Here is a 288,358-nt window from a genome sequence, read left to right as displayed (position 1 = left end):
CAGTAGAGTAGTGGTTACCGTTTACGCTTTCCAAGTAGAAGGTCGCGAGTTAAATTCCATGCATAACCCTTTTTTTTTATTTGTGTTCTAAATTGTTATTAACGATCACATCACTCACGACAACAAATTCATTGATTTAGTTTAATACATAACCCAGCATCCTTTCCTCGGAAATTGGAGAGGTGAAGAGGTAGAATTGGTCTCACGCAAAACAACGATGAATGAATTACTATTATGAATGACTGATAATTAAACATCATGGCTGTTTAAGGAAGCAAATACGTCCAATAAATGCTGAATAATAAAAAATCCAATAAGCTCTGTTACAACTCATGGAAATTGAATAAAAGCTTCTCGACATACCTTAACCAACACCATGTTGTGGTTAAATAAATTCTCCAGATTTATGTAAACAAAGCCTGAACAGAAGTTATGTAGTTAAAAATTGTACAAGTACTATTAAGCATGCAGTTGAATAAAATCGGGAAGAAGTCGTTTCTTCAATAGGCGATTGTTTGTTGGGAATACTGGCAAAAGTTCCATTCGCAAATAACGGTAGATTTCTTTAATATGTTCAATTTATCTTCCATCCACGTATTTATCTAAAAAACATTCACAAAAACGGGGCATAATGCATATCAAATAAATTGAAAGAGCAGGTGACAGAGTGTCGGTGAATGGAATGGAAAACCTTATTGAGTTTTGTTTCAACTTGAAAATCTTCTTTACTTCCATTGAACGGAAGTGAGTAAAGGAAGGCTAGCCTTTCGTTTTTAGCGTGATTCTGTGTCATTTTCATATGGCGTTGCTAGGCTAGACAGGTGGAAATGATGCATCAAACACGTTGCCTGAAAGATGAAAAAAAAACTCGAGCTACTATAGAGCTTTGAAAATGTAGCGCCCTTGCTGACACACAGCTAAGAAGGCTTCTGAACTTCATATTAGTCGTGTTTTAGCCTCATAATTCTAATTCTTAGATATTTGGGAATGCTACTGTTACCGTTTGTTGTAAACAATATCTTCAATATACACAGTTCAAATAGAAAAGTTTCCTATTTGAAACTGGTTTCCGATAATAGCCACAGTCATCTTTAATGAATATAGAGTTAAAATCTTATTCCGTCATACTAAGCAAAATCCGCACTTTTCCTCTCTTTTTCAAACGAGTTTAAAAAATTTAATGTTAATTGAAACTGTAATGTCATTGGATTGACATCGACATACGGATAAAGGCAGACAAAATTGAGTTGCTAGGAGCAAGCTTTTATTGTTAAGAAGAATGGATGTAAATATTCGAAGCAGTTCTCTATCCTATAGAGCCTTGACCCCAAATCGCAACCCCATTTTTTTTACCAAACAGGGAAAGCGATGCACGCAAATTTGAAAATTATCAAAATTTTAAGTATGGATTGAAATTTTTCTAAATGACATGACAATTTATTTCAATTTCTAACTTTTTTTAATGACACATGTAAGTGCAATTGACTCCAATGTAAGCTTTATATTAGTTGACAGCCTTCTCAAATTAATTGCATCTTCTTCTGAATGATCTGAGGCCAAATTATGAAACCAAGTCGAAACTACAGTTTTCATACAAGCTTATATATGAAACACTCTTCGTTTGGACTTCCCCAATGAAGCCCCTCGTCATGGCCAATTTCAGTGGGATAGTTTTTCGACTTCTCTGGGTATAGAGTGACACACAATAGGGTGGGTGAGCTAGTATTAAAGGTACTAAGCCAATTTATCAATTCAAAAATAAATATACGATGTACACACAATTGTTATATGTCAATCTATAGCTTTTAACCTCTATTTTGATAGAAAAATATTACATTGTAATAAAACTGCATAAAATTTTAGAAAGATCGTCCTCCATTAATAGGAACACTGTGCCAGTAGTTGTGGTAGTTGCTAACTTTGGTTCCTATAATAGTGGAATGCGTTGGTTTCTTATGGGTTCCACTATTATAGGAACACTACCGCAACTATAGGTGCAAAGGAGTGAAAATCTTAAGGAAAATTAATTATTTTCCGTCACTTTTGGGAATATTTTAAGTTTGGAATATGCAAATATGCTTTATTTTAGGAGAGTTACTGATTAAAAATAATCTTATCCGGATCCTCCTCACTATTCCGGCACAACCTCCATACCGCAACTATAGGTACACCACTGTTACTGGAACTCCTACCCTATACGAGAGCAAAAATGTTACAGGCTAAAAAAGCTCTCTATGTAATACCAGCATGGTTGATTCCGGCAACAGATGTCGCTAGCAAAAAAAAAAGTAACGGCATTAACCTTTATGTGTTCGACAATTGTTTTGATTTTATCTACACCGTGATATTCAAATGCCGAGCACTTAACGGTTAAGCGAACCAGTCTTTCTAGTAAAAATAGGAAAAATCTTGATTTTAACGACATAAGGAATTTTTCGAAAATAATATTTCGTAAACGAAGTACCTTTTAGTTTTACACGACTTCTACTAAATATTTTTTTCTGTTTTCACTTATGAAATCGATAATTTTGCATAAATGTTGAAATCTCCATACATATTGTTTCTTAAATAAGGAGATGTTCATAAACTATGTAGACAGTTTAGAGGGGTGGGGTTGGCAATTATCCACGGCCCATACAAATTTTAAAAATTGTGTATGAACAATTGTCTACGCAGGGGGAGGGGTGTCAATAATCCCAAAAACTGTGTACGTTGTTAATGAACAGCCCCTAACTTTATATCCATAAGATGGTGGTGCTATGCTATCAGCAGTTGTGATAATAAATCGACAGCTTTCAATAGTCCTCATACATCAATATTTCTCATACATCAAATTAAGTCAGGCGTAAAATTCGAGTTTGAACATGTAGCCATTCTTCTTTTTAATTTTAATAAGCTTGCAAATGCTCATTTCAGCTAAAATACTTTTTATCGGAATTATGAAACAATGCGATATTATAATGGTAATTTGAATTTGTAAGAAGCAAGAAGATGCTATAAAGTTTATGTATGATATATGAAACCTTTCATCCCCATCGTAAGCACTCAGCGATCATAAAATCATAAAATTTTGAAGTACAATAATGATCCGTGCAGTTTGATTTCAACAAAAAATAATCTTATTTGCCAATATGGCATATTTAACTGCATTTTTGTGGCAGATACCTACTACAGTCAACTTTCACTCGTAGGGCTAAACCAGTAGCCCACTTAGTGAAAAACTTTTGTGCTGAAAATTGGTTGAGGGATAAAATGACGTTTGACTTCGATTTAAGTGGGCTACAGCTCAACTAACGGGAGCCCAACGAGCGAAATTTGACTGTTCTTTTTGGGCAAATAGTGAACAGACTCACATTTCACGTATATTCCATTTTTCTTTGCCTCATAAGCATCGTGAAAATTATTAAAATTAAAATTTTAATTCCTGTGAGTTCTTGCTGTATTTAGAAAGTTTAAAAATTATACTGGAATACTGTTCATGGATTGTTTGAGCTGATTCAAATACATCCTATAATATACGAAATTTGAGACAAAGCATTTTGGAATTTCAAAATTGTAATCAGCAGCGGTTAAAGTTTGTTTGCAAACAAATAATCTGTTTTAAAAAAAAAACCGGCACATAATTTAATTTTAGTGCATATTTTAATCTTAGAGCATAATTTCATCTTAGTGCATAATTTAATCCTAGTGCATAATTTAAACTTTGTAAAATTACGCAATGATAGGTGAGATGGACCAAGAGCGGTCTTAGTCGTCCAAAAGGACACAGCAAAGGAAAACAAAATTATGCTATTAGTGAATTGTGCCAATTTTTTTTATTTCTTAGATTTGTATTCCCTACAAGTTAACATCCATGGAAATAAAATTTTGAAATTACTGTCCCAAATTAATAATAAATCAAGCAAAGATGAGACTGATACCTAACAGTGCAACACTATCTTGTAATATATTTTTTGTATAAAATACGTTTAAGTCTTGTAGATTTGCAGGGGAATTATTAAGTATGAATCACCAATTATAATGATTTGCTCTTCTTGGAACGTGTAGAGTTTATCAGCGATGATGTTGAGATACACACTTGAAATTGATAGGAGAATAAGTTTCATTGTAAAATATTTGCCTCTTCTCACAATTTATTGCTCACTATTTTATTTTGTCTTGCACATTTAAAGTTGAGAAATTTAAACCCTGAGAATGGTGTCTGCAGCCATTGAACACTTGCACATTTGGTTATGTTATGTACTATTGATCAGTCGTTCACGCAACATGGAACAGCATGGTTCTGGATTTTCCTACATGATAGTATTGATTTCTTGATTTAAAGTGAAAGTTATACGCCCGCCATTTTATATCAGTCTGATATTAAAAAAGCCCTGCTCTTGCGAAGATCCAACAGGCATCAGAAATTAGGATACTTGCAGCCTTATAGCTGGACTGAAAAATAACACTACACATGCGTAGAACATTAACAAGCACCAATTTTCGTATCCTTGGAAAGATTTTTAACGGGATTTTTTTTAATGATTTAGTTTTTGTAATCAATTTTGGCTAATAAACATAATTATGTTATTTATGTCCATAGTCAAAATATTTTATTTTTAAATTAAGAGTATATGAATGTTCCATCTGTATGTACTTACATAATCTTTTAAGTTTATATGTTTATCCAAGTAGAAAATTTTCGAATGAACATCGATCGCTACTCATATTATTTAAAATATTGCACTATAATCCACATGTCAAAGAGAAATAAGTTTGAAGGGCACACACAATTATTTTTTTTTTTGGAAATGATCCCACCAACGCGCGATGTGTACAGTGTTAGAAGTCAAGAAATCAACTGAGTTTGTGAAGAGGTAATATGGCATGTGCATGCTAAAAATCCGGGTTTCTCTCTCTTCGGTTGAAGTGACATGTATGGACTCAAAACTTTCACAAGAGTCAGAGAACAGTTGTGTGAGTATTTCTGCAAACCCGGTAAACATGGTGGTCTTAACATTGCTGTATATGTGTTAGTTTGTTTTTACCTATCGGAAGGCTTCTCGCAAGTTCGTTTTCTCAAATTTCTCATGGTGGGTACCTTCTCAGCATTCGGCCATAAATGATTGCATAGTCTTTTTATTTTTAGTCAGCAACTGGGCTTTCGTCATCGGTTTTCACAATTAACTTCAATAACAGGATCCAACCTGATAGTCTTCTTATTATAGATAAACATGTATTTTCAAAATCATTTTATTATCACTTGATAGAAACTTCACACTATTTGCTGCAAAGTACTACAATGGCCTTCACATTATTCGTTCATCAGTACTCAGGTAAGCCAAGAAAATTGGAAACTTACATGACTAGTATAAATCCTTTTAATTTTCGTAGATCATGGCAACATACACCAGAATGGGGTGACTGCATACTCATGTCGCTATCGTTTTTGCGGTGTAGCTACACCAGAACTGCATCGCCATACACCAAAATCATTCAGGATGTAGATATCTGGTGCAAGTTTGTTAAGAATAAAATTTATTTGAGCTATCAATAAATTACGCATGTTGGTGCTTACACTACTGCGCACTATGGGAATCTCCAGTGGTGGCCGTACATATATTTTTTGCTAATTCTGAATTATTTGACAAGTTTTATATTGCTTAAGTGTCTAAATTAATCATTAATAATTCATCATAATTCACTATTCTTATAGTCTTCTAGGTTCTCTAAAATTACCTGGAGTAAAGATCTTAATATTCTCAATCTGGATCATAGGCACGTTTCCAACAGATTCAACACATCATCCGAGCTTAGCGCATCATACAATAAGAAGTGTAATGCTCTGCAAACTATTCTGGAGCACATATCTTGAAGTTCTTCAGACTCAAAAATGTACCGAAAATCTTTATGAGTCTTGAAAAATGTATGATGAATCTTTATGAGTCCATGACGCTCAATAGAGCCTCCTGACAACATGTACATAATGGATTGGTAACATTAAGATAGTTATTACTCTACAAAGTATTCTGGAGTTAACAAACTCAATGACATTCTTCAACAATGTATCTGTATGAGTTCGTGAGGCTCAAAAGAACCTCTTGACAACAATGGAATAGTATCAATAATATATGTAATACTATTCTGGCCTATACATCTTGAAGTTTTACAGTCTCAATGAAATCTACAATATCCCTAAAACAAATTATGAATCTGTGAAGTTAGAGAGAGCATTTTGACAACATAAATATCATGGAAAAGAATCAATGAGGTATTTGATAATCACCTTTTTTTTTGCTCTTGTGATTATTCCACTAACATCCCAATTCAAAGCTTCCAAGATATTTAATGCTCTGCAAACTATTCTGAAGTCAAGCTCTTGCAGTTCTGTAGCACAATGTAATCTTGTAACATTGTTGTCCTGCAAATCTCTTGAGTCGGAAAATCTAAACAGATTATAACATGTGCATAATGGAATAGTATGAATGCTCTCAACATTGACATTGATAAATATATCGTGAAAGGAAGGATAATTTCGAAAAAAAAATTGGAAAATCCAATAATTGTTATCAGCATTTTTATGTTTATAGGGTTACGGAATGTAAACTTGGCCTATCAAGCAAAAAATCGTTCTTTATCAATAAATCTTAATATTATGACACAAATTCACTATTCATTAAAAATTGTGAGCCGCAATCGAATCACTTAAAGCGAATTTGTTTTTGATTCAGTTCTAACCTGGATCGGGTATCAAGATTGGGTCTGCTTGTTGTCTTTCAAACATCAGTGTGAATGTTTGTTTTTGTAATCTGGCTCGGGTTGAGGTTCACACTGACAATGCTTCCTCTCCACCCAGTATGTAATCAATATAATGTAGTATGTAATAAGGAAATGAACTAGATAATATATAATAATAAACATACATTATACATAATAATAATATTAATATTCATACAAATAATAATGGTTATGCTGTTTCCTGCAAGGTCAAAGTTGCAAAATGAGCTCGCGTTGATAAGAGGAAGTAAATCCTATACTATTTCTGAAATATTTTTTACCGTGTGCTGATACCTTTTGAATGTAATATTTTGAAATATTGTGTAATGTATCGAGCTCAAGCAGGCATTTCCAGGAAACTGATAGTTGATTTTTTTTTGAAAATAAGGATATTAAAGTATCTGAAAAAATAAGATTAAACGACGCTGTAAAGTCAACACAATATCTAGAACTAGCAGCCTTCTTGGAATATGTAAAATATACAATTAAACACAAACTGAAGATTTAAATTGAATGAATAATGGGAAAATTAATTGAATTTCCCATGACGCTTGTTGTCTGGCTTATTTTATCATCGAGAACTGTAACGTTTCGCTTGTTATTTTGCTATCTGAAGATGAGTTGTTCTCAGTCGGACCTCAAATCATTTCACGAACCTCGGTATACCTTATAACTACTCAGAAAAAAATTTGGGTGTTAATATATGTTGTCGATGGCTGCGCAATAGAATTGAAAAACCGAAATTCGAGCCAATTTGTGAGGAGTATCTAGGAAAACTTTACTCATCCACCCCACTTTTTGCAATGTGGAATTAAATTCGTGTCAACTCTGATGTACCCTCATCGGCCGTGTGTGTAAAAACTGCATCAAGTTCTGCTCCACTGAGATATATACAAAATTAAAACAGGGGATCAATTTTGGCCCTCTTACTTGACACAGGTTCAAAAACAGAAAATATTCTTAGAGTAAACAGTATGCAGCTCACAAGGATCTACTTATCTATTACATGAATGTATTAGTTTTTGAAAATATCAGTGCTAACATTTGAAAACGGCGCAAAAGCCATTTGTAAACAAATGGTTTGTGGGCCAACTTGTATAGTAATCTCTAAATCAACATGTTTTATAATAGCCTTGAAACGGCAAATATTTCTCAGTGTCATAAAAATGGTCAAGACTTACAGCCGCTAGAAGTTCAACACTGACCTGCTGCTGGTTCGTGAAGATCTAAGGAAGTACATCACCATGGCAAGATAAGCCGACAGAATGTGACCCGGGAAGCCAGGAACTCTAGGGCCTGCACGAGCGACAAACGGTCATTGGATGGAGAACAAACCAGCACGGCCTCATCAAGAAGGCGGCTACGGGACAGGCTGAAGAACCACTTCTCGGAACTAACACTGACGTCGAAGGCATTGTACTTACGAATCTGATTGCCAAACGTCACAGCGAAGCCGAGGAAATGACTAGTATTTCCAAATCTTTCAGCACTCTGACTAGTAACCGGCTTGAAATTCAAAGACTGTGGTATAAGGTAGATGTACCAGATGAATTTTTCGGGTTGAAAAATTTCTCGACTTCCCTGGGTATAGAATTGTACTTGCCACACAATTATACTAATGCAAAAATGGTATAGGTATCGAAAGCTCTTAATTAATGAGTGTGGAAGTGCATTTAGAACACTAAGTTGAGAGCGCGCAATAAACTAATATGCCATAAGTAATAAGCTTGAAATGTGAAGAATAAGAAGAATACTAAGAAGAAGAAGAAGCAGTACCAGTCAAAGTTATACGTTCCAATTATCACATAGGCCATCATTTTAACACACCATAATAGGAGCGTATAGCCATAACTGGTACATCTACCCTAAGGTTTGCTTGCGAGTGCAAAGGGATCATGCATTTATTACGTAAGATTTAAAAAATACATTTTCTTACAAGGGAGATGTTAGATCTTAGAGGGGGGTTGGGAGTTGGTATAGAAAAATCTTTCGTTATCGTCATTGTGCATAGTTCCAAGAAGGAAAATTGGCGAGACTTCCGTTTCCGAAGAAGACTAGGAAACGATCAAAGCAGCCATTGGTCCTTAATAACGTGAAATCTGATGCTGAGGAGAAGATGAGAGATTTCATGATGAACTGAAATACGACGATCGGTTGGTCGCCGAAGGTTGTGCGTTCCGGCAATGGTGATAAGTTAAAGAACAGGTCACTAGAGAGTTTTTTGAAAAAAAGAAGGAGTCATGGCGCCGGTGCTGTAGTGATAAGCGTGATTGCCTCTCACCCCAAAGGGTCTGGGTTCAATCTCAGTCGCCTCCACCTTGATTTTCTGAGGCAACAAATCTCTGATCACGGGAAGTAAAGCCGTTGGTCCCCGGTTCATGAGTTGATGGGTCGATAGGTAGGGTCCAGGTGTGGGAGCTGCTTCCCTGGCGTCAGAAGCATTGGTACTCAGTACGGGAAACGAGATCGACGAAAAACAAATCAAGGGGGGAAAAATAGTGCAGCAATTCACTACACCACACACCCCATAACAAAACGGGACAGCTGAATGCAAAAATCGCTGACAACTACTTTATTTTTCCGGATAGTCCCGCTCCACGAGGCCGGTAAAACACTCCTTGTATTTTCTCATTTCATATCCATCTAACAATTCACCATATCGCTTTGTTTTAAACAATGATAATTGAGCTCATAGCAAAACAAACAATGATAATTGAGCTCACAGCAACAACTTTGTTCAAACCACTTTTCGACATAATGTAAGCATCAAAACTTATTAATGATTCAGGCCACTAATGTCTTATGATTATGCTCATTCAACTGTTCAGCAGGCAACATTGGTGTTTCTGGCGCGTAGAATAGAGCACTAAAATCAACGCTACTATGTCAAAGTGCAGAATACAGTGTTGCCCACAAAACAGCTGCTTGATCATGCCATAAGATTATCAATCTCTTAAACAATTAATAACTATTTTAATTGAAGTTTGGCTTAAAAACTTTATTCTGCAAAGCTTTAGCTGAGAATTTTTTTCATAAGGATAGCTATAGAACTTTTGAACAGTGCAATATAGAAAAAGGCTAGAAGATAATGATCAAACAGTTTGGATTTCCGATAGTAATTTCCATATAAACTTAAAATGATTTGTGCCCAGTCAGTTTCTTATCAAATGATTTCAAATTATGGGACGCTAATCAGGACCCGATTTGGGACCGTTTGAGCACTGTGGAGCGAAAATGTCAAAATTTGCATCAGTCTAATGGCTATATTTAATCATCTCTAATGTGTCGTAGTATGCTGTCCAATCACTATTCGCTAAGCGCTCACTTGTTCCGTGTTAGGCTGGGGGACAGCAATCTCTATGAATGTGGACAAGGTTACTAGGATGCAGATCACATTATTCTGTCATGTGCTGAGCACCGTGGAGGCAGATCCGAGTTGTAAGATTCCCTTCGGGCTCGAGGTAGACAACCTAATGTTCCAGTTCGGGATATTTTGGCTAGACGCGATCTGGAGTTTATGCATCTCATATTTGTTTTCTTTAAAAATTTTAACCATAGATTGTAAGTTTGATTAACCTTGTGTTTAGTTTGTATTGTGTTGGTATTTGATTTTTTTTTTATATTTGTCTCTGTAATAATTGTATAATTACTGAGTTCTCCCTCTCCCGATCCATACCATTGATATCCACTAACCTCGAGAAGACCGCGAGTAATCGATTCAAATCCTTTAATTTTAGATTAAAAACATTAATAATTTATTAATTAAAATGATAACATGGCTCTGTAAAGTTTATTCGATTGAGCCGTACAAAGAAACTAAAAAAAAAAAAACAATTGATGTCAGGTATAGCTTTGTCCGGTATTTGAACGGATCAGGAGTTTTCAACGTAGTATATTATCCATCAGATGAGATTTTAGCAAATGCGCAGACAAAACCGCTAGGCCGGGTTAAGCTGCAGAAGATATCGGAGGAGATTGGCTTGCAAAACATCGTTCTTGAGAACTGTTGAAGTAGAAACAAGAAAAAAATTGAAGAAAGTCCTGTTTTTTTTTTATTTGTATGCTCTCAGAAAATATATGTTAGATACCGTTGGACCACCAACCAAGCTGGTTGTACTATTATTAATCTCCAAGATTAACCACAGAAATTAAGCGGCGCCGGTGGTGTAGTGGTAAGCGTGATTGCCTCTCACCCCAGCAGGCCTGGGTTCAAACCCTGTCGGCGCTGCCGGGATGTTCTGAGGCATGACATCTCTGATCACGGCTTCCTTCGAAAGGGAAGTAAAGCCGTTGGTCCCCAGTTCATGAGTTGATGAGTCGATAGGTAGGGCTCAGGTGTGGGAGCTGCCTTCCTGGCGTCGGTAGCATTGGTGCTCAGCACGGAAAACAAAATCGACGGAAAACAAATCAAGGAGAAAAAAAAAACAGAAATTCTTATGAACGTTCATTAGAATTCCCATTAAATCCTATGCAGGATTCTCTTGGAGTTCTACAGAGAACTGCTTTAAAATTAACCTTAGGATTCAATTGGAATCTGGTGTTCTCCAAAACTATCTCGAAAGCAATCTTTTGATTTCAGATAAAATTTTCCTTACCTCATCACTCTTCCCTGAACTCTCTTTGAACTCTATTCCGGTTTCCCTTGAAATTATCCCTTAGACATACTGATGTACTCCAATACACGACGGACTTCAAAACATTATTTTCTAAGACGATGTCTATGGAAAAAACAAATTCCTTATTCGTTAATTAAAATGTTCCATTAATATACCGTAATTTTAAAATTCCCTGCGTGATGATGAAATTCTCCGAAAATTCCAGGCAATCAAATTCCTAAAGATTTTCGATTTTCAAGCGATTTTTTTCAGGTAGTCAACACCCTGATAATAAATTCGGTAAGGATCTAAAAATTTCTTAGTTGTTTTTTGTTTTAAGTTGGATCAAATTAACTTGAAAGTATCATGAAATGCAATAATTTTGCGCGGCGCTGAACTCTGCTAATTTTGCCAATATTTTGTGGCGTATTGTGATATTGTTAAATTTAAATTTTTCCCATGCACTACATCTACATACAGGCAAAATTGAAATATCCTAATTTCACATTATTTTGGGATTTTTCAAAACACCATGAAATTATGGCCTTATTACTTTTCGGCAGCTCAAATAAAACTTATCTCAGAGATTTGGTGTAATGAATTTTAAAACCGATCTCATTCGAATGCCTAAGTCTATTTATTTCCAGAATAACGCCTCATGGAGTGTCATGAAAGTGCTTCAATATGTGAATGCTACCATGTGATCAATTGTGCTAATTATTTCAAGCCATTCCTTTGCCTCAAGCATGTACTGTTGATAGTGTGTTTTCTTTGGAATTCTCATATGCACGCTAAACTAATTATCACCTACATTTTCGTCTGATGTTCGATGTGACCTGAAAACGAACTAAAATGAGACAAATCATTTTGGCGACTGCTGTTTAAGGGTTTTGATTTATTTATTGGGTTTGTTGGATTACGCTTTCTATGAGACCAGGCATTATGAATGTTCGGATTGAAATTAATAAAGCATCATCTGTATTTGTATCCATTTGCTTTATTTTTGCTGCATTGACGGTCAATTAAAACTAATCAATTGGATGCATTTTAGCAGCTATATTACTTAAGCAAAAAAAAAGAAGAATCAAATAAATTTGCTGCCCAATTATTCTAATGTACCAATAATTCGTCGTAACACGCTTTGAAATGAGATTTCTGGCATAGAAACGGCAATTATGTCTTAAGTAAATGACCTATTGTAACCTAGAACGTTTTGACTGCCACTGTTGGATTATGCTACGGTTACTAACAGCTCTCAACGTGACTATTGTTTGTTTCGTTTTACATTTTCATTACAAAATGTGTTTACATGACCTCCTATCTGATGTACTGATACAATATTTCACTTGAAATATTTTCTTTTCCCATTTAAATCGGTAAAATAGTGTCATCTCGGAATGCATAAAATTTCATGATTTCATCTTCTGGCTAATGCTTCTTATCGCGATAGAATAAAACGAATATATTTATAATTCTAGTTATTTCTAATTACACTCGTTACATTTCTGAAACATCATTTGTCCCTGAATATTGCTATTCACAAGAAAATGATTTTATTAAAATTCAAACGAGAAGCCTCGTTATCATTTCATCGACATAGAAAAGTGTTGCTTCAACATAATCCCTGTGTAATCCGAATTTGTTATGCGTCTGTGTTAATTTTCGTGAATATATTAGAGCAGAAATAAAAGATTCAGAGCCATCTGTAAACAGAATTTAAATGAAACAACATAAACATAAACATGATCGAATAGAATTTCATTTTCAACCACCTGATTCAAAGGTCAGTGATATAGTATTTCAATATTGCATCTTCGTTGGTGGATATTATTTAACTACTTAAAATTATTTCACAAGAGCTCTACAGCAGTTCAATAAATTAAAGTTTCATCACACTATATTTACAGTTCATCTAATGTTTTAATTGCATAACTCGTAACTGAGTAGGCTAAAACCAGTGTAGAATATCTCAGACCAATATCATCTTGTTCAAGTTATACCTAACTAAAAAAACTTCAATTAAGGGCAATGTTTGTTTGTATGAAACATCAGATGAAAATGTTATACTATGGAAATTAACAACAAAAATGATAGCTTACAATCGAAACAAGTACGATTTTTATAGTAACTTTTCCATAATTTTGCCATAACTAAATTGATTGGTGCAAGTCTTGGCTAACTTTCATAGCACAGAGCTTGTATGCAAGCCTGCAAACGACTGGAAAATTATGGGAAAGTAAACGTAACACCATCGATAGCTTACATACTAGTATAGAGATGCCTCACGTAACGCGAGGCTTGCTTTTCGAATACTGATTAGAGAAGGTTTTATTAATTCTTTCTTCGAATTTATCATTTATTTACACAGCTGATAGGAGAAGGACCAGAAAGTACAATAAATTATGAATTGGGGACAAAGATAAAATCGAAGAAAGGATTTCTCATATAATGAATATCTCAACAGCAGCTTGCGACAGTTTCTACCTGGGATATCATCTTGCTTTACACATTTCTGTGAGTTTTACCAGTCCTCGACGGTCAAGCTTCTAGAACGTAATTTCCCTAAGCTATGCCGGGGAAAGTCAAAACTCTTGATTATACTTGGTGGAATCAGATGGTGTAGTGTTGCCACTGAACAAAACACTATCTTGATTATTTTGATATCCCTGATATTGTTCCTGATAAAGCTGGTTGAGTCTCTAACCAGTACCCGAAAAGTGCCACGCGTCCTATGCACTAAGATGTGCAAATTGTGATGGATGGATATCGAACTGGTATGGATGTCCATAAGGTGACATATGGTACGGAACGATATTCATCGATGCCATTTTGTGTTCCTTTTTCCATTTCATCCGACGATTCTGAAACCAGATCTTGATTTGTCGTTCTGTCAAGCAGAGAGCATGAGCTATCTCAATTCGCCTTCTTCGCGTCAAGTATCGATTGAAATGAAATTCCTTCTCAAGCTCCAGAGTTTGATAGCGCGTATAGGATGTTCGCTGCCGTTTAGTTTCTCCATTGGCGTTAACAGTACCTGTAATTGAGAAAATTAACGTTAAAAGCAATGAACGAGAAAGGATGAAATCAATTAGATAATTAACATTTTAATAGGAAGCAATTAGCATAGCATTAGAGAAAATAAATAATTGTTGATTTCAGTTTATAATGAGCAGTTTGGTACGGGAACGAGCACTTGTGTTTGAGCGTGTATGTTGTAAAATAAAAGAATTATTGTCAAGAAATCAAATGAGTTTTTGATTTCAACTAGATTACAGCTACTTTAACTCTTGTTTTAGTTGCTGTTATTTAAAAATAATCGAAAGTTATAATGACAAATACTTTACAAATTAAAGTCATACTAATGCTTACGCTGATAATTTTGTGTGCTTTCATTTTAGTTGTTTTAACTTAATCTGCTTTTGTCTAGAATGGCACGAACATTGTATGTTCACGAGTTGGCTCTGCAGGAATGCTGTCCTGCTTGTATGCTTTGCACTATCGAGCATTTATGCTATCCTATGGGAATCGTCACTCTAGCGGAGTTATGTTCAAAGAAATAAAGAAGAGACCAAAGGAAAACGTAAGATATTTCCTCATCTTATACATAACAACCTAGACGTCGGCTGACCAACGATACGGCCATAGTGTTGTGTTTGAAATTGAATAAATATAATTTATCATTTTTATTCGATTGGACACCACACGTTCGACCAAGTGAGAGTGATACGAGTGAATAGCTTCGCGAACCTTTCGAATCTATTGTGTTTGTTGTTGTGCCTTTATCAACAGTAATTTTGGGGTTAACTGCCATTATCAGCATAAATGTCCCACGATCCATAAGGATTGCATAGCATATGGAACATTTATGCTTATGGCGGCAGTTAAGTTCATGTGTTATTTTTATGTGTGGAAAAAGTGTTTTGCTGGATATAGGTCATAGAAAATGTCGAAAACCAGTGATAAAAATTCGATAGCAGAATGAAGAAAAATAAGAGCTTGTAAATTCTACTTGTTTCCTAGCTAAACATAGCACGGAATTGTTAACAAGTTTGTATGCAACATTGTAGATTTATGCAAATTTGCATGAAACACATCGTGCAAAATTCTCCCAAGCGATATTGTGCAATGCAAGAATTATACAGTTACATTAAATCTCTTTGGTGTCTTCGGCGCACTTATTCCTTAAAATAAATTCTCCCAAGACACAACAAATTTTAACGTAAAACCGTAGTTTTATAAGCGTTTGCGCACAAGTAATGATCCTCAAATTATAACATAAGGTGAGCCAAAAACGGTTGGGTAAACTCACAACAAAAACATACACAAAGAACCAGCTTTACCCAACGGATGAGTTCTTTAAACTTACTTTTGAGTTGATACCTCTCACTTGCTCTCTTGTTATTGTCAAAAATGAAAAGAGCAAAACAACCCAAAATTGAGTTCTATTCACCCAACTCGACAGTTCCGTGCGCCAAGTTAAAATTGAGTAAGTTGTGTATAGCTCAATTTTGAGCAGTTTAAACTTGACGTTGAGTGATAACATCTTAAAAGTAAGTAATCCTGTTTACATGCGACAAATGTATTATTTTATGGAAAACATATCACAAATTCGTCTTATGAGTTTTAATTTCGCATAAACATTCCATCGTTCTCAAGAAGGTATATTTTAGTAGAAATTACCAGTTATGTTTTCAAAGTCAAAAGGAGAACGTGGAATTTTTAGAGGAGAAGACTTCTTGCCGCAAGATATCACTAATCAACCTGACTTGTGTAGCCGGGTAAAATCGATTTGTTTAGTATTTTCAACAGCGGTTTGTTTTTTTTTCAATAGTGCTTAGTGCAATAGTGCATGTATTAGTGAAACTGCTCACTAATACGAACGGCGGTAGAGAAGTCTAGAGGATTTTGAACTCCATTTTTAAAAACAATGTTTACGATGCACATAATATTCAGACAATTGCTTACACTAGACCGAAAATAAACCATGCGCATGTTTTGAGCATGTTGGTGCTGTTCAGATCTCTCTCCTCCTGCGTCTAATAAATTTCAGGAACTTACAGAAATAAGAAGTTACAATTGTTTTGAGACTCAGTTTTGGTATCCTGAAATTCTAAACATTAATTGAAAAAGTGACGTAAAAATAATCGTGCTTACATTTTGTTCTATAACATTATTATTTTTTTAGTTAGCATGCAACATTACAGTTACAGATACAAATTTCCTCTAGAGTTTACAGTTGCTTCACAGCGATATAAATGTGGAAATGCTCAGGCGTCCACCTCTTAGTTCGCCTTTTTGTCCACCTGAAATATTCATAAGTATTACAAGCGATCAATTACACTATCAACCCCGTAATCTAATGCTATCATAATGTTCAGCAATGTCAGGAATGCTCACGAACCCCCAACATTTGCAAGAAAACTTACTACTAACTCAAGGTATCTTCCAAATAAGCTTCAAAATTGCATTTTAAAGATAATTATAAAAAATTATATTATTATTTAAATTACCTCAATGAAAATCATCGATTTTATAAAAAAAATGGCTATTGTTTGTATAAATAAATAAAATAAAAGGTGCGTGGTATATCGGGTTCTTAATTGAAAGGTTTTTCGACATTGATTTTAAACCGAGCATTATATGAATTTGCCAAAGAAACCATCATAATAAACAAAACAAAATAGTTGCAACTGAAAATATGTATCCACTTTGTTTTTTTTTTAATTACGTTCATCTGACTTATGTGGTCTTAATGAAGTATGATTTTCCCGTCAGCCTATTTGAGATGGTGGTTATAAAATGAACTAATAATCATATTTTATTAAATTTTTTCGAACCTTCCATCCCATTTGATAAAATCCATCTAGTGTATGTACGGCACAAAATTGACCATATGACCCGACGAAATCAAATGCCTAAGAAATGTCTCAACACAAATATCGTGACCGGCGCTCTATGATTGTATTTTGAAGATATATTCCTAATTCTGGTGTCTCTCACATGAAATGTTATTTAAAATACCATTAAAAAAAGCCATTTTAAACACAAAGACTTCATTCAAGGATTGGCATGAAATTGGATCACATAATATGAACGTATAAGCCATGACTGGTATATCCCTACAGTTTTCTCAAGAATCTCCAGCTTATGGGAAATCACTTCTTCGCAAGTTTTTCCTATTATCAACAGACCATGAGTAACCACTTTTTTATATGAGGGTGCCTCACGTTAACACCCTCTGACGTATACGGGAAATAGGATGAACAAAAATGTAAAACTCTATACTGTCTGTACTGGAACTTTGTGCCTGCTCTAAACATAATGTTATTTGATTTTTTCCCCAGTTGTTAATTGGGAGATTTTGTATGCCACTACCATTTTTCCTTGATTAAGTGACAAACACAACAATTATGCCAGAGTAGTTGGGTAAATTTTGAACCTGAAAATACACTCGGAGGACCTGGAATCGAACCCTACGCGCCTCCGGTATGACATGCGGTGCATTTACCGACTAGACTATCGGAACGCTCATTTGTAGATGATAAAAATACCTACTGAATACTCATCAGCAGTGCCAAAACTGTTTGGGTTTAGTGTTGAACTTGCGACGTTTTTGTTTTGACATCGGCTTTAGAAAGATATTTTCGCGCTATTTCAGATCTTACGCGATCAAATGTTACGTGGACGACAAGTGACAAAACGGTGACAGACGACATGCTAACAAACGAAGAGTATCTAAACGACGATTAGTACTCGCAGCTGTGCAGTTGTACGCTGCTCTCAACGACTGCTGTGAGTCTACATGTTTCAATACGTTCTGGAAAAGAACATGTTTCTCGACCGTCGCTCTGTCTGCAAAGCAATCTTGATGACGGCTTTGATATCTTGAACTTGGTTGCCTTGTAGCATAGTATTTTTGTTGACGCTCGTGTTTTTGTCAATTCAAATTTTCTTGCTCTATGGAAATTGCGAAAATCAAACGCTGCGCACATGTTGGGTTGGTGTATGAAGAAAATTGGTGTAGATGAAACGCTTACATTTTCTGATGGTGTGATATCTGAATGTCTACTTTAATCAGTAATATAGCTGTTGTCTATTTAACGGCTCGTTAAAAACGAGATTGGCGCTGGCTCAAACGCCACTCAGCTTCATTTCAAGTATCTTACTTGAACCTTGCTGAAGATCTTTTTTCAACAAAACGTCAAATAAAAATAGTTTCCAACTATCTCTGGTTTCACACTCCATCCAGATTGTGTCCACCGTTGATTTCTTAAACTACAACTGCTTCTTCGACAATCCATGCTCGCTCTCCGTACATTACGTCAGTCTGTTGAGGCTAGCCTTTTTCAGAAGTTTTCCACACATATGTCTAGCAAGCATAAGTTTCTGAAGGATACTGGATACCTGGTATCGGTAGCAATACTAATTTTTGTATCTTTAAGTGATTTCAATCTAGACTTTTTACAGCACCACTCAGAACACGTTCGGGACCATCTCGATCGTCGTTTTTAAATCCACGTTCCTTTTTCCACTGCTGTATTCCGTAACCCTTCCCCGCTCAGATTTTTCATTGTTCTGAGATGCAAAAACGCGTTTTTTAAGTGCTATAGAAAAAAATGGTCTATACAACCTGAACAAATCGAATTAGTTTAAAAAAAAGTTGTCAGTATAGTAACTTGATTGTTTATAAATAGTTACATAGCTGAATTCTCAAGAATAAATATAGAAAATACTGGATAAGCTTAAATAAATACATACTGTTTAATGCTTAATTAATCATGAGACGGACCAAAACTGTGGATCATCTGTGATATCATGGGAAGGAGAGGGATAAGCGTTGTGTCCCTTTGCCTTGCCGTGGTGTAGGTGGCAAGGCTTTGGTAAGGGCACTTTTCGGATGGTCGAGATCTGGGCAGATGGGGTGTGATGGATATGTGCACGGAGAGCTTCGAGAAAAAGATTCTTGAACACATACCATATGCTCCCAGGAAAATGGCCACCCAAGTAATTAAGTAAACAAGCCATTTTTGTAATATAGTGCTAATATACAAATTATATGAAGCTTGGAAGTTCCATACCAGGATTGCTTCAACCTTGTTCGATAAACATGCCTCAAGCTGCATTTGGTTTATTTTTCATTCATTCTATCGAGGACATTGTTGTGATTTAATTTTTTATCACCTATTTGGATTTTTTTCCCTCAAAATTACAAAAAATGTGTATATTTTTCATATAAAGACTTTATTTTTCCCTACAATTCTGTTTCATTTGTCATCTCGAGTTACGATTTATTGAAAAATATCGAATTAAAAAAAAAATTGCATGGTTTAAAGTAGCCGAAATATTGCAGAAATGTGAATGATTGCCCAGAGCAAACAAAGTTTCATGACATCTGAGAAGATCGAGTCTGACCGATTCGTCAGCTTGCGTGGAACTGCCCTTTTGCATTGCTTTTACACAAAAACTGAATGATATTAAGTAATTTTTTTCATTTAAAGCTGGGCTTCTATACTTAACATTATGGATAACATGAAAGAAAAGTAAGCTTTTATTCTAAAGAAATCATCGATTGACGATTCCAAACTCATTTTTTAAATCACAATTTCTTAAACTCACATTATAACTGTAAAGAACCGCTCATGGTTTAACGAAGGAAAAATCAACTAAAATAATTATTTTCGGACTAGTGGCATTCGGGCAAGTATTACATTTAGTCTAGTGGTATTCGGATTAGTGGTATTAGGATTAGTGGTATTCGGGCTAGTTTTATAAAACCGGTTTGATGGCGAATCCAAACAGCTAGGGGATGAGAAGAATACAGCAATGGCATGAATTCTGCAGAAGAGAATAACGAGACGGAGAATAACTGTCCGCGCCAACGACACACGGAAGTTCTATGAGAAGATGAGCAACTCGCGCAAAAGCTAGTGTCGCAAAGTTTACATGTGCATAGACCTCGAAGGAAATCTTCCCACGAACGAGTGTGAGGTGATCGAACGATGGAAGTAGTACTATGACGAGCCTCTTAATGGCGGTACTGCAGAGAACGAAGGTGGTACGGTAACAGATCTAGGAGCGCACGCAGAAGACGACAGGTTCCCGGTCCTATGCCTCAAAGAAGTCGATGGTGTTTACAAACTACAAGTTATTAAAATAAAGTGGTAAAACAGTGACTAGACGACTGTACTGAATTTGAATATTTGGGAGGAGCAGCTATTACCAGAGGAGTGGATAGAAGGTATCGTCTGTTCAATCTAGTTACAAAAAGAGCGACAAGTTGGATTGATTGCTGAGGACCGCTATAAGGTTCTTCGAATTTCCAAGAGGGTCACGGCTAGGTGATGGGTTTTTTCTGCTGTTTAATATCATCTTGAAAGGTGTGATCTGAAGAGCGGGAATATACAAGAGTGGTACGATTATCAGAAAGTCTGTCCAGGTTCTTGGCCTTGCCGATGACATTGGAATTATGCCAAGAAATTTTGAGACTATGGTGGCGGAAACGTACATCAGACTAAAGGCTGATACCAATAGGATTATACTCGTCATTAATGCATAAAAATACATGAAATGACGAGGTTCAAGAGAAGATAATGTTAGCAACAAATTCGGATTGGCAATGATGAAATCGAGGTGGTAGACTAGTTCGTGTATCAGGGCTCACTGCTGACCACCAATAATAACACCAGCAGAGAAATCCAAAGACGCGTACTTATTTTGGACTCCGATGGACGCTCCGGTTGAATAAAGTTCGCAGCAGCACAAAGTTGACTATCTGCAAAACGCTGATTAGGCCGGTAGATTTAGATTACATTTTGTGTTAACATGCGCATGTTTCAGAAATTTTTCTGAATGAAATTTCTAAAACATGCGTATTTTTTCCAAATTTCATGTAGACCAGCCTACATCTAAAATATTTTCAGACATTAAAGTCCGTTGCACGTTAATTTAATTGATGTCAACAATATAATATATCAGGCACCTCGTATATCTCAGTTGTTTGAAGATGTACAGCTTTTATATCTTGGGACATTTTTCTTAAAATTGGTGAAAGCTGCCCTCCCTTTTCTCATTCAGTTGCATTATCAATCTACTACAGATTGATAATGCAACTGAATGAGAAATTTAAGGGCAGTATTTATTTGGAAGAACAAAAAATACAGGCATTGTACAGATTTCGTCAAAAATCATCCAGAGTTTGCAAATTGAGATGTTTCTTCTAATAAATGCTAACAACGGTAAAATAAATCAGTTTCAATGCATATCGAAGGTTAATTTAGTTGGTGTTTGATTTCATTAACGGAAATCTGTGTCCTGTTTCTTTTTCAAATTTTGAATGCATTTTCAATTTTTATACATGAATGGACTAGTTGGTCATATAATAGCGGGGTTAGTTGATCAATAAACGTTCTAACAATCAACTCAATTGAACAAGAGACTTGTGTGGGAAAAGTATTTGAAATTTTAAGGTACGCTGTATTTCGTGAGGTGGAAACAAAGAGAGAAAACAGAACCCAAGTCACATTTTAAGCTTTATATAGGTTTTATAGCATTCTACAAGTCTAAATCCCGGTCTACAGAACTCTCATAAAACCAAAATGGTTACTTCATTGTTCAAATTTTTGGTTTGAAACTATAAGCAATGTAGTACCAACGAACCAAATGTGGCAAAATTTTAATTTTTATGAATTGCTTGGAAATTCTTTGCAATAATTTTAAACGCTAACATTAAATATTTTTAACGCACACTAAGGCATCAACTTATCTGCATACCTGGATATTATTTCTATATGCTTTGGAACAAACGACTGACATGCTCTATACCCTGATCAACTTATCCCGCCTATGGGGCTAGTTAGTTAATATGACAACCTCTCGGAAAACACAAAACTTCAATAAAATTGCAAAACATCATGGGCCGTTTAATTTTTAACAAGAAGTATAAACTCATCACAATATTTGAGCAATATTAATTCTCACCAGAACATCACAAAGAAATAGTTAATGAACATGTTTTCACATCCTTTTTGCATATTAGAGGCCTTTTTGAACTGATTCGGCATTTGGAGGCAATTTTGTCGACTATAACTGGTTTGGTATTTGCTGGGTTATTTTGGCGTTTTTTATCCATTTCAATGCCTCTGTTTATGAGTTTCACGCAACAATCAGGTTGAAAGCGTTTTTGGTAATGTATAGCCATTTTGAAGTTTTTGAGAAAATTTTGGCTTTACAGCACCTGTATTCAAAAATGGTGGGTCGCCAGCCTATAGAATTTCTCAAAGTGCGTCACAATCGGAAAAGATTGAGAACCACTGACTTAGACAGTTTTCCAAGTTTTTTTGGATTGTCAAAGAGGCGCTCTAACTCTTCAAAGGGTATACATTACGGAACCTTTCAATTAGAATCGGTTCTTTACGATGAAGGCAAGCATGACAACTGTGATTGATGGAGTAGTCATGGAGTAGCACGACATGCGCTAAACTAAGGACACGGGATTCACTAAAATAGATCAAATTACTGATCACAGAGGTTTTATGTCCCGAACAGAAGATCCACAAAAATCATTGGGTAGCGGCACCGGTGGTGTAGTGGTAAGCGTGATTGCCTCTCACCCCAGCAGGCCTGGGTTCAATCCCAGTCGGCGCCACCGGGATGTTCTGAGGCATAACACGTCTGATCACGGGGAGAAAAGCCGTTGGTCCCCTGTTCATGAGTTGTTGAGTCGATGGGTAGGGTGCAGGTGTGGAAGCTGCCTTCCTAGCGTCGGTAGCATTGGTGCTCAGTACGGAAAACAAGATAGCATAGCATAGCATAAACCAAGTTGCAAAATGTCGTAGGTGGTACGAGCTCCAAACTGTTGTTAAGGAGGAGACCCACCTTCATCCGTTGCTGTTAGATAGTAATTTGTGGTTAACCACTACCTCTTAGATACAGGATGAGTCTCCCTCCAACAGACTATAGCTATCCTGGCCACGTCCTGTGCTCAGCACGGAAAACAAGATCGACGGAAAACAAATAAAGGAAAAAAAAATCATTGGGAATCTTCCCTGGATAATCTTTAAAAAACAAAATAATAATAAAGAACCTTAGAATCAACATAAAAATGCGGCATATATTATATAACAAACAAAATTAAAACTTCTGTGATGATGGTTTGAAAAAGTACACTTTTCAATATCACAGTGAATTCAAAAATGTTTTTATTGCATAACTAAAAATGCAATTTTTCTGCTCCTTACAATTTATTACACACCCAAGGGCTTTCCACATTCTATGTGGACAGTTTTTTTAGAGGTTTCAGCCCACCGGTGCTCCATATATTGTTTAGTTTATAAATTTATGGTCCGTGGATATTTTCAAGCCCCTTCCTCCTAATCTGTCCACGTGGTACATGGACAGCGCCTTATACTCTGAAATTTGTGCTTACATTAAACACATAACAAATAATGGCATCTTAAATACTTTAAAAAGTTGAAAAATCTACGATTCCACGGTTGAGACATTTTAGGCGAAAAACCACAGTTCATTGCTTTTCACTGCATCAAAATGTATGAGAAATAAAAATGGGTCATCACACACAACTTGTATAAAAATCAATGAAACATTTAAACTAAACAACACAGAGACGAACTGGACCGTCGCCCCATGCATAGTTAATGGAATCAAAACAAACGAAAACGGAAAACTGGATAAAATAAAGTGGCATGAAAACGTACTATATCAGACATTCATCAATCAACTGAGACAATGGTTATTATGACAGCTTCACATGTACAATCGAATAAGCTTTTACGCATTCACAACAGGGATGGATCTAGTTCAGATGTTCAGCCTGAAGATTTACGTCAGCTTCCTGAATACTGCTTCTCTTGTACAGAAGATGTTCTGCATCTTTCATGCTGACCTTCGTTCATTGAAGAAAAAAAAGTTACGTGAAGTGGTGCTTATGGCAGCAAAAATCGCTTTTTGGGGATTATCAAAATGTACGGCGATGTCCGTTTCGCCTTCCCACGTAACACCTGAGTCTGCTCAGTTCAAGCTGTAGGGTGTCAGTTGTCACATCGAGTTGAATCGAGCAACTGACGCAATTCTACATCCCACTACTATTTATGATGATCTTGGATGAAAAGCGACAGAGAAAAGGTGTGAAACTCAATTAAGCCAATGCAATCAAATTGCTTTTAAATAAATGGAAATTTTTGCAACGTGTATACAAGAAATTCCAATATTGTAGTAGAGTCTGTCCATTAATCATTTCGTTGCTTCAATGGAACCCTCTTGAGTTTGGTATGAGGACAGTCTTAGTTTCAATAACAGATGAGTGTGTATGCTCAGTATAGACGTATTCAAATTGTTGGAAGGGATTTTAACATTAACTATGCGTTCGATTTGGAAGGTTTCGATTTTTACGAGAAAATTGGAGCATTGAGCAAGTGACAACAGCAACATGGTTTGAGTGATGGATGTTATTGTTGCTTCTACGAGTGTTTAGTTCATGGTTACGATTTGTTTTACCACTACAGTATTATGAATGGCTTTTACTCCTCCGGGTGTAGATACCCATTACTTATTAATGGGATTTTTGAGGAAGGTTAGTTTTTTATATTATTGCGAAAGCGTGCCAAATCGTATCATAGATGTCGTATTGATTGTTTGTCAATGGTATGTGTTTTGCCTCATATGATACTCGAACTGTTTCTGACTTCTAGTTATTCTTGTTGTTTCAAAACTCAATAAATAAACAAAAATACCACCTACACAAACACTAATAGCACTTTCAACTTCTAAAGCGCATGCAAAATATTATAGGCAGCCGTAAATAAAAAATAAATAAAAGCATGAGCATCCATAGCGTGCAGATTTTAAATGCAACGAATATAGAGTTAGCAAAATATTTTATGACGTGTAAAAACGTTTACAAAACATTTTTTATAGGCCTCTTCTCCGTTCTTCATTCAAGTTTTCTTTTTGATTTCAGCACCCCTTCTTCCATTGCCTTTTTTTCGCGTGGCTTCTTCACGTCTGTGGGCTAGCCTTCTTCATTTTTCAAGATTTATAGCCTTAACCGATTGAAAAGATTGTTGGTTATACTTGTTTCAGTCGGTTGCATGAAGCTTTTTAGTAGTTCTTTTTGCCTTTTAACTAATACATTTGCATGTACGATCATGTTTTTTTTTAATAAACTTCTGGCGTGTGAATCAATAATTCGACTGCTTAGTTGTATGATGTGCTATGCACTATCAATTCATTTAGGGAATTAATAGAAAAGTTATTTCAATTGTTTAAAAAAAAAGGGTAGTAGTGCAATACTTTGGTAGGCTTTGTAATTTGATTGTGTCATTCTTTTTGGTGTACTGCGTACTTTTTTGTTTACAGTTTCAAATTCATTTTTTTATAGGCTCCGTGCACAGATTACGTAACGCATGAAAGATTGAGCAAAGTGAAAAAAAATCTAAAACTTAAAAAAATATTTGCTGTTAAAGAAGAAGAAAGATTTTTTGCGTTACGTATTTTTTGTACCGCGCCATATGATGAAAGCAAGTTACAAAACTAAAAGGTATAAATTGAATTTGCAATTTTGCTAAATTACTGACACTTTCAGTCCAAATAAATTCCACATGAAACTGTACGCCTTTCCTCAACTAAGTCCCCTGAGAACTTCCAGAGTTGTTAAGGGGTTGTACCTAATCAATATTCTGGTTAGGTTTCGCGACCAGTCTTGGAATAAAATGAAACAATCTACTACCTTTTCATCTTACGTTTCGACTCTCTATGGGGTCTTCTTCCGGGAACTAAAGATTAATTTCCCTAATCTTAGAAATTCATCTTTCTTTAATTGATTGTCTTGGTATAATAATGCTATCAGATTTGTGATCTAGTGGAATAAACGGTCAAATTGAATGTCATCCGTGGGAACTAATGTTTATAACTTGATAATAAACAATAACCACTCGGTACTGATTTTATTTCGTATTGAGTACGAATGATTTATAAAATAAATACGTATTTACGTGTCTATAAAAAAAGGACGGAAAATCGTACACTCAAAAAAAAAAGGAAAAAAAAACACGTGCATTGTACGAGGATAATGCAAAGGACAGTGTTGGAAATATATCAAAAAACCAAATCGCACCAAAGAACAAGATCACGCTTAGTTTTCGTAGACAAAAATCAATAAGCGAACCTGCCACCGTACGAGGAGCGTTGCCGTCTTCTGGGCATCGAACCGCTAGTGGTGCGACGGACGGTCGCTCAAGCTATGTTTGCTGGTAAGCTTCTCACGGGTGACATCGACTGTCCAACGTTGCTGGCCCAGCTAAATATGTATGCTCCTGAGAGACCTCTTCGTCAACGCGAATTTCTGTTTTTGGAGCCACGAGGCAGAAATTATACGCAGAATGAGCCAATTCGTGCAATCAGCTGACAATTTAACTACTTTTATTGCGAATTTGACTTTAACTTATCAGCAAATGTGTTTCGTCACCGGTTACTTGACCGTTTTCGTTTCGTTGACCATAACTATTTAGATTAAGTTTCATTCATTAAGACATTAATTGTCAGTTGAATTATTAAATAAATAAACAAACTGCAGTTGATATTGCAAGCCGTGATATCGCAGCTCGGAATATCAAGCTAACAAAATTCACTAGCTGCAAATCTCACCAAACTGTCGTGAGATTGCGCGTCATGATTTTTGTTTTACACCCGAACACAATCGAAACTTCCATAACGGCTTGCAGCAATCGCTTCGTGTCTGCCATCGGTGAAGAGAAAAAAGAGATATATTATATATTATATATATATTATATTATATCATTTTTTTTCCTTGATTTGTTTTCCGTCGATCTTGTTTTCCCTGCTGAGCACTAATGCTACCGACGCCAGGTAGGCAGCTCCCACACCTGTACCCTACCACCTATCGACCCATCAACTCATGAATCGGGGACCAACGGCTATACTTCCCTTCCGAAGGAAGGCGTGATGAGAGATGTTATGCCTCAGAACATCCCGGTGGCGCCGACTGGGATTGAACTCAGGCCTGCTGGGATGAGAGATAATCACGCTTACCACTACACCACCGGCGCCGCTATTATTATATCTTCTCTTTCTATTAAAACGAGATGCAACGGAATCTCTCAGTTTCAACTTTACACATTGTGATTAGTCTCGCATTATCAAAGGAGATTGTAAAATCAATATCAGGCATGATATTTTGTTCCCATATCTCGCGTGCTGCATAGATAACCATGGGATCACGATAGGCAACTACATACAACGAGTGGAGATAGCGGCCCAACGGAATGGAGAAAAACGAAAAAAAAACAAAAATGAAGAAAAAAGAAAAAAAAAATGAAGGATGACAGCAAGACGCCAGTGTTGCAGAGTGGTGGCCGCAGCTAGTTCCAACAGCAGCTGTAAGCCCCAAGGAGAGCAGCAAGGACTCCAAGGAGAGCTAAGCCAGATGTTGTTGAGAAGTTGTAAAAACGGAAGGAAAAATAAGTGAAGAAGAAAGAAGAACAGAAGAAGGAGAAAACCAAGCCTCGTCGGGAGCGAAGCAAGGGTGAAGCTCTGATCGTCGGAGCAATGGACAAAACGACGTACGCAGTACTCCGGAAGGTTCTAGAGGATCCGTTGAAGGAACTAGGAGAGAACGTGGTGAAAACCAGGTGTGCCCAGAAAGGCGAAAGGCTTTTTGAGCTGAAGAACGATTCTTCGATTAAGAGCTCAGCCTTCAAGGAGCTCGTCGAAATGTCTCTTGGTGAAGGGACAAGCGTAAGAGCTCTACTAGGAGACAGTGGTCGAGTTCAGGATCTGGAAGAGATCACTACAGAGATGGGAGATGTCCCGATGTCAATCCGCATGAGGAAGGCGTACGGCGGCAAGCAAACAGCGGTGATACGGCTTTCGACAGTTGCAGCGAACAAGCTGTTGGATACGGGCAAGGTCAAGGTTGGGTGGTCAGTGTGCTTGCTGAAAGTCACTCCTCGGGTTATCAAGCTACTGGAGCGATGCTTCAAGTACATGGGTTTTGGTCACCAGGCAAGGATTTGCAATGGCCCTGACAGATCTGATCTGTGCAGGAAATGCGGAGAGAAGGGTCACATTGCAAGAGGCTGCACGCAGCAACCGAAGCAACGATCATACGACAGGAGGCTTCAAATGCCTAGCATACAAAAAGGCGATGGCAGGCCAACAGTACTCGAGGTAACCCAAATAAACCTAAATCATTACGATACTGCACAGCAACTATTGTGGCAGTCGATAACTGAAACAAAGTGCGACGTTTCAATCATTGCGGAACTGTATCGAGTGTCCCAGATAAAACAGAGCAAATCAATTTATTTTAAGGAGATGTGTCAAGACGCTGATGCCAACCCCTGGAGCGGCGCATAGACACAACAGTCCAACGATGTCCGCTGAAATGTGTCCAGAAAAGCTGAAAGTCATCGTGCAAGGACTTTTCCCGAAGCACAACCCAACGGCCAGGTCAACTACATCGGAGAGGCAGATAACGGCAAAGTTACAAGCGAGCGTCCAAATAGAACCGGTGAGGAGATTGATATTACACCATGATAACGATCGACGTCAAGAATGCGTTCAACAGCGCCAGCTGAGAGGCCATCGCCGAAGCACTGTATAGAATGAGGGTCCCTGAATACCTGTGCAGGATCCTGAGCAGCTACTTCCAGAACCGGGTTCTGGTCTACGAGACAAACATGGAATAGAGATAGATTAGGATCACAGTGGGAGTTTCACAAGGCTTTATCCTTAACGGCGCCGGTGGTGTAGTGGTAAGCGTGATTACCTCTCACCCCAGCAGGCCTGGGTTCAATCCCAGTCGGTGCCGCCGGGATGTTCTGAGGCATAACATCTCTGATCACGCCTTCCTTCGGATGGGAAGTAAAGCCGTTGGTCCCCGGTTCATGAGTTGATGGGTAGATAGGTAGAGTCCAGGTGTGGGAGCTGCCTTCCTGGCACGTCGGTAGCATTGGTGCTCAGCACGGAAAACAAGATCGACGGAAAAAACAAACCAAAGGAAAAAAAAAGGCTTTATCCTTGGTTCAACGCTCTGGAACGGGAAGCTGCTCAAAGGAGATGATATTGTGGGATTTGCGGACAACGTTGACGGTAGCTGGCGAGACGCTGGATGGAAGAGGTGGAAATGCTGGCGACCGAGGCGATCGACATGATTGGTAACTGGATTTAAGGAACGAAGCTGCAGATAGCCCAATACAAAACGGAAGTGCTATTGGTTAGTAACTTTAAAGCGGTGTACAGCGCAGATATCACCACCATTGCATCAATGCGTATGTTTAAATACCTTTTAGTGATGATCGATGACCGGCTAAACTTGAACCGCCACGTCGAATATGCCTTCGAAGGTCATCAACGCGATAACTAGAAGCATGCCGAACAATTCTGGTGCCAGCAGTAGCAAGAGTCGTCTTCTGGCCAGTGTGTCGTCGTCGATACTGTTCTAAGTGTTCGTGTATCTGTGTTTTTTTTTACAAAGAGGCTGTCCAGAAACCATGAGACTTTTTGATAGATTTTAGGCCTCCTTGTATGCTTTTTTATAACACAACAGTAAATCCATCCTTTTTCCCCTTTTAAATATCCACGTGATTTGCGGACAATACCAAAATAGATTCGAGATCATAGGTAGAATATTGAACCAGCATATGAGCTTGTCAAGTGAAAAGGTTCTCAATAAAGCGAATAATTATGTGCAAAACAAATCTTTTGAATTCTACAACATAAAAATAACCGGTCGATTTTCACCAGCATTTGATTTCTGTTCCTCGTATCTTCAAGGTGCAGGATTCTTCTAGACATGATCATAACCAGTTTGTGTTGTTTTTTTTTTTCTCGCTTTGCTTTTAATTCCACCCAACTCATGTGGTTCTGTCTAATAACAGCAAGAGAAGACTACGAAAGGCAATGGCGTGCGATTTTAAATTAATTTTAAATTTGCCATTTTCTTTTGATTCGTAATATTCCCGTTTCATCGCCACCGCACCATTGCATCGCATTGCTGCTCTGTATACGTTTGCTTAAACGTTTGTTGCGTTTTTTCTTGTTGCGTGATAATTTCGTGACTTTAGCTGTGGTCAGAATTCTTTTATGTTTTCGGGAAAAGAAGCCGACGAACATTTGCTTATCCAGGTTATTGGAGTGGGTAGTCGTTTTGTTTTACTGTTTCGAGCATGCACATAGTTCGTGATTTGTTTCGTGACCTGTGTTGTTGTGTAGCGTGAAAATCTGTAAAATTTATGAGGTGTTTTTTATCTGTATATTAAATAGAAACAAGTGTCAAATGTTCCGTTAGCTGAATTGTCAATGAATATCGATTTTATTTATTGTAACACCAGGTTGTTATGGTGCTTTATTCTGTAAAAGTATATGCAACCTGCATACCACCGGAGTGCCGTATTAACGGTAGGGCGATGGTGGGCTAAATCCAGGCCCCCCAACAATCAATCATATCCTTCTCAATAATATGTTTCAAGAAATTAATCGTTGGTTAGTTTTGTATTGGTATGAAGCACTAAAGCGTTGAAAACTATAATTAATAAATCATTCAAGTAGTTAGACTAGTGTTTTTAAATTCGTCGATCTCATATTTCGCTTTCGACTTTCGATTGGAATATATCTAACACCTGGTTACAATGCCACTTCTTTGGATGTTTACTTTTGCCCCTTTGTTCTCAAGCTTAAATGGTAAGAGTTCTAAAAGCCACAAAAGATTTTGGCAGATTCCACATATCGTCAAGAAAGTCTAAATATTCATAGAAAACGCAATAACATGAAAATTAAAACTCTCACAGATTACAGAATAACATTATGGTAGTTAAGCTGGTAGCGTGGCCAAAATCTATAGAGCCGTGGGCATATTTTCTACAGATCTACGGCCTTCAAAGTATTTTTAAGTTTTCTGTTAAGTTCTTGTTCCCACCGCTTAGAATGCACTCGATTTTATCATTTAAATAGAGCGTCCTAGATGGTATCTTGGGTAAAGTTATGCATTTCAAAATATGAAGAAAGCCAGAGCTGGGAACCAGAAAAAGATGGGTTGTAAAAACTAATGATTAACATATGAACTGAACCCAAGTAGTAAGTTTTATCAAGGTTTTAAAACAATATATGAGTCCAAACCATGAGCAACAAGGCTGTGGTAAAGCCAAAACTGCTATTTGGGAAATTGGTTTTCCCAAATGTGGAAATAATGCTCTGGATGTTTAAATGGCCACCAACTGCTCAATATATATAAAAATAATTTAAAAAATTAATTGAGGGATGATATAAACCAGACTTAATCGGTTACTGATCATGAATATTGATTAGGAATTATTTATGAAAAATAACATAAAAATGTAAATTGATAGTTGAACATGTGCCAAACAACAACATCAATTTCATCACAACAACGCCATACTGGTTCATCGATGACAATGGACAGAATTCTGACAACTAGAACCAAAGGTAGAGCGATATTTGACAAATCTGCCATAATCTTCATACAAATATTTTCGCTACCTCTAAACTGTCCATATGTTGATCAATTTTGATGCACTTGAAAAGCGAAGGAAGTTTACAATGGTAGCTTTTATAAACGATGTTGTAGCACAAGGAGTGAATGCCAGAGATTTTAGAAAATCTAAATATTTATGCTCCCGTTGATCCCTAAGAAACAAAAATATGTTTTATATTAACAACCAAAGAACAAACTATAGCAGGAACGCGCCTTTAAATAGAATGATGTCTTGTTATAATGAACATTATGAAACAATTGATTTGGCAATGAACAAAAATGCTCTTAAAAAACATTTCTTTTTGACGTTAGTCAGAAATTAAATTATTATTATTATTTAGCTTTATTAAGGAGGCTTTCAGCCTTGGGCTGCCAGAAATTAAAAATTAAAATAGATGTTAAGTGTTGTTGAAGATGCTAATTTCAAATAACAGACTAAAGTGGTAATGTTTATACGATAAATGAGGAGATGAAAGCATAGAATTGATAGTTCCGTTTAGAGTACGGCAGTGTGAAAATTGCATATAGAAGTAGAAAGCGAGCTAGACAACTTATTTTTTTTGTTCTTTATTAAGGAGATTTTTAGCCTATGGCTAGTTCAACTCGGAGCTAGACAACTTTTAGGAAGGTACAAATCAGTTTTATCATCTCTCTTTACCATACTCCCCCTTTGAAGAGGGATGGTGAGGAGTGTCCTCCCCCCCCCCCCGCCACCACTGGTTTTTGTAACTTAAACTGGTCTACATTTGATTAAAGACGAATAAATAAATAAAACGCATATCAGTCCCATATTTGCTTGATGGGATTAAATTGTTGCACAGGTAAACATTATTTTGGGTTATGAATCAAACTGGCATGTGGCCTTAATGATTACATATACGTTTTCAAATTGAAGCACCTTTGTCGCCAAAAAGCCGATTGTGAAAAAGTGAATAACCGTAATCCGGGGGCTTATTGTTCACTTTTTAACGAAAATATCGAATTAAATTACTAGTAAAACGACATTAACAAAATAATATCATTAAAATCAGTAGAGTTCTCAATCCTTCGTTTTACATGACAACTCATCATATTGAATATTACGAAAATTGCACTTTGTTTCAGAAAATCAATTAGTATTACCTATCTCTTAACACGGCAAAGAGTTGTACATTTTTCTTTTGCATGCCCAGACGTATCTTCCCCCTTTATTTCACGTGAAATAAAATATATCGAAGAATGCTACCTGGAATAAGAGTGAAGGGCTGGAATAAGCCTAATGGGCATTTGAGAATTCTAGAAAACCACAAGGACATATAATCAAGCAAAAAATATATCAGGTTAAAGGTATGACTTTTATGTAATACGTTTGATAAATGTCGTAGGGTCGAAATTTTGAGTTGAAGAGAATTTATTGCTCTTCCATGCAAACCCTCCTGGATCTCTTTTGACTTTTTTTTGTTACGGAAGTATCGATGGAGCTTATCTATCATAATGGGGTGTAGCACTACTTAATCACATGGGACCAATTTTCGTCAAACGGGTCAATAAAATTAAAACAAACAAATCCGTGTATGCACATTTTATGCTCACGAGTTAAACAATACAAGACAAAGTAGTATGCCGAAATGAAGAGAAGTATAAAGAATTGGTGCCACCAATAACAGGTACATTTCTTCATTAAGAGGCATATCTGAAAATCATACAAATATTGTTAGTCTTGACCCACATAAAGGGGTAAATAAATTTGTTAAAAAAAATGGTCTTGCATAGAGCAGCAGTTCCGTTCAACGAATTTTAAATCGCTTTGATTGTCTACATCAGTTTGCAATAACCCAGAACATGACATCATATATGATCAAAATTATCCAGTCCGTCAATAATAAACTATCATACATCGTCTCTGTTGTACTTACGGCGATTATTTTGGTTCGTTCGTTTAAAGTGATGTTTTGCGATAATTTGGAAAATTGTGTTGTGTATGCTTCCCAGTCGCTGTAACGGCGTAGAATGGCTGCATTGGGGAAGAACATAAGAGAGAAGGAAAAAGCCGAGCATACGCTTCATCATTAAAATTTCCTCGTCAGCCTATCCAATGATAATAATGTGGTTACGATCACTGGGTTGTTTATAAACGCGGTGGTTAGTATATGCGTACCCAGTACGCATACAATTAAAATCGCCTTCGAATTATAGACTTTGCATAAAAGCTTCTACATGATAACGAGAAATATCAAGGATTTCGCATGAAATTAATTTCGAATATATCGTAACCGCAAGTATATTACTGAAATCACTTGTGCTTGAAATGTAAAATTTAAAAACTGTCATGTCCTGTTTTATCATTAAGACAGTCATCTGGAGAAATTTAAGATTATTGAACCTTGACTGAACGGTTCAATAACATATTCGGAAATTCAGATGTATACCATACATAAATTCATCGCCTGATGTAGATGATAAAAGTTTCAAAACATATTCATGCGACATCATTAATATTAATAATGATAACATAACGTATTTCTCTTTTCCACCGCATAAGCAAGTGAATAAGTTGCATACAGCGAAACCTTCTTTGCGCTGCAAAGCTCTTAAAAGAGGAATCTGATTTGCACAACAATTGCGATTTAAATTCTTTTTAAGTCACCCATTCTACGGCAGAACACATCCAGAGATGGTATGGAAATCAAAGCATCTTGTTTTTGTGGTTCATTTTCTCAATCGGAACTGCTCGAGAATTCGTTACAACAAGACATAATACCCATAGGCCCTTTTTTGTTGTTAAAAATTATATCCAAATTCCTATAAAAATCGATTACCGTTATCTTTTATAAGTCTCGATACGAAATTTCAGAAAACGTATATATGCATCGCATTGGCCTAACATTTCCCACATCGAAAGTTTGAGTGATTTGAGCAGGTGGATTGAAGGCGAAAACTGCATGAAACAATGTTGTTAAATGACACGCCACGCTAGATGCTTCGAGCGTATCGAAATAGTTAGCAACGCTATGGGAATATTTGCGGTTCGTAAAATACCAAAGCAAAGAACAAGTTGTTCATTCAGTAGCGTAGCTAGTAGCATCTCTTTTTTGTTTATATTATTAAAGGATGAATAACAAGTAGAAGAATATGTTGTACATAAAATAATCTATGTTAAGGGTCCGTGTATAAATAATGAATCATTTTATAGAGGAGTCTATAAAATTTTTTACTGACTATGTATTGGGTATAGGATAAAACGTTATAAACGGTAGGGGCTAGTTAAAAAATGGTAAAACATATATTACTTCAATTCAGTAGGCTTTATAACCATCAACATTATTGGCTAGGTTTAGCGGGAGGCTTCGTTGTCACCACGAATGAACAATATACATACTTAACATTATATAATTTGATATTCTGTTGAAATAAGATTTCATCACACAAGCATTGACTCCCGTTGACAAATAGCATAATGAAAACAGATGGCATGCTTCCCACTTGTTGCCAACAACTAGCCTTAAGCGCTTTCATACAAAGCAACATGTTTCAGAAACATTTTTTTGCAGCTATATTTATCTTGTTTTTACTTAACTCAACACACAAAATGAATAAATTATCGCTGGAAAAAAAAACTAGAACACATCAGTATCTAAATTGAGCAGTTCTCATCAACTGTAACCGTGAAACAAAAGTTCTTCACTGTTCGGATCTCGCCCAATTGTTTATTCAAATTCATATTTCTGTTTGTTTTTTCATCAATTTTCACTTCACTGCTCGAACCTTTCAAAGCGTTTGGCAGAATACGGTAATTCCTCTTTCTAGCACTACGAAGCATGAAACAGCTAATACGCTCTAGTTTCCGTAGATACGATGCTGAGCAAAGCGAAAGGCATGTGCTACTGACAGAAGGTGTAAAGTGATTAGATGATTAATTTATTGTTTGTTATGCACGGGCTTGATTGAAATATATCTTGTTTGAAGAATTAAGAGCGTTCATCTCTTCACCTAAACAGATTTTCCGCAGACGGCTGTTGAGAAGACTTTTGAGATCCGTTCAGAAGCATCTCTGAATGTTTGGAATCATTTGGATGATTTTGTGCGCGCTAAAAATAATAACCATGTGAGAGCAAACGAACACCAACAGCGAAAGCGGATACAAAGGACCGGAAAAGATGCTTAAGAGCATTTAGCTCAGTGTGATGAGATTTAATCGTAAATGAATCTGTGAGATATGATTATGATGTTACTTACTTGTGCCGATATGCACTCTTTTCATCCATGGATAAATTTGAGGCGGTCCTCCACTCTTTTTTCCTCCACTTCCGCCACCTTGGGAACTGCCTCCTTCAGTACCACTATCATCGTCACTTGCGTCGGATTCATCACCTTCTGGGCTCCCCAGGGGTAAATTCACTTGGTTCACTGGGTTACGATTACTAATATTACTGCTGTTGTTATTTGTATTACTATTACTAACTGACGCTGCTGCGCTGGCAGATTTCATTGTTCGTGACACATTTTCTACTACTGAGCTAGGTGATAACTTCGGTGAAATGTCCGGCCGGCTACCGCTTCCTCCTCCTCCTCCGCCGCCACTGCTATTAGTACTTGCCGTGCTTAGGTCTTGCGGGCTTGTGGTACTGTTATTATTGCTACTATTACCTACATTTGTACCTGTACTAGTACCTTCACTAGCATATTTACAACTTTGAGAACTGAGGCTGGACTGTTGCTGTTGTTGTTGTTGTTGATTCAACAGAAATTTTTGCGGTTGCAGTTGTGTATAGTCTACCATTTCATTAGTTTGATGTGCACTGCTGGTACCGGTAGCGTTGACGTTTCCAGGTCCCGATGCTAGTGGATTGTACGACTGAGGGTTAGAGTAGTGTGCCTGATGTGGTGTGCCTGGGTACAAGTTAGGAGTGTAGGCCGATGGCGGGAAATATCCGTCACTTTGACCACTACTGCTACTCGTTTGGGCATTGTTGGGATTTGGTGCATTATTTGGATAACACGAAGCAAGTGAGTTCACGAATTGATAGGAAGACATCACAAAATTATTGGCATCCATGTTAGAGTGTCAATGTCCAAGACCATTCACCTGTAATGAATAAATGACATATTAATAGAAACAAATATTTAGTAATGAGCATCGTTTTTTTTTACAATAATGAAGAGATTTTGTGTGTTGTAATTAGTGTTTTCATTCCCGGGAACACAAATTTCGTTTCCCGATATCCCAAAATTTCCTAGGAAATTTATATTTACTCAAAAACTGATTCAGTTGAACTTCATTAAACCAATCATTACCGTGAGATGTTGCTTGTATTTAATCAAATATATTATATTAACAATATGATCCATTCACGCCTTTTCCACATATATCAAAGGCAACCTGAAAAATATTGCTTCACGCACCAAAAAATGTCAGTAACAATCTATCAATTACATCGAGGGGCGCAAATATATTAAATACATTTTGTATATTACATGATAATTTGTCTCACTGTCACTGTTGTCTGACTGTCACTATTGTCATTAAATAAAATACACTCAAGTCTTCACAAGGTTTTTTTTTAAACGCGTTTTTATTTTATACGGTTGGTGCCGCTGAGTCACGATTTACACGGTACATTTTTAATGATTTCTCCATAAATCAAGTCCGGGATTTCCAAAACATTTTGGTACTTGAACTGTGAATTGTGAAAGCTCTTCAATATCCCACTATTTTCTGCTTGCTTTCAAGGAACTTGAAAATGCTAGAAGTGTATTAAATCAACTTACTTGAACAAAACTCAAACCACGTTTAAAAATATAGTGAGCATATTATAACACATGTAATGATCCGTGACGACCATACTCATGGAAACCATGACTCTGAGATGATCAGCCCTCTTTGGAAGAACTTTTCAATAATGGTTGAAAGCGGACTGAAATGAATTAGGTGAAGAAAGAGAGAAGGATTAAAAATTTACATTTAATTGCACTACCTTATTTGCTTATCTTTGACAGATACGCATTTTTCGCCTATAAGTCGAGTATACCTCTGAAGAAGTCTGCACATTGTAGACGAAATACGCGTATCTGTCAAAGATAAGCAAATAAGGTAGTGGAATTAAATGAAAATTAATAATCCTCTTTCTCTCTTTTTTTTATACCGGTATTCTACTGAGACGCCCACATTCATCAGGATGAATTCGATTTCATTCGAACATTTAAATGATCTTCAATACAGTACTGGGTATAACAGTTAATCCGACTGGAATCAAAAACTACTATAATTTAAAAGTTCACGTACGGTAGGCTCACAATATGTCAATGACAATACACCTACTACTAAAACTGAATCCATTGGAACAAAAGCTTTAATTGGAACTAAAATCTTCTGTCCAAGAATTCTTCAAAGTCACATGAATGCAGAAAGCGCTTACTCTTTTTGAATTGTACGGGAAACTGTACGATGATTTCAAAACATTCCATACTACTTCCAGCGAAAGTGAACGTGTATTCTCCCTTTCCGCAAATATTAGTAATAAAAAAACATATGTATCAATATATACTCTCAATTTCCTGATACCTAGTTCTAATATTAAATGAGTTGTTGACACATCACTTAGCTCGGTCAGTAAAGATGCAGATACAACTCAGCTAAACCATGCTAACCAAACAACAAATTAACAACTTGAACTAGTTCAAGTACAAAGCTAGCCCGACCAGAACTGTGTAACAAAATGCTATCATGATTATATCAAACTCTGTTATAAATACATCCGTTTATATACTTGTTTTAAGTGCTCTGTGATGAAGGGTGGAAGAAAAACAGATCATGGCATTTAAAAAAATGTTCCACAAGTTTTTAGAATTAAAATTCATAAAAAAATATTCACAAGTCTTGTTACTATAAGCAGAACAACAAATTGAAAAGTAATTTATTTTTAGATTTCTGATGGAGTTTAGTCTAGGATAGTAGAATTTTAAATGGTTTAATGGCTATGGATACGTTTTTAACTAGGAATCGGGCTAATATTTATTTTTTCAAACAGCATTACCTTCTGAGGGGTATATGATACATATTAAATAAATTATTACAGTGAACTGCCTCTACTCGGTATATCAAGTTTACTTCGCGCAAGTCCCATATAAATTTCCAAAATTTACCTCCGTAACGCGATATCCTCTCTAAATCGATGGTCTCTTCAAAATAGAGTTAGGGAAAGTTGATTGTAATGAAAAATAGTTATTAGAACGGCACTTATCGTGGCTTTGCTTAGATGTGTAGATTCACAGGCGCTTCCTTAAAGCATAGTCATGGTCACTATGATGGGTCAAGTTTATTATGTGGATCACAACTCTATGCTCCCTACTGCTCTTTCAATGCCGCTCCAACAACTGTGCAAAATTTGAGTGAATTTGGTTATGATCTGAATTTCCGGGAGCATTTTAAATTTTGTATAGGAAAATTTATTGAGAATGACATGAAACTATTCATTTGCATACTCAATTGTAGCCAAACCTTGGATTTAGGTTGGGAATACTATGCAGAACAACTTTGTCGGAAACCACAAATAGATTAAACATCTGAGAAAAAGTTTTAGTGAAGTAAGGCCTATTATGATCTTGTAGGTATGAATTAAGCATTTGGTTAAAGTAAACGTTAAATAAACTTTAAACAGAAGTCGAATCAATTGCAGTCTTTCAGAAAGTTGTTATGTATAGTAAGTATTCCCAATCTAAGTCCAAGGTTTGTTTAATATTGATAAATTTTAGAATTTTTCGCAAGCAAATGAATAGTTTTGAGTAATTTTTCCATACATTTGCCCAAACAAAATTTAAAATTATCCCACAAATCCAGATTATAATCCAAATCGCTCTAATTTTGCACGGTTTTTGGGGACCTTAATGCGCATCAAAAGAACACGAGGTTGTAATATTAACCCACCCGAGTAGGCTATTTTGAGTTTCGATTAGCTAAAAATCACCAAGCTACCTAGCCCGAAGCGTACAGTTCGGATCCACTTCAATTAATTAATTTTGACATCCTGAAAATGTTATAAGCATTTGAGATCAAGAATGCAAGAATGCAATAGTAATTTAAAATGCCACTCCAAGACACTTATGTCTTCAAGCTTACCTGAGTTAAAGTCGACGATAACTCATTAAGTATTTCATCGATTCTCAACCTGGGGTTTGCGAATCTTTACCAAGTGAAAAGCACATGAAAAGTAGCGATGTTGAGCGAGCATGACCGCACGTTGGGGGAACGTTGAGAACCAATGAAGCATTTCCATACCCCCTGAATTTGTGTTTCCAAAATGCGCAATAATAGCGTGATCCAATGACATACGCTCACATGACCGATATCAGCAAACATAAATTATCAGTTCAGTTGCATGCCTTAATTGTTGGCGTACGTTCAGCTATTCAAATGTTTTGCATTTTGTGAAATTTTATATTTTTTCTTTGTTTACAAGCTAGAGATGAACTAGCCTAAGGCTAAAAATCTCTTTAATAAAGCCTAAAAAAAAAAAATGTTTACAAGCAAAAATTTTGAATAGGAAATTTCAAAACTCATCCTCAAATGCTAACAATCAAAACTATACCTCGAATTCTTCTCAAATTTGCCATGAATGGTGTGGGAGTAGGACGAAACTCAAAACCATATAGCGTAAGTGCATCAGTTTTGGTCATAATTTCCTATTTCGGTAATACTCAGATAAATGGTAAAGATTTATGAAGGTTTAGGCACAAATGGTTTGAAATTTTAAATTTCACTTATATCGCTCAAACTTTGGTTCTAGTTGTTCAAATGCTGAAAAAAATAAGATGTGGTTGCTATGCAAATGACCAACAAGCCTGTTGTTTGTAACGGTCAGTTTGACCGCAATTCAAGAACAATAGGATAAATTGATAGTTAGTTGAATATGTGTCAAATAACAACACGAACTTTATCACAACAAGCAACAAGCTTGTCATGGCAACAACAAATTATTTTTTCCAACGTTTGGACAACTAGAACCAAAGTTAGAGCGATGTAAGTGAAATTCAATAATTTCCCATCTAAATCTTCATATCAACTTCAAGCAATTTGCGCGACCTCTAAACCCTTATCATTATTTACCTTTTTTTGAACAGACTCGTATTTTAGGGTTATGAATTAAACTAGATGGTGGCCTATAATTAATTTAACACTGTTTTTAAATTAAACACCATAATGTATATGTTTACCGATGGATAAGATTTGAATCAACAATATAAACACAACTTAAGATCACAGACATGTAAAAAACGTGAAATGTCATCAAACATGGCCAAAATAGGTGCCTTTCCCATACAATGTACAACTAATATCCTATTATCGATATGCAATCAACAAATCGCTTTCACCCTATTATTTGTTGCAATAAGTACACCTTATTTAGTTGCTGAAAATCTCATAAATAAATTAAAAAAAAAAAACCTAATTTAATCAATTTCAAAAAAAAAAAATCTGCTTCTACCGCAATCTCTAATGAACTATTATGTCAAGGCTAATTTTCACACAGATAACGCTGTTGTAGTAAAAATCCTCCTATAGAAATTTGGAAAAGTGATAATAATACGCATTTGAAACATATTAAGGTCCAAAAAAGTTGACGACAGACTACAAAATACAGTACATGATTCTGCAAAACGTATCTGGTACCTCTATATTTGCATTCAGAATAACATCCGAAGTCCCTCCTATTTTACATTTTCTACACAAAGATACTTTCTAAACCGCGCTCCATTCTTCAAAACGGCGGGAAATATTGTTGGGGGCGGGGGTTCAGAAAGTATTTTTTGTTCAGAATACGTGAAAAAGGAGAGTAATAAATATAAATTGATGATGATTCAGAAGGCAGAAATTCAGAAACGTATCTCATTAAATTGTGTTTTTAAAGCGGTTTTTTTTTTCTTAAATTTAAGGACGTCTGTACGCTTAATTTTGAGATACACTGTATAGAGGTATCAGATATGTTTTGTACTACAATCTCCTCTGTGAACAATTAACGGAAAACAGATCTGATGGAAAATAAATGCATAAGTGCAAACACAATATGTATTGAGAATTTACACAAATCAGAAGAGCGAGGAATATGCGCGTGATGGAAAGTTGTTGGGAACAAACGTTTTATTTTAAACTCAGTAGAATTTGTAGCCGGTGAGCTAAGAAGGTTGTGCTTGTAGTACACAGAACGTTATATACTGTCTTCAATAGTTGAGATGGGAAAGGTGTCGTCAGTATCTCTAACCAAGATTCCTAGACGTCTGGGTTTGAATCCACTAGTGTTGCATTATTGTTTTAGTAAATCAGGCCGGGGAGATTTTTTTTACATTTTAATGATTATCTAAATCTATTCGAATAAATCACCCAATACATTTTTCAACCAAAACCAGTGTTGAAAAGTTCAGATTATACCCTTTTAAATGTTTACCCTGATGCTTTATTTTGTAACAAGGCGTAAAATATTATGTTTTGCTATAACTACAGTTCATGCTCCGTAACGCGGGTGGATAACTTTTTTGTTGTTTGTTACGGTTTCAGATCTAACTCACCTTAGTCCTGACATGGAAGGGAGATGCAGACTAAAAAAATATGAACGTCAAAAGGAGCCATAATCAAGCTGTCTCGAACTGTCATTGGGAGCCAAACAGTTTGATGATGCTTTTCTTACAGTTGAAGAAGGTGGTATTGAAATCTTGTGTAAAGTAATTCATATCGTTTCCAGCTATCTTATTCAAAGCACACCAAGATTTTTTCATAGATTTCTGTGGAATTTTACCGAAATCTCAACAGCTGAACGTTCGGTGATTTTTCACAGAGTTCCTTTCATTGTTTTAAATTCATTTATTGAATAAACTCAAATCAATATCGAAAGATTCCATTAACCAAGGATTTTGTCATATTTTTAAGTGGAATAATGAAATACAAAATAGAAAAGAAAAATCTCACTTTACACTTAACAATCACAAATAGGCAATTTTGCTACGCCTATTTTGATTTGATTTGAATCTCAATTATAATAAGCTTTTCTTAAGACACCAAGTCATAAAAATGTTTTGTTATGGAGTTATTGTTTTTCCCCCGCTAGATTGTATTCCTAGTCCAAAGTGCAATTATGCTTTACATTTTAAAACTACCATTAACAAACTGTTGACTAATTAATATATCAGGCCTAACCCATCCTATCCTATCTTACCCTACACTTTCTGTGATAAGGATTTGCTCACTGTTCAAAACTAAATGCATGTCCATTATTTTGAGGAAATCTAATCTTATATTTAAGGTCAGTGTGTACGCGAGACTTTTAAGTCGATAGCACAGTGAATGCGAGAACCCGAGCAAACCACGAAAAATAATTTGAATAAAAACTTTGCAAAATAAGCTGTGGATATATATATCATGTAAATGCCGTTTAAAATATCAGTGTAATAATATCAAATAATGTTGCACTGGATTTCGTCCTAGTTTGTCGGTTTGAATATTTCCTCATATACGCAAACTCATACATACTCTAGGAAGATTTCCATTCTGCATTCTGCTCAATCGATTCCAAATCAAATCGTGACAACAGATGTCAGTAGTAGCAGTGTTCAGACGACAAACTTCATAGCAACTAACGATGTGCGCTGCTGCTGGCTACACTACAAACTAACAAACATTTAAACCAACGGTTAAATGAGTGAACGATAAACATCATACGAAGCCTTATGGATGTGGACTTTTTAGTGTAACACAGTCGAGTATTACTACAGGACACTGAAGAAGTCTGCACATTGTGGACGAAATACGTGTATCTGTCAAGGATAAACAATTAAGGTAGTTGAATAAAATGGAAATTACTATTCCTTCTATCTTTCTTTATATCTGCTTTTCTGTGATTAATCTACAACATATTTATTGATCTTTTATAACTCATAAGGCATTGACGACCTTTTTCGGTAAAGTTCTGAAACCTCTTTCTTTATGCAGATTTTTTATATTTATTGTCAGTAATGTTTTACTGTGTAGCATATACACCAGTATTGGCCATAAGTTCCTATTAAAAACTATTAAATTACAATATTCGTGCATTATGTGGTCAAAATTTTTATGTACACCGATGAATATGATTTGTACCAACAAACTGAACGCAACTGAACATCTCAAAATTGTAAACAACGTGAAATATCGTCAAAAGGTGGCCAAAAATAGGAACGCGACCAATACTGGTGCATTTACCTTACTACAAAAAATTAAATAAACCTGGTTAAACCGCTGTATCTATAATTCAAATCCATCACATCACATATGGTTATGAGTCAAATGTATGGTAATCAATAGCAAAACATGTCCTTACTGTTGTTTTGAACTTTTTATGCATAGAATTTATTAGATTTCACCTGATGTGGATTAAAACAAATGATGGTTTTACAAAAGGCTCGTCTTAATCCTTGGTTTATTTTTCTTCAATTCTCCTAACAACTTCATGACGTACTTTTCCATTCCCTTGCGTAACGTAATATTCGAACAAGGCCGAAGTACTATCAAATCAATACGGTTTTAGCGTGTTTGAAAACGTCAGTGTTATTGATAAACATAGAAAAAAAAGTGCTAATCCCCGCTGCCAACATCGACCAATCGCCGATTTCCTTATGCTTGCTGCTTCTAGTGTATGTGTATCATGACTTCCAAACCTGAAGAGGCAATACGAAACAAAGCAAAAGAGTAATACTGATAATATTCCTTTTCATTTTAAAAGGCTTGCACGCAAGCAACGATCAAAGAATGGGGAAACCTGCAATTTTGAACCAATGAACAATTTAACCCTTCGGCACTGCACCAGTGCGCAGAAGAACGACTTGAAGACGCCTCTTGGTTTTGATCTGTAAAACATGTCCAAAAATTCTCCAGTTAGCCTTTTTTTTGTGAGCACCTTGAGGGCAAAAAAATCGGAAAGATAATATCCCGACATGCGAGCGTCAATATACTGATAGCAATGAACTGAAATGGAAGTTGTATGTTATGAGGATCTTTTCCTCACATAAGCAAGACCCAATTATTACTAGTTGGTTGGCCGTTCACGTGTTTTTTTATCAGGAAGGAGAGTAGGATTGTCGATTTTTGATCTACATAAACCGTATAATTTCAAGTTTTGCATGTTAGTAAGACCACACATTTTCAAGAATAAGTCAGATCTTGTGTTTTACATAGAAGTAGAGGTTACGAATAGGTGCCGAAATCCTACGTTGTATTCTGCAAATAAGAAAGCTTAGTAACATAACGATTTCGACTGTGTTAAAGCAAAGTAATGAATTATAAGATCTTTTCAAACGGTTGGATCAATATGCGAGACGAGATAGCGTCATAGGATTGTGCACCAAAAAGGATAAAATATTCCGGAAATATCAACATAAAATCTGAGATATTGCACGTTAAGGAATGTGGTACGTATCGATGAAAAACATTCAAAAGCTGCAAAACATCATCAACGGATGCCTGCTGTATTTAATTCGTGATCTAGTTATGAGACCCCCATCATAACTAGATCTCTTGGTTCATAAGCTCCATCGTCCACGATTAGTTAAGTTTAGTTTTCTTTATTATTGAGACTTTCAGAATAGAGGTCATCAGGGGATAATATCAACAGAATTTCGTGAACATAAGAATCATTCTTACTCCACGATACCTCACCGTCTGGCTAAGGGTGTCTTTTGCTGTGGTGGTTAGCATCAATGCCTCCCTCGCTATAGGTCACGAATTCAAACCTCATCCCGGACAACCATAATAAAAAATTACCATACACGAACGATACCCCGAACACGTCGTTAAGCAAAATAACTATACCAAATGTATTTGGGAAGTCACGAATTACCTAAATATAATAATAATACAAAAAAATAAGTCGAAGAAATTCCTCCAGTATTATTTGCAACGATTGCTTTTTTATGTGCAGCTTGTTGGGTATGTCCCAACTTCCTGTCTCGCTGGAGGACATCTCTGAGCACAGCTCTGTTTACATTTACTGCTGACACGAAGACGATGATCACACACTTAAAAATACCTAATCTTACACGTGACGGAATCCATCTTTGACATAAAGGATAAGGCGTAAACAAACATGTCATGTAAAATTAAGTAAGTTTGATTGAGCTGAATTTCACGTCTATCATAATTCAATTTTATGTCAAAATTGACACTCGTATATGTCAGTCTCAGAGCACCTAAATTTACATCAATTTTCTAAGTGTGCAGCCATACATAAAATGAGGAACAGACGCTGTTTTCAGCCACCCCTAACATGCGTCTCTGGAGCGAGGACTCCCTTTTCCCTCCCACCAAGGTTCAACCGCGGTTGGTTACCCGATCTATGCTATATTTCCTCGTACTCCACACCGATATTTCATGTAAATTTAAGCACAATTTTACATAAACCAGCAGTGTTGCATAAAACCTTGTAAACAATTTTGTTGTTCACTATAACTTAAAATTAAACGAGTGGAGAATTTAGGCAATGGATAAAATTCAGAATTATGTTTTTGTGCTGCTGTTGGGTATAGGAGTTACTGGACAATAGGCTAATGATAAAATATACAGTACAACTGGAAGACTACCTTAAATCCTCAGCTATCAAAACATTTTATAAAGCCAAGCACTTTTCATACACAAATGATACTTAACCTTTCAAAACATGATTTGAGTACATCCACTGTTTTGATAACAGAACAATATCACCTGATACCCATTGATAAACTGCATTAAGACAAATGTCGCTTTTGTAGCATAAAGAGTGACGCGGTGGTATTATGTCCCCAACACAGGAAAAAAAAATAGACTAAGGATCTCATTGGGATCTAAGTACCATTGTCCATCCGTACCACCTGATTCCAAGATAACTTGCAGTTAAAGTCACGCTCCACGATACCATCTGCTTTAAAAGTGTTTCACCAGGTTGAATGAACATAGTCTGTGAAGCTTAAGTCTTCGCTTTTGAACGGCTATAAGAAGCTTTTGGTTATAACGCTTACAAGCAGTGAAATGTTATTAAATTTTGAACTTTCGTAATATGTACACCATTTTTACATTCGTGTTTAAATTGCCATGATGATGCCTATGCTCAGGAAAGTCATGCAATGTCTATCCGTAGGGTGGTGGGTTATCTTTATCGTATTGATCTTTAGTTTGGGTGTACGTTTCTTCATCATTTTTTTTAAATAAATCACTGGAAAAAAAATTTAAGCATTTTTCCATCGGACGGTTTTTGTGAACCCGTACCATTTATTTATATGGAAATATATAATGGGTAAAATAGACGCGTAAATACGATGTTTAATACTTATTCATCAAAATATCAATCAATTTAGCACAAAGCCCTTGCAATCGATGCATCTTGTTCTCATAATCCGTTTTCATATTCAGAATTTCGATTATTTCATCACTACAAATTGTTCATTTTACCCACTGAATCATCCAACTAACTTTTATTAAAGAAAAATCCGACATAAATTAATGTTAGACGTCAGATGACAGATCGGATACGGCGTGCGACGACATATAAATTAATAAAAAAAAATCTTTAAAATTTGTCGAACCTCTTAACGAAATCCCTTTTATGAAGAACTTTGAGTGTGTTGGTTTATTTCCTTTAAATTTCTTTATAATTGCTTATCTTTTTGCGTATCTGTCAAAAGACAAGCAATTATAACGGAGTTTAAAGGAAATAGACCGACATTTGAGTCTTCATTAATAAAATTATCGAATAATTCCAACTAAAAAACTTTATCGACTAATCTGACGAATGGTGGGAGCAAAATGGACAGACAGGGTATAATGGGCAGATACTTTCGTCTGGAATACGATAAATATTACAGTATTGCTTTTTTATCTCTTGTTTTAGGAGATTTTCGTCTTGATTATACACCACTTATTGTTTTTTTTTTTTTATTTTATGATAAGTGGAACATTCAATAATGTTTTTACGCGGTCAGATAATGCAAGCATAAAACAAAAACATGTGACGCCATTCTCAAAATGCGTACTTATTTTATTTATGTAGACAAAGTCCAACTAAAACATTTTACAAACAAAAAGTTCAGAAACTGTTATAACCGCTTCCCAATTTCAAAACTTAAGATCTTCAGCAATAAATTCCAAACAAAAGGTATGTGAAGAAGCAGCCCACGGCTGAAAATTAATACAGTATTATAATTACAGTATTATAAAAAAACAAATGAAAGATGCTAAGAATTGGATTACAAATGCCATTTTTTTTTAATATGATGGAAACTTGGAAAGATTTAGGACAGGACAATGTATGCAAATATCGTAATATGAATTGAGTTTTTTTTTATAATTTCTGTATTAAATATGAATATCATTCCTGCATAACTAAAGCAATGAATTTTTGCGTTATTTATGAGTAATAATCAATTTCCATGAAAATCAGGTTGCATAACTATGAATCTTTAATTTTATTTTTAGCAGAGGCATTCAAATGTTATGCAAACATCCACCTCCTAAAGCATTCACTATCAATTAATCATCGAATATCATTTTAACCCACCCCCCACCCACCACCACATTCAATATGATAATAGTTGTACGCAAATGCTAATAAAATTAAGGTTTCACGTTTAATCGTTTTGTTGTCTTCGTCGCTTTTTATACCCAAGCAACACGAAAGTTCTTTAATAGTTAACATAACCTTTACATAACAGGACTTGATTTTAAAGAAGTTTACTCAGCATAATTGCATGAATTTGTGTTACTTGGGTACTCATATAAGATCTGTGGAAGTGGCCAAGAACATTAAATTGAAGGCAGACTCACAGTTCCAGTTGAGGTGTAATAACCAAAGAAGAAGTAGGTGAGCAGCTTCTTATACAAGTGTGTGGAGTCTAAAACCACCCATAAACTGTCTACGTAGGGTATACTGCTGTCTTCGTTAAAAGAACAGCTTTCCATGAAAAACGATTTCAAACATCAGTAACTGTAGATAATCAGTAAAGAGGCAGAAGAATATAATTTTCATATTTTTTTTTTTCAATTTACAAAAGTTTAATTAAAAGGTTCTGTCCAATTAGAATGGAAAGCTTATATGCCACCAATTAAGTTGCTTCCGTAAGCGTAATTATTATCACTTCTTCTCCTTAATTTACGTTGCCTGTTGTTCCCTATTGAAGGTTAATTTGAATGTGCAAGCTACGAATATCTGAATCGTTTAAAATTGCTTTCTTTACTTTTAAATCTCCCTTGAGTGTGTACTAATTAAAATTAACAGACTCATTCGAAATAGTTCTCTGAACCTTTCAAGACTCTAATGAAAAAAAAATAATGACACTCTGCAATCATTAAATACATATTGCTTACCTCATATATTGGTTAAACTTAAAATTTAAGTTGTTAACTTCTTTCATAACTATGTCTTGTGTACTGAATCCTAAGCCTCATACAAACAAAATTTTCCTTTAAGCGATGTATACAGTTAAAAATTGAGAACTTTCTAAGAATTCCAATGCTTGATTTCGGGTTTAATTCCTAGATCAATCAAGTATTCGCTCTATATTAGTTTTAGACTAATAAAACTTGTGTGCATACGTTTTAGGAGTCCGAAAAATCCAAAACACAGCTTTCATATAAACAAAATTTTTAACGGTATCAGCTTCTCCTCCTGCGTAGATCATCCATGCAAATTTTCAAGAACTATCCTAAAGCATGACCATCATAAGACACTTTATATTCCATAGGCATTCAAGGATAGTCATACGTTATTTAGTTAGAAGGCTCAGATCTCGCTATAGGTGGATAAATTCAGGTTTTGTTAAACAAATTTAAAGTCTTTCCTGACTCGTCCGGTGATAAAATTTGAACTTGTAAGCAATAACGTGAGAGTTATATGCTAATTACTATGCCAGACCCGTCTGCAGTCCACGTGATACGAGTGGACAGTAAAATGATTCAAATTTGGATATTTTCGCGCCACCTTTCAAAAACTGTTTCAAATCGGGTTCTGATTAGTCTACCAAAAGATGAACTCATTTACGTTGAAACTGAATGAATTTATAAAAACCATTATATGGAACATATGGGAATGCCAATCGTTGTGTCCTTTGACTTCTAGTCTTATTCAATAATGATATTTAAATTAAATAGTTATTAATGATTAAAGATATTGATAACATTAAGAGCAGCTGATTGAGCATGTCTGATGTTTTCAATCGTAAATTACTTATGTTTCTTAACTTTAGTCAGTAAGTAATCTTCAGCTATACCCAGGGAAGTCGAGAAATTTTCCAACCCGAGAGATTCCTAGACCGGACTGGTAATCAAACCCAGCTGCCTCCAGCATGGTCTTGCTTTGTAGCTGCACCTTTACCTACTGAGCTAAGGAAGGCTCCGATAGTAATGTCTATATAATCTTCGAATAGATTTTGTTATTTCAGATTCCATTAGGTTCAAGTTTTGAGACCAAATCGTTGCGCTGTAAAGCATTTTTCTATGTTCACATCGCAATTTATCAAGTTAAAAGTTATTACATTTTTTTTGTGGATGTATATAATTCAAGCTATAATCAATTAATTGCTGCGAGGAAGTAAGCAATGTTTGTAGTTTACAAATCTTTTCACCTAATGAATGATCGCAAATCGCAAGGTGAGGGCCGAATACCCGAATTGAAGATATGCATCATACTTGCCTAATAATCTGAAAACTGGGTTTACAACGCGTAGTTACACTGCCGGTGCCATAAGAAGTCGACATCAGATAAAATACATTCAACGTATGGGTAAATGAAATCTGAAGGCAAGTTCAGGACTAGAAGCCACCACACGATCGTTCAGACGGACTCAATTTTGGCAAAAGAGGATTTATTCAAAAGTGAGTTAAATTGTCCGGGTTTTTCCTGGAAAAAATCTTCAATATGAGGAAAATCATTAGAAGTATCACTCAGTCTATTAGTATACTCCTAGACTGAGTAAACTTTTCATGAATTTTCCTCATATTCGAGTAGTAGAAAAGCCTAGGCAATATCCGGCAAAAGAGCGCGTAGCGGCGGAGCCTCAACTGGAACAGTAAAAAGTATAATTCAGATTGGCAATACCTGACACTGACGGAGGTATTACAGTTTTGGGCTCAACAAATGGATATCAAGAATTTCAGGACTGCAGATGCTAACAAATTTCACTCCTAGACATTTGTATATAACATCAATGCCTAGCAAATCATCGATTTAATTTTTCTTTAATAACAGCTGATAAAAATCGGGTTTAATTGATTAGAAGCACTCACTTTTTCGTAATGAATTCGGATCCTAGAGCTCTGGTTCAAAGAACTTTTCAAAGACAGCACTCTATCCTTACAACGGTATTGTACGACGTGGTGTTTTCCCGTCCAGTATAGTTTGTATCACTTGAATTTCTCAGATTGCATTACATGCTCCATAATCCGTTGTTGACAATAGTATTTTTTTTTATTCACTCACTGCACATGATTATGCTGATGCTGAATGATTTTCTCTTTTATAAACTTCTTAGTACGATAGTCTCACACAGCACAGAAATTACACTGACAATAATTGCAGGCATTCAACATTTGTCACTGATTGAATTCACCGATTTTAAGACGAAAACAGCGACCGATTCCGAAATCTCCAAATTCACTTGTTCTCGTGAGGCCGATTCGCGGAAAAAATGTACGTGCTTTAAGCGCCAGTGTTTGAGTTTGACTAACTACTTCATGGAATTTGCTATTTCATTCGACATCATGTGGACGAAAAATATCACTACTCTCAACGATTGCCGAATGTCGTTTGTGTGCGCGTCCTGCATGCTTTCTGATGTTCAGCACTGTAGAACTTTTACCATACATGCCTGACGTACAGATGATTCACGCATACACTCAAAAGTCAGTCGATCATCGATTTGGCAGGAAAGCCACGAACATTAACGGTCACATAACAAACAACCGGGAAAGCCTAAAAACCTGTTCGCATGGTGAGTATAAAGAAGTTACTATGGTTTTCTATCTTTTTCTCTCGTATTTGTCTCGAAAAGATTGAGTATTATGAATGTGGGCTCACTTATTGAGCAAATTTCATAAAACATGTTCGTGTGCTCACAAGACTTCAAGACTTTACCAAAAAACATGTTCATCGATTTTGTTTGCCCATACCTTTCATTCATGGTTATTCTGCGTTAGTAGCTGTGGCCACATGAGTCGCTCTTGACGATGGTTGTAAAAGAGATAGTAATAACAGAAAAAGCCAACATCAGTCCTAAACCACGCCCCTTTAGCTTTGATCAAGGAAGTAAGAAAGAGATACCAACATAACTGGGTTCGTCGATTTTGCTGCCGGTACTACAATGTGTTAGTGACATGTCTTGTTTACAACCTGTAACCGAAGCATAAATTTTCTTATGGATAGCATTGATGACATAAACTGTTTGAAAGACTGTAATCTACATCATAATATGATTAGTCGTGTGCTATCCTGGGTGATTGCTGGTGGTAAAAACTTTATGGAGCCGTGGGAATCAATGAATGAGCCTTCGGTAATCTACTAGAACAGTATTCGAAGCGGTATTTGTAACGCTGTTTTGTGAAGATACTTGAAGCAAATATCCTGCTAGTCTTGTTTATTATGTTGAAGATGCAAATCTATTTCTGTAACAGTGTCGTTGTCATTTTTCACGTATGAACCTAATATTGAAAAAAATGGATGTGGAACGGCTTCTGCTCCCCTTCCGAGATCTTATTTCAATCATGGGGTAAATAACAATATTCAACACTTCTTTTCTGCAGCATAGTGCATCATTTATAGATCATTTGTTCGATTGATTTTCTGCTTGACATAGGGTATAGGTGGAGGTACTTTAGTCGTTCACCAATTAAGCGCTTAAAAGATAAAAAGTACTGGTATAGGAAGGTATTCATTGGTGATGTGTAATGGCTGCAAAAGTGCAAGGGTAACTAAATCAGTAATGGAACATAAGACAATTTGAAAAAGATTTATTTCGCAACACGTGATGGAGAAGCTGTTCTTTAAGTAGTATAACTGTTCATTTGGTACTAAATGTATCTTTTAATTTTATTGGAGTATTATGACCAATTCCATAATGTTCATCACCGCACCTTTTCAACTACATCTCTTATTTTCTGTGTTGTTATTACTTTAAATCGAGGTTTTCCTTTGATAAAGCTTGAAACACATGTTTAAAATTATCTGAGTAATATCAAAACATTTTTAATTACCGGAAAATTTAAATGATAAAAAGTTAAAGCCGAAAATGCAATTTTTAGGTCGCAGTATTTTACTTTTAGTAGCATTGATTAATGACTATATTTTAATTATTGATTGAAAAACGAGGCAAATCATGTGTACTTTCAATTGTTGCACAAATATTGCCATATTATGCAGTTTATTATAAGTTTTGAACAAAAAATAAGTTATCACGGACCGAAAATCTTCGTGTCACGTCACCTGGAATGGACCTTAGGGACCGATTTTTAGAGGTTTTAGACCTCCTCGTTCCCCCGTGTAGACAATCGTTCCCCCCTAAAGAGTCTGTATAGTTTATGAACAACCCCTTATAACGTTCTTTCTCTTACACAGCAAAAAAATAATTTTGATATCACGTCAAAGTGGATGCACTACAATCATGTCGAAAATATGGTGTAATATTACTTGCTAAAAAGGACAAAATTATCATTAATACAATGCATGAACTGACATTACGCTGCTTTTACTGCATTTGTTTATTTATGTGGTCATAAAAATTACATGAAATTTTCGACATGATTGTAGTGCATCCACTTTGATGTGATATCAAAATTATTTTTTTGCTGTGTATAATAGGATTTTTTGTCGCTGCTAACGATATTTTTTATAGTTTTCACAAATGAATTCAACTTAACCTAACTTCTTCTTTTATGAAGAGCTCAAAAGCTAAACAAAATGTAGCTAACAAATCATTTCCTACGACATTTAAAATAATTACTATTGGAACATTGTCTGTGAGTATACTCAATCAAATATATAAGGCACCGGGGCAAGTTAGAATACGGGGTAAATTTGAACGGTTTGTTTTTGACCGCCTGAAGATTATAGATATAGTGTCATTACATTTGATACAATAAAATGATTATTGTTGCCATCCTCGTCGCCAGGACACACTTTTTGCTTACATGTCACTTTGAACTAGCGAATCAAGTTACACACACACTAATCTTTTTGAAGCATTTTGTAAAAAATTACTTAAAATAGGCCTGTTTGCATGCAGCAGGTAATCATTCTAAGCATATTGAAGAAATTTATATAAAAAAAATTCATTTGTTAGATAATTTACATCAATAGCACATGAAACTCAAAAGTCACGTTAAATTGCATGGCCCGGGTCAAGTGAGACCTATATAAACAAAGTGTGTGAAATTAATGCTATCGGTTCTTTATGAGCATTTTTTGTACACTTGTAGTTATTTCTGTTCAAAAACATTACATTTTCATTAAATACACAAGTGATGATCATCTGCCACTAGCCCCACACAGTCAATTTCAGTAAAAATTGCCAATAAAACATTTTTCACTGTGTAAAGTAATGTATATCAAATAAATACATACAGATTTTGCGAAATCGAACAATATGTATCAACAGAAACTACTATAAGTATGTTTACAAAACTTTTCAGGACATTAAATCATGATTGCATTAACAATTGGTTGGATTATTAGAATAATGAAATGAGTTAAATGTATATTAACTTGTATGTGTTACATAAAACTTTATCTCTAAATTACGTCACGAGACGCCTTTAAGTAGGCTACTTAGCACTCCGATCATTTATTTGATCTATTGACAAAACTTCAGCTCACTAACATTACTTACCCGTCCTCATAAAGCGCTATCTTTGACTCTATTTAAATAATTAATTCTGTCTTGTTTGTATCCGAAGTACTGCCTTTACGAATCGTAACAGTATTTTTGGATGATCCGCAAACATATGTACAAATCTACATATGTCAAATTATGTATACTGTTGAGCTTCTGCCATAAATACTTTTTTCGAGATTTATATTGAAAATACAAAATAGGTCCTACTTGCCCCGGTATAAGAGGAAAGTGAGACCTAATGCGCCTTTATTGAATATCATTTTTCGGATGTTTGTGTGTTGAATATTTGGATATTTGGACCTATTTGTTATTTCGAATATAAAACAGATAATTATTGTACATTTTAATTTTAGAAATAATGATTGCACAAGTACATAATGCTGAACTATCAAATGTTCAGGTCCCAATGCCCCGGTGCACCTTATATCAGTCATTCCATAGTGATATAGTGGTTATTAGAATTTTGTAAAAAATGGTAGTTTTGTTGCTTTTCGCAAAATATTAAACCCGTTTTTTTCTATTTTGTCATTAGGGTGACCATTTCCATATTAGGGTAGTCATAACTTTTTAACCACTGGGCCGATATTAAAGATCAAAATACATAAAAATGGATGAAGTAAAATAAAAAAAAATAGCCTAATACAAACAAAAAAAGAAACAGCCATAACCATAATTATAAAACCATAAACGCTGATAAGTAATTTGAAGTGCACAGTTATTACATTCAAAAAATTTTAAATCAATTTTTGATTAACAAATGCATTGCCTAAATTTTGTTTGGACAAGTAGCTGTTTGCTTCAGCAATAACAATTTAATTAGTATATTAAGTTTATTGATATTTTTTTTTGTATTTTTAATCATTGTCTATGAATAAATTTTCAATTTAAACTAGACAGCAAATCAGCAAAAGAATGATCAAATATGAACGGATGTTGATAACGATATCTCTTTCTTTCTTTCTGAACTGAAGAACCACCGATATTTGCACATGTTGGCGGCTGATAAGCATGCGCATTGCATATTTTAAAGCAAGTGGGCGTTGTTGATTGAAAGCAAAAGCATTCCAATTTGTATATGTTTGCAATTCGTCAAAATGTAGTTCCAAAGCAATCTCTAGAATGATCTTCAAAAACCCAACAATGATGATTTCTAAGAAAACCTCTTGATGACCTTGTACTAGATGCATCGTACACATTGAAAGGGTAAGAACGTGTGACAAAAGAATTCAATAATAGCTCTTCTTTATTGGCCTACCTGCTGAAAACAGGTAAACTGATGGCAATTAAAACCGTTAAAATCAGAAACAAATATCAAGCAGCCGAAATCGCTTTTGTAAATGTTGAAATCAATCGAGAGTTCATTTCAAATCAATGGGCCAATGCTACAAAATACACAACAGCTTTGATCGCTTATTCGAGCTACAATTCATCTTCAAGGGCCAAAACCATGTCAATTGTCAGTGACAAACGTGTGCAGTTTTTATTATTAACTAAATTTGTAACGAAATAAATGAATTAAGCAAAAAAAATCCATGGAGCTATTGCAGTGAAGAAGTATCTACGTCTTTAACTCCTTAACTTTTTTCTTCCAGATGATTTTTTGCCATTGACATTCGTTTGATTTTTTAACGATATTTGATTTTTTTTTAGAATCTCCCATTGTTTTTTTTATTCTGAGAATTTTTCCAATGACGGTTTCAAACATAATGTACAACTATTATAATAATGAATAAAGTAAAACAATTATATGGAGCTGTTAAAGTGAAAAAGTATCTACGTCCTCAACTCCTTAACTTTTTTTTTACCAGGTGAATACCAAAAATATCACGTTCCTAGACTCTCACCTAAATACGTAAACAAAATGATGAAAACAGCTTTAATGCGGTATTTTGTTTAAATGTAGGCTTGTAAACCTTGAAAAATTTGGTACTTTGTAAACTGAGCAACTTTGTCGAAGACCGTAAAACTGTAGAAATTTTGCCCACGACTCTGGATTTTTTTTTCCTTTATTAGAGAGATTTTTAGCCTAAGGCTAGTTCATCTCTTTTAAAAATTACAAAAAAGAATTGGGACCTCAAAAGGAGGATCCCAATCTTGGCAAGTGGGCATTTAGCTTAATTAGGGGAATTTACGTATTCTCGGCAACCTAAGCAGCAACCTTCTTTCTATAGCCTTTTTCTCTATGGAACGCACACATATGCAGTATTGGTTTGTTTACAATCTTTTGCTGCCAGCTGTTCTAACAATTCCAGAACAACATGTGAAAAGGGCATACAAGCTTTTTGTAAACAAACCTTTGTAGGCCCTTTTCTCACCAACCGAGGGTCGCCCACGCAAACCAGCAATATCATCGGGAAGGGGAAAGTGTCCCCTACCCGGTGATGTTAAAGGTTTGCGTTGGTGTCATATGGGTGGCGAGAAAAGGGCATAAGAAGGTTTGTTTACAAAAAGCTTGTATGCCCTTTTCACATGTTGTTCTGGAATTTCAGTCGAAAGAATTGTCAAAAACTGTTTTGAAACGCTTTTACAAAGCTCCAATCTTCTCTAGTGAGAGCGAGTATTGTCGGCAACCAGTTTTTCTTCGGCAACCGTTCCATTTGAACTGCATGTAAATCTGCTGTTCTATTATCGGCAACTCTAAAGCAGCTACAATTTGTAGAGCGTGTGTTTCATTTCAAGAAAACCCTGCTAGATTGCTTTTTCTCAGTGGTAAAAATATAGTCAAATTGAAGCTGAAAGCATAAAGAATCGTTTGCATGCATTCAGCGAAGTGTTTTCGTAAGAAAATCCTGTGAAAATAGTGTTTCAATTTGGGTTGCCGAAAATAGTCTGTTATGCCGAAGCCGTCATTTCCACTATATAAAATATTGTAAAAACACTACCAAAAGGGCCAAGCACAAACAGAAAACACTCAAATGTTGTAAAAAAGATTCGCCTCCTTCAGGAAGGCGATGAGGGCGTCCGCTGCCGGGGACTCGTCGCCAAGCAGCCTTCGTATGCTGGTTCCCTCCAGACCGAAGGCAACCCGAAGGTCCTCGAGCTCCACACAGTTGATGAGGATGTGTTCTACGGAGGCTGGCACTCCGCAGGTTTCGCAGGTTCTCCGGAACGGTGTTCCTCCGAAATTATGGGAGGCCCTGCTATGCCCGGTGCGCAGCCTGGACACCACTTGCTGCTCCTTGAGGCTCGGTCGATCCTTCCAGGGATCGGTGGTCGCCTTGATTTTTCGTAGTTGGTGAGTTCGATTGTTCCTCCACTCGTTGTCCCACGCTCTCCGTAAGAGATGAACTAGCCTATGGCTAAAAATCTCTATAATAAAGAAAAAAAAAAAAAAAAAACCACGCTCTCCGAATCGTCCGCTTGATCCATTTCTTGATGTCCTGGAACGGAACATTGTCAGAGAACCTGGGTCCGATGGGGCCTGAGCCGGCGAGGTGGTCGGCGATCACGTTCCCCTGGATGCCACAGTGCCCGGGTACCCACATGTATACGGTGTTGGGCGGCGCATGCGTTACCGTCCCTTGTATCCACGGATGCTTTGGTGCTTCATCGGTTAGGGCCATTATTGCGCTTTGTGAGTCGGTAACGATGAGGATCGGTCGATTGGCCGGAAGGGTGGTTGCGTGAAAGACGGCCGCTGCCTCAGCGGAAAACACCGAGCACTGGGCCGGAAGTGAATTGCTGACGACCAAACTATCTCCTGAAACCCCCATTCCCACTCCGCTGCTGGAGAGCGAGCCATCGGTGTACCTGATTTCGTGATCTTGATAGTGCGCCCCGAGAGTTTCGACGACTGTCCGGCGCAAAGCCAGTGAGTTGTCTCCTGCCCTGAAGCGGTCCTTGATTCGGCTGTCGATTCTGATCTGATGTGATTGCCAACTTTTGTCTCCGTGCCAGTGGACCCTGGCCACTGGAGGGAGATCTACGTCGGCGACCGTGCGGAGGAGTCGGTTCGCCTCGTCGAGGAGAAAGATGCTGCTGTTTCCCGACGTTTTAGCGAGGAAGGCAGCGGCTTTGGGAGATTTTGGCCACGCTACCGGCCTAACTACCTTCATTTTCTTTTGTAATCTGACAGTATTGCAGATAAGTTTATATTTATATTCTGAAAAACCATACACCGAGGTGCACCAAAAGGCTATAATATCACTTGAAAAACACATTGTCGATCCGAAACCTGGGGAGTCAAATCAACTTTGGTCATCTATATAGGCCTATACTGCCGCTTTTCACATGTCGGTCCCATAGTCGTTTTTGTCAAAACTGCAAATTCAATACAAATGGTAGATAAAGGGTGTCCACGATGAAATTGCCACACTATGAAATTGCTCTAACTTTTTAACCGTTGGGTAGAATTTAATGAAAATTTGGGTGGATTTAGTTCATGGTGCATTATTTACATCCTGCAAGTTTTAAAGTCCTGTGATCAAAACTCGCGGAAATGGAGTCGAAAGAACAGCTCGTGCGTGATAAAATCTTGCGCATTCATCACGAGAACAAGGATCTCTCGCATCGTTCCATCGCTAAAACGTTGGGAATCGCGAATTCCACGGTGTCGCGAGTGATTAAGCGGTTCGAGGAACGGTTGACCACCGATCGGAAGCCCAGAAGTGAAGGAAAAAGTATTCCGTACAACACCAAAAATCACAACCGCGTAGTTGGGGCCTTCAACCGAAATCCGAACGCCTCCGTTAGGGATGTGGCTAAGAAGTTGCACCTAAGCCGAAGTTTTGTCCAGAAGGCCAAAACTAAGGCTGGGCTTCGAACGTTCAAGGTACAAAAGGCCCCTAATCGCGACGAGAAGCAGAACAAGTCCGCCAAAACCCGTGCCAGGAAGTTGTACCTCAACATGCTGACGAAAGTTGAATGCTGCATCATGGACGACGAAACATATGTGAAGGCCGACTTCAAACAGATCCCCGGCAACCTGTTTTTCACGGCCAAGGATAAGTTTAGCGTTCCGGAGCATGTCCGCACTCAGAAGATGTCCAAATTTGCGAAGAAATTCCTGGTTTGGCAAGCCATCTGCACGTGCGGGAAGCGGAGTGCACCTTTCGTGACCCAGGACATGATGAACGGACAGGTGTACATAAAAGAGTGCCTCCAGAAGCGGCTGCTTCCTCTCCTGAAGGCCCACAACGTCCCAACAATCTTCTGGCCGGATTTGGCCTCATGCCACTACTCCAAGGACGTGCTGAAGTGGTATGCGGACAATAAGGTCAATTTCGTGCCGAAAATGTTCAACCCTCCCAACACTCCGGAGCTCCGCCCCATCGAGAAGTACTGGGCGATTATGAAGCAGCACCTTCTTAAACGACCTAAAGTAGTGAAGACAGTCGAGGAACTCAAGAAAGTATGGGTTTACATGCAAAAAACGGTTGATTCACAGGTTGTGCAGAATCTTATGGCCGGGGTTAAGGCCAAGGTGCGGGCATTTGCGTATGGACTGTAAATAAAATACGAGTATGAAGTTTAATAGTTATTTCTCAATCCCTGAAAATTTTATGGCAATCGGATGAAAACTCGAATTTTGCGAATCAATTTTGTGTGTGGCAATTTCATCGTGGACACCCTTTAATCACCCATATTTTCACAATACTGGATAAACTCAACAACTTTGTTCTGAAATAGTTTGGAAAGACACTCAAATTGGTTTTCCCATCACATAAGAAGCAATGGTACGAAGCAAACATAAAACGTGATTTTCTCGCCTTGCTGATTTTTGCTATGGGACGGACATGCGAATAGCGGCACTTGCCTCTCCCGGCCATATTTAAAATTTTCATAATGATGCAGACCTCACAATTTTGCACGGCTTGGTATGGAAGTTCCATGCCAGACCGGTAAAAAAAGTGTGAAGTCTGCATCATTATGACTGGTACAGAAGTGAAATCCTAAAATGCTTCTATTTCTCAAATAAAGCATTTATTATTCTTTTAGACGTTTGTACGGGTGTTACACACTCCAGGGTTGCTCAATAGAGGTATTATATTAAATATTCACGATATTTTTTTTTTTTACGAAAGTGGTTCATATAGGTAGGTTTTGGCTACAGTGCCTTCCCGTTTTTGGCAACACATGATTTTTGTCTTCTTCACTTTCTAGAAAATCCATCCAACGCTTAATTCCATTTCTGATATCACTAGACCCTTCTTTGAGGACCCTATCTACTTGAAATTCAATGGAAAATACCCCCGAAAGCGCAAGCACAAATTTGAAGAAAGAATTAGTTGATGAGTAATGGTTGACCATAACAAACAGTCATGAAAAATTTCATGCAAATCTGAGACGGTCGAGTCACAAATTAATTTGTTTTTGTTATTTGGTTTGGAAATACTCTTCAAAAAATATATTCAATGGAAATATTCCATTCTTCAAAGTATTCCAATAAGGAAAAACTTTTTTTTTTATTTAAATATGCAAAAAGTGGAATATTATCCATTAAAACTGCAAAAGAAATAAGCATTCCATTTTTATAAAATAATTCAAAGAAGATAATATACCTTTCATTTGTTAAGCATCCGAAGAATGAAGTCAAAATGTTTGCGTTTAAAAATGACATTAAACTAAAAAAATATTTAAAAAATCTGATTTTCAGTAATCACAACCAAATTCGTTTAATTTTGATACCGTTGCACAATGGTTCCTGGCTGGCCAAAACCTCTAAAATTAAAGTTGATATTTTTTATCATTTTTACGTGTTAAGAGTATCTTAAATTGAATGATTTGTGCAGTTCTGTTGATTACATATTTTTTGTATGGTTGTTATAGTGTAGCGATATCACAAATTTTTGAAAAAAAAATCGAAATGTTTCTTGTTACTGTTTTGCTCAAATATAGCAAAAAATAATGTGTTTATCAACTTGAAGCAACCAAGTTGATAAACACATTATTTTTTGCTATATTTGAGCAAAACAGTAACAAGAAACATTTCGATTTTTTTTTCAAAAAATGTTCTTCGGCTTATTTCACGTCAAATGGATGGTAAAAAAAGAGTGTCTGCACTGTTTTAAGTGACAGTTTCTGATAAAAAAATTTGCAAAAATATACTTTTTTCACATTTAGACTAAGCAAAACATGTCACATCCGCCCACTATCTTATAGTAACCAAAAGATAGCTGGAAAAGTTAGCTTTCAGATAGATTTAAATGTGTTTTGCGATTTTTTGCGAAAAGTGTTGAAATTAGGAATAGCAAGTAAAGTGTTATTTGGAAACTATCCGTTTCTAAGTTATATAATCTGCGGTGTATACTGTAGCAAGCTTCACAATGCCTTTTTCTAAGCACATCAACACGCACACACATACACACACGCACCATATATCTATCTCTTATGGTTTATGAGTTATTTTTTTTAACAAGCTGGTTAGGGTTTCCCCTAGACAATCGGCATTCTTTAAATATATTTTTATACGCTCATTTCTTGTGAAATTTTTATGCTAGACACTTTAAAAACTTTTTATGACGCATATTTTTGTTAAGTTGATATCTGTTTTATTTGAAAAGTTATGGCTAGTTTTTGCTGAAAAATATTACTTCTTTTAAATTAAATTAAATGCTTTAAACAGAAAAAGCTCTTGCACTTTATTTTTACCAAAAATGAAGAAAAAACGATGTTTCCAATGAAAAGATGAACTAGCCATATGGCTAAAAATCTCTATAATAAAGAGAAAAAAAGATGTTTCCAATGAAATTAAATGTTGAAAATTGGTTTGCTCCATTTTGAGATATTGCCAATTGAAAAGAGCAATTTTTTCGAAGAAAATAGCCTTTAACTTTCTAATCAAAAAAGATAGTAACCTAGTTTTTTGAGCAAAAATATGCGTCATCAAAAGTTCTAAATGCAATCACAACAATGTTTTTACGAGAAATTAACGCATGAAAAGATATTCAAAGAAACCCGATTTTAGTGGCCACCCTAACCTGCTTGTTTAAAAAAAATCATAACTCATGAATCATAAGAGATAAAAACAATGTGTATTGAACAAAGTTGCTTTGAATTGATTGTTCTATAACTGTTTAGAACACTGCTTTGGTCTATCTCAAATAATAAAAAAATGTTTGTATACTTAATTCACCAATTTTATGAACCACCCTAAGTTTACGAACATAAAAAGATTGAACAAAAAATATGAAGCAAAGAAACCATAAACCTTAAACTGACGGTATGGGCGCAAACATTTTTGTCTTGCAAAATACGGCTTTGGGACCATTGTGCATTGGTTTTGGTTCAACTATACTCCTTTTTGTGACGTCTTGATTGTCAAGTTTTCTTCGTACAGCTAAAAAACATCTATTTCAACTTTTTTTTTTTTGCCTATTTGCAGCAATTTTGAGGTTTTTGTCGACTTTTGTTCTAAGGGGAACCACTGTGCGTTGTTGGGGACCTTAATACACATCGGAAGAGCAGTGGGAAACAGGAGATTGTTATCCACCATACAAACTCGACCTACACAGTTCGAAAAGTAGTGTAAATTTCTGTTCAATATGATGCACACAAATGGAGCGTCATATATCATATAAGTTTACATTATATATCATGTAAAGTTCTAGCACAATTCATGCAATGTAGCAAATATTGTATACAAAAGCCCATCTTTGTAAACAACATTGTTTACAAGTTGCTCGGTTGTGTGAAATTAAATTTAAGTTTACGTGAATGAATGTTTACATCACAATTAAAATTCAGAATTTTTATCTGTGTACACAAAATTCTGAATTTTACTGATGTTGTAAACATCTATGCATGCATGTAAACTTACTTTTCACGTAAACCAGCAACTTGCAAGAAATTTTGCTTACAAAGATGTACGGTTGCATTCAATTTATGGAATATCTCATGACGTGACTCATAAATCTACGCGATCTATAGTGTAAACTTGTGTGATGTATGACGCTCCATTTATGTGCATCATAGTAACATAAATTTATACTACTTTTTAGAACGGTGTACCCTAACCAGCATTCCGTTTGTTGACCCGGACCTTATACAAACGTCATTACACCGTATCAAAAATTCATGTATATTTCTGTGATATACAGTGAATATGATTACTTTTTTTAGTCTTAAATGATAATTTAGAGATTTAAACTACACAGCAAAAAAATAATTTTGATATCACGTCAAAGTGGATGCACTACAATCATGTCGAAAATATGATGTAATATTACTTGCTAAAAAGGACAAAATTATCATTAATACAATGCATGAACTGACATTACACTGCTTTTACTGCATTTGTTTATTTATGTGGTCATAAAAATTACATGAAATTTTCGACATGATTGTAGTGCATCCACTTTGATGTGATATCAAAATTATTTTTTTGCTGTGTACTAGAACACTGTTAAACATTCCACTTTATGAAACTTATATCCATTTTGCTCTATGACTACCTCCGGCTACAAATCGTTTCCGCTAGCAAACCGGTTTACACCGGGGATTTCATCACTTAGCCGACTGCAGTGCCAACTCGCTGCACCTATCAAAAACCAAAATTTGGGAAAATTTTAATTAATTTTTTTTTTTTAAATGCTGAAAACCGCATTCTTTTAAAGTGTTTTTGTTCGCCAAAACGAAATCGCGAAACCCCTTAACGCTAGATTTGTCGTAAATTTACACGAGATTTCAAGTAAATTTAAGCGCAATATCGCATAAAACAGCAATGTTGTATGCAAGTTTGCAAACAACTTCGTTCTTTATGCGAACTATAGTTCAAAATTAAACGAGTGAAGAATTTTAATACGTGACAATTAAAATTCAGATTTTTTTTTCTGCGAAAAAATGTCACATGCTCTGTATTATGAACATACCATAACATACTTAATGATTGTTATCTGAATATCTTATAACATTACAAATCACATATTATTAGTCATATAGATTTCATTCATAAGGTTCTTTTGATATAGTGGTACAATTTACAATTATGGGATCCCATGAAAGATATGTTAAATTCACATGGATATTTTCCACTGGCTATGTGATTTATTTTATGAGTGTAGTACATTTGAAAATTAACCATTTTTATCTGCACCTACTACAAACCAAAACAAATTGAACTGTAGCGGGGTAAAAATGTCATGACATTTCTAAACAGTTTTTTGCGATACTACAATTTCGCACACAACGAGAAAAGCGGCGCAAGCAACACAGATTTGTGTGGTTTAGAATTATACTATTTTTTGACTAATTGAGGCATAAGGTACACCGGAGTCCACGGTATTTTCAATGTTGAACTTTGAGGCTCTCTGGAAAAATAGTAAAATACCATAAACCACACGGTTCGAAAAAGTAGTGTAATTTTGATGCACAGAAATGGAGCGTCATATATTATATAAATTTACATTATAAATCGTTTAAAGTTCAGAGATATTTCATGAAATGTTGCACTTATTGTATACCAAAGCCCATTTTTGTACAACATCGCATACAAGTTGCTCGTTTGAGTTAAATGAAACACAAGTTTACGTTTATGAATGTTTGCATCACAATTAAAATTCCAAATTTTTTGCTGTGCACATATGAAAAGTTTCATGAAAGTGTCTTCTATATTTTTTTCCTTGATTTGTTTTCCGTGCTGAGCACCAATGCTACCGACGCCAGGGAGGCAGCTTCCACACCTGGACCCTACCTATCGACCCATCGACTCATGAACCGCACAGATAAAAATTCTGAATTTTAATTGTGATGTAAACATTCATTCATGTAGACTTGTATTTCATTTAACGCAACCGAGCAACTTGCAAACAATGTTGTTTACAAAGATGGGCTTTTGTATACAATATTTGCTACATTGCATGAAATGTGTCAGAACTTTACATGATATATAATGTAAACGTATATGATATGTGACGCTCCATTTATGTGCATCATATTGAACAGAAATTAACACTAGTTTTTCGAACTGTGCGGGGACCAACGGCTTTACTTCCCTTCCGAAGGAAAGCGTGATCAGAGATGTTATGTCTCAAAACATCCCGGTGGCGCCGACTGAGATTGAACCCAGCCCTGCTGGGGAGAGGGGCAATCACGCTTACCACTACACAGTTCGAAAAAGTAGTGTAAATTTCTGTTTAGTATGATGCACATAAATGGAGCGTCACATATCATATAAGTTTACATTATATATCATGTAAAGTTATGAGACATTCCATGGAATGTAGCAAATATTGTATACAAAAGCCCATTATTGTAAACAACATTGTTTACAAGTTGCTCGGTTGCGTGAAATGAAATACAAGTTTTCGTGAATCCTATTATAAATGTCAAATGATCATAGCATTGCCACAAAAGGTTTAACGGGCTGTCGATGGGTTTACATTACATATCTGTATTATCATGTTTTTCAACAATAGGAACATATTAAAATGTAACGGATAGAGCTTTTAAACAATCAATTTTAGCTGCAGAACAACTTTTTCAGGCAAATAGTGCATTACGCACCTCTAAACAGACTCATTCAGCTTTAACCAGCTTAAGATGTCATGCCTACCTGCAAAGTTTCAAAAACCGATTTTTTAATTTCTTAAATCGATCGAATAAAATAACGAAGATATGCGATAGTAATCATGAAGAACCAATGGAGGTGCTGGGTAAAGGTGTTTATCCTAGACAAATGATACGTTACAAATTTGCTGTTGTCGTGCTTGTTTAACCAGGTCTTAAACAATCGTCACGTCGGTCATAGCTTGTTATGATTGCCAGAACCATGCGTAAAGAGAAAATCGAAACATTGAACGTCGCGTGAAACTGGATCTTAGTTAAGGCCTAAGTACTCTTTCGTAGCTTTTAGTTTTAGGATTTCAAAGATCGTCGATTGCAGTGGCTTGCTTACTGAGCAGAAAAACGCGGTCCCAGGTCCTTTCATATTAAAAATGTATGGTAAAATCGCTTGTTTATCGTGTATTTTGTAAATCTTTTCATTGTCGTCGGTGCCGGGTTTGAATAATTATCCGCATCCTGGGGAACAAAACTTAAGTGACGCTATAATGTGAAATGAGGAGCTCGGTGGCCTTAGAGCAACCGGTTTTGCTTACTGAGCAGAACATAATGAGTCTAATCTCAAGCCCATCCACATTCAAGATTCGTCAATCGTTGGTTCAATCCCAAGCTCCTTCGCCATATATGATTGTTAGGACACCAATTCAGCTTATCGTTTACCAAAACGAACCCTGCTGCAAACCCAACTCTTTTATCCAACATCCCAGTGATTTCTCGTGGAAGTGCAGAGGTGTTCTCGGCTTCCATCAAAGCAAGTTTCACGTCAACACATTCCTACCCCTTCCTTTCTTGACCTGTGTTTGGGCGCGGCCGGCGCTGGTATTGCCTAGTTTTAGATCACCAGTTTTTACACATTGAGGATGATTGCTAGTCCCAAGCATCGTCTCTGTGTAATTACAGCTGGTCTGGCAATAACAGAGTAGCAACCGTGGGCGGTCAATCATGCTCATGCTCATGCAATAAAATAACGAAGATATGTGACTTTGAAGAATACCATATCGGGACCCATTTCAGGGCAGGTAAATCAATTATCTCGAAAACCTAATTTCAAAGTCGGTGTTTGCGATAACTCAAATGCAATACATCCGAATGTTATAGAATTCTTTTTGTCTATTGTTTCGAACTGTTTATTTATGGCCTTGATCGTTCGGATTTCACATATTATTGAAATTTGAAAGACAGTTTTTGATCTGTTTATCTGAGTTGTTTTAATTTTTTTTAAAGCCCGCCATTGTGACAATAAATCCATCGATCGCTGCCTGAATTGACTGATTGTTAATGCAACCCCTTTGAATTTTTAGATTTACGATAATTTCTACTTGTGTCAGCGTGGCTACGTCTTTTTAAGAAATCCTCCTCCTGGGAGCAGCATCCTGGGGAACAAACACCACCAGGAAACATATAATATTATGATATTAGAAGACGAATGAAAGAACAAAAATTGTATGAAAATCGATTTGAAATATGTCGCTTACTTTTCGAGAAATAAATAAATCACAAAATTTTGCTTTTCTATGGGGTTTGACCCCTTAATTATCGCAATAATGTAATATAATAATAAATATTTTCTAAAGTTAAGATAACTCAATCTCCTTTTTCTATGGTTAAAACAGTAGAATCTATTGATTTTATATTGTGGATTTTTTACGGGCATCCACAGCTATTTCCAGCATCCTTTAACAAATTGAACTGATTTTTTTTTATTTGAGTATGTGTGGGACAAACTTAAATGCTAATGCCTTAACATTTAGGAAAAAAATATGCTTCCCTAGGGCATAAAATTGAGTAAAAAACAAAAAAAAATTGTTGAGAAGATTGAAGCACTGTGAAAAAAATTTGTTATAAAATTAATAACTAATGAAAATAAAAAAAGTTGAGGAGCACACTACGCTGTTTGTAACTTTCTGTTTTGAAAGTTATGGGATGCGTTTACTGTTAAAAATAATCACTGTAATCATTCACTTCCGCTAATAGTTACGCCTTCCGTTTTAAATTATCTAGCATTCCAACTTGCCCCGGTGTACATTATATTTGATGTTTATTGTATGAAATTGAAAAACGCGATTAAATACAAACCACTGGTATGCATAGATATTAAAATAAGGCCAAAACGAGTGAGTTATTAATTAAGCAACATTACTTATATGTTTCTTTGTAGCTCGAAGGCTTGTAGCTGTTCAGTTTCTGTCGGCAATGTTTCTGTATGACAGACAAAAAATGCCAAATTCAAAATTGTTCAGGAAAAGCTTTTTCTGTCCATGCATTATGGTAAATTTTCACCGCAGTTTGATTTAAATAGATTATTCTAGATTAACATTTTAAAAGGTCATATTTGCTCTGATCCGTTCCCTTAATCGATTTTCTCTTTCGTTAATAACTCATAAGCTATTAATAACTTATTAGCTACTGTACCTAGAGTGGTTCAAATTATCTATTTTCCTCCACCAGGCTCAATCGATTCCAAATCAAGCCCTGATTACTCTCCAAAATGTTGAGCTAATTTGGTTGTGTTGATTTTATATTATCTTACATCTTTGTCAGACGAGAACTTCTAATATGTTTGTGAATTTCAGTAACAGTTTCTGAGATCAATATGCGAGTGTTTTGGGAGCAATCAACAATTTCAAGTTGCTTACTAAATTACTAAGCTATTAACCACTGTTGTCTTAAAAAAAAACTAACAAGAATAAATATAGAGATGAACTAATTAATTAATTAATTTAGCTTTATTTAGGAGGCTTTCAGCCTTAGGCTGGTTCGCCTCCGACAGAGATGAACTAGCCTTCGGCTAAAAATCTCTTAAAAAAGAAAAAAAAAAACAAGAATAAATAAAAAGTTGAATTTTGAAACAATGCTGAAGATTGATCCTTTGTTAAGTGACACAAAAGCTTCTGATTTTGTAAAAATGTGGGAGGAATAACTCAATGCAGCATATATGGATTCTAACATTTGGCCCGTGGTTAAAAAAGGTTGGGCAGGCCTGGACCTATACAGTAACAACCAGTACGTTGACAAATTTCACATCGCATGATGGGAATGAAAAAATGTCAAAAAATAACAGAACCATTTACTTTTACCGAAAAAAATAACATCTATGGATGTAATATTGTGCATATCTGATTTTTTGTAATTACATCATTTTTTATACATGAGCATGAATGGTTGATCAATATCACAATCTCTTTTGTTGCTTACACTGCAATCCATATTTAAGAAGTAAACAATGTTTCATTGTTCATTAATTCATTTCAAACAACCTTGCTGAAGAAGTCAATTATCTATCTCTAATGGTTTACGTTTTATACTATTTTGTAATAAGTAAGGTCACCCAAAAATGGGTTTTGAAAATAATCTTTTTACAAACTGCTTTTACGCAAATCATTTGTTCTAGACACTTAAGAATGGTACACATAAATAGGCTCAAGTAACAAAATTGTTATCTCTTTTATATAAACATTTATAATCGATTTTGATTTAAACAATAAAACCTGAACTAATCCGCCTATGGTGAAATCTTACCCTTTTAACAAATAAAAATTCTACCAAAAGTACCATGGATGTGATTTAATCCATGAATTCTGATGTAAGTTAAGGTATCGCATGATGGATTTTGACCCAAGTAAGAAACTGGCCACTGTACGGGGATTTCCTAAAACATGGCCAGATGTGATCAGTGTGGCCTGGCTTTAACTGATAACCATTGATCTGGGTTTTGAATTCTCATTTCATATGAGGTTTTATTAGTTTTAGGACGGATTGGCCTATAAAAACCGGATCATGTTCCAGTCATATCTCCGGAACCAGTTGACCGGTTTCCAAAATATATGCGTTCTATAAGATCTAAGTGGTGGTTGTTGTGTCCTATTCGGTCCAGTGGTTGTCGAGAAACACGACATAGTTTTCAAAATCCGTGTTTGCCGGATATTGTTCCATGCATATCTCCGGAATCAGTTTACCGATTCCAAAGATACACAACAAAAAATAAAATTTAATATTTTTTTCTGTTTATTAAAAAAACAATGATACCATGATACCTGATGTTTGTTGCGTTCAATTCGGTAACTGAATTACGTAGATGAACTAGTCAAATTCTAAAAATCTCCCTAATAAAGAAAAAAAATATCGGTTCGCTGGTTACCGAGAAACACGACTTAGTTTCCTAAATCCGTAATTTAAGAAAATTGTGTCGTCCATTTTTCCGGAAACAGTTGACTGTTTCTATAAAAATTTAACAGCGTTTCATGTGACCATACAATCTTTCATTTTCGGATTGTTGCGCTCTATTCGATTCAGTGGTTGTTGAGAAAAACAACATAGTTCCCTTAATCTGTGTTTTTTTTTTCGGATCTTGTGCAGACTAGATCTCCGGGTTCGGTTGATTTATTTCAAAAATAATCAAAAGCAATATATAAGACTATGGAACATTTGGTGGTTGTTGCGTTCAATTCCGTTCAGTGGTTGCCGATAAATACGTCTTAGAAATGTTTTCGTTACTTTTATTAGCCAATTAGATTTTGGGGAGCATAATGTAGTCTGTAAGTGCTTTTCAAAATGCACATGAGTTGATTTGTGAGTACCTACCACACTTATAATGCACTTTGCCTATACCTTATACATGACGTATAAAGTGGAATCCAACAACCCTTTCCCTCATGAACTTGATTTACTCTTGAGTTAACATTATAACATTGCCTTCAACTAAGAGATGAACTAGCCTATGGCTAAAAATTCTCTAAAATATTTGCCTTTAACATGAGCATTTAGATCGTGTAATTAAGATCTTATTGGAATTGAAGCGTTTTTGTTAACGGTAGAAGGATACACAGGACATTTTTGATGCAACATTTTCCATTTTGCTAGTAAAACTAGTGATTCATAGATGGCCATTGCTGAAAAAATCGCCTTTGGAACAAAAAATTTGGCTTATTTTCAAATAGTCTTCAAAAGAACTGTACAATGAAAATTTACTGGATTGTATTTGGCATTAACAATGTATTGATTTTTGTTCAACCTGCGTCAGCTGAATTTCACTTTCGTTCCATCATTAATCTTCGAATAAGAAATTGAAGAATACCATATTATTCTTCGAGGGTGAAACGCGGATGGAAATTTTTCGGGCAAATATCACGTTCTACATACGAATGTATAGGCATTCCAACCACTCATTCCAATGTAGCTGCTGTCATGTTTCGGTTTAGACTGATTGTTTTTATTGAAATATTTTTGCGTGCTGCTACCGTTTCGTCTGTGGCTTTTTGGCACCCATTTTTGTATGTTTACATAGGAAAATTACAAGTGCGATACGGAGATGACTAGAAAATTCATTAATCAACTTGTCAGCGTGGTAGCCTTTTCCAATCGAGGGAAATTCTGTCAGCTGCCTTCTTTAAAGTTGTTAAGGCAGTTTGAAAGTGCATTTTCTTTTTTTTTTCAATGAACGAACTAGAATCGGACACTTCATAGAAGCCTGTCGTCAACAATTCGAGCTACCTATCGAATATAAATCACACTACACCTCGGGTTAAAACGGAATTCATACCGGTGCGTGCATTCGAAATATATGCTTTGACTGGGACCGGCCTGTTGAGAGGCTCGAAAAGCTATGCTAATAAATAACTATAATTTGTTGAAGTTTATAATTTATTTCTTTATTTTCATCGTGTGCTTTTTTTTGAGAATGTATTATATTTATAGTCAAATGATAGAGCAATGACAGATAAAGCAGTGTATCTAATCGTTGGAGGCGCTCAGGAAATTGTTGTATTTTTCTACTTAAAAGGAACCGATGTTTTTTTCCTGTATTTCACTACCTACTAATACGTCGTCTACCGCAAGCCAATGTTTCAATGTGCTTCAATGTGCCAGCTCAACTGGTTCTATGCTTAGGGTTTTGGTGATACATTTCAGCATGAATGAACAATAATCGTATCCCAGTGTCTTATAGCGGTAGCTTAAAACTACAGCACTACAAAGGAAACACGAGAGGTGAAGCAGAAAGACAGCATTAATTTATTAGGTTAAAATTATTTAATATATAATATATTGCGTTTGCGTTTGTGCAAGCGTCACACGACATTGGACTGGTAGGAGTAGAAGAAACAGGTAAACGTGTGATGCCTACCTGAAGGAAGCCTGCAAAGGAACCTGAAAACATTCACTAATTTATATGGGAAATGTTCCAAATTTGGTTAAATTTATACCTTTTTAAGCTTTGCTTTGACGGTTTGAGGCTGATTTTGTAATTTATGAATAAGAGTAAGCTTTTATCGCAGTATATCCTCTTGGACTAAAACAGACCGCCATAGATTATAGTGAGGCAGATCGAGTTCCAATTGGTCAGCTGGAGTTGGAGAAGTTTTTTTTTTCTTTGGGTAGCTTGTGAATTGTACATTTGCTTTTGAACTGACCGTTGTTTTGTTAAGCAATCGCAGCTATCAAGTTCCGAAACGCAAAGTAGCTGAGCTACACAGAGGAAAAATGCGAAAATTCAAATCAGAAAAATGATTAAAAAGCCGACCCGTTGTTCTTACGCTTTTGTGGAGAGCGAAGAAGGAGATAAATCTTACGACATGGTTAAAATTAATTAGAATTCATCTTCTCTGTTGTTTTAGTTGTTCATGCGCTTATTCCGTTTCAGTGAAACGGATTCCTTTTTTTTGCAGCTCCACGTATCAAACGTATATATTTCAGTCCGTGTCAAGCAATGCCGGTCTTGTTCCTTATTCGTAGTCGTGGTGGAGAAATGAAAACTTAAACAAAGTCGATGCTAACTTTTTGATGAAAAAGTAGCTGATAACGATCACATTTAGTTTAAAGTATATGGTCATTAAAATTTTTCAATTTTCAACCACTGGTGTTGAATATGATTATTTCTCTTCAAGTCGGTCTTTTTGTAGGTGAAACAAGATAGTGAACCGCACTAACTGGACAGTAGAAGAATGACTTACGATGAACTTGTGGATCAAGTTTCTTTTACTCGGTAGCATTCTCATTTTGAGTATTCTTCGGTGGGCTGTTCATAAATCACGAAAACACATTTTAGGGGCGGGGTGGGTATTGTTTGATGAGTGTTGCAAATTGGTATGGATGATTGTGTCCGTGGGTGGATGGGCGGCTAAAACCTCCCAAAAACGGTCTACGTAGATTATGGACAGCTCCTTGGCAGTATGGTTGCAAAGAGTCCATACAAATAAACAAAACTTTGATTGATCCTGAACTCATTGTGTAAAATTTCAAACGCAACATCCAACCCCATGTGAAAGTACATCCTGGGCTACAGTTGTCATCAAATATATTGCAATTTTTTTCTGAATACTCAAAAAATAATAGATTCACACTTATTTTCATAAAAAAAGGAGCAATTGACCAAATATTTGTAACTATAGAAACACCTCTAATTGAGGTTAATGTTTGAATAAGATCGAATTAATTTTGATTTATCTTTTAAAAAAATCATCGGTTCCTAATTTGGGCCCCTACTTTAATTCAGCGATCGGCTAAATTTACAATAGCGACCAAAAATATCCATTAGTACCGTCCCAATGACGCGTTCATCTAGATAAGCTTGATAAATAGTAGATTTTTAGCGATTGGCCTAATCTTAGATCCATAGGCTAACATTAGAGCCATTTCCCCTACATGTTTGCAGGAGAAAGTGCAATGAAAAAAAAAAAGAGTTTTAGCCACGGGCTAGCTCATCTTCGAAAATTAAAAAAAAATCTCATATCGTATAATAAATGTGTTTTGGGCGTCTTTTAAAAGGTTCGTCGAGAAATTGAGAACCATTTTAAGTTATTGATTTTACTTCAATTACAGAAATTATAATGGTTTAAGGTGATTGTTTTAATTACGAAGACTCATTACTTCATAATTAAATTCAGGTTTGAGACTTGTATATAAAAAGGGCATTAATGGAAATGGAAGGAACCACCATATCGTAGAATACTATTGAATATTTTTTTTTTCTTTTTTTATTATAGTAATTTTAACGCTCTTGGGTCATTCGTGACTTGTCCGGAGGTGAGATTTGAACTCGTGACTTTGGCGTGAGAGGTATGGATGGTAACCTACGCCGGGGTCGCCCCCAACTATTATTGAATATCTTTGGAATCGGTTCTAGAGATATGGCTGAAACATATGCCAGTAGGTGGGGGTGAATCACTTCTTCGTGGTGCGTTACGGCGTAAGAGCTACCAAAGAATCCTTGTTGCCTTGTCTTGCTTCATTTTTGCATCTTTTGATTGAAAATCTTTAGTTTTTTGGCTGTTTTCAAATAATTAACTTAGTTTATTTATGAAATATTACTTTTATATCATTTTTACATCATGACTTGTGTTAACTTGGGATGTGCTATGAGAACATTTTGGATATACAACTAATAACTGGAATATTGCATATTTCCTGATTATAAGTAGCATTTTTTATTTACGAACAAAATAGTGCATAAGCGAGTTTTACCGGTTTTACCGGTATTGATTTTTCCATGAACGACAAACAGGGTTTCAAAAAACACCCGACAAATGACAAGCCTAATAGTGATGGATTAATATGACGTGTACTTAACTAAGAACACGGGACGTACTGCAATAGTTCAAATTACTGGTCGGATATACTACAGTAGATCAAATTACTCACCGCCAAGAATTGATCGGGTTGCCTCCGAAGAAGTGGTCAGAATTTTAATTTAGGCAATTTAGCTTTCCAGATTGCGGATGAAATTGTGTTTTTTCGGTCGCGGTTTTTTCGTTGACTTCTGTCACTTTTTTCAAATATTTTTGCATTTTTTATAAATATCTAAAGCTATACAGTAGGAAATTAGGGCCTTTTAATAACACTTTTGATGTGTGCTGCTGCGAAAAAAGCATCTTCAAGCAAGAGGAGGAGGACGATGGCGACCATAATGTCTTAAGACAGGATCCATAGACACATAATTTGGTGAGATCTTTTCATATTATTTTACTGACAATGGATATTCCCAATCGTGTTTTACATCATGCTTTATTAAATACGCGTTGGATTCAAAGCATTGATCTGAATCTGAATGTGTGCTTGCAGTTCCATTAGCCATGTGATATCGGAACTGTAGACATGTGGAGCTTATGGCTTCTGAAAGTGACTTCGAAATTTGTATGAATTATCAAACATTTAAAAATGGGTTTCTGGATCAACAGCAGAGCTAGCACTTTCTAATTCCCGGACTAAAGGTGCTTTCAGTTATCTGCGGCACACAATATTTTGAATATTAACTTGTATGATAAATGACGCTCCTTTTATATGCATCATAGTGATAGAAAATCACATTACTTTTTTCAACTGTGTAGGCTAAGAACCATTTTCAACCAACTTGGCCAAATTAGAGAACGATTATTCTCAAGGAAATGATAAAAATGTGTTTTTATTGCATTATACTCAATTCTGTAACGCGATTTTTTTTCGCCTCGATTTTTAATCGTTTAATCTCAAATTGCTACCAAGTGTAATGCAACATGTTTCAAAACAAAAAAAAAACCAAGGATAATATGATGGAATTAAAAAAATGTGTACCCATACTGCATAAGGGCAAAATAAAAAATTAAATAGCGTAAAAACATAATTGAGTGTTATTTGATTACAATTGTAATACCGGTGGTCATAGCCTTCTTCGATGCCACGCTTGTAATTGCGTCACATCATTTTTTTTTATTACACTTGATATCAAAAAACATAATTTTGCACTAACTTTTGAAAGTTTCCGAAACATAAGGATGTGATTTTTTAAAAGTTGATAGATTCCTTCAGACAATGCCAAATTGGAAGAAAAAATTATCTGTTTTTATACATCATCTGTAAGAGCTTTGTTTTCTGAGCACAACGTTGTTTTTTTTCGAACTCACAGATTTTTATCTCGAGCTTTAAATCAAGATTTAATGCAAGATAATAACTTCACTGTTTGACACTCAATTGACAGCTCGCTCCCATGAAGAGTCTCACCGAGGGGCGCTAAGATGGTGATTTTTGCGAATGTAATCGCTCTATTTGAAATTGTTAGAAGACACGGTTTTTCGAAGGTGCCCTCAACGCTAATTGAATTAGAGTGTGAGCACCGAAATGATGATTTGCGGTAGTGATAGATGGGCTCTTCGCAATGCGCCATGGTATGAGAGGTCCCATGTTGAAGCTTCGTCAAGCTTCGTCTACAATTTCGACTTCTACATCAACACAGCAGCTAAACTTGGTGAGCTCGTTCCATTTGGTAAATTTTTATCTTTTCAAAGCAGTAACGTTGGGAGATCACCTTTTGAGATGCGTTACTGGTATAATATCTACCACCGAACCCTAGGGTTGACAAATTCAAACTAGGGAATCACGATTTTCCAATTATCGTTTTATTCCTTGTTACTTTTTATGACTTGATAATAGTGACAAGACTGGGGCAGTTTTTTTTTTTAATTCTTTATTAAGGAGATTTTTAGCCTATGGCTAGTTCATCTCCGAAGAAAGGAGAGGGCTCAGAGTGAGTAACCTCTAGATACATGGTATATTAACATTTAGTTAATAACTTTGGTTGCTGGCTCTTCAACTTATATGAAAAAATAACAATATATAAAATAATGAAACAGAGGAACAACAGAAAACAAAATGATTTAAGACAAGCTAAAAACGATTAATCCAAACAAAACAGAGCTCAGCTGGCATGTGTTCAATAGGGGAAATCCATCCAGCTGAGATGTCCCGACGGCCGAAAGAAATTCCTGCTATACCAAGTGGTAGATTTTGGCTTCTTTTAAGAAGGTTACTAGTGCTGCCGAGGCCGAAGTATCATTCCCGAGCAGATCGCTGATGCTGGAAGTTAGGCAGAGTGACTCCCGATGATTTTGGGACTCCGGGTAGTTGCACAGGATGTGTTCGACGGTGTAGGGTACCCCACATATGATGCAGCTTCTGCGAAACGGCAGGCCACCATAGTCATAGTAGAGTTTGGTGTGCCCGGTTCGAAGCCGCGAAATCACGCGTTGATCCCTCAAGACTGGGGTAGTGACCACCGCCGTTATGCATTTCTATATTGTATATTTCATTTTTCCTTTCTTTTTGTCCTTCTCCTTTTCCTTTCCCTCTTCTCTTTTCAGAAAGCGAGTAATGGCGCTATACCCATAAGTCTTAAAGGGCTAGGACAAGAGTTAGTGCTCAGAAGAAAATGGAGCATCACTTAACCTTTCTAGCTTTGATGCTTCCAACGACCAACCAATCATATAATTACCAAAATCGGAACGTACGGTACGAGATGTCCACGTTTCATCAATTTATTGGATTCTGAAGCATCGTGTTTAAATATTTGATTTAAACAGGCCCGTTGTTTTCTGAATCATCTTGCCCCTTAAATGCTGCACAGTAGGCCTGGCCGTTTTGATATGTGTGACGCATCTTCGATGTGAAACATAGATCAAATAGACAAGAAAAATGATGTAGGTATATATATCATTTTCCAGGATGCTTTCAAGAACTGGCTGTGTTGGTGTTAGATTAGATTAGATAAGACAATTTAGCTTTCCATATTGACATCATTCAGCAATTGCTTGACTTGTTTTCTTAGCTACGTATTCACGCGGCTTTGATGGCATTTAATTCAAATTCAGCTCATTTGAGTTCCACCATGTTATTCCAGGTTTTGAAATATACTTTCGATTTTGCTTTGCATGCAGTGTACTGTATGCAAATAGTCTTAATGTTCAATTTGGAGAAATTAGAAGCTTTTTAGATTACCTTTAAATAAGTTGTATTTTGAATAATGGGGGTTGCAATTATCAATATGCGAATAATTCATGATGTTCGTTTCAGTATCGGTACTGTAATCTGATTGGGCAAAATACGTTTTCAATTGCCATACTTGTGAATGAATACAGACCGCCTTCTTTTTTATCTTTGAATGTTTCCCTCGCAGATAATCCTACAACTTCTGAATGGATGAAAACGAAACAAAAATGCAAGTCATCCGTATGCTAGAACCAAATAGGATTATCCATGAACAGAAAAAAAAAGATGTTCTGAAAATGGAGACTTTACTTTATCGCTGACTCATTCTCGAATCCTGGGCATTCATTTACTACATAGGGCAGCGGTACTCTTCCTGAAGTTCACGTACCCTTAATTACCCTCAAAAGTTGTCAATTATTTCCATGTTTTCAATGGAATTTGGTTGTGGTGTGTTACTTACAAGTGTACTTCTTCCGAAATGAGATTGGTAAATTAGATCAACAATGAAGATTTTCATTATTTAAAACCTTCGATAATTACTACTCCATTTTGGAATTATAATAATGTAAACGAAACTAAACTAAACTGCTGAATTAAAATCTTTTTATATAACCGATCAAAAATAGCTGTTTAGCTTCAAGACGACTGAATTTAGACAATTTTAATAAGGGTGCTTGAAAACAACACTTAACTTAAATTGCTCAAACTTTATACAGACCAAGTAGAAGGCGACATGCGGATCCTTCGCAGACTACGAGGCTGGCAAGGTGTGGCCATGGATCAAGAAGTGTGGAGAAGGCTTAACCTGATTGGTATGGTATGGTATTATACAGAATCAGGCTTCAAGCAAATCACTTTGAACTTCTTTTTTTTTAGAAAACAAAATATATTATGAATCACTTTCACATCAAAGAGGATGCACTGCAAAAACGGTGAAACTAAAATGCAATTTTAATTGTCACAAAATAGCAGCGAATGTAATCGAATTGAAGCTTAAGCAATTAACATTCATTGCTGGAACAGAAGATTAATTAAACAAATTAACTCCTGGAACACATATTTTTGGCCAAACTATATATTTAAACATTACGCATCTTGATACAAAAACTTACCGCTCAAGAAAATAATTGACCCCCTGACGATAATAGGTACAAAAACTCATGAAGCCGTCATTTCCCCTACCTAGAAAAATGATCGTGTCTTTCAGCCAACTATAGTTAATGATAATTCGTACTTATTGTCGTCACTTCTTCATTCCTTTTTGAGGACAGGGGGAACACTGTGTGAGATTTACCGAAACCATCTGTTCCTGCTGCTCTCTTTTGGGGTTTCGTTTAGGCTCTCAGTATGATTTCTCTGTTGTGAACATAAACAGAAACAGCAGTAGTCCTCGGTATATTTGAAATGGAAACCATACAAAGCAGATACTGTAGATATTGGAATTGCGTTCTCGATGATTGAGGGATATAAGAAATTTATGATTTTTGTTATTTAATTTTACTTTTTGGCAAAATAGCTTAAAATTTAAATTTTTACATAATACTTTAACACATATATGTACACATCATGAACTTACTGTACAAATTAGGAACATAGTTAATTGGCTTCAAAGGCATCACGGATTTGAATTCACTAGGAGCATATGGGTGTCAATACCAAAATACCATTGACTACTTGTCATTATATTAGAGATGTATAATGTTGATAATTATTTCCTAGCATTGACGCTGATTCATAACATCTGTAATGGTGCTGCGATATTTGAACTGGACCATATCCTAATTGAGTTGAGCCGATTGGTTGACAGTTGGTGGATGAAGAAGATTCATCGAATGAGTGTGCGGGGCTCAATACTGATTTATCTTTTTTGGCCTTCATTCTGCGGTTCTGGAACCAAATTTTGACTTGACGTTCAGTTAATCGTAAGCCATTGGCAACTTCAATACGACGTCTTCTTGTAAGGTACCTATTTGAATGAAATTCTTTTTCCAGCTCTAACGTCTGATAGCGCGAATAGGACTGCCGAGTGCGTTTGGATGATTCTTTATCAGAAACTGGAAAGTAGAATACAAAAGTTATTGTTAATCATTTGAATTTATACTTATATGTAGATATATTTATATTTGTAATTTATATGTATATAAGGTAAATATACCAGTCAGACTAGAATTTACTATTATGCCTATGTCATAATTGCAACATAGTTGTAATAGGATTGATAAAATTACTGGAACACCTACCCTATATAGATATATATGTCTATATATATAATATGGTTTATTAACTTACCGTTTATAACATCAGTGTTTTCAATTTTATCAGAGTCCAGCTGCTGTGATTGCGATGATACAGCAGGACCAACATATTTGGGAGAAACTGGTGGAGTACTCACACATTCGTAGCTTGGTACAATTACACGAGCGGGCGTAGTTAGTGTGAGGCTCTTGGTGTTATTTTGGAGTCCATTCTCCAAAAAGCTGTCAATGCTGTCTTCAGTTTTATTTGGAGAAGGTGGAATAAATTCAGGTACTATATGATCACTTGGTGATAGCATGATATCTGTTGCATTGGAAGTACTATATCCTGGATTATACTTCAACTTTTTAGCTGGGTTGGTCAGAAGTGCCCGTAATGCTGGTGAGTCTTCTATACTTGTGAGACATGCCACTTTCCTTTTATTTACTGCGATAGGATTATTTACAGAGTGATTATTTTTTAGCAAAGGCTCGTCTTTCCCTTTATCGCCAAAAAAGCTTGTATTTAAATTTTTCTCTGGCGTTACTTCAGCATGCTGAACATCTTTAGTTGTAGATTGGTTATTATTGTGTGAAAAGTACTCACATTGGTATGCATAGTAGTTTTGACGATTGTTGAGTGACTGCTGATAATAGTTTTGATTACCGTAGTAATGACAGTTGTTGAAATAATTATCATTAATTCTGGTCGATGAACCATCTTGTTCCGGAAGGTTTGAATTCGAAGATGATGTTCCACCTTGCGTATCAGTTTGATTCTGAATGCTTGGTTCATTTACATACAAGCTCTGATTATTTGCACACTGTGTGGCTGCAGCTGAATACTGGTATCCATTTTGGTAGTCATAGTTTTGTTGACCGTAGTTATAACAGGCATTAATGTAACTGGAACTGTATTCCGGATAGTAAGGATAAGCTGCCGCCATAATCACTTCTGTATTTTTCAATTCGAAATGAAACTTGTTAACGAAGCACGAATATAGACTGTTAAACAAATACGACTAAGAGGAATATCGTTATATTCCAACCTATTCCGATCGCATCACGATGCAAAATGACATCTATCGCTGGATTGATTTTCGAATTTTGACAACATACTTTTGGCACACGACCGGCACAAAATAAATAACATAAAATATGTTGTTTCTGTCCCCTTCCGACAAGTTCAACTTCTGTAAATTACTGCTGCAAAATGTTCAGAACGAAGGGAGCGCAAAACGTTCGATTTTCCCCTCCCTAAAGTAGATTTGTTTATTACCCTAATCCGCTAGGAACGGTGCATGGCAAGTTGAGAAACTGCAATCCTAGGTGTATAATACATAGAAAGAAAGCGTGGCAGCCCTATGTATATCCTTCACGTTTTGTCTTAGACATAGATATGTTTTCAACGTGTCGGTAGCGTGAATGTAAACAAATGATAATGAGTAAACATACGGAGCGTGTTAGATGACTTTAAAGAATTTATTTATTAGGATAAGCGTGGCTAAGTAGACTGTCAAGGCCACAACAGTCATTTTGTTTAATTATTTTAACCTTGGCACAAAAGGTTGACTGCATCTGAACTTCAAAAATTTATTCTTGTTCTTTTGATAGAATTATATTCGTGGAATGATGCTGTTGTGAGCATCGATGCAATAAAATCAAATACGAACATGAAAGCTAACCGCTTCTTTTCCAGTCATTCAAGCAAGTCTTCAGTAGCTAAAATTAAACCGGGTCCAAAAGATTTCCCCTCACTATTGGGTAGCAAGATTTTGAAGTTTTACCCACGCGTTGTTGTGAGTTGATCGCAGAGCATCAGTGTTATGCTGTAGAAAATGCTACAATCAAACAAATAGTCGTAAATTTCATTGCGGCTATCATATTTACGGAACGCAATGGTACCTCTGATCAATAAACAGCTTGAATGAAACTTAAATTTAGGAAAAAAAATGTAGAAATAGGGTATATCGATTATGTGCGAAATGCGCTCCCTCGCAATCAAAACCAATACTGCATCCGACAGATGTATCCGTGGCCTATATAGCTGTAGGTACATGAATTGAAACTGCGATAGGCACAAACCCCTGGTCAACTCTAACGGTATCGCCTACCTACGAGCTTCCAAAGATGAATAGTAAAACTGTGGCAAACAAAAGGTTGCAAAAACCATTAATCATTGAATGCACGTGAGCAATGATTATTCTTTTTGTGGGTAGAATCTAAGTTCACGGTCTCAAGTTATACCTACCCACATGTAAACGAAGCAAGCTAAATATTGAACGGTCAATGATAGGAGCTTCAAACAAACTAAAAATCCATGAATTGAGTAATTCAAAATTCATAAATTGAATGATTGTATATTAATAAAATCTGAGTATGTATTCCCCCCCCCCACACACACACACATACTTACATACATACAGGGCTACAAATGGTGAGTTGACAACCTAGCTCTGGTCCTCACAAGTTCTTACCTCACCTCTCCCCGTGGTGTAGCCTGGGCAATGTTGTCCTTCCGACAATAGCAGAGTGAGGGGGTGCGACGCGAACACTGGCGCGGTAACCATAGTACGACGATAGAGTAAATGCTTCGTCAACCCGCAGGAGTGCCAACCGACACATTAGGATCGTCGCCAGTAAGATCCTAATTACGGCATACTGGACACGGTACACGACACGATACAATGGATTGGATACCACGCTACAGGGCTGACAGTCGGCGGGCTAATAGGGTGGCTAATCATAGCGAATGGGTTAATAGGGCGGCTGCCCCCGTCCCGGTAAAACCTTGGAAGGCCTCCGGATACGTTCAAAACACATCAAAAATTGGTGGTTGGTGAGTAGTAGGCTCAGATGCAACATTCCTGACTTACGCCGATCTGGCTCTGAACACGGCCCCCATGAAGGACCGTGTCAACCCTAGCGTGGGCTCCCTGCTTTCATAGATAACAATGGGATCACGATAGGAGACTACATACAACGAGTGGAGATAGCGGCCCGGAAGGGGGACCCATCAGAATGGAGAAAATCGGAGAAAAAACAAAAAGGGAAGAAAGCGAAAAAAAATATGAAGGACGACGGCAAGACGCCATACAGTGAAAACGGTGGAGCGAACATGTTCGCAAGGAGCGGGATATTGCAGAGATCACCAGTGTCGAACCTGGTGGCCACTGCGAGTTCCAGCAGCAGCAGTACGTCCCAAGGTGAGCAGCAAGGACCGCAAAGTTTCCAAGGAGAGCAGCCAGGCGATGGGCTAAGCCAGATATTCACACCGATATCCAGCAGTAGCAAATCTCAAGATCTGCAGCTTGAGAGAACCAAAATGACGGATGTCAGGAGGAATATCGATGAACTATATGTGTTCGTAAAGGATAAAAACAACGTACGCAAAAAAAAAACAAGCAACTTGTGACCGGAATCAAATCCGGCATAACAGTGCCAGATCGGGAATTCGAAGTTTGGAGAAAAAGAGCCAAAATGCTGAAAAGACTCTGCTGGAGGCCAAGGAAAGCATAAGACTGGCTGAAGCACATGAGACGCCGAAGGGAACCACAAATGCACGTCCTGAAAAGAGAGATAGGGACACGTTAGGAGATGAGGAGGAGCCCAAAAAACGCAGGAACGACGAGGAAGGCATCAAGTAGATGAGAGAAAATGGTGGGTTGCTTAAAGTCGAGAACCAGAAGGAGAGGAAGAAAAACAGAAGGAAGTTGAAGTTAGGAAGAAGAAAGAGAAGAAGAAGGAAGAGAAGAAGAAGGAAGAGAAGAAGAAGGAAGATAGGAAGAACAAGGAGAAGCCTAGGTGGATCCGGAGTTGAAATAACTAGGCGAGAACGTCGTGAAAACCAGGCGAACCCAGAAAGGCGAAAAGCTATTTGAGCTAAAAAGGGACCCTATGGTTAAGAGCGCAGCTTTTAAGGAGCTTGTCAAAAAATCTCTTGGCAGTACGGCGAACGAAAGTCAGTGGTCGAGTGCAGGGATTTGGACGAGATCACAACGGAAGACGAGTTGAAAAGTGCGCTGAAGGTGCAACCTGGTAGACGTACTGATGGCAATTCGGTTGAGGAAGGCGTCTGGTGGCACGCAGACGGCGTCGATACGACTTTCTTCGAATGCAGCTAACGAGCTGCTGAAAACAGGCCGAATTAAGGTTGGGTGGTCAGTGTGCCCGTTGAAAGCTATATTCCTTGGGTTTCTAAGAAAATGGGGGAGATGCTACAAGTGCATGGGCTTCGGTCACCAGGCGAGAAACTGCAAAAGCCCTGACAGATCTGATCTGTGCAGAAGGGGTACGTTGTAAAAGACTATACGAAGCAACCGAGGTGCATGCTCTGCAAAAAGGAGGACGGAAACGGCCATGTGACGGGAAGTTTCAGGTGCCCAGAGTTCATGAAGGCGATGGTGGGCCAGCAATAATGGAGGTAACCCAAATTAATCTCAATCATTGCAACACAGCACAGCAACTGTTGTGGCAGTCGACAACGGAAACAAAGTGCGACGTTGCAATCATTGCAGAGCTATATCGAGTCCTTCTCAATAATGGTAACTGGATGGCGGATAGAGCAGGAATGGCGGCCATACAAGTCATGGGCAGGTATCCCATTCAATAATTGGTGGGTGATCGCCAAAATCAATGGAAACTTTGTGTAGTTGCTACGCAATCCCGAGATGGCAAATTGAGCAGTTCCACCAGATGCTACGTGGGCTCACCGGAGAGCTTATTGGACGGAGACCAGTATTCATCGCAGGAGATTTCAATACTTGGGCAGTGGATTGGATTATACGCAAGAGGGTATAGTCTGCTGGCAGCTCTGGCAAAGTTGAACGTTAGTCCGGCCAACCTTCCGCAAAGATGGTAGGGAATCCATTATCGACGTCACTTTCTGCAGTACGTCGCTAGTTGGAAATATGAATTGGAGAGTGTGTGAAGAGTACACCCATAGTGACCATCAGGCGATCCGGTACAGTATCGGCGAACGGACACCGGTGGAAATACGGAGGACGAAAGTAAGCGAGCGGAAGTGGAAGACGAAGGCATTCCATAAGGATCTCTTCATCAAAGCTCTGAGGGTAGTCAGCAGCGTCCCGGGTCTAAGCGCGAACGAGTTGACTGAATCATTAGCAAGGGCATGTGACACAATTATGCCGAGAAAACTGGAGCCAACGAATAGGCGGCGTCCAGCTTACTGGTGGAACGAGGAAATTAGCACCCTCCGTGCAAGTTGTCTTCTAGCCAGAAGGCGCGTTCAGAGTGCAAGAACGGAAGCAGACAGAGACGAGCGCAGCGAAGATCAGAGGTCCAACAATGTCGGTTGAAATGTGCCCCAACAAGTTGAAAGTCTTCGTGGAGGGACTTTTCCTACAGCATGAGCCAATGACCTGGCCACCTACACCATATGGCGAGGAACAAGTCTCCAACGAGGAACTCCTAGCAGCAGCGAAAGGATTGAAGGCGAAGAAAGCTCCCGGCCCGGATGGAATTCCCAACGTGGCGTTGAACGCCGCGATTCAGACGTTCCCGGACATGTTCAGGATGGTGCTGCAGAAATAACTGGACGAGGGTAAGTTCCCTGATAGGTGGAAGGAAAAAAAGCTTGTGCTGTTGCCGAAGCCCGGAAAACCGCCGGGGGATCCTGCATCGTATAGGCCAATATGCTTGCTGGATACTGTCGGAAAGCTCTTGGAGAGGATCATCTTGAACAGGCTGACGAAATGCACGGAGAGTGAACACGGATTGTCGGAGAGGCAGTTCGGATTCCGGAAAGGGAGATCGACGGTGGATGCAATTCGGACAGTGATTGACAGAACCGAGAGGAAATCGATACTGCACCGTGATTACGATTGCTGTGAAGAATGCATTCAAAAGCGCCAGCTGGGAGACCATCGCCAAGGCGCTCCATAGAATGAGGGTTCCAGACTACCTCTGCAGGATTTTAAGTAGTTACTTTTATAACCGGGTCCTGGTCTACGAGACAGCCACGGGGCAGAAATCGCTTAGAATCACGGCGGGAGTTCCACAAGGCTCCATTCTAGGTCCCACGCTGTGTAACGGAATGTACAATGGCGTGCTGACGCTCAAGCTGCCCAAAGGAGTTGAGATCGTTGGCTTTGCGGACGATGTCGTCTTGACGGTAACAGGTCAGACTCTGGAAGAAGTGGAAATGCTGACGGCCGAGGCGATAGATACGATTGGTAATTGGATACAAGGAGCGAAGTTGCAGACAGCCCACCACAAAACAGAGGTGATGTTGGTCAGTAACTGTAAGGCAGTGCAGCGGGCAGAAATCACCGTTGGAGAGCACACCATTGTTTCGAAGCGCGTGCTGAAGTATCTGGGAGTAATTATCAACGACCGGCTAAACTTTAACAGCCACATCGAATATGCGCGCCAGAAGGCGGTGAAGGCCATCAACGCAATAGCCAAAATCATGCCGAAAAAGTCTGGTCCAAGCAGCAGCAAGATGCGTCTTCTGACACGAAAATTGTTTTTTAATATGTTTGTAAAATATGTAGCACGTACTATATAAAAACTATATACGATATCAACGGAAATACCCTAAGCTACAATATGGAACATGTATCGAAACATGAAGTATTTTTTGTTAGCCGGCGCCGGTGGTGTAGTGGTAAGCGTGACTGCTTTCTAACACCCCAATGGGTCTGGGTTCAATCCCAACCGATGTCGGTGGGATTTTTCTGAGGCATAAAAATCTCTGGTCACGTCTTCCTTCGGAAGGGAAGTAAAGCCGTTGGTCCCGGCCCATGTGTGTTGAATGGGTGCGATATCCTACGCAGGTGTGGAAGCTGCCTTCCTGCACATTCGATTGCCATCAATGGATGGCAATCGATGTCCGTCGGTGATTGGCACTAGATTGCGGAACAGAGACAGAAGGAAATGAAGTATTTTTTGTGTGGTTATCACAGTGTTCAGAGTTCCACCATTTTTGTAATGGTGAAAACTGCTGATATTCATGCGGTTATCATTTATAACGCCATTCAATGTTAATAGTCAAAGCAATAATTTTGTTGGAATTTAGGGTATGAGAGGAAGTTCCAATTAAATTTGCATAGTTGTTACAAAATCAAGGAAAACTTTGCTGAAATAAAATAAGTAAGCACGAAAAAATCAGACACAAAATAGTTAAAGACTGTTTTCACGATTGTGACAACCCTATTTGTTAACCTTGCACATTTATATTTAAATTACTTTAACTTTTCCAATGGTTTTATTGCTTTAACGCATGTCAAAAATATACATCTTGATGGCGATTGTAAAACATATATTTATAAAAATAAATAAAAATAAACCTGACGTGAATATGGGCTGACAAAATTGAGCAAGCACTGTATTCACAAAGGAGAAAATTAATTTTACCTGTTTGGCGATATCTTTACCCAATTTACATCATGTTACATTCCGTTAACATTGAAAAAATTAAATATAAATTTGCTGCTGTTAACGTAACAGCTTCAAAATATTTCGCGAAATTCCGTTTTGTAGCAAAATAACCAGAATAACTAGATATATCGCATGCTCTTAGTTAGCGTGGTTTTATTTAATTATCTTAAATATAATATATATATTTATAAATATCGTCTAGCTCCAACATTTGTAGGAGTAAGACGAAGGCAACGGACATTGAGATGTCACAAAGCATACGGGAGCGCCTGAATATTGTAGCTCACTTCATTCGTGTGGCAGCAATTATTGAGGGATGCAGCCTTGCCTCTCAAGGATAGACAATTAGCACTGTGAACTGTTGAGAATGATCAGCAGCCTTGTTGGTCGCTCAGGGAGGTATCGTTAGCAGCTCGTTTAATGATCAGTTGCCCTTGAACAAAGAATTTGTTTTCGGCAATATATTCTACTTGTTCTTGTTATCGTTCCTAAAACTAGATTTAATCCATCTGCCTAATCTTTGTTTTGTTGATAGACATTTTAATGTTTGCATATATGTGATTCATTAAGATTTACATAATATTAATCCATAAATGATTAAATTTATGGGAAACAATAATCTAGAGAAAAAAAATTAAAGGGACTTTTCGCTAGAATTTTCTTGTAATAAAGCCATAAAAGTAACAATCTACTTTTTGAGAAAGATTTCTCTATAAGATACTACATCTCTGAAGACCTTAGCCTACAAAATTAGTTTATGAGTTTATGCTTTTATGCGTTTAGCATTAGTTCATCATAATTCCAACCTTTTTAAGTGACGCTTATGTACCCGAAGGAATATCTCTTCAATTGCCTCGACAAATGTACCAAACTGGGAAGAGGAGAAAAGATAACGACCAAAGAAAGTTGCTCCAGGCGTGCGCAAAATTTGACCCAATAGTTCAGGGCTGGATCACATAAGGAGGGAACATTCTCCTAAGGGTTTCGCATTATAGTTTGGGCCTGGATTCAGAGTTGACTGCTTACTGTGTTTATTTTCAAATATTTTAATTTTACGATTATTGTCTTTTGAAAACAGTACAATTTGCCGACAGTGTCGCGCTTGTCCATGTAGCGGATTTCACCAAAATCCGAGAGGATAGAGGAATAAGGATAGTGGAAAAGGGTCTTTTCAGTGCAGTACGTTCATGAAACGTTTTATTACCATTATTAGAGATATAAATACATAAAGGTAGCTGCAAAGTAGCGTGAAATGTTTGAAAATGTTTTCACTATCTTCTTCGTGCGTTTTGCAGTAAAAGAATGCCGTATGTATACATTACGTGTAAAAACGCTACAAAAATTCATTCAAAACCTATACTATGTGTGGAATCACTTCAGTTGGATCGTAATCATTTTTGCGCTACGATTTGCGTCGTCGTTTTAAACTCTTTCTTGATCAGAGCTTATACAAAATAAAGAATACAAATAAAACATGCCGACACAGAAATAGCACAAACGCTCAGTGGAGACCGCTGTCAGTGACTGAAAAAATCTGCCGCGATTAAAATTATGTGGCGACAGTTATGCGACATTGATGCTATATGGGCCGTAGAAAATACAAATTCGTCTTTGTAGAAACTACAATTTAATTAATTCGTATTAGAATTTAATTGTGTTGGTTCACGAGTAAGCAGTGAGCATGTGGCGGTTGAGAAAATTCTTTTGAATTGCGGAATCACCAACAAATTGTCACATGTGTATTTTTCTCTTCACAAAAGTGCCAGGAAATGCTTCTTATTTGTGTATGTATGCAATCTGAATTAACCAAGGATATGCACCCAGAATGCACGTTATTCTTTTCTATAAATTATCAATTTTGGCTTTTGATTACTAAACTACGGGAAGTACATTTTGAATGAATTGAGATTGAATTAACATATTAAAAAAATTCTCACCTAAAAACCTAATTAAAATTTGAAAGTTTAATTCAGTTGTAAACGTGAAACCGTTCGAATTGTAAGATAAAATGATAGTGGAGTCCAATGATACAAGGGGTCATGCAATCAATTATCTGATATTTGTGATATTTTAAATAAATGCTACCACTAGCCCTGTATGAAAAATATAACAATCAACCTTACATTTAGTTGAATCGGTCTTTTGTCAAATTTTATAAACAACTCTGACGATGAGCGTCATCGTCATAGGCAGTATTGACAATATTTTTGCCCGTGTGGTATGTGCTTCAGTTACACACCTGTGTACAATCCTTATGGACGGAGTTGCAGCGCGCTTTTGAGCAGCGCGCTACGACCGTCACCACATGAGAATTTAACATAAGCGCGACAATATGCGGAAAGAAACATATCGATCAACATTTTGAATAAACATTAATTTAAAAACATCTTGAAAAGATTATTGACAAAACCTTAGTGCCCGACCACACCCGATTGAGATTTTAGGCTCGTTTATACTTCACATCATGACTGATCAAACCATATTAAATGAGGCTGCTAAAACCTGCAAACTCAAGAGAAAATTTAATTGAAATATTTGTAATATGTTGCCTTTAAACCACTGTAAAACTCAAACAAAGCTATACATACTACCGTTGTCTTCAGCAAAGTTGTGTAATTTGATGATATTTAAATCTATGTAGAACATGTCAAACCGTTTAGTTGAGATTATAAGACCAAAAAAGCCAAAACAGTGATTTAAGGTACTCCTGTCAAGAGTTCACTTATATATTGAGAAGATAATGATATAGAAGTTTGGTAAAGTTTCATAAAATTTGATTTCTACAACATTGCTCAAAACATAAAGCTACCCAAGCAACACACATGTTATATAACAGTTTATACAACCTTTATATAACTGAATTTGGTTGTAAAGAAGTTTACTCAACATAACTGCATGAAAATGTGTTACTTGGGTATTATTTCGAACCAGTAAAAAATAGTTTTTGTAAGTGTAATACCAGCTTAATAAAAATTTGGGTAATTATTTCAAAAGAATCGGACCATTATTACGAGAAACTTCTTCTAAAACACCAAGTCTCTTAAACGACGATAAAGGGTAGAAAAAGGTATTGACCGTCTTTTTGCAGAATGGTCCCACCACAGACAAACAGACGTAACTCTTTGAACAAGTTTTTCTTGATAACATAGTATATCAAAACATAGGACCTCAGTAACGACATCTCTCGGGCTTCTCGCGGAAAACAAGCTTGCTCGTTAACTCGCAAACAATATTGCATAAAAGTTCTATAGAATGTATAGGAACGTCAAAGTGATCTGATGCTAGCGCTGCGGCAAGTAGTTCGCGGAACTGATAATATTCAAATCTACCGTTAAATGCATCAACGAAGATACACAATGAAGAGTTACGTCTGTTTGTCTGTGGTTCCACTGTGCTACGTTGAGAGCACACAATAAGCTAATATACGAAGCAGTTTTACTCCAATCGATCAGCTTCCGGAGGGTAATAAACATCAAGTATCAGGGTTGATGTAACTGGTTCGGTCACTTGAAATTTTACCATCGGTGGAAAAATTATGGATTTTAATTATAAATAATGAAATATTGCATTATGAAATTTTACTCACTTTCACTACTCTCCACCAGTGCTGCAAAATTTCGACAATACACGGTGATACTCAAAATTCTGCTTTGGTCACTCGTTTGAGCTAACAGTCATCGTCAAGGCAAACCATGTCAATTGTCAGTACCATTTTTTGTCAGTGACGAACATGTGCTGATTTGTTTATTAGCTAAATTTGAAATGAACTTAAATGGCTTGAGCAAAACAATTACATGGAGCCATTAAATTGAATAAGCATCTACGTCCTGAACCGCTTGGATAACAATAATGTGTCTCAGAATGCAAGAAATAACACTTTCTGTTACCAGGTGAATCTTTGTCATTGACGAAAAAATGAATGAGATTTTGACAAAGATTTTTTTGAGGATCAAGTCTATCATTGACTATGTGAAAAACAATTTTGTCAATATCGTGCAAAAGTCTGTCAATGACAATGACAAATCTCAGCACTGCTCTCCACTCAGTTCAGGTACCTCTACCTGGAGCAAGTGTTGTTAATGCTGTCCCGGGCACTCAATATTAATGCCAATGATCTTGCTTTTGAATTCTCAGTAATTTTCAGTTTATCGTACAGTGAATTCCACATACACAGCATTTGATTTTTTCTACTGAGCAGACAATTTTACACCAAATGTAAAGACCGTCGACTGCAATACCCTTCTTACCTAAAACTGATACCCTTCCATGCAAAAAAAATCAATATCGTACGAAAGATGAATGAAAGAATTATACCAGATTCCACCATCTCACTGCATGCCAATTCATCTCCAAACCCTTCCACGTAATTATCATATCCGAAAAAAAAATCATAACACAACTATAACTTTTTATAAAGAATAAGAAATGGATTAGTAATTTTCATTTAATTACACTACCTTAGTTGCTTATCCATGTCAAGGATAATCAATTAAGGTAGTAAAATTAAATGGAAATTACTAATATTTCTCTCTTTCCACCGACATTCATCAGGATTGTAGATTTGTATGCACCATGCCAAAAAATTTGTACTTTTTGTTAACCAAATAACTTGAAAGAGTGTTTTCATCACGAATTTCAGCCTAAAGAACAACATCTCTCTTTTTTAAGGGCGACCCCGGCTAGTGTTTAGCATCCATACCTCTCACGCCAAAGTCACGAGTTAAAATTTCATCCCGGACAAGTCACATGACCCAATCCAAGTAGTATCGTGGTTTTATAGCATTCTTTAAGTCTACATAATGGTCTTCAGAACCCTCATAAAACCCAAATTGTTACATGGAAAGAGCGTTAAAGTGGCTATAAAAAACATGCTATCTTAAATTTTATCACATATATATACTCACATAGGGGAATTTACGTATTCTCGGCAACCTAAGCAGCGACCTTCTTTCTATAGCCTTTTTCTCTATGGAACGCACACGTATGCAGTATTGGTTTGTTTACAATCTTTTGCTGCCAGCTGCTCTAACAATTTCAGTCGAAAGAATTGTCAAAAACTGTTTTGAAACGCTTTTACAAAGCTCCAATCTTCTCTAGTGAGAGCGAGTATTGTCGGCAACCAGTTTTTCTCCGGCAACCGTTCCATTTGAACTGCATGTAAATCTGCTGTTCTATTATCGGCAGCTCGAAATCAGCTACAATTTGTAGTGCGTGTGTTTCATTTCAAGAAAACCCTGCTAGATTGCTTTTTCTCAGTGGTAAAAATATAGTCAAATTGAAGCTGAAAGCATAAAGAATCGTTTGCATGCATTCAGCGAAGTGTTTTCGTAAGAAAATCCAGTGAAAATAGTGTTTCAATTTGGGTTGCCGAAAATAGTCTGTCATGCCGAAGCCGTTATTTCCCCTATCTAATCAGCGGCAAAATCAGAAAAAATAGCGGAAGGGGGATTGGCGATTTTCTACGGTCCATATAAGTTTCTAAACATTTGTATGGACGATTGCCTACGGAGTAGCCCAACAAACAATTTTAGCTGCAGACTAGCTTATACAGGCAAAAATTAGCTGTATAAGCCAATTTTCGGCTGTATAAGCTAATCTGCAGCTAAAATTGTTAGTTGGGAGGTGGGTCTAAATCCTCTTATAAATGGTCTACTTTGTTAATTATCAGCCCCAGGCAAATATTAAGTCATAAAATATTGTTCAGATGAAGTATTCTTTTTTAAACATTATTTTTGAAATGTTTAGCCGTATGTTAGTTCCTCAGATGAATTAATGAGATTGGGTTGTTGGCGAAATACTTAAATAAAACAGCAAAACATGGTTATTTTTCATTTAATTCCACTTAATTATCTATGACAGAAACGTATTTAGATTACAATGTGCAGTCTTCATCAGTGTCATTCCCACTAAAGACTTATCAAAATCTAATACCCTTAAGTACTAATTCCATAGGTAAGAATGTCAAGATCACATGTATAAAAATGAAATTACAATGTGTAGAATAGAAACCTACCTAACTAAAAAAGCCAAAGATTTAAGTAAAGTAAAGGAGAAAAATCTATACAACTCTTTAATAAGGAAAAATTACCAAAGGCTTGGTAGCCATCATAATGAAGTAATGAAATTAGGTTGTTAGCGGAATACTTAAATATAACAGTAGAAAAAGGTTAACTTCCATTTAATTCCAATATATTAATTTATGTATCTATGACAAATACGTATTTCGTAAAACAATGCGTAGTCTTCATCAGGGATGAGTACTTAAGGTGGTTAGATTTGTTGTCTTTAGTGAGAATGACACTGATGACACAGATTGTAGTCGAAATATGTATCTGTCATAGATACTAACATTAATTAAGTGGAATTGAATGGAAGATAACCATTTTATGCTGTTTTATTTAAGAATTCCGCGAACAACAAATATGGTTTAAAGTGAGTGTAAGTGATAGATAAAGTAAGCTATGTCAATTGGATCTGTTTTGATTTGAATTAGGAAGTCCACGAACACTATTACCGACCCAATAACCGGTCATTTCATTCCGGTAAATTTACTTTAAAGCACATTTGGCTGTTGGTAGCTTTTAAGAATTGATTTTAAAATAAAAATACGAACAGTAGCAAAATCACCGGTCAACAACCTAATCATTTATTAAAGGATTTAGACAGTAGCATAATAACAGGTTTTTAGAAGAAACATAGGGATAGTGTCCCTAATGTCTATCTAAGTACCCCTATTATTGGGCCCATTCAAACATTTAACAACAAAATTAAGATCTAAATGTGCTTTGCTCGAGGTCAGCTACGACTGATTGTTCGGTGCAGTTGATTTGGAGAAAAGAAAACAGAGGACGAAGTCAGCATCGACTCATTCATCGATAGCGTAGATACTGGTGTTTTGCAGCTGCTGACAAAATGATTAGAGACATAATAGTCAGCGAATTGAGTCGTGTAACTTTGGAGAAATTGTCAGTGATTTACCGGAGGCGGAGAGTGTGGTGAGATCAATCTAATTATAAGTTAATACAAAAATGTTATTACTAAATATGCACTGGATTTGAGAGTTTCTTTTATTTTATTATTTTATTTTGAAAGTTTATTTTATTTCATCGAACACTAATTTAAATTTTTGACATTACTAGAGCGTTGCCTACGAGAAGGCTGTAATTTATTAAAATGTATCCAAAAAGTATTGGTACAAAACTGGAGGGAAAAATTACCGTTGAGATTATGTTGTTTCAAACAGAGGAAGAAAAAAAAATCCACTAATAAAGGTTAGAGAACATGCAACCAGCCAGGTGCTGATAGTTTATACTAATCCTAACCTAATTAAACATGCATAAATAACATAGCATTCAAGGGGATTGGTAAAAATAAGCTCTCAAGTAGTAGAGCTAATATAATATAGAGGAAGAATAGCGCTGGTGTTCCCTTTGTTCCAATGTTGAATAATACCGGGTACAGAACTGTCAAACTGCATAGTTTTTTCTTGCTGACAGTTGTGTCCCTATTAGATGTAAGGAAAAGATGTTTTGACAGCGACGGCAGCGCTATTCTTCCTCTATAGTTATTAGCTCTATTTCCCAAGTAGACTTTCCAATGGCACTTGATCGTGTTTTTCACAGTCAATTAAAAAAAAAAAACTCCCTGTAATGTGTTTGCCGTGAATGAATGAACTTTAAAATGTACATAATACTAAAACATAATTTGCAAGCTTATATGTGCCACTGTTGAACTACTTTCGACCCGCGATACCCTATCCACGCATCCGAGCGAAAATGGCCTACACTGCTGACATCTTTCTTTTAATAGCGCATACCTTATACCATTATACTAGTGTATGTATGTAGTGCAGCACAAGCAAAGTTACTTGGTATGTTGCATCTGCCATCGTGCTTTTAGCAATGCTATGTGGGACAGAGCTTTCAGTCATTACCGCATAGGCCTTGTTAGATTTTTCCTATCTTTTGTATGCAGTAAACCAATTTGAAAATGTCTGCCCTGTTACCTTACACACGTTACTTCGCTATGCTGCAATTGTAAATGTGTTTAGTAAACAGACTGTACAGCAATTAACAGATTTGCATTGCTATAAGGCGTTACGTTTTTTTTTTGCATTCTCATTCGTACAAGTTGCTTTTTGGCCCGTCGTGACGGTGAGTCTTAAGTGTTGCCCGACTCAACGAAATGAGCTTTCAAATCCAATTGAGTGGGAGCATGATATGCGCATGAGTCTACCGTAAGATTTACAACGGCACCATTCTTCGATATAACGAAACGAAGTCATCAATATAATAATTATTATAACAGTTATACTATAGCTTATTGAAATAAACGGTAACGACCGATAATCACATGGTCCGTCCGTTACGTTTCAGTATGCTCTTCAAATTTTCTTAAATTTTGGCTACTGTTTAATAAAGCATTCAACCATACAATTACCATAAATAATATAATATCACAATAAAATATATTGCCAACAATCGATATTATTGCATGTATACATACAAGTACATTTAAAATATTGTTATTAAAATAGATCTACAATACGTCCTATATAGTATGAGTTTTCTCAAATATAAAAACAATAAAATTAATGATTAATGGCTCAAGTTTGTTAGGGAAAAAGTAATTTTTTGTACGGTTAAGATACATAACAACCCCCCTGTTCTATTGTAGATTATCCCATTTACCATAGATTCTATTGTGGAAACAATAAATTATTTTATCGTAGTGCAAAATACAATTTATTGTAACTACAATAAATTATATTGTATGGTTACGATACATTTCATTATACCTCTATCGTTCTTTTTTTTTACGGGTTTGGCTTGCTCGGTTCTGTCTGTATAATGCTGATTGATCCATAATTGTGGCGTCAGTGTAATATTTTCTTTAATTCATCAGTTGCATGAAAACAGTTCGTTCAATCTTCTTGGTGTCACAAGGTAAGTTGTAGGATATTTTATGCACATTATGAAATACTTGCATGGAGAACCACGGTGAAACAATGAAAAAAGGGAATTTTCAGATAAAAAGATCTAAGGGTCTAAGATTTTGTGACAAGCAATGCAGTAAGTATCCGAAAAGCGTGACGGTAGGGGGGGGGTATTTGTCCTCGATTTAGCGTGACATAATTAATGTCTCCATCTTTCGCAACTTCCTTTAATTTTGTTATGAATTCTTCTCTTATGAACTCTTCCATAATCAATTTGCATATAACATGTTATTTGTGATTTTTTTAATAAAATATTTTTTTTCTGTTCATTTTTTTCCATAAGGCTCGATTGATTTTCTGCAACATCTTCTCAGACATAATTTCGTTACAAGCAACGGTTAAAGGGTTATATTATTTTTGAAAATACATATGTGAAAACACATACGCCCTTTAGAAAAAATGAAAAGGTCTCTTGACCTACGGAAAAATCATTATCTCCCATACATGTTGCAAGTTTCATTCAAATCGAAGAGGGTCGAGCTGAGCCGTTTGCTCATTTGACAGAGAATTTCTATATAGAATTGGAAATATTACCATACCTTCACTATTTCATAGGGTTTGGAACGAAAAAAAATTCTCGATGTTTTCCATACTGTACTGAAAGAACTGAAAGAAAAGTACCATTTAGACAGAAACGCTCAATTGGTTACATATTTCGATGAAAAAGCACCCAAAGAATTATTTCATTAGTAGTCTCAAAATAACGGTAAAAGTCATTTCTTGCCAATGTTGAAGTTTTGGGGAACGCCATTTTTTTAGCGTTATTTTAACAAAGACCCATCAAAACCTAATCAATGCTAATACACCACTGACAATGAATTTTTCAATCGAGAAATGGTGTAATACTTAATTGACGCGTGTTTAATGAGTTTGAGTTAATTTATTGGTTTTAAGTTACAATAGCTACTGTAGCAAAAACGAAAACCAAACAATAACCACCCTGAGAAACGGCATCAGGTGGAACAAGCTGTTGTCTTTCGGAAGTCCAATTTTCACAAATGTAAATTGTCAAAGCAATGGAAAGAAATGAGATTCGATTAATTCACTGCCATGCAATGTACTTTTTACAACATGTTTCTTTTTGCAAATCCGTCTACCCGTTTCAGGTATTTCATATTTTTTTTTATTTCGTTCAAAAACCACGGAGTAAAATTCAATTCAAATAAGTCAAATAAGAAGTCATTTACTAAAATTGCTTCATAAAGACTCACGTAATCATGCCGATAAACCTCGATTACTTGAGCAAACAGTAGCCAACATTTCAGAAGTTTTGATGAACAAACTAAATATTAGCATTATCTTTGTACTTCTATAGGAAAATAAAAATTCACGGTTTATTATTGTTTATTTAGTACAAGTTGGAATGCAGAAAGTACACTAAATTTATGCACAATTTTTTTTTCTTTATTATAGAGATTTTTAGCCATTGGCTAGTTCATCTCTTTACAAAAATACTATTCTATGTTTCATAAAAATATGGTCCTTTTTTTTAATAACACTGAAAGAATAAGGCGTTTTTGATTGAAATAGAATTGTATTCTAAGGCAAACATAATTAACAACCAGCAAAAATCGAAGTGGCCAGCAAAATAAAAATATCTACATGAAATATAAATGATTCGAGCAACTTCTTTAAAACTACATCAAGTACCAAATTTACCAATTGTAAGGAATGGTAGCGATTTTTTACAATTTCCGCATTTAATGTCGGACTGAATTCTTCTTATTTGGGCCCATACATAAATTCAGCAATCGACTAAATTTTCATTAGTGACCAAAAATATCCATTAGCTTTTTTTTTTAGACTTTATTTAAGAGAAGCTAAAGCCTTAGGCTAGTTCATCTCTAAATATCCATTAGCATTCATCTAGATAAAATTGATAAATAGCAGATTTTTAGCGATGGGCCCAATATTAGATCCATAGGCTAACCCTAATAACATTTGTATGGTCATTTTGCTTAACGACGTGTTTGGGATATCATCCAAACCATTCGTGGAATATTTCAACAATTTGGGTTATCATTCATATATGGTATTTGTTTATTAGGGAATATTAGAGCCATTTTCCTTACATGATCATTTTTGAGGACGGCCCCGGCGTAGTGGTTAGTACCCGCCAGAGTCACGAGTTCAAATATCAACCCCGGACAAGTCACAAATGAGGTTAGAGTGTTAAAGTTACTATAACAAAACAATAACAAAACCTGTTCACACGGGAAACCCACTTATCGCGACCGATTTCCATATAATCTCTGAGCGAAAGATTAATAATTTCTTAAGGTTAGATACGCGTATTTCATCTAAAATGTGCAGACTTCATCAGTGTCGAAATACGCTATAAAATGTGCAGACTTTATCAATGTCGGATAAGCAATAAAGGTAGTGGACATAAAAGGGAATGACTAATCCTTCACTCTTTCTTTATACAAGTATTCCAATATAGACACCCAAATTCATCAGGATTTCCAAATAAAAAAGATTCAGAAACTTGTTAAGCGTAAGTAAGCTTGTTTCATAGCGTTGAGTTTACAGCGATCAAGAAACTTTATTTCAGAACCATTACATTTTTGCATAGGGTTTTTTATCTAATTTCCGTCTTACTAAGGACAACCCGTGCTTTACCTCTCTTTTCTGAACTAATTTAAACTAAAAATGGAATATTACTGTCAAAGATGACTTCTAAATGTATCCACCTCTCCATACGTACCGTTGAATTTGATAAAGAGTCACAAATTGTTGAGATATTGTTCAAAATCTAATACTGCTTCTTGATTCTAAATTCGTTCTACTAGTTTCAATTCCGTCCTAACGCATTGAAACGCCATGAGATTTTCTTCGTCCTACGGATAAACGTAGAAAAAGGGGATTAGCTAGGAACACTTCTTTTGTTTTGAGAACAATGAGCGTAAATATTCATACAATGCGCTCTAACAGGATTTATGTTGTAGCTAATGAACTAACGCATTGGAGCAAACCTATTATTGATTTGTGCACGGTGAAATCGTTGATATTATTGATCTTTTCTGATCGATAGAACGGAAATGGGCGATTACGACGAAGTAGCGCTCTACCCTATCCTTTGCAAGATTGTTTCTCATGCTAAATATATTGGTGTAAACCAGACTTACTTACTTCATAATATTACTTTACTATACTACTTCCAAATTTTTCTAAATACATTAAGACAGAAAATTTCTACCGGAGAATTCTGAAAACAGTGTAATATCCAAACAGTTGATCGTAATCATACAATTTGATAAGTAAAATATCCACAAACCAATTACGTTTTCGAATTCTATAGATTAGTCCTAGCCAAAATGTTGACCGGAAATGTTATCTGATAAAATAAATGTTTCTCAAAATTTAATCTCAATCATACCAATTGTGTATGATGTCAAAAAGTACGGTAAACTGTTTGTCATCCTGGCCTAGTGGTTAACATCCATACCTTTCACGCTGAAGCTCACGACTTCAAACAAGTCAAGAATGACCCTAAGTGTGTTAAAGTTACTATAATAATAATTATTATTATTATTTTGAAAGTATGTTTGCCAAATTTTAAACTATCTTATATTGGCTCGTAATCCAGACCGTGGGAATGCATGAATCTGCATTAAAAATGGAACCGAAGTCCAGAATATCATCTATTTTGGTGCACTGGAACCACATTAAATAAGTACGATTACATTAGTAAAATTCACCACCTTTGCGCTCCTCACTGAGACTTCATATGGGAGCGAGCTATAAAAAAATCTTTCAAATCTTAATTTAAAAATCGAGATTAATGTCTATTGGATTGATAAAAAATCGTTTGCTTAGAAAACGAAGCTCTTTCAGATGTTTAAAAACCGGTTTGTTTTTCAAAATAAAAAAAAAATCCAATTTAGATTTGCTGAAGAATTTTAAAGCTAGTAATGTTAGTAAGCAAATAATATTTTATTTCCTGTTTCCATGCATTTTTCCATATAAACTTTACAATAATTCCACTAATCCAAATCACTACCAACCTACCTCAATACAAATCATAAGAGCAATGGAAAGCAGGGAGTTGTAAGGTGGACCCACCCTAATCACCGAGATTCTAATTAAATTTAAACTTTGATTCCTACAGTTTATTTTATTTCATAATGTGTCTTTGATAATTCACGTACTAAACTTCTAGAATACTGCTAACGAAAATATTAATATATTCTGCTCAGTACACGTACTGCAACGTTTATAAACTTGAAAACGAGTTGTTTTTGACTCTTCCTGTTTGTGCTATAATTTACTATTCAGTATCGTTACTGTACTCAACAACTTAATTAAGGTAATTTCCATATAAAAAAGAAAATTACTATGTGAAGAAAATCGCTAAATCAACAGCCACAAATCGAAGCATCAAGATTTTTGCAGCTTATGCCACATACACATCATCTTTCATATAACTATACTTATAAAACGTGATTAAAATCGTGCCTGAATTAAACACACTCTAATATATCTACGCTCTCTCAAATTTAAGCACATAAAATTGTATTCGGATGAATTCAGCGCTGCAACATGTATTTAAGTAGTGTAAAATTGCTGACTCTTTTAATATGCTCCGTAATTATATTGCGAATAATTGCAAACACGCACCGCAATCGATTTCGTGATGATTCGGCGGGTTCACTTCTCCAGTTGTAGTTATTCTGACTACGGTGAAGGGTGCACAAAAAGGTTTAAAAAGCTAAATAGTGATAATTGGTTTTGCGATAGCTGCACCTTCTTGCATTTTCCTTCGTATGCATGTTAACAAGTGTGAATTTTCATGCTCAACCTGCTTTTGCAAACCTTTATCATCATCGAAAGCGGTTTTTTTTTCTCATTTTTATGTTAGAGCTGTCGTCACGTTGATTGAACCTGACTTGACTCATGTTGTTCTCAATATATATATTTTTCTTTTACGATACACGTGTGCTTATTCCTTGGGAATGGTTGCAAAAACTACCGATAGTGTATCTTTGTTCGAGGTTTCTTTTAGCTCGTGATGTTAGTTTCGACACTTCTGAATGATCCTTTCGATTGTCACCTCTGAAGTGCTACGCAGTAAGAGGGTCCTTCCCGGTAAATCTGGGGACATAAATCTCAAATCCTGGAATTTTTCAGACATTTCCGTGATCTACCGAAAATTAAAAGTTAAATGCTGTAAACACCAGGTTAGAGATGAACTAGCCTAAGGCTAAAAATCTCTTTAATAAAGAATTAAAATTAAAAAATGTAAAAACCAGGCGCAATAGCACACAAAAAATGCTGAAGCGATTTGTAAAACTAAAATAATTGTCAGTCAAGGAAGCCCAAAAAGAGCTGGGAGAATATTCAGTTATATTGAAATAAAATTATTTTCCGAAGCTAGGCTTCAAGTCTTTTTTTTCGGAATGTTAAGGTCGTTTTAGAAGTCCTACCGACTTCATTTCAATTATATGACGTAGTTTTGAAGTGAATTATGGAAGAAGCACTATTAAATTGGTTTCACTTACGATATTTCGTTATTACAATTATACATAAGGATCATCTGCTGAGTTTTCTCCTCAATGATCTTTAGATTAGAGAGTAGCTTGACATAATTTACGAATGTAAAATGCTATAAGAAAAGGAACCACTAGTCTTGAATTTATCCTCAAGAAATGAGAATTCACGCTTTCTACTAAAAAATCAACATAAAAATAAAACAGTTTAAGACTCAATATTAAACAAAATAAATTAAAGTGTTTTATACAGGTTTCAGTTTTCCAGGGAAACCAAGAAATTGTCGGCATATGTAAAATGTGGCCAAACAGAAATCAGATTCTGTTCACTTCCCGGTGCAAACGTGGACCTTGGAACTAATTTTTACGGTGGGCGGTTCTCCCAGCATCTGTTGAAATGTGTGGTTCATTCGCCTCCCCCACGTTCCGTCTTGTATCTGCAGTCTACCGTAGATACGCAACACTTTCCCTTTGTAAACACCATGGTCTTCCACGAACATAGTTGCATTTGAACTGTGCACTGAGTGGCGAGTAGAAAGTCGTGGGTTAAATCCCCAGCGCATTTGAAAAATACGTTAGCATGATAAATTGTCTATGACGTTTACGTAATGTACTTGAAAACTGGGTTACCCTGATAAATTGCCAATAACGTTTACTCAATGTATTCTATGGCTTATCCAAAGTCAGAAACTGGTCTCTTCGCCTGGAGTTTTTTTTTTAAAGAGATGAATGTCTAAAATCTCTTAAATAAAGTTTAAAAAAAACTTCGCCTGGAGTACCCGGAAAATGTCCGATGTGCCGGATGGTGTCCTGAGCACTTGATATAATCACCATTGAACTGGTTTTTGATTTCTCATGTAATTTGAGGCGTCGCATGATAGGTTTTGATGCATATCAGGAACTGATCACTTCCCCTACGGTAGCCGGAACATGTCGGGATGTGGCCAATTTCATCCTGGAAACTCAACATGATAACCATTGAGCTCCTTTTTGTGTTCTCATGTGATTTGAGATATCACATGATAGATTTAACATGATTCAGGTCGTTTCTAGACTCACAACCCATATTCCCCGGAACATTTCCGGCCATATCTGCTGAACCAGTTAATTGATTACAAAAATATAAATACCTTTTCTTTCGGTCCAGTAGTTGCTGAGAAACGCGGCGCTCAAAATTGTGTAACACACATATATATACATATATTTACATACATACATACCTCCAACTAATAGTGGTCGAGAGAGCCGAGAAGGCATTCAAATAGTAGCGGAAAGGAGATCGATATTGCGCATCGACGTCAAGAACGCATTTAACAGCGTCAGATGAGAAGCCATCACCGAAGCGCTACATAGAATGAGGGTCCCTGACTACCTGTGCAGGATCCTGATGAGCTACTTCCAGAACCGGGTTCTCGTCTAGGAGACAGATATGAGACAGAGATCAATTAGGATCACGGCGGGAGTTCCACATCAACCATCCTTGATCCAATGCTCTGGAACGGGATGTACAACGGCATGCTGGCACTCAAGCTGCCCAAAGGAGTCGAGATCGTTGACTTTGCGGACGACGTCGTCTTAACGGTAACAGGCAAGAGGCTCGAAGAGGTGGAAATATTGGCGACCGCGATTGGAAACTGGATGCAAGGAGCGAAGCTGCATATAGCCCACCACAAAACGGAAGTGCTAGTGTTCAGTATCTACAAAGCGATACAGTGGGTAGAAATTACCGTTGAGAAGCATGCCATAGTCTCGAAACATGTGCTGAAATACCTGGCAGTGATAATCTACGACCGGCTAAACTTTAATATTCCCTACGAAGGCCATCAACGCGGTAGCCAGACTCTCGAACAACTGTGCACCAAGCAAGAGACCTCTCATGGCTAGTGTAGTGTCTGTGGAGAGCAGTAGATAGACTCATCGGTTTATACCGATTCTTTCGACCTGGGTGAACAGGAAGCGTGGACAGGTAAACTGTCACCTGATGCAGTTCCTATCTGATCACGGTTGCTACAGGAAGTACCTGAATCGATTTGGACACGCAACTCAACAGTGGGACGAAATCAAAAACAAGTTAAACATAGCTATTTGCGACGAAACTTTTAATGTCTTCATTTATTGAGTACTTTATTTGAGTAGCAAATTTTTTTGCTTAAGGGGGAAAATAAAAGTAAATTATTTTTTTTATCGATTTTTTATATTTTACTTTATTTTTTTTTAATTGTACGAGCACCAGGAAGGAGTGGTCTATGGCCCCGGTATCGCCGATTAACCGTAAGTTCCAGAAATCATGTTTTTATACAACCCAAAACTTTAAACGCGTTTTTCTCGAAACGGTGTTTTCCAAATTGGCGGGAAAGAGAACTCAAAAATTTCTCATCCAAATGATTTGAAACCTGGCGCATCTAAAAGGAAATAGATTTTTACTCTATGTGAACCACTGATATCATGAAAAAATAACAATAAATAATTTTCAGGTCAATTGGAAAAAAAAACAGTGAAAAATCAACTTTTTTTTCAGATATTTTTTTCTAAATATTTAAATCGTTGTTTTTTTTTTGGGCTTTAGAGGTTCACATAGTACAAAAATCTTTTCTGAATAAGGTCCAATTGATAAAAATAAATTTAGTTCATTTTTCAGGTCTCTAGAACGCACGCCAATTACCAATCCCCACCGGATGCGACCTCCTTCCGATGTGACCCCAACGAGTCACAGAGGTCACACACCAATGAAAAAAAATCTCAAATGTAGAGGAATATTTAAGCAATTTAATGCATAAAACCCCAAACGTGTTTGACGTGTTACTTGTATTTCCCCCCTTATGGGAGATATACTCTGATAAAAAAAAAAACTTTTTTAAGTCTTGTTAAATTAATGGAAATCTATGGTAACACTGTATAAGAAGGCATTTTAAGAAACTTAGTTGAAGATGAAAATTTTCTATAATTCAATTGAATGAAGTTATACCTAGTGTGAAAATGCCATAACTCCTTAAAAATCATGAAAATTCTCAAAATGGAAGACAACCTAAGTGACAGCTCGAAAATCAAAATTTATTTTCGATCCAATCCAATCCAATCTATACCTATTTATAAGGAAAACTAATTTTTATTAATTTTGTCAAATCAGTGAAATATTTACGTCCTTCAGGAGCATTTTTAATGGCAAATGCCACCATCGCCACCTGCTGAGTGCGGGGCTGTGTGAACAGTTAGTTTTTAACTAGATTTTTGGAAGATCACTGTATTAATCATAGACTAATAGGGTGTGTTCGCCGAATAATGACGTTATTACATGCAAATTGATCCAAAATTGCATGGGGTGACAGTACTTTAAATATTAAGGCCCAGCAGAAACTGTACAGTACACGTGCAAAAGCTATCAGTTGTACGGGAATGGATCTGTTGACTGATATCTTTGAGCTATGTTCCTTGCAGCTTCATAAAATCATTTCAATCACTTTTCTACTTCTCATTGGTGTCCACATGCCGGGTCGTCGCATGTCGCATAACGATGCGATTGTACCACGGTACAGACATAGTAAATCTTGGTTCATGCAAAGCAATAGATACATAGAGCGTCGGTTCACAACAAATTAAAACGCGCGAAAACACAATGAAATTGATTAATTGCCTTCTATCCATCAATGTCAGAACATATTAGACTGTAACTATTTTTATTTGTTATTTCTATTTCAGCGTGATGTTCCATTCCTTAGGGAAAATGAAATGAAATTAAATAGTAGATAAAAAGTAGGTTTTGGTGAGAATAAGGCTAACGAGCTGCACAGTTCGAGGCAACTTTTACTCTTCTCGAGAATTCCATTCCAACTTTCATCCCTTATGGTTCAATCTACAAAAGAAATCCTGTCTGATCCACAACATTCATCTTAAAAGACCCCTTGCAGTTAGCACACCTTTATCATGGCTGTCAATCAAGCAACGTCAGATTTCAATTCCACAAAGTTAAAAATGTCTGACAAAAAGATCGGAGTGATTCCAACGGACACCAAACACGCATCTCTATCCAGTTTCATTTACACAAAATTCATCGAGCCAGACACAAACCTGTTCTGTTTTCCTTAAATTAGACTTCAGATGAGCGTTGGTGTTCATTTGAACATAATTAATAACTTAATTATTATTTTATATACCATCTCCATGGCGATTTCCCGTAATCGAAACTAGAGATTCTCTCCTGCTGCGCGTATGAACATGGCAAAGAAGACGCAAGGTTGTTTGGTATGAAATGAACACATCGTTGAGTATGCTCACAGGGACTGACCTCTCAGATGGACCTTCCAGTGCGAAATTAGTGCTGACTCCAAGCTTTCTGAATGTAAAGCTTAGTATGGACTGCAGAGCGTAACCAAGCAACCAATACACTGCGAAAGCGAGAAAGAGCGTATGAAGATTAAGCACAATGATAATATCAAAATAAATTATCTCCTCATAAAAATTAATGACGACAATTTATTTTAGGAAAGAAAAATAATAAAATCCTTGCAATACATTCATGAGTATACCTTTATCTTGGTTGTTGTTAAAATTCTTATGGTGGATTCATTCATTCAGAAAAATCAAGAGATCAAAATTTGTGGAAATTGTTTATGAGTGATCTTCGGCGTACTCACGTAGTGCACTCCTATTAGTATAATCGTTATAATCACTAATCACTCCTATAAGCATCGTTAGATATGTTTTGAATCTTTTGGAAAAAAAAACTAATATATATACAACTGTACTGCGCTATAAAAGTTTTTTTTTTTTTCAATTTACCTTTTATAACTAAATGGTGCAATAGTGAGCATATAGTTCCTTGAAACACTATCCACTACTCTACGCGACAAACTTGATTTTTTTTTTATTACAGAAAACTATTGCCATATTTGACTGTACAGTCAGTTGTGAATAATATATCAATATCAATGTAACGTGCTAAGGCATTTAGTATATTCTAGACTTAAACTCATGGGACTACAGTGTGAAACATATGTCATACAAATGATGGTATAAATTTTAATTATCAGTATATTTCCTGTTTGGTATATCTGTCAAAAAAATCTTGACTTAGTCCAGTTCAAATCTTTCTCAATTTGCCTTAATTACCAGGCGCATACGTGAGAAGCGTAAGAATAAGAATTTTTCTTAGCGTGTATTTAAAATCAACAAGCTTTTTTTAGCCCATTTATCTTGAAAATCTTTTTCTATATGTTTAGTATTACTTCTGCGTGAAGTCAACGATTTACATTGTTGAAGGTGCTAATTTCAAATAACAGATCATCTCTTTTTGCTAGTAGTGGCGGGGGGACACCCCTCACCATCCCTTTCCAAAGGGGGAGTTTGGTAAAGAGAAATGATAAAACTGATTTGTACCTTCCTAAAAGTTGTCTAGCTCGTTTTCTACTTCTATATGCAATTTTCATACTGCCGTACTCTAAACGGAACTATCAATTCTATACTTTCATCTCTTCATCTATTGTATAAAAATTACCACTTAAGTCTGTTATTTGAAATTAGCATCTTCAACTATACTTGGAAATCTGCTCAGAATAATCATGTGATTCTCCTTAAATTTAAAAGAAAATACCCTTTGGAACTTTTCTCATACCTTGGAATTCTCTTCAGAATTCCTCTTAATGTCCTCATAATCCTCTATAGAATACCTTTAATATTAACATGAGAATTTAATTCCTCTGCAAATATTATCAAACTTGTAATCAATACTTTGCTCAGGAATCCTAGTAAAAGTTATATTCGATAAAAATGGCACACACATAAACAAGTGCATCATTTTAACTATTACACAAAATACAATCAAATTAGCAGAGAAGAGTCTTTAGAGAGTAATAAAAAAGTAAAAAATATGGCATGATTCAAATACGAGCATTGAGTTGGGATTTAATCACGACAACAAAATGATGCCTGAAAAATGTAGTACAGTGGCAAAAGTTACATTTGGTTTGAGTTTATAATCTTTTTTTAATTTTATTAATTATGAATATTCAAACTGTGATAGAAAATACTGTTATTGTTTGGCGTAAAAGGATTTTTTTTTATCATTTGATTTGATTTGTTTATTCATAATGAGCTGGAATTTTGAGGTGTCATTTCTGACCAACTGAAAATATTTTGAAATATAATACTTGTAGAGTGGCAACTGAATTCTCATTTTAAAATTCTAGGTTTTATCCTGGTTTTCCTCGTTAAAAGTTGGACAATTTCTTGGTTAATAAATCATATTTGTATCCACCAATTGAACATTTGTGATAATAATATTTGAATAGTGCTATCAATTTTATTGGAAATTTATTTGAATTTCAGCAATTTTTTTTATGATAAGAAATCTAAACCAGTTTACCTAACAAAAATGAAAACAAAAAGGATTTTACTAAATTTAATTTAAATCCCAACCGAATTTAATATCTTTTAACATTGTCATACAATTCAAAATCAACGCTAGTCTAATAATATTTTCAAATCTTAGGCCCTATTGTTTTTGTTTAAATTTATTTATACAGATTTCTGTATATATTATTTTAAAAATCCTAAAATGTAGTACTTAAAACCCAATTTTTCAATATTAAGCATTTTTCTCCAAAAAGAACCACTGTGCCAAATGTAATCCTAACTCAGGCCAGTAAAAATAAAAAAAAAAATTGAATGTAATATAATATTTATAATAAAATAACATATAGAACTTTCAAAAATATCAATCTTTATTGTTTGGAGGCGAACCAGCCTAAGGCTGAAAGCCTCCTAAATAAAGCTAAATAATAATAATAATCAATCTTTATTCTTTCCTGGACTGAGTGAAAACAATTCTGCGATATCACCCCTTGTGCAAAAATCCACTTTGGTTTACTTTAGGATCAGAAAGTATAGCGACTATCACTTACTTTAAACTAACACAAACGAGCTGTTTTTGTACACGTCGAATGTAAGTTTTTTTTTTGTAAGTAAGAATGTTGTTTTCAGGATCATTCTCGAGATAAAGCATTTCTCAAACCTTCATAAAAATTACATGTGTACGTTATGGACCTACCATCACTGAAAATTTAAAGTAATTTGGTATAATAGTTAAAAAGATACACCTGTTTATGTGTGTGTCATTTTTATCGAATAAACCCTATAACTAGAAAACTCTCATTCAGAAGTCCTCCTGTCTATGTCTTTTGAAATCATCCTCAGAACATCCTTTAAATTTTGCTAATAATAATCATTGAATTCTCGAATAAATTCTTTAGGAATAATTCTTAAAATTCATTTGCTATTCTCCTCACGATCCTCATACAATTCTACTCAGAATCTTCTAGGAATTCTCCTTAATGTTCTTTTCATTTCCTCCCATGGAATTAGGCTAAGAATTATTTAGAAATATAACTTAGAAAATTTTTCTTCTTCTCCCAGAAATTCCTTAGAATTCTTCTCAGAATTATTTAGGACATTATATCATCATCACATCATATTGATTCGTCTCCATATTTTTTTTAAATTGTTAAATACCTGAATATTCTTCCAAGCTTGCAGAGCTTTGAAAACTTTTCAGACCAAACTAATGTTTTTTTTAAGCCTGGGACCGTGCGAACTTTCCGAAATTCCACATTTCGAGCATTTTTTCCAATCCTATGTGTAAAAAAATGCAATTTTTTTTTTAATCTATGATCTTGAAGTTTTAATAAATAATAATTTTAAACAATCATAGTCTTATGCTCTTAACCAACTTGAAGCTTCAGAATCAAAATTAACAATTTTATTATATCTGCTAATACGGACCTAGATCTCATTTGTATCAAATTAAAAATTACTTAAACAATTTCAATATCTACCTCTTTATAATTCGGTTTAATGACCTATTCCGCTCAATAGCGTTAGGAAAAACATAATGTTAAGTCTGTAGATAAGTGAATTATACGTCAGGACGTGAAAAGATGATAGGTCAGAAGTAAGTGAGTGATAAGTGACGAAGTGAGTGCGTAAAAGTGAGTAAGCATATCAATGCCTCAAATCTTTCAACTATTATTCAACTTGTAATATATACATATAACTCATTCACCTCGCTTTGCATATCGAGGATGATGCTTTAAAGCTAACATTCTTTTTTTTTACAATGAAACGAATTAAATACAAAATAAAAACAAAAATGCAGCATAACTGATAACAACACATCAAACACATCGGTATTGTACCCCAGGCAGCGCCACTTCAAACGACTCACACCTCGGCTGAAAAGTATGACGGAATGATAAATGAAACTTTAATCGTATCAACGATGTTTTTTTGTTTCTACCTCTTGAGTAATAATATTTTTCAATTAATACAAGAAGACGCTAATAACCGTAGCCGTAATTTTCTGAGTGATTAATGATGTTTATAATAAAATCGTTTGTTTGTAAACTGTTACCAAATTTCTTTCTTGTTGGCCACAAACGCTAGTGATCAATGATTAATGAAGTGCGCCAGGTGTCGATCAATGCTTCCAGTGATGGTGGGTTTACAAAAACGAATCAGTAATTTCCAGTAGCGTAGTTGCTGATTATATGTTTGAAGAAAAATATGCTCGTAGACGGAAAATTGATGTTCTGTCTGTAATAGGTACTCAATTGTGCTATCGAAATCTTTGAAGTCATTATTAAAATAATTTCGGTCGAAAAGTATTGAAAAACAGATTTTAAATTTTAAGATGCATTAGAGTACTTCTCTCGAGGGTTCTACATGGATAACAATCATTTAAATGTTGTTTGAGGAACGAGGTCTGCAGTGTGTAATATGGTGATGACTGTTTAATCGACTTTTAACTGCAAGTCATATTTCACCATAACGTTGCAAGCTTTATCTAATGCACTTCTTCGGCAATGGTTCGGGCTAAAGCACATGCATTGTATTTTGGAAGTCTCTCTGTGTCACAATCTCGCAATGTTGTTTTCAGCACTTCACGACTCAGTAAGTATGGGTATATGTACAGTTTTTCTTTAATCAACTTTAAACAGAAGCCTCATAATCTCTGCCAATAGTAGCTTTTCGGAATTATCCCTACTCAAACAAAACAGCCATAGCCGAGTTTCGTAATTTCATCATGCTTCCCTTGGGCATCCGAAATGTTTCTATGATGGTTGTAAGGATTTTTACATCCAAAACGCGCGCATGATGAGTTCGACGAGAGAGTGAGAAAAACGAGAGTGCGAGTGTGTACCTCCGGTGTTATATCCTCCTCTTCGAAAATCGTGCACGTCATAGATTAATGATGGCAATCCGTCAACATCAAGAAAAGCACCATCGAGTACGACAGCTGAGGAAATGCTCGCCATTTTGCAAAGACCATTCCTGCGTAACATCCTAGTCAAGCTGAATGGAAAGAATGGAAACAGCTGACGCCTTTTGATTTGGTTATGTTGCTATTCCCACACCATTGTGATGCTTTGCTATTCTGATTTTCAACCCAAAATAACACCAAACGATTCAGTACAAATGTTAGCTTGAAGGTTTTTGCAACGCATTTCAGCAGATTAAACTAGTTATGTTGAAGATTAATTTTCTTACAATGTTCGAAGGTCTTTTGCAAATTGTAAATTGTTTGATTTTAGTCCGCTATTAATATCGCCCGATTATCTTAAAGCTGATTTTCTGAATTGAAACAAATAGCGAATAAACCTGTATTGGACGAAATTGTTTCAAAAATAGAGATAGAAATCCATAATTATTCAAATGTTAAATAAGGAGTGGTGTTAAATGTTTAACATGTGCATGATTGTGCACATAAAAATCGAAACACGTGTAAGATAGGCCCATTTCAATCTCTTTTAATAAACGTTTACAAAAAAACTGCATATGTGTCATTCCAAGTGCCCGATTTGGACAAAATTTTGAGTTTATTTTCGTTCCATTTAAAAAAATCCATTTTTTAGCTGATCGGAGCATCTCTCGGTCAAGGGCATAACATCTCTGAGGGAATTAAAGCCGTTGGTCCCGGCCCATGAGTTGATGGGTCGATAGGTAGGGGAGAAGTGTATACAATAACATTACGACAAACTTGATTTTTTTTTCTAGGACTATTCTTGAATAAATTGTGGTCCCTAGTATTAGTCTAGAATATTGATATAGCCCAATGGAGGTCATTACAACACTGGCTATCAAAAAATTAAATCAACCATTCAATTTGTGAACGGTGATAAGTATGTGGAGTGAGCTGTCTGTTTGTGTAAGATAATAGACAATGGAATTAAATAAAAAGTATAATTGCATTATCTCTAGCGGCACCGGTGGTGTAGTGGTAATCGTGATTGGCTCTCAACCCAAATGGCCTGGGTTCAATCAAAGTCGATGCCGCCGGGATTTCTGAGGCATAAAATCTTTGATCACACATGGTCCAAGTGTGGTAGCAGTCTCTCTGGCGTCGGTAGCATTGGTACTCAGTACGGAAAACAAAATCGGTGGAAAACAAATCATGAAAAAAAAACAATAATTGCAGTATCGATGAAAAAAGAAATAAATTTATAGTTTTCAGTCGCGAAATAATTATTTTGGCAACACTGAACTAAAAATCACTGGTTGTAGATTCATGGTATTATTATCTTTTTTATTCATTGTAAGTAATAGGTCTGAACATAATTGTGTCAACAAAATTTAAAAATCTCTACCTTTTATTTTATTTAACTTTATTTCCCAAAATGTTATATTACATGTACTACGCTTTAAACTTTGGGTCAGTTAATGTATCTTATGTAAAATAGGCTGTGGATAACAATGGTGCAAACATATAGTTGGTTGCATCTACTTAAAAAAAAAGTTTAATGTTTTCAGTCGCTGAATCTATCTATATATATAAAAATGAATTTGTCTGTCTGTCTGACCTTTGTATACTCGGAAACTACTGAACCGATCGGCGTGAAAATTTGTATGCAGGGGTTTTTGAGGCCAAGAAAGGTTCTTAAGATGGTTCGAGACCCCTCCCTCTTTTGTAAGGGGAGGGGGGGGGGGTGTTTCCCATACAAATTAAACAGAAATTTCTGTATAACTATTCTATTACATTTTCGTTCATTTAGTTGCAAGCGTTAGCAACGCTCGCACGGGGTTCAGCTAGTAAAATATAAATTTAGCAACACTGTTATAAAACTATTCTTGATATTATAATCAATATGTTTTTCTTTCAAACACTGTATGGGACAAGATGAAACAACGCACACCATATTTGTATCGTCATAAAAAAGTAAGTTTTTTTGAACTATAGTTTAATACTTTTCTCATGATAGAAGACGCTTATTCGAAACATTCATAGATTTTTCATGCCAAAAACGCTTTTACGAAACGTTTGCCGCAAAAACATCCAGTTTATATTACTTTATGATTTTTACAGAGAGCCTCGAAGTTCAACTTAGAAAAAACCGCATCAACTAGCCCCGATGTACCTTATAGCTGATTTGACATATTAAACAAATTAAAGGTCTTTCGAAACTTGACCGGGGATGATATTTAAGCTTGTGCATTTAGTGTGAGAGGCGTGGATGCTTATCACTATGGCGGACGCGTCCCCAGATCGCTTCATGAAAGATAAATCATTTATAATTTGTTTATTTTTAGTTTTAGAAAATATGTGATTTGAAATACATGATGTTATTTTTTTTTGTAAACGTAAACGAGTAAAAGGTTAAACACTGTCCAAACTGGAGAGTTACAACATGTTATAACGGTTGTCAAATAATTGCAACATAAAAACCATTGTCAAGATAGCGCTATAACATGTTATAACTCTGTAGTCTGAACGTACTATTAACGAGAGTCTCCAACGAAAAAATATGTACGATTGGAACTCTGATCGTTTTCTCATTTGTCATGCTCCATACTCTTTTCTCGTAGGGATACGAATCCTCTTTTAACGTTTTGCCGTAGTTTCTTAGTATTTGATATTTTGTGTTTAGGTCCGATTAGAATATATTTAATTGAATGATAACTATTTTAATTAATCAAGCATTCAATGATACAGCATCTTACAATATTCATACCAAACTTTAATATTTTTTTTATGATTTTTTTATGACGCAGTAAATACATTGGCTCTGGTGCTAATCTTCATATAATTTGTATTGTTTTCCGACATATGGTTTAAAAGTTATTACTATTTGAGAGTCCTTTTTTATATTTAGACAATTTAATTGCACGTACATTAGACTTTGGGCATTATTTTGAATTAAATCTAGAGTCTAGCAATCTTTTCATCGATTTTATCTATGATTTTGTTCACTTATTTAACGTTTTACAACATTTCACTTCACTGTAGTAATGCGAAGAGAAAAACAATAAAGAGAATCGATCATCGCAGTTTGGCCCTTATGATTTTGAACGCTAGAAATGTAAACAAGATTGCTTATCTTGAAAATCTGTGCACAATACTTCAATTCCTTGAACATTTCTTCCAAAACAATTACCAGGAAAGCAGAGTCAAATAATATGTACCCTATAGGATGAATCCAACTACCTGATTTATGGTATGGGAATCCTTTTCTAAATTAGAGCAAAGCGGAATAGCATGTCCTTGAAATTAGCGTGCTTTCTATGTCTGTACCAGTTGGCAGACTACCGTCCGCTTTCACCTCTTTAGTTGAGTTTGGTCAACACAAACGAGAACAATCCTTCTTCATACCAGAGTATTTGAAATCGCATTCAAGTATGAACAGAAAGCGACGGAACATTAATTATGATTGCAAAATAATTGCTTCAATTTCGGTGAGAGGCGAATCAAACAAATCAAACAACCGCAAATCTAGCTGAATTAAAATAAAATGACCATCACGCATTATAAAGCAAACGGGAGTGAAGCACTGTTCTGCGGATTGGAGCTGGAGGGAAGTGAAATCGCAGTCGTCGGCCATAAAAAGCTCTGAATTCGAGCGCCATCATTTTATGTCGGAGAGTTCATTTCTTAGTTGTGATGTGTGTATAAATGTTCGTATGTTTCCACCATTTGTGGTTACTGCCATTGCTATAATGGTTATTTTGATGTGTTTGATATTGTGCGCTGTTTTTTTCTTCTATGCGCATTCCCTCTGTCTCTCTCTTAATTTCATGTTATTGTTGCTGGTGATGATGACGATAATGATACGCGTTGATGGTGTATAGTAATTTGTGGAGAGAGTACGCCAGTCGAAAGAGACAATGGCAGCTTCTCGTCTGATCTGCGTTGCGTTTGATGCAAGCCGGGAATCATTACGTGAAAATTAAGCCTAGACATGGCAGCAAAAACATATTAAGTGCAATTTTGTGCAATTAAAGTGATTTTTGTTCATCTATTTGGAAGTTACAGTTTGATCAAGCGAAACATGATCAAGAAACTGTAACTGAAAGTGATGATTCAATATTAAGGATGCTTAACCGTTTGAAAAGAGTACTGCTGAATTGGTGTACTGATTATTTGATGATTTGTTGATTATTCTTTGGTGTAGTGATTAGAACTTAAGTCTACGTATAAATATATATATATATATATATATACGTCTCATTGACATATCACTTCATTGGTACGCCAACCAACTATATGAACTTACCCATATGCTAGTTTTATGAAAATTATAATGTTAAAGACTCGGGCAATAAAGATTGTATTTTACTATAATCGCCACCTACGAGATGAACTAGCCTACGGCTAAAAATCTCAAAAATAAAGTCTAAACAAAAAAAAATGCCACGCTTTCTACTACCAGGTTGCGATCCTTATGGGAAATAACATTGCGGCCTTTCATTAGACGCGTTTGTTCGTTTCGAAAAGCAAAGGCCGTGTACAAAGACCCTTTTGGGCACAAACCAAAAGGCCGCATGGTGTATCAAATCCACTAACTGTTAAAATAGTATGAATACAACGATTCGTCGAGATAATCAAGATCTTTTAGATAAACATTTTTACAGTTTTTTAGCATATTCCGTCGGACTTTGTTTCGCACAAATTTTGAAGATTTCTTTCTAAATTAAAGTTCAAACTTATTTTGAAACTAACATCGATTTTGCTTTTATGTCTTCTATTGCTGCTTTCTGGTAAATTTAATCGATTGTATAGCATTCATGTGGATCTCAACATCATTATAGCCCAACTTGTATACTATGTATTTCCAGTGTTTGTTTTTTTTCAAAACACTGCCACGGAAGACGCAAAATTGAATCAAAATCAGTCGAGTATTGTATGTTTTATAGTCTCGTAATTTACATTGTGTAAATGTTCGTCTATTATTAACGACAAAGTTTCATGTAGAGTTATTTTTTTCTATTCGTAGGTATTTATAACATTCGTTCATTTCCTTCCTCCTATTCTTTATGCTAAGAGCCTTTTTCTAGGAATATGGTGAAATCATCATCAGATAAAGAAACCTGATCTCCAGAAAATGACTAATTTCTTAATTCATAATCAGGTATCTCCTTATATCGTACGATGCTAAGCTTCAAAAATACCCAGACAAAGTTGAAGAATGTGTATGATTAATGTATTTCACTGTTTTGACACGTTAAGCCATGTGTCAGGTATCCATGAAAATTTTCGATTATTTTTTTTTTTCAAATGGCGAAGGTTATTTGATCGAAGTGAGAATTCCTACTGTGGTAGTTTAAAATAAGCAGCTTTTCAGTTCTACACGGAAAACCGATCGAAATTTCATAAATATATTTTTGGTTTAACGATTGTAATGATACCATTTAGTGTAATTATATCGAACATCATAATCATCGCCACAGCGCCTCCATTTTTCCAATAGTCTGGCACCAACAAAAAAGAGTAGGTATGATTATCAACATTATCATCATCATCAACATGAGCGTTTTGGTTCGTGGTCCCGTTGAAAACGTTTATAATATCATTATTCATTCCAGCGTTCTTCCTATCTGGCTTGTTGAATGCCTTCATTTTGTTCGTCTTATTCGTTCCACTACACCGACACAGCCGGCCATCATCAGTAGTACAACTTTTCAATTTTTCCGACTTCAGAACTCTTCGAAAACTTCCTTCCATTTCAGATGATTCAGACTCTGAGTGTGCACTTGTACAGCAATTTCATCAAAAATTAAGACATTAAAATTTAATTTCTAGCAATTTATCGTATCTGGGATTCGCTGCTTCTCCTCTAGACCTTGCTACAAGCAATCTGCTGACGATTGTTTCGATGTAGTTTTGTTTCCTGTCTTCGCTCGTAAAATAAATCATTTATTTTAATAGTTCCCATGTACAATGCCACTTTTGCGAAATTTAAGTTTGTTTTGATAAGTGTTGTTTTGACTTTTAAAAACTTCGATTGAGCTCAAATTGATTGATTCTCGAAGAACAGATAGTTTTTTAACATTCCATTACAATCATATGTGCGCTTCAATGTGATACCTTGGAACCGGAAACTGGCGTAATATAAACACAGTGCAACAAGTCGGGGTAAAGAAAAAAAAAGAAGGATGGCTAAAATAAATGTGTGGTTTTGCTTGTGTGATATTTTTTAATGTTTCAGCCAGAGGTCTCCCAGTTTACCTGATGCACGTACCACATTACTTTATTCATCAAACGATATGCATTGATGGGCTATCGAAGAGGACTTGGGAAATTAAAAAAACAACCTTAATACATTTAACTGCATATTTACCAGACTCTTGTGATATAATGTTCTTGTGTCTCAATAACTCCCTGGTATGAACATGGCATATGTTCAATTGACTATCAAATTGAATCATCAGTAATTAAAATGGATATCGTCAGAATTTTCGGAAGTAATAAAAAAAAAAACAACTGATTTCGCTTTTCACAGTAACCCACAGCATTCCCAAAAAAAAAATATTAAAAAAACTGTTTAATGAGCTGTTTGAGTTATCATCCAAACCATTTGTCGAATACTTCTACCATTTGGGTTATCGTTCGTTCATGGTATTTGTTGATCAGGGTTTCTTTGCTCCTATTCCACATTCCACGTCTTTTCATTTAAAACTTATAATGAACGTCATTATAAGACAATTTTATGTGCACCAATGAAAGTATACATTTTTTTGTTCTCCAATCACAGTTAAGAATATATTCATTATTAAATGCTACCAGAAGTCTTCGTAAACTAATAATGCGATAACGCTTCGTGACAATACGACGTATTAGTATTACAAGTTATTACGTGTTATAAGGGTTTGCGTTTTCGGTAATAATTATTGTTACAACATGTTATATCTCCACAAACTGAACAAGACATTGAACTCTGTTGTTATTGACATTTTTCAATAATTCAAAATAATTTTTTATCACACATATAATCTCAAAAAGATGCGTAGCAGGCTGTAAATATCCATAATTAAAACATAGCAAATAACAATCTCAACTTGTTTTACAAGTTTTGTCTTATACATGTTTATCATTGGCGAATTATAACATCTTAGAAAATTATTGAGAAGGAAATGTCATGAAGATAGCCTTATTCCATATTATAACTCGCCATTGTGAACTAAGCGTAAAGCAAGCCTTCATTTAAAGTAATTACAACACAGAATATAAGAAATGTATTTGAATAGATGCGAGGCAGAAGTGTGGTAGTTGCAGTCATTAAGGGGGTATTCCCGATCTTTTTTTTCAAAAAATCAAATTTTTTTTTCACGTTATTTTTTTGTACTTTAGACTATATACTTTCATCCCCCCAAGCCGTTTTCCGATCAGCGAATTTGGTGTCCAGGCATAGCTGACTAATGGTAAGAACCCCCAAATGGTTTTAACTAAAGTCAAAACTTTAAACGCGTTTTTCTCGAAACCACATTTTTTTTATCGGGCGAAGATTTTTCTCAGAAACTATAAGAGATATTGACTTTAATCTTTGCGCATTTTGTTCCTTATTAAATTCTTTGGAGCTTCTCCCACTTTCAGCCAAAAATATTAACATTTAACATTGTTTGAAGCACCTTAAAGCTGCAAAAAAGCGGGCTAAAAATCGCCTGTTTTTTCATATGGCCGCCATTTTGTTAATTTGCAAGATTTTTTGCTGCCAACGGGAGAAGCTCCAGAGAATCTTATGCAGATTATTAATTTCATCACGAAATATGTTTCAGATGAAGCCGTTCCAGAGAAAAGTCTTCGCCCGTCCAGGCGTTTGCGGCGAACAGGGGTCTGTTTGCCGCCATTTTGTGACGTCAATAATGTCTTTTTTTATGTCGAAAAAAATTTATTTTTAAACTTTAATGTTCAATAAACAAGAATCCCAAAGAGTTAGGCGCATTACTATTCATTTTCCTTAAAAAAAAATTAATTGAAAAACAGGCCGAAAAAAGGCAAAAGATTGGGAATACCCCCTTAAAAGTGCAACCCGATTTTTTTTAGAGTTTTCAAAAACTAGTTGTTGAAACACAACGTCTGAAGCAAGGTTGCTACCATTCACTTGCCTCACGGATCATAAAAAAATTGCAGATGAACAGTCTGGATTTCGCCATGAGCATTCAACTACTCATCAACTCTTAAGGGTTACCAATTTAATTCGTTCAAACAAATCTAAAGGCTGCTCAGCTGGAGTTGCTCTTTTAGACATAGCAAAAGCATTCGACGGCATGAAGGTTTGCTTACTAAATTGAAAAAGTTTAATTTCCACTGTACATTATGAAATTAGTTCAAAATTATTTAACTGACAGAACTCTGCAGAAAATTATCAAAATTCCATATCTGAACGACTGACTACCTGTTAGATCAGAAGTTCCTTAGTAGGCATTCTTGGGCCTATATTGTATAACATTTTAACATCAGACCTCCATGCTTTGCCTCAGGGTTGCCAAAAATCTTTGTTCGCTGATGACACAGGCATTTTCGCTAAAGAAAGAAGTCTTCGTTTTATTTGCAGCATCATATTGAGGCCATTCAAGCCAAATGTAATAAATATATAAAATGTTTGTATCCTATTGTAAACAGGAAATCCAAACTTTGCATGAATAATAAACATCTAATATTTAAACAAGTTTTTAGACCGGCCATGCTTTACACTGTGACAACATGGTCTAGTTCTGAAGATGATTTTGAAGTTGCCTCCCTGGTACAGTACTACCATAGAGGTAACTCTAAGACTTGAAGGCCCCGAAATAACGTGCTCAACTTTTTGGGTCAGTTCTGGTAGTCTCTTCGGTCCCAAGCTAATCGATTCACCCCTCGTAACATAGGAAAATCCACTAACCCCTCATTTCATCTGTCAAACTTTCATAGAGAATCAAAACAAACATTGCGTAGTACTAGAATTTCGACTAGAGTGGGGTACGTTAATCGTTTGCTTGGGACCAATAGGCTAGTCAAGTAGTGATCCAATTTAAAATCGTTAGTTTCGTATTGATTGTTGGTACTACCGAGGTACGTAAAAGTTCGAATGTTGAGACTTTAGCACAAATGTCCAACAATATAATGAATAATTTCAGGCATAAACCGTTGCAATCCTCAATTACAACGATTAGATAAGATTTAGTCTTAGGTTTTAATTTTAAGATATCAATTGTTATACTGACAAGCAGGTTTAGAAAACCTGTTTAAACTACTGCATTACTAAGGAAGCAACAAAATCAAGGCTGATAAGACAAGCGGCACCAGTGGTGTAGTTGTAAGCGTGATTGCCTCTCACCCCAAAAGGCCTGGGTTCAATCCCAGTCAGCGCCTCCGGGATTTTCTGATGCATAAAATCTCTGATCACGCCTTCCTTCGGAAGGGAAGTAAAGCCATTGGTCTTCGGTCGTTGATGGGTCGATAGGTAGGGTCCAGGTGTGGAAGCTACCTCCCTGGCGTCGGTAGCATTGATGGTCAGTAGGGAAAACAAGATCGACGGAAAACAAATCAAGGAAGATATAAAAAAGGCTGGTACACCACCTATAGTAGCTGGAACACCACTAGGTTAAAATGAAATGTAATTTATTTTAAATTTTGAACAATGATGCATGTTTGCTGAACATCGAAAGTAATGTACTTGACAAGACTGATTTTAAAGCATTGACGTATACATTAAGTCTTAATGTTGGTAATTATTTTTATTTAGGAGAAATGGCTCTAATGTTGGCCTTCGGATCTAAGATTGGGCCCATCGCTAAAAATCTTGATGAATGTGGGCGTCTTAGTGGAATACCTGTATAATGAGAGAGAGAAGGATTAGTATTTTCCATTTAATTCCACTACTTTATTTGCTTATCCTTGACAGATACGCGTATTTCGTCTACAATGTGCAGACTTCTTCAGTGTCTTGTACTAATACTCGACTGAAGAAAAACATCGCATTTACCGAATATATATGAACACAGGTACATTTTCACTTAGAAACTAGGTAAACTTAAATTTAATTTTCTATGTGTCCGTTTCCTTGATCCCTGTTGAGTACTTTACTCAACAGGGATCAAGGAAACGGACACACATGGCTTTTCAAGTTACTACCTAGGACACATCAACGAGTAAGCAGCGGAGTACCTGTTCCTATAGAAAATTAAATTTAAGTTTACCTAGTTTCTAAGTGAAAATGTACCTGTGTTCATATATATTCGGTAAATGCGATGTTTTTCTTCAGTCGAGTATTAGTACAAGACACTGAAGAAGTCTGCACATTGTAGACGAAATACGCGTATCTGTCAAGGATAAGCAAATAAAGTAGTGGAATTAAATGGAAAATACTAATCCTTCTCTCTCTCGCTAAAAATCTGCTATTTATCAATTTATCTAGATGAACGCGTCATTGGGACGGTACTAATGGATATTGTTGGTCGCTATTGAAAAATTAGTCGATTGTTGAATTTGTATATGGGCCTGTAAACTTTCAACTCCGCTGACGCACCTTGGAAGACTCATTATTTCTATATAACGATGCTCAGCAAGATCAAACTAATGTAAGTCTTAATAATCTTCCAGAAATTTACTGCCAAAATTTAAATCGCATGAAAAGCCCAGCCAAGGTGAAGGAAATCCAACAAAAACTTCTATTTTTTACGTTCCATGTAATTCTAGCAACTAGCTGGGATGAAAGCGTAAGAAGCGAAGAAATTTTTAAAAACAAGGCAGAAATTTTCTCCTTTCTAAGAAAAAGACTTGGCAAAAGTCCCCAAGGAGGGGGATCCAACTGTATGCGACAACTGGCGAGGCATCATGTTACAGTGTATTGTTCTCAAAGTTCTGTGTAAAGTTATCCTCAATCGGATACTGGAGAAGATCGACGTGACTCTCCGACGACAGCAGGCAGGATTCCATGCTGAAAGATCCTGTGTGGACCATATTGTCACGCTCCGCATTATCTTGGAGCAGGTCAATGAGTTCCAAGAGTCTCTGTACTTATTGTATTCATTGACTTCGAAAAAGCTTTCGACCGACTAAACCACGAAAACTTGTGGGCGCTCTGAGACGCAAGGGAGTCCCTGATAAGATCGTCAACCTCATCAAAGCGCAGTACGAGGCTTTCTCATGCAAAGTGTTGCACAACGGAGCTTTGTCTGACCCGATTTGGGTAATCGCGGGTGTGAGGCAAGGATGTATATTATCACCGCTACTGTTCCTCAACGGCGCTCTGACATGCAGAGTAAGCTCGACGACCTTGTGGAACGCTCCTCTGAAGCAGGTCTAACCATCAACGTCAACAAGACCAAATCGGAAACCGTTCCAATTTCACGGTAGCTGGGTAGGCAGTGGAGAAAGTTGAAAGGTTCCAATATCTTGGCAGCCAGATAGCGTCGGACGGCGGCACCAAGAGCGAAATAGGTGCACAGATTAAGAAGGCGAGGGCTGCTTTTGCCAGTTTTCGAAATGTATAGAGAGCGAATCAGATCAGTCGACGCACCAAAATCCGAATTTTTAACTCGAACGTGAAGTCTGTGCTGTTTTACACAAGTGAAACATGGTGTGCATCAGCGGAGAACACTCAGAAGCTGCAGGTGTTTATCAACCGATGCCTGCGGTACAGAATTCGTGTCTGGTGGCCCCACAATTGGATCTAAAATTCCGAGCTTCATCGTTTGTGCCATCAGAAGCCGATAGAGACAAAAATTCGTGAACTGAAGTGGAGGTGGGTCGGCCACACACTACGACGGAGCGGAAACGAAATCTGCAAGCAAGCACCGGACTGGAATCCAGCAGGACATCGCAGCAGAGGCAGACCCAGGGGCTCGTGGCGGCGGAGCCTAAACAGTGAAATTAAGAACCCTTGACCGAAATTTGACTTGGGCACAGGTCAAGGCCAAAGCTAGTAATCGCTCAGGATGGAAATCTTTCACAAAGGCCCTTTGCACCCCTGGAGGTGCGCAGGATCGTTAAGTAAGGGCCTGTTCATAAACTACGTAGACAGTTTTTTGGGATTCTTGACCACTCCCTCCCCCTGCGTAGACAAATGTCCATACAATTTTTTTTTAATTTGTATGGGCCGTGGATAATTGTCAACCCCCCCCCCCTTAAACTGTCTACGTAGTTTATGGACAGCCCCTAAGTAAGTAAGAAAAATACTGGGGGCACAAAGAATTCAAACATTTTTTGGCGAAAGCAACTATTGCTGGAGAAACACATATTTTTGCATCTGTGTATTTCTCACCCGAACATGCTAATAAATAATCATTTGAATTATTTTTCCAAATCGTAGAAACTTTATGACAACTTTGAAACCAGTAGTAAAATTCCACTTTTATGGCGACTTCGATCAACTCAAGACAGACTTTATCTTAGATATTGAAAATGAAGCATTCTTACTCCCAGTCTTTTTTTAGACTTTATTTTTGAGATTTTTAGTTTTTTACTCCCAGTCGTAAGCGAAGACGAAACATTACAATCTCTTTTTGACAAAATCAAATCAAATCAAAAAATTAAATAATTCATGTAAAAATAAACAGAATTCATATTTAGACCTTTTGTATACAAATTGTACTCAGGACTTCTGTGTGGGTACATCATAAGCTCCATTATAGAAAAATTTTATTGTTTTAAAGTTTATCGCACAGCTATTGAATATTCAATTTTTATTCATAATACTTCCTCCCCCAGCACCTGATAATACAAAGAAGTACTGGACTATCATAATGCAAATTATGAATCAGTAAAAAGTAGACTAGGTACAATTCATTGGCAGCACGTAATAAGTTTTGAAAGAAATGTCAACACTGAAGTTGACAAATTTCATGCAATTATGAAAAACTTAATTTCTGAAACTGTACCAGTAAAAAGAAGAATAAGAAGGATTCAAAGCAGTCATTTACCAGTGGGATCCAATTCGCAACTGAAACATTTAGAGCACAGAAAAAAAAACAATATTTTTTTAAATTTTGAAAGCCTCTTTTTGGTGCCAATTTTCAAATCTGGTACGAAATCTGACATCCGAAATTAACGTGCATGCCAAAACCACGTAGAAACTCTTTACACTGACTTCAGTAAAGCATTTGACAGAATCGACATACCATTATTACTCTTCAAGCTGCAGAAATTAGGAATGGAAGCCGAACTTTTGAACTGGCTCCAGTCCTACTTAACAAACCGTAAGCAAATTATACGCTTTCAAAATAAACTTTCTGAACCAATTCTAGTAACCTCTGGGGTCCTTCTGGGATCTCATTTGGGCTCATTTAATTTTATTTAAAAAAAAACGACATTTCCTTCATACTTAAAAACACTAAAGTACTTGTGTATGCAGACAACATGAAGGTCTTCATAGATATAAGAAAAGCTTCCGAAGCAAAAATTTTCCAGAACGAAACAAATCTATTCTACAAAAAAGATAACGCAATAACATCTAGTAGAAACATTGGAACTCCTTGCATAACATACATTTAGGAAACGAAACAGTAGACAAACACTGGCTTAATACTGGACACCAAACTTACATTTGTAGAACTTGTAACACTATCATAATCAAATCAAATAGCATGATGGGCTTCATTAAGTAGTTCAGTTACAATTTTAAGGAACCATACACTATAAAATTACTGTACACTACCTATTATGGAAAACTGTCACATAGTATGGAGCCCATACACTTGCATACACGAAGAACGCATTTAATCTGCCCAAAAGCAATTTCTTTTGTATGCTCTTAGACGACTAAATCGGATTGCACTTCCTCTACCATCCTATGAAGAACGCTGCATGTTCATCAATCTACAAACACTAAAGGAACGGCGTGACCATTGACATCACTAATTCCAAAAACCAAATAAAAACTCGACTAAGAAGAAATAGAAATAATGCATAGCATGTAAGTAAACATTGTAAGTATTGTATGTATCTTATTAGCTTGACGAAATAAATAAATAAATAAATAAATAAATAAATAAATAAATAAATAAATAAATAAATAAATAAATAAATAAATAAATAAATAAATAAATAAATAAATAAATAAATAAATAAATAAATAAATAAATAAATAAATAAATAAATAAATAAATAAATAAATAAATAAATAAATAAATACATAAATAAATCAAAGCAATAAGCTGTGAAGATGCTAACGTACCGCATGATTAAAAGGTGTCCACGATGAAATTGCCACACTATGAAATTGCTCTAACTTTTTAACCGTTGGGTAGAATTTAATGAAAATTTGGGCGGATTTAGTTCATAGTGCATTATTTACATCCTGCAAGTTTTAAAGTCCTGTGATCAAAACTCGCGGAAATGGAGTCGAAAGAACAGCTCGTGCGTGATAAAATCTTGCGCATTCATCACGAGAACAAGGATCTCTCGCATCGTTCCATCGCTAAAACGTTGGGAATCGCGAATTCCACGGTGTCGCGAGTGATTTAACGGTTCGAGGAACGGTTGACCACCGATCGGAAGCCCAGAAGTGAAGGAAAAAGTATTCCGTACAACACCAAAAATCACAACCGCGTAGTTGGGGCCTTCAACCGAAATCCGAACGCCTCCGTTAGGGATGTGGCTAAGAAGCTGCACCTAAGCCGAAGTTTTGTCCAGAAGGCCAAAACTAAGGCTGGGCTTCGAACGTTAAAGGTACAAAAGGCCCCTAATCGCGACGAGAAGCAGAACAAGTCCGCCAAAACCCGTGCCAGGAAGTTGTACCTCAACATGCTGACGAAAGTTGAATGCTGCATCATGGACGACGAAACATATGTGAAGGCCGACTTCAAACAGATCCCCGGCAACCTGTTTTTCACGGCCAACGATAAGTTCAGCGTTCCGGAGCATGTCCGCACTCAGAAGATGTCCAAATTTGCGAAGAAATTCCTGGTTTGGCAAGCCATCTGCACGTGCGGGAAGCGGAGTGCACCTTTCGTGACCCAGGACACGATGAACGGACAGGTGTACATAAAAGAGTGTCTCCAGAAGCGGCTGCTTCCTCTCCTGAAGGCCCACAACGTCCCAACTTCTGGCCGGATTTGGCCTCATGCCACTACTCCAAGGACGTGCTGAAGTGGTATGCGGACAATAAGGTCAATTTCGTGCCGAAAATGTTCAACCCTCCCAACACTCCGGAGCTCCACCCCATCGAGAAGTACTGGGCGATTATGAAGCAGCACCTTCTTAAACGACCTAAGGTAGTGAAGACAGTCGAGGAACTGAAGAAAGTATGGGTTTACATGCAAAAAACGGTTGATTCACAGGTTGTGCAGAATCTTATGGCCGGGGTTAAGGCCAAGGTGCGGGCATTTGCGTATGGACTGTAAATAAAATACGAGTAAAATGGTAAAATGAAGTTTAATAGTTATTTCTCAATCCCTGAAAATTTGATGGCAATTGGATGAAAACTCGAATTTTGCGAATCAATTTTGTGTGTGGCAATTTCATCGTGGACACCCTTTAATTATTATATTGAGAGTTTTTCTTTTAGCTTTTGGACGGTTTTGCAATCTCAAATTGGAAAATATAGATAATGGATGAAATTGATATAACGTTATTATGTTTGTGTTCCCTGAATCCTTGTACGAAATGTATTTTCAGTAGATATTATGGAGAACATATTTTTTAAATGTAGTTGCGCCTAAACATAGATCACTGGTAAATTCAAAGAAAATCATTAATTTCTAACATTGGCAACATTTTACCATACATAAAAAAATGGACACTTAATTCAATGAAAAGTATTACTTTCAAGTTAAAAACAACAATCGTTCCAAACCTATGATTTTTATATTTGAAAACTGATATTGAATACTATTGAACGGCAAATTAATAAGGTTGAAAATTATGCAGAAAAATCTACTTTTTTGTAAATTGAAACTCGTCAAAGCTACCACTGGAGTCTCATAATGAAATGCTATCAAGATTTATCTTGATATCTAAAGGGTGATACGGTCAAAATTTGGTCAATATCAACTTGACGTATTTCTTTCAATTTTGCATTTAAAAAACCTGAACACCCCTCATTTTGAAGGCGTGTGTGTGTAGAATGTTGCTCCTATTTTGATTTTGGAATTCACTCTTCAGTTGTCAAAATGCCGTCCAAGCAAGAAGAGCAGCGTACCAAAATTTTGCTAGCGCATCGCGAAAATCCGAGCTACTCGCACGCAAAGTTGGCAAAATCGCTAAAAGTTGCCAAATCAACCGTTACAAATGTAATTAAAGTGTTTGGGGAACGTTTGTCGACAGCCAGGAAGTCTGGATCGGGGGGACATCGAAAACCGGAAGCCGCTGAGACGACAAAGAGAGTTGCCGGTAGTTTCAAGCGAAACCCTAACCTCTCTCTCCGAGATGCCGCAAATAAGCTGGGTGTATCGTCTACAACCGTGCATCGATCCAAAAAACGAGCCGGACTATCGACTTACAAGAAGGTAGTGACTCCAAATCGCGATGATAAACAAAATACGACGGCCAAAGCGCGATCCCGGAGGCTGTACACGACGATGCTGACGAAGTTTGACTGCGTGGTAATGGACGACGAAACCTACGTCAAAGTCGACTACAAGCAGCTTTCGGGACAGGAGTTTTATACGGCAAAAGGAAGGGGAAAGGTAGCAGATGTTTTCAAGCACATGAAACTGTCAAAGTTCGCAAAGAAATATCTGGTTTGGCAAGCCATCTGTACCTGTGGCTTGAAAAGCAGCATTTTCATAGCTTCCGGGACTGCCAACCAAGAAATTTACGTGAAAGAGTGTTTGAATAAACGTCTGCTGCCTTTCCTGAAGAAACACGGTTGTTCCGTACTGTTTTGGCCGGATTTGGCATCTTGCCATTACGGTAAAAAGGCCATGGAGTGGTACGCCGCCAACAACGTGCAGGTGGTTCCCAAGGACAAGAACCCTCCCAACACGCCAGAGCTCCGCCCAATTGAGAAATACTGGGCTATTGTCAAGCGGAACCTAAAGAAGACCAAAAAAACTGCTAAGGGCGAGCAGCAGTTCAAGGCAAACTGGCTTTCTGCGGCGAAGAAGGTGGACAAGGTGGCTGTACAAAATCTGATGGCAGGGGTCAAGCGTAAGGCCCGGCAATTCGGATTTGGAAAAGCGGAAGCCTAACTGAATATTTTCCTGAATTTTATACTAATTGAACTTGAAAAAGAAATTTAATTTGATTTTTTAAATAAACGATTTCACCGATTTACACGCGTTTTCCCTTGACCAAATTTTGACCGTATCACCCTTTATTACAAACCAACCAATTTTACCATAAAACCAAATTTGTTACTTGGGAGTAGTTACGTTTTTTTTTGTGGCTTAATGTAGATTTTATATTTTCATATGATTTTCTTCTATTTTTTTAAAACAAATATATATTTTAAATATTACGATGGTTGGAGGAAGCATTTGATTGCGCCTTTGAAATTCAAACTTCGGAAGCAGATACTGTGGGCAGGGTTGCTTCCACTCACTTGCTATAAAAACATATTTTTCGGAAGTATACAATCATTAGATGAAATAATAATATGTTGTACTTGTAACTAAGAACGTAACGAGAAGAGGGTGTAAAGTATGTGTTTGACTCATAAAAGCTGTCAATTTCGCTCTCAGAGCGTCACAATAAGCGATCTTATGATTCGTGAGCGTTCACTCAGAGTGAGCGAGTCGTAAAATCGCTGATTGTGACCCACTGAAAGCAATATTGACAGATTTTATGTGTCAAACACATACTTCACGTCCTCATCTTGTAACTTACAAGTACTAATTTTCACCATACCATCTCATGATTTCATAATTCTGAAAAACATTTTTTTTATAGCAAGTGAGTGGAAGTAACCCTGACTGTGGGGGCCTCATAAGAATAGCAACCCTAGGCAACCCGGATCCCAAATTACTGAAAGTAATCGCTCAGATTTTTATGCGCCAGTAAACATAAACCATTCTCAACGTAATAAAGTGCAACATTTTACAATAGGATATCTTACGACTTTCTAGTAGTGATAGTACATCGAAAATAAATATTTTTTTTAAAGGAAAACCCAATCTGAGGGATTATTTTCAGCGCAGGAGTCTACTTTGGTGCAAAATGCACAATAAGTTGATTCCATTGTTCCTTGACATCGGGATTCGGGTTGCAAATTCTGGTAGGTCTAGTAGGTTCTGTAGTCCGTTCTTTCGACATATTATTAAATAGGGGAAATGGATGTAATCTCGGCCAAAATGCCCCTAATTTGGGCCCACACATAAATTCAGCAATCGACTAAATTTTCAATGGTGACCACAAATATCCATTAGTACCGTCCCAATGACGCTTTCATCTAGATAAAATTGATAAATAGCTGATTTTTAGCGATCGGCCCAATCTTAGATCCGAAGGCCAACATTAGAGCCATTTCCCCTATTTCGTCTACTTTGTAACATAATAAAGTGTGATCATTCTAAACGATACTTAGAGATCATAATAAAATATACATGTTACTTGCATTAATCTTACATTACGTTATTACATACTGCAGATGTAAAGCATTTCCACAATTCCGGAAAATTTGAATATTAATGACACATTTGAATATTAATGCCTGCCATGCACAGAATTGTACTAAAATATTATGATGGTCTACTTATAGTAATATCCTGTTCACGGCACATATTTATTTTATTGAAAGTTCACTTTTATTAAAAATTAAATAATAATAATAAAAAATGTGCGGAATAATGAACTATCTGGCATTTGCTACAATACGGGATATTTTTTCCAATCAAATAGCTTTTGATATCACTTTTGAAAAGTTTTTTTTTACAACTCTATGTATTAAAAAATTGATGCTGATTTTATGATTTCTTTCTAATTACGATTTTTAACATATTCCACTTAAAATAAATCCGGAGATGAAAAGTCCTGAGTTGAAAATCTCCCAAATCAACAAAAACTAAACTTAAAAGTAACGGTATTCCCAAGTATTCGACCTGAAACCTAATCAGAACTCGAACCTTAAAATTAGTAATAAAAGTGTCCGTGGTAAGCGTGATTGCCTCATACCCCAGCAGGCCTGGGGTCAATCCCAGTCGGCACCGCCAGGATGTTCTGAGGCGCCTTCCTTCGGTAGGAAAGTAAAGCCGTTGTTGGTCTCCGGTTCATATGTTGATGGGAAAATAGGTAGGGTCCAGGTGTGTGAGCTGCCTCTCTGGCGTCGGTAGCATTTGTGCTCAGCACGGAAAACAAGATCGATGGAAAACAAATCAAGGGAAAAAACATAAATCTGCCAACATTATGACCAAATTAATTTTAACCAAGTGTAAATTTGAAATTTCTACGATATTTTCTCAAACATTTGTGATAAAAAATATTTCATTCCTGCCAAATGGTTGAAATATATTTTATTCTTAAACAAAGTTGCTGTGTTTTATGCATTTACCTCAGGGAAAATCCCATCTTACAAGGCTATTAATAAAAAAAAATCAAAATAGTTAAAAAGAAACACACCACTTCAACAAATTGCTAACTAACATAAATTCAGCAATCGACTAAATTTTCAATAGTGTCCAAAAATATCCATAAATGCCGTCCCAATGGACGCGTTCATCTAGATAAAATTGATAAATAGCAGATTTTTAGCGATGGGCCCAATCTTAGATTCATAGGCCAACATTAGATCCATGTCCCCTATGTAGATAAACATATATTTTTTCCCAACATAGAAATCATGTTGGTTGTTTGATATAGTTTTGAAATAGTATTTTCAATTTGTTTTAAGCAAATAATTATAATGATTCCATCTAACTATTACGAACGGATATTTTTTTAGACTTCCCATTCGGAAGCCATACAATCCCAAGAGACCGAATTGTTTTTTTTTTTTTCGGAACGAACTAGGGGATGAAAATCCGACCAGTGATTGCCCGGGTGCGCAGAAAGAAAAAGAAAACGAGAAAATGAAAATGCGTGGGTGACAGAGGCATCAATCAAACGAGGGATGATGAATGATAAGCCATCAACCATTGTATACATTTTAAGTGTATTTTGTTCCACCATTTTTCTTAACGCTCAGTCGTATTGTGGATTTTCCATCCCATTCCAAAAAATCTTTTTTGGGAAGCTATTGTCGTTCGTATCGTTCCTGCTGTTTCTAATGATTCTATTCGACAACTTTCTTCCACTTTCTTCTGCTTTCTTCCTGATTCCTATTGGTGGGATGGTGAATGTTGTTTTGTTTCCTTGGATTACAGGAAGATGAAGGCGTTTTTGCTTCTGTGAATAGTGATGAAGCTATCTCCGTTATATATACATAATATTTTTTTTTCTTTTGCATTTTACTGAGCACCATATCCATTTTAGTTCTATTGTACCTCGGAAAAAAATCATTACTGTGAAAGATTCAAGCAAATCAACGACAACACAAATTTAAGGATCTGTTCTATCAAATTTCAAAAACCTTAAGTTTAATCATGCGTTAGGACATATATATATCACCATCATAGTATTACCACAAACGATACCTTGTGCTCAGAAGTTTCCATTAGTGGAATTATATTTCATACAAAATGTGTACTACAAATGCTAAAAAAAAGTCAGTTTCCATTTAACCCGCACCAACTTTTAAACCCGTTGAGAGGACATGTGATCCAGTCCAATGCAGCCATTTTTGTGCATAGTAATATGTGACGATGTATGTAAGTAGGTCTGCATATGAGTAAGGATTGCATTTCCCAGCTTCGAGTATGGTGAAAACCATGGTGGCAACATTGTTCGTAGATTGTAACCACAGCTTTCCTCTTTGTTGATGCTCAACTGCTCAGTGCTTTCTTGAATTCAGTAACGTTGCATGCATGCGTTCATCTCTCAAGAGCATTGGTCGAACGACGGCACTCAGTTTTGAGGAAAATATGAACGATTCATAAAATATTACTTTTAATTTCCGGTTTCACAGATGCACGCAGTCTGATGACTACCATCATTTTGTAGCTATTGAAATTTTGGTAAAATCATGAATAATTTTACGGATTGCACATGATGATATGAAACCATAACCATTTTCAAACTGTCGATTAAAAACTGTCAATCAATATCCACCATACAAACATTGTGACATCCAAAGTCATTGTTCTGTTTGACGAGTCCTTGAAATTTGATTTATGTCTGTGGCCACATAACAGGCAAAGCGTGTCAAAAGGAAAAGGACATGGGTAGCTAGAGGTCAGAAAAGAAAAATTTATGGTCTAATTTAAATATGGAAGACATCCATCCCTTTCCTATTTCCTTGTTTCAAATGGTTGCTTGACACAATAGGTACTGGTCAAGGTTTTTCTGGACTGAAATGGGTAATTCGCAAAGGATTGATAGCAACCAAAGAAGAGCCGCATTCCATAAAGGATTCAATGGATTTTTTTTCTCCACAAAGGTGTTCTTACATTTTACCTTCGTTCGCAAAATGTCATGCAAAAATACATTCAAGGTCAGGAAGCAACGTGTTCCCAAACTAATGATTGATCATTTCCAAGGTGAAGGGAAAATTACTTTCATCAATCAGAATTTAAGCCGCCTCACGCACAGATGGCTAAAGTCGTTTTAATTTATTGACAAATAAATCGTCTCAAATCAAAACAATATTTACTTTTGATGATAATAATCATATACACATTTCTAACTGGGTTTGCTCGGTAGCAGTCTGGTTTGAGCCAAAGTCAGACGTTTGGCTTATTTTTCACCACCGTGTCTCAGCTTCTGCAATGGTCTGAGAGAACGAATAAGCTGCCATCAATAAATTTTGCCTATGCCGTTTGCAGCAGATACTTCTCTCGAGTGCGCTCCTCCAACGCGTTCCGCTGCCTTGCTTGCTCGTGGCTCATCATTATTATTGACTGCACCTCCCAGTTTCTGACGCTGCTTCTGCTGCTGCTCCGTTTTTATTTTACTCATTTTTTGAAAAACTGCCACATCGTTAAATTTAATATGAAACTCATTTAGTTAAAGTGCTGCCGATTTATTTATTTATATGAATGCCTTTTTTCGTTCTTGCCGTTTTCCCTTTCTGGCGTTGGTGGTTGTAAAAACGTCTTTCCGCTGAAAAGCTTTCCATCGTTGTCACGTTGCACCCTAAGCTGGTCGATGTTCATTCATTGAATTTATGCAACATATCCCGGCTATAGAACTACCGACTGATCATTGCGATCTTAGGATTGTAGTATTTTAGAGCTGTATTTTTTTTTTGTAACGTTGCGATGTTCAACTGCATCGGTTAACTCAGGATAGGGAAAATCGGTCCTTTTAATTATCTATAATTTCTGTTTCAAAAAGTGAGATTGTTATGCCAAAAACAGATCATTTAATAGCATCATGGTGGTCTAAAGAACTTAAATAAACCGCTATCCTTTTCAATATCAAATGTATTACAAACAAAAAAAATTAAAAGAAAAGTTAAAATTTGTCGGCCGTAGCAACACATAAGTTTTTCATCCTCTTTTTATTATTTTTTTATTTAATACAGGCTGAATTCAGCGTACATTAGGATTTATGCGGCGTTTTTACACATTTTTTCTTGTTTTCAATTGCAGTATTGTTAACTCTTTGAGCCCACACGGAAAATTAAGATGACACTTTTCTCAAAAAGATGTAAAGATCTTTATTTCTATTCGTCCATCTTCTAATCATTTTAAATCGCTGGAAAGGTTACATCCTCATATCTGTTTTATTTGTTGGTCACACTTCCTTGTTTTGTCGTCGCTGTGTAAATTGATCAACAAAAATTTTCAGAGGCATGTACTTTTTCAGTAGTGCAAATAAAAACTATGGTCTATGGAACATTCTATTACTTACCCGATTCGGCCTGACATAAAAAATTAAGATTAAAAAATCGCCGTGTCTTTAAATTTAAAGATATTCTTATGAAATTTTCAGTGCAAGTGGGAAAAAGGCCAATTTTATCCAAATGCCCGTTTAGCGTTATATTTCAGCTGAAAAACTATATGAAATTACTTGTCTACGTAGTAAAACTAGCGTGGTTTTTTGTTTGGCCCTTTACTCCATTCTGTTAATTTCATGCTACGAATTCCACTCCGTTGGGTCACGACAACATTTTTTATAGTCTGCATATTAAACATTTCAACTCATATAAACAATAAAAAATAATTATTAATAAACAATATATTATGGGGACGGAAGAACCATGTCCATGGCTTAAAGCTTTTATAGTATAAGTTTAATTATTATCGATAACTAAAATAAACTGTGCAGGAACGATTTTCTCACAATAATTATGGATGTTTAACAGTCCGCTAAACAACAAATTTAAAAATCATATTACATTGAGAAAGTATTCTATTTAAGTGCAGAGAGGTACAGTTGTTTGCGGAAGGAGTATTAGCCGGTATTTCTTTTTCCCAATTCCTAGTTGCCTGGTTTTTGATAGTAAGAATGCTGACCACAAATTGTACTAGCAAAAACCAGGTATCAAGAAATACATAAAAAAGAATACCGACTAAAACTCCATCCGCAAAAACAATAAGTACTCACACTTGTCCGACTTCTTTACGTTTGGATACTCTTATTAATATAATTTACAGTTCATTTACAGCCAAATCGTTTACCTCGACCATCCCTGGCTAGAATCTTTCCCCTTTTATCCACCATTCTTTAGACACTTATGGAAGTAGAGATATATCAGAGATATTTGGTATCTGGAGTAGGAAGACTGAGCCAATTGTGGCACAATTCCATATACACAATCGTTCCAGTTTTCGGCACTACCCATTTAAATCACATAGACCATGACTACCAAAACTGGAGAAAATTTTAAGTAGTGCCACCCCAGATAAAGATACAACCACGGAAATTTACAGAACTTTCGACTGAATTTTCTGTAAATCCATCTGAAAATAGATAGATTAATGCTATTGTTCTCCCGATCAAAATGTTCGCACCGTAGAGCCACACTTTGTGTTTTCACGGAAAATTCACACTAGCCTAGTGAAAATTCAGGGAAAACATTGTAAATGAAAATGTATAAAAATAAATTGTAAATTGTTGAGTTTTGGATTAAAAACACTTTACAATGGGGAAATTCGATTCTTTGTATTTTCGGATGTTTATAAAATATTTAAATCAAGCGTACAATTTTTACGTATAATAAACAAACAAAAAGAAGTAAGCAGAAAAAGCACTACTTTTCATTAGCCGTTGCATTAATCATTGCCTACCAACATCGCTGAAAGAGACGACAACGGCGTTTATTATAATCAACTGTTTGTGTTTCATTATTAATCATTTCCACAATTATTTCAATTAACGAATACCTCTTCTTGTTTTGAAAGACCGCCTTCTCAAAACGGTGATATTTGATAAGCTAATTCTACCAACCTAAATACAGGGGTTGTAAACTTTTCCACGGGAACGCGACAGCCAGCGCTTTTCCATTCTCTATCTCCATCATTATTTATTCAGGAACGTAGCTAATGAAAATCACTCGTCACTAAACCGAAAAGAAAACTCGCTTTGTATTTTAGGGTGACAGGCGGTGTGGCGGGCAGAATTGCCTGTGATTGGTTTCCTTGGCAGTTAAATATACTGACACGCACAGGACCCTCCGTTCAAGTTGATGGATTTCCGTCACAGAAAATGCCTTCAGCCTCAGACGCCATCAAGGGACCAGCTTGGCAGTGCTCGAATTTTGTTATCATTGTACATTACGACAACGAAGCGATGGGTGGATGAATAGATGGATGGATAACTCCTAGTACCGGGGGTTTGCAAGAGAGTGGTGAAGATTTTCCTTCATTTCGAATGCCCAACCATGATAGAAAAAATTTGATCGAAGGGAAAACCAAGGCAAAAGAATTATTCTATATTATAGAAAATACATAGTAACATTTTTTCTCCTTGACATTGATGGATTGGAAAGAACGGAAAGCGAAAAACTGAAAATGTCATTCGGATTAATGCTGTTGGGGCTGGGTGTATATTTTATTTTGCACTTTTCCACTCCCAGTGTGTATACCGGAGGCGGATGGAGTGAAAAAAGTCATCTTCTTGCTTGACTCATTTTTTCTCGCTTCACCTTTTCTCTTCCTATATCGTTAACGTTATGGTACTGGGTCGGTTACGCTCAGCGAGTTCGCCATCCGAGGGACGACGGGCATGTCAGAATCAGAACCATATCCAACGCTCTGTAAAACCTGCAGAAGCCAAACGTTGTCGGGATGTAACTAGAAAAATGTTTCAGAAGAAAGTTTTCCGCTTTGGATATCGCTCAAGAGACCTACATGAGATAAATAGATACGAACGGTGGAAAGCTCTGCCAGGAAAAAAATGTAGAGTCAAAGCGGAAAACTCGCCAGAATGAGAGAATGAAAATAAATGAAAAAAAAAAAACTTCTGCTTTTGCTAAGAGACTTTCTAAGGAGTAGTTGGTCGTATACATGATACTATAAATAGTTAGCGTTCAATGCATATGTTGATCGAATTTCTGAATACCCTAATAGTATTAGAATTCGTTTTTTTTTTTTCATTTGATTGCTTTAATTTAGTATTTTGTTACTAGCAAACTTTCAAAAATTAACCTCTACAAAGGTAACTTGGTTACTGGGATGGAGTATGAAACGAGAGACACTTATTATTTTGTGTCTTGCTCACTTTTTTGTAGACTAAGCGGAAGGGTAATAAGCAAAAAAGATTGAATGATATGGAACGAGTGTGGAGAGAAGAAAATAACTCGCTTGTACCTTAATGCTTTTTTAATTGCGGTCTGATACTGAGAAAAAATGGACGTTGTATGCGGCCTCTAGTCAAGCTAATTAAATTGTCATTTATACGCAGTATTTGTAAATATGAGTTCATGCGATTTCTAACCAGTCGTTGGTTATGATGACCATGGAAGAAAATAATTTATCCTGCATGATTACCATCACTCAGAAAGAACGATAATACTTTGCCTGCTTATTTGATCAGAGCAAAACATAAGAAATTCCCAGTTTTTGAATATCCCCAACTTGATGTTCTTCCTCCATTTCTAACTATAATCTAACCTTACAAGTGAATCTCATATTAAAATATTTATTTATTAATAAAAGCAGTCATGATTTTGAACACAAAAAACATACTTTAGGTATATCATTAATTGTACCAACGGCTTGGAAATGCTCTACGCATTGACTTGACATTGGCTTCAAAAACTATAAAATTCACCATTTTAAGTGTAACAGCTACACTGTGTACATCACTTTTGAATAATGTCGATGATGATGCAGCTTTTTAAATGAAAATTGTCATGCCCTTCTAATCAGACCGATCAAAAATAAACGCTAATATCACAAACATTATCTTCGCCACAAATTAAAGATATTTAAAATTTATGATTAAATGCTTTTCTTAATAACCTTGGCCAACACATGGACGCAAGACCACATTTTTTGAACATAAATGCTAATGGTAAAAATTTACTTACCGCCTTTTTAAACAATCTTGCAGCAACTGAAAACGAAATTGAAAAAGGAATGTATTGCAGTTCAACCGCTGCCACTTAACGCATCATTTACCTTAACTGTTGATTTTTCTTATGTATACACAGCTATTACAGAATATATAGTTTCGTGTACACCAATTTTTCAAATCACTGAACAGTATCTACAAAAATTAGTTTGAGATTGTGATAAAAGAGATGCTTCACCTTGGAAATTACAATCGAGTACGGTCGTTAGATTGTAATCTGATGCGAGTTTTTGCTTCAGCAACGTCGGAAAAGATGCCGGTGATGAGCTGTGAAATGATGAGTCTTGGTTCGATGAAATTGTTTGATTAAAGGAAGGCCGTCGACGATGCTGTTTTTTTTTTGTTTATGGTAATTCAAAAATACACTTCACAAGCACAATTTTAGATTTCAATCGATGAAATATGGATCCTATTCTCAGTCGAAGAAAAATTCTACGTTCAATAGTCAAACTTAATACACAGAAGAGACAAAGTTTCACTTGTGAATAGAACATTAGGATAATGTCGCAAAAAATGCATGGTCGGTTGTTGTTATGGCTTTTTACGAAAAAGACTTTAACGCAGAGCACTTCTTGCACTGAAAAATACTATAAAGAAAGGCTGGGCTTCACTAATCGAGTGAGAAGTAAGGTATGAAGGCACCGAAAGCGGAAAAGAGAAAGATATAGTTTCCACCGAGGCATGTGCTTTTGGTAACAAGTGATCGTGTGCCTAGATCGATTTGGTCGATGCGTTTCTTCGGATGATTTTCTTCAACATCGAACTTGGGATACCTTGGCAACCCCATGCAGAAATTGTGGAACAACCGAGCACGCGTCGCTTGTCAATTCCTTTTTCGATATCGCGTGTTGAGGTGTTTATATTGCTCATGCTTACCGGGTCGACTTTCGTATAGCTTGCTGATGACGGTGCAGAGACGGAATGTGATAGAAGCAAATGTGGCAAAAAACACGATTAGGCGGGTACAAACTTGGATAGATCCCACTTCATAATGGCCCCCAGTCGTGCATATTTGGAGTGAAGAGTTCAAATCTATAATTTTGGAACTAGTGACCTCTCCCTCTTCAATCACAACTACAAGGACGTAGGACCCCGGTTTCTCTTCGTGTTTGTGCCGCAGAAACTTATGTTGTGTGAGGCTCTCGACGAACCAAAGACCAAAAAATAGTCGACGAAAAAGTTGGCAATGTGCGGATTCGGTCATACTGTTTAATAACAGTGAGCCTTTTCTGACACAACAATTGTTCTACAATTTACTTGCGGGCATTCAAAACATTTTTTTTTTATAATTTTATCTTTCTGTTTATTATTTTTCCATTCTGTGTGGATTTGGTATTTACAAATTTTATTACACTGTATTATCTCATGATCAAGTATCTTAAGATCTCATGTACTCATAACATATTTGTGTTTTAACGAGATAATTTTTTTATTTATGTCTTAGTTTTGCAAATTATCCCTTACCGATTATGGTTAAATATATTTTACGTACATCGTTATCATCATCATTTGTTGTTAATTTTTACTGTCTATTTGCTTAAAATTTTTGGGACTTGCATCATTCATTCTATCTGTATTTTCAGTAATTACACAATCCTTAATGGCTAATGTCATGAGTTTCCTCTTACGTATATTCTATTTTCATCAGTGAATTAGACTTGTAAAAATTATAAATACTCGACTCACTTTGTTTGCTTACGTATTTTCGGTATCATCTGATTTGAAGCATCTTTTCTGTTTTTTGTTTTGTTTTTAGCCTGATTTCCAAAATAGCAGGCAATTCAACAGAACAATCACAATATCTTGCCATGCTGTTTTTTTTTTAATATGCCAAGAAATACATCCTCACATGGTATGATTTCACTTTTACCAGCTTTTTTTCTCCCTAACTCATAGTCTGATAACATTATGTAGGATGTTTGTTTTTCGAAAATATTCCTAAATATTTGTCCATACTATTTATATTCTACAAGAGCCGTATACCTCATTTTCGTATATATGCGTTTGATCAATTTGATTTTACAAATTACTAGTAGCGCCTGATTGTACCAATATAGTTTTGTGTTTCCAAATCAAAGTGAAAATAGAACGGTTTTTATTGGGTTCATGACTACTTTCCTGTAAATTAACATCTATTGTACAAACGAGAAATCATTTTCTCATAGTTTCAGTATATGGGCACGTACGAATGAGTAACAACAATGAAATTCAAATAAATTATGATTGTTACTTCCTTGCGATATTTAAATAATAAATGGATGCAGAATGAAAATGAACTCCAATAATTAAATTATTCTATTGCCTTTGGTATAGTTTGTTTGGATATTATCTTTCTTCTGCTTTTCTTCGTTTGAGGTTCAAATATTTCTCGACTATGCGGTAGCTCAGAAACAAGTGGAAACAGAAATCAATAACGATGGATTATTTTTATGTGAGATAATTGAGTACAGGTTCGTGTTCGGCAAATGGTATGATTTGAGAATATGGTGTTCTAATGAAGAAATGGAACCAAAAGTGTCTCAACCATTAATTTTCTAGGTTGACAGGAAATATTTTTTGTATGAATATTCAAGCACTTTTGTACGTATATTATTAGAATATCTATTAATCTTTCCACAAATATGTATCTTTCATCTAAAATGGATAAAAGATTTGTTTTTGCATTGCACATTATTTTTTTTAATTTTCTGCTTCCTTCAATCTGTGATCAGATTTTTGAATGTTTAGATCTTGTATTTCTAAATTAACATTAGTTTTGAGGTCACATGAGTTGTTTGCTTTTTTCGTTTTACTTGCATAATAAATTAATCATCATCATCATCATCGGTATCGTTTACAGTAGACTGTTTTCTACAAAGTTGAAATTTTGATCGTAGAGTACGCTTGGTAGGTAAGACAAATAATTTTCAAAAATGGTTTGGTTTTTTTTTATAGTACTGCAATGGAAATATGCGACTATGTAGCATTGAAAAAAATCTGGTGATTTTTAGTCTCGCAACTAAAACCTGTACAGCGCCTTGATTTAACTAAACAGAGGAAAATTCATATTACAAAAGTCACTAACATCATTCATAAGCTAGCCAGAGATGAGCACAAGTATTTACGCCGGAGACTGTGGCGGTGTCATGTCGTTCTCGTCGCCCGATCCTGGTTCACCCTTTGTTTTATTTTCTTTTTTCCATTTCATTCGCCGATTCTGGAACCAGATCTTGATTTGGCGCTCCGTCAAGCACAGTGCATGGGCAATCTCGATCCTCCGCCGCCTGGTCAGATAACGATTAAAGTGAAACTCCTTTTCCAGTTCCAACGTCTGGTATCGCGTATACGTTTGACGACCACGTTTTCGTTCTGGAAGAAAATTAGAAAAAAAAAAGAAATATATTTATCAAATCTTTGCATACCTTCTATTGGAAAATAATCATGCCCCGATGAAACAGAAAATATGAACTGTTAATTAATTTAACTGGAAAATGGACAATCCAATAAACGACAAGATAGAATAGGATTTAAATATCTCATGCCTTCTGTTTCAAATTTATCGTTTGAGCATCATGCGATGTTTATTTTTTCTGCCTTCTCTGATAAAGAACTACCACGAGTAAACTTAATGTATATATTTTTATTCATATATTCAAAACAAAAAAGGGAAACGCAAAAACTTAATGAAAATTAATTGGGTGTAAAAACTCGTCCTACAAAAATGATGGCATCTATTCTTTACCTTATGCATTAAAAATAAAGTAAGGTAAGGACTGGCATCCTTGCATTGAAATAGTTTCCTAACTGAAAAACTATGGCGTAGTTCTTAAGTGTGCAGTTTCTAAATTTGTGGCGTGTTGGTTAACTGAATTATGATGAAAACCAGTTAACTGGCCTATTACGTCTATTTCCTTGAATGAATCTTTATTTCTCTATACTATTGAATGCTTCAACACACTCATGTATAGTAGACCTCGTTCAGAATGGGTTTGTAATTGCTTATTCATCATTCCAAGCGGCATTTCAAATAAAACCCTAAAAAACTGCTTTCTGAATTTCAAATCAACTATTCCCTCATTTTAGATGGCGAAGGGTAAAAGAGCACATTTTTATTCATCAGAAAATTGGCTTCAATCTAGTTGGCAACCTAAGACGAGTACAAAAAAGTTTGAGAAGGAATCCCTCATCCTGTCTCAAAGTTTTCCCCCTCTGGAGTCAGGTTCTTCTTTTTCGATTATCTACCACCGCATCCAAATCCATAGTTCGTATATTGGATACAGGGCGGTGTTCTTTTTTGTCGCTTCCCTACTGCGGAGAGTGGGATGGCTGTTCATGTTCCAGTCAGCTGTCAAATCTTTTGACATGGGTACTCAAGTCTTGCTTTTTTCATTTTCTTTTCTCCAACGGTTGTGCCTACTCTCACTCTCTCCCTAAGTTTGGGTCCTAGAGGCTTAAGTTTTCTGCTTCTTCCTGACAAGCATTCCAATTATTATTCAGCTCTGAGTTTCCATCCAGGCTATCAGAGCAGCGTGAATATTAATATAACCTTTCTAAACACCAACCCTATATCATGCATGTAAGAAAATCTATGAATTGCTAAATGTTTTGTTTTCTCACAATTCAGCTAACCCTCTAAATTAATTTATAATTTTGAATAACAATGTATCTAAAACCTCCATCATTGTCCATAAATTTCGTATGATTAGTTTGACTGGTTCCTTGACAAAAAAAATCAATGCTTTAGGTAATTAACGATCATATTTTAGGTTTATTTCAGCAACTTTGAGCTTCCGTTGTCATCCAACAGAGGAATAATTCCTTAACGAGAAACTCCAATGTATCTGACTTTCATCTCCAGATCTATGGAAAACATAGTACGCTCACATCGTCTGGTAATGTTAATAAAGTTGATTGCAATTTTTATTACGCGCAGGTACAGTATCTCAGCTATAGCTTTTGTAGGTAAACGACGTAGAGTGCTGCTGAAGAATAAATGTTCTGCCGCTTATTTATTTATAGGTATCGACCAAGCGCAGAAATTTTTGTACATACAGAACCAGATTAAATCGAGAGAATATCAGTTTTCGGTCACCTAACAGGCACTTTGTTTTATTTTGGGTGAAAGAAAAAAAGTTTTCAATAAAAATCTTATTTTAGGTAATTATTTCTGAACATTTGTCGTTCAAAATATTATTATTTATAACTATCGTGGCAAATATTGGTGGTAATTAAGGTAAAGGGAGAGATATTTGAATTTAAGTAGCTTCGTGTTGATATTTCCTACCAACTATCAAAATTATGTTTTATAGAAAAACTCTGTGCCAAAAAAGGATAATAGGGGAAATGCAGGTAATGTCGGCCTAAGTGTCCCTAATTTGGGCCCATACATAAATTCAGCAATCGACTAAATTTTCAATAGCAACCAAAAATATACATTAGTAACGTCCCAATAACGCGTTCATCTAGATAAAATTAATAAATAGCAGATTTTTAGCGATGGGCCCAATCTTAGATCCATAGGCCAACATTAGAGACATTTCCCCTATGTATCAGATAAATCAATGAAATACATTGAATCGAAAATAATTTCTCGCGCTATTTAATCATATTACTTTAATTATATTTTTTTATTCATGTACTGGAACTCCAGGATGCAAAGATAGATTAATTGATCAATCATTCCAAATCAATATATACATTTTTCTCAAATTCAAAATAAATATTATAAAAAAGATCCAAAACTCTTAAATCTTAAATTTTTTAATTGTTATCAATGATTAAATATTGTTTAATTAATTTATGCATTTGAAAATATGTCTATATGATTTATTTGTATATGCCTTTAAACAATTGATTGATTGATTTATCTTTATTAGGGAGGCTTTCAGCCTGGGGCTGGTTCGCCTCCATACTCCTTTAAACAAGTGTATAATAAACCGTTTGCAAATGTCTAAATGTTGTAAACAAAAAGTAATAGTAAGCGATACAAAAACATTGTTTAACAAGTGTTCAAGGGGAAGCTGACCGCCCTGAAATTAAAAAAAAACACTTTGAATTTCATTGCACAAAACAATGGAAAAAATATACAAATGTAAATAAATATTATTTCTCCTTAACTTAAAAAAATCTAAGCCAACATGGCAAAAGCTTGGCTTTAAAGTAATGTTCATTTAGTTCATCTTGGAATGAAAAAAAAAATAGTTTTACATTTATTTTTACCGGGAATCTAAGAAAAACTGATTTGGACTTCTGATATATTTTACAATGATTTTAGAAAAATCAAAACGTGCCAGATTTTTTTTTGTCCTGGTGATTAAAAATTATGGTTCTGAATTAACAAAAATAGTCACATAGAAGTTACTTTCACCGATTTGCGACAAATATGCTACTGGGATGATAATTTGGTGAGATGATTCTGAACGACCATGATAAAAGTTACGCACAACTTTTAAAAGTGTCCAGATTTCGAGCCTATACGGTATTAAGAAATTAAATATTCATTAATGTAGGTTAATGGCAGTTTCGTAGGGTTTATTTTAAAAGGCCATCATTTGATTAAACTAATTCATGTGAACAGGGCATTATTTGAGAGATGATGGTTAGAAGCAAGATTGAAAACACTTATTTCAGCTAAAATAATGTTTTTCGGAATAATAAAATGGTATAATGTCATGTTTTACTTGTAACTTACAAGAAGAGGTTACCAAGTATGCGTTTGAAACATAAAACCTGTTAATTTTGCTTTCTATGAGTCACAATCAGCGATTTGCTGATCGCTGAGTGAGTAAGTGAAATAAACAGGTTTAATATGTCAAACACATTCTTTGCAACCTCTTCTTGTATCTAACCAATTCAAAATATGATCATAGCATCCAATTATTTCATAATAAAAAAAAAACATTGTTTCAGCTGAAATTAGTATTTGCAACCTTGGTTAGAAGCAAATGTGTTCCAATTAAGACCTAAAAGGTCATTAAATTCAATATTGATATTAGTTCTGCTGGACTCGTGAACGAATGAACAAAATGTTTCATTGCACTGAGTGTAAGCGAACATACTTAATAAACTAAAAATCAGCTTGATCTTTTGATATTTAGACTTTAATCATTGTGCAATTTCACAATAAAATAAAAACATTGAGACTTATATTTCTGGTAGAATTTCAAAATCTAAAAAGGCGATACATTTTTGAAAAATTTCAATTATCATAAGCATTCTCTTGTTAAACATTGAATTATACCTACTCAATGTGTCTGTGGCTTATTATATCCAAATCACGAATTTAAAATTTTTGTATTCTTCATCACCTTGTTGTTTCTCAGATCGGCAAAATTTATTTGAAAATCTTTTTGTCATCGAGTTTGATAAAATGTACAAACCGGTTCAACGCAAGGACAAGCACAGCATCAAACTACACTATGGCCATCGGTTAGTTGATTAAAATATTTTCTGGTGTTCGATGCATTACGGTAAACCAATAAATGGTATTTCGTGAGCCCAATGAGTGAGCTTTAATGTATTATCCAGTAATTTCTATCCTTATCCCTCCATGGTGCCGGCTAGGGAACGAGAACCATAGTTAAAATAGGGTAATAAACCCTGGTTATAGTCCTATGCTTCTTGAAAATGGTTGGCTCCCCTACTCGGAAGGCGTGGCTTATAAACACTTGCATTCGTTTGCTGAATTTCAGTATTTTTTGCCAAGATTTGCACATCCCAGCATATTTCAATCACGACAAACAAATTTAACTGAGATTATAACAAAAGTGACGTTTCATTTCTAGAATCTTGGAAAATAATTTGCTTAATCTCAGCAAGCAAACGAATTTTTTGGCGAGATCTTTGTATATCATGTTTCCGGACACTACTCGGCTGGGCAAATATTGGAAAAAATTACCGAATTGGTCAAAACAAAACTAATAGCGAATTTGTTTTTGATTCAGTTCCTGGGTTGGTACAACCCGAACAATGAAAAGAAAATTTCTAATTAGTTTGTACAACCCAAGCATCTATTCTCCGTATTACCGGCTGGTCAAAACAGTGTCTATTCTCCATGTTAGGAATGGCTGAACACCAGGTACTTGCTGTAAAAAGTCAATAACAGAGGAAACAATGTAATAATCTTTTAAAAACCTTTGTAAATTCACCATGTTCTTTAAATGTTTAAATGTTAATGGACCTGTATTATGCTTCATTTGACGGAAGACGAAATGTTACCCACACTTGAATTTACGAACTCGAATTTAGTAGCCTTTATGCGTGATTGAAAATGGGAATTGGGCATCCGGATACATCCAACATGTATGATACCCAAAACTACAATACTTTTCTGTTGCAGTTCCAGTGAAGTAGCGACAAAGAAAAAAGTGATCAAGTTTGCAGGAAAAATTGACTCTTGAATAAGAAATAAATAAAGTATTCTCCGGTGTAACTCTAGGTGTACGATCTGGAGAAGTCAAAGTGTGTGCGTACGAGATTGAGTGCGCACCATGTATGTTACTAATGATTGTAATCAATTTTACTTTACATCTCAATTTCTTGCGACTTTTTCTGTTTGCTTGGTAGTGTGTTGTTTTGTATGGTTATTGGTTTACGATTTGAAATGTATCGATACCGGTCAACCGCTTATATGTATACTCTATATTAGCATGTTATCGATACATGTTTCAATGTGATCCTTTTCCAGAAAAAGATTAGAATTTTTGGCAAAATCTGAAAAAAAAAGTTTGCATCAATCAAAAGTAAAATCTGAGATTTTTTAAACGTCGTTAATATTATTTTCCCAGAATGTTATATCCCAACGGGAACATTACGTCTGCTTTCGACTTCCCCAACCGCGCCGGAAAGCGAACCCTCCACGTCTGTTATAATATATTGTGCCTTTACTGACTTGGCTACGGGAGGCCACGCTGTTTGTAAATATGAAATCATCGAATATGATGAGCCAAATATGTTGTATATATGGCCGTATGAACATGTACGAATTAATTTCGATTCAAAAATAACAGTTTTATGATTAATTTTAATGACAAATAAAAACATTTGCATAATTTTTCATCCGACTGTAGAGCTTCAGTTTAGCATCGGTTTTGTTTGACGGTAATGGGATGGAGAATACGATAGGAGCAGCAACTTATTGCTTCGAAAATGGGCGCGGAGGTGTGTCACGAGAGACTTGCGGCTCTGGTAAAAGTGAATATCAGGAGAAAAAGTAAACAATAAACTATCCGAACAACGACACGAACGTTCCACATTGCGACCAACTAAAGGTTTTCTGGCTTGGTAAATGGAGAATTCTATATAAAAAAATCTCTAAATAATATGATAATGTTGGAATTGAAATTAAGACATTTTTCAAACTGTCTCTTAACGTAATTTTTCATCCGTGTCTGTGTCGTGGAGCTGGTGGGAGCAAGGGAATTACCTCCATCCGTGTCCCTGTGTCTTTTCGAACGCAAGAACTGAGCTGCAGTAAACCTCCTGTGGTTCCCGTGACGATCCTCGTGGGTTCAATTCATACTATTTTCTCTTTCATTTCCATTCTTGGAATTAGGTTTATCGAAAAGTGAAAAATCATCTTCAAAAACGCTGATAAGGAAATCTCGTGTTTTTATTTTTCTACTCTTTGTCCGGTCAGATCAACATTCCATCTAGGAGAGAATTAATGATTATTATAAATTGAAATTTTATTCCTCCACCGAAAGGCGATTTAGCGATTAGGAAACGATGAATGAGTAAATATGAGAAAAAGTATTTTTGGGACTTGGTTTTAATCTCTTAATTCAATAGCACGACTAGCTGTTTAAAGTTGTTTTAAAGTTTAAATGTTGAAATTGATGGCACCTCATTTGAATGCGATTTAAAGAAAATGTAGCCTATCGATCAAAATCGTTTGGTTTTAAAGAGAAATATTTGTCTCTACAAAGTAAAAACGTGAAAGAATTTTGCTATTGTCATCATAGAATCATTTCAATCGTCAACATCCAATCGGTTTTGCAGGATAGCTGAGATTGTCTGTAAATTACCGTCAGCGTAAAGTATATCCGAAGGAAAATGCTGCATCAACAAGTGGCTCGTAATTTTGAAACAACTGGTGTTTTCCTCTCCACACACAATTTGTATTTTGACGTTTTTCCGCCGACAGTAGGAATGAGAAAATCGTTTAAGTATTATTTCAATGGAAGAACATGGAGAGCGATGGCCGCTTTTGTCGTCTGCGTACCGTTGGCAGGCTAAAATGTCAAACTCGAAGAGAAAAGATAACGATCAATAATAAATTTAACTCTCATCTTAGAGGCATTTTCAGCACTTTTCAATTACGATTGCAGCGGGAGACACAAATTATTTCAGCTAAAATTTTAAGTCTTAGCATTTCTGTGAACTTCCAATATGAAACCCATGAGCTCAAAGAATTTATTATTGAATATTTTTTCTAGCAGTTGTAATTATTCGTCATGGTTACAAATCGATTAATGCAAGAAAAGAGAAATAATTCCATGATTCAAGGCCGCAAAGTTATAGGAAACAAGATCTCTCAGTTGCGTTAAGTTTGAAAAATTGGCTTTTTTCAGTAGACACGTGGAAGGAAAAGTGTAATATTTCAAGTATTTTCTCGCTTCCATTCCATTTTCCAACTTGAGGGAAATCAAAATTTATCTTTTGTTTATCTCATCTTCCGCTTTCAACATCTTTTCCTTCAAGAAATGCGTATCCAAGCTTTAGCAGAAGTGAAAACGGAAAAGCGTGCTTAACTGTTCAACAGCTATCTTGGATGTTGTTTCCATTCATTTTAACAGTTCTTTCAGCCGTCAGTGAAAAATGTCTCTCTAAATACAGTAATTCTTTTGTTTATGCTGATGATTGATCCCTTTTCATTGTGATCCACCTCAAAGTAGTAAACATGGAAGTCAGGGAGACATGCATGGCATTTTCGCGATCTTCATGAAAGCAAACTTCTCCATAGACAAATCCTGTGTAGGATCAGAAATTTGAAGAAAGTACCTCAGTTAAAATGAATCGCGTAATCTAAATCCGTGCAAACCGACAGCACACTGTATGTTCTTTTCAACATGTTGCGAGTGTGAGTCTTGAATTCGGTAGGATTGGAAAATTACGCAGCCTAGGACAGTTTTTCTACACTTATACCGAAGTGGATCGATCTGAGATTTGTTCTGCGCTCGTTGGATTCCGTTTTTTTCTCTATTTTATGACAGTTATGTATAACCCATACGCAAAGCACTATGGCCTCATTTATCAGCATCCGAAACACAATCAAAAGATATATTTCAAGATTTTTCCTCTTGGTTGTTTGACACCTTCTTCGGCTTAGAAGGGGAAATGAGACACTCTACTTGAATGGCTGCAGGCGTCGGTATTAGTTGTACTCGGAAGGTAGGAAAATGTGTGCTAAATGAGATATATATGTACATCGATTAGTGATAGGATTGAACTTGCTCTTCTATGCTATGATACAAACTTGAGACGATTTTCCAAGACGAGACAGCTTTACCACACACATGATTGGACACACAAAGAAGGATATCTTTCACTTATCTTCAAATAAATTGGTAGGATTGGCAAGACTTCGATGCTTCAATTGCAGCGCTTCAATTATAATAACACTATGCTATCACATCACGCTGCAAAATATCGGAACGCACTGTTTAGTTGAATATCGCAAGCACTACTGCTGAGGGTTTACCTTTCGCATAATTTTATTTTTCTGCAAATGTTTTGAAGAAAATAGTAGCAAGCAAATCTAGTTAACTTTGCATACATGCAAAAATGCAAAATGTTGTAAATTACGCCATAAATTACATTGCATTCAAGTGAAAATTTCCATGTCCAGTTTCAACTGTAACAGAAGGTGACCAAAAAGATTGTGTGCCTAATTTCACAGCAATGAAGAGTTTGCGAAATCAAACCATCCGGTTATGCAAAAATCGGGTAGGTCAATAACAGTCGGCGGTCTTCCTTTTGAAAACTGTTGCAGAAAATGAACCCACCAGCACCAAAACAATCAACTTTAACTAGAGCACAATTTGCAGAACGACGACATGTTGTTAGTGAAATCCTTTTTGCCTAGGACTATAAAGGAAAGGATGTGGTGCCATAGTCTTGTCAACTTTGTTACCTACTGTTTGATACGGGTAAAGCAAGCAAAGTAGACATGTTTTTTTTTGGTTCTGGTGTATGTAGAACAGAGATAAGACACATTGATTCAACCTATCCATTTAACGGGTATATGTGTAGAAGTATGCTTCCATAAAATTTTTTTTGAATAAATCAAATTAAATTACACAGAATATAAGTATTCTCTGAGGTTCAATATTGATTTGGTTTGGGATTAACTACAGCAGTTCATGCATTCATGATGCAAATAAAATATAAATATAAAATTTACACAAGCATGTTGAATTATTTGTTTATAAGACTTCATTTTCGATAGTTGTAAATATGTTTAAACTTATTGTTTTAACCGATTAACCCTCACAAAAACCACATGAAAAATCTATTTTTGAACCCCGACTTGGAAGGCCAAGTAAATATCATATACCAATCAACTCGGCTCGCAAATTGTGTGTGTGTGTGTTTTTGTATTGTTTAGTATAGTAAGTGTGCCAGTTTATTGGGTTTTTGAATTGCGGACTGTTCGGAAAAAAGTTTACAAATCCATGGAAAAATCTAAAACGAGAACAATCATTCAGAACTTGGACATACTTAGTTCTATAAATGTAATAAAATTTGTCGATGTCATTGATTCCTTACGGATAACGGTACGTCTTATCTAGCGGCAAAAACGTCAAATACAACAGGGAAAAAATCTACAACTGAGTTATTAAAGAAAGAGAAAGCCACTGAAGAGAATAGAACCTTTTGACATTTTTATCTAGATTTGTGTTACTTTCCTATTGATGGCATTCCACTTGCGCTCGTCTCTACACGGATGATAAGATCGACTCAAAACTGAGTTGAATTCGACTCAATATTGCAAAAAGATTATAACAAAAATAGAGAGCTGTCTCACTCAGTCTATTAGTATACTGATTAAAAATATGATCCTTTTTACTAATATCCAACAAGTTTTTCCTGGAACGTGTACACTCCGACGATGATTTCTGTAACACTGCGTTGCGCAGTTACTGACATGCGTCAGTATTTCGTCATAGCGCTTTGGACCAAGGATGGGACCTTGTGGAATACCTGATGTGATCCTTAACATTCTCTGTCCCATGTTTGATGCGGTGTAGGACCATTAGGCCGAATATCATTAGGTCGAACGTCATAAAGCCGAAGCCATAAAGGCCGTAGTTCGAAAAGTAAAAGATAAAATAATGTATAACACTCTGGAACTTCGAAAATGTTTCAATATCTCTGTGTGAGAAGGGACATACATAAATGAATTCATGAAATGCTTTTTAAAATCTTAATCTAGAAAAAAATTTCAAAGATTCAGGTCCTTTGAGAAAATATCAAAATCACACATTAAAAGAATTAAAATTATGAGAATATTTTTTTTTTCATAATTCTTAGCCTATGAACAATTTTAACAATCAAGCTCTAAGGTAATCAAACTTTTACCAATTTTGAAGATTTACAATTTGGAATCCAAGATTCTGAACATTAGAAGAATGTGAAGATCATAGGCAGTGCTGTAAATTTTCATATCATTTGATTGAAGACGAACCAATACAACCATTCAATCAATTACCTATGTGTAAACGAATTCTCACATCACCATAATTTGAAGAGCCCCTTTCTCATTCGAAGCTCATTGTCACTGTCAATTGAGTCACTCACTATCATCTGATATACGACAGTGGAGTATGGAATAACCCCAGCAAAATGGTCCCGAACAGACAAGTCGACCCGATGTCGGATCAATGTAAGGCTAATTTAAGGTCGATGTTGACCCAATGTCGTGTTGTTGTCGGGTTAATTTTGGGTATATGTTGGGTCAATATCGGGTCAACATCGGGTTGTGGTTTGGAAGATGTCAGGTTGGTGTCGGGTTGGCTTATCTTTTTCGCCGGAATGTCGACCAGAGCTCCGTTTATGTGTAGGTTACACTCAATTGAATGATATATAGCGTTTCTCAAATGAGAATGATCCATGCCTTCGTCAAATGACTAAAGGTCGGCGCACAATAGATACGTTTTCAGGTTTTTTGACAGTTAGCCCATGCATTATCTGTCAAAAAACCCGAAAACGTATCTATTGTGCGCCGGCTTTAAGCAACTGATATCACCCATTCGAAGGAGGTCCCCTTTGATAGCGAATAGCTACGGTTTTTTCAAGTGTCCAGCAAGCACATAGGTCTATAGAATCCCTGTGAGGCTTTCCTGGTTTCGGTAGCATTACTAATTTTGTGTCTCTTCCTGAAAAGTGACATTTATGTAGCATAGCCCTGAACATTTTCAAACTATCCTGGATCGCCATTTTAAAATCCGTGGTAGATCAAGGTCGTGCGATTGTTCAACTTTTTATAGCTTGCTTGAGCTTGAGCTTGAGCTTGATTGACCACCCACGGTTGCTACTCTGTTACTGCCAGATCAGCTGTAATTACACAGAGAACCAATAGACGATGCTTGGGACTAGCAATTATCCTCAATGTGTAAAAACTGGTGATCTTAAATTAGGCAATACCAGCGCCGGCCGCGCCCGAACACAGGTCAAGAAAGGAATGGGAAGGATTGTGTTGACATGACACTCGCTTTGATGGAAGCCGAGAACACCTCTGCACTTCCACGAGGAATCACTGGGATGTTGGATAAGAGAGTTGGGTTTGCAGCAGGGTTCGTTTTGGTAAACGATAAGCTGAATTGATGTCCTAACGATCATATAACGCGAAGGAGCTTGGGACTAAACCCACGGTCTTCTGCTCAGTAAGCAAAAACGTTTGCCACTAGGCAGACGAGCACCTTTTTAATCACCGAGTTGCTGTTATTACCATGTAGTCATATTAACAAATAAAACGATTGACGAATCTTGAATGTGGATGGGCCTGAGATTTGGCTCATGATGTTCTGCTCAGTAAGCAAAAACGGTTGCTCTAAGGCCACCGAGCCCCTCATATCACATAATACCGTTGCTCAAATTTGTGTATCCATTCAAACCCGGAACCAACGACAACAACGAGTTTCGCAAAATACACGATACACAAGCGATTTTACCATATATCTCTTTGATATGTAAGGACCTGGGACCACGTTTTTCTGCTCAGTAAGCAGGCCACTGTAACCGACGATCTTTCAAATCCGAAAACTAAAAACTACGAAAAAGTACTAAGGCCTTCATTAAGTTCCACTTTCACGCGACGTTCAATGACAGGGTCCTATCCAGGATTACATCTGAAAAATCCAAATCTGGCCAACGCCCACCTAAACCTGTTCTAATCCACCTGAAATGACTAACGAATAGAAGACTTTGACTACCCAGCCATGCAATAGTCTCATTCCGTGCCTTATGGCAACTTGATGATTCTATTGCGCTCATCTTTAGGCACCACCCAGGGGAGACTTGGTCCTGTACCCAATGCTTAACTTATCTCCATTCCACTCAGCTACTCGCAATTTCTTGTGATATAGTGGGCGGAATATTATTATATGAGACAATTCAATGCAGACGTCTTTCCAAATTTGGCAGATCGACAGGTAATCGGTGAGTTACCACGATAGTTGCTATTCAACAACTCGACAACGTCCCATCGTCAACGCCTGCTATGAGAATTTCCCATTGCAGACGTCAACGAAATGACGTCATAGAGCTATCGATCAACTACCCTGGTTATCGCCTGGTACCTTATAGCCGATGCTAGGAGGAGAACCGGAAGAATCGATGAGCTACCTCTCCCCCCGTGCGATTGTTGAACTTTTTATAGTTTAGAAACTGCTACGCATTGGAAAATGTGTATTCATACAACATCGTCTCCCACTGCGCGCCCTACGATGTAGATGGCTAGGTCATAGGGTCGTGCTTCGGGCAGAGTTCCTCAATGATGTCAGATTTCTGGGACACATTTCGGAAGACGCTGTTTGGGTCTCTCAGCACAACTCCTTAAAGCAGTTCGTCTTGTTAAGCTTTACCTTCTGTTTAAGTGTGACGCTCACCACTTTTACCACTTCCTTAAGCGTATCTCTGTCTCCTTCAGTTCTGGCTCTCTGAACGCTTCTTATCGTTCTGTTGGAAGATCATATACTCACACGTCTTGAACGTTGCCCCACACAGGTGACATGTGTACCTCGACTGCCTTTCCATCAGCATATTGTAAACTGAATCGCTCATATTATGCAACAAGCAATGAAGCATCGCTGCCTATGTCTTGAACTTAATGCACAAAGATTTCTCCTAAGCTATCCGGTATGTAGCAATCATCTGAACGATATCCGCGTCCAGCGATTTCACAAAATCTGAAATTTCATCAATTTGCGAAGCTGAATCTGATCGTCAGCTTCATTTTAACGGACAGCTCCAGTTGTTTGCTTTCACCGACAACGACAAAAGTGAACGAGTTGCAGACAATGAAAAAGCACCAGCCAGTCGCATGACCCACAACGAAAAACACAGCTACTTCTGTCGACAGCTAAGAGAACACTGAGTCAATTATGCATTCCCAACCATCTTTTAAAAAGATGCTGGTGATTCAATCAGCTTTGCTAGACTTGACACCAGACTATCCTCCCGCAATCCACTGTTCAAGCATTGAGATCTACTCCGATGACGATCGGTCATCTGATGGAACTGCTCGTGGAACACTTAAAGTGATCCTAATCGTTCTATGCTCCTTTTTTCTCTCGTAAACCAGTACCAGTTCAGAACTTTGCGTAGGTAGTCGGGAACCCTTATTCTCTGCAATGCTTAAACGATGCTTTCCCAGCTAGCGCTATTGAATGAACTCTTGACATCTATCGTTATCAAGGTGCAAAATCCACTTCTCCTTCTCAGCTCTCTGTAGATCTTCCTTTAAGGAAGTCGAACTGTATTGTAAACAATCTACGCTCACTCTCCTTATCCGTACATTCCTTAATTTCTTTACCTTCCCTTTGTCGTTCATCTAGACATTTCTACATAATCGAACATGTCCGTGAACGCCTGAATCACCATTTTCAAGTTGAGGATTCCATCGGGACCGGGTGCTACCTTAACTTTTAATCCTTTTGCCACTGCCATGAACACCTCATTAGAGACATGTACTTCTTCAACATCGTTTCCATCTGCTCCAAGGGACTAGCATACGCGTTTGGCTCAGCTCCTTAAAGCAGTTCGTCGACCTCGCATATAAGTGCAGCCCCTGGCCGCTCTAAGTAATCCCATACGGTATATGTCTGCTTCAGTTCTGACTCGTTAAATGCTTCTTCTCGCTTTGAGACAGCCATTATATGGCGGAAGGTGAATATTGCAGCCAAATATTTAATCAAGGTTGATTGCGTTTCGGAATTTATTTTCGAGAAAAATACAATTGAAAAATAATAATTCATAGACATTGTATGAGCCGGCGCCGGTGGTGTAGTGGTAAGCATGACTGCTTTCTCACCTCAATTGGTATGGGTTCAATCCCAGCCGAGGTCGGTGGGATATTTCTGAAGCATAACAATCTCTGGTCACGTCTTCCTTCGGAAGGGAAGGCCCATGTGTGTTGAATGGGTGCGATATCCTACGCAGGTGTGGAAGCTGCCTTCCTGCACATTCGATTGTCGTCAATGGATAGCCATCGATGTCCGTCGGTGATTGGCACTAGATTGTGGAACAGAGACCGACGTTAAATAAAGGAATGAAAACATTGTAAGGGGTCCAGGTGTGAGAGCTGCCTTCCTGATGTAGGCAGCATTGGTACTCAGTACGGAAAACGAGATCGACGGAAAACAAATCGAAGATAAAGAAAAAGATAATGCCGATTCCTAGGCTAACTGATTCAGACATGTTGTAAGCTGTTCTTAAATGTTCGGAATTATTGTTTTTTTTTTCTTCTTATTTTAGTTCCAGTTTTTCAAAATTGAGATTTTGGATTCTTTTTTTTCTGTAGAATACAACAGCATTATTTTCGGTAGAATATTGATTTTCACACACATGTTTGAGTCTCGCTGGGAAACGATATTAAAATCTATCCCAGGCCACTATTGTAGAAAATCATATCAGATAGAACTCGGGCGTAACGGCACGGAAAAAGTAACAAATATTTTAAAATTTGACGTACGCTTGATCTGGTTTTAAAAACATTGTTAACTGCTCTCGGGGGCGTCATTTTACATGAATAGCTGATGTAAATGGCATGGTGGCGTTAGAACACCCGTTTTGCTTACTGAGCTGAAGATCATGGATTAGCTCCCAAACTTCTTTGCATTACTGAGTTAATCTATCCCGGGCCTCTATTGTCAAAAAACATAACTGATATAATTCTATACGAATACGAAAAATACGAAAATATATGATATACGCTAGATGCGGTTTGGGAATAATTGTTAACTGTTTATTGAGGAAATAAATTTGTAAAACTTATTTCATCTGGGCTGGGATCTTTCAATCATCATTCGTAGCTTATTATGATGTTAGGGGCCACGGTAGCCTTAGAGCAGCCGTTTTTGCTTACTGAGCAGAAGAACGTGGTTTACAACCCAAGTCCCTTTACATTACTGAGTTGATAGGGTCATGTCGTTTGCTTAAACCATGCTTTAAAAGATCGCATCACTTTCCAATGTGAATCCAGATCTAATCCATCCTTTCCACAAACTAAAATGTTTGTGTTTCTTCGAGACCCCCTTAGTGTTAGTGATGATGATGATGGTCCCAAAACTTTTCAGCTGCTTCACAGCGATATCTGGGAAATGCAGGTAATGTCGGCCTAAGTGTCCCTAATTTGGGCCCATACATAAATTCAGCAATCGACTTTAAGAGATGAACTAGCCTTTGGCTAAAAATATCTATAATAAAGGAAAAAAAAAAAAAAAAAAGCAATCGACTAAATTTTCAATAGCAAACAAAAATATCCATTAGTAACGTCCCAATAACGCGTTCATCTAGATAAAATTGATAAATAGCAGATTTTTAGCGATGGGCCCAATCTTAGATCCATAGGCCAACATTAGAGACATTTCCCCTATATGTAATAAGCTTAGGCGTTCGCCTCTTTGGTCACCTTTTTATCCACCTCAAATATTCACAAGCAAGTGATCAACTGTTAATGAATAATCAACAAAGCATTCTAATACACAAGCAACCCTGGATTCTGATTCTATCGTAATGTTCAGCAACGTCAGGAATGCTCACAAATCCCCAACATTCAGTCAGAAATCTTACTACTAATTCAAGTCATCACAATGGCCGGTGCCGGTGGTGTAGTGGTAAGCGTAACTGCTTTTTCACTCCAAAGGATCTGGGTTCAATCCTAACCGAGGTCGGGGGGTTTTTCTGAGGTATACAAATCTCTGGTCACGTCTTCCTTCGGAAGTAAAGCCGTTGGTGCCGGCCCATATGTATATTTGAATGGGTGCGATATCCAACGCAGGTGTGGAAGCTGCCTTCCATCAATGGATGGCAATCGATGTCCGTAGGTGATTGGCACTAGTTTGCGGAACAGAGACCGACGTTAAATAAAAGAAAGAAGAATTTAAGTCATCTTCCAAATATGCATCAATGTTCTTTTTTTTTAATCAAATGTTAAATTCAGTCTCTCCTCCGTAATACACACGCGAGGCTCAAACTTTTGTAGTCTACTCAAAATTATTTTTTTCTATAACAATTACTATTAAATTAAATATTAAAAATCCATCATCACCATCGCCACCATAATAAATATTAAAAAATTCGTTATGACAGCTATGCATACAAAACAATCCGTTACAAACTTCGTCAAGATACATAATTAGTCAATTAATAAAAATAAATTCATTTATTCCTTTAAAATACAATGAATTTTGTGAAACACAGGTCAAGAAATTTGGTGAACTTATTTCATCTGCGTTTCTAGTAATATATTTATGAAAGTCACTTCCTCTTTAAATTCAAAATTTCACATGTAGAGAACTAATTTAACACATAACAATTTCGCGCAAATAAGTTTCTATGTCCCGATTTTGAACGGTATCATGTCTTAGTTCCGCTGCTAATGATCATTGCCGTTAGCCTATTGGTTACCGTCAAAAGCTGTAACATCCAATGAAATTCCTTTATCGTGATGATAGAAATGTTAACTTTGTATCAACATGTTCCTACCACAGCATCGGTTAATAGAACTAAAAGTACGCCCAAATGATTAATGACGATTCTTCAGTTTATTCGAAAAACTAGTGCAATCATGCCCAAACCTGTCAATCAAACTGAAATAAGAATCTGATGACGGGTTCTTTGTGTTATTTTTGTTCATCCATCAAGATGGAGAACTCGTTGAGATCGTAGCTACTGCCAATCTCATAACGTTGGTTGGATTACTGAGACGGACCGAAGATGAGTGGTTTGGGAACCTTAAAATTAAAAAATCATTAGGAAGCCATTTTAGTTTTACGTTTCCTTCGCTTCGTTCGTACATCTCCTCAGGTGAATTAAAAGCGTGAGTGAAGGGCAATGAAATTTCCACATCCGCTGTGTTATTATCAAGCGCATGATACGAGATTCTCATGGCAGGGGGAAAGTTATGTTAATTTAAAAATAATTTCATTTCGAGTCTGTGGAAAGCCGTCATCAAAAGCATTCATGATTGGGTATGTAATTATTGACATCTGATTGCAAGAATCTGTGGCGCTAGGTATGCTGGGGTTCAAGAAAAGATCTTAAAACGTATGTTCAAATTGACGTTATAATAAGTTTTGATAATAAACCCAAAAATCATTGCAGTAACACAATAACTGATTTAGTCTCGTCCAGTTTAAATAGAAAAGGTGCAAATTTTAAGTTATTTTTTTAAAAAGCGTGAAGCCAGAGGATGGTTTGAAATTAAAATTAATATCATTTCATTTATCTTCAGTCCAGTTTCTTGAATTGTGCAGCTCTCTGTTAGGTTGCCGTTGTCAAAAAGAAAAATACTCTCCCGCGTCTTGTGATCACGGAAAAAAATACGATGGAAAGAACGGCAAAAGAACTAAGTCAAGAATTAAAACAAAATTAACCCAGCAAAAGAAATATATCTTGAGATGTGTTTTTTTTTCTCCACTTCTCTTTTTCTTGCACGATACACATTAACGAGCTAAAATTGATTTGGAAAGCTTTAGAGCGGTTATTCAGGTGACTGCAACTTTTAAACTGCCGTTCAGAATTATGCAAAGGTTTCCTCATCTATTATTGTGAGCTGAAATACGCAGAAACCAGAACCTGAAGCCTGAAATACGTAGAAGCCAAGCAATGCTTACTTAAAAACTGAATTTATTTATTATGAAGAATTTTATTCATAAGGATTGAATTTATTTACCTATAGCGAGATATGAAACGGTTGAAACATTTTTTTTTGATGAACTTCGATGCTCTATGGAATCTAATAAAATAACGTATACCAGATGTTTTTGCTGCAAAAGTTTCATGAAAGTATCTTCTATCATGCAACAATATTGAGTTACAATGAAGATCGCAGAAATTTACATTTCAATAAGGATACAATTATAATGTGTCTCATTGCATCTTACCCCATACAGTGAGGTAAATTGAAACACATTTATTTTAGCAATTTTATGATGACAATTCTATCTATTTTATCCTTTCGGCAACTCTTCACCCTCCCTTGTGGGATTACAATCAACCCCTGAAGAGCGCGGATAGTAGTGCAGTCCATCCAGAAAACTAACGATGAAATTACAATGATTTAATCACAGAATACAATACATTCTACTGTTGACAACTAACCCTATTATAAATGTATTGGCCAATTCAATACATGAAATGATCATAGTGTTTCCACAATAGGTTTCGCTTATTCAGATTTTAACCAGCTAAATTGTTTCATGGGTGGATTCTAGTATTTTTATACATCAGATTTGTTCTTGAAAATGTGCAGTTTATTATTTCAACTTGTACCGCGATACTCATTTTAGTTTACCCCAAGGGTTTAAAAATGTGGGGCAAATTTAAATGCTGTAAAAGATTAGAAAAACACATTTGTGATCGAGATTTTCTATGCCATTACAATATCTAGCCACCATATGCTTTCCTAGGGCACAAAACTCGATAACATACAGAAAATTCAACTTTTTTTGGAAAGAATGGAGCGCTGCGAAAACAATTTTTTTGTTGCAAATTTCATAACTAATGAAAATAAACAAAGCAAAAGGGCACGTTAAGCTATTTGTAACTACCTGTTTTGACTGTCATAAAAATAATCGCAGCAATTATTCACATCCGTTAATAGTTACGACTTCCGTTTCAACTTACGCCGCATCGTAGAGTATTTATGAGGTTCTTTTTGGTATTTTACCTCTTATGTCCAGTGCTTCAATACCATATTCAGGAAGTTTTCTATGCTGTAATCACACCCGGTAATTTTGTATTCATAAGTTGTTTTCTACTGCTTAGGTTCTAGGGACTTCTGGATCAGCGTGTGATCAATGTATTCCTGGGCCTCAATATCCCCTCTAATGATTTCATTTTTTTTTTTAATTCTCGTTTGATTTTAAGTGCCGCATTTGGTGATAAACTAGCCCAGAAGTGGTTAACAATTACCCTAATATAGCATAAAAACAAAAGTGTCGCAAGGTTGGATTTGGTCCAAGTCAGATTCTGGCTACATTCTCGATTCCCGGAACAGGTTTGTTAATCATGTGATTCTCGTTAACGTGAGTGTTAACGTCTGCAACGCAAAACTTCCAACACTGACTAAGATAACCGTTTTTTTATAATTATAGTCACTTTAACGCTCTTGGTTTATTCGTGACTTGTCCAGGGTGCGATTTGAACTCGTAACTTTGGCTTGAAAGGTATGGATGCTAACCACTACGCCAGGGTCACCCCTAAAATACGAGTTGCTTTTGCTAAAAATATTGAAAAAAAAAGATATCGAAAATCGTAAGTTTCTATTTTCTAAAAAAAATGTACATGTAGATATATTTTTCTATGTCATCATGGCAAAAAGCTGGACTAAAAAACAGAAAAAATCGACCTCTCGGTTTAAGTTAGAGCAAATATACTACAGTAACAATATAGTTAACTCTTCGATTTCCCATACCCCCTAACCTCAGAAAAGGCAGTCAATCTGAATTTGATTACAGTCGAGGGGTGAGTGGGTGAAATTGTTGCACATGAAAATCGAATTCTATTACATCAATTGCAATCAATGAAAAATCGCGAATAAGGGAATACTAAATTAATTGTTTAAACAAGTTTCGTTTTAAACCTCACTTAAAGCTTGCATGCCTCATTTATAGAAAACATTAGTAACGCAAAGGCACGCTTGAAAGAGTGAACTATATTGTCAATATAGTATATTTTTAAATAAGGAAAAATAAATAATAATTCACATGCTAATTTTTCAAGAATCTAAGGAAAAAATTGATTCCCAATATGTCAATAGAAGACGTGTACCTATGATATGGCATCGGTTTTTAATTTTTATTATTTGATGTAGTAGTTGCTGGTAAACCGATCTAAAAAAAATGTCACACACACTCAAACCGCTAAAAGCTAAACCATATCCTTCTTAAGAAGAGTAAAAATTTTCTGCACTCTCATAAAAAAACATCAGTAATCAAACAATAAAAGAAGAGCAAACTTTCAATAGTAATATATTATGTTTATGTGAAATTCAAGAAGATAATAACAGTTTTATATTGAGTTAGATTATCCAGCCTACTGCTAAAAGTCTCAATAATAATATAAGTAGAAAGAAGTTTGATATGTGTTAAGCAAACTTTTTTAAACTCAGGTTTTTTTCAGGTGTAATTTTAAGGAAATGGGTTTCCTATGGTTCTAAATTATTACTATTTACCGGGTGATGTCGAAAAAACATGCGCTTTTTGCAAAAAACAATAGGGATAAGACTAATTTTAAAGAACCACTTTGCTAATGTTGTGTAGGAAAAATACAAGTTTAAACAATATAAATAATAAAAGGTTATAATTTGAAAATAAAAATATCCTTTGCAAATTCAAGCTCGCGAGGGAAAGTGAGGGTCGGCCCCAGCTTAGGTTAGCATTCTTGTTTCTCACGGTAAAGGTCGCGAGTCCAAATTACATCCCCGGCAAGTCACCTTTTTTTTTTTTTTTCTTTATTAATTTATTTGATAAGGCTCAACCGAATTAACTTTACAGAGCCGAGGATTCTTGGTCACTATACAATACATTTTTAAATCTATAGTCAAAAGGTACAACACAATAAACACTTTATCTTCCGCTATCCAAAAAGCCTCCTCCATCAGAACTGGAGCCGCTTCCAGTAGTTTCATTGTATGGCAAATTGTTGTACGCCAACGAGGGTCAGAGCGCGTCCATTGCAGCAATGGACGCAAAACGTGGTCAGCACTCACACACTCATCACGAAACGGTTGCTTTCCAAAGTCGACGACGCATCGACCGAAAGAACTGCTGATGAAGAACAATGAGGAGGACCACACAATGGTTGCTGTCGAGAAATCAAACGATCGCGTAGCACACATCGAGAGTGGCCTGCTTTTGTCGACAGCCGAGTGAACACTGCGGCAAGTCACCTTAAATGTGTTAAAATTACTATAATACTAAAAAAAAAACTTATATATATGTGATTATATAACCTGTATATAATACTTTCATGTCTTATGATACTTTCATGTTTTATGATTAATTTTTAAGGGATATACAATTCTGTCAAACAAGAGCAGTCAATAAGAAATTTAATAATTTTTCCTCATTCTAATTACCAGCTGTGATTTTTCCCAGACAGGCGCAATTGATGTAAAGGAAAATTATATTTCATAACCGTTACTAATTTTACCCACCTGTGTTAGCTCATTTACCATCACTTCATAATATATGTTCAATCAAATATTCATTCGATCAAATATCGTTGTTCAAAATATATTTCGACTATATTTCACAAGACCTACTCGAACAGTTCTTTATGAATAAATGTTTTGTATCATTCCATGGAAGTTGGCAATCGAAGCCATTTTTCCTATTACGTGAAGAAGATGAATATTTATGTTTAACATCCATTAGACGAAATGTCCATTATGCCTAACTTATGTTACACCTAAGTATGCTCCCTTATTAGAATGTCAATATTAATAAAACAGCAAAAAAGGGTTATCTTCCATTTAATTCCACTTAATTCATTTTGGTATCCCATGACAGATACGTATTTCGACTACCATGTGCAGTCACTAAAGAACTGTCAACACATTCAAAATCTAACCCCCTAAGTACTCATCTCCTAGGTAAAAAAAAGGCAAGATCACAGGTATAAAAATGAAGCTACAATGTGTTGAATCGGAACCTACCTAACTAATAAAAACCAAAGATTTGAGTAAAGTAAAGGAGAAAAAATCTATACAACTCTCTAAGAAGTAAATCGTCAATATTGCCTCACACTTCTTGGTAGGGTGCAGTTACGTATAGAAGCTTTGTGGGAGACATCGAAATTCAAAACGTTAATTTATTAGCTTACTAGTACGATTTTCGATGCACTTTGTGTTCAAGCTCAAGCATCGAAATAGGGAGAAATATCAAGAAATGGAGAGTTGATTGTATTATGAAATCAAGGATTCGAGGATCATTTTCTCGACTTCCGAAGATTACATATAAAAGTAACAGCCCTTCGTTAACTTCGTAAATTTATTATGTTTTTTTTTTATTTTGCACCGAAATACATTCAGATATGGGCTGATTAACCTGAGGCAACTTGTCCGGCTATGATAATTGTGGACAACGTGACACAATATGGCCTATAGTAATGAGTTGACGTTTCATTTTACAAAAAAAAATGGCGACATTATTGATGCAAAAGACACATGTTGAAATGAACTCTTGTTCCTCCAGTAAACGTGTAATTTTATACTCAAACATAGCACAGAGTAAAAAAGCAACGGTTTCCTTAGGTATCCAGAAACATGACCGCAAACTCCCAAAAATTGTAGAAAGTAGGAAAGGCCGCGGAAAAGAAAAGCAATTATTAATTAAGATCAAAATTTCCTTTTCTTCGTTCGTGCGTTTCCGTTCCGTAGAGTGTAACCTTAAGTAATTTTTGCTCCTCTCTAATTCAAAGTATTGTTGAGGCATTCTAATGACTAATAACGTCTTGCCAAGTGATGTGGTATAATAAATTGATAGCTGTTAATCTTATATGGCGCTTGAAAGCAAAACTCACCGAACTGACTCCGCATCCATGGGTAAAGTGGTGACTGTAGCCCCGAGTTGGAATTTTGACTGTTTGGAGGTGGTTGCTGTCCTTGGTGTAGTTGTGGAGGTTGCTGGTGCATCATATTTGGTGGTTGCTGCGGCACTACGCCAGGCGGACCGCCAGCCGTATTGGTGTACATACCCATATGCTGTGGATTCTGATGCACCTGGTCAGGGGGGAAACAATCCTAATATCAGCGGTATTATCTCATCAAGTTCGTATGGGTTGATTCTATAGTCTTACCTGTCCCTGTGCATGCCCCATGTGATGCTGAGGTATTGTCATTTGAGCGGTGTTCATATGGTGGCCCATCTGCTCCAACGGAGGGGATCCATTTTCAGCACCGTAAGTTCCTAGACCATTTGGGCCGTTACCCACCGCGGCCTGCAATTTACAGCTAGCGTAAACAATCGGTTGCTGCTGTTGAGGTTGTACTTGCGTTTGCTGTAAAGGATTGCCATTCGTTTGCTGAGGTATCACTCCACCCACCTGACTCGATGGGCTATCGGCTCGCGCATATCCGGCAGGGTCCATGTTTTGCTGATAGTATCCCATCCGGTCGTATGGTGGAAAGCGTGGGTAAGGAGGCATATTTCCCTGGCTGGCATGACTTTGACTATGATGATACATCTGTTGACTGGTATCCAAACCATCCACACCCGTTCCAGGATAATGGCCGTGCATGTCTGAATTCATATAGGAATTTGTAAAGTATGACGTCATACTTTCACAATTATTTGTACTCATTGTCATATTGAAAGGTTTGGTTTGGGCTTAGTTTAGCTATCTGTAGCGGTTTTGTTTGAAAAGCAGACAAGGATGCTCCAAAAATCAACACACAGCTCCAGATAATCGAAGAGATTAGTGATCAATCATCTGTCTCATATGCGATCGATGAATATTGTGTTAAATTCATGAATTCAACGATTTGGACAAGATGTGGTAGTATCGGTGGTTGTTTCACTGGGACCGTTGAATTTGACACTACCACTTAATACTTTTACTATTTCCTTACAGTAGACTTAATTTATAAAACTATCACAAAAGCTTTTCTTATTGTGTATTGACTTTCTCTTGACGATGTATGCCTGGCATGCGTGAATTTCCGTGAGGATGATTTTTATACAACGTGATGATGAATACTTGCTTCGAGCAACTTTTTGCCTCTATCTTTTGTATGACAAAAAACACAACAAATTGTAAGGAAATTTACCACTGAACGAAGTAAAGCTCAATTAAAATTTGCTCACATACGCGCACAAATACACTTATACACACTTATTCTAGCCGGTAGAACTGTTTTGGATGATCTTCAGGCGATGGTCGGTGGTCTGCTGCGGTAAATAATTTCCAAACTCCAAAATACTGGAAAATCAAATTTGGAAAAAGCTGCTCTCAAGAGGGATGACGATTCATCGATGCTGGCCCAGTATTATGTGAGTACGGTTCCTATCGGTAGTAGATTTTTCTGTGAATAAGAAAACGAAATCAAAGAATTGTTGATTAGACGTCTGAACATACTAATGTGTGCTGGGAAACTGCAAAATATACAGGGTTTTTTTTTCTGATTGTATGTCTGTCAGTAATTTTTCCATGTTGTTGGTATATTTTATGCATGTGTGATTCTGAGTGAGTTTCGAGCAAAATGGGTGCAAATTAAAACAAAGACATTCTTTGGGAAGAGTTGCGGCATTAGATAATTTATATCATTTTAGCATTTAGCATTTTAGAATTATTATTTTACATCCAGTAAAAAGATTTTGTAAACGAAAGCAAAATTATAGTTCAATAGAACCTTTGGTGTCATATTCATACGACAAACCGACACATTTACAAAACTTTCACATGTTTTCTGCCAAAATGAATTATAAACATCAAGAGTGCCACAAAGAGATGCGAGAGATCTAAGGGAAACACCGTGCACCGGCAAAAGACACCCAGTTTTGCAGCAGGACCAGCCTCTGCTGCACAGACGTTCCGGTGTGTCAGACTTTTTAGAAAATACTCAGCTGACATCCCATCAGCGGAAAGTCTCCCGTTTATTTTGAAGATGAATAATTTGATTTCATGCTATTTACGAAATTAGTTACCCACGTGAGACTATGTGTCAGATGCGGTGTCTGTGTCGTGATCTGCAAAAAGCGTGTAATCATAATTACTTGATCCCAAGTGTGCGAAAGTCATATTGGCGCTTTTCCGAGCAAGATCATCAGTCGTCTGAAGAAAATTCCTTGCGTCGATGGAAAATCCATCGCAAGGGGAAAGATTATTACCGTGATGATAAATTAGCAAGCAGATCTTTCGGCTTGTAAACACATCAGAGTGGCATCTTCAGCAAAGAACTTTTCCAACAATGCCATTTTACTATTTTCTTATTCTCGCTCACTATCCGCTGTGTCTCGGTTACTTTTGTTTTGCTATTTTTTACGGGAATCAACGAAACGTATCTCGCTCTTTTTGAAGCGATGAAAAACAACTTCTGTTGCCAAACGTAATTAATTTTTATGTCTCGGTGTTGATCCTCTGAGAGTAGCGCAGCACTGAGTATGAGAACAAAAAAGTCTCCGAGTGGGAGGAGGAAGTAGGAGGTAATCCAGAGAGGACACGTCACCCACCATGAAGACCGAATCCATTGCGCAAAAATTCTGTTGGTTAGTACAGACGAGTGTAGAACAAGAAATGAACGAAGTTGTTTCAAATAAGCTATTAATTATTCTGCGTTTCGCTGACTTGCTCTTGGCGAATGGGTTTATGAATTATGAAATACCCGTACGCTTTTGCACAAAGTGGTTGACCATCATCGAAATTCTCTCTTCTCTGGTATTTTCTTGGCATCGAACGCTTGCCAGACGGTATGGCTGAGGAATTGGAGGAAATTTTTTGAACAACTGTTGACCTTTGCCATAAGATCAAATATACGTTGGAGAGAAAGCATATTATATTTTACAGCGTTGGCAAGAGTGCCCCTCTGTTGTGGGTCACACATGCTTGAATGCATCACAAACGCGCGACGAGCGATAAATCAACATTAATCGTTTCTGATTATGTTCAAAACAATAAGATCGAGTCTTCCTCTTTCTCGCACTATTTGAAACCCGTATAGCCATATCGGAGCAAAAAATCTTCCTCTCCCACATCATCTTTCTTGTGTTTGTCTTCATGGATTAGCTGTCACTGCCGACACGGTGGTTCTTGAGATGAGAGAATTTGCTGAGAATATTACTTCATCGGTTTGCTCAATGTTCCATTTCTGAAACCACATTCATCATTTGATTTGATTAAATTTAATTGAATTTAAAGCGAGTCGCTTCCATCCACTGCTGTGTACAAGAGCACACAATGAACCGCAAATAAGTTGGTATGAGACTGAGTTGCAGGGTAAACCTGCAAGCTTCGGTCATATCCCAATACAATTATGGGTGTAGAGCGTTTACCCCATCGAGAGAATGGTACCAGGTTGCAGCAACCTGTTCTGTCTGATGCACACAAACATTCTCAACTGGGGTGACTGGTGGGTGGAAAAGCATGAAAATTGTTTCCTTCATCTAGCTTTGGTTTCATACAATGGATCCCGGAATGGAGCATTTTCTCGTCGTCATCAGATTCTCTGAAAAGGAAAAACAACAACATCAACAACAATAGCTTTGGTTTTGACGCTGCTAAATCATCATATATTGTCCTACGTCGTCTCAGCCTGTATAGTCGTAGACCACAACGACAACGACGACAATGATCGTGATGATGATGATGTTGAATTTGTGTGAGAGGTTCTGAGTAAATTCTATCGTTTCGGCAAGGAAATTTGTAATCAAGAAGGGTTGACGGGACCCCGGCAATGGATGAATTCACTGAAGCTTAACAATGGGAGGCCAACGTATCAGTATACATATATTTATTCACACCTTGGTTGTTGGCAATAGCTATGCAGAAGCATAGTGCATATATTGCCGCTCTAGCAATGGAATTGTTATCTGGATTGAATTCCTGCTAAATGGCGTGAATATTTGCAGTTTGATTTGATTAATTTATTACATTTTTGTTTCAGACCCCTTTAGAAGCAGACTTTTTATGTGGAACTTGACACTTTTGTATGTTATTAGATTTGTATTGAAATCTCAAAAATACATCAACGATTTGCGTGGCTAACTTTCTGGTAGCATCTATACATTATCTACTTCGCAAACTATAGATACGTCAAAGTGATAATAAACATCTAAACTGTTTATAATTGCGCTTCAATTACATTATATAGAAGTCACTGTCGGCACAAGTCGCATAGTAAATTACGATCGGTGCGAAACGAAACGCTCTTTTGCCTCGCATGAATTGGTTGCATGAAGCTGCTGGTAGTGATTGAAAAATAAGTATCCATGTGCATCATCCGCACCGACCAGCGAAACACTGGTTGTCTGAACCAGTAAAACTTGTTTTACAAACGGCAATACAAAATGGAAAGACGTATATACTACCTTCATGCAAGAGGAATAATCTCTGTTTTTCCTTCTGCTGAACAAGTCCTCTTCACACCGGTGCCACCGGTATCGTCATACCAAAGTGGTTTTTGTTTCAGGAATGACCTCGTGACTAATAACGACTTAAGGGATGAGGCGAGTTTTTCTAATGGGAGGTAACGCACAGTACGATGTTTTTTCATTGACCTATCTTAACGTTTCACAGTGCTTTGTATTATTTTTAAAATCCAAGCAGTGATATGTTAAAAACAATGCATTTACCTATAGACCTACGCAAAATAAATTTGATCCATCAAGATATCTAAACCTATCATATATATTATATATCGTGGATAAATATATTCTATTAGGCGACAACAACCTTCAAGTTTGCATATTGTTCTCCCAGTGTTCTTGGCTGTGGTTGCTTTAAATAAATCTGTAGTTATAAATATTTGAGATAATATATGATAATTCCCAACAGACAATACAAAAATTTAGCTCTCAACACAGAACACGGAGCCTCCGAAAATTAAGTCACTCAAGGCATCAAGTCTGTCCTTAGGATCGGTTTTTTGTTATGGGGGCATATATTTCCCATAAGTTTCTACTGTAATCCTATCAATATAACGGAATGAAAACCCATAATGAAAAAAAAATATATAATAGTGCCTTAATACGATAAAACAAAAATAATTTGGTACAACATAGAAATTGACCTTAAAGGTCTGAAAAAAACGATGAAAACGAGAAAAAAAAACACTCCCAAATGTAGTCTACATGAAAAACAAAAGCTCTGATATCAACACAGCCGATGAATCCAACTCATATTTGAATTCCGTTCACTCAAATTGGCAAAAACGTAAGTCACTTAGGGTTGATGCATATCTTATGACACTCTCTTGGGGGGTCTAAGATTTTGTGACAAGCAATACATTAGGTATAGGAAAAACGTCACGATAGGGGGGGGGGGGGGGGGTAAATTTCTCCTCGATTTAGCGTGACATAATTAATGCATGGGCCCTTATAGACTTTTTCTCTTAAATAGTCTAAAAAAAAAAAAAAACTTTTTCCTTGATTTTCCAGGAAAAACTTATAGAACACAGAGAGCGGTTACACTCAGTCTATTAGTATACTCCTAGACTGAGTAAAACTTTCGTCGTATTTCGGATTTTTGAGAAAAAGAGGAAAATTTTAGTCAGTCTATGAGTGACCTACATTTTTGAGTGAAACCCCTTTCAATAAAGAGCCGATCCCATCAGCCGTGAAAATACAGTCTCAGTTTATAAGTATACTAATAGACTGTGTGAAGCTTCTATCGATTTACCTCATATCCGAGAGGTTTTCCCTGGAAAATCCCGGAAAATTCTACTCACTTTTGAGTAAATCCACTTTTGACTACATTGAGTTGACACTACTCAATTTTGAGTTAGTCTGATCGTCCGTGTCAACATTCAAGAAAGCTCAGAAATACGAAGCAAAGAAGAAAGGGGAACGGCAATTATTGACCGGGTGGCTTGTATTGGGTTTAAGCTTTTGTGTGTGTATGCATTAGTATATGAGCAAATGAGAATGCGTGAAATTCCTATAAGATATTTTATGCTCGATTTGTTTAAAAGCATCGGTACCCTTAGCACAATTACTATATAGTGAGCAATGATTTGACTTTCTTCTCGTGCATATGTTACTCGTCATACAGCGTCATACCCTCGTTTCCGGATGGAGTTTCAGCCAGAATACCTTTTTTCCAAATTCCTAGCTGCCGAATCTTTGGTAGAAAGAGTACTGACTGCAAATGGCATACCAAAAACCAGGTATAAAAATAAAACAAAATAATAATTCCGGCTAAAACTCCATCCGCAAACAACGGTACCTCTCTGTATCTTAATAATTATTGTCCGTCACCAGTCTGGTGCGTCATCTGGAATCATTTTTTTCGGCTTATTTTCAGGGGGTCCACCCATGGAATGCTAATTAATTTCAAATCACATATATGAAAGAAAAAACAACCCAATTTCTTTGCTACTTTGAGATAAAAATGTTGTAGCACAGAAGCATAACTTTAAAAAAATTAACATGCTATGTAGACCCCTCGTTTTACTTTCCGCAACATATTTTTCCCTAGTTGATAGTAGATGGCAGGGATTACAGAAAGAAGCTTTTCAACACACATACACAGTCATGAAAATAAACTTTCCCCCACTTTATAGCAGTGAGTTGTAAGGTGTGTTCAAACCGTGGCCTGAAAAGCATGATATTAGAAGCAGGGAACAATTTTTGTCCGTCAATGTTAGTTGTGGAAAAGAGTTAGCCGGGTTTTTTTTAAGATTAATGGTAAACTGACGATTTTTTGCATCCTATATATGCATTTTACTAGGTAATTAACCCACAAAGGATTACAACCACCTTATTTTGTTTTAATTTTTCACAGTATTTGAATTTAGTTTTCGTTCCCCCATAATAAATAAGTTATTTTTTTCATACAGCAACCAGTTGAATGAGACAGTCTTTGGTTGCATCGATTTTTGTTTTGTTTTGCTTTATTCGCCGGTTCTACACACTTCGAGCCACTCGGATTGATGGATGGGCGTAGCTATAAATAATATCTTCCCCTCGTATGCTCGTTTTCTCTCTCACACCACTTCTTTTTTTTGCTGTTCTCTCTTTCTAGCGTTAAAACGGTTGAAACGTAGAGGAAGTAGGTGCTTCAATGGCTTGCTCACAGCGGCTGACTGCCATTACTACCATAGACTTTGGTTATGGCTGATTGTTTTGACGGCAGTTTTCTAATTCATTTTGTCAACGCAAAATTACATTTTCACTACCAATGACATGATTTTATGTTATGTTTTTAAATATTAACGGTAGGAGGTTTCTCTCATTTACTTTTCGATCAATCTAAAAACAATAGAAAAAATTACAGCAAGGTGATTTTTTTGTGATTCCCGGGACACAATCTATACGAATTCCGTGGAAATGCATAAAATTTCACTGCGTTCGTAGGGGCCCTCACAGAGTCAATGCGAGAAGCCGAGCTGGCCAGGAATAATAATAATAATAAATCTCTAATGAAAGTCTTTTGTCGGCTCATCTACAGTGGATAAGGAGAAGTTGAAGCTAAGTAGCAGTGGCGTACCCAAAGATCTAGGTAGGAGAGGTTTCCATATATTTTTATTATTAATTCAGATTAACACATTCAGCAAAAGTGTCTGAATCTGGCAAACAAAACTCAAGCTCGAGATTCTCATGCATTTTCACGCACTCACACTCACAGCGTTAATAAATCATTCCAGCTTAAAATTCATAAACCCAGTTATAGTTAAATATAGCGTAATTGATTTTTTAACCTAAAAACTAATCGGTGATCTTTGCGCAGTTTTTTTAAAACTTTATTAGAGAGATTTTTAGCCGTTGGCTAGTTCAGTGCGCAGTTGAATTTTTGCCAGAGAAGGCAAAACTCATAGGCGAATAAACTAAGGCATGCGATTTGAGTTCTTGAGAATTCCAAACACTGAGCCATGGGCCTTTCTTGCATACATTTTATATATAAAAAAAAACAGTAGAAAAATTGTATTTTCCGTACGGGTTTGTATTGAGCTGAAAATTCAGTGTTTCAATAACCCGTCCTAAATCGTACATTAATTTTTTTATATGGTTACTTTAAATTTTTTTCATAAGCTAATTATTTCTAAAAACAAGTTGATAAACATAAGATTACGCTCGTGTGCACTAGGCCCAATGGGTTATTAGTACGATACTTTTTACTGTAATAGTCACCCCGGCGTAGTAGTTAACATCCATACCTCCCACGCCAAAGTCTCCCCCTGACAAGTTACAAATGACCCAAGAGTGTTAAAATGACTGTAATAATAATAATAACAATAACAAAAAAACATAAATTTTTACATCTTAGCTTTTTTTTCATGGAAGTTTTTTTTTTCACGTTTGGTTCGTCTCCGGAGTTGCTTCTTAGCCTTTCACAGGTTTTAATAATTGCAAATATAATTATCTGATCACGTCCAAAGCTTCAAAACTATCCGACAAAATATTCAATAAACGTTAAAGTTTTTAATTGCAAAGGAAAAGTAAATGAAAGATATTGGAAATCTGTCCCTTACTGTATCGCATCTTTATCGTTCTATTTTGGAAATAAAACAAGCACCGATTGCAAATCAAAATTTCCGTAATTTCCATTTAATCCCTCTACCTTAGTCCTTGGCAGGACGTACAATGCGTATCGTGTAAATTGTGACTCAGCGGCACCAACAGTGTAAACAAACGGTATAAAAAACCACGGTAAAAGAAACCGGGTATAAAAATACTTCAGTGTGCCTTAATTGCTTAATTGACTTTTTAAACTTTTCAAGTGTATTAAGCATGAGTTCTGACGACCATACATTTCGTAGTTACTACTCCGTGATTGACCAGATCCAGCGAAATTTGTACAAAGAACCATATGAAGTAATCCATTCTCAGTGTACAAAATCCTGTTAATCAATACTTTCAAAGACAATAACGGCACTGGCTGCGTCCTTACGGTCATCGGAGAGGGAAAGTATTGTTAATTCGACATCTGTTGTTACTAGAGAACATCTCTGAATCTCCACGGTTGTCACGGGAAGAACTTTTTGTTAGTGGGAAGGGTGAATTAAATGTTATCTTTCATTGGTGGGCAAGTGGCCAGATTATGACATTAGCTTTAAACCTAACATGTGATACATGAAATCATATGTGAATTTGTCCATAAAAATAACATTTAATAGCGCCGACATATGAAGAAATGAATTTTTGAACCTGGTTTGAACTCATCGGTGATTTTTGCGACGATGCATTTTGGAAGGCGAAACTAATAGGCATGAGATTTGAGTTTTTAAATTTTTCCGAACACTGCTTCTTATGCGTGAGTTTTGCCTTCACTCAACTTGTTTTTAAGAGATGAACTAGCCTATGGCTAAAAATCTCTCTAATAAAAAAAAATAACAAAAAAACCCAACTTGTTCTTCTTGCACTCTCATAAATGTTGAGAAAATTTCCAACCCGTATGATTTTCTAGACCGGGCTGTTAACCGATCCTACCACCTTCAGTTTTGTGATACCATGCTATAACTGACTAGGCGGCTCAGAAAAGCTAACGTGATTGAGCCTTCCAAATAGACGAACTAGATAAACAAAACTGATTAGGCTATTTAATCTAGGATAGTTGTAATTACTGTGAAAACCACCTTTGGAAATAGTTCCAATACTATTCTGAAAAGTTGCAAGTCACATATACAGTAATATTTTGATTTAAAATGTGACATAAGCCGATGCACGCCGCCGATTTAAGTCAAAGGTACTATGCCACTATGTCAAAGTGAATGCGAGAAGCCAAACTGACCAGCAAACCGAATAATAATTATTAATAAAATCTTTTGTCCACTCAGTCACTACATTCACTGTGCCTTAGTGTGTGCTGGTGGTGGTCAAAAACAAGCCCCACCCGATCCACCGTGAAAATCGTCAGTTTTCTCCGCGTACGCACATGACAACAGATCAAAATCTAATCGGTCAAGTTCCCAGCCTTAGTTTTAAGTAATTTTGTGATCTAAACAATGAATATCGGCTCCGCAAAGTTACGGCAAATGAACCTGGAAAATTAAACGCATTATAAAAAAAAAGTTCCGAGCCTGCATGTTCAATTGCGACCCCGAAATTTATTTTCACCTTAAAATGAATCATGTAACATTACAAAATCTTAACGTACCCAACCACATCAACCGAGCAATAGGACACGTGCGATAAAGGTTATTTCGTCGGGTAGCAAATGGGAATCAATGAAAAATGAAAATAAATTTATATAATAAAAAATAAAACCAAGCAAATCCACTCATCAAAGAAAAGCAATGCGCGAGTTATACTTTAGTATGACACAATTGTAATGTTGCGCATAAGTATATAACATTGTGATGCAGCCAAGATGTCTGTCCTTACGATGTGTTGTGTGGTGAAGCATTTGTATGGTGTTCACGAGCACCAGATGAAAACACTTTTAAATACTTTCACTGTTTGCTAGAACGTATGCACTTTACATCAATAATAAAATTTTAGTTGCTTATATACTTAACCACTAATAATTAAATTTCAGTCCGAAAATTAATTTAAGAAAACGTAAACAATAACAATTTGGAAGTAAACACAAACACTAAAAAGAGAGTTGAGATTTTTTTTTTGACCTTCTAAAAAGATCAAAGAACTTTATTTTTTTCAGGATATGCATAAACATTTCTGAAAGTTTGACTACTGCTTTATCAAGTATCTAAGATTTTTTGGCATACTTTTGGGTACCCTTTTTAAATCTGGTGTTTCTTGAAGAACAGTAGTACAAATTAGCTAAAAATTGATGTTTTATGAGAATGCTTAAATATACTGATCATATATATCATATATATACATATCATTGGTAAAAGACGTGTGTGTGTGGGGGAAAATTTGCGAAAAAATCTAAGGGCACCGGTGGGATTCGAACCCTCAATTCCCATTCCAATTGTCAACTGGATTGCCAATTATACAACGGTGGATTTGGCTAATGACATTTGAGTTTCGAATCCGTTCCCCATCCTAGTCTTTTTGCGCAAGCGTTCTCTAATACCTCTGACCGCCCAGGACATAGCTCCTTTCTTATTCGAGGCGCCCACTTCTCTGGTGAGACTGGATCGACACCACCCGCAGCTACTAGTGACGTTAAGTACTAAGCTGATGCATGCTTTTAATATTTCACCTGTAACCTTTTCCTACGATTTTCGCAACGCCGACCCAGTGTCTCTCCAGTTTAGATTGGGACGACTTACTGGACACCGTTGACATTGAGTGAGAGCCGTTCTTAGGACATTCAACAAGCACCGCACATTATCCCTTCAACGTCACTATGTCAGGATCAATCACGAATACAAACGAGTTGCGAAACGGTGCTTTCTTCAGTATCGACGTGGATTGCAGAGAAAGCTTAAGTCATGTCCCAAGCAGTTTTGGAAATTTGTCAACGAACAACGTCATGAAGCTTGTCTGCCTTCGTTTATGATACATAATGGTAACGTGGCCTCATCTACGCAAGATTTCTGTCAGCTGTTCTCTGAAAAAAATTGCTAGTGTCTTCATGGACGAGAGACTAAGTGACGACCATGCCCGACTTACTGTCAGTAACGTACTTGCAAAACCATGAGCAGAATTGACATCAATCCCGAGATGTTTTCCAGGGCTTCCTCGAAACTCAATTCGTCGTACAATCCGGGTCCTGACGGAATTCCATCGGCGTTCCTCAGAACGCACTTGGACAGTTTGCTGTCTCCACTGCTGCACGTTTTTCAACGGTCCGTGGACGTCGGTGTTTTCCCATCCTGTTGGAAGCTAGCGCACATGTTTCCAGCACACAAGAAGGGCAACATACAGGACATTGGCAACTACCGTGGCATCACTTTGCTTAGCGCTGTTGCTAAATTGTTCGAACTCGTTGTTATGGAACCGTTACTCGCTCACTGTAAGCCGTATATTAGCTTCACTGCCACTAACTTGCTGCGCCTTACTTTCTACATCTCTAACAGTATGTCGGATCGTGCTCAGACGGATGTCATTTATACAGACTTATCTACAGCCTTCGATAAATTGAATCACGGCATATCAATCGCAAACTGAACAGGCTTGTATCAACGACTGCCTTTTGCTGTGGTTTCAGTCGTACCTCACCGATCGCTATCTTGTTGTTGTCATTGGTGATCACCAGTCCCGTATGTTTGCTGCCACGTCCGGCATACCCCAGGGTAGTACCCTGGGACCGCTGATTTTCCTGATTTACTTCAACGACGTGAATCTGGTAATTGAGGGACCACGATTAACTTACGCAGATGACCTTAAACTCTTCCTTCGAATTCACTCAATTGAAGACTGTTGCTTCCTTCAACGTCAGCTGAATTCTTTTCGTGATTGGTGTATTCTGAATCGTATGGAGGTTAACCCGTCCAAAAGCTCGGTTATCTCTTTTTCGCGCAAGAAAGAGACTATTGTGCTCAAGTATGTTTTGTTAGGCACTTGTGTGATTCTGGATACACAACTCTCTTTCAAGCAGTACATCTCGTATGCCGCAGCAAAAAAATAATTTTAATATCACATCAAAGTGGATGTGACTTCAATCGTGTCGAAAATATGGTGTTATATTACTTGCCAAAAAGGACAAAATTATTATTAATATAGTGCATGAACTGACATTACGCTGCTTTTACTGCATTTGTTTATTTTTGTAACCATAAAAATTACATGATATTTTCGACATGATTGAAGTGCATCCTCTTGGATGTAATATTAAAATTTATTTTTTGCTGAGTAGGGTTTATCTTTAGGATTGCCAAAGACTTCATGGATATCTACTGCTTTAAATCGTTGTACTGCTCCATATTAGAATACTACTCGGTTGTCTGGACTCCTTACTACAACAACGGTGTCGAAAAAGTTGAGTCTGTTCAGCGACGGTTCCTGAGATATGCGCTACGTAAACTGCCGTGGACGGATCCCTTCCGATTGCCAAGCTACGAAAGTCGTTTGCAACTGATCCACCTGGAGCCCCTGAAGGTCCGAAGAGACATCAAGGGCATTGCTAATTACAGATATTTTGCAAGGACGCACCTTCTTCTCCTTAAGCAAATTGACATCAATGTTCAACCCAGAGTCCTACGGAATAATTAAATGCTGCGCCTGCCCATACAGCGAACTAATTATAGCATGTTCGGCGCAATTGGTGGTTTACAGAGACTCTTCAATAGGGTCTCCACACTATTTTACTTTGACCTGACTCGCCACCAGCTGCTTCGCCGGAGGTTTAGTTCGTTTTTTTTTTCTAGATCATTACTCCTTTTTTTTTAAGAGATGACTATTGACTTTTTTTTTCATTGATTTGTTTTCCGTCTATCTTGTTTTCCGTGCTGAGCACCAATGCTACCAACCTGGAGCCTACCTATCGACCCATCAACTCATCAACTCCCTTCCCGGCGGCACCGACTGGGATTGAACCCAGGCCTGCTGGTGTAAGAGGTTATCACGCTTACCACTAAACCACCTGCGCCGCTAGACTATTGACTTATTGATGTTTAGTTTTAGTACTTTTCATTTTTAGTTTAAGTTACAACATTGGGGCCAATGACGCCTGTTGATGTTTAGACATAAATAAATAAATAAATAAATGCACAACAATCGTCTATTATCGACAATATGTGCTTGTACCGCAACCACTCAGTATCAGTCGATGTGAACAATAGATGTTTTATGTGCCTCAAATTCTACTGAAATTCGTTCACTTCGAAAAAAATTAAATAAAATTGAGCATGAAATTCGTTCACATCAGTTTGAAATTTTAGCTTTCTATAAAAATTGGCAAAATGAGGAATTTTGCCGCTTTGATTTTTAATTTTGCGATCAAAAGTTTTGGAATCCCCGTTCTGATAATACTCATATTTAGCATTTGAGCTATTTAAAAAGCAGAAGCCGACATTTTTGATTTCAATATGATTTTATACATCAATTAGGGTTTTGAAAATGAAATGTTTCTACAAAAAATGATTTCTAAATTGACTTACTTCATACGTCAAATAAAACAAATAGTCAAAAACTGTTGAGATTTTGTTAAAAACCTAACACTGATTCCCAATTCGTCCAACGAGTTTTAATTCCGCCCAAACGCATTGAAACGCCATTGCATTTACTTCGTCATACGGAGGAAGCCAGGAAAAAGTTATTAGGGGTGCTTCTTTTGTTTTGGAGAAAATGGATAGAAATATTCATACTATGCACTCTTATAAGCTTCGTTTTGTAGCTTTTGGACATAAGTAGTGAAACAGACGTACATAACAATGAGAGCTACCTATACATTTTCTAAAAATTTGTCGGAACTTTTTTCGCAGTGCACGTATTTTATTGAAATTAAAGGCATAAAAAAGATCTATGTTTTGACTTAAAATGAGTAGAATTTCAGATTAGTTGTTCGATGTTTGAATTACATTTTAAAAAGAGTGTTCAAACTGAAATATTAAATTAGGCTGTATTCTTCTTCTTCCTGGCTTTGGCGCTCTTACACGAGCTTAACTTAGTTTTCTTAGAAGCATTTCCACTGTTATTAGTTGAGTGCTTTGTGCATATTGTGTGGCAAACGCAACGATACTCCGGGAGATGAACTAGCCATAGGCTAAAAATCTCCTTAATAAAGAACTAAAAAAAGCAACGATACTCTATGCCCAGGAAATTCGACAACATTTCCAACTCAAGGCCGGAACGGAAATCGAAACCTGCCTTTACTAACTAGGCGATCAAGTATCTGAGGTAGCCTGGTTGAAAACTTACCGATGTTTTTGAGTGTATTTTTTTTCGGTGAACAATCATTATTCTAAAGCACAAGCATGAAGAAGTAATTTATTTTTTAATGTTATATTTGATAAAAAATCCACTGTAGAGTTATTTTCAGATGGCAATTGAAGGGTGTTCATGTGTTATTTATAAATAAAAACACAAAAAGAAAAATATAAATTTTGAATCGTTCTGTCGATACTATTATGCACAAATTAAAACAAATTAAATTTAACATGTTAAAATAAATTGTTTTTTGAAGTGTGAAAGAATTTATGCTGTTACTTTATCTGATTTTCAAGTGGCTTGCTCATCCTTCTTAGGTATAAGAAGGATATTAATGCAAATTGACGTAATTTTCACACGAGTATCTTGCATAACACATTTAATTAAGTAATAAAAGTCAATCGACTTTTCTGATCTTCATCACCACTATCCTTGGACGAGACGGCTCTTGCAGCCATTGATGCGGGATGTACCCGTACCGACCAGCTCGAAATGCGTGCGCAATACATAATTTATACAATTGCATACCGGTAGGACAACATCTGAATGCTTTAATCTGACTCGATTGATGTTGTGCTGCTCAATCTGGTGTGCAGGCAGTACAATTCCGTGCCGAGAAATACAGACATATCGTGGTGTAAAATCATTTAAAGCAAATCAATTGAATAAATATTTATTTGTGGGCATCGGCATGCGCAAGCTCGCGTTGGTTGCATCCCATTCGAAAAGGATTGGACAGCAAAAGAAACCAAACAGTTCAATCGCGGGTTTTTCACGCGACATCGTATAAGGAAAGCAGCGTCGCAACTCATGCAGAAAAAAAGACTTACGACCTGGTGAACAGTATGACAACATAGAGGTACCAAAAGTAAGTACGCTCGAAATGCATCGTCTTATGTGCATCCGATGAAGATATACGAATCGAAAACCAAGGAAGGAACGTACAGATACGCCTGTTGCACGCAGTTTCAGTTCATTAATTTGAGCTCATATACTCTGGGGAATGTTGGGAAAATCAATAAACAGAGTGAATCACATTTTTTTTCACCCATATGTCAAAGATTGCACACTGATTCTGTTGGACAGGATGGATGATAACGACCTGATGTCTAAATTATTGTCGGTTTGTTAGGCGATACTTGTTTGAAAAGATTTATTGATATTTAATTTATCTATTAACAATAAGTGAGCACGTGTTATTTTGCATTATCGATTCATTGTTTCAATTTCACTATTTTTTAAAATGAAAATGCCAAGATTTTTTTTTTTGTTTTGATAAAAATCACCTATCAACCACAATCGGTTAGGAGGCGCCACTATACGAGCAACTATTGAAGCAAAAGAGAATACGCGGGAACGAGCTGGGAATTAAATTCGAAGTAATTCAATTTAATGATGTGATAATAAAAGGCAATAAATTTGATGAGATATTCTCATGTTTACACAGCGGCGGTTGGTGTGCTTCATTCAGCTTCTAATGGAGCAATTTTCGTTAGTGTTTACGATGGGAATTTAATGACGGCCATAAAAACATGCAGCGTCTGGATGTGAGTTGGACTTTGCTTGATCCTGACCTATGGTAAGACGATTTTCAACACAGCTGATTATGATCGTTTGTTTTGAAGAAATTTTATTGTACACATTATATCTGCATATAAGGAAGTAATATTCGAAATTGGCTATAAGTAGTAGGGCACGTGGTGTGCTATAAAAAATGTAAACGATTTATTGCACTCGTACGACACAACAGTTGCCGACGGCAGCTTGGTTTAAATTCTGAGCAATCTCGTAACCCTTGCAATGGCACCGATCGGAATCGAATTAATTATGTTATCAACTTGTTGCGAGTGGTTTGGAACTCGTGAGCTTGTCCCCAGTGCCCCTAACGTTGGTCCACGAAGAAGCGATGAGCAGAACATATTCGATGCTCACACTGTCTCTCCTCCCTGTTTGTAGCAGTGGAAAACGATGAATGTGAGATTGGGCGAACAGTGAAAAGTACATGCATATTCCGCTTGGATAAATGCACTAGCACTTGATTGCACTCGTCACCATACTATGTGTATGTGTGAACTGTTACGGTAATGGGTTTAAATACATGCGGACTGGTCATGTTTACAATTTGATGAAACTTGGCCTCATCAGTTTTGCCCTTGATTGTGGTGTTATAGATTGCTTTAATTGAATTTGCGAACATATTAGATTTCATAATGCAGTAGAAGACCTTTACAGTAAAACAAGCATTTGTTCATGGTATGGGCTTTGGCATGTGTTGGTTAAGTTATAGGGATTCGGAGTGTGTAGATAAAATGTGATTTTCTGGAAAATGTGTAACTATCACATCTGTTTACCGCGTAACACGGGTAATTCACCTCATAGTTGTGAACTTTGCATCATGTGTGTGATCTGTTTGCACATTTTCGGGGAAATACCATGCATTGTGATTATTTGGAATAACAAAAATGCACTTTCGGCACACACATTTGTTGAGCAATATGTAAACAACAACACACATCGATGAACAGCTGTTTAACGTATTCGGGATACAAATAGCAGCGTGTTGAAGTTGTGCTTATAATTACTGGAACACCCTTTAATTGCGATTAATACAAAAATGGCCAATAGTTAAATACTTTATTTCTGATAAATGATAGAGTAATATGATATGCACTAGACTAAGGACAGGAGATATACTACAATCAGGGAATCAAAAACATCACAAAATGATAAAAAACAAGCGATCAACGAGCCAAATGATGACGTATTATCAGTAACGGCAAGTAATAACGACAACATCCACTTGTCTTTGTTTCATGAAAAACTCCCTCTGCAATATAGCTTGAGCGGAACGGTGGAAGGAAAAGATAAAAATATTTGCAAGATTTAAAAAAAAAATACGCAGAAGATAATATACGTAAGTAAATGGGAAAATGTTTTTGTGTTATTTCACTGTGTTGATCAAGCTGTGTCGTCAACTGCATTTGTTGCAACAAAGCTTGCAAACAATTAATTTTCCTTGCACCGCAGACAGAGTTTATTGTGCTAAACGTCGCAAGTCTTTTGTCTTTAGTGGAGGTCGCTTTCTTTGTTTGGATTCCCTGACTACAATCTATCAAAGTGCTGGTCGCAGTAGTTTTATGTCCCCAACAGAGAAACAAATCTTTTTGTTTTGTAAGAGCTTTGATAAATAAAGAGTAACACTGATAGCAATTTTTTTGAAAACTAGTACGTTTAATCTCTTTTAAGCAAATTGAAATTGGTTAAAAAGAGATGGCATTATCATTTTATAACTTGACACTAAGATACTAAGAACCATTTTGATTTCATACAATATATGAGATATTTTTATGGTAAATAATTACCATAATAAAATGCCTTAAAATAATGTATACATAATTTGAATCTAAATTGGTTCACTACGCTGGATCAGATCCGTTTTTAATAATCAACATTTTTGATATGACTATAGTCAATCAATAACTCACAGGTAGAAGGGCGTGAGTTTAAATCTCATCCCCGGAGATGAACTAGCCATTGGCTAAAAATCTCCTTAATAAAGAACTAAAAAAAAAATCATCCCCGGACAAATAATTCCACTATTGTGTCAAAAAGTGTTAACGTGATTATTATAAAGAAAACAAATACATTAAAAATTAAAATAAAAGTCCTGGTTGGAAATGCTATCTAATCTATATTAGTGTGATAATTTATTAGCTAGATAAATTTATGACGAGGGTAGGTTGATAGTTCCGCTTATGGCGGTATGAAAATTGAATAGAAGTTGAAAATAAGCGAGTTGCGACACTTCTTTACCTAACTCATACTACTCATGTTAGATATCATTTCCAACCAACTCTGACAATCGTAATCTTCACGTATGAAGTAGCAAAGAACACTTTGAATGCTAAAATTAAAGTTCGTCCTCCAAGATCAAGATTTCGGATGCTTATGTGATTTAGTTAATATGTCTCAAATAGAGTGGTGGTTCATAATTTGATTTGACCGCTTTCTCTGGAGCACATACGTTTTTCGCCTTTCTCGGATACTAAAGTGTACCGAAAGGCTATAATATTTTAAATATCTTTATTAAGGAGACTTTCAGCCCTGGGCTGGTTCGTCTCCGGAAGAGGCTATTATATCACTTGGCAAAACACATTTTTGATCTATTAAGGTTCGGCTAAGCTACGGCCAATAGTGGACGCGTCTTTAGTCTCTTTGTCGATTGCGTGAAATTTTTCCTTTTTCATATGGCTTTTGAAATGTTATATCGTGCTAAGTGATTTACATCCGTTCCATAAATTTGATGGTTTCCCCCTCCCGTATTGTGTGTGAGTTTTGCATATAGGGGGCCAAAATATAACTTTGTATAGAAATTTGAGGGCCTACCCTCCAAATGATAGCTAAGGGTGTTACCCAAAAAAATCTTGTGCATGGCGACAACTCTGCAAACATTTTTTAGAGGTGTCATCGATGAGAGTTTTGATAAAAGTCGTAAACACATTTCTTATGCATATGGATCAAAATTCAATGCAACCCAACACTTCTCACAGATAAAAATTCTGAATTTTAATTGTGATGTAAACATTCATTCACGTAAACTTGTATTTCATTTCATGCAACCGAGCAACTTGTAAACAATGTTGTTTACAAAGATGGGCTTTTGTATACAATATTTGCTACATTACATGAAATGTGTCAGAACTTTACATGATATATAATGTAAACTTATATGATATGTGACGCTCCATTTATTTGCTTCATATTGATCAGAAATTTACACTACTTTTTCGAACTGTGTATATATTTCAAACATTTCTTGGAGTCCATACTAAATGATAAAATATCATCACATCCTCCTTTTTTCATGGATTTTTATTTCAATTCACATAAATCACGATTTTTTAGGTGGATAATAAGTCCGGCTAATTACTCATATTGTGGAGCAGTTTTAAGACTGCCTTCTACCAGTGATTTTAAGGATATGAGGCATTAAATTCCAAATTTTACTAGCATAGCATAAATAAGATACTTGAAGAGAAATTGTTTAAATATTGTTCCACGGCATACTTCGAGTGGTAGGAAACTTTATTTTAAACTACTCGAATGTTGTTATCCACTCTAAGTACATTGGGATGCCTAATTTGGAAAACATATGATGAAGTTGAAAGTATGTCAAAATTTTATATTAAAATGGATGACTAAAATCGGCTAGTCAAATCATAAACTCTTGATCAATTCGTATAGAAAATGTATCTTCTTCTTCTTCTTCTTCTTCTTCTTCTTCTTCTTCTTATTCTTCTTCGCATTTCAAGCTTATTGCATATCGCATATTAGCTTATTGCGTGCTCTCAACTTAGTGTTCTAGATGCACTTCCACAGTTATTAATTGAGAGCTTTCGATGCCTGTACCATTTTTGCATTGGTATAATTGTGTGGCAAGTCCAATCATACTTCTATGCCCAGGGAAGTCGAGAAATTTTCCAACCCGAAAAATTCCTAGACCGGACCGGGAATTGAACCCAGCCACCTCCAGCATGGTCTTGCTTTGTAGCTGCGCCTTTACCGACTGAGCTAAGGGAGGCGAAAATGTATCATTCTTTCTAAATCTCAATAATATTTGAGGGTTACTTTAATTTTGTTTTTTTTTTTCAGTTTCAGTACAAAAACTGTCACAAAACTCAGGCAAAAACGTGAATACATGCTGGTAGAATATGTCTACTACTTATGTATCTAGTTAAAGATAATTCCATTATAAATTTGTTTCCGAAGACACAGCCCAGTCTGAAAATCTTATGGGTTTGAAATGTTCTCGACATCCATGAGCATAGAGTCAAAGTGCTTGTGCTGTCACGTAAGAAATGACAAAGTTAATAAGAATAAGAAGGAAAATATGACTTTATTCATGATATTTGAATGAATGCACAATCTTTGTAAAAATATTGTCAGTCCGGTTACATTACAACCGTAGAGATTTGTGCAATACAAATACCTACATATCCGAATTTGCTCAATGCGTTGAACTCTCAATATGACTAATATACCTTGATTTATACCCTATAATGGGTTCTTAGGTACTCGATATTACTTCCATTAACTTTTTTTTTCCGAATTCTTATGTGGTTTGAGGTGTCACTTGGTGTGTTAAGGTTTCAGTTCAAGTCTTTTCTCTTTCTCGGGGGCATCCAGAACATATCTGAATGTGGTTCTTGACACTTGATATTGATAATGATAATGATATTGTTTTCAAATTCCTCTGTGATTTCATGTGTCAGGTTTAAGTTACTGTTATAATCTGATCGAATTGTTTTTGAAAAATTATGAGACTATGCTACGCATCATGGGCTTTGACTCAAACAAGTCTCTGACCAATTGCTAAGGGGTATCTGCAACACGTCGGGATGTGAACAATTTAGTCCGTGTTAGTCATTATGCGTATAAGTATAGAATACAACATAAAGTATTGTATAAGTATAAAAAATACATTATCAGCTTATCAAAAGTTGCAAAGAATGCGCATCAAAAATCATCACGGTGGCGTATCAAAAATCATCGCAAGTCTATTTTATTTGACTTTGAAAATTTTACCAAGTCTGTGTTTAAAAGTAGGAACTTAGGATAAGAATCAGTCTGTGGAGTTTCTTTACAGCTCAAGACGAAGAATAAATAAATAAAAAGACCAAAAACTCTCAAATGCTTTACCTTCTTGATCTGTTGACCTATGTATGGCCTCGCCATTTGACGCCATGTTCTTGAAAAATTTCAACTTCCCATTTTAAAGCCATTATAGTTTTGCTAACCTATGTATGGCTTGTCATTGCCACACTCTCCATAAAAATTATATGGTGTTCCAGTTTCTACAAGCACAGGATACTGCTATGAATAAAAATTTTGGTAAAGTAATCTATATAAAAAAAAAATGTTTCTATCAAAGACTTCTAATTTTATTTACCTTTGATTTCAGTTAGATTTGATAAAGAGTAACAAATTATTCAGATATTGATAAAACTCCAACATCGCTTAATAACTTCAATTCCGTCAAACGAGTTTCAATTCTGCCACTACACATTGAAACGCCATCGAATCACTTTGGCATACGGATTATAAATAAGTCTTTTGTTTTCGAGACGAATAGGTATAAATATTCATATTATGCGTTCTTATCGACTTTGTAGTATAGCTTTTGAACTACACTATCGTTCCGAACCATGATTGATTCGTTCACGTCTAAATCATCGCTTAATTTTTTTTTCCTTGATTTGTTATCCGTCGATCTTGTTTTTCGTACTGAATACCAATGCTACCGACGCCAGGAAGGCAGCTCCCACACCTGGACCCTACCTATGATTAGATATGTTATGCCTCAGAACATCCCGGAGGCGCCGACTGGGATTGAATCCTAGCCTGCTGGGGTGAGAGATAATCACGCTTACCACTACACCACCGGTGCCATCCGTACATACAATTTTTTTTTTTTTCTTTATTATAGATATTTTTAGCCATAGGCTAGTTCATCTCTTATACATACAAAATGATCATATACATTCAAAAGCGAATACCTCAACAAAAATAACTGGATTCATGATGCAGTTTTCAGTTCAGTTCAGTTCAGTTGCAGCAAAGTTGTTACTTATTGTTTGAACTACAAGTTTCTAAAATCTGAATCAAACCGATAGCTAGGATTTTTTTTAATGATAAAAAGAGTGTAGGCGTGTCATTTTTTCATGAATTTTATCCAAATTCGCCATACACAATTCAAACCAAAAGCGCCAGCTCATCTTTCAACCAAATGAGCTGAAACAATTCAGAGATTGTTTTTTTCATCTAAAGGAACATATCTAGGGGTTGGTCGGAAGAAAATTAAAACTTTTACTTTTGTGGGCTAGGCTAGTCTAGTAATGGTCTTCCGCAAGCGTCTTGCAGTTAAATTGGACGTATGTTTCGTTGTCCATGACACACACGCACACACACAAAGATTTTCCATATAGTAGGCTATCATACAGCTTCCGAGTCCTCGGCTGGACTACCCTTTTCTAGCTATGTTTCGATTTTTTTCTGCATTCAAAATGTTGTTAGAGTGTTTCTTGCCATGGCATGTTGAATGTTACTCATCGGTATTCTCAATTTTTAGCCAAATCTAGAAAACAGGCACTCTTATAGCTGGCAAAAGCTAGGGTGATCTTCCAGTCCAGAAGGTCCTGGAAGGTAATCTACTCACCAAAGTACCGGATGGTAGTTTGGGCTGCTCCGATACTTGCTTCTTCCGTTTTCGTAAATTCACTGAGTGGCATTTAAAAATTGTGCATCATTTGTATACAGTGAATATTTCCGCTATTCTGGAAAAATACCTCGCATTTTGATGATTTGGGAAAAATGCAGAATAATTGAGCAGTAAGTAAACAACAATTCACATCTATAAACAGCCGTTAAACGTAATCAGTATATAAATGGCGGTGTGTTGAGGTTGTGCTTATAGAAACTGTTATACCATGTGCATCAACAAATAGTCTGTGAATTGCTAAGAAAGATAGCACCATTCAAATGAACATTTTGGATTATTATTGCTTAAATCACTTATAGAATCATTGCAAAAAGTAAGAATGTTTTAAAACTCTTTGTATTTTTTGAAGAATTTAAACCAAAAGCGCCTGTGCAAATTTCAGCAGCCTCTCAGATTTCAATGAAACTGTTTGAGTGTAAAAACTAGTAGCTTTGCGGGCCAGAGGCGAACCAGCCCAAGGCTGAAAAGCTCCTTAATAAAGAAAACCTAATCAAACCTAGTAGCTTTGCGTACTTAATAAAATTCTAGTCTATCATTCAACCCTTATAAGCGTGAGGATTTTTTTCAACACCGTTTTTTTTTCAAAGATGAGCTGGCTACCCGGGTACCTCGTCACGCACATAACCACGCAAAAAGTAGAATCTCTTTTGTTCTGTTACTAAAAAATCAGTCAAATGTTGATATTAATAGAGTATCTCTTTCAATTAAAAAAAGAAAACACCCACAAATATTTGGTCAGGGATTCAATTGGGTTCTTTAATTTTGAAAAATATATCGGTTTCTATACATTATCTGAAAGGGCTTTGTTTTATGAGAACAATGATATTTTTTTCGATCCCATATTTTTTTCGATAAAGCAAAATAATCACTTCACTGTTTGACACAAAACTAACAAATTGACAGCTCCCATACAAAGTACCACCGAGGGGCGCTAAGGTGGTGATTTTTACGAATGTCATCACACTTATTTAAAATAGTTTCAGTGCTACAAAATCGATACCCCTAAAGAACCCAATTGTAAAAAAAAAACAAAATCAAAACTTAAAAAAAGTCATAAAATTACTTTTTATTTTCAAAATTGTTTTTAAGTCCTAACAATTGTTTTGTTTGATTGTGGTTACCTCTCACCCCGGCATGTCAGGGTTCAATCCCAGTCGGCGCTGCCAGGATGTTCTGAGGCATAACATCTCTGATCACGCTTCCTTCGGAAGGGAAGTAAAATCGTTGGTCCCCGGTTCATGAGTTGATGAATCGATAGGTAAGGTCCAGCTGTGGGAGCTGCCTCCCTGGCGTCGGTAGCATTGGTACTCAGCACGGAAAACAAATCTTTTACAATCATACCAATTTTTCTCATCGATGACATGTACCTAGGGTACCTATCGATCAGAAAAGATAAATAATATCAATGATTTCACCGTGCACAAATCAATAATAGGTTTGTTTCGATGCGTTAGTTCATCAGCTACAACATAAATCCTAGTAGGGCGCATTGTATGAATATTTACGCTCATTGTTCTCAAAACAAAAGAAGACCTCCTAGTTAATCTCCTTTTTCTACGTTTATCCGTAGGACGAAGAAAATCCAATTGCGTTTCAATGCGTTTGGACGGAATTGAAACTCGTAGGACGAATTTAGAATCAAGAAGCAGTATTAGATTTTAAACAATATCTCAACAATTTGTGACTCTTTATTAAATCCAATGGTACGCATGGAAAGGTGAATAAATTTAGAAGTCATCTTTGACAGAAATATTCCATTTATCTTCCCACCCACCAGCACTGGGAAAAAGAGATGATCACCGATTTGCACATTAGTACCTACGATGTGTTGAAACAGTTCTAACGATTGTACCGCACTGAAGTCGTTATCTGAAGGAAGGTATCTAGTCGTAGGTTTATTTTTCCCAGGGAGACATTATTTTTCTCTACAACTTTGTCTCAGACGTCATTTTGATCGGATATGCCGTTTCTTTTCTGGAGATCAACTAGCCATAGGCTAAAAATCTCCTTAATAAAGAATTAAAAAAATGATATCCCGTTTCCGTGCTAGAATTTATTGAAAAATTTCAAGGACGTTATTTTGAAAAAAAAAACAATATCAAAAATATGATTCATTTCCCATAACATTTTTTTTTTTAACCTTTATTAAGGAGATTTTTAGCCTTCTGGCTAGTTCATCTCCAATAATTTTCCCATAACAAACAATTACGCAGTTTTATAAAATGTCAATTCACAAATCATTTTTTTTTTGCTTTCACCTGGAACTGCTATAATGGGCAATATGCATCAGTGTACTGTTTTCAATGTTAACATCAATTAACAAATTAAATAATAAATTTATGGCTAGCTGATAAATCTAACATGGTGACATTATTGTACTGAATAAATTTGAATCCTTTAGAAATAGGCTCAATGGTGCTCTGTCTACTGATGCGTTTTGGGCGGTCATCTCCTAAGTGACGCACAATGGTATATAAAATACATTTGATGTTTCTCAAAGATAAAGAAAAAATGCATGATGTTATTATCATTTGCTCATTCCCGCGAACCGATGGCTATCGACTGTGTTTACATGGGTGAAACGGGAGGCGTGGAAATTACCACCTCATTCTTATTTCTCGATTTTGGAATTTAGTTCCGGCCCATCAACGGAGTATTTTCCGCTCGGGTAGCAAAGTATAAAATTTCTACCTTTGGTAAACTACTCCAGGTGGTAATACCGCCCCGTACAATATACAGAAGACGAGGCGTTGTATTATTAATTAGCAGCAGACACGCGAATCTAAGCGACTCACCATTGCTTCGTTCATAGCACAACATAATCATAGACTTTGAACGATATCATGTGCGTTCACAGTGGGCTGGTTGTACAATCTGAACATGCAGCTGCTACTGTGAGCATTTGTTCTAACAATGATCGCATGTAACGTTATCAGATATCGATGGAAATCAAATTTAGGCTTGAATTACCCGTGGAGTAGCTCCGTGGCGTATGATTTCGTGTTGCGAAGAACGGTTTTTTCCCCGTACCTTTCCTTTGATACTTTATTTAACTATAAAAAAAACGAGTTTATTCCACACAGAAGTAAAATCATTACTACAGCAGGCAGCGCTTACTTACGATCAATGTTGCGCAAAGATTGTTAATGATCCTAGAGTAAGCATGTTTTGCCAAGGACATGCTCGATTTCACTTCCTGGTATGCAGAATTAGAAAGTTTTTCAAACTGTTTTCAATTTGTTCTGCTTTTCAAAACTGACCCTTGTAGAGCGTAAAAAAGCGATACAGAAATATTGGCGAATGGCAGAAAGCAAGAGAGTACCTTTACCTCTAGCGGTTCAGGATAGCCCAAGAAATTGTCAACATTACGTATGTGCGGTGCAGTTTCTTTTTTTGTTATTTTGTCTCTCCTTCTGTTCTTTCTAGCTGTAAACTTCATTCTTTTCACATAGCACAACACGTCTAATGAATATTCAAGAAAGATGTCATTTCCAAGAGCGTTCAGTGTGTTTTTTACCTTCGGTAAACTTGTTTCACGTTGGTGAGCACAGAATCAAAACGTACGACTACGAACAACGAACAAAAAGACCTAACTGTCTGTCTATGTGTCACCTATATTTTCACAACCGCTGTATCAACGCAGTCGACCTTCAGTCAGTGAGCCAATACTGTGCGAAACCATACATGTTGATGAATCTTTGTAGTCTATGGCAGCTGTAATTATAACAAGCTCACGCTCATTGGTATCATTAACATGCGTGATTTTAAATAGTAATTTTTAATTGGTTCGGATTTTGTGGACGTTCCAAACAATGACATGGTTTCGATGGGATCAGCAGGAATATACAACATGATGAAATATATAAATAGCCGTCGAATATTTTCATGGTATGATCTCGAAATGGATAATGTTTCAAGTGACAAGTGGCAACTGCGAAAGCGCCGCCAAATGTCAGTAGGGGCCGAAATTTCGTCACTTAATTTATTCAAATTCAAAGCGTGGTGGAATGCTATCATATAACGCATGACGGTGCGATCGCACATACAGTGCACCGTTACGCTGGTTTTTGTTTTCGTACGTTAAGTTGTTGTTCTTTAAAAGTCAGTTGAGAACTCACTGAATATAGGAAACAGTCAATAACAGTAAAACTTTTAGTTGAAATCTAGTTTCACGCTTTGAAGAAAAATTCCAGACTCGTGGATCATTATAACGGTTCAAGTATAATAAAGTTGTTGTTCTTCGCCTAAAACTGGTGCTTTCCCTGAAAATATCACCTAATTTTTAAGTTCGGTTGAGCAATATCAACTAATGAATATCATAGAAATTAATAACCATATGTAGGGACTATGGCTACTCAAGTAACCAACCAGGCCACGAATTGCCCTATTTTTTTTCAATATTAGTCTAATAAAAAGTAGAACTTTATATCATAAAAAGGGAAATTAGCGGACAATTAACCATGTGTTGGTTACTTGGGTATCGCTCAATTGCCATACTCATATACATATTGCATTGCATAGTAAAAAGATATGAATACATGAAAAAATGCATCAAACATGGGAAAATTTCCTCAGGGGAGAAATGTCCATACCTTGAGTAGATGGCAACGAGCAGGAACAAAAGAAAAATCTCTCTTCAGCACATGATTTGGCAAAAGTTTTGGCACCGTAGTTGTTGTGATCGGGATGATTCTGTCAGTCAACATGTCGCTCGTATATGCAGGTTCGTTCTCTGGAAATCACAAGTTGAAGAAGATGTAACAACCAACCGCGATCGCAACGACCGACCGCGCCATCAGTGGTCGAGCAGTCAGAGTGTGGAAATCAAGTGATCGTAAAATCGTGAAAAGGAAGATTGACAGTGTTTATGGGTCGATTTATTTACCGTCTGGTTGTCTGTTCTCTAGACGGAAAGGGGAAAATTGTCGCTCGTTTGTTGCCATCACGGCAATTACTGCCAGGAAAAAGCTTTTTAACGTAGGATTAATTTATAAAATCCTGTCCCCCGCAGCGACGTGAAGATTATCGTACCAACAGAGAGGGAATTAAAAACAAAGAGCCACTAAATACAAGCCTCACATTATGATAATTATCATGTACTGTCACGGAGCTGGAGAAAAATTCTAATTAAATAATAATATGGGGAAAATGCTTTTCACCAGGCGCTTTTCCATTCAGGTTTCCACAGCTACTCGAGAGGCAGAAAACAGTAAAAAAAATAAATAAACACCACTGAAAGAATCTGCCCGCAAAACCAAGTGCAGCAAACCGCGCATTGCTTTCGAATGTCTGCTTATCTGCTGCATCAACAGGAAACAGGAAGAGTAAAAGTGGGAAAAATGCTTCTCGCCTTGGTGATACTTTTTTCTTGAACTGTGGTATTTTTATCATTTGGTGGCCAAATAATTATAAATATTTTACAAATAGATGATACTGTATGTATTAACTTCTTTTGTCATAACTGCGATCAATTTGACTTGCTAATGATAGCTCATCAAGGTACGCTATCATATCCAAAGCATTCTTTCGCGGCTTCAATGCATCCATGCAATTTGTTGAATTTTACACAGCTTCGCTTTACGCATTTCTTGCATTGTACGTATAGCTCACATCTCTCTGCATGCCAGGCCGCTCAACGCCTGCGGCAGTTGAAAACTGAACTGCATGCAAGTGTGCCGATGCGAAGTGTGTTTTACTTCACTGAATTTTTAGTATTTTATAATTGCATTTTTATAGGAGTAAAAGAAACTGCGTGACGGAAAGGAATTCTTTCCTGTGCTTTTCGAGGTTCCACTTTTGATTCGTTTTTATTTTTTGTATTTCAAACATCACTCCCTGAATTCTACAATACCGTGGAGAGGGAGAGATTCTCATCAGAAGGTGCGCATTCGCCGCCATATCACTTAACGTTAAGCCACTTCAACGTGAAGTCAAAGAACCAAACAAATGTGGAGTATGTGTCTGGTGTTTTCCGTTTGTTTCTGCTGTATGACGGCATAACGTAGAGAGAAACAATCTTGGAAACGAATTGATATATGTAACCTAGTCGAAGCCGGTACCATCACAAAGAGTTTAGAATGAAATCCGGTTCATGTCATGCTAAATGGTTTGGAAAATAAAACTGATTCTCAAAAATACTGTCCATCTTGTTATTACGTAGTGATTGCGTTCTGACCCAAGCCCGGAACAATCATATGGATGATCACAAAAATATTAATCAAAACAAATAATGTATGTGTTTATTATTTCATTGCTCAAGTATGTGAATATTCCTCAGCCTAGATTCTTAAAATAACCATTACGACGTACGCCGCTGGAGGCCTGAGTATATCACTTGCATCCTGAGGTAGAAGTCAGCATTTGTTTATGCAAAGTATATAAATCATTAAGACAACTAAAAAGGTAAACAAACCGTTGCATTCCCCTTGGTCATTTTTTTATTTCATGAAAGCGCCAGTCCTTGTCAGAAAATTTGAGTGGAAATTAAATGAATTCAAGTCAACTCTATACCGAATCATTCAATCGGTACTGTAATGTCAATGCATCATTGTAGTAACTTTATTCGCTCGTGTTGCTACAACTATAATAACAACTTGCGGAATTGTTGCAGCCGACATTATAATTTCTACTGGTCGGAAAATATGAAAAATGAGCCTCTAATCCAAAAAGAATCAGCAGAAAATTACAGTCTTTGGAAATTACACATGCTCACATTCTCACGCCAAACGAAGCCTGAAGGTAGGGCAACCAATGGTACAAGTTTTCAATCTGTACGCCCATTCCTCCTTCATTATTGATCGTAACGATCGAAGCCACGAGACGGACGAGAGCACGATTTGCCTTAGACGGCATCCAGCGTGCGATCCAAGGTAGAAGGGTTACATTATCATAACCGCAAATTTGGATGTTCCATGAATACTATGTTGCACAATGTTGCAGCAGGGCGTGTTGCGAAAATCAGTGGCTCATAGCATGATCTGACTCCTACAATTGTATTGCATCCTATTCATATAGCACGCAAATCATATTACAGGGGGTACTGACCAGTAATTATAATGATTATCAAATTATAGATGCATTATTATGAAGGCTCCTGCATCCACATCAAAACATGAAGAAACCATCAAGCGCATCGTGTACATAAGATCACTCGCTCGTCAATGATGGTGGGCTGCTTAAAAATGTGTAATTTTGATGGTAATTTATATTTCCTTCACACTTCCTCTGCAACATTCTTGTTTTAAATGAAGAGCATCATGTAGTGTAAATGATAGCCATTTGATGCAACATATTTTTATGAATAACTATTTAGGTTGTCGATAACGGTTTTAATGCTACCTTTAGTTACTTTTGAACTTAAAATTACAGCATGTAAAGTGAGCACATTTCACAGTATTATATTAAATAATTTAGAACGCTAGAACGCACACCACATGCATACACTTGAACATGCCTTAAAAATTCAATTAAAATATTCACTTTTTATGCCCGGTGCGAACCTGGTGGGTCTACTATTGCAGCCGGCCAGTTGTGCCTATGTACGAACGAGTTTCAATGAGAAGTCGTCGTTCTGTGAAGCGAAACGGAATCATGTTTATCTGAAGTCAATTTGTTACGTTATCTTGTATGTTTTGGTGAGGATTAATTTTACCATGTGTTCACTTTTTATTCGCTCCCTCTGAAGCGCGCACGATTATGATAATTCTTAATTACTAGCTGATAATTAACATTCTGAATAGTGGTGTACTTAGAATTCCGTGAAGGTGTGAGAAATTGAAAATGGATTGCTTCAAATGTACATATTTACAAAATAAGAAACTGTCCATGTTCTAAATCAAACAGTTAATGATTAACTAATGTCAATTTTTTTTAAATGCATGCGTGCTTCAGAAGTTAACAAATTTCATGTTTGGCACATCCGCTATATTGCAAAAAAAAAATACTTCGGAAACCTTTTTCTCGTGACTCAAAGCTCGCTTACGCAAACTAACATCATCTTTGGGTTGGGGAAAGTTTACCCTGTCCGATGATGCTGGTAATTTGCGTTCGATTGGCGAGGAAAGAATCATCAACGTTTTGTTTATAAAAGTTGATAGTACCTTTTCAATTGTTGGTCTACAATATATTGAATTGGTTCCGCTGTTTGATAGATCGAAATTCTATACCCCTAGACTATAAATATAGCGACTATAGTTGTATCCCCCTTCGCTCACAAACTAGCTGTGAGGCTCGATGGAATGATTTGTGAGTAAGAATTCTACTCCACAATGCTACGCTCGACGATAAATTGTGTTGGTACTAGCCTACGGCTAAAAATCTCTATAATAAAAAGTAAAAAAAAAAACAAATGTTGGTACCTTCGGTGTAATTACTCCACAGCTAATAACGAAAAAGTACAAAGAAGATAAAACTTAATATTGCACTTTTATTAGCGATTCTGCACTTTTGAGAAGTCCAGATAGAAACGCAAAATACAAACGGTATTGACAATATTTCTGTATTCACATCATCAATATTATTGTCAAACTGCAGGCGGTCTTTGCTTTTTAATGTAATCGACCATGTCAAGAAAAGTTTGGCAATTTTGTTCCTGCAAGGAATGCATAAACAAGAAACGAAAAGACGCGTAATTAATACATCTTTTATATAAAGTAAATAGTGATAAAAGTTGTACCAAACAGTCTGTTTTTTTAATGATCTGAAGCCCGATATTTTTAATAAGTTAATCCCGAACTTGAATTTTATTCTAACGATCAAACCTATTTCAATCAGTTAACCGAAACTCGACCATCACTAGTATAGATATGTGTAGAAACAATGAAATGAGAAATATAGTATCTTTATCAACACTGCTTTGAATCGCAGCTATATAGCTGCGATTCAAAGCAGTGTTGATAAAGATACTATATTTCTCATTTCATTGTTTCTACACAACTAATAACTCATGCCGAGTATCATAAGCATCCAAAGCACGTTTTCAACTTTTATATAAGATGAAGTAGCCAGCTGGCTAAAAATCTTTCAATAAAGGAAATCGTTAAAATGTCCAACCCGCATTTATCCACCGCCATTTATCCACCTCCTCCATCTTCGGTGCGGGGTTTAATGGTTACAATAAGTCAGGTAACGGTATGATGTGATTTGAGAGGCTCGGTGGCCTTAGAGCGACCGTTTTTGTTTACTGAGCAGAATATCGTGGTTCTAATCTCGGGCCCATGATTAAAAAGAAGCTCTTTGGCTAGTGGCAAACGTTTTTGCTTACTGAGCAGAAGACCGTGGGTTCAATTTCAAGCTCCTCCACGTTATATGATCGTTAGGACATCAATTCAGTTTATCGTTTTTCAAAACGAGCCCTGCTGCAAACTCAACCCTCTTACCAAACATCCCAGTTATTCTTCGTGGAAGTACAGAGGAATCCTCGGCTTCTATCAAAGTGAGTGTCACGTCACGTCATTCCTACCCATTCCTTTCTTGACCTGCATTCGGGCGCGGCAGGCGCTGGTATTGCCTAGTTTTTAAACATTGACGATGAATTCTAGTCCCAAGCATCATCTATTGCTTCTCTGTACAGATCAGGCAATAACAGATTAGCAACCGTAGACGGTCAATCATATTCGTGCTCGTGCTCATTCTTATGTTCATGTTTTTTCACACATTCAAAACAGATCATTGATATGATAATGTTAAATTGAAAGACCCACAATTGTTGATGTATAATTTCATAACGTTATACAAAAGAGGAACATGTGAGCCCCTATCAAATATAGTTTTTGGATAACAAATTTTGCTACCTGATAATTTTATTCCTTTCTACAAGACCAGATACCAAATAATAGAGCTGATTTCCTTATTTGGCTTATCGAACGTTTTTTTTTTCTTCACTATTGTATTAGTTTTAAGTTTTATCTTTTGATCTTTAAAATTATATTTTGTTTTGTTTGTTGCTATTTAATGTATTTAATTGTCATGTAATGCATATGCTGAAAATATATGACGGTGTAACGCCCTTTTGAGAATGGCGAGAATTTAAATCGCTAACTAAAACAGGTTTTCCTCTACAAGACTTCATTGGAATTGTATCCTCAAATTGTAGTATTGTAACCCTTTTTCTCGCATCCTGAAACCCTCTTCACAATCGTCATAGAATTGTACAGAGCTTCTTAAAAAGTTTACTCTGAACTCACACAAAAAACTTGAAGTCCTAGTTCTTCCCGAAACACCCTTGAAAATGTTCTCTGAAATACTTTGATGTTATCCCTAGAATTCTGATCTCCTCAAAATTGCTTTGAAAAAAAGTTCTCTTAATAGTTCTTCAAAGTTGCTTTATCTTGGAAATTTTGGATAGTCCAAGGATCATGATTTTTTTTTCAATGATTTTGATCATCGTAATTTTTTTCCGAATGGAGGAAGAAGGATGTTTTTTTCCGATCTGTCATCGAAATAAAGTTTTTCCCAGTTCTTCCCGGTTTCGTCGATTTCTCGGTTCACTGGGCATCCTGATTAAATGTAAACCAATATAAATTAATAAATAAAAACACTCATGAGTTATTTAACTACCACGATTTTTAACATTTATTTATGTTGATAATTATTGACAAAATCTAGGGGAAATGGGGCTTCGACGCTTCTTTACCTATTATCGTTAGGGGGTTCATAAAGTCTTAGAGTGTTAATTTGTATTATAAAACGATACTGTGGAATGTGATGCAGCTTCATGCAAAAAATCAGCGCTCCAGGACTTAATTTACCCTCTTGACAATAATAGATAAAGAAGTGCCAAAGCACTCATTTTCCCTATTATATAAAACAAAATACTTTATTGATAATACATAATATCAAATTCGTATCACTTGAAGCATTTACTAGGTTAAGCGTAGGAGTCGATTTACTGGGTTAAGCGTAGGAGTCGAAAGAACAACGTCTTCACGATAAGGAAGACCTCGTCCGATATTAAAGTGATGTTCCATTGATCCCAGATCTCCCGGCTTTACCGTATTTTTTTTGTGGACTTCTACAACATCATATTTCATGCAATTATTTAGGATTGAAAATGTTGAAATGGTTTGATAATAGTTAATTTAGAGCTTAACGGCAAAACAGTAGAAATTTATTTGTATTTTTGCTTCCTATTTAAATAACTAATATGTTTCTGATACGCTTTTTGATCCGTTAAGCAGTATTGGAGATTTTAACGCTTCAACAATTAATGTGCGCTAATTTTAATTTAAATAAGTGACATATTTTTTATTGCTTAAAATTTTACTACTTTAAAAAATAATTACTTATAGAGCATTTACATTAAAATATTATTTAAATGTCAAATGTCTTGAGAGTTCTGTAATTTTAGTGCCCAATGCAAAAAGCTTAAATGGAGAGTATTCGAATGAACCATTTTCGAATTGTGGGGACGGCCCCGGTGTAGTAGTTTACATCTCTGCCTCTCACGTTCAAATATCATCACCGGATAAATAAATTACCCTAGAGTGTTAAAGTGACTATACAAAAAAACAAAAAAAAAACCAAAAAAAGTTTTTGATTGTGACATGTATGTAAAAACATAAGAATACATCACTTTCTCACAAAACTTTCCACAAGCCTCACACGAGAATGAAACACTAGTGGAATTCAAGTAGCGCATCGTAAACTTTAACACTATTTTAAAACTACCACGGTCCATTTAAGTGTATCAACAAAGGTTTATACGTTTATGATACGCATTTGAATACCCTTACTATTATTATGCCCCCCCCCCCCCTCCTTTATGATGGCGTTCTTCTTTTGTAAGAGGTGGGACAATCGTCAACATCATCTTCATCAGCTTTTTCATCAAACTTCTATAAAATATGTAATAAACAAATAAAAACACATCGAATAAAAGTTTTAAGCAAAGGGGCTGTAGTGTGTAAATTCCCACTCGCAAATGACTTGTTTCAGATCATCTGTGGATTTTATAATATAAATTCATTGGAAAAAGAAAACATCACTCTGCATACCTCCTTGGACAACGTCCAGCACAGTTAAAAAATTCAAGCTTCAGTATTCCACCACACATTGACATTGCCACCATAGGACTTACTGATTGAGCGGTGAATTAAAGAAAAATAAAGCATCAGACTGACCTTGAGTTCAGTTGACTTTAAACAAAATTATAAGTTTAACAATTTTGATAATCGCTAACGTACTCGTGTGTGTTTTTGTTATTGAATCAATAACCGCCATAAATGTGTTGGGATGGCACCTCAGGAATCTGCATATGTGTGAATCCAATTTTTAAATCGGGCTCGGACACATCGGCTCAAAGAACACGTTACATCCAAATGCGCGCGCAGAATATATAATGCCAGAAAATTGACAATAAATTACTTCTGCTCAGCGTTCTTTCTTCTGTGGCACCGAACGAACGGATAAGAAGAACTCCGGAAGAATGGGATAGCGCTGCGGCTACAACAAAATATTTTGTCGAAAATAAAAGTAACACCGGTGTTCAGATAATAAACGGCAGCCGCGGGTGAGCTTGTGGTCGAGAAATGTATGCTATATAAAACGTATCGCATGAATAAAATAATTCGAAAACGCTGGTCAGAGAGATACAAACTGCTCTCCAGACGTATTTTTGAGTTCATATATAAGACATGTGAATTTGGGTTAGTTGGACATTTCTGTATTGACCAGACAGAGAGGAATTCGTTTATTTTTTGTGGGTAAGGAGTCCAAGAATTAGATTGTCTTTGTTCATTGTATTAGTCACACATTTTAAAGATACACTTTCCTGCGCTTCAACGATAGGCTGTTCATAAATCTTAAAGCCATTCATTTTTTTGCGGAGGATAACAAGATATCAATTTGTAGTAGTTAATGCATCATGTAGGTTTGATCTTTTACCTTTCTTCCCAGTTCGATGTGCGTTTTTAACGCTTCCTTCCGCAACACATTGCTTCTAATTGAAAGCCAAAACTGCCACTCTCACTTTCTCTAGAGAACCATCTTCTGCGGTTGTCACCAATACGGTTTCCTTTCTATTCTTCGCTTTTCTTTTTTATTTGAATTTGAATCCAATACTAATAAATTATCTCTTTTTTTCTTGCGTCGCCTTTTCCTCGGTTTTCTGTACGACGATTGCAATCGAATCATAAATCTTACAATTTTTTGCCTTCGATTCTCACTTTCTGCCCTCTTGTTGCTCGCTGGCGCTGATTTTCTTCGCGCGCCGTACAACTTGTGTCACACAACCGGAAGGGATTTACCAACCTGAAGACACATAATTAGGAAACACTTTCTATCTATTTTCACCGCGGGACTTCTTCTGGCACAATACAAAGCAGCTTGACGACTGTAGGAACTTAATCAGTTGTAATTCTTTGAGATTATTTCACGCTAATCACGGTCACGGGTTTCTTCCATTGAGGAAACCGACATGCACGGCAGTCGCGGTTTATTTAGATGCGAGACTTGAATAACGACATCAACTGTGACAGAGGCATACACGTTTTCACTGCATCAAATTACTTCACAAATACTCTTAGTTGTTATAGAAAAAATAAATAAATACTGATTTGATATGTGCAATATCAATAAGAAATAAAAATCCACACAATATACTTCACACTGCATATCGTACACTCGTCACCCGCGAAAAATAGCTATTTCCATTGTCGCGCGTGGCTTATTCGCTATGTCTTATTTACCCGAATGTCATGCAAATACTAAGCTTCTCTAATGAAAAATCCCTTGAAAAAACACAACTCGCAACAACCGGGCACACACTCTCCTCCCTTGCAAGTTGCGGAGGGTCGCTTTTCGACGAATACCGCGCGTATCGTACGAGCAGAACACAGTGCAACGAGCCAGTTAGACCGTGCCAAAGCAACAACACACATCAAACAATTCCGCACCGTTGATGTACCTTCTGCTGTTGCTGGCCTGTACGAAACCCCGACAAACGTTGGCCAGAGTGTGCCAATCCTCTACTGTACGTGTGTATAGATTCCGAGAGCATTGCGAGCGATCGACGAACGAATGAGTGAATGAAACTCTTCTCCAAGCTGATGCAGCCAACTGGGTGGAAAAATAGCAACAGCATAAGACAGAAAGGGAAAATGGCATAGAAATCCAAAGCGCAGCCCAGTAACATCAGTCAGTCAGGGTGAAGCAGCCTCGGGCAGGAGTTTGGAATGAAAACCAACGCATCCCAACCCAAACGGACGGGTCGAAAAACATGCTTACTTACTCGAAGGAGTGCCACTGAGTGTACATATCACGAGCTGAGTGTTTTGTATTTGTGTTGGTGAGCTTGTGTAAGTGAATCCACCCGATCACGTTTCGGAGCGATACAAGCAGGGAAGCATGCTTCTACGATGCTTTGTTGCCAAGTTTTTGCTCGGTCGACTAGATTAGGGCTACCAGTACTCTACAGCATTTTTGTAAATTGCTTTGAACTAATGGCTGGAGGAAAACGGTTGACGGAAAATAAAACCTAGCTAGCTAGCTAGCTTACAACAATTACTGGTGAACCGACATAAGCTGATGGTGAATTTGTTTGATATGCAAACAATGTGATGAATATGATACAAGACATATTGAAACTAAACAATTTGTGTTGGGCTAATCCAAACAATGATTATGATATTTGTGTCTGTATTTAAGTATGCATCTGTGTAAGTAGAAAGTACATATTGCAAAAAACGTTTATAAACACTTAATTTTGTTTGCCAAAAATTTATAAAATTTAAATAATCTCTTTCATATGATGTTCAATATAATTTGACCTTTATTTTTTTAAGCACGGTCTTTCAATCCTATGGGCGATTAAAAATTGGCCTCTCGCGGCTGTCTTAAAAAAAGGCTTGATGCACATTGCAAAACTTTGCACGGTTATTGAATTGAAATTTAAAAATTGCATAAATATAATTGTTTTGAAACTTAAACTTAACGCGAATTATGAAGAATATAGTCATTTCAAATATGTTAAATACATCTACCTTAATAAAACATTACCAGAAACGAACGATAACCCAAATTATTGAACTATTCCACAAATGGCTTCTATGATACCCCGAACACGTCGTTAAGCAAATTAACCATAACATTTGTATTAGGGTATACTATTAAATTTTACTTTATTATATTAGATTGTATAATATTATAATATATTATTTTATTGTGTTTTTTCACTTCAAGAACTTTTTTTTTAAATCTTTATTTTAGAGATTTTTTGCCGAAGGCTAGTTTATCTCTTATTCCTTAGTTAAACATCATTCACAGGACACATGGACAACGCAATATATTAATGGAACATATTGGCTGGTAGCCCTAGACTCGCGTTTCCCTTTATGATAAATTAATGTAAACAGACTATATTTTATTTTTGTGCAACCAGCGTGGCGCTCGCACACATTTACATAGGATGTTGTCTCTCAGTCACGTGTGAGAGTATATTCCCATGCAACCTTGGTACAAATGGGCGCCATCCCAGTCTGCGCTAGGTATCCGTGCGGCTGAGAACCATGCGCTCAAGCGATGTAACCCCACAACAGACAGTGAGACCCTGACACTCTGTTCTAGTTATCAATGGGTACTAGCGTCTGCGAAAAGGTGTGAATATATCGTTGTGTACTGAGCATAGCGGAGAACTCACAGAGGAAGTGAAAGATTTATGTTTTGTTTATGTACGAGATCATCATCATCGATCCAACCGAATGTAGAGCTGAGTTTGTATGAGTGAGTTTCTTCTGTAGTGGTTACCGCCGGCACCTTTCTACCGAATTTTTATTTATGGATACCCTAATAGATTCTGGTTGTATTCCTTGTACGATGTTCCTCATACCGTTTTATTTATTGTGAGAAAACGTATTCTTGCCCCGATGATGACATTCGATGGTGAATAATTTATTTCTGGATTGTTGTAGGTGTCTTTGGTAGCTCATTGCTTGTTGCTATTCTATCAAACGTGCATGATTGATTGTTTTACATTTTGTCATATGAGTATGACAATTTCAGGATTTTGTTGATTTCAACATACGCTTTTTTTTCGCAACTATTGGACAATGTGACCAACATAACTCATTGTGACAAGAATCCATCATTTACACATTTTTGCACATCAAACCTACACTGTAATTTTTGTCTTTTGCTACATTCAGTACATGAAACTAATGGCAGTTATAATATCAGTTCGTTCCATTATTAAATACATGGCAAAAAGTATAGCAACCAACACTTCTATTATAGTTTACCTACGCAAGAGCTAGGGAAATAAACCTACAGAACATGGTCGTTTTCCTCCCATCATTCATTTCGTCATTCGTCCATCACACTTTTTACATTTCATTTAGCTGCACATCAATCAAAATGCTGTGTTTCTTCCCCTACTTTTGCGAACAGCCCCGATGACGATGTTGTCGCTGAGACTGATGTAGCATAAAAAAATGTGCTATCTCTTTTACCCTCCAGTACCAAAGGCGACCAGCACGAGAGCGAATGTTGAGATATATGGATGTGTATGCGAGATACTTTGTTGAAAAGTTTCCCGGGTGACCGTCCATTTTGCTGAAAACGGTAGGTTCGTCATATTTGTGCTCTATTGGAAATCTTGATTTGAAAAATGTCATCACAAACTCCGTTATATGCAAAGTAACGCTTGTATAACGAAATATTTAGGAAATTAGTTGTCAGTTGCGACCACCCTACATGAAATTATTTTCAAGAGATGCTGAATTGGATCCATGCTTTTTTTAAGTAAGAAAAATCCTATGTATATAAATATTTGGAAGGTATTTTAAAATCCCATGGGTCAAGACCATTTAGCAGGTAGGCGATTTTCCCACTTCGATATGAAGCGGTTGCATCCCAACAAATACATTAAAATTACCTCAACACCAGACAGATTGAGACATTTTCAGTGGTTATACCTGCAAAGAAGAAAGATGAATTAATCACATGTGTTTCAAACGAGCCGACGAGATCTGGTCCTATGTAATCTGGTAATGATTAGCTGTAGATTGAAACATCAATTGCTAAGGTATCTTCTAGCCTTACGCGGGCGGGTCAAAGGCAGGTAGAAATAGCAGAAAACAATGATTTATCACATTTTTTTTCACTCCTACATCTAGCTTGGTCGTGGATAATCAGAACTGCAAACATTACAAATAATTCCATATTCATACTGCTGCTGTAAAAAGTCCTATTTACCTACACCGCTGAAGAGTGCAATGTTGAAACATGAGGTGCGTATCAGCGAAGCAGGACAAATAAATATGAAAATAAATAAATCAATTTTGAACGCGTACCATGTCCGCATGCTCTCACAAACATAGAGAACACTGGACGAACATTTTAATTTATTGTTATCATAATCGTAGAACGCAACTTCGATGAAGGGTTGCAACACATTCGCGTTCGTATGACAAATTACATCGATTGTTTGCTCTGAGAAGACAACTCATTTGGGAGAACTTCTACTGTTGTGAACATTTTTGGTCGGAGTTCGTCACGTCATATAAGCGTTAATCTTTTAGTACTATACAGTGTCATCAGTTTGGTGTTATATGAATAAATTATGTTTTTATTTTATTCGAAGCAAAAGTTTGATATTACGGGACTAAAAAATGTGATTAATATTTATTGATGTATTATTTTTAGTAAAGAGGACCATTTCAAAATATTGTACCACCTCTTCTTGTCGGTATTATAGAATTGTGCTGTGAAAGAGGCAGTATAACCTCCGAAAATAAACCAAAAAATTGAAATGCTCCAGTGAAACGTTCGTCTACTGATAGCGTTTGCATATGATTAAAAACTGCGCAAAGTTCATGAATATTCCGGAGCTCTGAGTCTGCTACACGCTAGTGTTACAAAAAACTTAAAATAATATGTTGAAAGATACTCTACTTGTTACTCGGTATTGGATACTTTTGTTTACGTTTTATCATTCGAATAAGCATCGATTTGCTTCAAGTAAATTTTATATTATTTCTTAATATTTAAGCACTGCTTCGATATTCCTCAACAAAAATGAGTGCTTAACTATCAGCACGATAACGATTCGCATCACTTTTAGGGATAACTGATCCATGGTTAGCGGATATTTTTTTCTTCATTTTACTTTTGTTTTCTCTGAATCGACAAACTTCACAAGGTAATTCATCATTCCGAGGATATCGATTGCTCTCCTGCAGACTCTATAATTTACAATATTTTATCAAAATCAACCTATCCGTGTGTGTATATTTAACTCTCGTGGTTTTCTGAGAACGGTTGGAATAAACTTTTTGTGCGATGGCAACGCCTGCGAGGATGAAGTCTGAAAGTCGGGTCTGATCTAGTCGACTAGCATTCGATTCCATGCTAGCAGTCATAAGGCCAGGTAACAACTATTTAATCGATACATTGGTCAAGCTATAACACGTGAACGAGATAAGTTTGATGCAAGAATCGAAGCGCGGAAAAGGTTTTTTTTGCTATCCTTTTTCGTCTGGTTCACCATCCATAAAGCTCGTCTCGTGAGCGACTGAGATGGAATTTTAAAGATAAATTATAGCCACGAAGTTCACTTTGCACCGAAGCCATTACTATAGTCCAACAAAGAAGCAATAAATCAATCAAAATTTTACGTTATATTGCAATATAATTAGTGCCCATGGGCTGTTATTTATTTTGTAGAGTAAGCGTCACTTCAAATCAGTACCTCAGCAACAGACTTTAGGATATGTATATAATCGGATTATTTGCAAGAAACTCTTTGCTTCTTCGCAGATGTTTTATTTTTTTTAGGCATGACACATCTCGCGTAACATTTTAAAACGGCACAAAAGCTTTTGTAAACAAAAGTTGCAAGGCCTTTACACGCGAACCAAAGTATGCCCACGCAAACTAACAACATTACTGGGTAGGGGAAATTCTTCCCTTTGGTTTGCGTTGGCGTTCGTCGGTTCACGTGGAAAGGGCCTTACAAGTTTTGTTTGCAAACGCTATTGAGTCGTTTTCAAATGTTACGCCTAACATCATCTAAGATAGATTATTTGTTATCTAGTTTATTTTTTTATGGAATGCTCAATCAAGTTAACTTTACGGAGCCGATAAATTCATTGTTTGTAACAAAATTCACTTAATTCTATGTCTTGTATGAATTGAGCTGAACACTCTTGGCTTACCCGAGGTTACAGCGGTACATTGTCGAAGAATATGATCAGGGGAGTAGCTTGGGGGTGGGGTTTCGTTGTCTCATCAAAGCGTTGTCGCCAGTACGAACGCTAGTGCGTTTCTAGATTTGTCTGGAGTTCGACCGGCTATCGTGACCTGTGCGTGACGATGAGACTCATTGAGACGGAATAACAAAACAAACAAAAACTAATAAAGAGACAAAAGGAATTGCATTTTCATACTAGACAATTGCAGATATAATTTGAAATATAAAAGACTTAGTAAGAGATGAGAAACAAGTAAGCTGATGCAACATCTTCTTCAATTAAGATGAGTTTTATTTTTTCGAATAATGTGCCAGTAATGTGTAATATTTTTGTCAGCTGTATCCAGTACTCTAGTCGCAGTTCGTTGTTTGCTTTTTACGGAAACGATTTATTTTTATTTTTATATCAAGTAGCTCAAATTAGCTGTTGATTAAATAAGCTTTTTCAGATGGTATAATCAATAAATAATTTTAAAATTTTTAAGTTTGTGCTGGAGTTCAACCATTAGCCAATAGCGCATTCGATATTTTTCAATAAATCATAGTACAAAAATGGCTTATCTAATCGAAATGACGTCTGAGACAAAGTTGCAGGAAACTAGATTGTCTTTTCAGAAAATAGATTCACACTGAAAAAAATCTAAATTTAATGATGGTGCAAAAAATAAAACGGATGTATCTTTTTCCTTGCCGAATGGACTTTAGTAAATCCAAGAACATATAAAAGATCCATACTTAGATTTCAATTCTGGAATCATTTTTGAATAGCTCCTATATCCATTTATCGATTAACTTAATTCGCTCTCTAACACGAGCTGATTTGCAGTATTACTGTCTAAAGTCAAAAGTTCAAAGATTAAATTCAAGATCGCACGTATCGTGATTGTGAAAATACCGCTCTGGTCACAGTAAAAAGCGAATCAAGTTTTTCGATTTTTTGATCGGCTAATATACATGGGACCTATTAAAAAAGTAATTGAGAACTGAGCAAAATTTTTGCTTATTGGGTTTACTTTGCCTCAAAAAATGTCAGTTTTAAAAAAGATATACAAAAGAGGTGTTTTACTAAAATTGCACATGCTTCACATAGATTCTGTCAAGCAAACTCAAAATCATACCGATAAGTCTTAGATGCTTGACCAACCATCAGCTATGTTTTTAGAAAATTTCATGCACATCCGGAAAATTTAAAGCTCTACTTTTCTCCGGTAGTGTAGATTTAAGATTTTTCAAATTAACTCAATTTTCTCAGAAATTACTATTTTGACCAAAGACTATATTATCGATTTTAGTTCAACAAGCACTAGTTTGTAGTTATTCAGGTGTCAAGTGTGAAATATAAACTTCATACATCTGGTTCCTCAGATATTTTCGGAACATTGTCTGATAAGTTTGGTACTTTGATGGACTGAAAACCAGCCAAAACCCATCATGTGATACTAAATCACATGTTAATGTAAAAAAAACCATTGTATATCATAAGGAGTGCCAAGGAATACATTGATCAATTCCGGGCTTTTTACAAAAGGCCCCTGAAGAAGCGGCCATGGGTCCCCACTTCAAGAATCATGTATCCCTGCTGGATGAAATGTTTCTATTGATTTCTTTGTAAATTAATATTCAAAGTTGCACCCTGCCAAAAATTTGCCAGAACACAAACAAAAATGTACAACTACTGTTCATAGATTTTTAATAGAGATATTTAAAAATATCTACAAAATTCATTTGATTTTGATGTGAGCTCAATCTTCGTATGCACATAAAGAATGACGTTAACAAGCGCAAAACCAAACTAATTTGCCTTTAAACTTAAATTTGTAAATTTTTTTGGTTGCAAGCAGAGGTGGTCACTACTAAATTGTATGTGGGAAACTAATGACATGACATTTTTCCTTAAATCATTTTGATGACATTGACATAAGGGGGTGTACACATTCCACGTAACAAGAAGAAGAGGCGCGCAGCGGACAAGGTGAATCGACCAAGTAGAAGACGACTTGCGGACCCTTACGAGGCTGGCAACGCGTGGCCATTGTACGAGTAGAGTGGAGACTTCTTCGGTTAGCAGAGGCCATCAACGCCTTAGCTTATTGGTAAGGTACGTACATTTGAGAGGTTTTAGGGCCAGAAAAACTGTTCACTAATTTGAATATTGATACAAAATAAAATACTAAACCCTGATTATACTTCTCTTCTTCTTCTTCTAGTTTTTTTTTCACGGTTTTGTAGTGAGCGTTTTTTTGGTTCTCAACTTAGTGTTCTAGATGCAAAATTTCCAACATGAAAAAAATACACGACCTGACCGGGGAATCGAACCCGCCGCCTCCGGCTTGGTAATACCGTGCCTTTTCTCACTAGAATATCTGAAGCCCCACCTTTATACACCTACCACTGTCAAACATGTAACTGGTTGTTCACCCTTGTGAAAAAAAAACTCCGAAAGCATTATATGAAATGAGTCGCTTTCACTTCTCTGTTGACTAAATCTTTTTGTTTTCATCTCTCACTCTAGTTGGTTCATTTTAAGGGGGAAACATTTTTCCGTAAGGATGATGGTCTCTTTGAAGGGAGGGACAATCCATCGTACGAGGACCTGTGTTTGCGCAACCGTAGGGATGCGGAAGCTCATCAATCTATCTCTGATAGACGTTTGGGTTACATCCTTAAATTTTCGTTTCATTTTCTGGGCTCCTAACGATTTATCCTGGCGGCCCTTTCTCCGAATGACGTTACTATTTGGCGTTAATTGTATTAAGCTTTGTTGAATTTCCCATTTGTGGCTAACGAATTTTGCGACAATGGTTCAATATTTAGGCAAATGAACTTCAATGTAACACGTGAATGCTATCAGTATTTGAGATTCTATCTATAAACCAAACCAAAAGTGGAAAATGTACAATATGAAATCCACTGGTGATATCATAAATCATTAAAATTCGCCAGGACACGGTTATTGTGTCAGATCCCTAAAAACTTTGATTTGTTTTTTTTTTTGTATAGTTGCTATAGTTTGATGTTGACGTTGAAAAAATCTATAAGTTAAAGTTGAACTGCACAGAAATACGGGTATGGTACTTTTTTTCCGTCTATGCCTAGGCTATATGAGCACATGGCACTCTCCAGTCAGCAAGCACCGTGACAGAATAATGAAATACTATGAACATAAAAAAATGAACGACAAACCCATGACACATTTTGCTGACACAGAATGTGCTTCATATAATGAGAATGGAACCAACAATATCCAACTGAGGAAGAGAGGCACAAAAATCATCAATATAAAATAATTGCAAAAGTTTGGTTGGGAAAAAAGCAGTATGGGTGAACATCAAGTAATGAAAAGCGGTATTTTCCCCTGCCGGTGCAATCGATTGTATTGGTATATAGCCGGGGAAAATCAGAAAGGGCTGAATAATTGAAATTTTCACTCCAATTCGCACGTGCGAAACGTCCAGTTGCACCGGGTAAAATTGGATACTGTTTCGGAGTCAATTTCTGGCAAGACAAGCGTGTTAAAAGTGAATTTCCAACTGTCAGCATAATTTGTATCGGAGTATTTACGGAGCCCAAAGCATTCAAACTGTAGAAAATTACTAGATTATTTATAGACTTTCTTTCAATATTAAAAACGATAGTTTGCACTATATATGGTGTAGTTAAATGGGATATGGACCAAGTTGAAATATGTTCTTCTTATAGGCTTTTACGCTTCTTTTGCGAGCGTTTCGCTGCTGTTAACTTGGAAGATGTTCTGGAAGCACTTACAAAGATGTAAATTAAGAGCTTTCTATGCCAACCATTGAGTTAGTTTATATTTATTGTGTGGCAAGCACAATTATTCTCTATGCCCAGGGAAGTCAATACAATTTCCAAGGCAAAAGAGTTCCTCGACCTGACTGGGAATCGAACCTACTCAGAAAAAAAAAATTGAATTTAACTGCTGATGTAAACATCGATGCACGCAAACATTCATACATGTAAACTTCATTTTCACCTAAACTAAATAGCAACTTGTAAGAAATATTGCTTACAAATATGAATGTTTGCATACAATATTTGTAATATTTCTTGAAATCACGATCTAAAATGTAAAAATTTTAGATCTATGACGCTTCATTTATGTGCATCTTTGTAACATAAGCTTACACGACTTTTACAAACGGCGCCGGTGGTGTAGTGGTAAGCGTGATTACTTCTCACCCCAGCAGGCCTGGGTTCAATACCAGTCGGCGCCGCCGGGATGTTCTGAGGCATAACATCTCTGATCACGCCTTCCTTCGGATGGGAAGTAAAGCCGTTGGTCCCCGGTTCATGAGTTGATGGGTCGATAGGTAGGGTCCAGGTGTGGGAGCTGCCTTCCTGGCACGTCGGTAGCATTGGTGCTCAGCACGGAAAACAAGATCGACGGAAAAAACAAACCAAAGGAAGAAAAAAAAAACGACTTTTCCAAACTGTGCAGCCTCCGGCTTGGAAATACCATACATTTTTTTAAAATTACGTTCATAAAAATGTGTTCATAGCATTCTACTTGCCTACACCGTTTGAAAAACCCATCTAAATTTTTGCGATATATAGCGCACACGTTGTTAACGCTGTATTTGCCATAAGTTTACACAACATTTCATGTAAATTTGTGCGCTACAACGTATAAATCTGCAATGTTGTTTACAAGCTTGCAAACAATTTCGTTGTTTATGCCAACTATGGTTCAAAATTGAACGAGGGGAGATTTTACGCGATGGTCAAACTTGAGATTTTTTTATTTGTGTACCGGAACACAGTGAACACATTATTATTGACAGAATTTCAGTTTTAAATGAAAAAAAAAGCTGCTAATGAATTTTCAAAAATCAATGACGTCCCTTTTCCCCTTAAAGGCCGATTGCTCAAATTTTACTGTACTTGTTTTTTTTTAAATCCTATCACGTTTCAAAAGAACAAACTTTAATGGGGCTGTTTATAAACTATGCACACCGACAATGAGAGGTTCTGCCTCCCCCCTCAAGTAGACAATCGATCATGTATATATATTTTTTTTAATTTGTATGGACCGTTCGAAAAAGTAGTGTAATGTTATGATGCACATAAATGGAGCGTCATATATTATAAAAGTTTACATTGCAGATCGTTTAAATTTATTAGACTTTCCATGAAATAATCGAAATATTTCATTGTATTCGTCCATCTTTGTAGCAACATTTCTTACAAGTTGCTAGTTTCATAAAAAGGTAGTTTACATGCACGTAAAAAGATGTTCACATCACCAGTAGAAGTCTGATCTTTTTGCTGTGCACTTGCCCTCCCCTCCCCTCAATAAAGTGTCTACGTAGTTTTTGAACAGCCCCTGATTTGATGAAGATGTCATAATTAAATGAAAGTAATATGTCATTACTGTGAGCAGAGTTTACATGTAGTCTGGTGATGAAGGAAACGCATTATTTATTTTCTTGTCATTATATGGGTGGCGAAAGACTGGTTGAAAATAATTAGCTATTCAGTGAGGTACTGCTAAAATTTCTCATGAACAACTGTTTTGTACGACATTCCAAAGCATTATCTCTTTATTCAAACCAACGTTAGTCGCTTTCATCGCATAATTTTGTAGATGGTATGGGATGGCTATTGAAATATCTATATTCAACATCGTCACTATGCGTGGGTACCAAATAGCGTATTGGTCAACGGTAGCAGCAGGAGCTTGCCCGAAGCTTGTCAATATCAGCTAGATATAGGATGAAATAATGTTCAAACACCCTTCGGCTGAACCATTGGCGCGCTCTCTAACACCCTAGATTCATCTAAACGTCCATGTATCATCGGCTGACGGCGACAACAATAACGACGGATGCATGCATTCCCTTCGAACAGGCCACAGAGCATCGGTACCGATGGAGCGGTAGAATGCAAAAATCGTGTGTAATATCCTGCTGGAAAACAGATAAATTGAATTTCAATTCAATTTCATTGATGAAATCTGTATTTCTGCGAATAACACGTGAACACTTTCCATGTTGTCCGGCTACGGAAGGGCACTGAAATCCGGTTCACTGTGATGATAGTGGTTTGCGTTTTGTTTAGGGGATACATGGCACGGTCAGCAGTATTGGGAAGAAAGTTTCACAGCCTGTGGAATGTCGCTTACCATGCTACCCCATTATCTTTTTGTGTGTGACCGAAATGTATGTTTTTTTTTATATATATATTTGTTTTATATATAAATATAAATACGTAAATATGTTTTAAATATCACAGTTGTTCAGCAATTGTAATTGATTAGCTATGTTTTAATGTGCTACGTTCGTATTACCTTCGTACCTCCTTTCCGAGTTGTAAGTTTTGATACTCTAGTAGTGTGATTTATGAAATAGGTATGAACTTATTGAATCATACCTTGACAACATACGCTAGGGTGGACTTTTATCCGTCTCGCACCAACTATTGTAAACTGACTGTATTTGTTAAGACCACCACTAAGTCATCTGGTCAATTGGAGCAAATTGATTACTCAACATCACTTAAAAAAAGCGTTCACATCGTTGCTACAGAGAACTGCGTTGAGCCACTTCTACGTATTCGGTTCGCGACCCGTTTCGATGCCGGTTTGCTGGTGTGTACTGATATAAAAATTCTCACAATAAATTTAATTTTCTTATACTCTGCGCTCTGCTCGCGTGAGCGAGCCTGTTTCCAATTTATTCCCGACATACGTCACTATGTCCAGCTGAAGGAGGGTACATGAAAGTGAGTTTTTGCTCTGTGCATTTTTTCTGTATTGTGCGGAGTGTGGCTGTCCCCTTTCCTTCTCCAGTTTTCGTTCGCTTGCATAATTCAACTGTTAGCTGATGTTTTTTTTTTTCGTTTTGTTACAAGCAATAAGCATTATTATGTGCGGTATATCAGCTGGTTAAATTGTCGTCATTTTAAAATGAATAATATGCTGCACATTGCAACAACTTCCTCATGCAATGATAATCAATGAAGATGGTTAAGAGTTTACCACTTCACTTGGTGTGTGTGTGTGTGTGTGTGTGTGTGTACAAGGTTGGTCTTACCAAACATTTGAGAAGAATAATACTGAATCTAAGTTGAGCACCCTGTCGAAAGTGATTCATTTTTCATTTCATCAAAACAATGCAGCTTGGATGGTTGGCTGCAATGAGTGGACGATGTAACATTGGTAGTATATTCCTGGTGCTCCTTGGATATTTTTTTGTTCATATGGAAATTTGACCGTTCTCTTTTTTTACTCGTATGGAAGTAGACGAAGTCTAGTGACCATTGCTCATAGTCACGAAGTAATTGATATCATGGAATGTTCACAGAAAGCCCACAAGCAAAAGTTAGTTGGAGCAAAGTCCGTAAACCGTGATATACGAATACATATGTGGAGAACAAGTGTTACACTTCGGCATCGTAGCAGTGGTTCATGCTCGTGGTATGCAAAAATGTAATGGAATCTAGGAAACGTAGATGCAACCAAATCGCAAAAACTGCCAACCTGACCGTGCACTTTGTTTGTCCTGAGAGCCATAAATCAAATGCATCAACCCTGGTTTTAGACTACGGCTGACAACTATTCAAATAGTGTTTTTGAGTAGGGGTGATGTGTATATGTGGGTGGTTGTTAATATGAATTATTGCTTGCAGGTTCCGAGTTTTTTTTTTCACATACTCATCCTTTTGCTTTAGCTCGGAGAACTCGCTCTCTGCTGAAAACTTCACGGGTAATCCTTGGAGAAATTCACGACAGGATGTTTGATCAAACTGCGACTTCCTGTTGGACAGAGCAGGGCGTCTAGCCATTCCGGTTTTGCTCATAATCACTAAACGAGAATGATCCATATGCTTTATCTTCATTTGTTCCGTGGACTGGGAATACGCTCTACAGTGGTTGAGCACGATGTAATCTCTTAATGCACCTCTTGTGCTGCCTAGTGGAGCAGAGGCCAACACAAAACTGTCATATTTTATCCGTTTCAGGAGATGATTCATGAATTCCTATATCCTTCCGCTACGAAATTATTTATTTATAATGTGTAAACGCGTCACAAACGCAGCTAGTCTGAAGTCACGCTGCACACAGAGCGAGCATGAGCCATTTATATTGTCATTATACCGTCGTTGGCTTTTGGCGTTGCTACGATTCCGCAACTCTCCAGCTGTGATATGCTCCTCTGGGTTGATTTACCGAATGCAAACAATGGGTTTATTTCTTGATTTGGGGTTTACCCATACTTTTAGATTCTAAAGTTTGAAGCTGTGAATTAAAATGTTAAAGCATCGTCAATTGCTCCCAATTATTTATTTTAGTGATCAACCGCTTTAGAATCATGCATTATTATTTTTTTAATTATGCTGCGAGAAGAGGGGATAATGGTGTATTTGAAGAAGTTGTACATCTTTATGTCAATCTTCAATTTTACCTTTGAAATAAAACTTTACGTTCACTGCAACCAATGCATGAATTATAAAATTGTGTGACAACCAAAATGATACTCTACACACTAAGATTTTGTTTCCGTGTTCGGTACATTTTACCGAAATCAGAACAGCTGAACGTTCGGTAGAACTTTGATTCTCATTTTAAATGCTATTGAATTTGAAATTAATATCAAAACATGTTCAACCTTGTTTAAATGATAAAATCTTGTCATTTTAGTGGATATTTAGTTTCAAAGTAGCTGAAAAGCAATTGAATTGAATTGCATAAATTTTACCGAAAAGTTCAACTGTTCAGATTTCGGTTAAAAATTACCGAAGTCGGCGATAATTTCTAAGTGTGTATGCCCAAGGAAGTTGGGAAAATTTCCTACCCTAAAGATTTACTTGACTGAACCGAGAATCGAACTAGCCGCCACTGACCTTGTAGTACCGTGCTTTTACTGACTAGGCTAGGCGGCTATCGAAGGCCTCAGAATTGTTCCAAATAAACAAATAAATTTTGTGGTAAAATAAATTAATCGATATATTGATATATTCTTCTTCTTAGCTTTTCAAGCTTATTGCTAATCGCATATTAGCTAATTGCGTGCTCTCAACTTAGTGTTCTAGATGCACTTCCACAGTTATTAATTGAGAGCTTTCGATGCCTGTACCATTTTGCATTAGTACAATTGTTTGGCAAGTACAATCATACCCCATGCCCAGGGAAGTCAAGAAATTTTCCAACCCGAAAACCAGTCCGGGAATCGAACTCAGCCACCTCCAGCATGGTCTTGCTTTGTAGCTGAGTTTTTACCGACTGAGCAAAGCGAGGCCCAGGTAATCATCATCATCATCATAAAACTACAAGGGACAGTCCTATGGGACTGTACGCAATGGCGACGTAGTACTAAGTGGTCTTATAGTATATAATAAATCTTACTTGTTAACTGCAGCAGGAGCTTTTGTTTTGTGTAGAAAAAGGAATTTGAGTAGTAGTAGTAAAATTATGTTTATTTCTGTTGATTATGATAGTACATTCATTTATCATATTAAATGATTAGCCTATCTGGCTCTTCATCTTTGTTTAATTTGATATTCTAATTTAATATTTGCGTTTTTCAACTAGTTTACAGAATACCCCTTTGGGGGTGATAACCTACCTAACTACGAGTATAACTTAGCCTAACGTGCTAGATCACGTATGATCTGATGATTTGATCTCAGACAGGTGTCTCTGAACCTTTCCAGGATGAATACTCTCCGTTCTTCTAATGTCTGAATTCCAGCCAGGAGGTGGATCTCAGAATTTCTAGTCCGCGGGGGACTGTTTAGGACCATCCTAAGGATCTTGTTTTGGATCCTTTGGAGTTTGAGGTGATGGCATTTTGCGCAAGTCTCAAAGATTGGCATACCATACTCGATTACAGGAAGGATGATTTGTTTGTAGACAGCAAGCTTATTTTTCAGGGACAGGGTTGACTTCCTGTTGATAAGTGGATACAACGATCTTATCAAGATGTTGCACTTGGTTTTCGTTTTGTCAACGTGCTCCCTGAAAAGAAGCTTGCTGTCTAGTGTTATCCCGAGGTACACGACCTCTTTGGACCATTTCACCACTGTGCCGTTCAGGCAGATCTTGTTATTCTCCGACGGAACAAGTCTGGGAGATTTAGAGTGTGGAAAGATAATGACCTGGGTCTTTGCCGCGTTGATACGGATCTTCCAGCTGTTGAAGTATTCAGACAGGACGTCTAGGCCTCTCTGAAGTTTGGCAGTCAGAGCTCCGATGACCCTACCCTTGTGGACGATGGATGTGTCATCTGCGAACAGAGACAACGATCCACCATCAGGGAGAGCCGGCATATCGGAGGTGAACAGGTTGAATAGGATGGGGCCAAGGATGCTTCCTTGTGGAACCCCGGCACCGATGTTGAAAGCATCCCATGTGATGCCATTCAGAGGGACTCGGAACGTCCTGTCTGATAGATAGTTGTTTATTATCTTCACTAGGAAGATTGGAAGACCGTACTGCTGCAATTTGAACACCAGGCCATCATGCCAGACATTGTCGAACGCTTTTTCAACGTCCAACAACGCCATGGCAGATGTTTTCGAAACAGACTTGTTCCGTCTGAGAATGTTTGTTACTCGAGTCAGCTGGTGGACGGTCGAACGACCTTTCCGAAAACCAAACTGTTCCTCGAGTAACAAGTTGTTTTCATCGGCAGATGTTAGGAGCCGGTGGTACACTGCTCTTTCGAACAGTTTTGATAACCCTGAGAAAAGGCTGATTGGTCGATAACTTGAAGGAGAGGACGGATCCTTCCCAGGTTTCCGGATGGGTATGACTTTAGCTGACTTCCAACACGAGGGAAAGTAGCCAAGTCTGAGGCACTGATTAAACATCAGTGCCAGATGGTTGTAGAATCTGAAACTCAAGTGTTTGAGCTCCAGATTCAGGATGTTGTCGAAACCTGGGGCCTTCATGTTTTTAGATGGTTTTATATAGGCCAACAGTTTGTCAGCCTAATCTCGGATTCCTCTGGAAAAATGTTAGGAATCTGAAGAACATTGGTTGCATTTACAGCAACCTCAGATTCATGAGGGCTGACGATTTTTTGTCCGAGATTATGGGAGCTGACAAAGTGTTGACCTACCGCGGCAGCCTTCTCTTCAAAAGTTATCAGATGAACCACTGGGTCGCCGGGACGATCCAGTGGGGTCAGTGGTGGAATGGGCCTAGCCTTGTTTTTAAGAATTTTTGTAAGTTTCCAGAAGGGCTTAGCACAATCTGGGAGAGAGCGGATCTTACTAGCAAAATCGTTATTTCTGAGATCCACCATCCTTGCCTGAATGATCTTTGTTAATCGATTACAATTGGTCTTCAAGTTAGGCAGGCCAGTACGCTGGTACTGCCTACGAATGGTGTTACGGAGTCTAATGAGATCTTTGGTAGGGCTGTCAAGTTTCAGGCTGTTACTCACCTGTCTGGATACTGACACGTGTTGTTCCGTGACCCGGGAAATCGCCTCCTCGATGGTTTGTAGACACCGGTCAACATCTTCCGACGTGCCCGGTTGGACATCGTAGTTGATGGTTGTGTCGACGCAGTGTTGATATTGCGCCCAGTTGACTCGATGGTAGTTGCGCCGGGAAGCTTCGAATCCAACTTCGGCCACCACCGGGTAGTGGTCCGAGCTCAGCTCCTGGAATGCCACAGGTTGCGAGACGTTGTGTCCCATGTTGCTTACGAAGATGTCGATAGTCGCATCGACCCCAGACCGACTCAACCGGATGGGAGAGTCCGGGGCCAAGACGGTATAGTGGCCCTCTTGCAGGTCTTCATTGAGGATGATGCCGTTTCTATTGCTCCGACCGTTGCCCCAAGCTTGGTGTTTTGCGTTCAGATCGCCAGCGATGATAAAGTTCCCGCTCCTCCGGGTGAGTTTGATGATGTCTTTCCGGAGGGCCACTGACGACCCGTCCCTGATGTTGGTTTTCTTGGGGCAGTAGGCCGCGATGATGGTGATTGGGCCAAGTGATGTGCTCACCTCCACTCCGATGGCTTCAATTGTTTTCAGCTGGAAGTTTGGTAGCAGCCGGCAACTGATGTTCCGTCTTGCAGCGATGGCCACTCCTCCACCTCCAGAGCAGGTGCGATCAAGTCTGACGAGCCGAAAGTCGGGAAGGAATTTGTTCAGTTCGGGCTTCAAATGCGTCTCGGTGATGATAGCAATGTCGACCTCCATGGTGTTGAGGAAATCGAGTAGCTCTCTATGCTTGTTCGTCAGTGAGCAAGCGTTCCAATTTGCAATTTTTATAGCTTCACGGTCCATACTTGGTGACGAGTGACAAGGCAGCATGAAGCTGTTCAGATCGAGTCTTGCAGGTACGCATGATGATGATGACCTCGGCCCCGAGCGTCACAAGTTCCTCCGAGGTGAACGGAGAATCGTTGACAGATTCACCTGAGACAGAACCAGCGTATGATAAACCAGGGGCGGTGGATGAACCTGGAATTGGCTGGGCCGCAGCAACAGCGAGACGATGCTGAACTGTCCGACTGTTGGTAACCATTTGGATACTCGCAGGATTGGCTTGTTGGTTGTTGAGCGGAAGCGGGGCTAGGTTCGGAACATGTCGACGGGGCTGGAGAGCTGGGTACTGGACTTCCGTTAGTACAGGAGGCGAACGATGATTACGAAGGCGACCGAGCTGGTTGTTGATTGTGGCTTTCCGACGGATATTAATGAACTCCACTCGCTTGGGACATCCGCGATTGGAGGCTTGGTGGTTTCCACCGCAGTTGACACACGTTGGCTCGATGTCATCGACTTGCTCACAGGACGCAGTTGAGTGAGTTCCAGCACACTTGCCGCAGTTTGTCTTCATGTGGCAGTTTTTGGTGTCATGGCCATATGAGAGGCAGTATAGCGGTGCGACTTCTTCCTCCTTCTATTAGAGCTGGGAGTTCAACTATCCGGATACTTCAGTTTTTTTCATTAAAATTAATTTCAGACAAATGAAATATCGTTAAATTGATATTCAGTATACAGAATATCATGATTTCTAGTGCCCAATATTGAAATAAAACTAAATTGAGAAATTTTTAGGTGCCCATGTGACCTGATGTGGAATGGCAGATATGTGAATTTCCAAAAATTAATAAAATTGAAAAATAAAAATTTCCGGATAATCTAAGTCCTAGCACTACCTATGGATTCTTACTGCTTGCAGGCAGCCTTTCGTTGTGTACTGGAGAACAATGTTCAATGCCACGTGCAGAAAGCACTGCTGCTGCTACTACTGATACCGACGACCGGACATCACCCCAAACAATAATTGGAACTGAATCCGATCAGCGGTTGAGGTCAGCCTTCATCGCTAGCTGCTTGCAGGGAGCCTTTCGTTGTATACCGGACAACACCACCACTCACCACGCGGCAATTGGTAATAATTTTAGTTATCATAGCAACAGTTGCACATGTACATTTTTCAAAAGTGATTTTTTTTTTTAAAATGATAAAGTCTTACATTTAACAGATGTGTAGGAATATTTCAGATCGAAAGATGATAAAATTATTGAAATTGGTCCAGGGGCAGCTGAGTTATTAACGTTCAAAATCTTTCATAATTTTGTGACATGTTCCATTTTCGGTTTTCGCAAAGTGTACGCGCATATAGAAATCACAGACGTAGTTCTACGTCAAAAAAATAATAATAAATCGATACATTGAAATATTTTCATGCGTTTCATAGATTTAATAATCACTGAAGGATTGAAAAAAGTGAGTGCGAGTGAAGTAAATTAAACTTTACTCTAGCACTTCAATAGAAGCATGGTCTACTGATTGGTGTGTCTATCGAGGTTGATTATAATAACAAAAATCAGCATATCCACAAAATCTTCGCCACGTTAATGTTATGATTTTCTACCTTTCATTTGAGATTGTATTTATTTTTGCCCTTACGGAAACGCTGAACAAATCAGCCCATCGCTTTTATTTGATTCAGTAGTAGTATCGTTGATAAATGTAGGTTTATATTGTCCTAGAAATCACATCCTTGTTAAGCTGCGTACGGGTGTCATAGAATGTTCAGCATTGCTGGCACAGTTAATTCTATACGCCCCCAATAGACCTCTTCGTTAACTTGACTTTCTGTTTTTGGAACCAAGGAGCAGAAATTATGCACTAAATGAGCCAATTCGACCAATCAGTCGGCAGTTCAACAACTTCTTTAGTGTATTCGACTTCAATTTATCAGCTTACGTGTTTCTCCGAAAAAATAATCATCATAAAACAATGAAATTTCAATGATTTTCACTATTGAATTTCGATTACATTAAAATTTATTGTGAAATTTTTCTACCGGCGAAAAAATAAATTTAGTTTTTTATCGAAAAATAAAAATCAATGTGATGACATCAATTTTGTTCGAGAAAAATAAGTTTTTTTTTTAATGTTAAGATGCTTAACAACATCCCTTTTTTCGTTGTGATTTTATGGTAATTAACAAAAATGTCCAATATTTTCAGAGTAAATATCTTGGTTACAATAACAATGAAAAATATTACATTTTTAAAGGATTTTTTTATGTGTCGACATCTTAGCCTCTTTCGTACCGTTGATCGCAACTAATTAGCTAAGGGTTTGTGCATTTAGATAATTAATGTCAGTTCAACTATTAATCAACAAATAAACAAATGTCTGATAAAGCATTCCTGTAGAATGTTGAGGTTTGTCCATTGCATGAAACAGTTGCTGACATTGTATCACTACTTTGTATATTTGCATTTAAGAATATAAATCTTATTTATCTATTGATATTAAATTTTGTTAATTGTTAGCTGAGTCATGTTACAATTATGTCGAGATGAAATATTGTGTTGTCGATAAATATTATAAAACTTAACCAGAAATAACACAGAAAGAGGAAATCAATGTCTCATTTATGTGTTTTTTCTTTAGAACATGGTAAAATTTATGGGGAAAAAGCTTCAGTATTATGTGAAAATAGTATAATTTATGTAATACATATATGAATTCAGTGTTATCATAAGGGATCGGAAGAAGGTACATTTCATCGAAAGGCCCTATAATAAACAAAAATCAATTCAGCCGACATTTGCAAATGGGCATAGAATCGAACCCACCATCCTCACGGAAACCTTTTCTCTTTCTTTTAAAATATAACCTACGTATTTTGGATGAAACATGTCTTGCATGATTTCCCGGCGTCGTGCTCATATAGCTTAGCTTACAGTCATCGATGAAAGCATACGTCGCTGAGCGGGTACGATACGAGAGGAAAATTGAAAAACTCCAAAAACCTTTCAAATCACGCTGTGTGTTGGCAAACGCGCGAACGACGTAGGTTGTGTTTTATGCTGTGGTGTTTTTGTTGTTTGGTTAGATGCAGTCATGGTCCGTCGAATTCTGCTCGGAATAACACAGACGGTGAAGTAAAAAAAAAAAAACAAAAATGCTGACTGTACAGGAAAACCAGCAGAAAAAAAGTAGCACAGAATTGAGGGACCCTCCGCTATTATTATGAAAAGTTTTTGGACCTGATATTTTTTGTGTTCGAAGAACATACATCCGGTTCGCTCGGACATTGTGAATAACGTTCGAATGGTTGGTCATAATGAAAGACGGTAACTTGCCTTGATGAACCTTTTTAACCAATCAACGGATTTTTTTCATCCACTGTGCATCCATCATATAGAGGTAGGTTGGTGTATTTCTGTTTTGGCATCGCGATTTCCTGCTGCCAGGCCATTTTCCGTACATACTTGTTTCCAGAACCGCACGTACCATTGGGAACCCCTTGCGGCATGAGCCAGCAACCGCACAGTTCTCGCTATACCAACTACTGAGGACGTCTTGCTGCTTTCACCTCCGGAGACTGTCCAATGTGTTTCCAAGAATTATTTTTATATAGTGCACTATGCACTTAATATTTTTCCGATTCATTTTACCAGCAGATGTTAGTGGGTGAAAAATGGATGACAAAGCATTGAAGTATAATTTTACTGTTTAACTTTTCACTTTGAATTATCTTGCATTTAAAGCATGAGGCTAGAATTTCATTGTGCACAATTTTGTTTACATACCTATGGTGAATATTTCGAATGCTTTTCTGAAATTCAATTTCGGAATAGCAAGTTAATTACCATGAAAGTTATTATTTCCCCCATCTATGAATGTGCTTTTGGAGATGATGAGGGATGAGCAACACCCTTAGTTATTTACAATATGAAACATTTTACGTGAAATCATGTTTCTTGTTGAACTGTCAAGTCATCGAGAAAGTTGATGGGCATGTTATATAATTTTCAAACGGTATCTTGCTGCCTTGGTGTCATGATCTGCAGTGCTTCGTGATCCTTGGAGAAGCTTTTTTCAACGACCATCAGCACTTTGAGACGTACGTGGAATCGTGAAGGACAGACAGGCGGAGCAGCGCGTTTAGTGGCATCGTTCTACTTCTTCCTTTTAATGTCTGTAGGGGAGTCATAAATTATGTTCACGTCAAAAAATTTCTTAGGAACAAGTCGAAAGACGTTCGAATAAAAAGGAAGGAACGATTCAAACGATGTACTGAGGGTGGAGAACTGCGGCAGACAGAAAAATACGTATTGAAACCTTAGCGATGGATGTTGAAGAAGGATGGAAGGTTTTTTTTTTCGTTGCACAGTTCTATCAACCAAGGGTTGTGTTTCTACTGATATTTGAAGATGTTTGGGATCCAACTGGATTTTTAACTTATTTTAATTCTTATATTTTCGGTGTACCTCCAACAATGTTGTATACAATTTATAGAAAATCTGTAATAAATCCTCATATGAACAGATTCTGTGATAAATCTTTCCTAAACTCATGTAAATTTCTGCGATTATAACGCACAGGTAGTCTACGCTAGAATTGGTCAAATTTCATACGATATTGGTTATAAACATACAAGAAATATTGTTAACAACTGAGTTGTTTATGCCATGTTTAGCTCGACATTTCAGGAGGGACATTTTATCCGATGATTAATTTGTGCGTGTGTAGTCGTCGAAAGGCTTTAAGAAATTTCAAAAAGGAACTCTTAGTTAATTTTATGAACTAACTGCATCAAACTATTGAACCCAGTAAATCTTCTCCTGAGAGTTTTTTTTACAAAAAATATTCTGCATCGGAAAAAAAACATGTTGTACATCATCGGTAAAGATGGTTGTTCTTTGTCAAGTGGTGTGCACATCTCATTGTTATGCCACGGATACACTTGGATGACAAACTAGGAGCATGAGCATTATTTGCATAATAATTATAAGCACTATACAACAACTATACACAAACTATACAAGTGTGACCATGTATGTGCTCATAATTCGTTATACAAATATGTATCCGCGGCATTAGTCTGTCAAAATATTACTATCAATGGTTTTGTCCTGAATCGAGTTGATAATGTCAATGGTTTGGGTGTGGTACATTCAAAATGCATTAATCGGAAATAGTGAATAGAGCAAATTGACAACTTGAATTAATTTTAAGGATAGCAAGGGAACTTGAGAACCCTCTATGTCTACGATCTTTGTGTTGCTTGCTAGCTAGATCTATTCTTGAATTTGCTTCTGTCGTCTGGTCACCATATGATGGATTTCACGATTCAAATTTGTGTGCAATATAAATTAGTGAAATGTGCTTTACATATCTTACCATGGTCTGACCGACTGTGGCTGCCACCTTACGAAAATCGCTGTGGACTGCTTGGTATTCAACCGCTAGTGCGTTGATAGGCGCAAGTTCAACCAAGCCATCTCTAGCGCCAAGATTTTACGCTCCGATGTAGACAGTTCTGCATTGATGAGTCAGTTTAACATCTACGTCCCTCAAATAGTGCTGCACTCTAGACATCCAACATCGAGATGAACATTGTACGTATTCAATAATCCTATCGATGCGATAAGTCGATCCACTCCAAGATAATTATAGTTTTTTTTACTCTACTGACGCTTTTCGAAACCGTGAACGGAGTCAACAAGAAAGAATGTCTCTTGGGTAGTGTGTTGTTAAGATATTTTTCATTCATCAAGACTACGAAGAGTCAGATAAGTTTACAGTGTGTTGTAAAAACTGTAATTCCTCGTAAGGGACCATGCATCAATTATGTCATTTACGCATTCGCATTAAGCAATTTGCACAGATTCGTAGGTAAGGCCTCAGTTAGACTAGTCAGTAAAAGCACGGTATTATCAAGTCAAAAGCGGTGTGTTCGATTCCTCGTCCGGTCTAGAACATCTTTCGGGTTGAAAATGTGCTCGACTTCCCTGGGCATATGGCATCATTGTGCTTACCATACAATATACAAATCAATGCATTGATTGTCATTTTTTTTCCTCTGTTCGGGACCTAACACTACTGCGACCAGTAAATTGATCTATTGTAGTATATCCCGTGTCCTTAGTTTAGTGCATGTCGTATTACTCCATCACTATTGAGAAATGATGAAGTATTCGATTTTTTTACAGTTGCCACTCTTGCATTTATCGCAAGGATCCGACTCTAATTGAAAGGTCCCGCTATTTATACCCTTCGGAGTGTTGAAACACCCTCCAAAGGCGCGCCCCTTTGTCAGTCAAAATTGGATTCCTTAGCAACAAAATTAAGGTATGATACCGATAATGACCATGCATCAGAACCCTAGTCTTAACCACTTCAAACTAGGGAACAACGAATAGAAGATTAGGAATCACATAGATGAAGACAACTAACTCATTTTTTTCCTTGTTTCAAGATCATCCTCGGTAGACAAAGCCGAGTCTTGTCACTATCAACAAGGCATAGAAAGTAGCAAGGACTAAGATGCGTTCCTTGGATTACTGAAAAATCCTGTTCTCCTAGTTTGAAGTAGTCAGGACTAGGAATCGGTGGTAGATCTTACATCCCGTAACGTACCACGAAAAGTTAATCTACCCACGTTACGGGCTTGATTGTCATAGAATGCTCACAATTAATAATTGTGGAAGTGCATCTACAACACTAAGTTGAGAGCCAGCAAAAGGCTCGATGCAGAAGCGTAAAAATCCAGGAAGAAGAAGAACAAATTCGTAGGTGGTACAAGTTCTAGACCAGATTCTTGATTAGGGATTCCGGTATCGGACCCTTCTTGCGAGTGCCAGTATTTCGGTACCGAGAGATTCAGTACCAGTAATTCCGATAAAATCCGGTACCAAGGGATTAAAATAAAAGAATGAAAAAAATAAGAAAACCATTTAATTAAATTGCTTTGGCCTGATGTAACATTTTTTTGCAAGACAAGTCACGAGTAACCTAAAAGTTTTAAAACGGCTATAACAAAGAAATAATGAATTTATTAAATCTTCTGAATATCCTTTTAATCCGAGAGTTATTATGATTATTTATCTATTATCAAAATATGTATGTTATAGTATGTTATCAAAATACTAGTTGGGTGTCCAAATGATAAAAAGTTATCTTAAAGCTAACAAAAATTGTCTTCTAAGCAGAGCTGGTAAATATCACGGCCGTCGTGTGAGAATGAGAAAACAGGTCCTCTCACTATCACGAGATGAAACTACCTATCATTAGTTTCCATGTCATTTTCCAATGATCAAGCACTCATGAGAATAATTCTATTTCGGTTTTTGCACCTACATTTCTAACTGATTTAGATTGATTCAAGCAAGTAACCGAAGGTAATCGGTAGAGTCAATATATTATTACGATTTTCTCGGTACAAGTAACTTTAAAAGCAATAAACGAGCTAGTAATTACGATGATCACAACACTGTCACATTTTGTCATGACGAAAAATTCGATGAGATTTTGAAGAAAATCTCTATCATCGTTTTCTCATCCGATGATAGTGACAGAAGTATTTCTGTAAATATCGCGTGCGATCTTTCATTGAAAATGAAATTTGCCAGCCCTGCTTCTAAGAGAGTCGCGTGACATGTCAAAATCAAAAACTGAAGAGACTTGGTTGAACGTCCGTTGGAATTCACCGCATAGTTAGTTCTCCTGAGTGGGATCCTGAGAAGAGAGTCATTCCTTTTTAAAATGCGAACTATGTACATTCTACGTATCGCGTTCCGTGCGATAACTGTTTTTTGTCGTGAAATTTCAGGACACAAATACCAATGCTCTCTCTAATTCTACTGAAGTATGGTGAGCCTTAGGACAACCGCGACAACTTGGGTCAATATATCAAAATATTGTTTGATATTTATCCTTACTCTATCACATCAAAAAGCTCAACACATCGAAAAGCTATATCTTTCACATGTATTATTTTTGAAAATACCTTTATTTTCCAAAATATTTAAAGATATTTGGGAATATATCTAGGTTGTCTTACACCTTGGCCATGGTTAATGGTTTGAAAAGCATAGCGAATTACTTTCATTGCAATTCGTCAGTTTCAAAGCTTGGTTTTTCACGACATCAAAAACTTTTACCAGTTGAAATGCTTTAACAATATAATAAGCATTGATTATTAAAATTGTTTTATTATGAAATGACCAGTACCGAAAATATCGGTTTGCCAGTACCGGAATTTCTGTACCAGAAAATCACCCAATTACTCACCCTGATCAATCAAATTGTCTGGAATAATTTTCTGCCCTTTAATTGACCCATTTTACCATTGATTCCCTGCATTAATTATGCCTCGCCAGATTTTTTTCTTTCACTCCTAACCGAGAAATGTTAGATTCTAATAAGGATTTGCATGAAAAGTATGTGGAATTTGCAATTTTTCGCGACAGGAACAGATTCTGTAATATGGTCGCCGGAAGGTTTTGAAAAAAAAAATATATATATATATATATATTTTTTATGTAAGCTTATTGCAAAAACTTTCATTGCATTTGTTGTATGAATCATATGCAGAAGATGTAGTAAATCCAAGCTTACATTGGATGTAATATTTAGAAATTTGTTTCGCGTGTATGCATAATGCATTGCTCGTCACAATTTACAGATGAGCGTGTCATTGCATGGGTCACCATGGTCTCGAAGAAATTAGCGAGAGCAGTGAGCTGTTTGCAGAGCTTTGTGGCAATAATGACAAGGATCAGGCGTTTGTTCTTTAGGGGAACTGTTTTTTGTTAGGTGTGCTATATTTTCAAACAGAGCTTGTTTCCCCAAATGCACCGCAGCTAGAAAATTATCCACTCATTCTTAAAAAAATCTTGTACGCTACAGTCCATTGTAAAAATTGCCATTACATAATTACATTTCCCGATGTGCAGAATAATCGCAGCGCCAATCAAAGAGATCGATTTACAAATAATGACAAAAACTGTTCGCATTAAGATCATGAAAATCTGCTCAAATTATCTTTAAACAGTTGTATAAGGAAAAAGTTGCTTTTCACACCTCCATCGTCAATGAAACAACATATGTTAATTATTCTTTCTTGAGTGTATTAAATAAAATTTAAACCATGGGGTTTCACTGTCTTTATTTTGGAGCATGTACCTTCCAACCAAATAATAATGAAGTTTGCTATCCCTCAAGTAAATCCAATGTTTAAGCCGAAGAATTGTTTCGCCTTGTGATAAGAGATAATTCGTCAAGCAGTTGAACCGTTGTAACCTGAAATTAGTACGTGTGTTGTCCTACCTTAAGGCACCGTTTTTGTTCTTCACGAGAGAATAACTGACTCTTTTAGCAAGCATTTATCTTAATCAAGCTGCTATTTCCTTTGCTGAAAATTTTCTGCAGCACAGGATGAGAGGAAAGTTTTTTTTTCACTTTTTCCATAGCCTGAGACTTGACGCCTTTGTCAAGGGTGGAGAAAAAAAAATGCAATGCACACCTTCAATTCGCACTACTTCTAGGGATTGCAGGAGTTTGCACTTGATTCCCGGAAAAGTACAACGCCAGAGGGGGAAATGTGGGAAGAACCACCATAAAAGTTAAGACATCCTAATGTGATTTATGCTTGCAACACTTCAATCCACTTCGAAGAAGTATGTGTGTGCTAGCGAATATGTGCTTTTTACTGATCTGTAAAAACTGTTGAGGATGAAAAGTCAAAGCTGGGCGGATATCGATTGAAGATTAAGGTACAATAGTTCTCGGAACTGCGCAACCTGCCAGTATCACAGAGGATGTCTTACTACAGGCGAACCTGTATACAATATTGGATTTTGACTCAAAATTAATAGTGCTTCACGTTTTCGCACAAGGTGTAGACTGTTGAAGTTATGTGAGAAAATTCGGCCAATCTTTTTATTTAAATTAAACGTCAGTTCAAAAGCGAAGATAGCTTTTATTCTTTCTACATGTGCGGATACTTTTTGCATCGATTTCTTCGGGGTTTCGATAGCATCTGTGAAAAACGTGACTCGAATGTAATTTATCAATATTTTGCTCCATTCTTTCATTGCTCCATCCTTCGCACTGGAATGCTTTCATCCTTGTGTTTAACTTGGAGATTTATTTTATATCTGTCCTCTTTCTCCTCGAGCATTGTACTGAAACACCTTCATTTCCTTTCAACTCCTATTGGATGGATGCTTCGATCATATGGAAATAAATACAAATATTCAACATAAGCAAAATGTAAATCCTCCGATTGCTCTACCAATTCGACTGGTTTGGTAGTCTTGGCTGAGCGTCTCTGCATTCGTGAGTTTGTTTACAACTTTTCTGCTTCGCAGACGGCATGAGACGTTGCTCATGAATATTTATTTGCGGAACATTTTAAATCAAATAAACACTTGCACTGATTGCAAACAAAATTGAAGAGCAATATCAATCAAATAAGCGAATTGTTAAATTTATTGCAACTACGCATCATTCTAATGGGCTATTTTGACCTTGCATCCATACGGCTAAAAGATGATTATGTAATGTTATTACTTGGCAAGGTCGCCCGCAGCATGAAATCACCGTAGTAGAAATTTTCAATAATTCTCTCTCTCCCTTTCTCTCTCTCTCTCTCAAGGACACTGCATTTCGTTTTTTTTTTTCTCGCCTGCATGAATGACTGCGACACGGCAAGATAACAAAGTATTTCTGGAACGTATCTGCTCTTCAGACAGAAAAACAATTTTAATTTGACACATTTTCATTCAACCTTCACTTGAGCGTGTTTTTGTCTTCCTCCTATCCCATAAGAAAGATGTACGAACGGGACTGCAAACATTGGTTCTAATGGTTTTCTTCTCGTTCAGGGATTGTGATCAACGAGGGAGCGTGCGTCCTCTGTACTGAGATGTCATTGTGAAGTGTTGGAAATTTAAAGAAAATTCCCTCAGATGAATGGGTGAAACAAAAATCGAATCTCTATAAAAATCAGGATAGCGTGAAGCCTGACGAACGTTGAAAAAAAGAAATAGCAATCCACGTTTTCTTGGGATGCTTCCAAGATTTCGAAAACGTTTCGCTATTCTTCAGTGTAGTCTTTTACATGTCACAGGGCAACCGTTAGAGAGACTGCCCGACGAATAAAAAAAAAAAAAACGCAAAGTTGAATTTAATTAATTTTGTTTTCTGGGTGTTACGCTTTAATCTCGTCTTTCCCGTTTCTTTCGCATTTTTACGTTCGTTCCGGTGTTCTAATTTGATCGAAAAGCTTAAGTTTTAATGAATTAAATGGAACGAATTTCGTTAGACAACTTTGCTACTTCGGCTTATCGCACATTCGTCTGTTGGTGGACACAGAGGGAGTTGAAACAACTTTTCGATTAAGCAAAGTGTTTTTCTGAGTAGAACAGACGGAAAGTGCTCGACAATGGAGGCATCCATTGAACGTCAAACATGTGTCAGCAAAAGCGAAATGTATATTTCGAAATTACATTTTCTTCAGACGGTTCAGTTTGGTTGTAGTCCTGCTGCTAGGATGTTTCATAAACTTTGATTGTATACGTATTTTTGTCTCATATATTTCTATAGAGACTTAAAGTGAAAGAAATGTTTTCCTGTATGAGTAATGTATCGTCGGCTTGATATAAAAATTTCAATTAAAAATTAAAACAAATAAAACGAATGTCAGTCAAGCATGTTGTCGGTTTAGGTCGTCCGGCTTGTCGTCGTGTCTGTCAGTTGGACATATTTTCGGGTAAATCCACCAGTTATGCTAGTAAGCATGTGATCCAGTGGATCGTACCACCATATCTTACCGACTGTCGCATCAGAAGCACAGAGAGAACAAGAATAAAAGAAAATTCATCTTTTACGAGAGAAGAGCGGGAACTGAACGAAAGCATGCGATTGTCGGAGATCAAACACATTTCAGCGACAGCAGTCTTACATGATATAAATTATATGATACAACTAAATAATCCCCCCAACCAACTTTAAGCTGGCAAGTGACTGTGCAACGGAGGTAAAAGGGTAACTCGTGCAAAGGACAGTGATCTGATCTTGTGGTGCACTATGTGAGCAAATATGATACTCCATAGCATGTTACTATTTAAGAGCAGCGTAACATTTCTGCAAGAAAAATAAAAACATAATGCAATTGCAATTATTGGGAGAAATAATAGGAAATGTATGGAGGGATTGAAAAGTGTAAAACTTACTTTCATATGTCTAATAAATGCTATGAAGTGTGAGATTTTCCTTTTAATTCCAATTAAATAAACTTATTATGAAAGAAAGCTTACAGACCAAGAATGTCTTCTTTTTTTTCTTGATTTATTTTCCGTCGATCTTGTTTTCCGTACTCAGTACCAATGCCACCGACGACAGCGAGGCAGCTCCCATACCTGGACCCTACCTATCGATTCATCAACTTATGAACCGGGGACCAACGGCTTTATTTCCCTACTCCCGCGATAAGAGATGTTATGCCTCAGAACATCCCGGCGGCGCCGACTGGGATTGAACCCAGGCCTGCTGGGGTGAGAAGTAATCACGCTTACCAACACCGCTGCTTAAAAACATTGATTTTATTTGTTTTAATTTGGTTTTCATGGTTTGTAGACAGAGGGCGCAATATGTTTTTATACTTTCTTTGAAAATGTAGGCTTTTAGCTTATATTAAAAATCAGCAATGCGTTTTTTTTTTTCGTTTTTGAGTTATATTTTTTTGAAGTTATCATGCTTTGGGTTCTTTATACCATCGATCCAGCGTACATCAGCTCGTAGAAGAACATCAACTTATGTTTCTGGGCATCGCAGTTTTCCTTGGCCTCTCGAGTAATTTTCAATGCCTTCTTCTCAAGCTCCATCACTTCCTCCAGTATGTTCTCGCTGCTGCCCAATGGTACTGCTACTGATGTGCTCTTCATCGTGTTTTTGTTTTGCTTTTTCGGGTGTTTCCGAACATTTCGCTTGGGGAAGGAATTCTTTCGATGCCCCTCCACCTTGCACCAGAAACACTTATTCTTGATTCCAACTTAAAAAATGTTCCCTTTTCGAATCAGGAAATGAAGCATCCATGGAATTTCCTTCTCCACTTTCATATAAACGCCACGCTCACCTATGTGCATGTCAATGCTCAGCTCAGCAGGAAACTTCTCTCGTATGACACGGTTTGTCTTTCTGTATTTCCCCAGTACCATCGCAATGCAGAACCTCTGGTATTGAACGTTGTCCCCGCAGGTGGCATGCGCATATTCACTACCATTTAATCAACATAACGGAATATTTATATTGCATTTATATTGCATGTAGAATTGGATACTGCATTGATCTTCCCGTTTTGAACTTAATTAATGTCGCTTTCTCCTCTGCCATCCAATGAGTTGCTTACATTGCACATCCAGTGTCTTCGCAAAACTATAAATTATGAGCGAATGGTGGGATTCACACTTCCATTAGGAATTTCTAATCCATTTGTGGTCTTCACTTTCTCAATTTTGATTTTTTTTTTGTTCTAACGGTAACAATAAAAGGCACCAACCGAGTTGTAGGCACTGAACGAAGCCAACCAAGCACAGTTGCTAGATAACGGAGCGCTTATTGTTGTTTCCCTCATCTCAGATTTATTTGCCAGGATTAGCATAACCGACTAATTGCACCATTTTTTACATAAATTAAATTAAAAGCATACTGATATATTCGCATTCCTTTTTGCTGTAGATGTGAGGTTTGACGACTGGTTTCGAAGAATGTATTGAGTCGCATTGTCTGCACTGTAAATTCAATTACGAAAACCCACAAAACCTTTGACCCTATCTGACGTGCGAACATTACAGCTACATAACACCTCACTTGCTGGGAGCAAGTATACGAATCGATATTAGTGTGATTTCAACCGGTATGGAGAGTGATAGGTTGCAGATACATTGCTCTGTTTTTTAGCTCAATTCATTTATTTCAGTTAACATATTTGGGTTATTTCTGATCCCACACATTGAAAAAATAATTTGCTCCATATTCTGGTGACGTTATAATTATATCTTTATCAATTCATATGGTTGATCGAAAGTTTAAGATGATATTGATTACTAGCACTGTTCGCAGCAGTTGGTTTGCCATCAAACCAAATTATGAGGGGCGGTAAAATTACTAGGATTACAAAACTAAGACTGTGTCTCAGTTACCGGAATGAATTAATCTCTTAGTTGAAAGTGCCAGTGCGCGGACTTATTCTAAAAAGTTGTCAAAAAACATCCTACTGGTGCTGTCAAAAAGAATCCAACGATCGGGACCAGCAAGAAGGCTTACGGCTCTTAAACTAAATCGATCGAAAGATAAAGCATTACGATCAAGTGTAAAATATTATTCTTAAGTAACTTTAAGAACTAATAATTCAAGTTTTTTTCAAGTGCTAGCAGAATTTATACTTGCAAATAAAATAATTCAATTAAAATTTTGCTACACACATCAATTGATGTAAGCTCTCTCCACTAAGAAAGTTAATTTACGTTCTTTGACTATATGTTTTTAGTTTTACTTCTGCGTGACGGGGGGGGGGACATCCCTCACCATCCCTCTCCAAAGGGGGAGTTTGGTAAAGAGAGATGGAAAACACGATTTGTACCTTCCTTAAAAGTTGTCCTAGCTCGCTATTCTAATATCTATATGCAATTTTCACGGAACTATCAACTCTATGCTTTCATCTACTCCATCTATCGTATAAAAATTACCACTACAGTCTGTTATTTGAAATTAGCATCTTCAACTATACTTTACGTAATCAGGCTAAGGCCTTGTTGCCCTCTACTGTCCGAAGAATTCGTCTCCACTCTACTCGATCCATGGCCACACTTCGCCAGCTTCGTAGTCTGCGAAGGGTCCGGAGGTCGCCTTCTACTTGGTCGGTCCACCTTGCCCGCTGCGCGCCTCTTCTTCTTGTTGTTCCTGTTGGGTCGGTTTCTAGGACCATTTTCACTGCGTCGCCGTGCGGCATTCTTACGACGTGCCCAGCCCACCGTAGTCTTCCAATTTTTGCAATGTGGACGATGGATGGTTCTCGCAGCATCTGGTGCAATTCGTGGTTCATTCGCCTCCTCCACGTTCCGTCATCCGTCTGCACTCCACCGTAGATGGTACGCAACACCTTCCGTTCGAAAACACAAAGGGCGTGTTGGTCCTCCTCGAGCATAGTCCAGTCTATGTCCAGTCACCGGTCTAATCAGCGTCTTGTAGACAGTCAACTTTGTGCCGCGGCGAATTTTATTCGACCGGAGCGTCCTCCGGAGTCCAAAGTAGGCACGATTCCCTGCCATAATGCGTCTTTGAATTTCTCTGCTGGTATCATTTTCGGCGGTCACCAGTGAGCCCAAATACACGAACTCATTGACCAGCTCGATTTCGTCACCATCAATCTGAACTCGGTGGGAGGCTAACATTGTCTTCCCCAGAACCTCTTCCTTTCATGTATTTTGTCTTTGAGGCGTTGATGGCAAGTCCAATCCGCCTAGCTTCAGCCTTCAGTCTGATGTACGTTTCCGCCATCGTCTCAAAGTTCCATGCTATGATGTAGATGTCACCGACGAAGCCAAGAAACTGGATGGACTTCCTGAAGATCTTGCAAATCGTGTCTATCTCAGCTCTTCTGATCACAGCTTCTATAGCGATTTTGAATAGCAAACACGAAATTTCATTGTCGTAACCCCCTTCGAAATTCAAAGAGACTCGAGAGTGTCCCCGATACTTGAAAAACGCACATCACTCAATCCATCGTCGCCTTGACCAATCGCTTCAGTTTATCCGGAAATCCGTACTCGTGTATAATCTTCCATAGCTGATTTCGATCGATTGTGTTGTATGCGGATTTGAAATCGTTGAACAAATGAGGTGTGTGCACGTTGTATTCGCGGCATTTCTGCAGAACCTGCCGAATCGCGAAAATTTTGTCCGTGGTAGCGCAGGCACCCATGAATCCCGCCTGGATTGCCCCACGAACTCTCTTGCGATTTTTGACTATGTATTTGTACTTCTTCAATAAATTCATCAAATGAAACAAAGACTTAGCCCACGTTTAACGTGCATTTTGAATATAATTAGTTTTGCGAGTCATCGCTGGTATTGGAACACTTTGACATTTGTACACATTCTGATGAATTTGTATCCAACATTGTTTGTGACTTAGCAAGCAAACTTATTTTCCGCGAATAACTCACGAGATGTCGTTAGTGAGTTGCGTGAGATATTTCTCGATTACTTTTTCGAAGGGACGTATCAGTTTTTTTAAACAATGCATTTGATCGTCGATTTGGCGTACCTGGTAGCTCGCCCACGTATACTAACACCACTATCAGGTAGGTGAAAATGGTATTGTTAGTATGCATTAGTTAGTTATGCCAAATCAACGATCAAATGCATTGTTTACAAAAGCTGATACGTCTCTTCGAAAAAGTAATCGAGATTTATTGTAATAATCTGTTTGTCTGTGCTAAGGTTCCATTCCGATAATTTTGCCTTGAAATTGACACTTCAAAACTAAATTACAATGATCGAAAATCTCTCTGCTGTTAATCGACTGGTTTTTGGAAAGTCAAAACTATTTTTTTTATTTATTTGATAAGGCTTAACCGAATTGACTTTACAGATCCGAGGATTCTTGTTCACTATACAATACATCTTAAAACTATAGTCAAAACACAATAAACAAGACAATAAACATTTTATCTTCCGCTATCCAATAAGCCTCCTCCACCAGAACGGGAGCCACTTCTAGTGGTTTCATTGTATGACAGATTCGCCAACAGGGGTCAGAGCGCTTCCATTGCAGCAATGGATGCAAAACGTGGTCAGCACTCACACAATCATCACGAAACGGTTGCTTTCCAAAGAACTGCCGATGAAGAACAATGAGGAGGACCACAAAATGGTTGCTGCCGAGTAAACAGACTATCGCGGGACACACATTGAGAGTGGTATGTTGACAGTCGAGGAAAAAATTAATTCTATTCTTGTCAGAAATAAGTTTGCTTGAATAGTGCGGTTATTTAAAAATTGTAATATCCTTTTCTGTTTTGCGCTATCCTTGTGGAATGTGATGAGGGCATCGTTAAATGAAAAAGAAGGTGAGGAGGAGGAGGGGGGCGCAATAATGAAAATACGTCACCTGATAAAAAAAATCTGAGTACGTTTTTGTTGATGACCAGTGACGAATGACGGAAAGTTTGGATCAATTTATCTAAAAAGAAAATTGTCATAATGTGTTTAGAACACTAGCTCGAACACTATCGGACTGATTAAAATATTGGATTAACTATTTCTTGCGGAACAATTGTGAGCTTCAAGGTCTTGTGGTTAGCTATGTCACCCTTCATTCAGGCATAATGTGAGTGCCACGAAGTGAGGGGGGCATCTATTCCCGCTCCAGCCGTGTGAACTTTTCGCAACCCGAAAATTTCCCTACTGTACTGGGTGTTGTGTGTTGTCCGTTATCTACTCTTAACACTAGACAACGGACATCACACAACACCTAGTGCACCAGTAGGGACATTTTCGGGTTGCGGGTCAGATTGTGCAACCTCTGGTTGAAGACGGTGTCAATTTTTTTTTTTTTAACATTTAAAAGGGTCTCTCAGCTTTTGTAAAGAATACTTGTAATGGCCATTTCACGCAAACCAAGACTTCAAGAAACCCTACCTGGTGGTGTTGTTGATTTGCGAGAACCAATCCCGTCACCTCCACCTTGCCTTTCCTGACTAGCTTATGAGGCCCCTTGGTTCATCTTTCTTCAGAGTTGAACCAATAAAGGAACGAGAGATTCGTCTCACTCGTGACTATCAGTTCGATAAGCTAAAGGGTGAATTCGATAAAAATGGCATACACATAAACAGCTGTAACTTTTTGTTTATTATACCAAATGATTTTAAATTTTTAGTGAAGATTATTTAGTCCATTACGTACACATGCAATTTTTATGAAGGCCTGAGAGGTGCTTTATATCAAGTAATAGAACAACATGATGTCTAAAACATGTTGTACAATCTCAACTTATAAATCAGTGGATATGCAAGGAAATTATTTCGTCATTGTTGCCATTTCCTCATGGAACCAAACACATATTTTCGCAAAATATTATATTTCAAAATAGATAGAAATTCCGGTTCATTTTTACAGAAAAAATATAAATATAAAAATCTAACTGGAAAATCAATCCTTTTACGCCAAACAAAAACCATATTTTCTATTACATTTTAATGTTTCATAATCCGTTAATAAATTTAATATCCGTTAATAAAAGAAACAAGCTCAAATTTGAAAAATGTAGTTTTTTGCTTCTGTAAAAAAATATGCGAAAAAATTTATAAGAAAACTTGATTAAAACCCAAGTTATAGCCAAGGTTGCAAATACTCATTTCAGCTAAAATAATGTTTTTCGGAATAATAAAACCAAAAGATGGTATGATGGTATGTTTTAGTTGTAACTTACAAGAAGAGGTTACAAAGTATGCGTTTAAAATATAAAACCTGTAAATTTTGCATTCTATGAGACACAATCAGCGATTTGCTGATCGCTGAGTGAGTGAGTGAGTTAGTGAGTTTGTGAAAAATCGCTGATTGTGACTCTCATTAAGTGAAATAAACAGGTTTAATATGTCAAACACATTCTTTGCAATCTCTTCTTGTATCCTACCAATTCAAAATATGATCATCATATCATGATCATATAGGCATCTAATTATTTCATAATTTAAAAAAACATTGTTTTAACTGAAATGAGTATTTGCAACCTTGGTTATGGCTCGTGTTTGAATCATGGCGTACTTTCAGTACTCTCTTAAAACTCTTCTCTGAAAATTTAGAGTTATTTGGTACAATGTGTGTGCCATTTTTTATAGAATACACCCTTTACTAGTAAGGCATTTGAGGTTTTCTTAGTACTTGAACTTAATTTTGGGTAGAAAAAACTACTTTTGCTGGAAAAAAAATCGTAGTCCCACCTCTTACCCCTACAAAGGTTTGAGCTGGACGATTTATCTCTAAGATAATTAGGTGTGACATTTTAAACAGGTTAGCAAACAAAGACGAACTGGTTACATTAACAGATATAATTTCCCTCTAGAGTTTTCAGTTGTTTCACAGCGATATAAATGTCAAAAATCTCTTAGTTCTCGCGTCACTTTTCAAATCGACCAATATAACAAATGTAAACAAATCGAGTTAAGCGATACAAACTATTGCTCTTCTATCATTGTATGTGATTCAAAAACATCCATCCAAATTTACTTTCATTTATTTAAGATAATCATTGATCAAAAATTGTCCAATGTACAGTTTGAAATGATGGATACATGATTGTTACTTCGGTCATTCGGGCTGCCTAACATGATTGGTGCTCATTTTCCAAAGGCGGGGCCAATCTAAAGTTAGGTACTATACTCTGAAATCTGTGAAAGGGAATCTAGTATCATGTAGACAAAACGTCCAATGTAACACTCATTAATTATGTCATTGAGAAAAATCGTCCAATGTAACATGTCTGATGTACAACTCGACTTTTAAAAATGTCCTATGTGGTTTTTTTCTATGTTGTAGCATGAAATTCAAAGTAAAATTGTTATTTTACTGTTTCTTCTGAATTTTCAACGTTATTATACACCGACTCATTTAAAAATAGTATTGCATAATTTATTGTTTTTAAACAGTTAAAATAATAATCTATCGAACTTCAACTTCGATTTTCTCAAAATAGTGGATATCAAGACCAACAATTGAAATGGCCTTAACTCCATTTTGTAAACAAACCATGTAAGGTCATTTCCTCGCGAACCGAAGTCCGCAAAGGCAAACCAACATAATGAACAGGTAGGGGAAATTCTCCTCTACCCGATTGTTGTTTAGGTTTGCGAATGAAGGTTTCGGTTCGCGAGAAAATGGCATTACAAGGTTTGTTTACAAAATGGAGTTAAGGCCATTTCAATTGTTGGTCTTGATATGTTACATTGGTCTATTTGAAAAGTGACGCGAGAGTTCGCCTTTTTGTCCACCTAAAATATTCGTAAGTATTACAAGCGATCAAGAGTTAATGATCAATAAACAAAGCATCCTATACACTAGCAACCCTGACATTTGCCAGAAACTTAATAATAACTCAAGGTATTTTCCAAATAAGCTGGCAGTTGGTGTTTTTAGCAAAGTTGTTCGGGTGCACAAGGGGCTTCTTTTGACATAAGTGGTTCAGTTCAAGATCACGCCATCCAGATGGCGGTACAACTATTTTTTTTCAGAAGCATCCTAGCAAAAACTTTTTGACAACTCTTCCGAAGAACGCATCCGCCTCCAGCATGGTCTTGCTTTATAGTTGTACCTTTTCCAACTGACCTGAGGGGCCCCCAATAACATTTATGCCTTATGCTAATATCATGAATCCTGATGAATGTGGGCGTCTTAGTGGAATACCTGTATAATGAGAGAGAGAAGGATTAGTATTTTCCATTTAATTCCACTACTTTATTTGCTTATCCTTGACAGATACGCGTATTTCGTCTACAATGTGCAGACTTCTTCAGTGTCTTATACTAATACTCGACTGAAGAAAAACATCGCATTTACCGAATATATATTAATACAGGTACATTTTCTCTTAGAAGCTAGGTAAACTTAAATTTAATTTCTTTCCTATAGACTATAGACAGGTACATTTTCTCTTAGAAACTAGGTAAACTTAAATTTAATTTCTTTCCTATAGAAAATTAAATTTAAGTTTACCTAGTTTCTAAGAGAAAATGTACCTGTATTAATATATATTCGGTAAATGCGATGTTTTTCTTCAGTCGAGTATTAGTACAAGACACTGAAGAAGTCTGCACATTGTAGACGAAATACGCGTATCTGTCAAGGATAAGCAAATAAAGTAGTGGAATTAAATGGAAAATACTAATCCTTCTCTCTCTCATTATACTAATATCATGTCTAATGGCTAATGCCACATGCTAAGTGAATTAGAGTAAAACAAATCCAGAGAAGCATGTGTATTTCACCACGTCCGGGAATGCCGGGACACGGCCTCCGGGATTCTTCATACAGGAACAACCCAGGAATAAATCTCCAGTCTCATATTACTACACCCTCTTATAGTAAAACTGAAATTGAATCTTGTTTCATCAAAACAATTTAAAAAGATCTTCTATAAGTAGCACACGCCAATGTGTTGAAAAGGGGCATGGATTCAACTATTTTGATCATTTATCTGGAACCAAACTATAAGATTTTATAGGGTTCAATCACACAAGCACACACACACACATACACACACGATAATGGAAGGCTTTGTGGTACCCCTAAGTGCTCCCAAAAAAGCACAAAAAACACGAAGTACTAAACATCAAAGGTCAGGGTGATATTATAGTGTTTCGTCGTTTTCAATTTGTTATACAAGCTCGTACTTCATTGTGTTGCTCATTTCATTTGCTATCTGTCTGTCTTTTATTGAGTGGCCTTAATTATTGCACCTTCCGCTCGCTTTTCTGGTCATTACCGAAGCTGCATATTTTAGCATATAATTTTTATTCTTTTGCGTTTACCTTATTTTCTGCAGGCGTTGAGCTGTTGAATGGTTGTCGAAATGCGGAAAATCTGATAATCGGCTTTCTTGAGCAATTGTTTTTGTTAACAGTTTTACCACCGGGAAACAACATTCTTTTACAACCACCTAAGTTTCTCAGTTCCACCAATAAACACACATTTAATTTCTTCATTTCGCTGTTCGTCAGTTGTGATTGTTCGATTTTTTTTTCGGTTTTCGGATTTAATATTAACACAGATCAGTTCTTATAAGTTTTACTAATGATTACTTTGCAGTAGGAAACCGTTGTAGTGAAGATGTTCTGTAATTCTTTTTGTTTCATTTATAAGTGTAGCTGTTTTGGCGTTTCAAATTAATTTTATTCACTGATATTTTTAGCTTGAGGACGCATTTGCACATATGTTAAAAAAACTTAATTATTTCCAACACAATGTAATTAATTTGCTTAAAAAAACAACCAAATTATTCACTACACTTAAAAAGCCCGGGAACAAAATACGAAGCAAACTTAAAAATAATCGAAAGTTTTTAAATAATGTAACGTCCCGCAATCAATTTCCGATTTGTGTTCCGCCACACTCGGTTAAAGATCTACATTTTCGAAAAAAGAACCCGAATTTTTCTACACGAAACACTATCTGCACTAACAGAGAGCACCGATTTTTCACCCGTCCCGAAATGAACGACATCGAAGAATGATGGAGATGAGAAAAAGGATGCCTGTTTTCCTCAGGGCTTTTCCCACGTCGCGTCGCCACTAGGTCCTCACTGTTCGGCTCTCGTTCCGATGTTAGCTCCAAAAATGCTGAATATTGTTGTATCTTTAGCTCCTTTACAACGTTTTTCGCATTCCCAACTCCCTCGTGTCACTTGATCCAGTGTCTAGTGCATGAAAGAGACAGCATCACTGGCTCTACTATTATACAGCAGGAACGGTAAAATCTCCACGACCCTAGCATATCCTTTTGCGAGCAGAGCTATTGTTTCAACTGGTTTTCCCGGCGAACAGTAAAATTCTACAGTAACTGGAATAAATTTCACCATGTACCAACACTAGTGAAAGGACCCATTCACAGGATCAAATAACCGATGCAGTCACTGCAAACGAAGCAACGAAACCTGTTATCACGCAGCGAGATATGGCCAGCATTGAAAAATTTTCCTCCCTGGATGCTCAACCTGCATACGGTGGAAAAAAAGTGAAAGGCAATTTTCTCATGGCTCTCCTCCCTCTTGTCGCTCAAATTCGATTCGACAAAATTTATAACCACGAACCGACAATCTACTCTCGTCGTTACAACGAAAATGATTTAGAGCGTCTGCAAAACTACGACCAGACTCAAGAGCAAGAATGAGATAGAAACAATAACAAACCATAAATCCTGGAATCCGCGAGAGACATTTCGGTGCAAGTCTCTCACAACCATCTCACCGGACTACGCATCTACTCACTCGTTACATGAGAAGATGCTGAGCATCATCATTCCCTAGGTCCTGATGACGATTTTCTGATAGTACCTTGCTGAGAGCAATGTTCATTTCCTTTAAGGAGTGTGAGTAAGCTCTCTGAAAACTTGGATCCCGGCGTCGTGGATTTCCTTTTTCGAGATTTTCAACTACAACCATACACGGGCTTGGTGGACAAAGATCCATGCTTGAATCGATGCACCAACACATAGCTTTGCCAATGGTTCGGCCGAAAATGTTGATGATGTTGTTAACGAAAACAATGAATTATGGATGCTGCGCACATATACTTTTTTTTTGTTAGCCTCTAGCATGTCTACGCTGAGTTTTCGCTGTTGACAGGAAAAGCATCCTATGTATAATGGTAGCAAAACGAGATGGCATTACGACTTTCCGCAGAGATGATTTAGAATGTGTGTGATTTACCAACACCAATGATAAAAAAAAATGTAGATATACATACGGACCATTGGTGGGTAAAATGGCGCTATGGAGGGCGCTTCCATAAAAATATTATTAACTGATCAAACATATTGCTTCTTAAGTGTCGGTTTTGATTTAATTGGTTTTGATTAAGTCAAATAACGGGGCTATTAGATAACGCATAATTTAAGGATGCTCCCGGTAAATAGTACAGGGTGAGTACACTGTTAATGTTTTGCAGTGTATAAACTGTGGATTTTGCTTTATAATTTTCAAATAATCATGTAATTGCCTTCAATTTATTTAATTTATTTTTTTCATTTTCTAAAAACTGTACCAATCACATTAAGTGTGTGATTAGCTACCCACTGAAAACACCAGGAATGCCATTGCCATATTCTATTATTTTATTCATTCCACCAGCCAACGAACCAGTCACTGCGAGGAGCGCCATAAATCATATCTTTTAAGTTTCATCCTTTTAACGGTATTGGACCGGATGGATGTAAACACACGCCGGATGAACGAGAAGCAACGCTCAGAGCGCCTTTGGTGACAGAAAGCTCGTGGTTCGAGGTAATTGATTTTTGCTTCTGGCGTCTGGGCTTGAACAAAAGACGTGTCGTTCCGTGCAAACAAGAATGCTAAATGGAAGATACATGACGATTGTTTGATAGCCTTCCACATGGCTGAATTAGTACAGCTACAAAAAAGCTGACAAAAATGTTTCCAAAAATCTATACATTATTCATTCTGAAGGGTATTGTTTTTCAGAGTTCAACACAACCATGTTCTGATATGGAAGACATGTTTTATGTATTTTTCATCCTATGTTAAGATGCATCAGCAACATATAATCATTGTATCATTTTGAACTGACGTTTATTGCATCGATCTGTTCAATTGTATGGATAAAAGTAAGCTTATATCTGTATTTCGATAATCTATGAGTGAACAAACCAGCAAAATGACTTACAAAACCGTTCATTGGGATGATTTTTGTCATTTTCAAAGCACTGTGTGACACATACATTAAAGGACCACTTAACCGTTTATTTGATTTAAATGTTGGTTAGTTGATTTTTGTATATGTTACGCCGGTATCCGCTCCACAAGTAAGGGATCATCCATAAATGACGTTCCATATGTTTGACAAATTTAAGATTTAACGAACTTCTTTGAGTTGTTGTTGAGTTGTTAATTAAGAGTTTTTTTTAAGTCTGTTATTGCATTACATTGCATATTGTAGGGCGGAATGGGAAGTAGAGAAAATTTCCGACTAACAAAGATAATCGACTGGACCGGGAATCGTATCGCTGCTGCCTCCAGAATAATATTGTTTACCTCACGTCTATCAGGAATAGGGTTACCATACCAAAAACTTGAAAAGGAGGACATTTCATTTGAGGTTTGGAGATAAAGAAAGACAATGTTTCCTTTTCTTATTAACATTAAAGGATGAAAATGAGTTTTTACCAAACGGGTTAATAATATGTGTGCTATCACAAAATTCATGATGTTCAAAGGCTCAATTGAGATTGCTAATAGGTAGTAGTCGTTATCAATTCAATTCATCTTCTCGTTATACTCTTAAAATATGCATCAACCTAGCCTTCATAATTCATTGTTGATACTTGGAAATGATCTAGTATATCTGTTTTGCATGTAAACTACAGCTTTATAGCCTCAAAACCATCCCAAATTGTATCATGTACAGAAATCAGGATACATCAGGATTGAAACCAACATGAAAAAGAAACTTCTAAGCTACTTATTAATTTTACCATTGATTCAGCATAGGACTTTAAACCAAAAAAAAAAAAAAATAGGTCTGGTAGAATGGTAGGTTTATTTGAATACTTTCCATCTGCCCATTATCGAATTGCATTTGCTATATAAGATGAGCTTGCGACAAACATGCCCTACAACAACGCTCTTTGAAAACAATTTTATAAATATGATACTGGAAAAAATGCAAGAGCTAAAAAGGAGGACATTTTCGGGCAAAAGGAGGATATAGAAAAAATATTGCAAAATGAGGACATATGAAAATACTCACTCTGAAATAAAAAATTGCTACACTTCTCGAAAAAAAGGATGTGCAGAGAATATAAGAGATCTAACATTTGATGTTCATGCCATTGTGTTGCGTGTAACAAAAGTCAAGAACAATGGGATATTGAAATAGATTGCAATAATACTTTAATTCTAAATATGATTTCAAGAGTTGCACATAGGGCCTATATTAAAAATAAATATCAATCATCAAAACCAATTGCAAGAAATAAGATGAACCAACTTATGTGAAGCCATCATGTATATCTTTACTTGATGGGAATTGGCTCCGCAAAGCTACAGCAAAGGAGCCTGGAAAAATAAACGCATTATATGAAGAAAAAAAAAATGATAGGAATTCTTCGTTTAGTTATACATTTTCCAGGACAGATTTTGTAAGGTGAACCAGCCAATGACTGAAAGCCTTGTAAATAAAGGAAAAAAAATGACAGATTTTACGGTGTCGTTAAACAGCGCGGTTCTCCAACGTCGGAACCGTTCGTTGTACCAATTTCCAATCACGTGCGAGTCAAAGGACATGCACCAAGCCCAAACAAAATTTTCAATTTGTGTTACGTTTTAAAGCCTACTTCAAGCCTTAATGAAGGTGAGAGGAGGGCTTTATAAAACCTTAATTGTTACTGGGAGGTCATTGGGTCAAAGATACAAATTCCCACCCTGAGCTGTTGCCAGCTTTCGCCTTCATTTGAGCCCAGAATAATGTTTTGTCGACTTTCAAGATTTACTAACATCGGCGATGAAGGTCCCCATCTACAGCAGTTTATATAACCTTTGTATGACTGATTTTGATTGTAATGAAGTTTACCCAACATAATTCTATAAAATTGCTGCAGCTTTTGAGAGTTGTCCACTGATACACACCTCGTCTCACTGGTGTATAACAGTACAGATTTCATATTGAAATTGAAAATTCGGATAAACTCGCCGGGAGCAGCACTAGATTCATGCACCTATGTCATTTTATGTCCCGCCATCTTTCTCCACTGTTTTCCTTCTACCCTTAAATTTGAGAGATTGTCCGTGTTGACATCCAATGATCTGGTCTGGCTGGTGAAACGAAAATTTGAAATTTTTGTTTAAACTTTATTTTTGAGATTTTTAGCCGTAGGCTAGTTCATCTCGTAGTACGAAAAGTTGATGAAATACTCACCCCTGATCCCGTTTTCAATCGAAATGCATTTCCCATATGCAGCTACCATGGTCTCGTCGATTACGATAGTAAGATAGTAAGTGGTGATAGTTGCATTCTTGCCTTACGTCAGCGACTACCCGGAGTCAGATATGGATGCTATGCAGGACTTTTCATGTCAAGGCTTCATACTGTACTTCGATGGGATTGACGATTTTATCCGGGACTCCGTTAGGGCGTCCAACCGATTCACGCGTTTGAGTCAGTCGAAAGATGTTTCGTAGTCAATGAATTCTACATGCAAGTATAGAGTCGATAGTTCCATTAGAGTACGGCAGTGTGAAAATAGTATACAGAGAGTAGAAAGCGACCAGCGGCGCTGAGGCATAACATCTCTGATCACGCCTTCCTTCGGAAGGGAAGTAAAGCCGTTGGTCCCCGGTTCATGAGTTGATGGGTCAATAGCTAGGGTCCAGGTGTGAGAGCTGCCTCCCTGGCGTCGGTAGCATTGGTGCTCAGCACGGAAAGCAAGATCGACGGAAAATAAATCAAGGAAAAAAAATAGAAAGCGACTAAAGGTCAATTTTGAGGAAGGTTCAAATCGGGTTGATCATCTCCATCTCTCCATATAACCAGGACCAGGACCTGTCTGCTGCCATCAGAGAGTCAAGTCGATCGTGTCCTGTATCCGGATCAGGATTACTTTGCACAGTAAAATAATGCTTCGCCAATTGTCGCACAGAGTTAGAACCCATTCAATCACCTGCAAAAAAATCGCGGTGTACCACATATTACAGAATAATAATTTATTTATGAAGCATATGTGCGGATACCAGGAGTCTTCTGTCAAATGCTCTTAGTCTTTTATCAAACATTGTAAAATATGTTGATATGTGTGTGGGATAAATTACTTTCAAAGTAACCATCAAGCCTTTCCCAAGGTGAACCAGCTCCTGAAAACATTGTAAATAAAACAAAAAAATATATATCATGCGCGTGCAACATAATGCAGAAATAAAGCTAATACAGTCAGCTCTCCACAGCTCGATGTTCTATATCTAGATATTTGATTCTATATGTCGATGGTTATCTCGGTCCCTTCAAGCGGTCTAGTAGGTCAATGATGTTCTATATCTTGATTTGTCCTTATCTCAATGGTCCCTTCAATATCGTGATATGGAGAGTTGACTGTATAAAAATGTAAAGTCTTATATTGCAAAAAGGTCCTTTATCGTGATCATAACGGGCTTGGTGGCTACTTGGGTTATGTATTTGATAGATGTACTGTTTTCAAAGAAATTTTTTGGGAATCACGTAACGCACTTAGTGAAAGCAGAACAGCAAAGTTATACATTCCACCACTCGGACATCGATGTCTGCTCAACTGCAAGGAAAAATTCTGGTGTTTTCGAAAGGAAAACTTCTTTCATTGGAAGCATTGAAACTTTGTTCTAGAGACTCAGCATCTCCAACCAGCAACCAAGCTCCTTGTCAGCGTTTCAAGTGTCATGTTCTTCGGTGCAGACGGCAGGGAGTTGTGGAAAATTTAAGTGGCCCGGAAAAGTCCCGGACGACTCAAACGGGGGCATGTGGTGAGAGTGCGTTGGTGTTATAAGGATGAATATATGTAAAGTAGCAGTACATGAATAAATCATAATATGCAAAATAGGAGTACGAGCCAGTAATGAACGAATTGAGGAAGGGTTACTAGTGTGCCAAGGAGCTGGGTATATTTAGTAGCCCTGCTCTGGCTCCTTGTAAATGTCAAAGTTTGGCTGGGAGGCAGAAGAGTGGAAATCCTGTGAAAATACTTTACAGGAAACTCGTCCTAGGACCTGTTTGATGAAAAGCCCATTTTAAATTAATCTTTTCACAATGTATATGATCGATGTGGAAGCACTACTTAAACATCATTATTTTAAAAATGATGATAATGTCAACATGCGAAAAAAAATTATCAATGTGCATGTAAAGATGCACGAATATACTTTATAGATAGTAGTATAATAATCATCCATGTTGGTGTCAGCTGTTTCTAAATTTCACAAATTTTGTTTTCTCTGTGCTTCGTTTGATAGCTGACAAGTTTTCAGCCCACGAATCCCTTTCGTCTAACGCGTCGCACCATGACGGCAGTGGCAGTGGCAATGACTGTGGCTAGGGGGAGATACACATCCTTTTCATTTTCCAATACCCGACACTTTTGTTAGACAGTTCTCTTCCTACTTTTTTGCTCCCTTCTCGGCTTTTGGAAAACTCGCAGCTGGGAAGGAATTTCCTCATAAGCAAGCTTGGTCGGAAATGGATCTTTGTTCGTATGGTAGAATGGTGAATGGTGAAGTGATACTAAACCGAAGAAGAAGGTTGAGAACTGTAATACCTTACTCATGTCTTTCAACTTTCAGTTTTATTTTTTCTTCGTAGGTAGCGTCCTGAAGGTGATGCCTTTCTTATCCTGAGAGCTTTTCGCTTTGCAGTGTCTTTCCTCGTTTGCCCTGTTCGTTTCATTTTTTTTTACTGACAACGATCCAACAGCTCTGGTATCCTAGGGACCCCCCACGATGGAGGTAGATATTGGGGTGATCCGGTTGTTTTTCCCCATTTCTATTTTTCGTAAGCAATTGATGTAATAGAAGCATTCAAGCCATGGCCTAAGCGTTAGTGATAGGGTGCAGTGTTGGGAGCACGGGAAACAAAGAATTCCACTGCAGAAATACATAAGCCCTGTGGTATGGGGACACGAGGAGAACATAGCCATCGTTGTCTTTGGCAAGTGACAGTGCACACAGCGGGTGACAGTTTTTGTAAATGTTGAATTTTCTGTTTTCCTTTTGGTGTAGCATGACGCACCGAGCGATGTTCACCCAGAAGACCGAAGCTTCATTGCCAGAACCACTGTTCTTTTGTATGCATTTAGGTTAAGACATATGACCATCTTCAGCATCAAATGAGTTCCTTTCGTGGAAAAGATAACCAGCAAAACTTGTATGTAATTACGATTGCGTCAATATTTAAACCTATAGATTTTCGTTCATGAAAAGAGACTTATTTTCCTACCCTAAAAACAGTTTACGAATCTCAGCTCGTTTCCACGTTGTTTGCACTACGTTGAACTATACTGGCGAAAGTCAAGATATTCACAGCTCAGTGCTCGTAGGAAGACTCCAAAGGGAGCCAATTTTATATCGCGTTAATATTCACGTTCACACTGGTATCCAAAGAAAACAATAATAGCAAGACAAGCGCCTTCATTTTCAATAAGCAAACAAGTACTTGCGCTTCTCATTTTAACTCAGTACCAGTACTGAGGTTTTAAGACATTCAGGGGGAAATAATATCGATCAAAATTTTGTGTAATAAAACATAAATTAATTCCCAAATATTTCCTTCACTTGAAAGATCTATCTTATATTTCTCCCACTTTCAATCACACCTTCAGAAAAACTACCTGTTTAAATACGCGGGTTATAAATTTCCAATGCTTTTTTGCTTGGTTTCTCTTATTTATCATTAAAACTCAATGAACAAATTAATTCCTCACATTTGCTTTTCCATTCATCATTCGGAAGATCCAGACTCATCGTCTGTTTTACATTTTGCTCTTCAGGTCTACCTTCCCGCACCTTCAGTTGAATGCGGCGCAAGCAAAAGGTCGCGCAGTGGAGTCAGACGACTGCCCTCAGACTACTCCACTTGGGCTACATTTTACCGCTCATTCCGCGTGTTCAGTGGAAAATCTGCACTCGGCTATAAGAAATCTGCAACGACTAAAGAGGAGACATGGAGAAACAAACATTTTTAAACAATTTAAAATCATTAATAATGTTGTTATGTTAATTTTATTGCATTTTTATTTCGTTTATCCATACTTCTGCTTTCGGTGGGCCATTCGTTCGTTTGCGCTCTACTGGCGGGTTTTGATTCATAGCAACTTGAGTAATGTGAGCGAGCTGCAATCCATTCTAGGAGTAAATCAAGGCAACGTCAGATGTTAAGCAGCAGTGGGGCCAGTATTATTGCATCCTAATTCTAATTTAGTGTTTCCCAAGGGAGAATGTGAACAATATGAGATTACATTTTTTTAAATAATCAAAGACGGCCCTGGCGCCCTGGTTACCATCGGTATTTCTCATGCCAAAGTCACGAGTTCAAACTTCATCTCCGGAAAAAGTCACGAGTAACCCAAGTTTGCCTATAACATAAATAAATAAATATATTTAAAATAAAATCTCCTGGGAAAACAGTTGATATATTTTGGATATCTTCTGTATAGAATGTCATGTTTTTTTTTTAAATCTTTATTAAAGAGATTTTTAGCTTAAGGCTAGTTCATCTCTTAGAACGTCATGGTAATAATATGGAACATGAGTAATCTTAACTAAGCTGAATGATGTTTTGAAGCGCTCCTTTATAAGTACCTGAAAGATGTTTAATCTGTGTATCAAAAGGATTAGATACCGGTTAAAAAACTAAACAAAACTATTTTTAAACTTATAAATCTGAAAATCTAGAGTTTACTGAAACATAAATGCGAGTATCTTAATGCTCATGCTAAAATTTACGAGCATGGTAGGCATTGAAAACACTAGTTTACAGAATAATTGAACTTTGTACTCTGATGGTAATTTTCCGTGTAAAATCGTGCACTGAATCCAAAAATGTAGTCATAAAAAAGTTTTCTAGATGCAGCTGAAAAATGAAATTCCACCTAATAAAAGTTTATTTACTAAAATAAAAATATCTCCAACTGTAATAAAGCTATATGAATTATTTTAATACCAAATTGAAAGTGAGACCATTTGCTGTCGACCAACTGGATACTATTTTTCAGTGAGATTAGTGGTATTGTTGGCCAGGGTGGCAGCTCCCGCACACCTGGACCCTTTCTGTCGACCCATCAACTCATGAACCGGGAACCAACGGCTTTACTTCCTTTCCGAAGGAAGGCGTGATCAGAGATGTTATGCCTCAGAACATCCCGGTGGCGCCGACTGGGATTGAACCCAGCCCAACTGGGGAGAGAGGTAATCACGCTAACCATTACACCACAGGTGCCGCTACAGCGTTCAAATAATTGATGTAGCTTCACTACAGACGGAGATATTTGTGTTTTAGCAAATAAACTTTTTTTTTAATCTATATTTTTACTTTTATTTGTACACTAGTGTAATCTACTTTGAAAAATGTCAGGATGTATGGATTAACTGTCCGGATTTCAGTGCATTACGGTAACTAAATTTGTAATTGGCAATGTATCAATAATTTCTTCGAAAATTCCCAAAGCTGCTAGAAAGTGTAGACCACTGATTTGCAACTTTCAAGGAAAAAATAAGATTCAAGAAGAATTCCTTGAATGAGATTTCTGGAACCTCAGATCATGTTTAAAATCTTTTAAGAGCTTGGGACACAAATAACTGCAACCATGAACTTATATGTTGTGGTATACCCTGTGTTCTTAGATGAGTTCATGTCATATTACCATGGCAACTATAAGTGCACCCACTATGACAAATGAAAATAAAATAAATGTGTTGCTCAGTTTTGCGAGCTCACGCAAACTCGCCTAATAAACACCATAGACTTAATTTAAAAAAATCAACAAGCGTCATGAGTTTCGCAATAATAGATTGAGATTTAATGAAAATACGCATAATTTGACAAATGACATGCATCAGCATATATTACCTAATATCTCAGGACAGCTTCTTAACTCATGAGTACAATTCACACATTTATCCAGAGTATTTGAGCATGTTAATGACCAAACGCATGTGTAATGCATCTCTAATAATTATTGATAAAATAAAACTTGCAACTAACATGAAAATTCACAATGTTCATAAATTAAACGCTGATTTTACTCTGAATACTGAATTCTTAGAGAGATATTCCTTGAATTTCCTGAAACTACTGCATTTTCAATGGTTGCAATTCTGAGAATTTTATATAAAATTCTTAAAAAATCAGACTGCCCTCAATATTGGAAAAACATTCTAGAGCATTCGAGTATCTGAGAATTCATGTAAAACATGCAAGCCAAAGCTAGGCGAAAAATTGTGCACACTCTTATCGTACACTTTTTCTATGCCTAATACGTAGTATGGAATGCCATGGGCCCTTGGTCAGAATAAGAATTATACTGCACATACTATATAAAAGCTAGGAAGCTTCAGCTTGAATCCAGCTTCCAAATATCTCATGTGAATGGTTGACGAGAGGTAATACGCAAAGAGGTTCACAGAGATGTTTTAATATCGTCCAATTAAAGCTAATTTGAAGAAATTACCATAATACCTAAGCGTCCTCGAACCTCCTCTTGCGTAGCCATGCTGGACCCTTGGCTATTAATCATTTAAAGAGTGCGAAGAGTCGTCATTGTCATAGTCCTTTCGGTGTATCTCAGCCTTGATGCTATAATTCGTCTGTAGGGAATATTTCCGGGATGAAAACCCTTTGGAAAATTAAAATTTTGAAGAACAATTTAAATTCATTACTAATTTATAATCCTTACGGCTCCGCTGCTACGTCGTGAAAGGGGTTCTGCTGATTTGAATTTTTTGCAATGCCGTCGGCATTTTCAGCGAGCCACATTCGGTCAATCTATACCAAGCATTTTGATGAATGGTTCCTTCCAATCAATATTCATAGCACGCTCCAACAGAAGGATCACAATGCTTATGTTGTCTTCTGAATTCTGGGGAAGATGGGCTGTCACAACAGTGAGTGCTAGTCAACCGGAAGAATAGGAAATTTAAATTAAAAGCGGGTGGTGATCGTTATCAATAAATTAATAAAATTCAGACACATTTTCGCCGTTTTATCGCATCACTGCTTTATCGTTTTGTGTGTTGTTACTCCCCATCTGCCGACAGGACTTTAACGTCACGGATATCCTTTTAGCAAGAGTGCAGCTGCGGTTGAGCTACTCCTTCGTGTTTTCCGTGGAGTCAGGCCACGAACTTTCTTCTATTACAATGTTCACAATCAACCCAAAAAACGGTCCCCTCAGACAACCCACAACTACAAATGCGTTTTCAGAACTAAACCGAGAAAAAAATCACTCACCCACCAGCCAAACCTTCTATCATCTATCCGATACCGCTTTCCCATTTCCCATTTACAACTAAGATCCATCATTACTTTGGTCTTCCTAGGGAAAAAAGCGCCAACCTAAAATCGAGAGTGCGAGCGAGAGACGGCATTTTATGAGAGTGAGAACGAGCATAAAATACACATAGTGGTGCTACCAAGAGCAGATGAAGGGTGGTGAATCATACCGCAGAGCGAAGCATGAGGGGGAAGTCGAAAAACGAACATGGGATGTGGGAATGGTAATGGAAGCGATGCACACACCATCATCATCATGATACAGACGACTGACTCCGTAGGCAGAAGAGAATGAGCAGAGCGGATTTCGCATTACATCCAAAACACCCAAACACATATAGACCAGTTTTCAATTTTTAGGGGAGCGGCCATTACTCATTTTTCAGAGTACTGTTCAGCATGAACTGCTTGAAACTTATGAACTGCTAATGGGTTTAGCGACGGCACTTTTGCAATCAATCGATGTGCTTATGGTGGAGTTTTTATATTCTTGGTTTTTGGATATTGGTCTTGATTCACTATTTACATCCTTTTTGAATTAATGTTTCAAATGAATTAATCCTACACGGGGCCATTGAACTTGACATCGCAGGAAAATGAGTGCAGCAAGGAAAGCTCCTGAAGAAGAAAAAGTGTGTCATTCTTCTTTATATTTCTCCTTCCGTTGGATACCTCCAGACGATTTTGTTACGCTTGTGCTCCGGTTTCCGAAAATTTATGGCCTTAGAAAGTCGTTACGTCAGAGAAGCACCAGCCCGCCAGACGGTGGCTCTCGTTCTTACCAGAGCACATTTTCGGTTCAGTATGCTGTACGGGAATCTCCGCTTTTTCGGCTGGCAGAAGTCAACACAAGAGCAGTAGCAGCGAGAGGATTTTATGTTTTATTATATGCATGATTTTCCGACGCTTCAGCATTTCCCAGTTCCCGGTGCTCTACAGTCTGCCAGAAGCACTATGAAGTCAGAAAGAGTGAAAGTAACAGGTGGTTGGAATTAAAATTGATTTATAGAATTATTTTCTTGTTGTTACCGCTCACTGATGTTTCTGGGCAGAAGATTTAATACTGCCGGATAATCAGCTGACTGTATTCAACAGCTTTCTGGAAATGTGCACCAAACAATATATGCTTCCTGAAAATACTGTATGTAGACCTATTGTATGCGCTTTTAATTCAGGGTATGAAATTACTGATTAGTGCAGCTTTATGATGAGTGTGAACAGATCTTCTTCGAATTATTTTTCATTGCTTACACTCAAACTTAAGTTTTAACCCTTGGAAATTATCGCCGACTTCAGTATTTTTTAGCGAAATCTCAACCGTAAAATTAAGGCAATTTAATTGAATTGTTTTAAAGCTACTATAAAACGAAATCTCCAGTACAAGATTTGATGATGATGAAGATTGAACGTGTTTTGAAATTATGTTTGAAATAGACTTTACCGAACAAGACGTTGAGTGTGTAGATTTAATGGTAAAGCATAAATGACTTTGCATTCCGGTGAAAGGCATCTGCAAAATACACTTCCACAAAGACCAGAAGATGCAGAAAATAATCTACAAAAATAGGAGCGTGACTGGAAGTAAAGAAAAGATGCATCGTTATTTAATTTTTATTTTTAATCACTTAAGACTTTTGGGGCATTTTTGACTTATCCGCGATAAGATTTGAACTAGTGAGTGTGGCGTGAGAGGTAAGGATGTTAACCACTACGCTGAGGCCGCCCGTCATTTAAGTACGCTACCATTGCCCTTAATTCCGTAACATTTCCTATCCGCTTTTTGACCGTCACTGCTCCATAACACTCATAAAAAACCATTGGAAATATCAAAAATTGTTATGCGAACATAGATATCGTAGTCATTAAAGGCACGGTATTACTAAGCCGGAAGCAGCGAGTTCGAATTTGCTTCGAGACGAACGGCAGTGCGGACGTTTGTTGATCGCTCTCTACCTCCTTCGGTTGCTGATTTTTTTTATGTAATTAAATTGAAATATAGCGGCACCGGTGGTGTAGTGGTTAGCGTGATTACCACTCACCCCAGCAGGCCTGGGTTCAATCCCAGTCGGTGACGGGGATGTTCTGAGGCATAACATCTCTGATCACGCCCTCTTTCGGAAGGGAAGTAAACCCGTTGGTCTCTGGTTCATGAGTTGATGGGTCGGTTCCAGGTGTGGCAGCTGCCTCCGTGGCGTCGGTAGCATTGGTGCTTAGCACGGAAAACAAGATCGACGGAAAAAAAACAAGGAAAAAAAATTGAAATCTGTCATGATAACTAAAATCAATATTTGATATATTCACATCATCGATTTGTATGCTATTGGATTTTTTATGCTTTATTATAGATAATTTTTGGCCTGCGGCAAAGCTATTGGAAATAATAAATCTCAATCGTTCGTTATATTTTAAGTTTTTAGCCTTTTTCGGTTAAAAAATCCGTGAATGCCAGTTTTTTTCATTATGGATGACTTTGGGATTTGTATGAAAAGGTGAAAACGATTCATTCTAATGGCTGTTTGTACCACTCGATGATTATTTCCCGTTCTGCACGATAATACTTAAAATGATAAATTTATCATGAGCGCGACAAGATTTATAGTGAAAATACTCGCAAAGATCAAAAATGTGTTAAACTTACCTAGCCTAATAACATTAAAAATTTATTCATGCTATCTTCGAACAAAATTTTCGATCGAGTATTGAATAGTTTGTAGATCTCATTGCATTCTAAAATAATTTCCAAGCTCAATCTAACATTTCGGCCATTCCAATAATTTACATGTAACTTAGATACATCTAACAATTCTGAGACTTCAAAGAATATTTAAAATATCGAACTCTACAGCATCTGCCTCAGCACTTGGTTTCCCAAGTAACAATTTGGTAACAATGTGTAGATCATGATTTAGACTTGTAGAATTCCTTAAAACCCCTTAATTTACCTAAGAGATGAACTAGCCTATGGCTAAAAATCTCTCTAATAAAGGAAAAAAAAAACCTTAATTTACCTTAGCTCAGTCTGTAAAGGTGCAGCTACAAAGCAAGGCCATGCTGGAGGTGGCTGGGTTCGATTCCGGGTAAGGTCTAGAAATTTTTCTTGTTGGAAAATTTCATGGCTTCCCTGGGCATAGAATATGATTGTGTTTGCCACACAATTATACTAATGCAATTTAATCTCAATTAAAAACTATGGAAGTACATCTAGAACACTAAGAAGAATAAGAATGTTACATGGGTTGACTAGTATCAAATTTAAATCCACTGCTATGCTACAAGGTAAGAATTTAGTTAATTTGTCGTTTTTAAATATTTTTGTCGTTTTTTGAAGGCGAGAATTCAAGCATTTGTACTACGAACGGAACGTCTATATCCAGCAGAAGTCAGAAGGAATTTCTGGGGAATGTTTGAACTAGCTTCTGAAAGAAGCTCTTCCCGGGTAAAACTTTAGAAAACTATCAATGAAGATTTAATACTTATGACTCTTCCTTATCTTGTAACGTTAAGCTATTCTATAGCAGTTTCATTCAATTTGAACTGAATATGCAAATTTGTAACACGTAAGCCAAAGTTCTATATGACTGGTCGTTTTTCGACACTCAAACAATTTTGTTGTAATTTAGCGATATGGCAAGTTCAAAGGGTAAGAGCTTTAACCTAAATGCTTCCACATATGTGTATGTTGAGTATTCCAAGGGGGAAAAAATCCTTTGTTTAAGTAAGAAAAAATAAAGAAAGAAGCTAAAAAAAATAATTTGTTTGGTGTTTTGTGTTACTTTGAATGTAAAATAAAAAGTTAAAAGTTTGACAAACAAACAAACAAACAAAAAAACAATTTTGTGTATCCTCAAAGCTCTTATGGTCAAAATAAGGTTATGTAAATTTTTTCATCAGAGTTTTGGGAGCAAGTATTTGTATTCAATAACAAAATATTGTTATTGAATACAAATACTTGCTCCTAAAACTCCCCAAATGCATGCATTAAATGTTTGCTTTTAAGTAATTCTATAAAATACAACATGTTACATGTTGATTTTTCAAGAAAATAGAACAGCTTCTTTGTCCTCAACGAAACACTCTTACTTACAATGTAAAAACCCAGCGGTAAACACACAGATTTTTGAAAACTACCGATTTTGAAGAAAATAATCTGGCCACCCTTGCGTACCACAAAAGCAGGCTTCATAAACGTGTGGTAATATAGCTTAGCAGAAAGGTGTCTTGAATATGTTATCTCACACATTTATCATTTTATTCACGGCTGTTTTAGAGAAAAATCCATGAGGTCAGTTTTTCCAATCGATAATTCAAAATGATTTACGCATCAACACGTGCACACAATTTATTTCACAACTAATGAAGCTGATCCTTGACTACCTGTATGTATTCTCTTCTTTGTTAAAAAAAAAACATGTCTTTGGTTGAAACTGATTTTAAATTAATATTTCACATTTAATAAATCACCTTAGTAAAAAAAAAACTATCTATTCTGATCAAATATGAAGAGCAACTGAGACTTCCGTTCAGATGAACGATCCTTGTGCGCTCGAATGTCCAACATACAAAACTTCAATGCTAAAATTCTGTTGCCTGCTAGCTCAAAAGGGAAAGTTACATCATATTGTTACGTAGTGACCTTCAATAAATGGTTCTTTTTTTTATTGTGTCAACGTTGCCTCGTACGAGGGAAATGAGCAAAACTTTCTATTTTGACTTTGGGTCCTATTCATGTGACAAATTTTTGTCCTTCCATTATCAACTCTCCTTCTATGAGAGATATACAAGTATAGTACCATAAACGAGTAATTATAAAAGCAAGGTGTGCAACGGAAAACACGTTAACATTTTCGCACACTGAATCAAAATAACAGATGGCTTACCTATTTTATAACGCCTGTTTATAATCCAATTATATTATTCTTTTACTGGTAATCCTTAAGAATGTTTCCTGAAAAGTGAGAAAATAGAAAGATATGAGTTGCATGATTCCGTATACCATTATGAGTTTTATGAAATGCTATGCTGTTTGAAATGTTTGACTAGCAAAATAATAAGCACAAACAGCTGTTTCTCCCGGCAACATCCGGTCGATCAATAAGCGCATGCGTTGATATAATTTCTCCACCGTTACGTTTTCCTCGCTGTGGTTCACAACCAAGATATATTCTAGTTCAGCTACATCTAGCGTTCACTAGGGAAAACTCATTCTAACAGCCCAAAGCACTCCCAAGTCGTATACGTGTTAGTATCTAGGTATATAGATTGTATGCATCTTCTCATTTTCACATTTAATTCTCGCGTCTCTCTCTCTTTCTGGTGGCTCTAACGCTCTTAAGCATATCTTGTTAAGACGTTACCATCGCTTTCCGGTATCATGCTATCGGTAGTAACGTGAGCATGGTACTCTCTCAGCCAACCAGCGCCACATGAGGAGAAGGAAACATGCAATAACCGTTAGCATATAAATTAGCCCTAAAAAAAAGACAACAGCGTTGACTTCAATGGGTTTTATGCAACAAGTTGTCGAATTTTAATCGCTTAATTTTCTTGGTTTCCTCTATTACTCTAATCGCGAGGTGTGTAAAACCGGAATCTTTATAACCGTCGGTAACGGCTCGTTTTATGTTTGTAATACATGATAAAAAGAGCGCCAAACACCGTCATAGTGGGATAAAAAAGACCGTAAAACGCCACAAGTGGCTCGTAAAGTGTTTACTTTTATTATACTTAAATTGCTCATATCAAACGAATTCTAATTCAAGTGATATACCATACTTCTTCTTGAATATCAATCCATTGACGATTTCTGTTCTAACCCATAAAGAAAGCACCTGGATAATTATTTATCGCTGATATACTGCATTGAACAATAACTGCGCATACTTTTTGTACGGGTTCCTTGTAATCGAGTTTTTATGGAATGTCAGAAAATATGGACTGAATGAAAGTGGACGAAAACAAACATATTCTCAATATTGGAAAAGTGTGCGGTCTCTAGCAAAGCTTCTGAGATATCAAAAGAGAATAATACCGCACCGACAAAAGCTTCGAATGTCACCATTTTTCCCATAAGCCTTCGGCCGCGATAATCATTATCACCTTTTATGAAATCTCCGCCGAACTCTTCAAAAGGCATTGTTCTCTCCGCTTTGGAGCTCGTTAATAGTGGAAATAATTCATTTTATTTTGATTTAGCGGTGGTTCCGTACAGTCTCGTTTGTTTCTCAGAGTAAAACCACTAGAAGGGCAAAGTAGTTTTTTGTGAATATATTTTTTTTTATTTATTTTAGATAGTTAAAATGTATAAAGCTGCTAGCCCGAGGAAATCAACAAACATTCAACACGTTTAATCGGTTTCGACAGTGCAAGAAAAAGTAAAACACATAACAAGAATGAATATTTTGATCCTTATCAAGATTGTACACAAAAGACAGTAAGTGTGGAAATAACAATAATAATCGATAAACAAATCAGTGTGGCCAATGCCTTGGAAGCAATTGAACCGCCAATCCGATCAATTATTATTTTTCATTAATATCCACACAACTGCCAAATGATGCAACCTTTTTCGATTGTTTTCTTCGTTGCACACTCAAATTGCCTACATCCTCTAATCGTCGTTCGACCCGCAAGCAACGAAGAGATCGTGGTATTTTCTCTTGCAGGTGAGAAACTATGAACCGCGAGGTTGAAAATGCGAATGCTTCTTGTTTCAGTTTTAAATCAGTCCAACAAGTTAACCATACAGGCAAAACGAACGGTTAGGGAAAATAAATTCGATTGTTTTCTAGAAGGTGTTCGAGCGGCGTTTCTTCCGACTTCGGTTTTTGCGAATTGGGGCTGCTTTTGTGTTGTCGTTTGCCAAGTATACACATGTCATTTTTTGTTTTACCCCTTTGGATTCGTCTTGACTACGAATGAGCCGTTTGTAAAAGTCAACGCCTTTAGTCATTCCTTTCTGGGTCGGATACCAAATTTCGTTCGTCCAGCATATTGAAATGTGAATTAAATTAACTTAAATGTTCAAATATAGACTGCACTTCAATTGACTGGACGCTTCGTTGCATTTGTTCAGATCTCTATTCGCACCACATTGTGTGCTTAATGTGGGAGCTTTTCTGGATTGTACTTTGTAGTAGTGCTCATGCGCATTTATACATATTATGGCGTGCTCTAGTACCGCTCTTATCCTTAGCTTTTGCCATAACATCATCCTTGTTCCATGAGCTTTATCGTAGTACGAAATTTACATAGCTTTTAGCCTTCCTATGCACGCAATCCAAACACTATTAGCTAGCAAACACTGGATTTCAAAACTGACTGCAAAATGGATAATGTTATACATCTATATACTAATGAGTACTTAGGTCGCTCAATCAAGTAGATGTAAATTAATTTAAATAATTTTCTTCATCGCGCTCTAGTTGCATGCGCTCGAGCGTTTAATCACAATCGACATAATTGTATAATTACACTTGATTTATATCTTCAAGTTGCCTTTGATTTGCCGCGGATTTTTTTTTTTGCTACACGATCGATAGTTCCTAGGCATTGACGACCATGAGTAAAAACCTCCAATATGTCTGACTATTATCTAGGAACGTGTATATGGTTGCTATAATTTACGGGAATCGTTTCAGCTTTTATAGCACAGGACCTTTTTGTTCTAAATTCAATTTATGAAAAGCTTTCGAATCCTTCACAATATTGCGAGGTGGTCTAAATTTTTTTACTCTCCATGGCTGAAATCAAACTGCATGTTTCCAATGGTAGACATATAAAAACATTAATGTAGTGTCTGCAGTTAATACACAAGTGAATGTTTCTTTTGTATATTTATAATTTGCTATCTCATAATGTTATCAATGACAACAAAAATACTTATGATGCATTTTCTTTGATTAGATATATTTTGAGTATGTTACATATTAATTTCTAGACAATGTTGATGATGATGATTTATTTTTGATGACCAAAAATATCCTTTAACTGTTACTATTGATTCATTATTCGGATGGTGGAATACTTCAATGAAGATACAATATTATTACCAGACCCGTTCAGAAGATCTGATAAATGTCTAGATGACATTGAAATGATTTAGTTAAATGCCAATCCAGAATTTAGTTAAATGCCAATCCGAAATCCGATCCTCCTTGAATAAACCACCTTCATGGTTCATGGTTCAATGAGAGAAAATTCTCTACATGGTTTGATTTGGTCAAACGCACTGCTTCCGGATGCACTCAATTCTGTTAAATTCGTAATTCATGTACCAACACGGAGAAAGATCAAACGAGAATCTCGTCAGTTGGGTGCAATTCAGATTGTTGCAATCATGTGGGAACAAGGAAGTATGGGTGAATGTGAGCCGGAGAGTTCCGTGTGTGCGAGCGAGACAAGTAAGAGACAATGCGTCCAGAACAATTTTCACATATTAAATCATGTTCTAAATTATTGCGCAGACTGCTGCTGCTCCGTTGGGTGGTTGGATGGAACGTGTTGCTTGTTGACGTGTAGCTGGCTTGTAGTGGTGATGAGCAGATTGAAAACAAGGAAGGTTTTTAAAGTTTGGATGTATTTGTGGCTATAAATTTGAGAATTCCATAATGTTCATAAATCGAAGCTAGCACTAAACCATTCAAGAAGTAGGAGACGCCACGTTTGTAATATAAAAAAAAAATGTCGGTGAAAACCAGAAAAATGGATGTGTGCGAGATGGAAAAAGGGCATATAGAAAATAAGGGAATAATCAAATAATTTATGGGATTAAAAATAAATCATTCACTACCACTAGTGTATAGGACGGCGGCCATAATTTTCGTTCCTGCTCCATTTTTGTTGCTGGTTTTTTTGGATTCCATGTTATTTTCTCTTTGTCATAGAAACATCTGATGTTGAAAGTAATGCTGCTGCCGACGGTATGTTGAATCGATGCTGATTTGATAACATATACCATATTGAGTACTAATATTATGGTTATGACAACTGTAGAGCATTGATTATTTTTTGAAGCCAGTAGATAATTTACAATGGTGATGTCATTACTTTTTTGTAATTTCAGCCAATACCTCATCTTGATATGTCGAGCCATAAACAAAACAGAATTTGTGTTTGTTTCTTAATATTGATGGCAGCAGTGAAAATTATCTTTGATTGCCTAGTCAGTAAAGGCACGGTTTTACAAAATCAAAGGCAGTGGAGTCGACTCCTGCTTCGGTGTAAAAATTTAAAACGGGTGGGAAATTTTCTCGACTTCCCTAGACATAGACATTATTGTGCTTGCCATAGAATATGCAAATTCATGCACTTCATTGAGTATATCAGTTGTGTGTGCATGTGCAGACTCGTTAACACATTTCTGGACATTGTTGTTCATGATTTTTGCTCCAGAATAGTATGGCGAGCATTACATATTATATTGTTACCACCCCATAGTCTGTATTTTGTCAAGAAGCTCTGTACGACTTCTAGATCTTAACTCCAGAATAGGTTGGATAGTATTGTTACCATTCGTTGATGTGCATGTTGTCAAAAGGTTCGCTTGAGCATCATGGGCTCGTTAAGATTTTTAGACAGTGTTCAAGGCATTACTGAGTATGTAGAGCATCAAATCCAACATAGGTTGGAGTGCATTAAATATTTTATTGATACCTTTTCATGACGTGCATATCATCAAGGGGTCTTGTTGAGCATCACAGATACAAAAAAAAAAAATTAAGACTTCATTGAGCCTGTAAAACTTCAACATCTTAGCTCCTGAATAGTTGAGTATAAAATATATTTTTGATAGCATTCCATGATATGTATATTTTTTTGTATGAGTGTTTATTTAGGTAGCTCAATGTCTCTATGAGTTAAACGGAGCCGAGGGACTAATATTTTTGTTGTTCTGCATTTAGTGGGATTGAGTACTAAATTTTTCTTCTTCTGTTTTATTTTTCTTCTTCTGTTTTAATTTTCTTCTTCTGTTTTATTTTTCTTCTGTATCGTTTCGCGAGATCAGCTCAATACTTCTGCCGTAGCTGGCACCAGGTCAGTTGGGGTTCAGGCTGTTCGGCTTTGTTTTCGGTCTCCGGTGTCACTACGTTTATTTACAGCACCTAGAGATGAACTAGCCTAAGGCTAAAAATCTCTTTAATAAAGAATTAAAAAAAAAAATATTTACAGCACCTCTTCATGCAGCACCTCTATCCCTTCCTGTTTCCAGGCTGTTGCTGTCGAACGATTCACCTCCAGCCACTACACCAGCGTACGTACTGCTGTCCAATGAGCTGACATCGCTCTATTCTTTGTCCTGGTTTTTTATCGTCCTGTTTTTCGTCGTCTTGATTTTTCTCCACGGCCGGTTCTTTTACAACTATTGCTGCAGCTTCCGGTTCTTCCACTTGGGCAAGAGTTAATACGGTGCCCGCCGCCTTACATAGGAAGCATTTATCCTTATTCCCAGCTTAACATATATTCCGCTTCGGATTGAGTATATTAAGCGAGAAGATAATCTCCTTTTCCACGTCCAGTCCACGTCAGAGTATATGCTCAACTCCGGAGGACATGCTTCACATTTCCGTATTTTCCTTGCATCAACGTTAGAACATCATCTGGTATATTTGATGGAAAATAGAACAGGCGCACCTATTGAACGTTGCCCCTCGCAAGCGACATCCGTACCTCAACAAAATTAATTGCTCGGGGTTATGCACCAGGGCATAATGCATACATGTTTCATATTTAAACTTGAAGAATACAGCTTTCTAATCCATTATCCTGTACTATCCATGTCACCTGGATTTGCATCCAGTTCTTTCACTAAATTGGTAATCTCTCCCATGGTGGGTTTTGTGCTTCCAGTTTGATAGGTAATGATCTTTATTTCAACCATATCGAAAATTTGATTCAAACGGCGGAGGGAAAGGACACTAACCGAGCTGCAGGCAATGAACAAAGGGCACCAAAGGAATAATGTGATCATATTGTAAGGAGGCTTTCTTGAGCTTCACGGACTTATATAGATTTTCAGAACATTGTTCAACTTATCATCACAGCTCAAGAATACTTTGGTGAGCAGTAACTATCTTATTGATATCATTCTATGAGGTGTATGTTATCACGTTGGCTCTGTTGAGTTTCATGGACTCATAATTTTCATGATAAAGGATGAGCACGAACATAATTAATGTCACACAAAAAAACAGCTGTAACTTTTTTACCTCGTTACCAAACGACTTGAAATTTTAAGTGATGATTCTTTGGCCTGTATTGCACGCGTGTATGTGTATGACGGTTAATGAGATTTTTTCTATCCCAAGTTACAGTCGAGTGAACTGACAGCTATCAAACAAAATTTGTCCAGTTTCAAATTTGAAATCAGTGGTTAAGCAAGACAATTTGTTGATCTTTCATGGGATTTATACATCTTTAGGCGAATAGTATAACTCTAAATACTGTGCAGATGATCAAATATAACACATAAAAATGTTGGCTCATTTTGACGCAAAAAATCTAAACCCCCCTAAGCACATGACATCTCAAAATCAAACAAAAACAGTAATTTCTCTCACACTTATATGTTTATAGAGGGGTCTGTCTTGGGGATTTTCTAGACTTTTCAGCCTATAGAACCTCAAGATTTTAGCTACAGAATAGTTTGGAGAGCATGACATATCCTATTGATACCATTCCATGATGTGCATGTTTTTTTTGTTTAACTTTAACACATATTTAACACTCTTGGGTCATTCGTGACTTGTCCGGGGATGACATTTATACTCGTGTCTTTGAAGTGAGAGGTATGTATGTTTACCACTACGCGCCTGGGCCGTCCCCATGTGCATGTTGCTATAAGACTTTACAGTGCTCTGATGATGTGTTGAATGCGTCGGAAAAGTGCGTATCAAACCACATTGAGTCTGTAGAACATCCACACCTTAACTCCAGGACAACTGAAGGTGCATTACTTCGGAAACATATTAAATCTAGTGCTACTAGTTAACGCACATTTTAGGACAACATCATTGTTTATGATTGTCTACTGACAAAGGCACATTAATTAAAAAAAAACACACTGCTCATGTCGCATCAAGTTTTTCGATTTTTTTTTGTATCTAGAAAGCAGATAGGCTTTTATGGGTTTGAACGTTATATTAGATTTTATCCAATCAGGATATCAAAACACGGAGAACGAGTGTCAATATAGACAATGTCTACAGAAAACTCTCTCTGCGACGTAACGGTAGAATGGCGTAACAAAAATGTCCTTATTGTATTGCGTCTATCATCAAAGAATATAAATGGTATTATGTTGTTGCTTGCTGTTACTGACCATCCATTATTTTTTTTAATCATTTTGTGATGATAGTGATATTTTTAGTTCCCTTGCGCCAGTACATTGGTCGCTATATTATGTTATTAGACTTACAATAACATTTTTCGTAATAAAATTAAGGAACGCTGAAGATAATGGGATTAAAATTAAAGTTATTGGAAGCAATCGACGTCGCTTAACAAGTAATTAAAAATGATGTTATGAAGAAAAAGCTAATGGTGATCCTTTTTAAAAACTGGTATAAATCCTGATTAAATGTCTAGTAACTTCGACCTTGCTTTCTTTTTTTTTTGTTTTTCTTTCCTTGATTTGTTCTCCGTCGATCTTGATTTCCGTACTGAGTTCTAATGCTACCGACTCCATGGAGGCAGTTCCCACACATCTAATTTTCAATATGTTACAAAACTATCATTGGATCTATTAATTTCAATTATTTAAGTTTATTTTCCACTAATCGATGATGGAATATCTTTACATTTATATTACAGTATCTTCAGATTTTTGGAAAATCAACTTCTTCAGCTAATTGTATCCTCATATTGATGCTTGCGAATTTTGGACAATTGTGATAAAATACCATGTAGATAGGATCCCCAAAGAATGGTCTAGTGATTTCAGAAATGGAATTAAGCGTAGGAGGGTTTTACTAGAAAGCAAATAAGTCAAAAATCATGTGTTACTAAAAACGGCAAGGCACTGTATAATGATTAAATTTTTTCAGCTTTCGTTCAGGCAAATCCAAGAATATTTTAATTCATGATTACACGGATTTATGTAAAGTTAATTATATTTTCCTGAAACACAACACATTTTATCAAAGCCATGATCACATCATTTAGTAAAGTGAATCCTAACCTAACCCTGTAACAAAATCTCCCTCCCGTAATCTTTAGGTATACTCAGTCTTTAGTACAGCAAAGACTCGGCCTAACATTCCCTTCCCATTCCCACCTTATGTAAGGGCGTGGTTGGCGTTGTTATTAATCCTTAAATATTTTGACTCACTGAAAATTGTACAGTGAGAATGAACGGCCTCTCCCAGTCATTAATGATACATTGTACAATTTAAGTGGTTCGGATCAAAAACACTTTACCCTCAGGTTTTTGGTTGCAAATAGATTTTAAGAGCGAAATTATAGCCTTAAATCTCAGGCTACGAGACATGCAAAACAATTTGACCCGGATTTTGGTGTCCCATGATAAATTATATCTTTAAAGAGTTTCATCAATACTAAACTGACTATTGATTTGGGCTGCATACTATGAATATAATCAACATTAACTCTCTAGCACTAGAATCTTTATTTTTGAACTTTTTAGGATACTGAGAACTAATTTCGTAACATGCTTATCGAGCGGAAGATCATGGATTCACCTTCAGGCTTCTTCACCTTAAAGATGTGCTTGCTATTTTGTTTCAAACTACGACCATTGTATTTAACAAATCGATTCCAGTTGAATAGCTTCATGTTATCGGGCTTGCATAAACGTGGTTCGTAGTGGTTTGTTATTATGTGAGGAGCATGGTGGCTTAGTAGCGACCGTAGAAGATTTATTGTAGAAGAGAACGTAGAAAATCGCTACTGATTGAACTCGCCCTAGTAGTACACTTGTCACAAATCAATTGTAGAAACTTATATACGACTTATTTCAGTCATAAACAAGTTTCTGTAACTTATTGTGATGAAAGTATGCTACTCGGGCGGCCGATACTATGCGGGGGTGAAATGACACTCTCGGTAAAATATAATTTATGCTTTTTTCGGGTTCTAAAACATAGTTGAGTAGTAACTTGAGTGTTTCTAAATGGTTTGTTATGATGTAGAGGTTCAATGGCTTAGTAGCGACCGTTTTTGTTTACATATCCGAGTTCCCTTTAAAGTACTGAGTTGATTCGGTTGCATCATTTGCAGTGTTCGGAAAAGTCGAAAACTTAAATCTCACGCATGAGTTTATTCTTCTATGAGGTTTACCGTGCAAAAATCAAGTGCACAAAAATCACCGATGAGTCTTCAGGTTAAAAAATTCATAACTTTATATTTTGGCTTTAATCATTGTAACTGCTGTATTTTTTACATCAGTCGATGGAAAATTAACACAACACGCATGAACATACTATCAACTAACGTTTGAGTGATGTTTTAAGCTGGAATATTTGTTTGGCGTGATATTTGTTTGCCAGATTCGTATTCGAGTTTATTCTCTCAGGCAGGCTCAATGAGTGAGTTTTGTGAATGATTGTCCAAACACTGATCATTTGCTTATCAACCTTTATCAGGAATCTTATTTGCGTAAAAATCGGAAAACAATACATTTACTTAAAGCATCACTTTTAAAATTGAATGCTGATTTAATAAACTCCACCAACTAGCAAAACCTTCCTCTTGTGTTTTTTTTTTTTACTACAATGAGAATAGACGGTGATCATTTATTTCTTATTTTTTTTTAAATTTCAACATTTCAGGATTTTTTGAGCTGACCACGTCGGATTTACAATCAATTTGAGCAAAATAAATTTTCTTCTCTCGTCTTCCATAGGCATATCTTTTCTAAATCAGCACGAATCAAATTTTAAGATATTTTTAAAATTGTTAAAATATTTTGATATTTATGATGCAATAATAAACTATGCATCCATAGCGGCGCCGGTGGTGTAGTGGTAAGCGTGATTACTTCTCACCCCAGCAGGCCTGGGTTCAATTCCAGTCGGCGCCGCCGGGATGTTCTGAGGCATAACATCTCTGATCACGCCTTCCTTCGGACGGGAAGTAAATCCGTTGGTCCTCGGTTCATGAGTTGATGAGTCGAAGAGGTTTGGGAGCTGCCTCCCTGGCGTCGGTAGCATTGGTGCTCAGCACGGAAAACAAATCAAGGAAAAAATCTTTTTTTTTTTTTTTTTTCTTTTTTTAATTCTTTTTTTAAGAGATTTTTAGCCTTAGGCTAGTTCATCTCTAAAGGAAAAAATCTATGCATCCAGCTTCTAATTGGACCAAGCTTTATTGAGAGCCAATTCGGTAACATTTCATGTGTTTCATATTGCAGAAATGTACAATTTCTCGCGTTCACTGTAAATAAACCGTGTAGAAAGTAGACAAAAGTTAGAAGATTACATTTGCTTTGTAGGGACGGTCAGCTTAATTAACTTAACTTTAAAGAAATCTTTAACCAATATTTATTATATCACTTAAATCAGAAAAGAGCGTTTTGCTAGTGCCCAACTAGAACACTTTTGTCCTGTTAGGATTTAGCACATTTTTTATGATTGAAATACGTGTATAAAAGGTTATACAACTGATTTTCGACGAACATGTTAGTAGGAATATTACCCTGTCGCATTTTACATACTAGACAATGGCATTGAACGGTGTTGGATTATATTATGCTTAAGATCATTGGATTCGAAATAATGAACCCACATTCTAGTCCAGGGTGTCGACTCAAAGTCGAAAACAAAATTCCCTGACTTTCCAGTCGGTTTTCAGAAAAAATTCCAGTCCACAAAACTACGTTATTTTAACCTAAGAAGCTACAACGTGATGAGCTTTATTATACCCAGTCCTGTGTTCCTAAAATTTGAGCTAAGTAGTCGCACCCAATATTGACCGGCGCCCTTAAAATATAAATCTGCCTAAAATAACGATGCATGGCGTTGTTTCACATAGTGTTTTATCTAGTTTATATAGTACGTTGCAAAACATTTGCACTTTATCGAGCAGCACCGTACTCTACAGGTGGTTAAGTCCCTTTACCCTTTCTTCTTGAAATTATGATTAGTTCGAATATAAAAGTTCCGTCAACATTTTCCCAGTACTATCATTTGTGTTTTCTAATTTATCTCATATTTATCTTGCTTGACTTTCTCCTAATTTCAGGAAAAACCTTGAACAATTTCTAGAATTTTCCTAAACATTCGTGGGCAAAGCAAAATTTCCAAAACTATCAGTATGTTATCAAATCAAAACCTCCGCAGTAAGAAGCCCTTACTGCACTAACTGCGCAAAGGCGCAACGAACTTGAGGCACTCGGTCCCCCTTCTTAAGTTACAAGTACTAGGCCAATTAAGGGGAAGATTATGGATATGATGATAGTTAAAATCAAAAAAAAACAAAAAATAAAGATACATAAATATGGATTCGTTTTATGCGTTTTACTCAGAACACCTCTGGCGTTTTACAAATCATGACCATCAATCGTCGCTACGCAAATCTTTGAAATAAGAACCAGAGATGTTTGTGTTGTTACAACTGATGTTACCTTTGGAAACCTTATTAGGCAATACATTTACTGTTTCAGTGCCACGTTTTCACGTTTATAACAGGTTTTTGCTTTAAACGTTCCCAGGAACTCGTGACATTACTGCTGAAAGTATTAAATCAGTCCAGAAAATTTAACATTTTCGGAAGTGAGTATATCTTTAAGCGATTCAACATTTTCCCTACTGAACTCAAGCTTTTCTGAAGTTATTAAATATGCTATGAGCTGAATACACGAATCCAGTGCTTCCAATTTTTCCGAAGTGATTTAAAACTTTTGTAAAGTTCAGTACTGTTTGAAGTTATTCTGTTGGCTGCTATTTTTTCTGAAATGGTCCAGTACTTGCCAAAGTGATCTTAATCTTTTTTCAAGTTATTCAGTACTTTCTGAAGGGATTCTTAACTTTCCAAAGTGATTCTAAACTTTCCTAATGGAATGTAATGTCAGTATAGACAGATCTCGTTTTTGGAAACGTAGCTACAGTGCACTCTCTACGACTCGAGGTACCTATAGAATTATCGAGTTATAGAATAACAATCTCATACAAATTCGCTATCTCAGTAGCCATGACACTCATTTTTATGATGGTTATATAACTGGATATCGAGTAACTGGTCATCGAGTTGTGGAGAGTTGGCTGTTCTTCATCTATGTTGCCAAAGTCGAGATCTTTTTCGATGTGTCACAATTGAGTAGCTTAGCGATAATAATCAATACTCCCTGAAGTAAATCCTGCTGAGAAACTGTTGAAAAATTCCTGGAAGTGAGGAGGATCTCTCGGTTTTTGACGGTCTAATTGACCTACATTATGAAACGGCTGGCACTGTTATTGCCTATCGTAAAGTATGAGATCAGCAGTTTTTACACATTGCAGATGCATGCTCGTCCAACGCATCGTTTTTTGCTTCTCTGACAGGTGATCTGGCAATAACGGAGTAGCAACCGCGAGCGGATTTTTTTTCTTTATTTAAGAGGTTTTCAGCCTAAAGGCTGGTTCGGCTCTGAGAACCGCGAGCGGTTAATCATTCTCATGCTCAATTATGTCTGTACTATTTGAAGTGATTCAGTACTTTCTGAAGTTTTTCTGCAGTAATTCAGCACTTTTCAAACTGATTCAGAGATTTTCTATCGCTTTTCAGTACTTTCAGAAGAGATTTTGAATTTTTTTTTAATGATTCTGTGATGCCCAAAGTTATTCCGATTTTTCTGAAGTGACTAAATATTTTCTGAAGGGATTCCAAACTTTTCTGAAGTTATTACAAAATGATCTCAGCTCTTGAAGAAGTGATTGCAAACTTGAGAGAATTGATAAAGTACTTTCCGAAGTTTTGTGAAGATGTTCAGTTCTTTCCGGATTTTTTTTTTAGTTTTTACGAAAGCGATTACAAACTTTCTGGAAAGATTAAGTATTATCCAAATTTTCTTCAGTCACTCAATACTATCCGAAGAATTTCAAAGTTTTTTTCTGAAGTGATTAATTATCCAAGTAACATTGTAAGTTTTATTGAGGTTTTAAAGCACTCTACAAGTCTAAATCATGGTCTACAGTACCCTCATAAAACCCAAATTGTTACTTGGGTACTTTCAGAATTGATTTCAAACTGTTCAAAAGTGATTCAGTTCTTCCTGAAGCGATTCAGTACTTTCGGAAGTGATTACAAACTATCTGGAATTATTCTGTGCTTTTCGGAGCGATTCCAAACAGTTCTGAAGTGATTCAGTACTTTCTGGAATCATTTAGTGCTTTGCGAAGTGATTATGAACATTCTGAAGCGATTCAGTATTTCCGACGTGAGGCTGAACGTTTCTGAAATGATTCTGTGCATTCCTAGCTAATTTAATCATTTTCAAAGTTATTCGGTTCTTGCGGAAATGATTACAAACTTTCTGGGATGATTCAGTACTTTCCAATGTGAATCCGAAATTTTCTGAAGTGATTCAATACTATCCCAAGAGATTCCGAGCTTAAAGTGGTTCAACACTTTCCGAAGTGATTCAGTGCTTTCTGAAATAATTCAGTACTTTCCGAAGTGATCATGAACTTTTCCAAAGTGATTCCGAACATTACTGAAGATATTCGGTGTTTTCCGAAGTGATTCGGAACATTTCTTAAGTGATTCAATTATTTTCAAAGTGAACTTTTCGCAATGATTCAGTGCTTTCCAAAGTGATTTCGAATATTTATTAAGTGTTTTGGGTCTTTTCTGAAGTTATTCAGTACTTTGTGAAATGATTCTCAACATTTATGAAGTGATTCAAGACTTTCTGAAGTGATTCCACACTGTTCTAAATCGATACAGTACGTTCAGAAGTGATTTCGAACATTTCTAAAGTGATACAATACATTCCTAAATGATTCAGTAGTTTCCGAATTGATTGAAAACATTTCTGAAGTGATTTAGCACTTCCGAAGTAAGTCCAAACTTTTCTGAAATGATTCAGTACTTTCTGAAGTGATTTCGAACTTTTCATTAGTTATTCAGTGCGCTCTGAAATGATTCAGTACTTTCTGAAGAGATTCCGTATTTTTATGAAGTGATTCAATTATTTCCTTAAGTGATTCAGTAATTTTTTAAGTGATTCCGAACTATTCTCAAGTGATTCAGTACTTTCTGAAGTTATGTCGATCTTGTTTATATGATTTCAAACTATTCTCCCATACCTCACCGTGAAAGAATTCCATCACCGTCATGTCAAAATTTCTATCTTACGCCACTAAGTGCGCTAACTTTTGTCCGCCAATCAGGATTTGCACCGTTAGTGGTTAACCTCAATTAGATGAACTTTTGGACAGTTCAGTGGTATTCAGGCATGGAAAATCATTTGCATTCATTTCGTGCATTCATTTACATTCATTTGCCTCTAACTTTTTTCTTCAACAGCTATCCGCAAAATGATGTACAGAGCTTTTGTAGGTTTTGTTATTAGCTACAACTTTCAACAGCAAGTCAAATCCTTATCTCTTATGCATGACGAAGCAGATCGAACAGAAGCCGCTACTGTTTTTCAGTGAATGTATTTTACATTCACTGAAAAACAGTAACAAGTTCTGCCCGCTCTAATTCGTGATGCATAAGAGATACAGATTTGAATAATGAGCTAAACTTGTAGCTAATAACAAAATCTACAAAAGCTCTAAACAAAATTTTACGGAATGCTGTTGATGAAAAAAGTTAGAGGCAAATGAATGTAAATGAATGTATAAAATGAATGCAAATGATTTTCCATGCCTGGTGGTATTATTAAACTTTTTTCCCTCGATCATGGACACACAGCCCGAGCAAAGTCTGAGATCAAATTGCAATCTAAATTTGATGTTGTGATTTCGCTGATAATGATAACTCAGGTTGCTGTCGTTTTGGTCGTTTTAACGGTTAAAATATCAAAATTGATAGCAAACATATCTTCCTGTGACATCACATTGAAAACTATTTCTGCTATCAGTGAGAGCAAACTGAATACTCAATTTGATATCAATTTTTCATGTTGATAACAAAACAAGTATTCAATTTGATGTTATGCTAAGGCAATGAAGTCAAACCCGCAGCAACATATTTTTGTACAGCAAAATGAAAACAAAATTTATCAATTGCATAAACTGAAATTAAATTAGGATTTCAGTTTGATGTTGATATCAAAACTGGATTTCAATATGCTTTCATTTTGATGCTGGACTGATGCTGATGCTATTTTTTTTTTCAAAAAGAAATTCTGCATTATTACCTAAAAACCTCTCTCTGCATTGGCGTTGCCATGCGATAAGGTACATCTTTGAAGATATTCTGGATACCACGCAAATATTTGAAAACATCCCAACTGATACTGCAAACACTATCCTTGAATGCATTATGCAAAATATACAGCCCACAGCTTCCCAGATCTATCAGCTTCTCACCACCTTTTTGTACCTCTTGCTTCAAGTCACATTGGGCCCATCCATGGACACTTGCAGTAACTTGTTCAAAGAGATACCGGCAAGGGCGTCCATAAACGCAGCGAGTAGATCTGATGCCCGGGATCTTCCCAAAAACGTTGACGTCATGCACTGATAAAATTTCAAAGATTGTTTTATGTGTCCCACACATAATTTTTAGCAATGTGATCAAAATTATTTTTTCCCTGACCTACACTAAAATTCCCTGACATTCCCTGACTTTCCAGATCATAAATAGAATTCCCTGACATTCCCTGACTTTCCAGGTTTTTCCAGGTAGTCGACACCCTGTAGTCATATTTTTGATACATGAATAAAATCGTAATTTTTCTGTCGGAATGATTTCTAAGAACGCCAATGTCTTCGACTATTCAAGTTTATTATAATTTAATGTAGAACAAACACGCAGTGTACACACTATTTAAAAAAATGTCAGCCCCATACTTACTCATTTGAGTTGAATTATTTATGGATCAAGGAAGATTGTGTAACGTAGCAGTATAATCGAACCAAATCTAGGAAGTTTTAAAATGCAATATTCATTGTTGAACACAGATTGTGTTGTTTTAAATTACTGTTGGAAACAAACATAATCAAGTGGAGTTTGAGGTGCATGTATGATTTTGGGAAGAGGGTGGTACGATCAATTCCAGCTGGATCAAAATACCTACAAGTCTATATGCACAAACAGGAAAATATACGCAGCAGCACGGAGACAAGCAACAAATTTTATAGTTAGTGCACTTCTCCTATAGCCAGAAAACTGCCAGCAACGGAGGAATAGAGAACATTTAGGAAATAAATTAAAATGTTGCTTCGCCTGGCAGAAAGCCTACATCGGGCACATACCCCAAAAACTGAACTAAGCGCTGAACATACCAGGCAAACTAATGGAACAGATGAGCAGCATTCGACTGAAATTAAATTTATTTTACCTAGCCTTAGGTTCGTTCATTTTACCCGACTTTCCTGGTGGAACAACAATTTTCGGAGAGGCAATGTAGAGGCGGGCAAGTTTTGGAAGAATGTGTGCACATGTGGCGCCATTCGGTTTCATACCTGAATGGAATTTGTATTGATTTACGTCTGCTTGCAAAACGTTCATCTGCTTCGGGTCTTTGTTCTAGTGATTCAGTTTGTAATCAATACTTTTCCGCGGTTACGGTTCTCACACACGGAGGCAGCTAGACAGTTTTGCAAGCCGCGGAGAAAAATCCACGCTTTAAAAGTCATTAATTTTGGTTTTGCTGGCGCCCTCACGTAGTAGTGTGTGCAACGACTGCAATTCTCCCTTGACGATGGGAATCATTATTGGGAAAGGCTCTGTCCAACAACGGTCCCGAAAAGGACGATATCAAGTTGGTACAAACACGTAGACACTTTCCCGAGGAGAATTCCGATGCACTGCAGCTGGGGGTCAGTTGGAGAGGTGTGCACATAAATTATCCTGCCATCAGATGCACAACGTACACCGTTATCCCTGCGAAGACGAGCATGAGAGAGACAGGACGAGCATTGCTACCAGAGTGGAGAAGTGAGTCTGTGTTGGTCACCACCAGCATAATTTCGCCGGTGAACCCTAGAAATGAAAAACGTATCCTCAGTCCCCAACTCGTCTGCCAGTGTTCGCCTTATAGGTTCTACAGACTACGAGCAAGGATTGCATCTGGCAAGTTGGTTGTACGCTTCGAGCGACGTTGGCTTTAGTCCCGTTTGGAAATGTACGGAGATAGATGAGTTTGTAGTCGTCGTTCTTCTCCACAAACGGAGCTTCGTGTGTACAACAGTCTACCGCCCGTGTACATTGAGTTCAAGCCAAACCAACACACCAGTGTAGGAAAACTCCACGGAAGAGTCAAACAATAAATCAATAATTTCCTCCCGCTCTCGTCGTCCTCTACTTGTACAGCGTTGAGATTTTGCTTTATGTTTCACTTTAACTTGAACTTTAACCTTATAACCCTTATAATATTTCTTTGCCGTTTGGACCGTCGTCGTTGACACACCCCGAATAGCGAGCTCTGGCATAGTTGGGGCACACTTTGAAATATTCAAGGAATTCCGAGTATCTCGTGCAACTGACATCGAGATATGCGGCTCGATTATGCGTCAGGCGGCAGAAATTGTCCAGCACAGGGCAATTTTTACGAATTGTTTTCATATGCATTAGAATGATGGATTTACTATGCGAATAATTTATTTTGTCAAGTAAAGGGTGATACGGTCAAAATTTGGTCAATATCAACTTGACGTATTTCTTTCAATTTTGCATTTTAAAAACCTGAACACCCCTCATTTTGAAGGTGTGTGTGTGTAGAATGTTGCTTCTATTTTGATTTTGGAATTCACTCTTCAGTTGTCAAAATGCCGTCCAAGCAAGAAGAGCAGCGTATCAAAATTTTGCTCGCGCATCGCGAAAATCCGAGCTACTCGCACGCAAAGTTGGCAAAATCGCTAAAAGTTGCCAAATCAACCGTTACAAATGTAATTAAAGTGTTTGGGGAACGTTTGTCGACAGCCAGGAAGTCTGGATCGGGGGGAAATCGAAAACCGGAAGCCGCTGAGACGACAAAGAGAGTTGCCGGTAGTTTCAAGCGAAACCCTAACCTCTCTCTCCGAGATGCCGCAAATAAGCTGGGTGTATCGTCTACAACCGTGCATCGAGCCAAAAAACGAGCCGGACTATCGACTTACAAGAAGGTAGTGACTCCAAATCGCGATGATAAACAAAATACGATGGCCAAAGCGCGATCCCGGAGGCTGTACACGACGATGCTGACGAAGTTTGACTGCGTGGTAATGGACGACGAAACCTACGTCAAAGCCGACTACAAGCAGCTTCCGGGACAGGAGTTTTATACGGCAAAAGGAAGGGGAAAGGTAGCAGATGTTTTCAAGCACATGAAACTGTCAAAGTTCGCAAAGAAATATCTGGCTTGGCAAGCCATCTGTACCTGTGGCTTGAAAAGCAGCATTTTCATAGCTTCCGGGACTGTCAACCAAGAAATTTACGTGAAAGAGTGTTTGAATAAACGTCTGCTGCCTTTCCTGAAGAAACACGGTTGTTCCGTACTGTTTTGGCCGGATTTGGCATCTTGCCATTACGGTAAAAAGGCCATGGAGTGGTACGCCGCCAACAACGTGCAGGTGGTTCCCAAGGACAAGAACCCTCCCAACACGCCAGAGCTCCGCCCAATTGAGAAATACTGGGCTATTGTCAAGCGGAACCTAAAGAAGACCAAAAAAACTGCTAAGGGCGAGCAGCAGTTTAAAGCAAACTGGCTTTCTGCGGCGAAGAAGGTGGACAAGGTGACTGTACAAAATCTGATGGCAGGGGTCAAGCGTAAGGCCCGGCAATTCGGATTTGGAAAAGCGGAAGCCTAACTGAATATTTTTCCTGAATTTCATACTAATTGAACTTGAAAAAGAAATTTAATTTGATTTTTTAAATAAACGATTTCACCGATTTACACGCGTTTTCCCTTGACCAAATTTTGACCGTATCACCCTTTAACACCCTTGCAGTAATTGTTTCCTACTATGTGATCGAAAACATTAAATTTCGACCCTTTTCGATCGTGTGGTGTCGTAAACGGATGACACCATTCTTACTTTGTATTTCCTGCGTAGGAAGGTGCAACTAAGGATGAAACATTTTATCGTTCGCAATAATCTTGGCTTGTTTTGTTTCAGTTTTCGACCTTCCCGCCAATGGTACCGACACGAAAATACTGAACGAATTTAGCTATTCCACTTTGTCCACTAGCGAACGTTCGACCAACTAGCAGACACACTCATAGAGAAACACAAAATTAATGGTTTGGAGTAATTTCGGGGCTAGGTTAATGACAAGTTAAAAGTTTCGGAATTTACATAATTATAAACTTTTTCTACATCTTTCTGCCTTTGGGTGGGAAGCTCAAACTTTTTTCCCGTCATGGCATAGCACTGCACACCGCCGGATGTGAACGAAATTTCGGTTTGTGCACCAATGGAAATTTACAACTGTGTCGGAAATCAGCAATATCCATCTAGCTTCATAATAAATCCTATTATTTCCTCGACTCACTGCCCGACTTCCCCTATTGGAACGAAGAGTTTGTTCGAAATCCAGTGGGAGCTCGTATGTATTTACAATTCATAGAATTTTTAATACATTTTAAAATTTAAATCGCATCTATCAACTGGACACTGGGTCCCAGTGATGGACAATAGCAAAATCTGGAAATTGCAATTAAAATGGACTAGAAGGAGGTTTGACGATACCAGTTAGTGCCATGGCAGCGTATAACTAGCGTCCATACGACGAAATGAAAGCTCACAATGTCCCTAGGGTCTGGTGAATAAATTAACTTTCACTTTCAGTGTGAAATGTCAGGTGGTGAATTAAATACAGTCATTTTTACCTCAAATAGTCTGTGTTTATACCAGTGCTTTTTTGCGAACAGGTCATCCTCGTTATGACAGATTTATACGAGTAATTATATGAACGTTTTCCATGACTCTTCGAACCATGTAAATGAACCACACTCGCGACTAAGAAGAACTAAACGCGCAAGAGGATAACTAAGAAACTTTAAATTTATTGCGTGTTGTGTTGCTCAGACATTTCTGCCTTCTCTTCTCCTCTGACATTCAAAGCATAATAAATCACCGTCTCGTTATAAGTTTTCAAAAAATGTAAGACACACCGCGCTCTCGGTTCACCAGAGGTGAAGTCCATTCGGTCCCAAGTGAGCAACGGGATTGCACTGTGGGACGTAGAGCAGTGCTTAAAAATGGCCGATTATTTTTCAAAATCGCACAAAGGCTGTTACTTTAGTGTGGACCTTGGGGAAGATAAATGACTCGCTTATCCATATAGTACCTGTAATTTAAGAAGTTTCATGTTGTAATTACATTGCCAACAAATGGAATACCCATTTGATACGATTATACGAACCTAGAATTACAACAGCTTAAACAGATCTCTTATGAGATTATAAGCAACGTCGATCATCACACAAAGCATTCACCTTTCGGCCCTGTGAGAACTACTCATCGTAGCGCATGGAGGATGTGTTGCAATGCAACCGACAGCTGTATATTATAAATTCTAAATAATTCACTTCTCGCTACACCTATGAGTTGGAGGAGGAGGAGGAATATTTTCTAAATATAACTTTGAAATTTCCAATTAAAACTGGTGTTGTCCAGCACCTGTTTCGCATTAAACATAATATAAATTTAAACCGCAAATTGCAGTAGACTTTTTGAAGCGTTGTACATGTACGATAACAGGCTATGGTTAACGAAGGGTTAACCGAGTATCTTGATAATGCATCAAAACCAATTTTGCCTATGACAGGATAACATTTTTTTCTTTTTTAAAGAGACTTTTAGCCCTAGGCTGGTTCGTCTCTAACAAACTAAGCCATTGTTTTTGATGTACAGAATGTTAAATATTTAAATTATGGGTATATTTTTTATACACTAATAATGGTCAGTAGTGGTAAATTTTAATTACTTTTTTGTTATGTAATGCAGCAGGCGTCCATTTTTCCTGCTGTGTCCGTCCTTATTAAATATCCCATACACCAAAATGTTGAAATTTTAGAACAAAATTATAACCTTTTATAATTTGTTTTTGACTTATCAAGACATATATTTTGCCATACAGCTACGCATTTAAAACCACTCAAATTTATTTCAAATTTGATACAGACCTTACTACCAAAACTTGAAGCAAGAGTGCCAAAACTGGTACGCTTACCCTAGCAATATTCTTTTGGTTATTTGAGTACTTTTAAGAGTTAAATTAAGTTTTCTTTATTAGGGAGGCTTTCAGCCTGAGGCTGGTTCGCCTCCGTACTTTTAAGAGTGTGTGGGAAATAAAATTCTCAAAAATGTCTCTGAAATTATCAACAAAATTTAATTTATATTTTTAGTCATCTTCCTCCAAGAAAAATCAGTTCTATTCAAAATTGTCTCTCGCTCTGCACTTTTCTCAAAACAACTCAAATTAATTTTTATTAATTATTGTTTTTTAAATTTATTATTAAATGAGTTGTTTGGACATTAATTTTTCATTCGTCACATGTTATTTATTTTACTGTTACTGTACAGTTGTTAAATAGTTTACTTTTGGCCAAACTAAGTAAAGTTTAACCAAGGTTCACTGGGTATTCTGAAGTTCACGTGTACATATTTATTTATTTAATAGTAGACTGAGGAAGCTCTCAATTTACCTTGTAATGTCCAAGCTCAATGTTTGGAGGGATAACTGCAAAGAACTGTTTTGGACATAACAAAGACATTGTTTGAACATTTAATTTGCTAATGACAAGTTGACCAACAACGCCTTACTACTGAATTCATTCATGGGTCACAAATTAAGGGCCCTTAGACCGATATCTTTTGAACATCTATGTAAACAAGCAATCCGTTCACAGCATGGTAGCAAGATGGAAGGCTTAGATGCAAATTTGCATTATTATTATCGCAATAAATCACTTGATTGAGCTGCCGTCCGTCTCGCGTATCGATTTGGCTCGGTACGATGGCCAACGTGTCCTACCGAATGAGCGGTGATGTGAAATGGTGCTGACTTGCATCAGTGTAAAGGCCATACACTTTTTGCTCTGTCTTTCACTCTTACTGTACGTACCTATACCTTTATTTCGGACCACGATGCGACAAGGAAAGTGCAGCTTGTGGAGGATTTCAGGGTTTTTTTTTTGTTCGTGATGACTCGGAAAAATCACCAGGTACAGGTTATTTTATCTGGTTGCAAATCAATGTAAAGACGTGTATAAAACAAGAGCAGCATGAGACACAATAACGTTATTGAAGTATACGAGATAAGGTTTCAATCAAAAAATGTTTTGCACGTTCCCCGTTTATTTTCGTCGAGTCCTCACTCGTGTGACGTGTGACATTATCGAGGAGGTGGCATTGATGAAACTATTAGCATTCCATAAAAGAGAAAACAATTTTAACGACATCCATTGTATGGTTTAGAAGGAAAGCATTAGATTTTACGAGTTGAGCCCGTCATTGTCACATGGCCATTGATGGTATTGAGTGTGATGTCACTGCTGGTTTCTATTCACGATGAGTTCAGGTGTGCAAAACAAACTTTCAATGTTAATTGAAATGATATGACTCGTGAAGTAAACATCAATGTAAACGTATTGTTGGAAATGTTATTAAATCATAAACAACACCTTAAACCAAGTGTGTGCCTTGAAACACATGAAGAAAATCAGTTATATCATGCAACAGCAAATCATTCTTTAGAGTTGAAGAATAGAATTTACTGGCTAAAGGAAACGATAGACGTGCCAGCAATGACACTGTTAAAATATATACCATTGCATGACGAGGTACAAAACACAAGTGTGCAGAGATTCTTAGATTACGTTTGATGCATTCAGATTGTGTGTGATGTGGAATCGTATGATATGTGAAGGTGTAAATTTGAAATTTAAATTATCCGAACAAAAGTTGTGCAAGCAGCATGAAGAAGAAAGTGATGATTTGCGACAATGTAGTTGTACCACTTGAAGGATGATCAAGATCGTAGGTGTCAAGTCCGGGTTCTGACGGGTGAAAGCAATTATTTGTGCCAGCATGATATATGAGAATTTATTTCAAATAAGGTGTAGGTCCATACAGTCAAAACAAATGGCATAAACAGTATGTAATTTTTTTTTAATTCTTTATTAAAGAGATTTTTAGCCTTAGGCTAGTTCATCTCTAAGTATGTAAAAAAAAACATAAGTCAATCACCTTAATTTCTAATACACAATTTTGAAGCATTCACCATTTTTTCTCCATTCTTATGTGATACCATCGCCACCGCAAAATGCGTTGTGATGCTATGCACAAGCACGGATCTCACAGTCATGCTGTGTCACGGCATCGCCACTCATTTTGCACCCTTGGGGTTCTGATTGATAATTTAATCATGCACTAAAGAAAATTGTGAAAATTGCAGTGTAGGTGGATATACTTGTTTATATACTGTACAACTAGTGTAAGAATGGGCATCTCACGTGCTCTGTATACAGCACCATCCGACACAGTTCCGGGTTTCCGTGGGGAAGTGGCCTTTTTCTGATTAGTACCAAAACCCAAATTTGTTTGATGAAAATTAAGGCTTTGTTATGGACTTGCAAACGTTGTGATATATTCTATAATCTATAAAGAGACGAATAACCAATCAGCTTTTGATGATTACTTAATCAAACTAAATAGAATAATGATTGCTCTCATTAAACATTAATCAACCTCAAATAAAGCTGTAAGGCGTAGAGAATGTTCTTTGGGAGGCCATTTGCTGACTTGTACCGAAACCCATTATGCAATTCTCCATGAGTTCCACGCAAAATAGCGACAAAAAATTATGTTTCGACCTTCTCCGATTTGTATGAGACTTTGAGATTTTTTTTGTTATGGGCAATGATTCAGTTTATTGCTTATATTCAGCCGTTTTGGATAATGTAAAGTTTTAAAAATAACACCCTTGAAATTTTTCAAAAAAATGTAGCAAGAAAACGGTGTTTCTGATCGAAATGACGCCTGAAACAAAGTTGTGGAGAAAATTTAAAAAAAAACTGTTCAAATATCTCACAATGTTCTAGCCCGACTTTTGAAAACTTAAAAAAAGTCTATGCAAAATTTAAACTTTTGACATATTAAAAACTATAACGACACCGGTGGTGTAGTCGTAAACATAATTACCTCTGACCCCAAAAGGCCAGGGTTCAATCCTAGTCGGCGCCCCCGGGATTTTCTGATGCATGAAATCTCTGATCACGAAGTAAAGCCGTTGGTCCTCGGTCCATAAATTGATGGGTCGATAGGTAGGGTTCAGGTTTTTTATTTTTTTATTTCTTTATTAAGGAGATTTTTAGCCTATGGCTAGTTCATCTCCGGGCAATCTGCGTTGTTTGATTTTCTCCCGGACCAGAAATTAGTGACATGGCGAGTGATAATTTTTAATTTCAGTTTGTTTACGCGCTTGAAGGTGCGTGAAAGAACACGGCACAATCGGTGTTGATGTTGGCTCGCTTGCAACATTTTTTGCAAAAAAAAAAGGGTTTTCGAAAGAAATTGATCGAAAGTGTACCAAAAGTGCTTCTGAACGTGTTTCGCAGTTGGGTGTGGTAAAATTCGTGAATTCGCGGTTTATGATCAGTGAAAATTCCGTATCACAAAATTGCTCACCGAGTTCCCTGCGAGAGAAAAATAAGCATCGGGAATGTGCTCCCGGATGTATTAATTTGGTGAGTACGTTCCAGTTGAAGATTGTTCTTATACATATCTCGATTGCATTTTCGAGGGGACGTCCGGAGAGCTTTGAGATTTAGGCGTTGTTGCTTTTGCGGGCAGACGCGTTGGTCGCCGGTAAGGGCCAGTAAGTGCTGTCAGCAGATGAATCAAAAGGTATTCGAAACAAAATTGATAAGAAATGTCATTTCAAATCGATTTAATACAGTTGAACAAATTTCAAAACTTCATTTGATAAAGGTAGAGTGAACAGGCGGGGCTTATTGTAAGTAAAAGTGACCTCGGAGTGGTCGTGAATTACCAGGCGTTCTGAAATGGGTCACTGGAGCTGCTATAGAGCTAACACCTTCTAACTCCCGGACTAAACCTGCTTTAATTTAAGAGTAATAAAAAGCAGTTTCTTCCATAATAACACTGCCGGACAGTGCGGGTTAGATTGTACACACACACACACACACACACACACACACACACACACACACACACACACACACACACATGGCTAGTTCATCTCCGAGGTAGGGTTCAGGTGTGGGAGCTGCCTCCCTGACGTTGGTAGCATTGGTACTCAGTACGGAAAACAAATCAAGGAAAAAAACATGAACACTTGAAAACTGACAAAGATCGTAGAACAAGCTATTTTGATCATGTTTTCGAACTTTTGTTACCACGCTTTTTTTGTGTATAAATTATTATTAGGGGGCGACCCCGGCGTAGTGGTTAACATCCATACCTCTCACGCCAAAGTCACGAGTTCAAATCTCACCCCCGGACAAGTCACGAATGACCCAAGTGCTAAAGTGACTATAATGAATAAATAAATATTGCCTCTATCTTTGACAATACAGCAAAAGGACTAGCCTATGTTTGCAGCTTGAACACTGGATTCCGTGTGTATTGTTTTAAGATAGTATTAGAAAAAATGCTGTGACGTGTGCGCGTAGATACATCTGCGTAGTAATCCGATTGAATAAGTAAATCCGTGGCGAACGAAATATCTAAATTATGTAAGTTACGAAAACCGCGCAAATTCCGAACGCCTTGCGAAACAACCGAAGCGAGAAAAAAAATCATGTAAAGAGTGCCACCAAAATAAATGTTATGGCTTATGTTAGCAAGTTGATTAATTTTGGTTTTCTCCCTAGATATTCTACTTATTTTACTGTTGAGCTTTGTTTCAAATTAGTTATTTTACCACACGTATCAATCATTTCAAAATTTCACGACCATGCCGAACAAATTCTAAGCTACATAAGCACTACATAAGGAAAGATCGATTTGACAGTGACGTAGGGTTTAGTTTATAGATTAACATTGACTGCTTTTTACAAATGTAAGTACTTGAACAAAAAGAAATATGTTAACTCAAATGCTTTAACCGCATATATCAGAGATTTCACGTGGTGTAGTGGTAAGCGCAGGTGGTGTAGTGGTAAGCGTGATTACCTATCACCCCAGCAGGCATGGGTTCAATACCAGTCGGTGCCGCCGGGATGTTCTGAGGCATAACATATCTGATCACGCCACGGAAGTAAAGCCGTTGGTCCCCGGTTCATGAGTTGATGGGTCGATAGGTAGGGTCCAGGTGTGGGAGCTGCCTCCCTGGCGTCGGTAGCATTGGTGCTCAGCACGGAAAACAAGATCGACGGAAAACAAATCAAAGGAAAAAAAAAATACATACAAATTTCTCTAATTTGGCTTATTTTCTAAACTGTTCCTCTCCTTGTTAATATGTTTAATGTCTGCTTGTGTTTTCTTATTGACGTTCAAGACTAAATAGGAAGATTTATTCTACAACTATAAAAGTTAGTTGCCTCCCGTAGTGAGCCCCTCGCATCCTAATTCTTTTGTTAAGCTACTAAATGTTATTAGACTTAATGATGTTTCTTATTTAAGTGCATTTGTGGATTATGATATCTCATTAGTCGAAATTGAAATCTCAAATTCACCTAATGGATCATAACCCATGCTTTATTAAGTACCTGCACTTGTGCTAGTAATCTAAAATTAAAAGTGTTTCAAGTACTTTTGACTTTGACCTATATTTATTATATCTTAGTTCGAGCCAGGTGACACCTTCAATTGACTAAAATGCTTCACTTTGAAGTTAGTTTCCTAGTTGATTTTAAATTATATAGGGTATATACTCCAACTACGCTCACACGTTTCCACTTTGTCGCACCACAAAAAATACGTATGAGTATGTCACAATATAAGCACGCCACAGTGGAAATTCAGTGCCATAGTTCAAACACTTATCCCTAATAAAAATGAAGCACATATAAGATTAGTTACAAACCATGTACAATAATGATGTTTAACATTGTTCTCTAGGGAGGCAAACCAGTCTCAGGCTGAAAGCCTCCTTAATAAAGATAAATCAATCAATCAATCAATTGTTCTCAATGAAAACAACAAAGAAAGCTTGTCACGCAAATAGAAGAAGCACTTTTGGGCACTTTCTGGAATATTTCAATAGTATAATTCCTTTGCAAACCCAAATAAATCTAGCTGTGTAAAAATAAAGGAGTAACAAGTGTGATACTATCACTGCTATACTAGATCTTTGGTTCTCTCATGCAGTGGTTTATCAGAGAAGGAAAGTTAAGTAATCCCCATCGCCTGCCCATGGCGCCATCCTATCGCGGCATTAGCCAGCAACGCCGGCCATAAACCTACCGTCTCCAGCATTCCACTATAAAGCATGAACACCAGTAACAAGTTGTAAAAAAACTAGCATTGAACATTCAAAAACCTTGTATTTTTTAACTTTTTTCGATTTAAAAAAATCAAAATTCGATCAAGAACATTTGAAATATTTTCAAGTTTATCGTTTTTTTAAATTTTACTTTAAATTATTAAAACAAATGTTTGTATATTTTTTATAAAAAAAAAAAACTTTATTTTTCTCTACAACTTTGTCAATCAGAAATGTCGTGTCCGTGTCACAATTGTTTTGAAAATTTTACATGATTCAAAATGGCTGAAATTCAATTCATGTAATATTTAATCAACCGTTTCTGATTTGAGTAACTCAAATCGTTTTGATGAGTAGTTGTTGAGTAGTGTAGTTGAGAAGTGTAAAACGTTATAATGTCTTGCAACATAGTCGCTAACTCATTTTGAGCCACTGAAACCATAAACATTTGAGTCACATTAACCGTGGATCCTTCACGATCAAAAATACAAACGCGTAATCGCGATAAAATCGTTTAAATGCAGAACTGAGTTTATAAAAATAAAATATTTTTTTTTGATAAAATTCAATTCCGTGGACTATTGAACTATTTCCGAACCCTAAAACAAATCTGTTAATTGAAAACGAAATACCCGTTTATGGCGAGGATGAGCGTTTAAGGTAGTGAACTAAAGTTATATTTACTAACTAATTTTATGGAGTTTTTTATATAATCTTTAATAAAAAGTAACCACATTAATTTTGCTTATACAGTGAAATAGTTATGCCGCGGTTACACTTGTACGACAAAATATTTTTATAATAATTATGAGCACTATACAATAACTATACAAGTGTGACCATGAATGAGTATGAGTTAAATTATACAAATAAGCCTCATGTCATACAAATGAATCCGCGGCAAAACTATTTCACACTACTTCCAAATTTCTAAATTCTAAGATCCTACAACCATGGTGAGCAAAAGATTGTGCTGCTGCTTTGTCAGTATATGGGCGAGGAGATCGCGGGGAGCAAAAGTGCGGACATAGAGCAAATTTTGAACAAACTTATTGGAAACTCCATACAAAAAACAAACAACCACGAATTTGACACAATAGAATACTTATTTATACTCACCTTGATCAACACTGTTTTTGACCAGACAGTTAAACATTCATATTACAAATACAAATAGTGCTCAATGTGGAGAAACTGTGTGGATGCGGATCATAACCTCTCTGATGGGAATATATTATGCGATAGTACGATGTTTGCACTTGAAGATGCTTTCGATTGACATCACACCGTTTGGAAGGAAGGAGAGATGAGCAGCTTGTGGCCAGTGTGTCGCATAATTTATGAACTTATGTTTCGCTGCTGACTATTAGAGATGAACATAATTCGATGCTCTAGTCGTATAACAAAACACAAACCATAACATTGTCTCACTGTAAGTTGGATTACTATTTTCCATTACGAACTTACCGCTAGGATATCATGTGATATCGGGCTCAAATCGTGTCGTTACAACATTCAATGGAGTAGGTGGAGTACAGCCGCTGCCGTACGTGGCTGGTTGTACGGAACGCGAGGCAAACAAGCATCCGTGCTTGTATTTGTAGTCATGTCAAAAAGAGTAAGCATGAATGAAGGTATGTGATTTGTGGTGTTGTAGTCGTAATAATAATAATAATGCCAAAGTCGTGTACAGCATAATTAAATTAACATAATACAAATTATATTTCATAATCGCACATAATTTAATTAAAAAATACGTGTTCAATTCGGCTTTTTTCTCTTTGATAGCGAAACACATTGTCTGTGGATATAACGTACCGCCGAGAACAGAAGAGAATTCTAACGCTAGGAACAAGTGAATTGTTCGACGATTATTCCTCACACAGACCTTAACGCCACATATCGTGGATGAAATAATAATTATTTGTAGAGCTTTCCTGTTCGGCGTGTGTCATCGGATAAAGCAAAACCTGAAAGAAACCCATCTTCCGGATATTGAACGTCGAATGTTACGAACCTCAGGGAACACCACAAGAAGTACACGGTAATACGGAAAACTAACATCGTAATCATGAGAACAACGACAAAGAACAAAACAGGTTCTTTCGCAAGTTTCCTTCGTGTTTTCGTTTTGAGTATCTCGACGAAGACGGCAAAAAGTGTTACAACCCGTTCCTGTCATCCTTCATGTGTGAGTATCGTTTCAATTTTTCGCTACCCGTACTGGTCCGGGTTGGGCTTGATTTTTTTTTTCTTTGCAAATTGCACTACACATTTGTAATCTCGAACATAAATCTTCCGGGTAACATTATTATTATCATTATTATTATATTTTATTAATTTCGGTGTTATAAAAATATATCCTTTAAATTTCTTACTTTACTCAATCTTTCCACTGTGCGAGGCTTGGGCAGGATTATGGCGGAAAAACTTGAATGCATAATAACATACTGTATGATTTATTGCGAATTTAGACAGCCTTCGCGGGGCCTGGACAGATGAGAACTGGCTGGAAAATAACACAATCCAAAATTCGAAGAGAAAAGAATCACCAAAGATAGAGGGAAGCAAGAACATGGACGAATAAAAATGTTTTAGCCAGAAATTTTAAAAAGATACAAGACGCACCTCTGCGGCAGGCGGGTTGCGACAGAGCGACAACACCGCGATGACCTCGAAGTTCGTGTTTTGGGCTAAAATTATTCTTGGTCATTCCCTAGTTTGGGAGTAGCTCAGGTTTAAACGGCATTTCTTTCCACGCAGGTATATCTACCAAAAACCTGTTTGAATCTTCCTACATTCTTCTTTCCAACGCCCTTGAACAATGCTGCGTTTTGTTAGCTTTGCTCAAAAAATCTATCCCGCCTGCGTTTCTTCCGCTTCATTGTTGACTTTTTTAAACATGGCCATCGGATTCACTGGAATTTGTTTTATTATTTAATTTACCAGAAACCGTACACAGCCAAACTGGCACAGAGAACAATACGTAGCGATTGTTAAGCAAGACAGACTCGGCAGGTTTAGTGCTAAAAAAATTTGCAGTTTTATTACAGCAATAAACATCGCTTTATTACCTTGTGTTGCATTAGTTTGCACAAGGTAACGCAAGTAGTTTAGGTCGATGTCCTTGTTGTTAATTGCTGCAATTCTAGAAAGGAACAAGCATCGATAAGTGACAAAGCGTCAATGTTTTGAGATGAACAACATAATGAAATCACAAGCATCATATTTTTTTAATCTATTTTAGAGACCAAGTAAAATAATAGATTTTAGATAAAATATTCGATTAAAGCGTTTAAATTATTCTTTCATAACAAGTAGATCATAAAAACAAATTTAAATGGTCCATATATACTCTGTATTTCTGTGATTTACATACTCAAGCCATACTAAATATCAGTGGTGGGTGGATGAGAGAATGATTCATAAAAGAAGCCAGGGAAAAAACACATTAATCAAACAAAAACAGCTGCAGATAAAAACGGTGATCGAATTCTGTGCTT

At 36.7% G+C, this 288,358-nt stretch overlaps 3 protein-coding genes across 6 annotated transcripts; all 3 read right to left on the bottom strand.

The window, feature by feature from the left end:
• Nucleotides 1–12,330: 12,330 nt before the first annotated feature.
• On the bottom strand, nucleotides 12,331–51,655 carry Scr (Sex combs reduced). Its single transcript, XM_065237392.1, has 3 exons — nucleotides 51,128–51,655; nucleotides 36,094–36,943; nucleotides 12,331–14,385 (listed from the first exon to the last, which is right to left on the bottom strand). The coding sequence occupies exons 2-3, from the start codon at nucleotides 36,911–36,913 to the stop codon at nucleotides 14,081–14,083; spliced, it is 1,125 nt and encodes a 374-aa protein (XP_065093464.1). The 5' UTR covers nucleotides 36,914–36,943; nucleotides 51,128–51,655; the 3' UTR covers nucleotides 12,331–14,080.
• Nucleotides 51,656–79,635: 27,980 nt separating this feature from the next.
• ftz (fushi tarazu) lies at nucleotides 79,636–81,136 on the bottom strand. Its single transcript, XM_065237394.1, has 2 exons — nucleotides 80,274–81,136; nucleotides 79,636–80,011 (listed from the first exon to the last, which is right to left on the bottom strand). Exons 1-2 carry the CDS (start codon nucleotides 81,134–81,136, stop codon nucleotides 79,636–79,638), a joined length of 1,239 nt encoding a protein of 412 aa, XP_065093466.1.
• Nucleotides 81,137–139,109: 57,973 nt separating this feature from the next.
• On the bottom strand, nucleotides 139,110–257,325 carry Antp (Antennapedia). Of its 4 annotated transcripts, XM_065237390.1 has the most exons (5): nucleotides 257,255–257,325; nucleotides 165,346–165,535; nucleotides 164,311–164,753; nucleotides 164,035–164,254; nucleotides 139,110–141,153 (listed from the first exon to the last, which is right to left on the bottom strand). In XM_065237390.1, the coding sequence occupies exons 3-5, from the start codon at nucleotides 164,749–164,751 to the stop codon at nucleotides 140,906–140,908; spliced, it is 909 nt and encodes a 302-aa protein (XP_065093462.1). In that variant the 5' UTR covers nucleotides 164,752–164,753; nucleotides 165,346–165,535; nucleotides 257,255–257,325; the 3' UTR covers nucleotides 139,110–140,905. The 4 variants fall into 4 exon arrangements, with proteins under 4 accessions (XP_065093462.1, XP_065093459.1, XP_065093461.1 ...); XM_065237387.1 differs by having other exon boundaries at nucleotides 164,311–165,535; XM_065237389.1 differs by lacking the exon at nucleotides 257,255–257,325 and adding an exon at nucleotides 240,174–240,592 and having other exon boundaries at nucleotides 164,311–165,535.
• Nucleotides 257,326–288,358: the final 31,033 nt, after the last annotated feature.

The sequence above is a fragment of the Ochlerotatus camptorhynchus genome, unplaced genomic scaffold, assembly GCF_037179485.1.
Source record: "Ochlerotatus camptorhynchus isolate MF236.1 unplaced genomic scaffold, CSIRO-AGI_Acam_v1.1 ptg000614l, whole genome shotgun sequence".
NCBI classification, from domain to species: Eukaryota; Metazoa; Arthropoda; class Insecta; order Diptera; family Culicidae; genus Ochlerotatus; species Ochlerotatus camptorhynchus.
This window is presented reverse-complemented; position numbering and strand designations above follow the sequence as displayed.

What these genes read in the sequence shown, in the direction of transcription:
- Scr (XM_065237392.1), bottom strand. Translation starts at nt 36,913, where the DNA reads ATGGATGCCAATAATTTTGTGATGTCTTCCTATCAATTCGTGAACTCA. An exon ending in AAGAGTGCATATCGGCACAA is followed by an intron (nt 14,386 to 36,093) that starts GTAAGTAACATC and finishes TCTCAATTACAG; the next exon opens with GTACTGTTAACGCCAATGGA.
- ftz (XM_065237394.1), bottom strand. Translation starts at nt 81,136, where the DNA reads ATGGCGGCAGCTTATCCTTACTATCCGGAATACAGTTCCAGTTACATT. An exon ending in TCACAGCAGCTGGACTCTGA is followed by an intron (nt 80,012 to 80,273) that starts TAAAATTGAAAA and finishes ATTCTACTTTCC; the next exon opens with AGTTTCTGATAAAGAATCAT.
- Antp (XM_065237387.1), bottom strand. Translation starts at nt 164,820, where the DNA reads ATGACAATGAGTACAAATAATTGTGAAAGTATGACGTCATACTTTACA. An exon ending in TGGGGCATGCACAGGGACAG is followed by an intron (nt 164,255 to 164,310) that starts GTAAGACTATAG and finishes CGCTGATATTAG; the next exon opens with GATTGTTTCCCCCCTGACCA. An exon ending in ATGGATGCGGAGTCAGTTCG is followed by an intron (nt 141,154 to 164,034) that starts GTGAGTTTTGCT and finishes ATTTTCTTCCAG; the next exon opens with AACGAAAACGTGGTCGTCAA.